Source organism: Moschus berezovskii, chromosome 11, assembly GCF_049115385.1.
Source record: "Moschus berezovskii isolate FMDL1 chromosome 11, NW_MosBer_1.0, whole genome shotgun sequence".
In the NCBI taxonomy this organism is placed as follows: domain Eukaryota; kingdom Metazoa; phylum Chordata; class Mammalia; order Artiodactyla; family Moschidae; genus Moschus; species Moschus berezovskii.
In genome coordinates, this window is record NC_142470.1 from 106314397 (window position 1) to 106581381 (window position 266985).

The window sequence follows — 266985 nt, forward strand, 5'->3', positions numbered from 1 at the left end:
CTGCACATGTGCAGGAAGGCTTCTTGAGGTTCAAAAAGGGAGGGGCCCCCACCCCATAATAAGTATGGACATGCACCCACAGGCCTCTGTGGTGGGATCCATCTTAGAAAAAGTTGTCCACACATCTCGGGGAGGGTTCATGGACCAGTCAGGTGTGAAGAAAGAAACAAGATAATTGGCCAAAGACCTGGGCTTCCCAGGATGCTCAGTGGTAAGAATCTGCCTGCCAGTGCAGGAGATGCAAGAGATGGAGGGTTCGATCCTTGGGTCAGGAAGATGTCCTGAAGAAGAACTCACTCCAGTGTTCCTGTCTAGAAAATTTCATGGACAGAGGAGCCTGGAGGGCTACAGTCCAGGGGATCATAAAGAGTCAGTCATGACTGAGCACGCACACACGCATGCACGCAGAATCCAAGGACCCGCGTGGGTAACATGGATACCTCCCTGACAGCAGAACCACCTTCACTTCGTCAACGTTCCACTCTCGTTTCACTCCTGCACTCCCGGGGGCTCCTCACCCTCTCCGAAACCCAGAACGCAGCCCCCACTGCCCCCTCGTCTGAATCCCCGACTCCTGAGCCATGGAGCCTTGGCTGCCCTTCCCAGACCAGCTTCCACCCGGGGTCCTGCTTCTACTACATCTGTTCTCCGGCCAGCCTCCAGCTGGCCAAGCTCCAGTTGCAGGTGTCCTTGCAATACAGCGCCGGGCACACAGCAGTGGCCTTCGTAACAACTTTATGGAATGACTCAGTGGGTATGTGTGCACTGGGAGGTCAGGCCCTCCTGCCATCGCTGCTGATTTAAGCCTCACACACTCTGGGGCCCCCTGTCCAAGGCCCCTGACCTCCAGCTGGACAATTACTGTGTAGCCAGAGTACATAGCTTAGCAAAGCTGGAGGGACCCAGTGCCCCGCTGTGTACAGTAATGCCCAGCTCAGTAGGGTACACTGCAGCAATCGGCAATAAATTGGATCACAGAAGTGCACACCTCCCTTAAGCCTTTGGGAAGGGTCATACTCAACAGGGAGCCTGGGGAGAGTTCCAGGAATCCAGAGGTTTTCCTGGTGACATTGCTAGGGGACCAGTCTGGGCTGCAATATTCCAGGAAAAGGTTGCCAAGGAGGAGTGCCAGGCAGTCAGAGGACTTTGACCATATCTGACACTGGGGTGAGGGTAGCGTGGGGGAGGAGAACTGGTTACAGAAAGGAAAACGTCAGGGGCTGCCCGCCACTTACCCCGGGCCTGACCTGCTTCCTCATCACAGTCCTCTGGACCTCCACCTTGACCTCTGCCAGGAGCCGCTGCTGCTCACCATGGATGCAAAAGGGTGCTGTAACACTGAGCGCTGACACTGATCTGTCTAAGAGCTATAACATGGTCCGCTCGAGACCTGAGAGCTATAACAGTCTGTCTAAGACCCGAGAGCTGTGACACACCGAGGGGGCTTGAATGTGCGTCACTCCAAATCTTTGTTGTGATGAGACAAAAACCGAGGAGCACACACTCACCTGACAAACCTAAGCAGACTAAAAGCACATATCAAATTGCATTTATCGCAGGAATTCAAAGATAGTTTGATGTTAGACAGGCATGCCATGTCAATCACCCGTAACTAGACCATGGACCTAAGCCTCAGAGGACTGCCTCTGCCAGCCTCTCTGCAGGGACAAGGAGACATGTTCCCCCAGGGCCTGTCCCTGGATGCTGGAAGTTTAAGATCAAACAACCTCATGTGGAGAAGGAAATCGCAACCCACTCCAGTATTCCTGACTGGAAAATCTCATGGACAGAGGAACCTGGGTTACAGTCTATGGGGTCATAAAGAGTCGGAGACAACCGAGCAACTAAACAATAGCAACAACAAATGTCAAAATCTTTCTAGTTTCTAAATATAAAGAGAAAGATTGAGAACATGTCAATGAGAAGGTTGCTATATTTTCAGAAACCCATAGAAGAAAACAATTGTCTGCAAAGTAATGAAATAAACATTGATCATGGAAAATACATTTGTACATTTCAATATTTCTACCCTCTTGTCCATGTATGAGAGAGTCAGTTCCTAGGCAGATTGATAAGTCCAGGTTCCCCGAGGAGGAGAGAGGGGTCTGGGGTTCTCAAAGAGGAGTTAGGGGTCTGGAATTCTCAAAGAGGAGGAGAGGACAATTGTCTTTTTTTTCTCTACATTCCTTAGTCTTAGTCACATAAAATGTTTTTTCCTTTAAGCCGGGAATTGATGATTACACAACAAACAACTCAGTTTAAACTCTGTACTAAGGATTATATAACAACAATGTATTCTGCTTGAGGACAGTTTCTCTTTCCTGAAAACCTTCTGACTAATTCTGATATTTTAGAATGTACATATTGTGGGAGTGGGTCTGGTAAAAATTTTTACAACCTTGAGACAGTCTTTTGATTTGTTGTAACAACTAATTAAAAAATAATTCCCTTGCTAAAGACTAGCAAGCGGGGCACTCTCCATCCCCCTTCTGAAGTCTGTGTCAGAAGTTTTCTTTGTCCCTTTTCTTATTTTAATAAAACTCTGCTACACAAAAGCTCTTGAGTGATCAAGCCTGGCCTGTGGTCCCCGAAGATAAATCTTCGGAGACCACAAATCCAATATTGTTCACCATAAGCTATCATCTTGGGGGCTTGTCCGGGATCTCTGGGACAAGGTAAGAACACTCAGAGCTCTAGCCTCTCTGCTTAGTATACACATTTTCCACTTTACTAACTCTTCAGTGTGCTTGTGTGGATGAATGACATGCTCTGCACAAAGCAAGTGATGAGCCCTGCTCTGCGGTTTTGCGACACCTCATAGTGACTGAAGGCAGCCCCCGAAAGGGGAGCCTTTTTGGGTGTTTATAGCAACGTGCCAATGCCAAGAGACACCCCAGGTCCCTGCTAGGGGAGTGACCGGAGGTGGGCAAAGCGTGTGGACTGAACTTTCCTTTCTCGGTCACCTTTTCCTGGTCCTTTCAACCATTTCGTAATTGCGTGGGCAATTAGAGCTACTAAAATCTGTTGGATCATAAACTTTCAGTGGACTTTTGATTCATGCCATTACTATGTACTTTTACTTAGATCCCCAGCTTAGTAGTCGTGGGGAACCCAGACTTGCCAGCAACATGTTCGGGAACTAGGCAGAACTCTAGCTTCAGCAGAGTCTCTCTCGGCTGACTGCCTCAGAGGCCAGAGTCCTAAAAGTGAGTCCTTGCCATAGCTGTGCCTCCAAACTATATGGATGGACGTGCTGCTAGCGAGCATGGGGTTTCTAAGAACATGAGTCAGGAGTCCCAGTTGGGGCGTACAGTGGGCTTCTTCCTTCGGTAGTGCTAGCTCTTACGGACTAGATAAAGCTCTCCAGTGGCTTACTGACGTGGCAGTGATTCAGCTGCTGCTGTCAGGACTGTCCTCGGAGCGTGAACAGGCAGAGAAGACGGACGCTTCCCCGAGTAGTGCTACCTTGGGAACCATCCCAGGAAACTACTCTGGAAAATCAAACAAAGGTCGTGGTGGTATGGAGCTGGAAATCAGTTTGGGATGCCATCAGGCCTACCCCTGGTGCATCTTCACCCCACCTTGGTGGTAGAATCGGGAGGGACAAGAAGGGCACCTGCGTCTATAAGGGACCAACTAAGTCCGGCCAGGGAAGGGAAGCTTTGGTGGAAAGTCTGTCTATACCCCCATCTACAGCAGGCAGGGACACCTGCGATGGAGGGAAGCAAAGGTGCTGGTCACCGCTTTTTTCTCTCTCACAGATGGGAGCCAAAGTTACAGACTCACACCCTCGGATTGTGTCCTGAAAAACTGGGATAAGTTTGACCCCCAGAGTTTAAAGAAGACTCACGCCTGACTTTCTTCTGCAAATCCGCATGGCCACAGTGTCTGTTGGAGGGTGGCAGACGATGGCCAGTTGAAGGGTCTCTTAATTACGAGACTGTTTTACAGCTAGCCTGGTTCTGCAGAAGACAACGGAAACGGTTAGAAGCGCCTCCCGTGTTCCTCGTTTTCTCCCTGTGAGATATGCCTGACTTATGTCCTGAGCGCACAGGTTTGGGTGTAAAGGCTTCAGCTCCCTCCTGTCCTCTTACTCTGCCTCTGCCTCTGTATTCCAGGCTCACAACTGAGCAGACGGAGGGTCAAGGACTCCCTCTAGGAGGTGTTGGCTCAGGCTCAATGGAAGTTCAAACAACCCCAGTCCCAGTGCAGCCTCAGACTACTTTGGTTTCCATAGGAACTCAGATAGTCAGAGTAGAGGAGGTGCAGGCAACCAAACCAGGACGAGACAGAGGACGAGGAAGAGGAAAAGCAGGTTTCTGTAATCTATCCCTGGAACGTATGCCAAGGGTAGCTAGAGGGGCTGAGGAACAGCCACACAGCTTCCTGCCTCTTCAGGAGGCCCCCACTGGGAAGAATAACCATTCCATAAAAGTCCTAAGCCCTTTTCTTACCCAGAGGGGCAACAGATAAAGAGAGGTCTGGGAGACTGTCTAGAGGAGCCAGGGAAGTACCGAGCAGCCTTACGGGATGAGCTTTACTCGACGAGCTCACTTGGAGAGACGGAATGTATGTCGTGGGACAGACATTGACTCCTCACTCGAGAGATCATGGGGTCGCGGAGAGTCGGACACGACTGAGCGACTGAACTGAACTGAACTGAACTGAACTGCTTTCGGAGATGAATGGCTTGAGCGTGAGGCAAGGGGAAAGCAGGAACATGAAATAGCTCTCCTCCCTGTGGGGAGCCAAGCAGTTCCCATAGCAGACCCAGATTGGGATGATCACAAAGAGAAAGGGATATGGGAGCAGACCGACTTCGTCAATTGCATTATTGAAGGGCTTAAGAGAGCTCAAACTAAGCCTGTAAATTATGCTAAGTTGGCTGACATAGAACAAGGAGAGAAAAAAGCTCCTGGCACATTCCTAGAGAGACTTTGGGAAGGCCTTAGAAAGTTCACTATTTCTCCTGAGAATGCAGAGGGAGAGACAACCCTAAAAGATAAATTTCTCACTCAGTCAGCTCCAGATATCCACCGTAAATTACAAAAACGGGCGTTTGGACCAAATCAGTCTTTAGAAAAACTGTTGCAGCTGGCTCAGACAATATATTACAGTGAAGAATAGGAGGAGGAAAAACGATGACAGAAAAGAACCAAAGAAAAGGCCCAGGCTCTAGTGATGACTGTGAAAACGTTATAAATCAGCCTGAAGAGAAAAATGCCCAGAGGAACCCAGGTGAAAGGAGCAGGCTTGCTAGTACTGTGGAAAGGAGGGGCATCTCAAACGAAGTTGCTCTCAGATGTCTAAGCTGCCCCCTGCTCCCTGTCTGGTCTGTAAAGGACCACACTTGAGGAGAGACTGCCCTCAGAGGTGCAGGCCCCAGGGGTCGGGGTCTCAGGACAATCAGGACTGAAGGTGCCTGGCGTGGGGGTGGGGGTCCCCACACAAGCTCCTGTCCTAATAACACCCCAGGAACCCAGGGTATTAATAACTGTGGGGGGTCAATCAGTTGATTTCCTTTTGGATGCTGGGGCAACTTTCTCTGTGCTCACTGAAGCCCCTGGTTTGCTTTCCTCCCAACCCACTACTACTTGTCAGAACAAGTCAAACACTATTGTATCAGTCATCCGTTAAGCTGCAACTGGGACTCTGTGCTGTTTTCTCACGAGTTTCTGACCGTGCAGGAGTCTCCCTCACCCCTTCTGTGAAGGGATATATTGAGCAAGGTCCAGGTCTCTGTTTTCATGAACATGGAGTCTTTCTCTCCCATTAATTGAAAAAATTGTAAATCCTAAAGTGTGGGCTGATGGAAAAATGGTGGTTGAGCACAAAATGCTGTTCCTGTCATTATCAAGCTCAAAGACCCTCACCTATTTCCACATTAAAAGCAGTACCCACTAAAGCCCGAAAGGAAGGTTAAAACCCATCAGTGAGAATTTAAGGGAGCAGGGGCTATTGATTCCCTGTAATAGTCTGTGCAACACTCCTGTTTTGGGTGTGAAAAAGTCAAACGATAAATGGAGACTAGTTCAAGATTTACAAATGATAGAGGCGACTGTGGCTCCTTTTACTCATATGCCAAAAACAAACAGGTTTTTCTTGCTTATAGGTCTGGGTAGACACTTTACTGGATGGATTGAGGCCTTTCCCTGCTGAAATGAACAGGCTAAGGAAGTTATAAAAATTTTACTCCATGAAATTTTTCCCAGGTTTGGGCTGCCACAGAGCCTCCAGAGCAACAATGGCTCTGCCTTTAAAGCTGCTGTAACTCAAGGGGTGTCAAAAGCATGAGGAATAGAATATCACTTACCCTGTTCCTGGACACCCCAATCTTCAGGAAAGGTAGAAAAGGCTAATAACATTATTAAGGGACATCTGTGTAAATTAACTCAAGAGACTCAGGACATTTGGCTTAAAGTTCTACTCATAGCTTTAATGACGGCTCAGACTGCCCCCCAAAATGAGGGACTGTCCCTCTTTGAATGTATCTATGGAAGACCCTTCTTACACACAGACATTGTTATAGACCCTGAAGCCTTGGAATTAACTAAGTATGTGACTCAGCTTTCAGCTTTTCAACCTTCTCATCAATTGAAGGCTTCCCATGGCGGGTTTCTCCACTTCAAGGAAAGGAGTTTCTTCAACTCTGAGAATACCTTCACCAACAACAGGTGTATGTGACGCCTCTTCTTGATCTGATGACATCTAGCAGTCCTAAGAAGGACTGATATAACTATGGACATAATGTAACTTTTAATTTTGGTTATATTTTAACTTGGTTTAATGACTATTTTGCCTTACATCTGTAACTGTATAATGGGGTTTGTTTCTAACCACTTGAAAGCTTTTAGGTTACAAATGGTTGCCCAGGCTCCTATGAGTGCCCCAGGCTCCTCCAACTATTACTTTGGGCCCCTGGATCAGAGACCCTCAGTGTGAGGGCTAGGAGAATATGTTGCCTCAACAATTTAGGGACAGCACCCCTCAACAGCAGGAAGTAGTTATGGAATGAAAACGACGCCCGTTTCCCTTGGCAACATAATTCTCCTAAAAGAAAAGGGGGGAATGAGAGAGTCAATTCCTAGGCAGGTTGATAAGAAGTCTGGGTTCTTCTTAGTTCTCTAGGAGGAGATAGGGGTCTGGAATTCTCAAGGAGGAGGAAAGGACAAGCGTCTTTTCTTTTTCTCTACATTCCTTAGTCACATAAAAGTTTTTTTTCTTTAAGGGAACTGATGATTACAAACAAACAACTCAGTTTAAACTCTGTGCTAAGGATTATATAACAACAATGTATTCTGCTTGAGGGCAGTTTCTCCTTCCTGAAAACCTTCTGACTAATTCTGATATTTTAGAATGTATATTGTGGGAGTGCGTCTGGTAAACTTTTTCTATTGTTACGTTCTAGTCCTGTTATCTTAAAATGTAAATTGTGGGAGTAGGTCTGGTAAAATTTTTGCAAACTTGAGACAGTCTTTTGATTTATTGTAATAACTAATCTAAAAAATATATAATTCCCTTGCTAACACTAGTGAGGGGGGCACTCTCATCCCCCTTCTGATGTCTATCTCAGAAGCTCTCTCCGTCCTTTTTGTTACTTTAATAAACTCTGCTGCACAAAAGCTCTTGAGTGATCAAGCCTGGTCCTTGGTCCCAAAGCTAAATCTTTGGAGATCACGAATTCGACATTGTTGACCGTAAGCTATCATTTACAATCCTTTTTGGATTCCTAAAGCAATAAGTTGACTCACTGGAAAAGACTCTGATGCTGGGAAAGGTTGGGGTCGGGAGGAGAAGGGGACGACAGAGAATGAGATGGCTAGATGGCATCACCGACTCTGTGGACATGAGTTTGAGTGAACTCCGGGAGTTGGTGATGGACAGGGAGGCCTGGGTGCTGTGATTCATGGGGTCGCGGAGAGTCGGACACGACTGAGCGACTGAACTGAACTGAAAGCAATAAAACTTGAATTTCCTTTAGAAAAATACAAAAATAACCAAGCAGCCTAGTGCTTTCTGCCAGGTTCTTGCAGACCTCTGCTCAGCAACCATCCTCCTATGTAGACTGTGATGCCAGCAAACATGTCCCTGGGCCAAGGACTGCTATTTGTAGGGTGGCTGCCATGTGATGAGTGGGCTGGGTGTTCACATACATGCCTGGGATCCCTTGCAGTGCAGGATAGAGCAGGGGCTGGGCCATGGCCAAGGGTTTCAATAAGGAAGTCTAAGGAGACCAAGAATCTTAGACTGGACTCGGCCTTCCAGGCTGGCTGAGGATGTGTTTATCAAAGTCAGAAAGGAAGCATGCGTTTTGGACTTCCCTGATGGTGCAGTGGATAAGAATCTGCTTGCTGGTACAGGGGGACACTGGTTCAATCCCCGGCCCGGGAAGAGCCCATGTGCTGCAGAGCAGCTGAGCGCGTGTGGCACAGCTGCTGAGCCTGAGGGCTGCAACCACTGAGCCCACAGGCTGCAACTCCTGCAGCCCTTGCGCCCCAGAGCTGGTGTTCCACGGAAGAAGCCACCGCGGTGAGAAGCCATGCAGGGTTCCCGTTTCAAGTCTTGGTTCCCTCAGTTCCTTTGCTAATGCTTTTTCAAAAAGGTAAGGGCCGTCCTGAAAACCCCGCAGCATCTCTGTCCCAGTGTCTTTGGTAGCCTTGGGTATTAGGGTCCCTTCATTTAAAGGTAAAAAGATATTGAGAGTCTGGTTGTAGGGGAATACAGAAAAATGCATCTTTGAGGTCCAAAACAGAGAAATATTGGGTGTTCCCGGCACTTGGGTGAGGAGGGTATAGGGTTTGGCACCAGTGGGTGAATAGGGATGATGGTCTCATTTACTGCGCGTAAGTCTTGCATAAACTGATGCTCCCCGTTAGCTTTCTAGATGGGGAGACGAGGGCTGTGTCAAGGGGCCTGGCAGGGCCTAATGAATCTGTGTTTCAGGAATTTACTGAAGAGTGGTTGGATGCTGCTCAGGGCCTCAGGCTTTAAAAGATACTGTCTCTTTTAGGGGTACGTTTCCGCAGAGCTTAATCTTTTTTATTTCAACTCTATCAAAAAATTTTTGACAGTGTTTTATTTTGTTGTTTCATGTATTGATATTCTTATTTCTTTTTTTTTTAATCGAAGTATAGTTGATTTACAATGCTGTGCCAATCTCTGCTGTACAGCAAAGTGACTCTGTTTTACACATATATACATTCTGTTTTTTAAATATTCTTTTCTACTATGGTTTATCCCAGAGGTGGGATACAGTTCCCTGTGGTGTGCAGTAGGACCTCATTGTTTATCCATTCTAAATGGAATAGTTTGCATCCGCCAACACCAGACTTCCAGTCCATCCCTTTCCTTCCGCCTCTCTCCCTTGGCAATCACAGGTCTGTTCTCTGTGACCCTGAGTCTGTTTCATAGGTAGGTTCACTTGTGTTGTATTTTAGATTCCACATATAAGCTATAACACATGGCGCTTCTCTTTCTGACTCCCTTTGCTTAGTATGGTCCATCCATGTTGCTGCAAATGGCATTATTTCACTCTTTTTAACGGCTGAGTAGTATTTCATGTGGTTTGTATACACACACCATGTCTTTATCCATTCCTCTGCTGATGGGCATTCAGGTTGTTTGCATGTCTTGGTTACCGCGACTAGTGCTGTTATGAACATAGGCGTGCGTGTATCTTTTCGAATCACAGTTTTGTCTGAATATATGCCCAGGAGTGGGATTGCTGGGTTATATGGAACTCTAGTTTTCATTTTTTGAGAGCTCTTCATACTGTTTTCCATAGTGGCTGCACCGATTTACATTCCCACCAACAGTGTAGGAGGGCTCCCTTTTCTCCACGACCTCTCCAGTGTTTATTGATTTTAGATTTCTGAATGGTGGCCATGCTGCTGGTGTGAGGTGGTACCTTATTACGGTTTTGACTTGTATTCCTCTAATAATTAGTGATGCTGAGCATCTTTTCATGTGCCTATTGGCCATCTGTGCATCTTCTTTGCAGCAATGTCTGTTTAGGTCTTCTGCATATCTTTTGATTGAGTGGGTTTTTTTGTTACTGAAGGAGCTGCCTGTATGTTCTGGAAGTTGATCCCTTGTTGGTTGCATCGTTTGCAAATATTTACTCCCAGTCTGCAGGCTGTCTTTTCATTTTGTTTATGGTTTCCTTTGCTGTGCGAAAGCTTGTAAGTTTGATTAGGTCCCATTTGTTTACTTTTGCTTGTACTTCTGTTGCCTTAGGAGACCTGAGAAACCATTGGTACGATTTATGTCAGAGAATAATTTGTGTATGTTCTCTTCTAGGAATTTTACGGTGTCATGTCTTTATCTTTAAGGCTCATTGTTTTCACCTTATAAGTAAATCCACTCAAATCTTATTCAGTTTGACTACATGAGACCAGACCTCTTTTCTGCAAAACTTTTACAGTTTTCTTCTGTTCATTCAGGCCTTTATTTTCCTCTTTTCATTCTGGAAAAACCAGTCATGCTACTTTATAATAAAGTCACTCTTAACTAAAACACACCGACTCCTCATACATCTCCTTACAGAAAACACAACATACTTTCCTCACGTACTTTTTATGCATGATTCTTTCCCTTCATATTGTTTCTAGTAGTTTTAATTACATAGAGTAATTATAATTTTTAACCATTTATAGACTTCCTTTTACAGAGAAAACTAGCAAGTGGACAATAATGAACTGTCTCTCACATGCCAGTATTCTACGAGCAGACTAGCAAATTTTTGAAATATAGACCATCTCACAATCTTTTGTAAACGTTTATTAACACATGTGTCACTCATACACATGGGAGCACTCAGAAATGAGGGACTCAAAGAGGTGTTTAGAACTTCACTTTATATACCATCGTTTTTTAAAAAAAATTCATGTGTTTTTCTTTTTTTTCTTTCATTTATTTTTCTTGGCTGCACTGCACAGTATGTGGGATTTTAGGTCCCTGACCAAGGATCAAACCCTTGCCTCTGGAGTAGCAGCACAAAACCTTTTAACTACTGAACCATCAGGGAAGTTCCTCATCTCACAATCTTCAGAAACAAACATTTTTTTATAGTACAGTTTTTCATGTTTATTCATAGACCCAAATATATTTAGCTTTTCTATACTATATAAAAACCAGGTGCCAAGAATATATGGGGTTGGTGATAATTTGTTCAGCTAATGCAGCTGAAGGGATTTAGAATATGCCACCCCAAATACACCAGTTTAGAGTAAGTGTCCTTTTGACCTGAAGGCAAGTGAGAAACGGCACACACAGGAGCTGCTCTCTGCCCTCGCCCTTTCTGCCAAAAAGCAGCATGGAAATTTTTGTTTGTAAAAGTGTTCTCTTCCCATAATAAGAAACCTGGTGACCTCACTTGTTATTTAGTCAGTAAGTCTAAAATAACAGTTTTACAGCCCCAAAGACTGGAGACCGCCAGGCTTCTCTGTCCATGGGATTTCCCAGGCAAGACTACTGGAATGGGTTGCCATGCCCTCCTCCAGACAATCTTCCTGACCCGTATCTCCTGCATCTTCCTGCATCAGCAGGCAGATTCTTTACCACTGTGCCACCTGGGAAGCCCAAAGGAGATGCTGTGGCTGCAGGGGTCAGGAAATAAACAAACCTTTAGTTTTCCTAGTCACCTTCCCACAATTATAGCCCCCAGGAACTCAAACCCCCGTTCTCTGTCTAGTTACTGCTCCACAATTTATCACTCTTTATTACGTGTATAAGCGCCAGTGTCTAACTGCTTTTTGTGTTTTTCACTCCTTTTCTCTGAAACTCCTATACACATAAAATTAAAATCGTATGCATTTTCTCCTGCTAATCTGTCTTCTGTTAGATTCTGTGTAAGAGGAAAACTCTACTCAGTAAAGTGCTAGTTCTACCCAAGGGCTGAAAACAGCCCTGTCTTCACCCTTCTAGCCACTCAGAGACAAACTCAAGTTGCCTGCCTAATACAAGTGTCTCCCCAGGTAATTAATGAAAGGAGAGAGCAGACACTGACCACACACGAGGCCTTGAGTTTTCCTGGTCACCTCGGTCCACACACCCCGCGTGGGAAGGGAAGACAGAGTAACAAAGAGAAACAAACAGTACATTACACGTGCCGGGGGAGAAACCCACATGAAAAGCAACTCACAGCAGTGGCTTGGAACTCTGGCTCATAGAGCATCCTCAGCAAAGAACAGTCAGCGTGTGGAAGGATGCCAGCACAAGGGAGAGGCTCCCCCGGGAGCCGGACATGGGAAGGTAGACATGTGGGAGGAGATAATGGAGAAGGAGTGAGCTGTGCTTGGAGATGCCTCTGGGGACATCTCTGGGCTGATGAGACTGTCTCCAGGAAGAGGAGAATTTATCACCTGCCTTCAAGTTAAAGAGGGGGAGGATAGAGGCAGATTCTCTGCACTTCTGCCTCTTCATTGCCTTCAACTCTGAATCATGTTTATGCCAAAAGGCATATTTAGGGGTGATATTTTGGTTTCCCTCACTGGCTTCATGCTTATGCTATAATAAAACCATTTCCTGCTACCTCTGTGGAGTTTAATGGATTTGGAGAAGAGCATGCTCTTTATTGGATTTCCCCAACACCTCTCTTCTCCAAGGCTGCCCTTGATGAGTTCTTGTGGGGAGCCCTCCCACCACTTGGCTCTCTGACCCCAGCCAGTGGCTCACGCAGGCCCTGAGCACAGGCTTTGGCCTCGAGGGGTCCAGGTGCACCCCAGGACAGAGCGGCCGATTGGAAACCAGGGACCGCGGGATTCAGACAGATGGGGTCATGCGTGAGGGCAAGAAGACAGGACGAAGCAGCAGGAGGCTGGACTCCCAAGAGGCCAAGCTGAGGCCAGCGCCAGCCTAGCTTGGAGGCCCTCGGCCTCTCAGTGCCCTGTGGGAGGGGCCAGCCAGGGTCAGCTGAGCAGAGACACAGGGGCAGGACCCCGGGGGGCAGGGGGCACACAGTTGACCTCATTGTGAGCAGAAAAGCAGAGAAGGGACCCTTCTTCCAGCACCATGTGTCCTTTCAGATAGCCGGTTTGTTATAACTTGTGCCTGGAGGGCATGGTTCTTTTCAGCCAGCTGTGGGTGCTGACGTCTGTGATCTGACATCAGTGTCCCTACGCCTCTCCAGCCCCGCAGTTCCTGAGGGCGACTGAGTGCGCCTGCCCGGCTGGCACACTGGGATCTTTGTTCTCAGCAGATGAAAACCAGGCCAGCTGGAAGAGGTCCATTCAACCCGTGTTAACGCGTGAGGAGCCACGGGCCAGTGCGACAGGAATCGACTTGCCCACATCGCAGGACGAGCTGCTGGCAGACCCGAGTCCTGCCTGTGTATCTCAGCCCATTGCCCCAGGCAACTCCCTCCACCCTGCAGTTACGATAACTTACAGTGTGGCCTTCCCAAATGGGTATTGGGGTGCCTCCATTTTTGGGCTACAGTGAATAATGCTGCAGTGAACATGGATATGCAAATATCTCGAGAGCTTGCTTTCAGTTCTGTGGGATACATACCCAGAAGGATGACTGGATGATATGGTAGTTCTAATTTTTTAATTAATTATGGCTGTTTATTTATATTTAATAACTTCATCAATGGTAGACATTTAGCTGTTTAGATATTTTAATTAATGTTGTAGAGAATGTTCTTTATAAGCCTGTGTACCTAGTTGAGTATGTCTCTAAAAGAAAGATCTAGAAATGTCACTGTTGAGTTGGAGGGTGCATATGTTTGTTATGAAATATCTACTGCCCAATTGTTCTCCAAAGAGGCTGCAGCAACGTCCACCTCTACCAGCAACGGGGGGAGAGCCAGTTTCCCTACAGTCTCGCAAACACTTTGTAAGCTCTCCCGTTCCCCGCTGTTTGATCCCTTTGCTGCCTTGACTTGCTTTTCCCCGCTGGCCGGCATCTTCTCGCCTGCTCTTGGTGTGTCCTCAGGGGCGAGCTGCCTGACTGCATCTGTGTCTCTGAGGATGAGACTCAGCTTCATTTAACAGAAAGGGCAACGCCACTGTGGTTTCAACACATAGTGCTTTTGTTTTCACATCAAAGGGATTCTATCATAGGCTGTGGGGGACCAGCCTGGCCGCTGTGGATTCCTTCTGTCTTTCTGTATCTTCTGCATCCCTGGGATGTGGCTTCCATGCTCAAGGTTGCCTCCTGCTCACCTTGCACCCACAGTCTCAACTGTGGTTAGGAGGAAATAGAAGAGAGGCTCTCTTAAAAAATGTTTCTGGGAATACTGCATGTGTGCATGCTAAGTAGCTTCAGTCGTGTCCGACTCTTTGAGACTCTATGAACTGTACCCCACCAGGCTCCTCTGTCTATGGAATTCTCCAGGAAAGAATACTGGAGTGGGTTACCACGCCCTTCTCCAGAGGATCTTCCCAACCCAGAGACTGGACCCCCGTTTCTTAGGTCTCCTGCATTGCCAGGAGAGTTCTTTACCATCGGCATCAGCTGGGAAGTCCCTTATGTAACTGTCCTCAGCTCCAAACCCACCACCTGTTCTCTTTTGGGCGATGCTGTGTCCAGAGCACTGCAAACCACATTTCCACCTTGCCAGCCGCTCCTTGTCAGTTGATGCCAAGGAGAGGCATGTGAGGAAGACTACAGGGCTGGAGGAAAAGTGACCTGCCTCTGTCACATGCTTCCCCATCCTGTGAGGGTTCCCAGCGACTCCCACCCCACCCCCAGCAGCAGTTATTCCTTCCTGAGGCTGCAGCTTGTAGATTTCCCAACACTGAGACCCAGCCTCACTGTGTGGCCAGCACCCCAGGTCAGTTTCTGCTCTGTGGAATTCCTGTTCAAAGTCTCTTAAGTTTTTCTCTTCCTGCCCATGGCTTTCCCAGTCCTTGCCTGGTTGCTTCTGGCAGTTGCTACTTACTTACCAGATACCTTAGAATGAGTTCTCTTCTTAACCTTTGAGTATCAACAATTCTTTATACCCAGTAAGCAGTTCTTACAATTTCTGTATTCACGTATCAGATTTCTATCTCCTGACTAGTCTCCTGCTGGTACAACTCCCATCTTGATTTCAACATAAGGGGTGACTGAGAACCAGAGGGAGTACCGTCAGTTTAGCACTTACTCACCTGTAAGAACAGAGAGACGGTTTTCCAACTGGAAAACCCTTTTTTTAAAAAAATTAATTTTTGTTGGAGTATAATTGATTTATAATGTGTTAATCTCTGCTGCACAGCAAAGTGAATCAGTTGTAAATATATGTATTATTACAGATTGTTGAATAGAGTTCCCCATACTATACAGTTGGGCTTCCCAGGTGGTGCTAGGGTGAGAATCCGCCTGCCATTGCAGGAGACGCAAGAGACATGGGTTTGATCCCTGGGTTGGGAAGATCCCCTGGAGGAAGAAATGGCAACCCACACCAGTATTCTCGCCTGGAGGATTCCATGGACAGAGGATCCTGGTGGGCTGCAGTCCACGGGGTCACAAAGAGTCAGACAGGACAGCACACACACACACAGGCTGTACAGTATGTTCTTATTCATTATCTATTTTGTATTTGATCCCAACCTCCCAATTTATTCCTTTCCATCCTAGGCTTCCATATTGACACAGTGTAGCAGTTGTGTTTTGGCCAAGACACCCACATTGTAGCAGAGTGTGTCCACCTCAGTGTCTTTTCTTTCCTCACTAACCCACTCTCCTGGCACATGGGAACTTTCCGCCTTCATGTCTCCCCATGACCTGTGTGTGTTCCTGCCTCATCGCTCTTTCTGCAAGCTCAGATTCTCCTCATCCTTCCCTCCAGGGCTTGGTCTCTCTGCTCTCTGCTTCTGCAATATTTGTAATTCCTGGGGAACTGTCACCAGATCCCACTTTGGGAAACCCAGTCGTATGTGAATTCCACTCATTCTCATCCAAGGAAAACTCTCCCTAGGAAAAAGATTTCTGTTAGGGAAGATACTCTGGGCTTGGATTCAGAAATCGTGACGTTTGCCCCATAGCCTCCTGATAAGCAGGGAAATTTGGGAGACTGTTGTTTCCTTCTAGGGGAAATAAAATAACCTTGTCTAGCAGAGCTCCACAAGGAAACCTTCCAACCAACCATCCCCAAAGAACAAAGGAAGTTTATCTTATTGGAAATGCACCCCCAACTGCCCACTGCAGTACCACTAAGTCTGAACTGTCATTGCCAAGATGGGGCGGTGACATTACAAACAAGGAGACATTTAATCCAGAATGAACAGGATTGAGATATCAACCCACTAAGAGAGAGGCCCTCCACGGCCTGTGGGATGACAGGTACAAATGCCATATTGTCCCATTTAATCTGAAAGGGTTTTTTCTCCCTGATTTGAGGATTTATTCCTGTGAAAATTTTACAAAGGGACACAAATGCAATCCCAACATTTTATTTCATAAATCTTTGAAAGTGAAAGTGTTGTCGCTCAGTCATGTCCAGCTGTTTGCCACCCCATGGACTGTAGCCCTCCAGGCTCCTCTGTCCGTGGGGTTCTCCAGGCAAGAATACTGGAGTGGTTGCCGTTTCCTTCTCCAGGGGATCTTCCCTACCCAGGGATCAAACCAGGGTCTCCTGCACTACAGGCAGATTCTTCAGTCTTCGCCACCAGGGAAGCCCAAATCTTTGATTAGGTCCTATTTATATTTGCTTTTATTTCTATATCCAGTTGCCCAACTTTCCCAACAGCTCTTTTGATCTGAGATTTTTTTTTTAACAAAAAAACAGATTAACAAAGAAAAACAGTGTATTAGCCTGCATGGGGGAGAAACCCACATGAAGAGTAACTCCGGTGGCCAAATGAATCCTGGCACAGCAGCCATGTGAAGGAGGGGGAGAAGCTTGCGAGAAGCAGGGTGGAGAGAAGGGGAATTCATTGAAGAAGCTGTTGCCACCCCTGCCAGTTTTATTGGCAGACCGATTCAATGGACATGAACTTGCGCAAACTCTGTGAGGGACGGGGGGCTTGGCATGCTGCAGTCCACGGGGTTGCAAAGAGTCGGACACAGCAACTGAACGACAGGCCCTGGCCAGGCCCCATGACAGTGCTGGACAGAAGAGGGGCTTGGCTGGCTCTGCTCCCGGGAACAGGATTGCAGCAAGAGGGCCGGCGTTCCCCCGACCTGGAGGTGCTGTGGCTGCAGCCCCAGGAGAGTGCGGGTCCTCAGCATCACTCTTGTCCTCCTAAAGCACGCCCACGAGCCTGAACCTCTCCATACGGCAGCCTTGGTGCTATCCTGGACACAATTTGGAAAGTACATTCCTCAGGAGACGGGATCGGCTTAAGGTTTTTTATGTGGACCGTTTTTAAAGTCTTTACTGAATTTGTTAACGATATTGTTTCTGTCTTGTTTTGGTTTCTTGGTTATGAGGCATGTGGGATCTCAGCTCCCCACCAGGGATCAAACCCGCACCCTCTGCATTAGAAGGCAAAGTCTTAACCACAGCACTGCCAGGGAAATCCCGGGACTGGCTTTTGTTTTGTGTGCTTTGAGGTTTAGGAGCAAGTTATTATCAGGAGTAATCATCAGTCACATCCTTCACTGCTTCTGACCTAACATCCAAGCTATTTACCCAGTGGATGGTGACAGGATGCTCTGGCAGAGACCCAGTACCTGCCGAGGATAGAAATATTTGGATCAACATCTCCAAGTATGGAGCCTGTGACTTGAGCATGTGGAGCATAGTAGCTAATAATAAAGATCTAAAAGCAGACCTCCTGGTTCAAGGCCAAGCTCTTGGCAGTTGGCCGTCTGCTCCTATGTGCATTACTCTCCCTGCGTGTACCTGTTGCTCCTCTGTAAAATGGGAGGGATAATACTTAACAGTATGTTCCTCACAGGGGATGCTGAAAAAAGTCATCCACAGAAGGTACTTAGTAGTCACTTAGTAAATGTTGGAATTTTACTCTTATCGCCCTCTAGCAGAAGCAGTAGGACTACAGGCCCAAGAGAACCAATCTTTTTTTTTTTTTTAAAGGAAATGTTTCACTTGTGGCTGTGCTGGGCCTTTGTTGCTGCACTGGGCTTTTCTCTAGTTGCAGTAAGCAGGGGCTACTCGTCACTGCAGTGCCCCCGCTTCTCATGTGGAGCGCGGGCTCTGGGTATGCGGGCTTCAGCTGTGGTTGGGAGCTCAGCAGTTGTGGCGCACGGGCTCAGTTGCCCCGTGGCATGTGGGATCTTCCCGGACCAGGAATCGAACCGGTGTCCCTTACGCTGCAAGGCGGATTCTTAACCACTGGACCACCAGGGAAGCCCCCCAATGGACCCAAGCTTGAATCCCCTACTCTACAAGACAGGTCACCTCAGCCCTTAAGGATTTCAGCCTGATAACAAGTTCGCATCCCCGAGTGTAAAAACCAGGTCTGATACTTATGGAGTGGGCACTCAGCTAGTTTGTCAAACAAATTATTCAAAGGATTTTATTTTAAAGCTTATATACACATTTATAAATGCATATATGGTGTATTTTATATACAAGGTTTTGGTAGCTATTAAAGGGCCAGTGCCTACCGGGGAATTCTTTTCTACAAGAATAAAGTATGGAGAACAGAGCAATGGAGGAGACAAGTTACATGGACAAGAACAGCAGACACTGTTTCCGTAATCAGGGCTGGTATCTTTGCCCTCTCTTCCCTCCTAGGTGGTCACCACAGAACAGAAAATTTTGATCAAGGACAGAGTTGGTCAGGGAGCTGGCTCGCAGACAGTGAAGGAGAGAAGTGTGCTGAGAGGAGACAGCCTTGCCGTGGACCCTGGGGCCTCAGCCCCAAATGCGGGCATCCTGGTCACTGTGGGCGTGAGGACGCCCTGAGCTCAGTCCCCCTGCCGCACCAGAACATCCGAGAGGTCCTTGGTTCCTTCCAGCTTCAGATTCTGAAGGGAGACCAAACACAGGTGAGCGCTGGTGTACAGAAGATACAGCGATCAGAAAACAAACTTGGAGGCAACAAGGTGGTAACCACAAAGAACCAGGCTTGTGCCATGATGATAAGTGACATTGTCAACACGAATATAACCTGAATGATAAAGCTGGCTCCAAATCTCTGTCAATTGCTGGAAGGAAAGCAAAATACAAGCCTGGCTCCTGCGACAATCTCTGTAAAGGACCAAGGGCTGAGCTGGGAGACGGGGGAAGTGACAGGGAGCCCACCAGGGACCATGGCCCATGGACATCAGCCCCATCCATGCGTGGCCTTCCTGCCCTGCCCGAAACCTCCCCCCTGGGTGATCCGTGACACCCACTATCTCTCTCCCCCGTCTCTGCACAGGCCTTTTCCCTGCCTCCCACTCCTCTTGGACCCTCCCACCTCATGGATCCTCCACCAATCCGAGGCAGCTGCCCGCTCAGGGCTAAACAGCTGTCAGAAGCCTCTTGGCAGGCGGAGGCCTGACCGCACTGGGCCACACGCCCCTTGCCAGGCACTGGAGGCAGGCACGTGTGTCGGCCTGCCTTCCCCTGCGAAAGATGGAGCGCACACCTCGCCTCCCCATGACGGCTGAGGGGCAGCTCGTTACCAGAGGTTGATGAGGAGTCCAGATGAGAATGCAAAGCTGGGAGAAGGTGGGCCAGCACAAGTGCCATGCTCTGGCACAAGGTGCTGTGTGAGATTTGTCCTGGTGGCACTTAAGTTCTGAGTCACCGCGGATCCCAGTATTATCTGGTAACTGTCAGCCAGTGCTACCAGTGAGATCTCCTCAAACAGTTCAAAAGTCAGCCCAGCAGGTCCTGGTCTGGGAATATCTCCTGATTCTTCCAATGCTGAACACTCCAGGGCCTCTTAGAGAAATCTGATCATAGCAAAGCAAGCAAAGCTGTCTCTGCTGCTGTGGGAGGTGAAGCGGTGGCAAAGCCTGCAGACCCCAGTGAAGCCTGCAGTCGCTCGCGCTTCCCAGCAGTGTCTGCCGGCCCCCGGCCACCTGGGAGTTGAGGGAGGATAATGAAGCCTTGCTCTCAAGCAGACACGAGGCCCCAGCCAGTGCTGACCCTCCAGCTGGCTCAGTGGTGGAGACACTCACACCTTCAGAATCTGGATTCAGGGTGCTTCTGAGCTTCGGGGGCGGCACTATGTTTTGGGGGCCTGGCTGGGCTGGGAGAACACACCCAAGGGGAAGCCCACAGCACTGACGTCCACGAGGGAAGCTGGCAGTGACACTATGAAGGCATCCAGTTCCAGCTCTGGTGATGCTCGCAGCTTGTGCCACAGTGCAGCCCCATCCTGGGCACATGAGAGGACACATTTCAGGCAGCACCAAGTGCCCGGGCCTGCTGGCTGCTTCGCTGGGGTGCCTGCCTCCCGGAAGCGTCCACTGAGAAGACAGGTCTCGCCAGCTCCGCAGTGACTGCCCACAGCCACGCCGCTCTGTCCGCTCTCCCCCAGTGTGTCTCCTTCCTGCCTCATCGCTCCCTTCTTTTCTCCACCACGTTTCCCAACCGTCCTGACTTTGACACTGGCAGGATCTGGCCTTTGACGCCCAGGGATGTAAAAGCACCTTACATGTATTCAAGTTGGGAACTGACAGATCACAATTTCAGCACCTAAAATTTTCCCACTGCCATCCTCCTCATAATTTTCATCTCTACTCATACATGTTGGCCTTTTTCTCAGTAATTTTTCAGTATCTGGTTAATCCTCTGGGTTGAAGGTAGGTACGATGTAAGTCACTGCGTTTAAGATGTCCCATGAGGCTGCCAGTGACTAATAAAAAGCTCCTGTAGGCCGACTGTAATACTCCATGCTTACCAGGTCTACCTACCTTTTCATTGGCTAAATGTAGGAGACACGCAAAGGCCAGAGGTATGGAGAGGTTCTGAGCCATAAGGGGAGGTAGGCTGTGAAAGAGAAAGGCCAGGAAGTATTTAGCCGTCACTGCAACTCCAGGAACAAAAGGCGCTTTCATCAAGTATGAGTACACATGCCCAATGAATAAACTAATGGGAAAAAAAGAAATATTTCAGATGCCTTTTAGAAGCAGGTTTCTCCAGTTTCTTATTTGGAAATATTTCCTGTTCTATTCCAGCTACTGGTACAGAAAAATGCCTTTTTAAAGGGTTGGCTACCTTAACTCACTTATCAATGCAGAGAAGGAATGGAAACACTGCAAGAAGTGTGAAAATGGCAAGTCCTGTGCGGAGTTGGGGGGAGGCTCTGTTACACCAACGACTTGGGGAGGAGCGGAGGGGTGAGGAGAGGGGCTGAGGAGGGGAGGGTGAGGAGGGGGTGTGTGGAGTGGGGGAGCAGTGAGGAGGGGAGGGGTGAGGAGGGGGGGTGAAGAGGGGAGGGTGAGGAGGGGGTGTGTGGAGTGGGGGGGCAGTGAGGAGGGGAGGGGTGAGGAGGGGTGAGGAGCGCGGGGCGGTGAGGAGGGGGTGTGTGGAGTGGGGGGGCAGTGAGGAGGGGAGGGGTGAGGAGGGGTGAGGAGCGCGGGGCGGTGAGGAGGGGGTGTGTGGAGTGGGGGGGCAGTGAGGAGGGGAGGGGCGAGGAGCGGGGGGCGGTGAGGAGGGGAGGGCTGAGGAGGGGAGGTCTGAGGAGAGGTGAGAATGGGTGGGGGGCAGGGCCAAGTCTGCTGGCATGCACACACCTCTTCTGCAGGTCCTTTGTGAGACTGCTGAGTTTCTTGTCAGCCCCCTCCTTAGGAGGTCCTGCTCCTCCATCTTCACTGTGGTTTACCTGACAGAAGAAAGGACACTCGGGGTCAGAATGGGCCCAGTTCACTTTTTGACAGCAGTGTAAACCTACCAAGCTAGAACTCAAAAAAGGAAAGCCTGCATTGGAATGATACCGAAACAATTTCTTTGGTGCATTTTGAAGAAAAAAGATCCATCTGTAGCACCTTCTGTGTGACCCGCCAGTTCACACACTTGGTCCATTTCCATTTCGGAGGTCTGATGTCGTCCTTGTATTTCTGAACAACTGCTTTTCAGGTTCGCGCTACTGATGCTGGAGCACAGACATGAGCCGCGCCCGCCTCAGTGCTGGGCACCAGAGAGTGGAACCCGTTACCTCTGCATCTGCCTGTTTGGGGATCTCCGTCAGCAGACTCCACATGCTCTGCTTCAACTTCTTCATGTCCATCTTTTTGGCAGTCTTGGCATACTGAATTTCAATTTTATTTACCTGAAAACAGTATGTGACAAGTAAAACTAAGCAGAAGAAGCCTTCATCATTGGCTCTTTGAAAAAAAGTCTGGAGATGAAATGATGAATAAACCTAGTTTACACTACCAAGTTTGAGCTTTCTTTGGACATATTAAAATAGAGTCCCTCATTTCAATCTATTTATAATTTCTTTTTGATCAAGTACAGTCTTCATTAAGGGTATCCTGGAATTGCAGTGTAAAAGAGAGAAGTGAATTAAATACATATAAAAGCACCAAGCCTGCCATTTTGGTATGGAATAGATGCTTGATACATGTTAACTTTACATGAGTTGAATCTGGCCTAGATTTTCCAGAGCTAAATACCTACCCTCACCCAGCCCATTTCTCTTTCTGCAGGCTGCACTCACATACTGCACGAGCACAGCAGGCTTGTCCCTAGTCATATGGTTTATCACAATCTTTGGAGAGATGGCTGGTTCCACACAAACATAATCAGCATCAGCCCATTCTCTACAGCCTTATTTAAGAATCAGCCACTCAGAGAGTGATGGGTTAAAATCAAGAAGGAAAAAAAAAAAAATCAAGCTCAGACCAATATGATTCTCATAAAAGAGGCAAATTAAGCAGCTCTCAGGCAAACGTCAGATGTAATTCTTGGCTTCGTCTTTACCTTCTGAGGCTCAGCTACCAGATTTGACTCCCCGTAAGTGGTGATGTCCGGTCCGTGGACTCCACACGCCTCACTGTTGTCTTGTGTGGTCACAGGTGGATGGTCAGAATGGTCGAGGGTTCCAGCTGGTCCCACAAATAAGTCATCAGACTCTTCATAATCGCTGTCAGCGGCCTGGGCAAGGAAACAGCTCTTCAAGTCAGGCAGAGCTGTGTGAGGGGCTTAGAAATAGCTTTGCCACAGATCTCACAGCCAGCAAGAACAGAGCACCTGAGAGTTCACGGGCTTCGAGATTCTCTAGTCAGCTGCCCGTTGCACAAAGACGGTACCAGGGAGGCACCTGTTAACTAAGACCTCTGCGGTGGGAGTTCAGAGGAACACGGTCATCACCATGGTGCCCTCTGTCTCTAAACAGTTTAGGATCTCCTGTTACAGAAAGTGTTCCTGAAACCCCAGAGACATGACCTGCCGGCTGGCCAGCAGCAGGGGTCCTGCTGGGAGCTGGTGACAAAGACATTCTTGGACTGAGCCCAGAAGACACAGATCAGATCTCTGGGTGGGGCCTCGGAGGTGGTTTTTCAATAGGCTCTCTCGGTGACTCTTACGTACACTAAGTTTGAGGAGCACTGGTCAAGAGGCCAGCTAGATTTTCACTAAAATATAAATAACAGCTGACTCTCTTCCAAGTAAGAAAATACAGTCAATAAACTATTCTTCCTATTCTTTCTCCTCTCCTCACTTTCAGGGACACATGGGGCCTAATACCTCCCCCTCTGTCAGGCTATCTCATCCAGAGAGTCACAGAAGGGATTCTGAGATTATTTAGTCCAAGTAAGATCTACAGGGCGGGAGCAGGGGGAGTACAAGTTCACAATGTGTGAACCACAATCAGGGCTATAAGCATGGTCTCCTGAGATCCATTCCATACACCTTTCCCCATCAGAACACACTGGTACCACATGTCTATGCGATTTGTCTCCCCACCCAACACTTCAGCTCCTGAGTGGGAAGAGTGTTTCTTTTCCTCTGAAATCTCAAAATAGCCAAGATAAGTGCTTTGTACAGGCTAAACACTCCATCCATATGTTGACGGTTTATTGGACCGTGTCCACTTTTCTCCTGCACGCAGAGCTCAGTGTGAGACTGGTCGAGGTCTGGCTACTCCCCAGCTCTGCTCAGTTCTGAGGCCCGGGGCAGGGCAAGCACACACGGACCCCCACCGGATCAGAATGTCCTGCAGCCTTCTGCCCTACAGGAAAGGACAAGGGAGGCAGGGACCCTGCTGAAAAGAGGACAGAGTGCTTGCCCCTGCTTACCTGTAACCCAGGGCAGAAGTTGGAGGTGTCGTTCGGGTTGTTGTAATCATAGTCTCCAATGTCTTCATAATGCTCGGTCCCTGCTTTCTGGCCTCGGACCACCTTCAGTAACTGAATGGAGCAGAGTACAGCTTCAGAGAGCAATTTCTAGAAAAGCAGCTGGTGACCTAGGCTGGGGAGACAACCTTAGTCCAACGATGCACTTCCCAGAACATTAGGGTCCTGGAAAACCATCTCACCCAGCCCACTTCTACTCACTGCCCACCTCCACGCTACAGCAAGCCCAGGGCAGGGGGCTCCTAGCCGCCAGCTACCCCAAAGACGCCGGAGCAGCCAGGCCACAATTAGGTCTGCCCGCAAATTTATTTGAAAACATGTTCCTTCATTAAAAACAAAACCACGTACGCCTATCTGAATGAAGTCCACTTGTGGCTGCTTATTGACCAGTTTTGACAGAACACTCACTCCCTGTTGTAACTCTCGGGCAGCCGGTCCCACTCCTGGGCCGAAACTGCTCCCCAGCAGCCCTCCTTTCTGCACCGCAACCGCGGCCCACAAACTGCCTTCGAGGGGGTCTCACAGGACAAGTCTGTCTCCTCTCCTGGGGGTGCCTGTCCACCACAGCCCTTCAGATATGCAGGCCTTTAGGGCACTGATCCTCATCTAGGGTGTGTCTTTGGGGTGGAGGAAATGGGATTAAAGGTGTGTACAGTGTATAGAAGCACAATGAATAGTTTAGTATGACGGAGATCCAACCAGTCCATTCTAAAGGAGATCAATCCTGGGTGTTCATTGGAAGGACTGATGCTAAAGCTGAAACTGCAATACTTTGGCCACCTCATGAGACGAGTTGACTCACTGGAAAAGACTCTGATGCTAGGAAAGGTTGGGGGCGGGAGGAGAAGGGGACGACAGAGAATGAGATGGCTGGATGGCATCACCGACTCTGTGGACATGAGTTTGAGTGAACTCCGGGAGTTGGTGATGGACAGGGAGGCCTGGCGTGCTGTGATTCACGGGGTCGCGGAGAGTCGGACAGGAGCGACTGAACTGAACTGAATATAATTATATACTCCAAAAGTAGCCCCCAAACCTCAATGTTTTTAGAACACAAATCCAAAAATAGATTTTTATTAAGAAATGCCCACTTTCTCCCACTTTTCTTCATATGATGATTTCTAAACCCCTCTCCATGTGGAATACTCTCGATACACTCTGTTAGAAAGGTTTCAGGAAGGGTACGTGAGACCCCTCATGTATTCACTGGCTGCTGTTAACATCACTCTTTAAGATATTAAAGAGAATGGGTGGTTGACCTGTATAGTCTCTAGCCAGATTGGGTGTTTGTTTAATAATCACTTGGTGTCTACTTTCCACTATTTAATAGTCACTTTTCTGGTGTTGCTCTCTTAGAAGGATGAGGTGAGGAATCCTGGGGTTCTCCCTCCCTGCCCTGATAAACATGAAGGGAAATTTGTTCCTGCGGATAATCAGAAGCAAGAATTCTTTCCTCTCTAAGAAACAATGATGGGAAAAAACACACAAAACACAAACAAGACAATTCCTGGAGTGCAGTGATGCAATGACCTTGTTTTAACCATTTTCACATCTAAAAATGTAAATTACCACCTAAGCCACACTCCTCAATGTTCAGAGTAAGGGCTTGAAAGAGGAGAAGGTGGCTTGTGGCTAGGAAAGTGGCTGAGGCTGGGTCAGTTTGGTGGGGTGTCCCACTGTCTTCCTTCCGGCCCCCAGCAGCCTGGCTCTGCCCCTCCACCTCAGGGCTCTACTTTCTGACTCGAGCAAACAGCTGCTGCGTCTGATACTGATCATGGCCGTGGCTGCTTCTGCTACTGCAACTCTGTCTCTCCTTCTGAAATTTTTTTAATTGAGGTATAATTGACATATAACATTATATTCATACTTTCTGCATTTTTAAGAGCATTTCTATTAACTGAACAGTATTGATTAGAAAGAAAACGACCAGCGTTAAACTATAAAAACACAACATGCAATATCAGTGAATTCGAGGAACTGTATATGTATCATTAAGACCTGTGGAGAGACAGGTAAAATAAGGCAGAGGAAACTGTCAACTGTTTTTAGACTTGACACCACAAGATGAAAACAACCAGGAATGCAAATGAGCACAGGGTCCGGGTAAAAGGGAACTGAGCATGACCCACTGCCTGGTTACCCCGGCAACAGGACTACATGCTTGCTGCTTAGCATCACCAGCGGGGCCACAAGCAAATGAAGCAAACAGCGACTGCGGTGCACACCGGCACGTCCAGAGCACTCGTCTGAACAGGCATGGAAGGCGTGCAGGCAGGTTGTGCACTGGGAACCCAAGGACTGGCAACTGCATCACCCCGCACATCACAGGAGGCTTGAGCGTATGGCGTGATTGCGGGGAGGCTATGAGAGCTGGAGAGAGCACCTGGCTTCTGAATCCACAGCTCTAATGAGAACCAAAGAATCAAGGAATAACCAACACCGTGTAAAACCTGGACAAAGCGCTGTTCATTCCCCTTGCCCGTGAGGAGGTAGGCCAGAGTGTCTGGCGGTCAAGGCAGGTGAGGCACTTCATCTGTCCTGCGAGCGTTACCCCCCAGCTCTGCCCTCCCCACGCTGCCTCCTGGCAACTCCCCTGCACTCAGATGAGTCCCTCCTCACACGCTCCTCCTCAGAGGCACCAATGGTCACACTACAGGCCACTGACACCTCCGATGCTAAGAAGGGGTGCAACGACAGCATGACCTCAGGGAACCAAAGAGCAGTTTTACCCTGGTGCCTGGTTTGAGATGCAGCTGAACCAGATTTTCAGTCTCATACTGGAAATCTGTAGGAAGAGTAGTGGCTCTCCAATTCTGGTTCTCCAAAGTGAACTTGGTCAGAACAGTAACAGCCTATTGATTTTAAAGAAAAAGAAAAGTAGTTTTTATGCATCTTTAATAAAAACGGTCTATATACATACAGCTGCACAGTCTTTCCCCTTCTGTGTAAAGGAGTGATTCTGTAAGACATTATTCATAGTGAGTCTCTTCTGCCACTGAGTCTGGGACTGTTTCAGTTCCTTCAGGTACTGAGGGAGAATGAAACTACCCATTTACTCTAAGAGTTAAATTTACAATGAATTCTTAAAAACCACAGATGAAAGGGGAAGAGGAGTGCAAAGAATTTGTGAAAGCACAAAGGATAATAAATCTAGCACAAACCTTTGTTTTTCGAAAATGTACATCAAAGTCAATATCCTCGTCAAAGTCAATTTTAAAATCCTTTGAGCTCTTCTTTCTGTGCTCTGATTGTGAAGCAGTATCATCTGCAGAAATGAAGTCAGATGTCAGCACTGCTCACCTCTCTGGCCTGTTTATTTACCCATCCTGCGACTCCACTTGACAGCCTTACTGACCGTGAGAACGCATTTGTGTCAAAGCGTCAGAACAGCACTAGGAAGGGCAAATCTTATACCTAATATTTATCCTTACGATCGGTGTTTCTGCTAAGAAAACTCAATAAAAAGTATGCCAATTAATCACTTCTTTTCAAAGAGAGAATGCAAAGCACACAAGGCTGGCACAGCCCTTCAGAGGGCTGCAGCGTGCCACCCATGCAGTAACTCACACAGCACCTCCAGACCCTTCCCACTTAGAGGCTTCAGTCTTAACTGATCCCTCATCCCGGGCCAAGTCAACTGACTGTCAAACCAGGAGGCTGCTTTTCTTGTGTATTTCCTATAGCTTATTGGGAGGTACAAGACTGTGATGGGCATTTTCCCTTCCTGAGCTAAAAGACTGACTGGCTGGTCATCTGCACTCTCTCTTCTTAACAGTTCTGTCTAGAAGTACATACGTTTGTATCGAGGTCTAAAGCGCCAGTGATCCGGGCCAGCCCACATCGACATGGTGCGGGGGCTAAAGTAGGAATACTCTCCAGGTTTCATGGACAGAAGGGGACACAAGGTCCAAATGTCTCCGTCCCCGAGGGGAATCACATCGTCTCTGCAATGCATAAGACCCGTTTTTACATGTACAGTCACATGTGTGTAGATGTAGACATTACAATAGTGTATTTACACGTAAAGCAGAATACGACCCAGCTGAAGACACACTTTTCCACCAACGAGCAACACTACTGAGAGTGAGCCCAACACAAAGACCTCACTGGTAATCCTTTGGTTTACCCAGTCAGTGCTTCTGCTTCTCCTCATTTCATAACAGCACGATCGTATCTATGCAAGTACTCTGGATGTTTCAAAGTGCTTCATAAAAGGCAAGTTGACCCACTTGAGACATAAGAAAACAGAAAGAAACTGACTTTTTATATAAGACTACATGGCTAGTAAAGTGCCAGAGCTGGGGACTGGACACCATTCCCTGAATCCCAGCCTCAGGGTCTTTCCACACACAAGGCTTCCTGCCACTTGACATGACTGTCACATTTCTTCTTCACCATCTTTCCATAAATGAGGGCTCCGCTAACACTGCTGTAGTTCCTACTGAAAGTGAAAACAACTAATTTATGTCTCCCACGTGATTGAGGGACAATCACCTATCTGTTAAACCATCTAGCTTGTATTTCTTGCTGTGTATGAAGGGTGTAACTGGCCCATCCAGCATGGCAGTTTTGGATGGGTGTTTCGCCCTTTCTGCAAGGTAACTAAAATGTGTCAGGTAGGTTTCACCTACAGGCCCTGCCAAGTCAGAAAGCCTGTTAGCGCTGCTGTACTGCCCTCTAAAGGTAAAGACAATGATGACCTTTTCACCTGTACTGAGCCATACCTATAAATCCCCTTTATATCAAACCTTATGGTATAAGATAAAAGCTTTAAAAGGACTTTGCTTTCATCTACGGAATCTTTTTTAAAAATTTTATCCAGCAAACTGTACCTGCACAGTTAAGGTGTAATGAAAACAATTTTTAAAATTAAAATATACGAAAAAATCCCCACTTCTAGTCTGTAACTGCCTTCCTATGTTAAGTAATAACTGTACTGCACTCTGCTGTATTTCTCCCAGGGCGAGAGAGAAGATGGCTTTGGGAGCATCCCCACTCAAATTCTTGGGTACTCGTCTGTCAAAATGCTGGCAGCTGAGCTGGCAGTTTGTTGCAGACTTAGAGGCAAAGCTATAAAGAGCTTGGCACCCATCTTCTGAGCGTCAGACTTCTTCTGAGGGCCAGAACTGGACCGAGGCCCTGGAGGCTTGACCTCTAGCCTTTTAATAATTCTTTCAATACAATACAGTGCTATGTGGCAGGCACCCGACTCCCCCACTCAACAACTAGCCTAATCCACAGTCTACCCCTCCGTCAGGCTTCTCTCATCCCCTCTGGAGGAAGTGTTTATTTCTCCTACCCCCACGCTAGCCTACCACAACCACAGTCCCTTCCTGCAATTTAGCACCAGCTCAATCGTGCTGCACGAACACCTGCAGGGTGAAGGTCTCCTCTCAACTGTCTCCTAGCACCTCAGCCAGCATGCAGCAGAAGGCCTCAGTCTTGCGAGCCCAGAGCAGGCTGTGGTCTGGGCTGGACCACGGGCGAGGCCTTTAACCACAGTGAGCGCATGCACCTGGATCAGAGCGCGCACACGGCCCCGCTGCTGCAGAAAGTGGAGGGCAACTGAGCCGCCCTAGGTCATAAAGCGCTTTCTCAGTCGTGTCCTTACTAATGTGTGATGTGCACGGTGGTCACAGGGCTGCCATCCAGTGACCAGTCACACAGGGCTTCCTGCAAGCACTGTGTTTATAATTTGGCACCACTCCACCCCACCGTGAACTAGAGAAGCTCTTAAAGACCTTGCAGTTCAGTACAGTGTTTTCAGCCCTGTGAACAGCACAAGCCCCAGCAGCTCTGGGAAAGTCATGAGGCAGTCCTGCCCTTAGGCACTCCTGAGTTAGTGCCCCCGGGGTGGAGCCTTCCACCCACAGGTCATCACACACAGCCAGACTGGTCGAGGGTGCTGGGTAACCCCAGCTCCACCCTTATTTACCCTCTCTGAGCCTGTTTCCTCACCTGTAAATGGGGTAACAGGTTGTTAAGGTAATGTTGTTAAGGATTAAGACATTATTTTTATATATTATATAAATTATGTGAACTATGCAGGTAAGGAACCTGGCAGAGTTTCTGGCACAATCAGAATAATCAGGAGCTCAGGAAACATCAGATACTACAATACTATTAGTATTATCATCAGGCCCCAATCACTCACTTTACAGGTAAGAAAACGAAGACCCCACAGATGAGGCCGCTTGCCCCACGTGTCCCAGCCATCCACGGCAGGGTCGGGTCCAGGTCAGTTCACTCACTTGCTGAGCTCCCAGGAAAGGCCAGCACCAGACCAGGGACAGGCATTTCAAGGCAGACGAGACTCTGGACTAGAACCTAAGCCCTGTGCCCCTAACGCATGCACTCAGCAGGATGCAGTCTAAGATTTTATTCTGTCCAACTGGGGAGGGAAATGGAGACATCTGTTCAAAATGTGTTCAAAATAACCATCTATGGGTGGTACGGTTATAACAAAATAACAAAACGGGACTGGCTAAAACCCTCTCTACATCAGCTCCTCAAGTGCCACCTCACTGTTTCCAGAAAGCGGTAGCTCTCCTCTGACGCTTGAAAATGACATTAAAAGAGCGCATCCCATCAATCTGCCTACCATTTCTCACTTCTCGGAAGACAGGATGGCAACAGGGACAAAACCACAGGCTGGTGATAGCACACACCAGGAGAGGAGGTTTCTAAGGGGTCTGGGGGTGGGGGTAATTTTTCCGTGAAGTCCACACAGCCCCCCAACCTCTACTCAGATCTGAAGAGGCACTGTCGATATAATCATTCCCCACGTGGCCAAACAAAGTGAGTCAAGAAAGCTCTCAGCCTGGACACACTCAGCAAGGTTCTTGAAGGAGTGTTTGCCTTGGTGGGAAATTACGCTGGACAACTTCTACAGTCTCACCCACACTGAACCAGCTGGGCTGTCCCTGACCCAGACTTGCCAAGCTGCTGCTAATGGGCACAGGGCCATCAGAAGGTCTGTCTGTTCTAGTCTTGTGGAATCTGGTATACCCAGGCCCATTCAAGACCGTTAGAGGCCCTCACACAGCAGGACTGTGGGATCCTGCTTCCAGATCACACTCAAAATTAAGAAAACCTAACCTAGTAAGTATACATAATAAAGATTAACCAAGTTCAGATTTTCCTATGATGCTTACTAATCAAAAATCTAAATTATTAGAGACCAGTTCTACCATCTCCTCAATCTCATATGCTCAATTTTACCTGCTGCCTTAGTTTTCCTTGCTTTGCTCATCCCGTCTACCAATCTGATAAAGGGTGGGGCCCACATTTTCTCAGTAATCACTACGTAAGCCTGTTTTCTGCCTTTAACTGAGATGGAATGATTCAGCCAAAAGCCAGACCACGTCCAGGGTCTTGAAAGGGAGCACAGTCCGTGCTACCAAAATGAAAGTGGTGATGCCAGCCGCTGCTGAAGGGGCTACTATAGCCCAGCTTTTTATGTCGTAGTCTCATGCTTATCGACTCCTGCAACGTCAGGCTTATGACCAGTAAGTGGCTGAGCCAATATTCAGAGGCAGATTGATTCCATCATGAGTCAGAGTGGCTCAGCCTGTATAACAAGACACACCAGCCCAGCAGACCACAGAGACGAAATCGGACTGTCCCAGTCACAGGACATCTGGGAGAACTGCTATGGGAACATTTCCCATGGCCCTGAGCGCCTTACTGGCAGCTTGGAACCTGGCAGGGCTCCTTCCAGCTCCTGAGCTCGGTGCGATCCCCAGCTGCGGTCTGGTCTGCTTCATCATTGGCATCGAAGTCATCCTCCAGGGGCCCGCTGGGGAAGTCCTCACAGTCACTGTCCGCCACCTCAGCATTGAGGTCAAACACCTGATCGTTCTTCTTAAACTTGTCCACCAGGGCCGACACGGACTGGAAGAGACGGAGAGCTCCCCAGTCCCCCACGTTCCCGTCACCACCCCACTCCCATCACCAGCCTGCCACTGCAGGAAGACCTGCCCCACTGGAGGTGCCTTCCTCCCCACGCCCGCCTCCCTGGAGCCAGTGTTCTCTCAGCAGCAGAGCGCTGAGGAAGTTTATATTGTGCGGCACAGGATGGAGCTGGATTGTTGTCAGGCACATTTTGTAAAACACGAAACTGGAATCTGCATCCTTTAACCCCATGTTTAAATAGTTTTCCATGGAGACCATTTATTTTGGAGGTTGTAGTAAGTAGACTAAAGGGGGCCAGGCTAAAAATAGAGGAAAACTTCACACATGACAATTTCTCAGGAAACTCTGTGCCAAGGGACTCAACTCTGAAGAGCAGGAAATTCCTTGAGCTTGACAGCAGCCTAAGAGACCAGAGGCCACTGGGACAGCCATGTTTGAGAGTAAATCTGATAAGACTGTGCACCCAGGAATGGAAGGACTGCCTTCCCCTGTGGGGCAGACAAGAAGAAACACGAAGCGGATCCCCACACGCTACTCCCAGCTGCTTAATGGGCCTCCGGAGGGCAGCACACAGCCCCACTCCCAACCCTGCCCCAGTGTTTAGTCCCGACGGAGGAGCCAAAGCAAACACTTTCTGTACTACTGCCAGCTAAATAAAAATGATGCCACAGTTTTGGTTCCCACTGGGTAGAACTCATCTCAGGCCATCTCACTGAAACAACAAGCTGCTGGAGAAATGCCCAGGGCCCTCAGAAGTCCAGAAATTGACCACACCTCATTATGTGCTTCACTGTCCCATTTAGTGAACTGGAAGCCGGCCAGGGAAGGGCAGATTTGGCGATCTTCCGCACACTGCTGCAGGGCCGCTGGGAGGACAGGAAGATCACAAAGAGGGATGAGAGCAGGCGGAGACATGCCTCAGACCCTGGAGATGACGGAGCAGCCCCGTGGAGCGGGAGGCGCGGCCACCCCGCGCCCCCCCTGTCCTCAGAGAGAGGCTGGCCGGCCACCCACCTGTGTGCCGAGCGTTCTCCCAGGAGAGGACGTGTGCTCAGGCACACACCCGTGCCAGAGGTAGGCTCCACACTGGTGTTCCAGGAATCGGGAAAACACCAGAGCAGAAGCCTGAAGCACAGACTTTTTAACACTGAAATGGACTCTGTGTCCCATGCTGGAGCTCGGAAACCAAAAACCCAACCTTAAAGCGTACTAACTGCACAAACAATTGTGCAATGTCACTTATTTTAGCCCCCAAATAAACTAGGTATGGCTTCCCTGGTGGCTCAGAGGTTAAAATGTCTGCCTCCAATGCGGGAGACCCGGGTTCGATCCCTGGGTTGGGAAGATCCCTGGAGAAGGAAATGGCACCCCACTCCAGTACTCTTGCCTGGAGAATCCCACGGACGGAGGAGCCTGGTAGGCTACAGTCCCCAGGGTCACAAAGAGTCGGACACGACTGAGCGACTTCACTTCACTTCATGGGCTTCCCTGAAGGCTCAGTGGGAAGTAATCTGCCTGCAGTGCAGGAGACGTGGGTTTGATCCCTGGGTCGGGAAGATCCCCTGGAGAAGGGAATGGCTACCCATTCCAGTATTCTTGCCTGGAGAATTCCATGAACAGAGGAGCCTGACAGGCTGCGGTCTGTGGGGTCCCAAAGGAGTTGAACATGACTGAGTGACTAAACAACAACCAAACTAGGTACAGATTACCCACCTCACAGGATTAGAGCCTCATTTGAGTGCATACCCCTGGACAACTGTTAGTTCTAAACAATAATTCTTAGCAAATTCTAGACAAGGACAGGAGGGGGATGGGCACCATAATATCGGTATGGTCCTGCAGAGGGGAGGATAAATTCCATGTACCACAAAATCGTCCCACGCTAGTGCCTGGCTTTCTCACTGTCTATCCTCAGAGGCTCCCCCAGCAGTGGGAGGGGACAGGTTGGATGGGTAGCAGGGGGCGGCGGAAATCACTGCTAAGCCAGTATAAGGGACTGACAACAGGACAGGTCTGTTCTCAGACCACCATGGAGGATTCTGAAGACAGTTCATATAGCCCTTTTCTCCTCAGGATCCCCTGGGTTAATAACAATTGAACACAAGGCCTCTGGTGCATCAAGTCTCTTACAGCCCCTTTCCCAAGTCCAAACTCTCACCCTCCAGAGCACCAGCTGCCCACAGGGCACCAGAAGGCCTTAGGACACACAAACCATGAGCTGGCTACTACTGTTCAAGACTCCACGCTGCAGAGGCCAAAAGTGAGTTTCTCCTGAAAAAAAAAAGCCCACTTTGTCTTTCCAGAGGAAACTTCTGGGTAAACAAGCAACACAAGAGCACAGTGGGCTTGCTAGCCATGGTTATACACAGAAACCTCTCTGATGACCGAACTGCTCTGGGAAGAGTCGGAACTGGACTCACCTTTTAAGTCGGTCATTTCCACCCAGCCCAAATCCGGCAGCTCGGGAGGCTCCCCGCTGGAGAGGGTCTGGATGTCGGCGGGGAAGAGCAGTTCGCTCCTGTAGTCTGGGCAGTGGAGGGTGGAGAGAAACACGCCTGCTGTGCTGCACTCGTCAAACGAGGCTGCCATCTTCTGGAACACGGGGTCGACCTGAGTGCAGAAACAGAGGGGCCCCCAGAGTTACGGGACGCAGCCAAAGGAAACAGGAAACCCCATTCACCGGGCCCTGATCGTTCGCAGCTGCATCTACGGGATCAAAATGTCTCTGCACATGATCAACTGACCAGGTAAAACCCCCCCTGCTTCAAAAGGGGAGCTGTGTGCGCTCAGGTGGAGAAAGGCACACAGTAAAGGGTGACCAGCTGACACCACGTCAGCGTGTTTGTCTACAATGTTCCTGGACAGTGGCCTTCGGCTGCTCTCTCCAATCAGGCGTGGGCTCTGGCAAGAGTTTCTTTATCTGGCTGTGCTGGGTCTTCACTGCTGCGCGTGGGCGTTCTCTAAGTTGTGGCGAGCAGGGGCCACTCTAGTTGTAGCGCGCAGGCTTCTCACTGTGGTGGCTTCTCTTGCTCTGGAGCCTGGGCCCGAGGTGAGTGGCTGTCAGTGGTGGTGACTGGAGCGCTCTAGAGCACTGGCTCAGTAGTCATGGCGCACGGGCTTAGCTGCTCCGCGGCAGATGGAGTCTTCCCAGACTAGGGGTCAAACTCACGTGCCCTTCATTGACAGGCAGACTCTCAACCCCTGGATCATAAGGGACGCCCCTCCACCGTCACTTTTTGAACATCTATCTCTAGTAGAATGCTACCACAACAAATTCTGCTGACTTATAAAAAGTTTGTGTGAGGGATTCACGGAATCCCATCAATCCTCTGAACAACAATATTTTCAAAGATGTGGAAGAAAGAACCCAAGTAAGAGATCCAGGCAAAGGACAGGCAGAGTCATCAGGGTTAGATGGCTGGGTCACACAGAGGAGAGGTGGTCAGAAGACCCCCAAGGCTGAGGTCAGGGTTCAGGAGGGCCATAAGCATGTGTCGTCAAGCCGCAAAGCAGAATGGGGCACAGAGGACAGGGCCAGGCACAGGCACACAGGCATGTGCGGCCAGAGGGCAGGAGCTGCCTCGGACTCTCCAGGAGGCCAGTGACAGGGAAGGGGTTTGGTACTGGGTTCACAGGTCTTCCTTATGGCTTAGGACAAGGCTACTCTGCAGACAGGTGCCCTTAGTTATGAGGATGGACATGGCTCTCTGGCTCTTTACTGGCCCCTTCAACCCTGAGCCCAACCTCACCAGAACTGAGATTCTCCTCTCACTTCCTGATAAGCAAGTCCCAGAACAGCACACATGGTGCTTCGGTGCTCCGCCTCCGCACCCCTCACCCAGTCGGTACAAGGCTTGGTGGGCTTTCCTGGCGGGCCTGTCTCTACCACCTACCTCTTCCTTCCCACCCGCACTGCCATCAATATAACCCCTGCCTGAGTCAACCCTTGTCTCTGCTCTCTCCTATTGCTTATCCTAAAAGTACCAGAGGTGCTACTCCCATGCCCTTCCTCAAAGGCTCACCACAGCAGTGGTTTTCCTCCTGGATCCCACACCTCCAAGGTCTTATGCAGGTACTTACCGAAACTCAGCATTTCAAAGAGTCAACACGAAATCTGCACATCGACCCACATTAACAGCTGAAAACACTAAGATAACTTTCCTCACTTTTGCCTAGAATTAGATCACATCAGTGTGAGAACAATGGTTCTTTCACGTGAATTAGATTTGACTTACATCTTTGAGTGACTGGATGGGAAAATGAATCACTGCCGGCTGTGCAGTCTGGAAAAAGGAACTCTTTGAAATAAGGGTCCCAGCAGAGGAGAGAAGCAGTAAAAGCAGGCCTTGGTAGACAGCAGACTGCAGGATGAAGTCTAAAGTCATTTCAGGAGTAAATCCTCCCCTCTAGTCCAACTTGGACACTGTCCAGCTGCTGAAGGAACCAGAACTTTCTCTGCTTCGTGACCTCTGCTTGTGCTTCTGCCCGGAGTGCCCTTCCTGTCACCACCTGGCAAACACCTAACCCACCCTTCATGGCCCAAGTCAAATCTCACCTCTTGTGTAAACTCTGACCTCCTGAGTAGGAGCCTTGACCTTCCTCACATTGTCTGTCTGTGCTGTCCTGGCCCGAAGAACTGGAACATAAGCAGGCTGGACCCCCTGTGGCAGCAAGAATTCTGCCCACAGTACAGCGCTCTGTCCAAGCCAGATCAGCTCACACGCAAACAAGGGTTCTCAGCTGGTCCAGACCCACCCATAGAACATCTGCCTCCCCATCTTCTGCCATCATCCAGAGAATGTGGGTTCAACAAACTGGAAGTTCCATTGAAACTTCAAATTTTAGGTGTGTGTGCATCCCCTCCTCCTTCTTTATCTTCCATTCTTTTGGTTATTACAAGTTTACTGGAGGTTACAGAGCAAAAAAGGCTTTCCGGTGTGGGGGTTCTCGGGGTTTCTTCAACACCCTGTTGATTCACTTGCATAAACAGACCACAGCCCGACAGCCGCAGGCTTGCAGGGAGTGGCACTACTCGCTCTTGTGTTCTCGCTCTAGGACAATGGAGAGGCCAGTGTAAGCGTCCTCAGGCTCCCCAGAATTGGGTTTACCTGGGAAGAAAGAACATGGTGGGGAAAGAGAATGTCCAACCATGCTGTTGAACATTTCTGTGTAGAACCAAAAGCACGAGCAAGAATGATGGTGAGGGACTTCCCCGGGGGTCAGTGGTTAAGAATCCACTGCTGATACCGGGGACACCAGTTCCATCCCTGGTCCAGAAAGATCTCAAGGAGACCCAAAATGTCGACTGGTCATCAGACGCCATTTCCCGAGTGCCGTCACTCAACACCCTCCTGAACGAGTCTCTCCTACTTAATTCTCTCCTCAAATCTCCAACACGTTCCTCCTCTACACTCGCTGTCAGTCGAAGACCTGGCTTATTTCACTATTGGGGGCAGGAGTGGGTGGAAGGGGAGACGCAGCCAGAAGAGAAAACCCAGAATGTGCCCACGCACATACACTCAAGCCCCACTGCTCACCAGCCACTGTGCTCCTCCGCCAAGCCCCATCCAAGCTGCCCACTCCTCGACCTCCTCACCCACTCAAAACACCACCCTAGCATTCATCCTCCCTTTTCTGCATCATCAATAATTCCTTCTCCACTAGATGGGTGCCATCAATAAGTAAACACGCTATTAATTCTCCCATTTTTTTAAAAAAAGGGTATTTTTACCAGTATTAGAACCATAATTATAAAATTTAAAATTTGTACGGCAACACCAAAGACCCTGAATAGCCAAAACAATCCTGAGAAAGAACTGAGCTAGAGGATTCATGTTCCCAGAGTATACTACAAAACTACAATAATCAAAACACTATGGTATTGGCACAAAAAACAGACCCATAGGGACTTCCCGGGTAGGCCAGTGGTTAAGAATCTGCCTGCCAATGCAGGGGACATGGGTTCAATTCCTGGTCTGGGAAGATTCCACATGCCATGGAGCTACTGAGCCTGCAAATCGCAACTACTGAAGCTGATGGGCCCCAGAGCCCACGTACAGCAGCAGGAGAAGCCACTACAATGAGAAGCCCACACACTGCAACTGGAGTAGCTGCCTCTTGCCACAACTAGAGAAAGCCCACACTCAGCTTTCTGACCCACTGCAAAGACCCACTGCAGCCGAAAGTAAAATAAATAAAATTAAAAAAGAAAAAGACAAGACACAGAGATCAATGGAACATGATAAAAAGCCCAGAAATGAACGCATGCACTTATTGTCAATTAATCTATGACAAAGAGAGCAAGGGTAAACAATGAGGAGAAGACTGTCTCTTTAATAAATGGTGCTGGGAAAACTGGACAGCTACGTACAAAAGAATGAAGTCAGAACACTCTAACACCATACACAAAGATAAACAAATGGACTGAAGACCTAAATGTAAGACTGGAAACCATGAAACTCCTAGAAGAAAACATAAGCAGACACTCTTTCATATAAATCATAACATTATTTTTTGGATCTGTCTGCTAAGACAAAGGAAACAAAAGCAAAAATAAACAAATGAGACCCAGTTAAACTTAAAAGCTTTGCATAGCAAAGGAAACCACTGACAAAATGAAGAGACAATCTACTGAATGGGAGGAAATAACTGCAAATGATATGACTGATAAGGGGTTAAAATCCAAAATACACAAATAGCTCATACAATTCAATAATCAAAAAAACAAAACTTAATCAAAAATTGTGCAGAAGACGTAAACAGACATTTTCGCAGAGAAGACATACAGATGCCACACAGACACATGAAAAGATGTGCAACACTGCCAATCATCAGAGAAATGCAAATCAAAAGAATGAAACATCACCTCATACCTGTCAGAATCGTTACCATTAAAACGACCACAGATAACAAATACTTTGTGGAGAAAAGGAAAGCCTTGTATCTGGTTGGTGAGAACGTGGGGAGATTAGCAGCCACTATGGAGAACAGTATAGAGGTTCCTCAAAAACTATAAACAGGACTACCATATAATCCAGTAAATCCACCCCTGGGTGTGCATCTGAAGAAAGTGAAAACACTGACTTGAAAAGGTACACAGTACATGCATCTCAATGTTCACAGCGGCATTATTGACAATAGTTGAGATATGGAAGCACCTTAAGTATCCATCAACAGATGAAAGGATAAAGAAGATGCTGTGTATATGTGTGTGTACAAACACATTCACTCGCACACACACATACATGATGGAATACTACACAGCCACTGAAAAAATGATGTTTTGCCATTTGCAACAACATGGCTGGACCTGGAGGTGATTATGCTTAGTGAAACAAGCCAGAAAAAGACAAATACTATTTGTTATCACTTATATATAAAATCTAAAAAATAAAGCATGGATATAACAGAATAGAAACAGACTCAGAGGTATAGTGAACAAACTAGTGTTTACCAGTGGAGAGAAGGAAGGGACATGAGAGGTGAGGACTCAGAGGTACAAACTGCTAAGTATAAAATAAATAAGCCATAAGGACATAATGCACAGCACAAGGAATATAGTCAATATTTTACAATAACTTTAAATGAAGCATAATCTATGAAAAATTTGAATCACTACGTTGTACACTCAAAACTAATATAACATTGTAAATAAATTATACCTGAAAGATAGTTTTTAAAAATTAAAAAAAAAAGAATATATTCTGCAAATATTCCCATGTCAAAAACTACTACATCATTGTTTAGGAAAGAAAAAAAAAAACCCACAAAAACTCTGGACCTTACTTTCCCTGCATTTGCCACTCTATTACCCTGCCCCAATTTACAGCAAAACTCTTCCAAAAAACTGCCTCTCTCCCGACTTGTTTCCCTCTGCCCAATTTTTTACGAAAAAATTTTCAAACCCACAAGGATGTTGAAGTAGTCATAAGAATCTCTGTTTAACTTTCACCTAAATTCCCCAACGGGGGACATTTTTCATGTTTGCTTTCTCCCTGTCCCCCAGTCAACAGAATCTCCTTGAAAGTCGGTATTACAAGACTCTGGCTCTCTGCCAGTTATTAAGCTATTGCCACTCAGCTCCAAACCTACCTTCTATGATCTGCCCTGTGATGCTGGGTCAGAGGCCACATTTCAGTTGTGTCAGCAGCTCCCTACTAGGCTCCACCAAAAGGAGGCACTGGAGGGAGATGGTAGGGCTGGAAGGAGGAGAAGAGACCGCTTCTTTCTGCAGGGCTCCATTCCTGGGAGTGTCAGCCGGCAGTGACGCCCCACCCCAGCAGCAGCAGGCCCACCGGTGGCAGCAGCCGACCTTTACTTGCACTTTCTACCGACACTCACGGAAGCAGCCTCATCCAGAGCCAGTGAGACACCAGTACCAGCAGGGACACTCCCTCAGAGGTCTGGGCCCTGAGCCCCAGGCCCCTCCGTCACACGCAGCCAAGGAGCACCCCTTCCTCGGAGGCCTGAGCTGCACGGCCCCAGGCTCCCTTTCCAAGCTCACCACGGCCGAAGGCCGCCATCTTTGACACAGCTGACTGTTTCCTCCTCCCTGAAGCTCATTTCAATGCCACACTCTCCTGGTTTCCCCTGCCTCTGGATGCTTCTTGGTCAGCTTTCTGAACTTTTCAGATGGGGGCACCCAGGATGCTAGTCCTTTCTCCATGCACACTTGCTCACCTGGTGATCAACTCCACTCTCGTGACATTAATCACCATTTACTAACATTGGGCAGGCAAGAGAAATAACTGAGCCCATTGTTGCTGGGAGAGTAAATTGATATAACCATTTCTGAGGGCAACAGAAATTCCATGTCTCAGAATTTTTTTACAAATATACTCCCAGAAGAATGCAAATATGTACAAGAATGTTCATTGAAATTGTTTTCAATAACAAAATTTTAAAAAAATTTGTAGCAACATCTGTTTGCTTTAAATTAACTGCTAATTTATTAAGAAGCCTCTGGAATCATTCCTTTAAGCAGATTCCTTGGATTTGCTAAATCGTGTAATGTTGTTTACAGCAAGGACTCTGGAGGCAGACCACTTAGTTTCATGCACCTCAATTACCTATTCATACAATGGAGCAAGGGTGTTGTAAGGACTGAATGGGCTGTCACAGGCCTAGGGCAGCAAGACGTGCCCAGCATACACACAGTAAACGCTAGCTGTCAGCACCACTGCTGCACGCACTACAGAAGAAAATCATGTGTTAATCAGTTGGTTTTCTCAGTAATTTGCCATCTCCTTGTACTCAATCATTCTGAAAACGGGGGAAAAACAGGGACCGGCCCTCTTCAGTCTTCACTGAAAAGCTGAAGGATGACAATGCAGAGACCAGTTGAGTGTTTACTACCCTGAGGCCTGAACAAGCACATACAAGCACACTTCCACCTTTGAGGTTTTGAATTAGTCAGAGACCACACTGGGCACACAGTTCCTCACCTCACACTTTCGATCAGCGTTGGAGACATTGAGGTTGTTTACATTCTGCTCGATGGTTTTGCACGAGTGCTTCTTCCTTGGCTTTGGGGCCTTCTTGGCTGTTCCTGTTTCAGTTGCACTTCCATCTGTGAGGAGTAAGACTGCACTGTAGGGGCTGCTTTGGAGCATGTGACTGAATACATCAATACAAGCTCTACAAACTCTCAAGAGTGATCATCACTGCAACACACGCCATCCCCTCAAAGCAGCAAGCACATCTAATCCTCACGTGAGGGAGAAACCAAGCTACTAGATTAAGTATCTGGCTTCTGATACAAGTCAATTTCCAAAGACACATCCCCCCAAATCAGAAGCTCCCTAGTTGGTGATGTTTACTCAATCTTGTCTAAGTAAAATCGAAAAGCTTTTATAAGGCCCTTCTCTTTCCCAAAACAAACAAGCAAATTTAATGTCTGAGTATCTTCTGAAATACAATTCTGAAAAATGTCCGTGTCTTCAATAGAACGGGAACTGATTTCCTGTGACTGTTCCAGTCTGTTGCTCGAATAATTACCATGCCCTTTAAACGCCCCTCATATTGAGCCCCCGGCCCGCATACCTGCACCCTGCTCCTCTGCGTCCTCCAGGGGCGGCGCGTCCCTGCCCAGCCCCCCCAGCACTCTGTACACATCAGCGTGGACGGCATCCACACGCACAGCGTAGATCTTTGTACTGGCATCCAAAGTGCCGGCAGCCACCTAGCCAGACAAACAGAGGCACACGCACGGGGGTCAGAAACGCAGCAGCTGAATGGCGAAACGCAGCAGCTGAATGGCGAAACGCAGCAATCGGCAGTAAATACTTACCTGCCCTCAAGGAAAAAATGACAAAGGTCCCCCTAAAACTGATAGGGAATAAATAGCACATAACGGAAAGATACTAGCTCTTCATCAGTTTAGGAAAAAAGTAAAGTAGGTAATAGTGTCCTAAACAAGGAAGCCTTGCGTGTATTTGTAGAATCCAATTATTCTGCTGGGTTAATATTAATCATCCTCGGCATTCACTCAGATGCAAGAGCAGGTGGACATCCTCCTTACTTTAAAGTTGGTCGGTTCAGCATCTTTCTGTTTAAGAATCTCTGACATAAAATCAATCAAGTGCAAGCCGAAAGCATTCTTGGTGGTGATTTTCTGAAAACAGAAAATTGCAGAAAGGCCTGTCATTGAGAGCCTAGGCTCATGTAAACGACGCTGCCCTGACAAGGAATAGCCCACACCTCAACACAGACATCAAATCCCACCAACACCTGCTGACGCAGCGAAGCCCCTGTGCGTGCTTCTTCACTCTCAGGGTCTGGAGGGACTGCATGCAGTTCCTAAGTGTTCCTGTGTGCAAGCCCTGTTCTAAGTGCTGACACAGAGGGGCTCAGTCCCCGCTCAGGACACCTCTGAGGCAGGGATATGCTCACTCTCATTTTACAGAGCAGAACCCTGTGGCACAACGGGTGGGTGACTTGCCAAGGCCACACAGTGTGTAAGTGGCTGAGACAGAATTTCAACTCAGGCTAATTCTAGGACGCACAACAAACCCACAAGCCTAGGACCTATCTACTGTTTAGCTCCAGAACTACACTACTAACTCTAGTACGCTGCCTCTCTAGTCACACTAGAGGGGTCAGGCAACTTGCCACAGGGGTGGCAATGGTCTGTAAGAAACAGTAAAGCCACACTGAAAACACCAGCATTAAAGAGTCACTGGAAATGTAAGTGCACCATCACCGACCATGCATTCTCTACAGAACCGAGAAGGCTAGATCTCCTCTCTAACCAGGCTGCAAAATCTTCACTGATTAAACCAGCAGATACTCACATTTTCAGTAGACAGTTTGATACAAGTGGAGTAATGTTCAGTAATCTGTGTGTTTGTAAACTTGGGCATTGTAGCTGAAACTTCAACATTCCTAAAGGAAAAACAAACGAAATGGGCGCTGTTGAGAATCCAGACCTAGAAACCACGAGGTACTGTGGTGATGCAAACCCACATAACCCACGATGCGGTGGCTGCCACAAGGCAGCCCACTGCCCACTCACCTGCCGGAGGGGGAGGCCAGCAAATGTGGGGAGGCCAGCAAACGTGGGGAGTCTGTGCTGAACTGCAGGTCAAAGACCCTGGAGCGCCTCCGCTGCAGCTTCTCCTTCTCATCATCATTCTGAGGGAAGTCTTCAAGGACTGGGGTGCCAGGAGTGTTGAGAGGGGCCTTCCGGGGCAGGGCTGTGGGGAATGCCCACTCTGTAGGTGAGGCGGTGCTGTGGTGGCGCCCACGGGGTCCTGAAGGAGAGTTCTTCATTGTGGCTGAGGGTGAGGGGACGATACGCTGGCTCAGGAAACCTCCAGCAGGACACTCCCCATGTCTAAGGGGGCAGCAGCCTGTGCCAGGGCGGACATTCACTGCACATTTCCCACTGAGATCTTTCCCAATTCTAATATTCTATGGCTGGAACCTCTATGGGCTTTCCAGGGGGTGCAGTGGTAAAGAATCCGCCTGACAGTGCAGGAGACGTCGGTTCAATCCCTGAGCGGGGAAGAACCCTGCAGAAGGAAATGGCAACCCACTCCAGTCTTGCTTGGGAAATCCCATGGACAGAGGAGCCTGGCGGGCTACAGCCCATGGAGTCGCAAAGAGTCATACATGACTGAACACACACACACACACACAGAACCTCTATAGTTTGAGCTTCTTGGCGAGTGAGGGGTTTCTGGTGCTTCCTGCCAATCTGGACAAATATCCACTGTGCAGCTACTCTGAACCTAAAGCACCACACGAGATATAAAGGTGGGCAAGAAACAGTTGCTGCCTCTGATAAGCCCACAAACTAGCAGAACAACAGACATGTTCAACCATAATGCCAGGCAAGACAGAGAAGTTGAGATGCTGAGATAAGGGTGAGATACGGGCTATCGTGTCAGACAGACTGGGTTCTAATCCCAGCAGGGAGACAGAATAAACAAGACAAATATATAAAATAAATAGAATATTCCAAAGAATCACCCACAGACTACTTAATAACTACAAAGGGAAAAATGTCTCTTTTCTCTGGGCATGTAGGCTCTTAGTTCCCCAACCAGGGATTGAACTGTGCCCCCTGCAATGGAAGTATGCACGTGACAGGGAAGAAAAGTAAATATGGCAAAATGTTAACAACTGTTGGGTTTAGGTTGTGAGTGTGAGACTATTTACTGTCTTACTCTTTCCAAGACCCTGGAATGTTTGAACATTTTCATAATAGGAAGTTAGAAAATGAATGGCATGTTAGATGGAGAAACAAGCTCTGGAGAAAAGTAAAGCATGGAAAGGGAACAGGACTGGGGAATGGAGATGGGAGGTCGTTTTTAATATAGTGGTCAAGGAAACATTTCAGCGAGAACATAACATCAGAATCAAGACCATGTAGATGTCTGTGGGAGGTCATGTGGAAGCAGGGGGACAGCAAGTACAGAGGCAGGAACATGCCTGGCATACCTGGGGGCCAGTGTGGCGCAAGAGGAATGCGGGGAAGTGAGAGAGGTCACGGGTGTCATATTTGCGAGGCCTGGTAGCTCAGGAGCACCCAACAGAGTAAGGCTGGGACAACAGGTAGGGGTGTATGAGCCTTACTTATGGGTCACTGTAAAGACTTGGGGTTTCACAAGAAGGGAAGTGACTGAACATGGTGAGAAAAGGCATAAAGTGATCTAACTTATGCTTCATGAAGATCCCTATGGCTGTTCTGTTGAAAACAGACCAAAAGGATGAGCAGAAAGACTAATTAGTAGGGCTGGATGGCATCACCAACTCTGTGGACATGAGTTTGTGTGAACTCTGGGAGTTGGTGATGGACAGGGAGGCCTGGCGTGCTGTGATTCATGGGGTCGCGGAGAGTCGGACACGACTGAGCGACTGAACTGAACTGAACTGAACCAACAACCAGGGGGCTCCCCTGGTGGCTCAGTGGTAAAGGACCCACCTGCAGACACAAGTGCTGCGTGGTGCAGGAGCGGCCGAGAGGAGCTCCCCTACGTCCAAGGTAAGGAGCAGCAGCTGTGCTTTGCTGGAACAGCCGTGAAGAGATACCCCACGTCCAAGGTAAGAGAAACCCCAGTAAGACGGCAGGCGCTGAGAGAGGGCATCAGAGGGCAGACAGACTGAAACCACAATCACAGACAACTAGCCAATCTGCTCACATGGACCACAGCCTTGTCTAACTCAATGAAACTAGGCCATGCCGTGTGGGGACACCCAAGAGGGACAGGTCATGGTGGAGAGGTCTGACAGAATGTGGTCCACTGGAGAAGGGAATGGCAAACCACTTCAGTATTCTTGCCTTGAGAACCCCATGAATAGTATGAAAAGGCAAAAGGACAGGACACTGAAAGATGAACTCCCCAGGTCAGTAGGTGCCCAATATGCTACTGGTGATCAGTGGAGAAATAACTCCAGAAAGAACGAAGGGACGGAACCAAAGCAAAAAGAACACCCAGTTGCAGATGTGACTGGTGATAGAAGCAATGTCCAATGCTGTAAAGAGCAATATTGCATAGGAACCTGGAATGTTAGGTCCATGAATCAAGGCAAATTGGAAGTGGTCAAACAGGAGATGGCAAGAGTGAACGTCGACATTCTAGGAATCAGTGAACTAACATGGACTGGATTGGGTGAATTTAATTCAGATGATCATTATATCTACTACTGTGGGCAGGAATCCCTTAGAAGAAATGGAGTAGCCCTCACAGTCAACAAAAGAGTCCGAAATACAGTACTTGGATGCAATCTCAAAAATGATAGAATGATCTTTGTTTGTTTCCAAGGCAAACCATTCAAAATCATGGTAATGCAAGCCTATGCCCCAACCAGTAATGCTGAAGAAGCTGAAGTTGAATGGTTCTATGAAGACCTACAAGACCTTTTAGAACTAACACCCAAAAAAGATGTCCTTTTCATTATAGGGGACTGGAATGCAAAAGGAGGAAGTCAAGAAACACCTGGAGTAACAGGCAAATTTGGCCTTGGAGCACGGAATGGAACAGGGCAAAGGCTAATAGAGTTTTGTCAAGAGAATGCAGTGGTCATAGCAAACACCCTCTTCCAACACAAGAGAAGACTCTACACATGGACATCACCAGATGGTCAACACTGAAATCAGATTGATTATATTCTTTGCAGCCAAAGATGGAGAAGCTCTATACAGTCAGCAAAAACAAGACCGGGAGATGACTGTGGCTCAGATCATGAACTCCTTATTGCCAAATTCAGACTTAAATTGAAGAAAGTGGGGAAAACCTCTAGACCATTCAGGTATGACCTAAGTCAGATCCCTTATGATTATACAGTGGAAGTAAGAAATAGATTTAAGGGACTAGATCTGATAGAGTGCCTGATGAACTATGGATGGAGGTTCATGACACTGTACGGGAGACAGGGATCAAGATCACTCCCAAGAAAAAGAAATGCAAAAAAGCAAAATGGCTGTCTGGGGAGGCCTTACAAATAGCTATGAAAAGAAGAGAAGCGAAAAGCAAAGGAGAAAAGGAAAGATATAAGCATCTGAATACAGAGTTCCAAAGAATAGCAAGGAGAGATAAGAAAGCCTTCCTCAGCAGACACGAGTTTGATCCCTGGGTCGGGAAGATTCCCTGGAGAAGGAAATGGCAAGCCACTCCAGTATTCTTGCCTGGGAAATACCATGGACAGAGGAGCCTGGAGGGCCATAGTCCGGGGCTGTAGAGTCAGGCACGACTGAGTGATGAAACCACCACCAACGCCAGGACAACAGACGCTGGCGGCTCAGAGCAGAGAGGAGTGGTGGTGGCAGCAGAAAGAGAGAGAGCAAGAAAGAAAGAAAGGAAGGAAGTGCAGCTGCTCAACTGTGTACTACTCTCTGCGACCCCATGGACTGTAGCCCGCCAGGCTCCTCCGTCCATGGGATTTTCCAGGTAAGAACACTGGAGTGGGGTGCCATTTCCTTCTCCAGGGGATCTTCCGGACCCAGGAGTCGAACTCAGGCTTTCCTCATTGCGGGCAGATTCTTTACCGTCTGAGCCACCAGGGAATCCCGTGGAGGTGGCAGGCAGAGGTCAAACAAGATACAGTCTCAAAGTAGAGCCAAGATGATTTCCTGATGGATTAAATGTGGGGCACGAGAGGAAACAGAAGAATGAACGATAACAACAACACTGCTCTAAACAACGATGGAGTGGAGTTACCAGGGCCTGAGCGAGTAAGACTACAGAAGCAGCGTATCTGTGGGGAAAGGAGGCAAGACTGGGGCTCAGTCTGGTGCCTGCTGGGCTTCAGAGGCTTACTAGTCATTCAGCTGGGGTAGAGAGCCAGATATTTAAATCTAGAGTTTAGGGAAAAGTTTTGGGCTGGATATATTAATATATATGTGGATGTTGTAGGCACAGAGAGGATATTCAAAGCTCTGGGGGATGAGAAGACCAAAAACAGGAGGACAGTTAGAAAAAAGCAAAAGGCTAAGTCCTAGAATACTTCAAAGTTTAAAGAGAAGGAAACCACAAGGAATCAGTGAAGAGATGGGTAATGCATAAGAGAGGGCAAGTCAGGTGAAGAAAATATTTCAGGGGAGGAAGGAGTAATGAACTACATCAAATGCACCTGAAAAGTCAAGTTAAGTGAGGATGGAGAACTGATCATTAGATTTAGCAACCTAGAAGTTACTGACAAGAGCAGCTTTCCCAGAGTGCCAGGAACAAAGAGAAAATCATCATCCAGAAGAAGGACACTGGATGAACAAGGGAATACAGCATGACTGCTGGGCATCTTCAGGGTCCCCTTGAGATGACAGGGTGCCAGGGGGCTGGGGCAGAGCAGGGATTAATCAGAGTCGTGATTTTGTCACAAGCAAGTGTAAAGAGGCAAGAAGAGGGTAAGGGGTTATGGGCGTTAAGAAAGGAAGTGATCCCACTGATTGACCATGGAATGTAAACTATGTAGGGGGGGAACAAGGGGATGAGAGAGGTGAGAGTCAGGGAAAAGGAGAACACAGGTCTGCCGGGTCAAAGGACTGCTGGAGTTGGGGAACAAGGAGTAAGTTGGAACGACAGGAGTGTTTGAGAGGCACGGTGCACTGAGATGAGAGGGGCACAGTTCTTCATAATGACAAGGTCTAGGGTATGACAACAGTGGTGAAAGGCCACGGCCGATGAGACCAGGCCAAGAAACAAGATCGCTGGAAGGGAGAGGTGAAGGAACCTGGGGCAGTTTTCAGATTTAAGAATCAGAAGACTTGGCTTCAAATTCCAGCTCCATCACTTACTAGCTGGAGAAATTTTAAGTAAATGCTCTAAGGGTTTGCTTCCTCATCCTCCAAATGAGAATAAAAATGTATACCTCAGCTGGTTCAGAATTGGTGGTGTGAAAAAAAAACCAATATAACACACATTAGATAAGAACACATTAGTTTCATAAAAACACATCAGTGACACATAACAAACATTAAACGGCTGCCCATGGGCTTCCCTGGTGGCTCAGCGGTAAAGAACCCGCCTGCCAATGTAGGACACAGGTGTGATCCCTGGTTCGGGAGGATCCCAACGCTGAGTGGCAGTGAAGCCCCTGTGCCACGCCACTGAGCCCTGGCTCTAGGGCCCGGGAGTTGCACGCCACAACAAAGAGTAGCTCCCCCTTGCTGCAGAGAGCCTGTGCAGCAAGAAGACCCAGCATACCCAAAAATAAAATAAACATATAAATTTAAAAGGCTGCCCAAGTGAGAGGAAGCAAAGGAATGATGATTGGGGATAAAAGAGAATTAAAAATACAGTTTTAAAAGTTTCCCTGATAGCGTCCCACAAACTAAAGAGTACGATTAATAGAACCTTCAGCTGAGGTCAAAACAAAAGAAAAAGTAAAAACAGGAAGGATGCAATAGACATTTTTAGAGGCTAAATCAAGAGGACTTGTGACTACTTGAATGTGGGCACTGCAACCAATGTAAGGAAGGAAGTTGGACCTCAGAATAAAAACGGGTACAGAAAGCACTAAAGGGGGAATCTAAGAGGGAAACTCAAAATGGAAACTAGAGCCACACCTTATTTCTCAGAATTGTCTTTCCTCAAATTTCTCCCCTTCCCTTTAACATTATACATCCATTCATTCAACAGATGGGTTACCAAGCTCAAAAACACTTTGTACATCCACTTCCTCACCTCCTACTCATTTTTCAACCCCTCTGGTGTGGCTCCCATGCCCACCACTTTGTGAAAACTGTCTTATCATCATCACCCACAATTTCCATGTTGCCAAACCCAATGGTCACTTTTCAGGCCTCATCCCTCTTGAGAGTCAACAGCACCCAAAAGACCTGACAACACTCTGCCTCTGAGATTTCAGAGGCTTCCTGGCTTCTATAACACCACTCTTTTCTGAGTTTTTCCAGCTCTTCCTTTTCTAACCAGCTTCTAAACATTGGTCCCAAGTGTTTTCTCTACAGGGTGTTCCTGGTGTTCTCACCTGTTTCCATGGTTTTGCTAGCTATACAATGAAAGTCAAAGTGTTAGTTGCTCAGTCATGTAGCTAAGACTCTTTCTGACCTCATGGGCTGTAGCCCACCAGGCTCCTCTGTCCATGGGATTCTCCAGGCAAGAATACTGGAGTGGGTTGCCATTCTTTTCTCCAGGGGATCTTCCTGACCTAGGGATCGAACCGGCGTCTCCTACACTGCAGGTAGATTCTTTACCATCTGAGCCACCTACATTGCAGGCAGATTCTTTACCATCTGGGCCACCTACATTGCAGGCAGATTCTTTACCATCTGAGCCACTAACGAGCTGGAGGCTATACAGTAATGATGACCAAATTTACTTCTCAGTCCATAGGCCACTTCCCTGAGCAGACCGTATCACTGCCCCCAGTGTCAAACTCTTATCCAAGTGATTATTGACCCTTTCACCTGACCCACTCAGGTAAGTCACTTACCACGTCCAAAAAAAGTAACTCTCAATTTCCAAACCTCGTCACAAGATCTACAAAGTCCCTGCCTGCCGGTCGGACGTCACTCGGTGTTCAGTTACAATGTCCTGGTCCTTGCCCGTGTCAGGCTCTTTCTAGCTTGCTCTTTTTTTGTGTGCTTGCTCCTTCTGCCTGGAACTCGTTTCCCAGAATCTGCTTAAAGATCTCTGAGTTCCTCCCCCGACTCTGCTCTTCTCAAACTGAGCACCCAGCCTCATCTGTAACTATTTAGTTTTCTCTCTTCCGAACTAAAACACATGCTCTAAGAGGATGGGATCTTATCTATTTTGTTCTTTACTGTAATCGATCTCTACATCTGAGAGAGGGTTTGGCCCAATGGGGACACTGGGTACTTGCTGAAACGATGTAAAAATAAATGCAAGAGTAATAACCATATAGCGGTAACCTCCATACTTCTACTGCCCTGAACAAACGTACAGCCCGGGAAAACCTCTTTTTTAACGAAGAGACACCACCCAAGGTTCAGAGCCCGAGGAAAAGACGTCTGGTATCCCGCTCACAGCCGGAAGAGCAGCCCGGGCCGACGCCGCGTCCTGATTGGCCGACGTGCCCGCCAGCCCACCCCGCGTCGGCCCTCCTCTCCCACAGTCCGCCGACCTCTCGCTCAGCCCCGGGAAAACAAAACCAACAAGGCCGAGAATAGCCGTCCTCCCCGCTCAGGCCCGCCCGCCGGGCGCACCGCCTCGCACCGCGCCCTTCCCGCCTCGCCTCCCGGCCACACAGCCTCACCAGGGCAGGGAGGTCTCATCTTGTCGTCCGCGTCGCCAGAGCTGGTTTTAAATTGCGCGCCGAGACGCCAGGTCGCCGTAACGGCCGTGATGACGCCAGCGTGGGCGGGGCCAGAGGCGCGCCTGCGCAGCCCGCGGTGGTCCTCCGCGAGGGGCGTGTCCGCCCAGCCGCGTGGAAGTGAGAACTCAGGGTTGAGGGCTCTCGGCTCGAGTCGTGAGGGTGGACTGTGGTGGATCCGTGGAGCACGCCCCGCACCCCGAAATAGTATGGAGACGCCGTCCTTTCAAGCGCTAGACGCGAAACTGGGCCCTAAGAACCGAGCGTGGAGCTGAGCGGGCGGCAGCTCTGCTTTCGCGACATTCAGTAACGGAGGAGGCAGGTGACCAAGGAGACAAAGGTTGATTTTCCCATCGCGACCTGTGCTGTGAGGGCAGCAGAACTCTCACTACGGAGGGGGAAAGTGATAGACTGGTTGTGGGATGGAGGTGAGAGGGAGCGGACACCGGATGAAGAGCTTTAACGGGCTGGGGAAGAACTGATGCAAAATGTTCAGTGCGCTTTTATGAAGACTTTCGCTAATACATATTCTTGCGAAAAGATTCCTAGATATCTTATGCCCTGTCAAAAAGTAAGGTTCAGATTGGAAGTGAGACGGGTGTTTTTTGTGCAGCCTGTCTGTTCGTTCCACTCATTGCATCCAAAGAATTGTATTATGGGAGAAATTCTGTTCCCCCAAATATTCCTAGAGCATCCTATAATTTCTTAACACATGACATTTTATACAGTGCTTCTTCTCAAGGGTGCTAGTGGCATTCAGGGTGAAACAGTTCTTAGCATGTGACATTCTTGCCTTCTTTGTAGGACTGTTCAGTGTCCCTGACACCCATCTGTTTACTGAATACCCTTCAGTCATTTTGGTAACCAAAAAAAGTACTACCCGTTGAAAACGACTTTTTAGGCCGATTTACTTTTTGCACAAACTTGTGCTCCCAGTGACCACATTCAAATCTTTCGCATAAGGCAGTGTTCAATAGAAGAAGGAAAAAACAAGTTTACCCAGGAACCCAAATCAGCACCCAGGAGCCATCCTAGACACCTCCCTCTCCCTCACTCTATGTGCTCAATCCATTGCTGGACTCTTTAGTTGCTAAAAGTCTCTTCAATCCTACATCTCTTTTCATCCACGTTTCCTTCCTGCTGGTCTGCAGCAGCCACAAACCTGCTCTGACCCCCTTCTCCTGGGGCCCAGGGTGGTGTTTCCTAAGTTCAGGATTCTTTTCATCTTCATCCTTACCCAGTTAACTCCCATCAGGTTTCAGCTCACGTCACTTCCTCAGGGAGGCCTTCCCTGATACACTCAAGTGTCCTTACTGGAGGCATCAGTAGAACTTGTCACCCTTGTGGTTTTTTGTTTTCGTATTTTTCTTTGGCTGCACTGTGCCATGTGCCACGCAGCATGAAGGATCTTAGTTCCCTGACCAGGGATGGAACCCCATGCCCCCTGCAGTGAAGGCAGGGATTCTTATACACTGGACTTCTGGGAAGTCCCTACCTTTGTTAATTTTACATCTGCTGGGGTGACTATTTTGTATCTGTCTCCTCCATAGACTCTCCATGAGGTCAAAGCATGTCTTTGCTCACCATTGTTTTCCCAGAGCTTGGTGCTAGCCCTGGACACAGCAAGAGCTTAAATACATATTGAATGAGCAAAGTTGGAAGACAAGTTTAAATCCTGGGGTGGGCATCTTAACCTCTGGGCCACATGTTCTTCCCCATTTATAAAACAGTGATGCTAATACCCCCCTTTCACTAGGCTTTATGAGGAATTAGATAATAGGTTCTGTGAGCACATGGACTCAGCATACACTAGGGTCCCAGCTGTTGTTCTCTATGTGCATTTGTGACAGGAAGTGGGAATGGGTTGTGCCTCTGGATTCCATGCATGCACCATCTAAGAGCAGGGGGGTTTGGGAAGCTGGCAGGTGGCAATGAACCTAGAGCCTCTGAAAACTGGCTTGGAATGTGTGGCAGAGGAAGGCTCCTAGCAGACACATAAAGCTGTTCGCTGGTTATAATGGAGCCTCCTGAGCAGACTGCTTGGGGCTCCCCATGCAGGGAGGCAATGCCAACTCCTCCACCCCCTGCATCTCTGAGCCAGGCTCGCCTGCTACAGACAGGTCTTGCACCTCCCGTTGTGAATGCCGGCTTTGTTTGGGGGCATTAGGGCTACAGCGGGTGCCAAGAGATGGATTCATCAGTGGTGTGCAAAACAGCTCTGCTGTCTACAAGAGTGAAACTACTGGGCCCCTCCCCCACCCCTCATCGGCCAGAGACTTGCCGGAGCCATTTCCCCTTTCCTATTTTTCACTCCTCACCCAGATTCTGCTTCCTCAAACCGAATGCCAAACAGCCTTAGTTTAAGTGAGGAATAATAGCGTTGTCAGTTGGCTACCTGTACCAGCAACCTTTCAGCTTAAATTTGCCCAGATCTTCCAGCCTGCAGCTGGCTCATATCATAATGTACATAATGTAGTTCCTGATATAAACCACCAAGTCGCTGGGATTCAACATGTAGCTGAAAAGGCTCTGAGCAAATGCCTTTTTCTATGTGGTATGAAATTCCTGACCTAAAGACTGAACTAAGAACCAACAATTTCTATTTTCCAGAATTCCCAAACAATAATATACCACTTTTATCTTAATGTAGTGCTTTTTGCTTTTCAGAACTCTGTAAACCCTACATCTTGATTTATTCCCAAGACTATGCTGGAAGGTGGTGGGATGGGTTCTTTCTTCTAGTCTCTGCTACTTACGAGCTATGTTACTGGGAGAAGTTGTATCCTCCTTTTTTAAAAAAATATGTATTTGGCTGTGGCACTTGGGTTCTTCGTTGTGGCATGCACGCTCTTTAGTTGTGGCATGTGAACTCTTAGGCACAGCATGTGGGATCTAGTTCCCTGACAAGGGATCGAACCTAGGCCCCCTGCATTGAGAGCATTGGGTCTTAACCACTGGACCACCAGGAAAGTCCCTATATATTCCTTCTGAGTCTCAGCTTCCTCCTAGGTAAGATGAGGGGTTAAAGCACCCACTTCACAGGGTTATAGTATGAGGATTAAATGAATTACCAGATGTGTCTGGACCATTGGCAATGCTCAATGAACACTAAGTATTCCCATTACTATAACTGCTGTTGTATTCTGGGTACTAGCCAGATATTGTTTGAGAATAAAACTTAGCTTCCTAAATATCTGCAAGTTTCCCTTTTTATTGTAGAAATATTCCCAGAGCACAACAGCTCTGTTCTTCTCATTACTACTTTTTTTCCCTATACTCTTTCTTATACACTCTGCCCCACCCAAGCTTTGCTGACTACTCCCTTTGTATTCTTCTGCCCACTCATAACTTTACGTTTTCTTCCTTGTCTCCTCCTAGACTAGAAACCACCCAGTCCTAGATCCACCTTCTTTCTTCCTGACAGACATATGCTTTATGGAGTTTATATATATTGCTTGTAGACATTAAGACCTTTCAGTGTGGCTGAATATTTTGGTGTGGGCATCCTGAAAATATATAACTTAGGTGTTCCTTAAGATTCTGAATTATTTTTTCCTGGCTTCTGGCCACACTAATGGGAAACCACAGGGCAGACTGGCTCAACATACATTGAGAAACACCAGGAGGTACTGGATGAAGCTTTCAGGATAACATAACTTCTTAGAAACAGGCTGATCTGCTGTGTGTTACTGCACCGGATTCCAGTTGATACAGAAAATAGTCTCCTTTATTGATTTGGAAGTAAAATATCAGCAAATTACTTTCTAAACAAAAGCATATGGCTGTTTTTAAAACACCAGAATCCCACCAGCAGAGAACCAACATCACTGCATCTGAACTTGAAAGCAGTACCTGGCCATATACCCGCAGACAACGTGAGAACATAGCACCTACTGTGCAGCAGTAGGGGCCCTTAATATTGGCTGGCATCAGCATCTGGGACCCTTGTCACTTATTTTTGTGGAAGGGAGGGTGTGGATTCTATAACCAAAGCCTCTGCGGTCAGCATCTAACCCCCCCAGAGCTTCCCCCACCCAAGGTCAAGGTAAGTGTGGGGCCCGGTTCTCCTGGCAGTGCTGGAGTGCTGCTAGGAATAGCACCGGTATTTCCAAAACAACCACACCCAGAGCTAGAGTCTCACATTTCTTAATGCTCCTCCCCAGGATACCCAGGGGTTTTGAAAGACGGGGAAATATACCAATCACATCTCTGGAATCATGGCTTTGTTAGAGCTGATCAGCTTCACAGCCCCTTCCTGTCCAGCCCTGGCAATGGGCCTGGATTGCAATGACCCCGCTTTGCAAACCCTCATAGTTGAAATAATACCTTGTCATCTTTGGAGAGAGAATGCAAAGGCATTACCAGACTGAAAAGAAGCACAGCTACATGTGGTAGCTAAACCTTCTTTCCATTTAACAAATAAGTGACTCCCCTCAGAAACAGTAGTTGTTCATCTCCAAGCCTCCCAAGAGACTGTCCTCCTTAAGGGTTTTTTGATGTTTCCAGGCCTGAAGTTGGCCATTAGATGGTGGCAATGTCATTAACTTTAGAATACACATCATCTCAATTATGGGACAGGCCATTGTCGACTTAATATTTGTTTGTGAATCAATGCTAGTAAGTTATTTGGGTAGCATTGGAGTTTTTTTCAGATGCATAAAACAGCTATATTATATTTCACATAACATGAAGAAAGGGCTAAATGAAGAAAATGGCAAATAAACATCTTCAAATAATGAAGGTCTGAAAACTCTGATCCTAAAATAACGAGAAGCTGCCATGACAGTATTTGGGATAAAATGGGGCGCTACCAGCTTGGCTGTGAATCGGGCTGAGTTCAGTAAGGAAGCCAGCTTACAAGGGATGTGTGTGGAGTCATTCACACACAGAGAATAAGCTGGGATGGAGTATTCTCTGGTTCCTTCACTTCCAGTGTTGCTACACACCCCAACTTCACAGGTTCCCTCCAGATCTCAACTCTTCAGCAGCAAGACAATCCTATAACATCCATTTCCCTGTGCCCTCTTTGGGTCATGATGAAAGTTAAGTCAGGAGAAGAAAACCTCAAAGACCCACCCTATATTAGCCCCTGCAGGCTGGACCCCTCCTCATAACCACTTCATGTATACCTAAGTGTCTTAATCTATCATAACACCTTCCTGGCAAGGTGAAGTTCACACATACCGCTGATGTGTCTGAGAAATAAAACTCTTTTTGCCATCTGAGGAATCAGAAATACCATCTACCCCTTTTTAATGGCCTGTATATGAGTCAACGTGCCCCGGCCAGCAAGGAACAGGGCAGAGCTTTCACCCGGCTCAGAAGGTTGTGGAACTCTTCCACTGCCTGTGAATGTGCCATGGGGTTTAGCACCAGGTGTTGGAAGAGATTGACGGGCTCAGCATTCCGAAATGTCTTGGGAATCGGGATGGTCAGGGGCAGGAAGGTGTTACCGATGAGGAAGTGACGGAGAGACCTCTGCTGGAGGCCTCGGCCCAGGAACCAGAGGATGTCCTGGAGTCGCTGGGAGAGCATGTTGTGTTGCCAGTCTGTGAGGGGGAGCCGCAGTAACAGGTGCATGAGGGCTGTCTTGAAGTGATAAGAGGTGAGGATGGGGCGGGACGCTCCCTGGGGTAAACTCTGAAGGTCCTGGAGACTCAAAATGATCTGGAGGCACTTGAGGTGACAGGTGTTCTCGGGAGCAAAACGCCCGACCAGCTTTAGGAACAGGTGCTCACAGGCCGCAAAGGACTCAGGCCAGTCCACACTGGTGAGCTGTTCCTGGTCGGGGGCCTGACTCACCAGGTAGACCAAGGTGTCTTCCCGTTGCACCCCCAGGATCAGGTGGATGGAGAGGAAGCGGCCTGAGCGGTAGTCCAGCCTGAGCTTGCAGCAGGTGGTGGACGGCGGTAAGCTCAGCTTGAAGTCATACTTGTGGGCCACAAGGGCCCAGGCATTGCCCACCATGTTCCGGAACCACTGTACAGTCTTGTACACGTCCAGGTGGGAGCCGGTGCAGAGTGCCGCCTTGATGGAGCTGTTAGACTTACCCACAAGGGCCGAGTGGTCCCTGTGGTGGTGCACCAGGCACAGCACGTCCCCCAGCAGCTTCTCGCGCTTGCACACGCATTCTGACTCCACCAGCACGCAGCCACAACGGCGGCCGAGGGCCGGATCCCTCATCTCCAGCACAAACATTGTGCCCTGTGGGGGGACGATGGGCACCAGGATGTCAAACTTCTGGGTCTCATGGAGGGTTCCCCATTTCTCGAAAGCCGCTCCAATGCCCAGGCAGTCCTCCAGCTGTGGGTGAGCCTCCCGGCGGCTGAGAACCCGACAGGCCTCGATGAGGTCATCCACAAAGCTCTCCACGAACTCACAGGTGCAGGGCAGGTCCCGGGTGACGTCCTGGACGTGATGTTTGTGGAAGGACTCCAGGGCCTCCCTGGAGGGGAAGTCAGTGAGCCAGTTGTAGGAGGTGACAGGCACCACCCGGACCTCCTCCTCATCATCGTCGCTGCTGGAATCAAAGGCTGGCTCATGCTGCATGTTCTGTCGCAGGAGCTCAAAAATGAGAAAAACACAAAAGAGGCCAGCATTCCACAGATTCCCTAGCATCCAGCCCAGGGGGCCCTCCTGGCTGTCCACCTGGAACGGCCACCCTCTGTCCTTCTTCCCCAGCACTAGCTGGTCACCGGAGGTGTCCCCTCTCCAGAAGTTCTCTGCCTTCTGCTTCTCCTCCGCTGCTCGCTTCCTCTCTTCAAACTCCAGCTCCAACTGGCGCATCTCCTCGCTCATCCGCTTTTCCAGCTGCCGGCTTCTGGCTAGCGTGTCCAAGTCCATCCGGTCACTGACCAGCAAGGGGTGGTGGACGACGTACATCACTGCCAAGAACAGAAGGCTTATCACAGCCATGGAGGCCCCTGCATCTGGAGAAGTAGGAGGGTGGGTGTCAGTGGAGCTCTTCAGGGCGCCTCTGCTCTCCGGCGCACACTCCCCGGTGTCCCAGAACCCCAACTCCTGGAGGTCAGCTACTCGGGAGGAACAGAAGGCTCACAGAGCTGGGGCTACACAGAGCAAGGGCGGTGTGCCCGGGAGGAGTCTTGGAGGGGGAAAGGGAGCAACCGGATGTGCCACCCATTCTCTCAACTGCTTTCCTTCCACACGGTGTGGGTGGTGGTTAAGGTTTCCAGAATGTGGACCACAGAACTGTCTGCGTTCCTGAGTAGGATGGGGAGGGGGACCCTTGGGCCAGGGTGGCCTCACCCGACTCATCAGTCCACCGTGGGCACCAGGTGTGCCCCGCTGATCCCAAAGGCTCCCTTCCACAGGTCTGCCTGGGCAACACCTTTCCTCCTCTTGCCCCAGGTCAGCCCCAGGCCCGGCTGTAGCACCCCACTTCCTCTGTGACTTCACAATCCTCATTCGGCACACCCTGTGTCATCAGACCACTCAGCCTCTCCTCTTCCCCAGTGCCCGGTAGACCAACCCCCAGTGGGAGCCAAGGAGACACAGCGCCACTAGTCACCTCTCCACCCCTGCCCTTCTGATCTCTGAGATCCTTAGAGGGCTGCGGGATGCCCCACTGATGAGCCAGGCCCAAAGGCAGGCACAGCTCCATCTCTCAGCCCAGGAAACTTCCTGAAGAACCAGAAGCTCCAGGCCTCCTAAGAGCCCACAGTGGTGGATTCCTCTGCCTCTCCATCCACCGCAGTGGCCTAAAGCTTCCTGGATCTTGAATCCACCCCACCTGTTCACAAGCTATAGGCCTTTCCAAGATCATGAAGGACTACAACGTGTGGACCCTGAAGCCAGGTGGGGGCTCTCCTCCCTGTGGAACTTGTCCTTGCTTAGTCTCACGGCCCTCTCCAGGAGCCCTGTTAACATATACAAGGTACCTGGGGTCTGCATCAAAGTCGTACACCACCACCCACACCCCTTCCCCGCCCCGGGCCGCCATTCATAACTTCCCCAAATTCCACGCCCAGAGATCTGAACTCTCATCCGTCTATTTTTTCCAAGCCAACTCACGGTTTCTCCCGGGACCCGGGTCTCTCACAGTCGGTGTTAGCACGGATACGGTCTTAAAGAGCCCGCGCGGCCTGACGGTCCCCGCCCTCGTGCCCGCGCGGCGGGGGCTCCGGGTTCCTCGCCGAGTCCGCCCGCGGGAGCAGTCCCACTGCCGTCTCCCGGGGAGCGCATCGTGTTCGCCCGAGTGTCCGACCGCCCGTGAGCCGCAGGCCTCGAGACCCCACCGTGCCGCGGGCGGCTCCGAGCGCGCCAGCCCGGCTAGGCGCTCCCGCCGCCCAGGCCCCGCCCCGCCCCGCCCCGCCCCGCCCGCCCAGGGCCTGGCCGCCCGGCGACCTCGCGGCGGCAGTGGGGCCCGGGACCCTCCTCGCCGTCGAGACCCGAGCTTCGTGCCCGCCGCCGCCGCTCCTCTGGCCCTGCGGAGGGGCTGTGGCCCAGACTCGCAGCCGAGGGGCACTCGCGTCTTGGCCGGTCAGCCTCCCTAAGGTGGCGCTAGGGGGCACTGCAGGGCCGGCTGTCAACTCCACTCAGCGGGGTTCAATGGAGAATACACCGAATGGGAATTTAGAATATGCTTACAGTAAGGATGATGGTGGCATAACCAAGAAAGGTTGGCGGGGGTGGGGAGGGGGGGGGCGGGTCTGGCATTTCCACTTGCGGCTGGCGCTGCGCAAAATGGTAGCTACCAACCTGGGTCCTTGAACTCTGCTGCTGCTGCTAAGTCGCTTCAGTCGTGTCCGACTCTGTGCGACCCCGTCCCTGGGATTCTCCAGGCAAGAAGACTGGAGTGGGTTGCCATTTCCTTGAACTCTAATCAGTAGAAATTGATGAGGCCAGATGAGAAATTTAGGCAAGGCTGTATTGGGACTTCTGCTGCAGCAGGAGAGAGAAAAGTAACAGTTTCCCTTACTTCTTCCATGGGTAGGGGGTAGCGGCAAGCTGGTTCTTTAAATGGATGAGGGTAGGGGCGGGTCCAGGGCTCTGGGGAGAGTGGTGGCCTGGTGGTCTGTCCATCCCCTTGGTGGCACCATGTGCGGGAATCATGCCCAGGACACTGCACTTGCTGGGGAACGTCAGAAGTGGCAGCTGGGTTGTTGGTCTTTTTGTGTCTTGCTGTTTGTAATTTGTCCCAACTGCAGCATGCATGTAGTTATTTTTAGCCGCTTATAGTTTCTTTGTATTCTACTGCCAGAGGAGATGTTTATCCAGATGCAAGAACTGCAGCAAAGGGTCCCAGCTCCTAGCCTGAGTCAGTACAGCACCTGAGATTTGTTGTCAGCATCCTTAATATGCCTCACTCCCAGCCAACACCCAGACTCTAGTGTCTTTCCGCAACTCCTTTATCTTATCAAAGTAGCTCTCATGAAAGGCCCAGACCTCACCAAAAGACTTGTCTGGAGGCCTTACTCACCACTCACTAGCCACTTGGGAATAAGAATTCTAAATCTACCAGGTAGTTCAGCTGGTGAGATGAGTGGGTGAAAGAGAACTTTACAAAGTGTCAAGATCAGAAGAGCGTATGATTTGCTAAGAAATGCCAGTGGAATGGGCTTTTTAGAAAGGATCTTTAGGGGCTTTCTGGGTGGTCCAGTGGTTGAGACTCTGTGCTTCCATTGCAGGGGATACAGGTTCAATACCTGGTTGGGGTTAGATCCTGTATGCTTCACAGCGTGGCCAAAAATTTTTAAAAATAAAGAAAAGGATCTTTAGAGACTCAGAAGGAATCTTAGCCTTTCCGTCTTGTGTTGGCTGTCCAAGGAGAAAAGGAAGATTTCATAATCTCTCCATAATTACCAATTGAAATCCTTCTGTTGAAAGATAAATTTCACACCTCCTATCTAGTGGCTAGGGATACAGAATGTCCCTATGCAGAAGGGATGTCAAACAACTTGGACGGTACTTCCAAAAATACTGACTTATGGTGGAGGGGGAAAGATTCTTCTCACTGGCCATTATTGAATTTCCAAAGTTACTCTATAAACTTTCGTGATGAAGAATAAACCACAGGCTCCTGCTACTAAGCATCAGTGCAGTCAATCAATGATAGTGAAATTATTATTTTTAAATTGATGACATGACAATGTCAGGGTAAAAAAATACATTTCAAAGTGGGTGAAACAATGGGTTTTAAAGTCATGTGTTTAAAGGTGTGTTTTCATGATCAACTAAGGGTTTGTTTTTAAAATGATTGTCAGGTTAGAAGAAATTTGCTAACTGATGGTCTGCACAGAAATGAAGTTAGATGTTATACCAAATTAGAGACCTACTAATCCATTTAAGAGCTTCCCTGGTGGCTCCGATGGTAAAGAAGTCCCTGCCAATGCAAGACATGCATGTTCGATCCCTATTTTGGGAAGATCCCCTGAAGAAGTGAATAGCAACCCACTTCAGTATTCTTGCCTGGAGAATTCCATAGATTGCACATCAACAAAAAGCCCTCTAGCGGTGAACCCTTCTTGGTCTGATTTCTAGTGATTTTTCTTCTTCAACATGATGAAGTTGGCTTTAGTCAGTGGGATTGATAGGAAACCAAGTTGTTTGGACGCCTTGTCAGTCACATTAATTGGTGATTGTCCACAAATGACACAAGAATAAACTGTAGCAGCAGCCACTCATTTAAAAAATATATAGTAGCTTTCCCAAAAAGTAATTTAATAAATTTATTTTCATGATTAAAAAATAAATATGCAGAAAGTAAGTACCTAAATAATTTATTTGATTCTGCCTCCTAGCCCGTTAAATCAAAAGTTTATTGAAAACTATTATACTGATGAGAACAGTTGCTCAAAGACTTGAAAACATTCGCAGAGAGATCGATAATCAATTAAAAAACAAGGCAAACGATTTTGAGTGGTCTTTCCAGAATTGATGAACCTACAGGTATTATTGACACTGTTCAGTTGTTGCTGTTTATTCAAGAAGCCAGAGCAGAGTTTGTAGTTACTGAAGAAGTAGACTTCATGAGTATCTGCATGGAACAGCAAGAGGCAAGAATATTTCACTGTTGAGAAAACACTAATACAGTACAACCTGAAGTAGAATCTGCTAATATGTGTTACATCTGATGGTGGGAAAAATATTTGTGGAACAGGAAAAGCCTTCGAAGAACAAATTTACAAAACTAGTGAAAAGGTATTTAAAGTCCATGGTTATTCATCCTATTATTCATCGGCAGGTACTTTGTGGCAAATATTTGAATCCATCATGTTTCAGTGATCAACAGTGTCAACGGTGAACTTAATTTATTCTCATGGACTTAAAAATCATCAGTTCTGTGAATTTTCTTCAGAAATAGAAGCTGAATATACTGACTTTCCCTGCCACACAGCAGTTTGCAATTTTTTCAAGATAGGAGGAGCTGAGATTAACATTTTTCTCTCTGAAACTGTCCTCAACTACTTTGCTCAAACACTGAGTGGCTTTGGAAATTGTTGCAGACTTGATATTGCTTCTTAGTGAGGTCAACCTAAAATTACAAGGCAAAATGGCAATTATGTGAAATTTATTCTGTGATAAAGTCATTTCAACAAACGGAATCACAAGTAATAGCAAGCTGCTCAAGACACTTCCCATGCTGTCAAAAGATAAAACAGGAAGCAGGATGTCCATTCCCACATAAATCTGCAGTAGATATGTTTTCTGAATTATTTCTGAACTGCAGTTCTGGCAGTTTGCTGGATATGGGTGCAAGTGGAAAAAACGGTTCCATATTTCAAAATCCATTTAACTTTTTTTTTTTTTAACTTTGTTTTTAACTTTTAATTGAGGATCTTCCAGGTAATCTCTAATGAGCGGTTAATCTGCAGTGTAATGACATACTAAAAAGTCAAATATTAAGATAAATCTAATTATATAAGAATGCTGCTGCTGCTGCCAAGTCACTTCAGTTGTGTCAGACCCTGTGTGACCCCACGGACAGCAGCCCACCAGGCTCCTCTGTCCATGGAATTCTCTAGGCAGGAATACTGGAGTGGGTTGCCATTTCCTTCTCCATATAAGAATAAATATGCTCAATTAAAATCATAAGTTGTAGATTAATATCAATTAACAATCTTTATCTATATTGAAAAATATTTTCAAAGAATCACTATGTACAACACAGGGAATATAGCTAATATTTTGCAATAACTGTAAATGAAATGTTACCTTTAGAACTGTGAATCAGTGTGTCATACACCAGAAACGTATAATACTGTACATCAACCACACCTCAACAGAAAAAGAAGCAATATGTAATATTTCATTACAGATCAGCACTTACAGATGAAATTTGCAATCAATTTGGATGATAGGGAACACTAAATTTGAGCCCCATCTCATTGACATGTTTTTGTTTTTTTTTAAATTCCATTCTTCCATTCAGTTCAGTTGCTCAGTCGTGTCTGACTCTTTGCGACGCCATGGACTGCAGCACACCAGGCTTCCCTGTCCATCACTAACTCCTGGAGCTTGCTCAAACTCATAGCCATCGAGTCAGTGATGCCATCTGACTATCTCATCCTCTGTTGTCCCCTTCTCCTCCTGTCCCCTTCAATCTTTCCCAGCATCAGGGTCTTTTCATATGAGTCGGTTCTTTGCATCAGGTGGCCAGAGTATTGGAGCTTCAACTTCAGCATCAGTCCTTCCAATGAATATTCAGGACTGATTTCCTTTAGGATGGACTAGTTGGATCTCCTTGCAGTCCAAGGGATTCTCAAGAGTCTTCTTCAACACCACAGTTCAAAAGCATCAATTCTTCAGCGCTCAGCTTTCTTTATGGTCCAACTCTCAGATCCATACATGACTACTGGAAAAACCATAGCTTTAACTAGAAGGACCTTTGTCAGCAAAATAATGTTTCTGCTTTTTAATATGCTGTCTAGGTTGGCTTTTCTTCCAAGGAGCAAGCGTCTTTTAGTTTCATGGCTGCAGTCACCATCTGCACTGATTTTGGAATCCAAGAAAATAAAGTCTGTCACTGTTTCTATTGTTTCCCCATCTATTTGCCGTGAAGTGATGGGACTGGATGCCATGATCTTAGTTTTTTAAATGTTGAGTTTTAAACCAGCCTTTTCATGCTCCTCTTTCACTTTCATCAAGAGGCTCTTTAGTTCCACTTTACTTTCTGCCATAAGGGTGATGTCATCTGCATATCTAAGGTTATTGATATTTCTCCTGGGAATCTTGATTCCAGCTTATGCTTCATCCAGCTCGGCATTTCACATGATGTACTCTGCATACAAGTTAAATAAGCAGAGTGACGATATACAGCCTTGACGTACTCCTTTCCTGATTTGGAACCAGTCTGTTGTTCCATGTCCAGTTCTAACTGTTGCTTCTTGACCTGTATACAGGTTTCTCAGGAGGCAGGTAAGGTGGTCTGGAATTCCCATCTCTTGAGGAATTTTCCACAGTTTGTTGTGATCCACACAGTCAAAGGCTTTGGTGTAATCAATACAACAGAAGTAGAGTTTTTCTGGAACTCTCTTGCTTTTTCTGTGGTCCAACAGATGTTGGCAATTTGATCTCTGGTTCCTTTGCCTTTTCTAAAACCAGCTTGAATGTCTGGAAGTTTACAGTTCATGTACTGTTGAATCCTCTCTTGGAGAATTTTGAGCATTACTTTGCTAGCATGTGAGATGAGTACAATTGAGTGGTAGTTTGAACATTCTTTAGCATTGCCCTTCTTTGGGATTGGAATGAAAACTGACCTTTTCCAGTCCTTTGGTCACTGCTAAGTTTTCAAAATTTGCTGGCATATTGAGTGCAGCACTTTCACAGCATCATCTTTTAGAATCTGAAATAGCTTAACTGGAATTCCATCACCTCAACTACCTTTGTTTGTAGTGATGCTTCCTAAGGCCCACTTGACTTCACATTCCAGGATGTCTGGCTCTAGGTGAGTGATCACACCATCGTGATTATCCGGGCCATGAAAATCTTTTTTGTACAGTTCTTCTGTGTATTCTTGCCACCTCTTCTTAATATCATCTGCTTCTGTTAGGTCCATACCATTTCTGTCCATGATTGTGCCCATCTTTGCATGAAATGTTCCCTTGGAATCTCTAATTTTCTTGAAGAGATCTCTGTCTTTCCCATTCTATTGTTTTCCTCTATTTCTTTGCATTGATCGCTGAGGAAGGCTTACTTATCTCTTCTTGCTATTCTTTGGAACTCTGCATTCAAATGGGTATATCTTTCCTTTTCTCCTTTGCCTTGAGCTTCTCTTCTTTTCTCATCTATTTGTAAGGCCTCCTCAGACAACCATTTTGCCTTTTTGTATTTCTTTTTCTTGGGGATGTTCTTGATCACTGCTTCCTGTACAATGTCACGAACCTCCGTCCATAGTTCTTCAGGTACTCTATCAGCTCTAACCCCTTGAATCTATTTGTCACTTCCACTGTATAACCATGGAATAATTCTTCCATTAGTAGGAAGAATTTGTAATTTCCATATTACAAAAAAAATTGCACTTGATTATTTTTATTATGAACTTCGTAGAAAATTTCGTGGAGATTTATTTTTTCTCTGATTATGTAAGCACTTACATAATATTCTCCATTTTGCCTCTTGGCAACACTAAAACATTTACCGTCTGGTCATTTACAGAAAAAGTTAACTCACTTTTGCTTTTAAGCATCAACATATACACATTTCCCTAGAAATTTTTCAAATTTTTATCTTTTTAAAAATGATAAATGCTCATTGTAAAAATATATAGGAGGAATAGAATAAAGAAGCTACCCTCAGACCCCCTGACCCAGAGATAAGTGTTAGAGATTTTGGGAGTACCTTCTAGAAGTCTTTTTTTGTTCCAATATTTCAAAAAATGTGCCCTTTGGAACACCAGTTGCTCAAGATTACCCTCAAAAAAGAATATGTATGATGTTTCTGGATAATATTTTAACAACTCATAAGTGCAAACCATGATAATTTTGAAAAGCTTGGAAAATATAGAAAAGTTTTTAAAAATCAGTTATTGTTGTTTTTTAAAGTCCTGAAACTGTGGTATCAGGGTTCCCAGTAGGATTTGATGGCATCCTCATGCTGGGTAATTGAGGAGAATTTAATTAAGGATCAAAAAGGGTTGGGATTTGGGGAAAGCTGCAAGGGATGACACGGAGAAGTCAATGGCAAGCCACTCTAGTACTCTTGTCTGGAAAATCCCGTGGATGGAGGAGCCTGGTAGGCTGCAGTCTGTGGGGTAGCTAAGGGTCGGACACGACTGAGCGACTTCACTTTCACTTTTCACTTTCATGCATTGGAGAAGGAAATGGCAACCCACTCCAGTGTTCTTGCCTGGAGAATCCCAGGGATGGGGGAGCCTGGTGGGCTTCCGTCTATGGAGTCACACAGAGTCCAATATGACTGAAGTGACTTAGCAGCAGCAGCAAGGGATGACGGGCTTCCCAGGTGGCGCTAGTGGTAAGGAACCTGCCTGCCAATACAGGAAACCTAAGAGACTTGAATTTGATGCCTCGGTCGGGAAGATCCCTTGGAGGAGGGCATGGCAACACACTCAAGTATTCTTGCCTGGAGAATCCCATGAACAGAAGAGCCTGGCAGGCTACAGTTCATAGGGTCGAACACAGTCATGCACGACTGGAGTGACTTAGCATGCATGCATGCAAGGGATGGCTATTATTCCTGAAGCCAACCCAGCTCTAGGTAAGGGTTAGGAGGGTGGAGTGATTTGTTACTAGAACTTGAGAAGAGTAGTTACTTGGAGAAAATCTGATTTTTTAAAAAAATGTGGCCTTCAGTTGAGAGGATGAAACTGTACCTCTGGGACCCCATAGGAAAAGAGCTGAGTTTTCTCAAGACTGATTTCTGACTGATGCTTCCTACTGGCCAAAACCAGTTCAAAGCCAGTGGACAAGGAAGTCTCTGATTTAATCCATCAGGGCCAGTTCCCCAGGGCACAGAGCAGGGAGGGAAAGGTGAGAGAGGGTGGGCAGGAGCAGACAGAGAAGATGCACGTCACTGCCAAAGGTACCTAAGTTTGTCCCAAACAAGTGCCAGTCTGTGAGTTCACATTGCAGCCAGCCGCCTCGGCTACACACAGGCAAATGAAACCACAGCCTACAGCCCATAGCGTAAGGTAGAAACAAGATAGAAGCAAACTGATGCTCCAAGAGCAGCAAGCTTATTCTGCAGAGTATCAGCTTCCCAGGTGGCACTGGTGGCAAAGAACCCAGCTGCCAGCTCAGGTAGATGTGAGAGACCTGGGTTCCATCCCTGGGTTGGGAAGATCCCTGGAGAAGGGCATGGCCACCCACTCCAGTATCCTTGCTTAGAGAATCCGATGGACAGAGTTGCCTGGTGAGTTACGGTCCGTAGGGTCACAGAGAGGTGGACACGACTGGAGTGACTTCGCACACAGAGAAAGCTAAGTAAACAACTTGCTGACAGCTCCTCCTGACTGAGCATCGTGCAGATGAGTTGAGGGACTAGAATGACTGATAGTGAACTTTGGCTGCCACAGGCTCCCCCCAAGCTGCACATGCAGACCGTGAAGAGGCTTAAAGGACAATCATACCTGCATAGAGAACATTTTTTTAAAGTTTTTTTTTTAATATGGACCATTTAAAAAGTCTGTATCGAATTTATTACAATATTGTTTCTGTTCTTTATGTTTTGGCTTTTTGGCTATGAGGCACGTGGGATCTTAGCTCCCCTACCAGGGATCCAACTGTACCCCCTGCATTGGAAGGTGACGTCTTAACCACTGGACCACCAGGGATGTCCCCGTGCAGAACTCTTGAAGTTTACCTAGAAAGTTAAACCTACTTTCCACCAATCATTTCCCAGCCCCCTCCCTTTATAAGTCGCCACTTTAGAATAAACATCCCAGTCACAAGCCATGGGGGAGACAGGTCTGAACTTTGCCTGCGGTCTCCCTGCTTGTTGTCGTCGTTCAGACACCAAGCGTGTTCAACACTTTGCAGCCCCATGGACTAGAGAATGCCATGCTTCGCTGTCCTTCAGTATCGCCCAGAGTTTGCTGAAACTCATGTCCGTTCAGTTGATGATGCTGTCTAACCATCTCATTCTCTGTCGCCCTCTTCTTTTGCTGTCAATATTTCCCAGCATTAGAGTTGGCTCTTCCCATCAGGTGTCCAAAGTATTGGAGCTTCAGCTTCAGCATCAGTCCTTCCAATGAATATTCAAGGTTGATTTCCTTTAGGATGGACTGATTCACTCCCTGCTTGGCTGCCCTGCAATAAAGCCTTTTTCTTTCAGCAAAAAAAAAAAAATGCCCAAAATGGTATTTGGGCTTTCGTGTGCAGTGGGCAACGAGCCCACTTGCTCTGTTACACAAACACATTTGAATCCCTGGGGTTTTTTTGCATCATGTGGGATTTTAGTTCCCTGACCAAGAATTGAACCCACAGCCCCTAGATTGGAAACACAGAGACTTAAATACTGGCCACCAAGGAAGTCCCTGAATCCATATGCTTAAGACCAGATTTGGGTTCACCATCCTGCTGCTGCTGCTTAGTCACTTCAGTCATGTCCTATGGTCTGCCAGGGTCCTCTGTCCATAGGATTCTCTAGGCAAGAATACTAGAGAGATGCTGGGGGAGGGAGGAGACGAAGGACCGGCGGTGCGCAGAATGGAAACAGACTGTAATCCCATGGAGCTGAGCGGCATGTCAGGATTTGAAGAAGCTGAGCTTAATGGCTTTGAAGGAACTGATATGAAAGACATGAGGCTGGAAGCCGAAGCAGTTGTGAATGATGTTCTCTTTGCTGTTAACACCATCTTTGTCTCAAAAACCCTGGGCTGTGCAGACGATGTGGCCTATATCAATGTGGAAACAAGAGGAAGGAACAGATACTGCCTGGAGCTCACCGAAGCAGGGCTCAGGGTGGTAGGGTATGCTTTCGACCAGGTGGATGATCATTTACAGACTCCCTACCACAAAACAGTCTACTCCCTGTTGGATACACTCAGCCCTGCGTACCAGGAAGCATTTGGAAATGCGCTCTTTCACAGACTGGAAGCTCTGAAAAGAGAGGGACAGTCATGACTAAGCTTTTTTCCTGTTAGAGGGGGCTGCTGCTGGTACACAAAATTGACTTACAGCTTGGCCACCTCATGCGACGAGTTGACTCACTGGAAAAGACTCTGATGCTGGGAAAGGTGGGGGTGGGAGGAGAAGGGGACGACAGAGAATGAGATGGCTGGATGGCATCACCGACTCTGTGGACATGAGTTTGAGTGAACTCTGGGAGTTGGTGATGGACAGGGAGGCCTGGTGTGCTGTGATTCATGGGGTCGCGGAGAGTCGGACACAACTGAGCGACTGAACTGAACTGAACTGAAACTGCTGCATATGGTCATAGCAGAAAATGCATCTTTGATTTTGTATCTTTTTTTTGCTTCAGGTGTAGGCTTTTGATTGATGATTGACTAATGAATTGTCTTTCTTAGTTTCTGATTCATTTAGGAAATCCCAAGGTCACTGCTGTGACACCATCATTAAGACATTCAGATTTCTTCATATTAGTGTATCTCTTCATTTCAGAAACCTAAGCAGTATTTCATTCACTTATTACAGGACTTTGAGGCTGCCAGCACTCTCTCTTACCTAGGAAATTTTAGATTTGCACAAGTAATAGAGGAAATAAAATGACCTAACTTCAGACTTTGATTCAGCTCGCTTAATCAGGGGTTAACTACTAGCTCAGACTAACTTTGTAGTAATTATCTTGCTACTAGCCTTATTGGAAACAAATTATCAACTAGTTTCCCCTGCACAAATTTTTAAATTCACTGCTTCATTGAATCTATTTATATTATTAAAATGGACTGATAAAAATAAGTTCATTATAACGAAGCTAGTATTTACATGAAAAACAGGTACTGAAATAGTACTGTATTCCTTGTTTGCAACAGCCAGCCAACGAAGAGGACAAACCGTTAGCAAATGAATGTAACAGTTACTTGTTTCCAAGATATTTAAGCACATTAACAAATACAGGAACAGGCTCCATTCTCTTCCTAACAGAAAGCATCTTCAGCGTGTGTGATGTAAAAGAAAGGAGATTCTGATTTCCTAGAAAATGATGTTTTGGCCTATGTTGAGTCTTCTTATGAATGTTTGTTTACATGATGTACAGTATATATTCAGAAAGTATTTTTGCTTCAGCATTTACTTTCTATGATGTAGTGCTTTGGTATTCCCACAGCACACCTCCTTCTCAACAGATGTACAGTGTTCTGTCTTGATGCAAAATCTACAATGTCACATGAGCGCATTGCATGGGTTTGAAACCAAAAGGTGAATGAAGCATTCAGAGACTTACTATTTGAAAAAGGGAGACTCTGTATTTTATATTTTATCACAGGTACTAATATTTATAATAAAATAAACTATACCATGCTGCTACATCTTTTCAAGTACATGTTGAATATTAAGAATTGGGAAGTTGTTTTTTTTAATACTAGTCAAAGCAGCAGCTATATAAATGTTGAACTAAAATTCTGCATCTGGACATACCTTCATAATTTGTCATTTGAAGACTTTAATAAATCATTATTAAACAATAGTACTTTTAGACTTTTGAAGATCATGTAGACCAGAGCAAGTTTAAAGTTTGGTTTGGGTCATTATTCATTGTCAGAGTTCATCGGAATGCTTAAATTGTGTTTGACAAATGAATATTCATCCTCAGCTTTATTTTCACATGCTTAAGTGTTTGGGCAATGAAGTCTAACTTCAGCTTGAACTTTCTCATGCTTAATCTCAGGCTAAATGTAAAGGGTATTCGTACAGTTTGAAAAGAATTCTGTTTACTAATTTTGAGTTAAGTATGGAGAAAAGTGATTGTATGTTTAAAGTTGAAAGTGTTCATTTTGTGATAAATATTTGATTCCAAGGGCTTCCATTTTTGGATTCCATGTTGTTCCATTTCATTGTGAAGTGATTATTACTATGAAAGAGCAACAGAGAGAGAAGACATTAATAAAACTACAGATATTAAAACCAAAAAAAATATACTAGAGTGGGTTGCCATGCACTCCTCCAGGGGATCTTCCTGACCCAGGGATCGAACCTGGGTCTCCTACTCTGCCACCAGGGAAACCCACTGTGCTGCTGTTCTTCTCTAGAAAGAGTCAGAATTCCTCAGAGGGTGACAGCACAATTTGTCAGCATATCCAAAAAGGTGAGGCAAGCCTAGAACATCTTGCTGATCTTTAACAGTGAGGGAGCCATCAGTATACTGCCTCAGATGATGTCAGAGAAGGTGCCAAGAGGCGACACAAAGACTCCCACAGCTAGAGCGAACGACAGATTATGCATGAAAAGATAATTACGATCATTGGGATAAGCTCAGCCACAGACAGATCTGTGAAGATTTTTTTAAAATGATAAAGTTTTGCAAAAGGGTCTTGTCATGAACCCATGTATCTGCAATATGTTTACCAAAATTAATTCACTACATAAACCTTATGCTTTGATCATCACACAATACACCTATTAAAAACATAGAAATATACTGTATATATAAAAAATAGAATGTAAATCTATATTAACATGGAAAATAAATCATAAAATATTAAATGGGGTGGTGTGTCTTGGTTGGATGGTGCTCAAAATGAGTTTCCCAGATGGGAGAACAGTGGAAACAGTGACAGACCTTATTTTGGGGGGCTCCAAAATTACTGCAGATGGTGACTGCAGCCATGAAATTAAAAGACGTTTGCTCCTTGGAAGAAAAGTTATGACCAACCTAGACAGAATATTAAAAAGCAGAGACATTACTTTGCCAACAAAGGTCCATCTAGTCAAAGCTATGGTTTTTCCAGTGGTCATGTATGGATGTGAGAGTTGGACTGTGAAGAAAGCTGATGGCCGAAGAATTGATGCTTTTGAACTGTGGAGCTGGAGAAGACTCTTGAGAATCCCTTGGACTGCAAGGAGTTCCAACCAGCTCATCCTAAAGGAGATTAGTCCTGGGTGTTCATTGGAAGGACTGATGCTGAAGCTGAAACTCCAGTACTTTGGCTACCTGATGGGCAGAACTGACTCATTTGAAAAGACCCTGATGCTGGGAAAGACTGAAGGCGGGAGGAGAAGGGGATGACAGAGGATGAGATGGTTGGATGGCATCACCGACTGGATGGACTTGAGTTTGAGTAAACTCCGGGAGTTGGTGATGGACTGGGAGGCCTGGTGTGCTGCAGTCCATGGGGTCGCAAAGAGTCAGACACGACTGAGTGCCTGAACTGAACTGAAAGGAAAAGGTGCGCCCATGCTGGCCTGTGTAACCTGGGGCTTGATTTGTCCACTTGGTTCTGGAGAATCAGGAAGGGGCTTCCTCCTCTGGGTCAGTTTTGGGGGCTCCATGAGCACTCTCCCTTCAGCCCTTCACCGCCAACTGTGGCCCCAGTGGCTCCTGCACCCTCCCAGGAGTCACGCCCCCACCTCGAAACTCCCTCAGCGGAGTCTGCTCATCAGGATATTGAGGTCCCCTTGGGAGAGTATAGGGTGCACAGTGACTGGGGTGCGTGGTTGAGAGAGGCTCGCAAACCCACCCCCATCCTCCCTGCCCCCATCCTCCCATCCCCACCCCTCATCCTCCCCGCCCCCATCCTCCCCGCCACAAGTGTGGAGCCTGTAAATGAGTGTGTGAGACAGTGCTTCCCAGAGTTGCACTCGTGAGCAGCGTACTGTCGCAAGGGGAACGCTGGTACTTTCCTGGAATTCCAGCCCACCCCGACCCCATCACCCCCAGCCCAGTATTCTTGCCTGGAGAATTCCGTGGACAGGGGAGCCTGGCGGGCTACAGTCTAAAGGGTCTCAAAAAGTCAGACAGGACTGAGTGTCTAACACCTCGCAGGATCCATTCTTCCCCCATGGACGCAGATTGGTGTGGCAGGAGCAAGAGAATGGTATCAAGACTCAGAGCCCTGTCTTGCTGCCTGTTGTCTGAGGCCCGAAATGTTCTGAACCTTCCAGAGCCCCAGCTTCCTCATCTGATAAACACGATGATAAAACTCCTTTTCTCTTAAGGTTAGTGTGAGTGAAAGAGGAAACAGAACAGGCTCTATGCTGAAAGCAGGACTCCATCTTGGGCCGGACTGTGGACTTTGAGCTAAAGCCCAGTATCTATGGAAATGACGTACCAACTGGAAAATCAGGGCCCCAAAAGGAAGAGCGCCAGGGCTCTCTATCGCCTCAAAGAATACCCTAATTATCTGTGTAACCACATAGAATCATGCATTCTATTATGCTTATTGGGGTACAACCACAAGCCCATTGATAACTGTCCACTGTTAACCACCTAGGCTTAAGGCATATGAATCACGGGTTGACTTTGATTGTATCTTTCTTTTTCCTTTGCTCAGACTAGTTTCAGGGAATTTGGGGAGGTGGGTTTGGGCAGGGACGCCTGAGGGTATACAGGTTTTCATAAAAACTGGTCGGGGTGCTTGGCTAAGAGGAGACTCTGCCTTGGGCCCGTAAGTGTAGTAAACTGCACTCCACTGTCTGCATTGTCCTTCAGAGTGAATTTGTTCCCCGGAACACATGGCTACAACATGACGATTAAATAACCCCATATATTTAGAGCACCTTGCTCAGGGAGTAGCCACCCACCCTTCCTGGGTGTTGGTATCTGTCTTCCATATTCACATTACAAAATACAGTACTTACCACAGAAATCTGCACCTTGCTTAGTTGTGTGTGTGTGTGTGTGTGTGTGTGTGCGCTCAGTCCTGTCAGACTCTCTGACTCCACAGACGGCAGCCCGCCAGGCTCCTCTGTCCGCAGAATTTTCCAGGCAATAATACTTGAGTGGGTTGCTATTTCCTTCTTCAGGAGATGTTCCTGGCCCAAGGATCAGACCTGACTCTCTTGCATCTCCTGCATTGGCAGGTGGATACCTAGGGAAGCCCCACTAAGTCATTGGTGTCATTAATGAAATTCTGGGACTCTGAAGGGCAAAGACTAAATTTAAACTTAGTTCTATGCTGGTTTTGCAACAGCTGTGTCTTGGAATGAATGAATGGAATAAATGAATGACACATTTATTCATTATCCCGAGTGTTCCAGCTATGAAGAATAGGAGACTGTTTGGATAGGTATCTTTTTGTTTTTATAAGCTTTTTGGAAGTTGGGGATAATTTACAGGAAACACACCTACGATCCACACAGAATCCTGACCAGGATGATGTAGAAATTGAGTCTATGGCCAAGAATTAGATAAGCAAATAAACATTTATTTTTTATTTATTTACTTATTTATTTGGATGGGCTGGATCTTAGGTATGGCTTGTGAGGCATAGTTCCCAGACCAGGGATTGATCCCAGGCCTCCTGCATTGGGAGCAAGGAGTCTTAATCAATGAATCACCAGGGAGGTGTCTAAGTAAATATTTGGATCTTAAATAAAATACTTGGTTTGGGCTATGGGTGGTACATCAAGGAAGCTAAGGCAAAATAATCATGATACAGTAAAAACCATTTTTTCTCAACCAGAAATTTCAAAAAAATCAATTTTTTCAACAACTGCAAGCTTTTCATCAAACTAACTTCTTGTTATCACGAGCTGGAAGAGTTAGCTTGTTCTGGTGACAAACATTTTTCAAGTTTGTTGTGCAGTCAAAGCCTGTGTGGACAGACTTGTACGTTGCTGATGCTGCTGAACATGGAGGGAAAGTAAAAATTTGCTGCCTTGTTTCCAATCAGCCAGGAATGTCCTGTAAAGGAGAATTGTTAATAGAAGAGCTGCTACTTGTGCATAGAATGCAACTCCTGCTTCATCAGTCTGAATGGCATCTCGCCACACATTGAACAGCAGGCTCTCTCCTCTCAGATGAGGCACTTGTACTGCTGGGAGGACAGCAAATAGAGCCCGGCAATTAAATGGAGATTTCAGAAAGATAAGCAGACTCTACTGACTTCAAGATTCAGAGCACATCTATTGAAATTCCAAAATTAATTTCAAGAAGAGCAAACTCTGAAACCACACTGAGTGAGTCACTTCCTGCCTCTTGCCCACTCGTGTTCCCATGTGAACTAACAGACGTAGCTCTTATGTGACACTGGATGTCTGCTTGTCCTTTGGTTGAAATGATCAAGTAAGTGAACCTTGGGAAGACACACTGTGATGCAGAAAGTGACCATACTTTAGCCTGTCGATATTCAAGGGTTTGGCTGTGAGCGTGAAGAGAGATCAGGTGAGGGGGTGTCATGACTTAGAAAAGAGCAGTGTTGGGCCCTGTTGAGAATATTTTATTTTTTTAACACATTAAGGATAACTTTTATTAAAAACAGAAATATTTATATGTATGTATATGTTGCAGCCCTTAAGGAAAAATAACAAAGTCCCTTTATTTGAAATTCAGTGTAAACAGGTATATAATTTTAAACTATAAATTCATAGGTTTTTTTCTTTCTTATTTAAATGATGTAAAAGCTTCTGTCCTTTTCAAAGGCATCTGTGTCTTTGAATTTCAGTAACTTCACAGTAATTTCTTCACTAGTCTGTTTGTTGTTTAGTTCCTAAGTTGTATCTGACTCTTTTTCGACTTCATGGACTGCAGCCTGCCAGGCTCCTCTGTGGGTTTTCCCAGGCAAGAATACTGGAGTGGGTTGCCATTCCCTTCTCCAGGAAATATTTTAAAATGCTTTTTAAAGTTTTAGGTATACAAGCAAGGGATATATACGTTCAATGAAGAAATCTTAGAAAGTGTTGTTGTTCAGTTGCCCAGTCGTTTCTGATTCTTATTCCGTGACACTGATTCTGATTCACTGACCCCATGGACTGCAGCACGCCAGACCTCCCTGTCCCTCACTCCGTCCTGGAGTTTGCCCAAGTTCATCTCCGTTGCATCAGTGATGCCATCCAACCATCTCATCCTCTGATGCCCCCTTCTCCTGCCCTCAATCTTTCCCAGTATTAGGGTCTTTTCCAGTGAGTCAGCTGTTCACATCAGGTGACCAAAATATTGGAGCTTCAGCTTCAGCATCAGTCCCTCCAATGACTATTCAGGGTTTAGAAAATACAGGTAAGCAAAAGGAAGAAAACAGAAGTCACCCACAACCCTACTACCCAAGAGAACTGCTGTCAGCATTTTGAAGTTGACATAGGTTTGAAAGATGATCACAGAGGCTGACGTGTGGTTACCAGTGCAAACTGTAGGGCCCAAGCCCTACTCCTCAGTAATGAGGCATTGAGTAAGCTATTTGGCTACTTTACATCTCAGATTCTTTATCTGTAAAATGGAGAAAATAATACTACCTTGCTCAAAGTATATGGGTCAGTTCAGTTCAGTTCAGTCGCTCAGTCGTGTCCGACTCTCCGCGACCCCATGAATCACAGCACGCCAGGCCTCCCTGTCCATCACCAACTCCTGGAGTTCACTCAAACTCATGTCCACAGAGTCGGTGATGCCATCCAGCCATCTCATTCTCTGTCGTCCCCTTCTCTTCCCGCCCCCAACCTTTCCTAGCATCAGAGTCTTTCCCAGTGAGTCAACTCGTCACATGAGGTGGCCAAAGTATTGCAGTTTCAGCTTTAGCATCAGTCCTTCCAAGGAACACCCAGGATAATGGACTGGTTGGATCTCCTTGCAGTCCAAGGGACTCTCAAGAGTCTTCTCCAACACCACAGTTCAAAAGCATCAATTCTTCGGCGATCAGCTTTCTTCACAGTCCAATGCTCACATCCATACATGACCACGGGAAAAACCATAGCCTTGACTAGACGGACCTTGGTTGGCAAAGTAATGTCTCTGATTTTTAATATCCTATCAAGGTTGGTCATAACTTTCCTTCCAAGGAGTAAGCGTCTTTTAATTTCCTGGCTGCAATCAGCATCTGCACTGATTTTGGAGCCCCCAAAAATAAAGTCTGACACTGTTTCCACTGTTTCCCTGTCTATTTCCCATGAAGTGATGGGACCAGATGCCATGATCTTAGTTTTCTGAATGTTGAGCTTCAAGCCAACCTTTTCACTTTCCTCTTTCACTTTCATCAAGAGGCTTTTTAGTTCCTCTTCACTTTCTGCCATAAGGGTGGTGTCATCTGCATATCTGAGGTTATTGATATTTCTCCCGGCAGTCTTGATTCCAGCTTGTGCTTCTTCCAGCCCAGCGTTCCTCATGATGTACTCTGCATAGAAGTTAAATAAGCAAGGTGACAATATACAGCCTTGACGTACTCCTTTTCCTATTTGGAACCAGTCTGTTTTTCCATGTACGGGAGTTCATATTTCTAAAGCACTTAGAACAAGGGTATGAGGGAACTTTCTGGTGTAATGAATAATGTTTAAACCTCGGGAGACATTTGAATTTACACAGATATATGAGTTTGTCTAAACTCTGAAAATTTTACACTTTTAAGGTTTATGTATTTCATTATATGTAAATTTTATTTTAGATGAATAAGCACTGGAAGAAAATATTGAAATGCTGTTAATGATGTACATGCTAAACTATTTAGGGGAGAATATACTGGTATGGAGAAGGGGTGACAGAGGATGAGATGGTTGGATGGCAACAGTACTGGCGTGTGTAATTTACTTTGAAATATATCGAAAAATGAGGTAGATTGATGGATGAATAGAGGGTTACATAGATGGAATCTAATAGTTAGAAATACAATAAAGCAAGTATACTAAAATGCTAATGTTAGAATTGTGGTAGTGTTCATCATAAAATTCTTTTAACTTTTGGTATTTTTCACAATAAAAATTTTTATAATAATATATAAAACATGGGGAAAAGAATATATACTGTGGTACTGTTTAACTTGCTCTTTTTGCTCTAAGATGTATCATGATAGTTCTATGTTGTTAGTCTTTTCTATAATCATTATAATATCATATTCTATAGATTAATGAAATTAACCACTATTACATATTTCAATTAATTCTGGATTCATTACAAAGCAGTGAGAAGAATGCTTCATGAATGAACTGTCATTAATACCCTCAAAGACTTTAGAGAAAACATTTTATCCATAAAACTAGAATAAGACACACTTAAAAAAATTAGGGTCCTGGGGAGGGAGGGATAAATTAGGAGTTTGGGATTAACAGATTCACACTAGTATATATAAAACAAATAAAAAGAACCTACTGTATAGCATAGGGAACTATATTCAATATCTTGTAATAACCTATAAAGAATATATATATGTAAATGTGTATGTATATGGGGCTTCTCTGGTGGCTCAGTGATCTCGAAATATATTGATTAGAGGTCATACATAAGTAGTAAATTTATAAAGAAAAGCAAAAGAATAGCTAACATACAATTCAGGGAAGTGGTTACTTTCGGTAGGGGATGGTGGGGGGAACCATTGGAGCCCCCCCAACAGGGTTTCTGAGGTACTGGGGTGATAGGCACACAGGTGTATGATCTCTCTTCCTGTTTCCTTGGCACGTTGGTCTCAGGCAGCAATCTGTATTCCAAACCTTCCCGAAGCCTGCTCTCAGCTGTGTGTCTGCCTCTGAGAAGAACTTGGTGATCCTCGTCACACCAGGCCCGATCATGCAGGTGTTGTGTCCATGCTTGTTGGCTTATTAAAAAGTTGGTTGGGGACTTCCCTGGCGGTCCAGCGGTTAGGACTCTGAGCTTCTATTGCAGGGCGTGCGGGTTCTATCCCTGATCAGAGAACTAAGATGCTGCACAACAAGGTTGAAATAATAATAATAAAAACCTGGTTGGATACACAGTTGGGAAAGCTATGGTGCCTGGGGAAAAAAATGATTAGAACTTGGGACTGGTCCCAACCAGTGGTCTGGGCTGGGGGGGATTAATAGGCAAGAATTGGAGCTGCTGAGTTGAAACCAAAATCAAACTCTAGAGAGAAATGTGGGCAGGAGTGCAGTGCAGGTTTCTTTCTTTTTTTTTTTGGCCATAGAAATTGCAGGGGATGGCATTGTCCTGAGTGGGAAGCCTAACGGAGGATCTGCCCAGTATAAGGAGGGGATAAGCCAGTCAAGAAGAGTCTCTCCTCCACCTGTGGCAGGAGCCAGTCCTCAAAATGGCAAGTCATCCCCCACCTGGCTTGGGATGGATCCGTCACGGAATCAGTATTGTTCCAAATGCCAAACCGTGTCTTGGCACATGACTGCTTTTGCAGGAGTCTACATTTACACATAGTTATGATATTATCTAGAGTTTTGCCAAGAGAATGCACTGGTCATAGCAAACACCCTCTTCCAACAACACAAGAGAAGACTCTACAAATGGACATCACCAGATGGTCAACACCGAAATCAGATTGATTGTATTCTTTGTAGCCAAAGATGGAGAAGCTCTATACAGTTAGCAAAAACAAGACTGGGAGCTGACTGTGGCTCAGATCATGAACTCCTTATTGCCAAATTCAGACTTAAATTGAAGAAAGTGGGGAAAACCACTAGACCATTCAGATATGACCTAAATCAAATCCCTTATGATTATACAGTGGAAGTGAGAAATAGATTTAAGGGACTAGATCTGATAGATAGAGTGCCTGATGAACTATGGACGGAGGTTTGTGACATTGTACAGGAGACAGGGACCAAGACCATCCCATGGAAAAGAAATGCAAAAAAGCAAAATGGCTGTCTGGGGAGGCCTTACAAATAGCTGTGAAAAGAAGAGAAGTGAAAAAAGCAAAGGAGTAAAGGAAAGATATAAGCATCTGAATGCAGAGTTCCAAAGAAAAGCAAGGAGAGATAAGAAAGCCTTCCTCAGCGATCAATGCAAAGAGAGGAAAACAACAGAATAGGAAAGATTAGAGATCTCTTCAAAAAAATTAGAGATACCAAGGGAACATTTCATGCAAAGATGGGCTCGATAAAGGACAGAAATGGTATGGACCTAACAGAAGCAGACGATATTAAGAAGAGGTGGCAAGAACACACAGAAGAACTGTACAAAAAAGATTTTCATGGCCCAGATAATCACGGTGTGATCACTCACCTAGAGCGAGACATCTTGGAATGTGAAGTCAAGTGGGCCTTAGAAAGCATCACTATGAACAAAGCCAGTGGAAGTGATGGAATTCCAGTTGAGCTATTTCAAATCCTGAAAGATGATGCTGTGAAAGTGCTGCGCTCACTATGCCAGCAAATTTGGAAAACTCAGCAGTGGCCACAGGACTGGAAAAGGTCAGTTTTCATTCCAATCCCAAAGAAAGGCAATGCCAAAGAATTCTCAAACTACCGCACAATTGCACTCATCTCACACGCTAGTAAAGTCATGCTCAAAATTCTCCAAGCCAGGCTTCAGCAATACGTGAACCGTGAACTTCCAGATGTTCAAGCTAGTTTTAGAAAAGGCAGAGGAACCAGAGATCAAATTGACAATATCCACTGGATCATGGAAAAAGCAAGAGTTCCAGAAAAACATCTATTTCTGCTTTATTGCCTATGCCAAAGCCTTTGACTGTGTGGATCACAATAAACTGTGGAAAATTCTGAAAGGTCTGGAATACCAGACCACCTGACCTGCCTCTTGAGAAACCTGTATGCAGGTCAGGAAGCACCAGTTAGAACTGGACATGGAACAACAGACTGTTTCCAGATAGGAAAAGGAGTACGTCAAGGCTGTATATTGTCACCCTGCTTATTTAACTTCTATGCAGAGTACATCATGAGGAACGCTGGGCTGGAAGAAGCACAAGCTGGAATCAAGACTGCCGGGAGAAATATCAATAACCTCAGATATGCAGATGACACCACCCTTATGGCAGAAAGTGAAGAGGAACTAAAAAGCCTCTTGATGAAAGTGAATGAGGAGAGTGAAAAAGTTGGCTTGAAGCTCAACATTCAGAAAACTAAGATCACGGCATCTGGTCCCATCACTCTACGGGAAATAGACAGGGAAACAGTGGAAACAGTGTCAGACTTTATTTTTTGGGGCTCCAAAATCACTGCAGATGCTGACTGCAGCCATGAAATGAAAAGACGTTTACTCCTTGGAAGGAAAGTTATGACCAACTTAGATAGCATATTAAAAATCAGAGACATTACTTTGCCAACCAAGGTCCGCATAGTCAAGGCTATGGTTTTTCCCATGGTCATGTATGGATGTGAGAGTTGGACTGTGAAGAAAGCTGAGCACCGAAGAATTGATGCTTTTGAACTGTGGTGTTGGAGAAGGCTCTTGAGAGTCCCTTATACTGCAAGGAGATCCAACCAGTCCATTCTAAAGGAGATCAGTCCTAGGTGTTCATTGGAAGGACTGATGCTAAAGCTGAAACTCCAATACTTTGGCCACCTCATGCGAAGAGTTGGCTCACTGGAAAAGACTCTGATGCTGGGAGGGATTGGGGGCAGGAGGAGAAGGGGACGACAGAGAATGAGATGGCTGGATGGCATCACCGACTGGATGGACGTGAGTTTGAGTGAACTCCAGGAGTTGGTGATGGACAGGGAGGCCTGGCGTGCTGTGATTCATGGGGTCACAAAGGGTCGGACACGACTGAGTGACTGAACTGAACTGATGATATTATTTCATTTAAAAATGAGCATATGGAAACCTGCAGGCCAAAATCAATTCTCAGTCCCTACAAATCAGCCACCTGGTGAGGTGGGGCTGCATAGTCAGCCTCACAATGCATTTCAGCACAGCCGCCCAATCTACAGCCACGCTGCTAGACACACCAAATGCCAACAACCCATTATCTTTGTGAGCGCTAGAATGTGGGAAGAGCCAACAGTCATTCATAACCAGGTGCACTGAGGCATTCCCTGACAAACCGGTGGTTAGGACTCAGTGTTTTCACTGCAGTGACCTGACTCCTGGTTGGGGAGCCAGGATCCCACAAACGGTTCAGGATGGTGAAAAAAAGAGAAAACCGAGTGTGCTGTGTTGAAGGGCCATCAGGTTTCATAGGGTCATTTGGGATAAGAAAAGAAGGATATGACAAAGAATGAGACAGTCTTCCTGTGTTTATGTTACAAACTGCCTCCAAATACAGCGTTCCATAGATGCTTTTGAGAAACATTACTTCCTGCATGGTTCCAGGCGCCCAGCAGGCCTATGGAGTAGATAATACTACCGTGTTACACAGACAATGCACATGAGGCCCAGAGTCGCTGAGAACTTACCCGAGTGCACAGCTAGTAAGGGGTGAAGTTTGGATTTGAACCCAGGCAGTCTGACACATGGGAAATAAATGGAAAAACAGTGGAAACAGTGTCAGACTTTATCTTTTTGGGCTCCAAAATCACTGCAGATGCTGACTGCAGCCATGAAATTAAAAGACGCTTACTCCTTGGAAGGAAAGTTATGACCAACCTAGATAGTATATTAAAAAGCAGAGACATTACTTTGCCAACAAAGGTCCGTCTAGTCATGGCTATGGTTTTTCCCGTGGTCCTGTATGGATGTGAGAGTTGGACTGTGAAGAAAGCTGATCACCGAACAATTGATGCTTTTGAACTGTGGTGCTGGAGAAGACTCTTGAGAGTCCCTTGGACTGCAAGGAGATCCAACAGTCCATTCTAAAGGAGATCAGTCCTGGGTGTTCATTGGAAGGACTGATGCTAAAGCTGAAACTGCAATACTTTGGCCACCTCATGCGACGAGTTGACTCACTGGAAAAGACTCTGATGCTGGGAAAGGTTGGGGGCGGGAGGAGAAGGGGACGACCGAGAATGAGACGGCTGGATGGCATCACCGACTCTGTGGACATGAGTTTGAGTGAACTCCGGGAGTTGGTGATGGACAGGGAGGCCTGGCGTGCTGTGATTCATGGGGTCGCAAAGAGTCGGACATGACTGAGCGACTGAACTTAACTGAGTCTGACACAAGACTCCATGCTTTAAAAAAAGTTTTTTTTAAATTTATTTTTGGCTGCGCTGGTCTGCTGCTGTGTGTGGGCTTTCTCTTGTTGCAGTGAGCAGGGGGCTCCTCTTGTGTTGAGCACAGGCTCTAGGCACCTGGGTCTTCAGTAGTTGCAGCACGCAGGCTCAGTAGTTGGGGTTTGAAGGCTCTAGGGCACAGGCTCAGTGATTGTGATACATGGGCTGAGTTGCCTCCCCGCTACGATGTGGGATCTTCCTGGACTAGGTATTGAACCTGCATCCCCTGCATTACAAGGTGGATTCTTAACCTCTGGGCCACCAGGGAAGCCCAAGACTCCACGCTTTTAATCATTACAAGTTGCCTCTTGGTTCAAACAAGGACATTGATGCTTAAGGTGAAGACTCAGAAGAGAACAAATCTTTCTTAGAAACATACACCAAATGAAAGGGTTAGAAAATCAATTTTGCCTCTACATATCTAAACCATATATTTATGCTGCTGCTGCTAAGTCACTTCAGTTGTGTCCGACGCTGTGTGACCCCATAGATGGAAGCCCACCAGGCTCCCCTGTCCCTGGGATTCTCCAGGCAAGAACACTGGAGTGTGTTGCCATTTCCTTCTCCAGTGTGTGAAAGTGAAAAGTGGAAGTGAAGTCACTCAGTCGTGTCCGACCCATAGCGACCCCACGGACTGCAGCCCACCAGGCTCCTCCATCCATGGGATTTTCTAGGCAAGAGTACTGGAGTGGCTTGCCATTGCCTTCTCCAGTACATTTATATATAATATATATTTATATATACATTATATATAAATGTTATGTATAATGTATATACATTATATATATAAACATATTATATGTAATGTATTTTATATATATTTATATATATAAAATCTGACTGGTTTACTGGTACAGCCCTGGAACCTAGTACAGTGACTGGCACATAGGAGACAATAAATTTTGCTAAATGAGGATGTGAGTGAATGCATAAAGTAGTTCAAAGTGTGCATTAATGTGTGAATGGTATTCTAGACAGGGAGGGAGGTATCATTTTTTGAATCTCTTCTCCTTGTAGAAGGGAATCAATAAATAATAAATGTCCTTGGGAATCAATAAATGTCCTTGTAGGACATTGTGTTTTCTGGAGTCACTTGATTTAACCTCTCTAACTCTATAAGGTGTATGTTCAATTCCAGGTCAGGACCCATTTCACCATCCAACATGCAAGTTACTAAAGGGCTTTCGGGTAACCCAGAACTCCTCTTTATCAGCCCCAAGAGTTCAGCTTTCCCTGGACACACCAATCACCTAGTTCTCTGGTGTTTCAATCTCATTTCTAGCATTCCATAATCCCTGCCCATGGTCCCTCCATCAGACACGCCTAGTCTCCTGCTCCTCCTGCAATAGCCTCCCAGGCGTACTCACTGTCTCTGGTCCCCCACCCTGACCCTTCCACTATCCATCCAAGTATCACCTTCCCCATAACTAGCTCTGCGAGGAAACCCCTCTAAAGAGTATCTGGAGTGAGATGGCCTGACTTTGAGGCAAGGGAGGCCAGTCGAGTTAGTTATCTTCTCTGGGGCTCAGTTTCTTCCTTGGTATAATGGGGAAAAATCAATATACTTCATAGGACTTTGTGGGAATTAAATGAGATAATGTATGCTAAAATGGTACTTTGCAAATGCTTGCCAAATGCGTGATAAATAGTATGGTTTCACTTTTGCTTAATCTGAATGTTGGTCCTTCTAACCAAACACCTGCTATAAAGCTCCCCCCAAACCAGAAATCCATTCTGGCTCCCTGTTGTCTGCCATGTGTGCTCAGTCGCTCAGTCGTGCCTGACTCTGTGACTCTTTGGATTGTCGCCCACCAGCCTCCTCTGCTCATGGGATTTTCTGGGTAAGAATACTGGAATGGGATGCCATTTCCTACTCCAGGGGATCTTCCTGACCCAGAGATCAAACCTGCATCTCTTGCATTGGCAGGTGAGTGCTATGCCACTGAGCCACCTGGAAAACTCCAAGCATACTGGAGAGGGTTGCCATTTCCTTCTCCAGTGGATCTTCCCAACCCAGGGATTGAATCTATGTCTCTTATGTCTCTGCATTGGCAAGTGGATTCTTTACCACTATTGCCACCTGGGAAGCCCCATTGCCTCCTAGGAAAAAGCAAAATCTCTTGTAAAGTGATGGCATTGTTTTTTTCAAGAGATTCTAAACTGTAACAACAACATAAGTCACTCAGTCATGTCTGACCCCATGGACTATAGCCTGATAGGCTCCTCTGTCCATGGGGATTCTCCAGGCAAGAATACTGGAGTGGGTAGCCTATCCCTTCTCCAGGAGATCTTCCTGACCCAGGAATCGAACTGGGGTCTCCTGCATTGCAGGGGATTCTTTACTAGCTGAGCTACCAGGGAAGCCACCCAAATTATGTCACATTGTTCCATTCCTTACATTTGCCTTGTGCTCAGCTGAATTCCCCAGTGGCTTAGCAGGTAAAGAATCTGCCTGCGATGCTAGAGACACAGGAGATGCAAGTTCAATCCCTGGGTCAGAAAGATCCCCTGGAGGAGGAAATGGCAACCCACTCCAGTATTCTTGCCTGGGAAATTGCATGGACAAAGCCCAGAGAGCTACAGTCCACAGGGTCAGAAAGAATCGGACACAACTGACAGATGCCCATGCAGCTGAATCGCGCTCTTAACACTCCTTGGGACTTGCCTCCGTCTTTCTGCCTTTGTGCTGTTGCTTTCTCTGCATCTCCCTGGAATCTTTCCCACTCCCTGCCTCTACTGAAATCCTGGTGGGCATTTTTACATCACAACTACAAAGCCTCACTCTGACTCCTAAATCAGTGCCCCTTTGTGGCACTGACTGCATTCTGCTTTTAGTTTGCAGTTCCTCAGGTTTTATTTTCCTGTAAGACTGGTTCTCAAGGTTTCTAATTGTGTCTCATTTTTCTGTGTGTACCCATAAATGCTCATGGAGTTTAGTGCACATATACATATTTCAGAGGTAAATAAGTTGACAGGTCTTAAGGTACAGAAATAGAGGGCCTGGGAACCTGAGTAACCCTATAACCGGTTTTGGGCTTAAGAAGTAGTGAATCCTGAAGGTCATCTTTGGAGAGAGGCCACACAATGGGGCCCACACAAACTGAAATGAGGCTAGAGCTGAGCCCAACTTGCTAACTAATGTCCCCTCAATGGTCTGTGCTTTTCGGAGTGCTTCCAGGTCCTTCAGCTTCCTGGGAATAATTCTGTTTTCAAATTTTTTCAAAAAAATCTTTATCTAAAAAAAATTGTTTTTTCAAATAAATTTAAAATGTATTTTAAATTTTTTCATAAACAACTTTCAATCCCTGGTCAGGGAACTAAGATCCATGTCACATGGTGTGGCAAAAAAAAAAAAAAAAGTGCACTAATCAGCACAGTTGCATTTTAGAATATTTTCATCACAACAAGAAGAAAGTGTGTTCCCATCGTCCATCCTCTCCTACACCCCACTGTCTCCCTCACTCTATTCCCACCTCATCGACAACCACTCATTTATTGGGTTGGCCAAAAAGTTCGTTCAGGAGCCACTCCATGATCCAATATGCAAGTTACCAAATGGCTGTCTTAGTTGTGGCAGGTGGGATCTTTTTTTCAGTTGTGGCATTCAAACTCTTAGTGATCTGGTTCCCTGTCCAGGGATTGAACCTGGGCCCATTGCATCAGGAGGGCAGAGTCTTAGCCATTGGACCTCCAGGGAAGGCCCTTGCCTGAATTTTAAGGATGAAAAAATGATACTCACCTAAAGAGACAAAGTAGCTACAAGTCACACAGCTGCTGAGGAGCAGAGCTGTCACAGGACTTGACTGTCCCTTGGGAGGCCCAGTTAGATACAGCAAAACACAGTCAGGGCTGCAAATTCCTTGCCTACGGAGGCCAGGCTGCTGTTGCTGCTGCTGCTAAGTCGCTTCAGTCGTGTCCGACTCTGTGCGACCCCATAGACGGCAGCCCACCAGGCTCCCCCGTCCCTGGGATTCTGCAGGCAAAAACGGGGGCCAGGCAGCTAACACCAAAGAGTGAGGGATTCAAGAGAAAAAAAACAGGTTCAGTGAGAGAAGCATGTGCACCTTCTAAGGGTGGCTGCTGCTGGTTAGCACTGGGCAAGCAGCCACGTAGGGATGTGGGTGTCATGTGGCTGGTATTCTGACTCTTCCCTAGATCCCAGAAATCCACATGGTGTGAACTATTCCAATTTTTAAATAAGGCACCAATATTGGAATCAAAATATCTCCATAGGTCCAATTTTGGCCCAGCAGATGGCCATTGAGGATGAATTCCTCAGGCCTCCTTTAATTCATTTTTCAAAAGCAAACAGGCAATTCCTGTCTGGGTACAAGCTCCATGCTGCCCTGCACACAGTGGGATGGCAGCAGGCCTGGGGCAAGCTGAGCAGGTCTACAGAACTAGATGTGATAGCAGCACATTTGAGGCAAGAATTGGAAGGAGCAGGAGACAGTGAGGACAGGCCCAGAAAAATAACCAAGGGGAAGAAAATCTCATCATGGCAAATAGCCATCAGCAAAACAAAGAAATGGAGCGGCCTGTGCAGAACGGAGAGGAAGGCCACCCTGTGGGAGGGGGTGAAGGCCACCAGCCAGAGAGAAATCATACATGGGGACAGGCTTGCAGACTTGCCCCTAATTTCCAATATGTGAGCATGCTAAGTCGCGTCAGACTCTTTACGACCCTATGGAACATAGCCTGCCAGGCTTCTCTGTCCATGGTATTCTCCAGGCAAGAACACTGGAGTGGGTTGCCATGCTCTCCTCCAGGGAATCTTCCTGACCCCAGGATCAAACCCATGTCCCTTATGTCTCCTGAATTGGCAGAAGGGTTCTTTACCACTAGTGCCACCTGGGCAGCCTGATGGGCCATACCCAATAGGCAGGTCGATAATGGGATGGATGGAGATGGGATGATATGGAAGTGTTCACGGAAGAGATGAGAGAGATCAGGAGAAAACTTTGGGAGCTGCAATTCAGGAATTGTCTGCATATCCTTATGGCGGCGCTCTCTAATCACCATGACCATCATGATGAATTTTGCCTTATGCCCTCGCTCCTGTCATTTCCATGAGATTATTATTGTGATTCCCACTGTTGTTCTCTTTTTCCTTGCATTTTCCTGATAATGCCTTTACTGATCTGTTTTCTGTGACCCTTATGTAATTTCCATGTGTCAGGTGGGTTCTGTATTACCAGCTTCTAATTGGAGATTGCCTTGGCACACAATCTAAGTTTCTGTCAACAGCAAAGTTGCACCCATTTGCATGGAAAAATGTAAAGTTAATAAAGCAATTAAAAAAAAAAGCAAACAGGCTCTAAGTAACCATTCAGTTCTTCATCACCATTCCACAGAATTGTTCTTGTTTGGTCTTTAATTGTTCTTATTCAGTCTTGTTCGTGTCTGACTCTTTGTGATCCCATGGACAGCAGCGTGCCAGGCTTCCATATCCTTCACTATGTCCCTGAGTTTGCTCAAACTCATGTCCATCGCGTTGGTGATGCCGTCCAACCATCTCATCCTCTGTAGCTAACCCTTCTCCTCCTGCCCTCAATCTTTCCCAGCATCAGGTCTTTTTTACAGAGTAGAACTGGTTGACTAGTGGTAGGAGGGCAGAGGCGCCTCTTGCCCGTCTCCGTGGTGGGGGGTAGGGTTGGGGTGGGGGGGCGCTTCATTGTTGGAGAAGAAATTAAGTCACTGTCTTCAACGAGTTGGCCCTGGCAGGAGGGCAGCTACTCCCTTCACTGATGTTCCTGGGGCCTTGGAAAGGGCCCTGCTGCAGAACGTGACAAGCATTTGGGGGCAAAGGGGAGTCGCCTGGGTGCCCAGAACGAGGGTATGAGTTCTAGATTGGGGTAGGTGAGGAACAGAGCTTTGTATCAATTGTTTAATACAGAGGAAAAACCCAAAGGAAGATAACACACATACGCACGCACGCGAACACACACACACACACACACACACTTCAGTCTCTTGCAAGGTGCGAGTTTCCTCAGCCAGAAATCCTGCTCCTTAGCCTCTCCATGCCTGCATAGCTCATAGGACTGTTACCAGAGGAAGAAGGGGTTAGAAAAGCACTTGGGATAGGATAGGGTGCTAAGCAGGCATAAGTTTCGCTCTGAAGTGGAAATGTTTGGGAGCCGAAGGCCAGAGCCCAGGAGAGTATGGGACGTGGTTCCGGAACCATCGTTCGAGGGTACCAGGATTCGCCGGTCTCAAGCCGGGCGCACACGCCCGGTCTATTTCCCGCCTGCACTTCCGGCGTCCGACCCGGAAGCGGAAGGGAGCCCATCTAGCTTGCTCGCTCGCTCGCGCTCTCTCTCTCGGCCGCAGTGCGTCTCTCCTGCGTCGTTCCGGCACGGTGGTAGCGGAGATCGGCGACCGTTCGTAGCGTGTGGTCCGGGGAGCGGAGCTCTGAGACTCTTGAGCAGCCGCGGCCATGGCGGATGTAACCGCCCGTAGCCTGCAGTACGAGTACAAAGCGGTGCGTATGGGCTCGGCGGAGGGCTCTGGGCGGGGGAGTCCGATAGGGAGCGGGAGGCTGAGGAAGGGAGTTTTCAGTCTAAAGGTCTACGCGAGAACCGCGAAAGCAGAGGAGAAATCAGAACCCGGCGAAGGTGGGGGTACACGGCGATGTGAATAACCCCGCTGGTGATTGGGGCTCAGCTCTTACCGGGATGGGCTGAGAGCTCTGCTAGGATTGTTTGTCCCGGTCCCGTCAGCGCTCTTCCCGCCCCCTTCCATGTGTCATCCCCAACGTGCCCGACACTTTTCCCAGGTGGGAGTTATTATGAGCAGTGATAGAAGCAGTGATTGTTATATTGATTTGTTTGCCTTTTGCTCATGCGCGATTATACGATGCGCTTCTCAAGGAAAACATATTTTTATTCCGACTAGTGATTATAGACACTTAGTCGCTCCAATTCTTCCTTTGTTGTCAGCTGGTATCCCTGTGATATAGGAGTTGAGTCCAGCTTACCTCAGAGCTTCAATAATATTGTGGTCTTTTCAGAACTCGAATCTTGTCCTTCAAGCTGACCGCTCTCTCATTGACCGGACCCGCCGGGATGAACCCACAGGAGAAGTGCTATCCCTGGTTGGGAAGCTGGAGGGCACCCGGATGGGAGATAAGGCGCAACGAACCAAACCACAGATGCAAGAGGAAAGAAGAGCTAAGTGAGTATCAAAGGGAAAAAATGATTTTTCTTCAGATACAGAATCCATTTTCCCTTGGTGTTTGAGCAGTGGTTTTGCTGAATTGCTTGGTGCAAGATGAGCCATCAGTGGCATTAACACAACTCAGTGAAGGTAAAAACATAAGAGTTGAAAGATTCTTTGGCCTTAACAAGTGTACCTGAAGTGGAAAACAGCTTTTAGACCCTTTTCCAGCATGTATTTCTCATCCATAGAGAGATCTTAATCTTCTTCATGGTATTTTCAAGACTGTTGGTAAACTCTTGTCACAGTAACTCTGTTCTTCTATTACTAACTTTCCACTACTTTTGTTTGCTCTTGCCTGCTTTTTCTTTTGTTGTTATAGACTACCATTCGAGCATGAAAGGCCAATGTCTTGTTTTGCTTTTTAGTTGGTTTTTTACTTTGGGGAAGGGTGATATTTTTCCAGACTTTAAAGAATCATTGAACTTTATCTCATGGTTATCCTTCATACCTGATCATCATCTGTCTCATGATGAAGTCTCAAAAATTCATAGGTCCAGTTTTGATTAAGGCAGTTCTATTTGAGATGAGTTACATATCATTGGTCCTCCACTTTGTAGAGTATGACTTCTTTTCCAGGAATCAATGGCAGTAGATTCCTTTGGAGCTTCAGTTTTTTGGCTGGGAAAAGAAGGTGTGTCTGAGGGATGAAAGCTAGTCAGATCCAATCATGTAATGTTGTCATACGAAGTAGAAAGGGTTGTCTTCTTAAATGAACGGGGAGGATGTGTCGTGCAGCATGGGGTGCGTCTAGTGAGAGGGTGACGGGATCTCCTTGCTCTCCCTGTGCTTCCGTAAAGGGATCCTCCTGCGAGTGACCAGGGCACTGTGAATCATGAAGCTGAGAAGAGGAGGGTGGGCTTGCCTTAGTCTTACCATTAACAGGGCGGTTCTACCTGTTCAGTGCCATGCTATGTGTTTGTTAGGCGAAGAAAGCGTGATGAGGACCGCCACGACATCAACAAGATGAAGGGTTATACTCTGCTCTCGGAGGGCATTGATGAGATGGTGGGCATCATCTATAAACCCAAGACCAAGGAGACCCGGGAGACCTATGAAGTGCTGCTCAGTTTCATCCAGGCTGCCCTTGGGGACCAGGTGAGGCAGCCAGAGGGTGAAGCCACATTTTTTTGGAGAGGGAGGACGTCACAGCTAGAAGGCCCCAGAGGAACCTTGTTTGTGGATTTTCTTGTGTGGGCCATACCAATATGGCTGATGTTTACGTGAGGTAGCACTTTATGTGTGTTCACTCTTTCAGTCTCGTTAGCTCTGTGTCTAGGTGCTATTAATGCTCCTTTTCTATTTTTCAGGAGAGATGTGAGGCAAAGGATACTTAAGTAACTTTCCCAAGTCATGGAAGTAGAGTGTTTGGCAGAGCTAGGGTATGAGCCCAGGTAGTCTGTATCCGGAATCTGTGCTCTTAGGATTGTCCCTGATTAGATTAAGGCCCTCTGTGAGTCTCTGAGAGACTCTGGTGAGGTGGTTGCTGGAGGAGGTGAGGAGAAAGAATTACCAAAAGCTTGGCTGTCCAGGGCAGGACTGCTGAGTGCCTCTGTCATCTGGAGGAATGTGGCAGATGGCTGTGCAAGCTCTGTCTTTTAAAAAAAAAAATTATTTATTTTTTTTCTATATTGTATGGCTTGTGGGATCTTAGTTCCCCAGCCAGGGGTTGAACCCTTTCTCCCTGCAGTGGAAGTGTGGAGTCCCAGCCACTCAACCACCAGGGAAGTCCCCCTTCTTTTTTTGAATGTAGTCCTTTTTTGAAACAGAGGGGTCTCCCTTCAATTGTGTGACCCTTGGTGGCATTTTTAAATTAGCATTAGTGAAAATAATCAGAACCTGGTATGCAGGCTTTAAGAGACGCATGGCTGTCCACATCCTGTTGTTTTGTGAAGCCCATCAGTGATGTTCTTTGTCTGGGTCTCTTCTTTCTAAGTTTTTTTTTGCCTTCAGCCACGTGATATCCTTTGTGGGGCAGCAGATGAAGTTCTTGCTGTTTTAAAGAATGAAAAGCTTCGGGACAAGGAAAGGAGAAAGGAGATTGATTTGCTGCTGGGTCAGACCGATGATACCAGATACCATGTGCTAGTAAACTTGGGCAAAAAGATCACAGACTACGGTGGAGACAAGGAGATCCAGAATATGGGTAAGGAGCTCTTGGTGTCCAGACTGTGTTACCTGGCTTCTTGTTGACCCCTCAACATGATCTTCTAGCCTCAGTCATTAAAGCAGCTGAAAGATGCCTTAAAAGGGTCCCATATCCTATTTGGTGATTTTGGAGGAGTTATAATTGGTGGATACCAGAATCCTATTGACTTCAGCCACCACTTCTTACTCTGAGACCCTTTTATTGTATGGAACGTGGGAGAAAATTTGGACAGTGCCTGGATGGGGGTGGGGCGCAAGTGGTTGAGGAGGCAGAGCGGAGCTGTGTTGAAAGCTGGCAGGTTGGAGCAAGCCTCATGGTGGCACTGCAGAAGGCCCTCTATTGTTGATCACTTGTGAGTCTTTAGACCTTAGGTCTGTCCTGAGAAGAGGCACGTCTGGCAGTTAGGGAGGAAATCAGCTCCCAAGTGCCTCATTTCACTAACTGTTCCTTGTCGTCTTTTTCTAATCCTTCACTGTTTCAGACGACAACATTGATGAGACATATGGTGTGAATGTACAGTTCGAGTCTGATGAGGAGGTAAGTGATAAACAAACCCAGACTAGTCTTTTTTAAATTGTTATGGTGAGGGGACCACTTCTAGTGTAAAGAAGCTACCTAACTTAAGCCATATAATTTTTATGGTGTTGTACGGATGTCAAACTTGGGCATCACTAGTATTTTGCTGAGAAGTGGTTGTGGTTATCTTTTGATACTCTCAAGCAAATTTGAACTTAAATTAACTGTATGGTAATTGACGATAAACCAAGTGGATCAGCAAAAAGAAAAAAGTACAGTGTATTTCATTGCGGAACATGCTGTCACGTTTTAGTGCTTTTTCACCTCACTGTCTTAATTTTCTTCTTTTTAGTACTGCCAGTTTCAAAAGTGCACATTTGCCCAAAAACACGCCTGTATTTTGTGCATGGTTGTTTCAGTAACAGTTGCAGCAGCGACTGAGGTTTACCATCTAATTAGGATTTCTTGAATATAAATAAAAGTAGGAACCAGTGGAACACTTGAAAAAAATGTGCAGAGTTGCATTTGAATTCTCAGTGGGTGCGTTTGGCTCCTGATCATTAATGCTGACTTTGCAGTATCATAAACTAGGACAGGAAGAAGGGATTGCACAGGCGAGTCAGAGGAAAGAGCACTGACCTGGGAGCCAAGAGGGCTGAGTTTTGGTCTTGTATCTCAGGGAGGTCATTTTGCTTCAGTAACTCCATCTATCTGATGAGATGATTGAAACAGAAGACTGCTAAGCCCCCTCCTGCAATCGAGTTAGTAGGATTTTATGATTTCAAGTAGCAACAAATTAAAAGAATGCTTTGCTGAGAGCATTTGTTCTTAAATGCTTATTGTCAAGGACTTGCTTTTAACGTGACCCTGTGCTCGGCACACAGTACCATGTGAGTAGACAGCAGTGAGCAAGCGAAGCACGGTCTCCACACCCCAGTCACTGTGCTTTCCCGTGCGCGCCTCTGTGCTTCCTTCCATTAAGTGTGCTCTGAAGTGAGGCTGACCCTGCTTCACCAAGTAAGCTTGGTTTCGCCACAGACGCCGTTGCTCTAGCCCCGGAGCACGCTTTTAAGTGAGGCACAAGGGAGAGCTTCTTTGAGGATGCCAGGATCAGCTTCAGATCATGCGCTGGCGTTGGGGCTCTTTCCACAGGAAGGTGATGAGGATGTGTATGGGGAGGTTCGTGAGGAGGCATCTGATGATGACATGGAAGGGGATGAGGCCGTGGTGCGCTGCACCCTCTCGGCTAATGTGAGTACAGATCACTCTTGTTGTTGCCGCAGTGCAGGCTAATTCTGGGTGCAGCACTTTTTCCCGTACCTTGGTCCTTTTATGTAGTGTTTATTGAGCTACCCTTTTATAGGGTGAGCTGTAATGTATAGTGTCTTGATTTTCTCAAGATTTCAGTCACTCCCCCCCTGGTTTATTTTAATTAGATAATTGCTTTACAATATTGTATTAGTTTTTGCTATACAGTAGCATGAATCAGCTATGTGTGTCCATATGTCCCCTCCCTTGAGCCTTGCTCCCACCCTGCATCCCATCCCACCCCATCTAGGTCATCACAGAGCACAGAGCTGAACTCCCTGTGCTTGACAGCAGTGTCCCACTAGCTGTCTGTTTTACCATGTATCGTATATGTGTCAATGCACCCTGCTTCTTGGGTTGGTGTGCTTGTGAATTCAATATAGCAGAGTCCCCCTCCCATCCCGTGCTTGCCATCAGAAAGCCCTCAGAAGAGGGTAGGCTGTGAGTAGGCTGCAGAGCTTTGTTGCAGGACGATGAGAAAGCGCCTGGGGCAGAGGGCAACAGGGTGAGCTCAGTGCCTGGTTCCTTCCTAGCTTGTGGCCTCAGGGGAACTGATGAGTTCCAAGAAGAAGGATCTGCACCCTCGGGACATTGATGCCTTTTGGCTTCAGCGGCAACTCAGTCGCTTCTACGATGATGCCATTGTGTCACAGAAGAAGGCAGATGAGGTGCTGGAGATTTTGAAGGTGTGGCCAGGATGCTGTTCTTGTGTCCCGTGAAGCTTAGGAGGTGGGGCAGTGTAGGAAGCGGGCGGCTGAGGCCTTAATTGTGCTGTTTCCTTCTCTCTGCAGACGGCCAGCGACGACCGGGAGTGTGAGAACCAGCTGGTTCTGCTCCTTGGTTTCAACACTTTTGATTTTATCAAGGTGTTGCGGCAGCACAGGATGATGAGTGAGTAGAGTGTGGCCCCTTCTGTGTGTGTGTGTGTGAGAGAGAGAGATGGAGGTTGTGTTGCTTTCACAGCCTCACTTGTTTATTTTTCCTTCTACCCTGAGGTTGAAGGTTGTTTTTGTATCTCACCTTCCCTTTTTTCCTTTTGTTTTTGGCAGTTTTGTACTGTACCTTGCTGGCCAGTGCACAGAGTGAAGCTGAAAAGGAGAGGATCATGGGAAAGATGGAGGCTGACCCAGAGCTGTCCAAATTCCTCTACCAGCTGCACGAAACGGAGAAGGAGGATCTGATCCGGGTAAGGGCTGGGTGGTTTGTCTCTCCGATTGCTGAGTTAGAGTGTTCGCTTTAAAGAGACACCAGTTAGAAGATTACAGCATAAAGCCACATTCCTATTAAAGGAGGAAGTTGAAGAAGTGAAGTATTTCTCCAGATGCTCTTGAGTGTGGTCATCGGTACAGAATGGAGTCAGTGCCTTCACCCTGGTGTGGTTGAGAGACCGTTGACCCATTGCTGTCATCACCAGCACCTGGACCTTCCTCTGTTTGTTTACAATAAGTCGTGTCTGCTGACAGCACAGGAACACAACACCTGTTTGCTGAACACAGAACCCACGCTCTACCCCTCAGGGGTAGCCCTTGGTGCTGGGTGTTGAATGTTGACTTTTGAGACCTCTAGACTATGTGAGGTCCCTTGAAAGTGATTTGATACTGTCATTCTGGTCCCCGTGGCAGGTGTCTGAACATAAAGGGCCATCTGTCTGTTTCAGGACATGCTAGTCAGTACCTGTGAGTCAAGCTCAGCTAAGGGACTGAAAAGGACAAGAAGCTGGGGTGGTGATGAACTGTCGCTATTGTTTCTGTCTTCCCCTCCCCAGGAGGAGCGGTCCCGCAGAGAGCGAGTGCGTCAGTCCCGGATGGACACAGACCTGGAAACCATGGATCTGGACCAGGGTGGAGAGGTAGGGACCAGGGTCATGTCCAAGGCCATGGAGGGTGGAGACGCATTTGTGCAGCTGGCTCACTTCCTGTGCGTTCTTGTTCTTCACATGCTCCCAGGCACTGGCTCCGCGGCAGGTTCTGGACTTGGAGGACCTTGTATTTACCCAGGGGAGCCACTTTATGGCCAACAAACGCTGCCAGCTTCCTGACGGGTCTTTCCGGCGCCAGCGCAAGGGCTACGAAGAGGTGCACGTGCCTGCCCTGAAGCCCAAGCCCTTCGGCTCTGAAGAAGTGAGGGGATTGCTATTTTCAGTTTTCTGCTCACTTTGCCTCCCTTCTAGTTTGTGTTTCAGCCCATTCCACGTGGCCTTGTCTTGTAGATTTTACTTGTCTTGTAGGTTTATTCCAGAAGTGGAAGCTGCTGCCGGGTTTCCCATTTTGATTTTGAGCCCAGGGGACAGTATTGGTTTCTCTGGTCTGACCTTCAGAGGAGAGTTACACACAGAGCTTTCCAGGAAGTGTAATCTCGCAAAGCCACGGTCTGCTCAGGGATGTTGCTAATATAATGCACACGGCCTTTCTTTTTTCTAGCAACTTCTTCCAGTGGAGAAGCTGCCCAAGTATGCCCAGGCTGGCTTTGAGGGCTTCAAAACACTGAATCGGATCCAGAGTAAGCTCTACCGTGCCGCCCTGGAGACGGATGAAAATCTGCTGCTCTGTGCTCCTACAGTAAGCACTGTCCTGCCTGCCTTTTTCTTGTGCAGTGCGGTATATATTTTAGGTAGCAAGATTGTTCCTCTCCATCCCTACTCCTTAATTCTGTATCCTTTGGCAGAAGAGGTGTTAAATGGTAAGATGAAATTCCCCGGACACACTCTGATTTGGTGATAAGCCCTTGGAAGTTGGGGCAGTGAGTATACTAGGTACACAGGCCTCTTGTCCCTATCTCAGGGTGCCGGGAAGACCAACGTGGCCCTGATGTGTATGCTCCGAGAGATAGGGAAGCACATTAACATGGACGGCACCATCAACGTGGATGACTTCAAGATCATCTACATCGCCCCCATGCGGTCTCTGGTGCAGGAGATGGTGGGCAGTTTTGGAAAGGTAAGAAGGTAGAACTTCCTTCCAGAAGGTGTTGGGTGCAGCTCTCAAAGTCCTGGGGACAGCTCTGGTGCTTCTCGCCTAACATTCTTGCTGCATTTCCGGAACTCCTCATGTAGTATTTCTTTCTTCCTTCAAAGGTGGAGCTTGACCCATATAGAGTGTTTATGAAGTAAGAAAGTCCTGGGTCTATTTTGGGCTTTAACAAGGGTTTACTATTTTTTTAATCTTCCTCTTAGCCATTTTCTGCATTTGGTATCATTTGCATTATTGGAATATTTATGAAACACTCACATGAGTGCTTGGTAACAGACCTGATGTTACTCCAGGTCTATGTTCTGTAAGCTTCCATTTCCCCCTCTTGTGTATAGAGCTCCCAGAGAATCTTTTTATTATTTTACTAATTTTTATATTTTGGCCATGCTGTGTGGCATGTGGGATCTTAGTTCCCCGACCAGGATTGAACCTAGCCCCCCTGCAGTGGAACCACAGAGTCTAAACCACTGGACCGCTAGGGAAGTCCAGATTTGTTTTTGAAATAAGCGTTCATATCACTGATCTCATACACTTGATATTTCTCTGAAGGGCTGATGCCTGCCTCTTACACCCCGCACTCAGACTTCGCAGAGACTGTGGAGTCCAGCCCCCACCCCCACCCCCCAAGCGTTCTTGCCTGACGTCCCTTTCCTTCACCCAGCGCCTGGCCACATACGGCATCACTGTTGCGGAGCTGACTGGCGACCACCAGCTGTGTAAGGAGGAGATCAGCGCCACCCAGATCATCGTCTGCACCCCCGAGAAGTGGGACATCATTACCCGCAAGGGCGGGGAGCGCACCTACACCCAGCTCGTGCGGCTCGTCATCCTGGTGAGCAGGGCGTCCCTGTGGGGACGTGGAGACTGGCCAGCCAGGCCCTACTCTCCGTGTCCTCAATGCCTTTCCTCCAGCCGCTGGGCTCTGTAATGGCAGCTGTTATCGGCAGTGCTCTTAGTGCTGAGTGAGGGTTTGCACCAAGTGGAAACGCTTCCCAGGAGGGGCATGTGTCTGCCGTATCGTTCGTGGCTTTTTATGTCTGACATTTTGAAGTAAATGTAAACAGACAATTTAAAAAGCTGCTTGCGTATTCCCAGAACTAAAAGGACTTAATAAGTAATCCCTTCTCAGGGGGAATAAGTAGGAGTCAGGATACGGTGTTCTGAATACTCAGAAGCCCCCAGGGAGGAACGACAGTCTGAGAGTAGTTTCTTTAGGTTTTCCGGGGAAGCAGAAAGGAGACCTTGCATGTTGACTCTCTGGCCTTCAAGAAAAAGTAGGCCAACCCCTGCTTAGAGCCTGCTACTCAAAGTCTTGTTAGAAGTACAGAGTTCCTGGCCCCACTCCCACCTACTGAAATACAGTCTGCATTTTAATAAGGTCTCCATATGCTTTGAATGCTTGCTGAGATTTTGGATGCACTGCCTTAGGCTATGTGAATTCTTTATTTGATACATCATATTGTTTGCTCTTGGTAAAGATAACTGCTTAGAGGTGAAACTTAGTTTGATACAAATTTGGTTTCATCAGAAGCTTCATTTTTAGTAAAGAAGTTTATCTTTGAGGTAAGCTAGGAATTCATTTACCCCAAGTGTCAGATTTCCCTGACCGTAACGCATTGCTCCACTGAACTGGAGCAAAGCAGCTCATGCTCAGAGCATGTTTGCCGGGATGTTTCACAGTGAATACTGTCTCATCCTTTGCGGTTCCCTGGCTTGGGATCCCTTTTCTTGTCTTCTTCATTTGTAATAGTAGTTATGTACTTAGAAAACGGGACTACTCTCAGGAAAGGGGGCCTCATTTCTCTGGTCCCAAAGGTAATTTGCTGCGCTCCCATTCCTTAGGATGAGATCCATCTTCTCCACGATGACAGAGGTCCTGTCCTAGAAGCGTTGGTGGCCAGGGCCATCCGGAACATTGAAATGACCCAGGAGGATGTGCGCCTCATTGGCCTTAGCGCCACCCTCCCCAACTATGAAGATGTGGCTACCTTTCTACGTGTAGATCCTGCCAAGGGCCTCTTCTACTTTGACAACAGGTAAAAGAAGAGACGGGAAGAAGTTTAAGCAGGGTGACCTTCCTGATGTCTTCCTTCTTTGCCAAGGAGCTCTATTAGATTCGAGTTTTAGAATGGCCCTTGGTTTTGATGTGGTAGAAATCCTAAAAGAGGCCTATCACTCCCTGGCAGTGAAAAGGACTTTTTATTCAGTGCTTTGTACCAAAGTCTCATTGATTTGACTGTTGGACTTCTAGCTTCCGCCCAGTGCCTCTAGAACAGACATATGTGGGCATCACGGAGAAGAAAGCCATCAAGCGTTTCCAAATCATGAATGAAATTGTCTATGAGAAAATCATGGAACATGCTGGAAAAAATCAGGTCTGTCGTGGTTTTCTTGTCACTCCTGATCTCTTTGAATTTCTGACTTATTGATAGTTGGGCAGCACTATAGAGACAAAGCAAAGCAAATCGCCAGTTCCAGAGATGAAATGGGGGATTACTGCAGAGTCTGCTACCTTTGAATTTGAAAGGCTGTTAAAGGAATGCTGTCAGCAGCCTTACACTCATTTGACAACCTTAAAGAAGTGCGCTGGTTTCTTAGAAACTACCAACTAGCAAAACAGCCTTGAAGAAATAGATAAAACATGAATAGTCCTGTAATTATTAAAGAAACTGAATCTGTAATTATAAGATGCCCAGAAAAGGAATCCCCATGCACAGATAAGCAGTCTGTCTGTCTAGATTATCAAGGGTTCTTCCATGCAAGATTTGAGTGGCTTACACTAAAAATATTGTAAAAATAAAGATAAAAAAGGAAACTTAGTGAAAGGGCATTTTGCTGGATAGTGTGATGTAATTTTTAATTGAACACTGTGTATTTTGTCTCATGAAAAGAAGTATAAGGATTTAGAGGAAGAGACAAATCTTTTCTTAGCAAGAAAGACTTGGACGACTTTATTTCCTGCAAAATGGTGCTAGTTTTCTACTGAGACGTAGTCTCTAAGTCCACTTATATAGGCCAGTGCCTGGTATATGTCTTAACTGTTTAGAATCTCATCAGATACCTGAACACAAGATTTTTAATTGAGACTCTTGAATTTTCATCTATAGTATATTTAAACTTGCTGTTAAAGACAAAATGTTAGGAGTTAGTTGGGTTTCCTAGTAACAGGACCCTCACACTTGGTAGGTTTGTTCGCTTAGGGTCTTGAGGGCTCCATTAGGCTTCCAAGCCGTTACGCATTCCTGCCATCTCCCTCTTCAAGACCTCAGTTTCTGGCCTGCTGACGGTGCAGCCTCTGCTTCCTGCTGCCGATCCCCCGGGGCCGGGAGGTGGCTGTGGGAGCGGAGTCCCTCGACTGTGGCTTCCCTTCAGGTGCTGGTGTTTGTGCACTCCCGGAAGGAGACCGGGAAGACCGCCAGGGCCATCCGGGACATGTGCCTGGAGAAGGACACGCTGGGCTTGTTTCTGAGAGAGGGCTCGGCCTCCACAGAGGTCCTCCGCACGGAAGCCGAGCAGTGCAAGGTGAGGGGGACGGGCCCGGGGCCCCCGGTCCTCCCTGGTCGCTGGCTCAGTCCACGTCGGCCAGGCCATCCTCCAGGGCTTCCTGGCGGTGCTGTTTCGCGGGGCAGGTGTGACTGGCTCTGTCTCTGTGGACTGGGCGAGGGGCAGTGTCTTGGCTGAGGAGATTTGCTTCCTCTCCATAGAGTCCCCTCCGGCAGGCTCCCCTCCTCAACTGTTCTTTCCTTGCTCCCAGAACCTGGAGCTGAAGGACCTGCTGCCCTATGGCTTTGCTATCCATCACGCGGGCATGACCAGAGTTGACCGGACACTTGTCGAGGACCTCTTTGCTGATAAACACATCCAGGTGAGAGTGGGCAGAGCTCAGGCGGAGAGACTGGAAGCGCTGGGGACTGGGCTGCGTGCTCGTGCCTAGCACTTTGTAGTTTCTGACCCGGGCAGCCAGGTCAGAGGGCTGCGTTAGGTATGGTCAGCGTAACTTCACACTGCCTCTCCCAGCTCTTTCCGTCATACGAGAGGGAAGCTGAGGAAATTTAGGAAAGCGTCTGGGAAGAACAGCAAAGCCAGGATGTGGGTGACTCCAGATACTGTCACACAAGGCCCCATAAGGTCAGGACCTGTTCATTCCTTCTTAGGAGAGTCTGTATTTTTAATTGTCTAGTAACCTTGATTTGGACTTCTTTGGTGGCTCAGATGGTAAGGAATCCACCCACAACATGGGAGACCTGGGTTCAGTCCCTAGGTTGGGAAGATCCCCTGGTGGAGGGTGTGGCGACCCACTTCAGTATTCTTGCCTGGAGAATCCCATGGACAGAGGAGCCTGGTGGGCTGCAGTCCATGGGGTTGCAAAGAGTTGGATACGACTGAGAGACTAAGCACAACCTTGATTCAGATAGGTCTGCATTACTGCCTCTTAAATGTCTCTAGAGCCTTGAAATCTTGATTCTTGAAGAGATGAGGAACCCAAGGACTACTTTCATCTTTATTCTGATGTCTCATTGACAAGTACGGGACCCACCTCAGTCCTGCTAGAAGCCCTGAGGCCGGGTGCCTAGAGAAGCTGAGGATAGGTACCCTTGGTGGCAAGGTCTGTTTTTCTTATTGCCTTCCCTTGCCTCTGTAGGTTTTAGTTTCCACAGCAACCCTGGCTTGGGGTGTGAATCTCCCTGCCCACACCGTCATCATCAAAGGCACCCAGGTATACAGTCCGGAGAAGGGCCGCTGGACTGAACTAGGAGCGCTGGACATCCTGCAAGTATGGAGCTCCTGAGTTTTTTCTTGGTGGGGAAAGCATGCTGTGTATAAGATGCCAGCATACCCCAAAGGTGGCAGGTGGAGGGTGAGGTTCTGTGGTGTAGGAGTCTGGAGTCAGGAGCCGGAAGCTCTGAGCCGTGGTCTCGGGTTGCTGTCTCCGCGCAGATGCTGGGACGAGCGGGACGGCCGCAGTATGACACCAAGGGCGAAGGCATCCTCATCACCTCGCACGGGGAGCTGCAGTACTACCTGTCGCTGCTCAACCAGCAGCTCCCCATCGAGAGCCAGATGGTGTCCAAGCTGCCCGACATGCTCAACGCCGAGGTCGTGCTGGGGAACGTGCAGAACGCAAAGGTGGGCGGCCTCTGCCCTCAGCGCCTCTGGCCTTTGCCAGAGGGGCCAGGACGCCAGGAGTGCTGTGGTGTGGGCCATCGGCACCGGGGTCCTCCAGCCCCGGGCGCCACATCCTCTGTGTAACTGTGCTTTCAGGCTTCTCGGGTCTCTGGCTGACAGTTCCCCCTTGTTGCCAGAATCTCAGTAAGGACTATATTCTTAAATAACGAAATACCATGAACATTCATGAGTCAGTGTAAGGCATATTTTCATAGTTGGGAACTAATTCTGAAGTCCTCCATGGGAGCTTTTCATGTGGACATCAGTTCTGCATGCAGAGCCCCACGTTCTGTCTCTGATAGGATGCAGTGAACTGGCTGGGCTACGCCTACCTATACATCCGAATGCTTCGGTCCCCGACCCTCTATGGTATCTCTCATGATGACCTCAAGGGAGACCCACTGCTAGACCAGCGCCGATTGGATCTGGTTCATACCGCTGCCTTGATGCTGGATAAGAACAACCTAGTCAAGTATGACAAGAAGACGGGCAACTTCCAGGTGAGTGGGCCAAGGGCAGGAGGCACAGATCCCCACAAAAGTTGTAACCCCTGGAGACAGCCTTTCAAACGGCTTTCTTGATTGGAGGACTGCCTGTCTACTTGCCCTTTGCTTGGAATAGTGGAAAATCAGGCAGTATTGGACTGTGCCCTTTGAACTTAGACGCTTCTAGAGTGGTGTGCAACCTGATGGTGCCTCCTTTCTACATCTTGAGCTGTGGTGGCTGATTCAGCTCCCTTTTCTGGGTGGGCATCAGGTCACTGTAGGTCAGCTTATTGGGCCATCTTTCTTTAAAAATAAATAAATTTATTTGGCTGTGCCAGGTCTTAGCTGCAGCACGCAGGATCTTTGCTCTTCATTGCAGCATGTAGCATCTTTTGAGTTGTGGCGTGGGGGATCTTTTACCTGCGGTATGCAGGATCTAGTTCCCCGACCAGGGTTTGAACCTGGGCCCCCTGCATTGGGAGCTCAGGGTCTTAGCCACTGGACCACCAGGAAACCCCTGTGCCGTCTTTCTTCCCGCACGTGAGCCAGGCACTTGTATTGCTGTGAGTTCATTCTTAAGCATCTCTTGTCCACAGTGAGAGGTTACTGCTTGTTAGTGATTGGCCTTGAATTGAGTCTTCCTTCTTCGTAGGTGACAGAACTGGGCCGTATAGCCAGCCACTACTACATCACTAATGATACGGTGCAGACCTACAACCAGCTGCTAAAGCCGACCCTGAGCGAGATTGAGCTCTTCAGAGTCTTCTCGTTGTCCTCAGAGTTCAAGAACATCACTGTGAGAGAGGTTAGTCCACCCAGCATGTGGAAACCGGAAGCTGGTGCTTACCACCATGTTGCCGGATGGTTCTCTCCTTGATTGCTGGGCTTTTCCTTGACCTGCTTCCTGCTTATGGCAGGAGGAGAAGCTGGAGCTGCAGAAGTTGCTGGAGAGGGTGCCCATCCCCGTTAAGGAGAGCATTGAGGAGCCCAGTGCAAAGGTGAGCCCAGCTCCTCTCTGCTCGGGACAGAGTCAGGTGATTTTCCTCGTGTTCTGAAAGGTGAGCCTGGCGCTCGGGCTTGTGCTTAGTAGCCTGCCCCTCTCCCAGTCTCTGCGTCTTCCTCACATCTTCTCTGTGCGTGGAGTATCAGTTCCTAGTGTCTGTAGGTGAAGAGCTTTAGATCTTACCTGGCATGGAGGCCTGGAGCAGGAACGTTACTCACCTTGGATGGTTCAGTGATCGCCCTCCTTGCTTTTTCCAGATCAATGTGCTTCTCCAGGCTTTCATCTCGCAGCTGAAGCTGGAGGGCTTTGCACTGATGGCTGACATGGTCTATGTTACTCAGGTGAGGGTGGATTGTACCGCCCTGATACGTTACGATCCCGTGTGCTGTGTGTGTCTGGTAGGAAGGAGGCCGATACAAGCAAGGGAGAAGAAAGCTGAGCTGTGCCTCAGCTGGCTTGTTAGCTGCTGTGTGTATGGTGTGGATACTCTGTTTTGCTCATCTTGAGCTTTTGGGAAGGTGAGGCCATTAGAGAGATCTGGGAGGCTCCACATGTCTGCTTCTCTGCAGAGAAGCACTTCCCACTATAACTGCTGGGCTCCTAAATAAACCTAGAAATGACTAGCTACTCTGTCTTTTCCTCAGGGCAAGTCACTAGCACCTTTACCCTTGCTAGGATCCTAAATGCTAAATAGACCAAAAACTGTAAAGTCACACAGCGAACAGTTTGTTAAATACTGGACAGTGCGTTTGAGCCCCATTTCTGTCATGTCCCCAAGCTTCTCGGGGGGACTTGGGTTTTGAGTTGATGTGGCTGATTATATTAGAGCTCAAGGTGATTAAATTGTGTGTAGAGCGGCGTCATTAGGTCTGGGGACAGTGGGTACTTAACAGAGGAAATGCTTCCTCTTTCCCCAGTCGGCTGGCCGCTTGATGCGGGCCATCTTTGAAATTGTCCTGAACCGAGGCTGGGCGCAGCTTACAGACAAGACCCTGAACCTCTGCAAGATGATTGACAAACGCATGTGAGTGCCAGTGAGCTGGCAGCTGGTCCTGGGTTGGGGTCCTTGGGCTGAGGGCCTGGTGGGGAAGCCTTGGAGCACACCCCGATGTGTGACGCGTGCACTGGGTAGACATTGAGACCAAGAAGCTCCCCTGTCCTCCCTGGACAGGTGGCAGTCCATGTGTCCCCTGCGCCAGTTCCGGAAGCTCCCTGAGGAGGTCGTGAAGAAGATTGAGAAAAAGAACTTCCCCTTTGAGCGTCTGTACGACCTGAATCACAATGAGATAGGTGTGCGGGAAGCCGTCTTTGCCTCCTCAGCCGCACAGCTCAGATGTCTCCCTGCGCCCGCCTGCTTCCCTGTTCCCGGCCCTAAGCCCTGCGCTCGCGTGTCTTGTCCCATTACTTCTAGGCTCCTTGCCCTTGGTCTCAGAGCTTTGAATCCCCTGGGCCCCACTTAGTGGAGGGAAGAGCCCATGCCTGGAGTGGAACCCGCCCGTTTCCCTCAGAGCCGGCTTCGCCAGACTGTCCAGCAGGCTGGGCTGCAGCCGCATGCACCCTCGTGTCCTCACAGGCGAGCTCATCCGCATGCCCAAGATGGGGAAGACCATCCACAAGTACGTCCACCTCTTCCCCAAGCTGGAGCTGTCGGTGCACCTACAGCCAATCACGCGCTCCACCCTGAAGGTGGAGCTGACCATCACGCCCGACTTCCAGTGGGACGAGAAGGTCCGTCTGGGCGTGCCAGGGGTCAGGCCTCAGGGGCCTGGAGGCGAGCGGGGCGGGAAGGCTGAGTCCCCCTTGCCCGTCCCTCGGCTCATGTTCCCGTCCCTCGTGCTTGGGTGGGCAGGTCCATGGTTCGTCGGAGGCGTTCTGGATTCTTGTGGAGGACGTGGACAGTGAGGTGATTCTGCACCATGAGTACTTCCTGCTCAAGGCCAAGTATGCTCAGGACGAGCACCTCATCACGTTCTTCGTGCCCGTCTTTGAGCCGCTGCCCCCTCAGTACTTCATCCGTGTGGTGTCTGACCGCTGGCTCTGTGAGTGCACCTGCTCTGCGGGGTCCGTGGGGTCCCCGGGGCCAGGTTCCTCCTGGGGCTCTTAGACAAGATCTGGCCCCTTGTGCTGGGCTGGCCTTAGCTGGGGAGAGTGACACGCAAGCTGCCTTGGGATTCCCAGTGCGCTCACTGCCCTTCCCGTTTCTCTCCTGGCAGCTTGTGAGACCCAGCTGCCCGTCTCTTTCCGGCACCTGATCCTGCCAGAGAAGTACCCGCCCCCAACCGAGCTGCTGGACCTTCAGCCCTTGCCTGTGTCTGCTCTGAGAAACAGCGCCTTTGAGAGCCTCTACCAGGATAAATTTCCTTTCTTCAACCCCATCCAGACCCAGGGTAGGTGTTTGCATTTCCAGGCGGGCAGTTCCTTTGGGGACATTTAAAGGTCCCTTGGAGACAGGTAGGTTCTGCAGGAAGAGAGGGAGGGGGCGCCCAGGGACTTGGCCCTTGGTGTGGGACTTGGACTTGGTGTGGGAGCTCAGTGTCAACTGTGGGAGCAGCCAGGGCGTTTTCTGTCCTCAGCTGGCCTTGGTGACTGTTAGATTTGCTTCACGTCATTGCACGTCTCCCTGCAGAGGGTTGGTTGAGCGGGTCTTACGGTGCACGGCTGTTTCTCAGGCTTGGGAGATTCTAGTATCGAGCCGGAGTGGGGAGACTTTGCGGCCTCCTCCCCTTCACTGCTTGAAATGAGAGCTGTGTCCCCAGAGCACGCCCCGTGTTCCAGGCTCTCTGGGCTGGGTGCAGCCCGAGTGGTTCCCTCCCGCCACTGACGCTGTGCGTGGTTGCCCGTTGGGGGCGCTGGTGCCTCGGTCCTGTTCTGTGGGTGAGGAATGGAGGACCAGAGCGGCGCCCCAGCAGAGGCCCCAGTGCAGGGCGGGGCTTGGCTCTATCCAGTGTGAGGGCTGGGGTCCGATGTTTAGCTTCGCTCTGTATTAGCTGCTTCCCAGGGGACGTGGGCAGAGCTCGGGGGGCCGGAGGAGGGGAGCCGGGCCCCTCCAGTTTGGCACCCTGGTCGCTGAGAAGGCAGTGGAGAGGCGAGGAGGGAGCCCCGGCCTGCTTTGCTCCTGTGTTCGGCAGACCTCCAGGGGACCTGAGCTCCTTCTCGGGGTCTCTGTCCTCCTCGTGTTGGGAGGGGCAGGTGAGCGGGAGAGAAGGCGCAGGCCCGCCTGCAGCGGGGCACGTCCCCTCCCCTGCTGGCTGCCCCTCGGCACCGATGGGCGGGGTTTTCCCACACGGCCTCCGTCGAGCCTCCCTGGGGTCTCACTGCCTCTCTGTTGGTTCTCAGTGTTCAACACCGTGTACAACAGCGACGACAACGTGTTTGTGGGGGCCCCCACGGGCAGCGGGAAGACCATCTGCGCAGAGTTCGCCATTCTGCGGATGCTGCTGCAGAGCTCAGAGGGCCGCTGCGTCTACATCACCCCCATGGAGGCCCTGGCCGAACAGGTGCGTGCAGTCTGTGTTTTCCCAGAAGCCGTTCTCACCTCGAGTCCAGACTGAGGTTTTTCTGAGCCCTAAAGTTTGCAGAGCCAACTGGGGCCAGGCTTTACCTGCTGGGGGCCGTTTTTCTCAGTTTGCACTCTAAAGGAAAGCTCTCCAGTCACTTGGTATAGTCGGTTGAGATCTGAAGAGTGACAGGTCTGTGTTCAGCCTCTCGGGATTTTCTCCAAATGAATGAACCAATGCTGACACCCTGACGATTTTCTGCCAGGTGTACGTGGACTGGTACGAGAAGTTCCAGGACAGGCTCAGCAAGAAGGTGGTGCTCTTGACGGGGGAGACCAGCACAGACCTGAAGCTCCTGGGCAAAGGCAACATCATCATCAGCACGCCCGAGAAGTGGGACATCCTGTCCCGGCGGTGGAAGCAGCGCAAGAACGTGCAGAACATCAACCTCTTCGTGGTGGACGAGGTCCACCTCATCGGGGGCGAGAATGGGGTACGGCTGGCCTTGCCGCAGAGGCACGGTGCTGGGGTCCACAGCGTAGCCTTGGTCCTGGTCCTAATGTGTAGGCCACAGATGAGGGGCTGCTTCTGCCTGTCACCTTGTCTCAAGAGGAGGACCTGAGATTTTTTAGTAGGTTTTTTTGAGACCAGCGTAGCTTAGTGGAGACTGGCTGGGGAGAGGTGCACCCAGAGATGGGAGAGTCCCTGATCAGAAGGGAGAATTAGGAGATCCTCTCAAGGACGTTGGGCTGCCCACGGAGGCGCTCAGGGCCAAGGCCGGAGCGCCCAGGCCTGCAGTGATCAGTCGCCCCTCTCCGCAGCCTGTCCTGGAGGTCATCTGTTCCCGGATGCGCTACATCTCCTCCCAGATAGAGCGGCCCATCCGTATCGTGGCTCTCAGCTCCTCGCTCTCCAACGCAAAGGACGTGGCCCACTGGCTGGGCTGCAGTGCCACCTCCACCTTCAACTTCCACCCGAACGTGCGCCCTGTGCCCTTGGAGCTGCACATCCAGGTGGGGCCCACGCTTCTGGCTCCCGCGCGGCCCCACAGCCCAGCTTCCCTGGGCTCCTAACCTTCTCTCCCTCCCCGGTCTCAGGGCTTCAATATCAGCCACACGCAGACTCGCCTGCTGTCCATGGCCAAGCCTGTGTATCACGCCATCACCAAGCACTCGCCCAAGAAGCCTGTCATCGTCTTCGTGCCCTCCCGCAAGCAGACGCGCCTCACCGCCATCGACATCCTCACCACGTGCGCGGCCGACATCCAGCGCCAGAGGTGGGTGGCCCACCGCCAGGTGCTGTGTGTGCGGTGGAGCAGCCCCCACCTGGCTGGGTGCTGAGTGAGCACCCCCGGGAGGGGCTCTCGGGGGGTGACTGTGCTCCGGGCTGAGCCAGTGCTCCTGCTACCCAGGTTCCTGCACTGCACAGAGAAGGACCTGATCCCATACCTGGAGAAGCTGAGTGACAGCACGCTCAAGGAGACGCTACTGAACGGGGTGGGCTACCTGCACGAGGGGCTCAGCCCCCTGGAGCGGCGCCTGGTGGAGCAGCTCTTCAGCTCAGGTAGAGAGCAGGCCTTGAGGTGCAGAGTGAGACCAGCTCCAGGGGTCAGCGGGGTGTGGAGTACACTTTCTTGTGTGGGTGATGTTTCTCAGCAGCAGGCACGCTCGTCATTTTCATAATACTTCTCATCTTTTATTTGATCTCAGTGTCCTTGAGATGAAGGTGGAACAACCTACTTAGTAGAGGAGAAAGCAGGCAGGCATATAAAGTCGTGCTCTTTTAGAACCTGGGTATTTAGACCTGACCTTTGGCCTCTAGACCTAATTTTCCATGGATCCGGACTCGCAGGGTGCTTGGGCTTTAGAGATGGAGTCCATTCTGTGTGTCTCCCTTGGGTGGCTGTGTGCTTTTGTCTCTTGTTGACGTTAGGCATTTCGTGCAGAGTAGTATTTTGACAGTGCTTAGGGAGCTGCAGTGGCAATGCTCCTGCCAGAATTACTTACTGTCACTCTTTAACTCCTGAACCTGCCTGGTTTGGGGCACCCTCAGAGCTCGAATTTGCTACCATGGACTGGCCAGCCTGTGGCCGAGTTGGTATTAGCATGTTCCAGTCGGCACAGCCTGCCTGTCAGGCAGGAGTGTGAGCCTGACTTTCTCTCGGCTTGGGGGTCTGTTTCAGGATGACCTCGTTTCCTGCAGGGTAGCCCCCCCAGCAGAGCAGCAGTGACAGGCAGACCCTCCTGTAGTACCGCGTTAGCCTCAGTCATGAAACCTTGTCCCCGCCCAGCTTTGCACTGACTTCTGAAATGTGGAGCAGGGCAGGCTGCTGCTTGCCCCAGAGGCAGCGGATCCTGCCCCACCCAGGGAACCCTGTGCTCAGTGTCCTCCTTCCCTCTGCCACTCAGGGGCCATCCAGGTGGTGGTCGCTTCTCGGAGCCTCTGCTGGGGCATGAATGTGGCCGCTCACCTGGTGATCATCATGGACACCCAGTACTACAACGGCAAGATCCACGCGTGAGTCCAGTGTGCTGTGCATTAACGGGCCCCTCTCTCCTAAGATGAGACCCAGAAGGTCACTATTGTGAAGAAAAGGTGTTAGGGAAATAAATAGCTAGCTGAGATTCCACCCCAGCTAGGGTTTTATTTCTGCAGACTTATTTTTGATGCTTGAACCTACTTCTAGGTTTGGATTTTAGTGGGGTGGACTTGATCACTCATGAACTATATGGCTGTGAGGTTTGGGAGCCTGCCTTACATATCAAACGCTTTAATATGGAGTTATCTGGCTGTTGGCATTAGATGGGTTGACTTCCCAAGTGGCGCAGTGGTGACGAATCCACCTGCCAATGCAGGAGACACAGGTTTGATCCTGGGTTGGGAAGATCCCCTGGAAGAGGAAATGTTAGCCCACTCTAGTATTCTTGCCTGGGAAATTTCATGGACGGAGGGGCCTGGCGGGCTCTAGTCCATGGGGTCGCAAGGAGATGGACATGAGGGAACACACACACACACACTAGATGGATTAATATCTTTGGTTTACAAGACCCTGAGCAACAAAGTCATGATTCTTACACCTGAAAACTAACATGATGTATAGATAGGCTGTGACAGTAGGGCCCGAGCACACTCAGAGGCTTGCTGTGATTTTTCCATGTCTCCCTGTGTGTGCATCTTATTCTTCCACCTTCAGGGAGGCAGCGTCCTGAGTCCTCTTCTCCCTCCATCTCCAGGTACGTGGATTACCCCATCTACGACGTTCTGCAGATGGTGGGCCATGCCAACCGCCCCCTGCAGGATGATGAGGGGCGCTGCGTCATCATGTGCCAGGGCTCCAAGAAGGTTAGCCCTGGCCTCTTGCGCGGTCTTCCGAGCCTGGGCCTCAGACCAGATTCTTTAATCTCTCTCTCCATAGGTGTCTTTGCTTACTTTCCTGTATTCTCTCTGTCTTCTTTTCCGCGTTGCTTTTGTAACCAGCCTTTCCCTGCGTAGAATTTTGTAGCCTTTGATTTTTGCCACTGCTGTTGACTCTGTGTGCTGAGAGCTTAGCCCTCTGGCTGGGTCTGTCTTCCTCGTGCCCTGCTCAGCCGGTGGGGCTCGGTGTACCTTGCTCTGCGGTAGAGGTGTCCAGTGATGCCGGGAACAGGCACACACCCCACTGTCCAGATCCAGACCCTGTCTGCGCAGCTGGGTCCTTCCAGCTGTGTGAGCCGTGCCTGTTGCACAGCGGCCCTGTTTGCCCTTGGCCTTTCTTTGTGACTGTACTGTAATTGACTGTGGACTGTAACGTCACTGACATTCTTTCCCATAGGATTTCTTCAAGAAGTTCTTATATGAGCCTTTGCCGGTGGAGTCTCACCTGGACCACTGTATGCACGACCACTTCAACGCCGAGATCGTCACCAAGACCATCGAGAACAAGCAGGACGCCGTGGACTACCTCACCTGGACCTTCCTGTACCGCCGCATGACGCAGAACCCCAATTACTACAACCTGCAGGGTCGGTGGCGGTGCTGCACGTGCCACCCGCCGGCGGGCGGCTCAGCCCTCGGTCGCCGTCCCCCTGCGGCAGCCCCGCTCACTGCTTACCTTCACAGGCATCTCCCATCGCCACCTGTCTGACCACCTGTCGGAGCTCGTGGAGCAGACCCTGAGTGACCTGGAGCAGTCCAAGTGCATCAGCGTCGAGGATGAGATGGATGTGGCGCCCCTGAACCTGGGCATGATCGCCGCCTACTATTACATCAACTACACCACCATTGGTGAGGGCCGGCGGGGCCTGCCGCCGCGGGGAACGACTCGGCAAGGCTTCCAGGGGCTCGTGTGCTTGTCAGAGGGACGCATTGCAGGGTGGCGCTGGGCTAGCCCAGCAGTTAACTCTCTGCTCCTCCTCTGCCTGCTTTGACCCCTCCAAATGTCCTTTCCTTCCTCTCTCAGAGCTCTTCAGCATGTCCCTGAATGCCAAGACCAAGGTGCGAGGGCTCATCGAGATCATCTCCAACGCGGCCGAGTATGAGAACATCCCCATCCGGCACCATGAAGACAACCTCCTGCGGCAGGTGAGCACATCTTGCCTTCTGGAGCATGTCTTCCGAGCCGGGTGAAACTCGGCCCCCATGCCCATGCATAGGATCCCGCTGTCAGGTCAGGAAAACACCCACTCCTCCGCCCCCAGGCTCACTCACACACTCACATACATCTCAACCCCCACCGCCCACAGCCACCATCTACCCCAAGTTTGGATTGGTCATGGGCCTGGGACAGGTAGTGCTTTGGGCCTGAGTGTGGGTCTCAGGCAGGGTCACCTGTTCACCAACAGCTCTTTCTTCCACTTTCCAGCTGGCCCAGAAGGTCCCCCACAAGCTGAATAACCCTAAGTTCAACGACCCGCATGTCAAGACCAACCTGCTTCTGCAGGCTCACCTGTCCCGCATGCAGCTGAGTGCTGAGCTGCAGTCGGATACAGAGGAGATCCTTAGCAAGGTATGGAGACTGGGCGTCGGGGGCACGGAGGCCTGAGTGTGGCCTGTGAGGCAGCAGTGCCCACTCCGTCTGCTCATGCTCTTCTGTCCCTCTTCAGGCCATCCGGCTCATCCAGGCCTGTGTGGACGTCCTCTCTAGCAACGGGTGGCTCAGCCCGGCCCTGGCGGCCATGGAGCTGGCCCAGATGGTCACCCAAGCCATGTGGTCCAAGGACTCCTATCTGAAACAGCTGCCACACTTCACCTCCGAGCACATCAAACGTTGCGCAGACAAGGTGAGCTGGGCCTGCATCGGAGTGTTGGGTGGCCAAGTCTGGAGGCCGGGTGTCCTGCGTTGGGGTTGGTTGTGGGAGGGGAGATGTCTTGTTTCGGCTTCTCTAAAGGTGTTACCCAAGAAGGCCCCAGGGAGCCTGACTCTTGTGAGCTGTGTTCTTGGGATGATCTGATAGCACAGGAATAAAAATGGCCACTCTGTGGAGCCAGTGGACTCTCCATTGGCTGGAGTCTGGGCTGGCGTCACTGGGGAGGGAAGTTTAGAGCACTAACGGAGTCACCTGGCTGAGGATGAATCGCCGGAGTGTTTTCTCTGCATCTGCCTTCTCCTTCCCTGACCTCTCTGATGCCCGCCCAGGGGGTGGAGAGTGTTTTCGACATCATGGAAATGGAGGACGAAGAGCGCAATGCCTTGCTCCAGCTGTCGGACAGCCAGATCGCGGACGTGGCCCGCTTCTGTAACCGCTACCCCAACATCGAGCTGTCCTACGAGGTGGTGGACAAGGATGCCATCCGCAGGTGAGCCACACGGGCCAGGTGCGCCGCCCCAGGCCAGCCCCCAGCGGGCACCGCTGTGACAGCACCCTGGATGTCTCCCCACAGTGGCGGGCCAGTCGTCGTGCTGGTGCAGCTGGAGCGGGAGGAGGAAGTCACGGGTCCAGTGATCGCACCTCTCTTCCCGCAGGTACGTGCTGGGACTGGCCTCCTGGGGTCCCCTCAAGGCCCTGCCCACTGTCTAGGGTCTGTGCTGCAAGGGCACATAGTCATCAGCGGGGGGAAGTCTAGAGCAATGACGATGTCACAAGGCTGGGGATTAATTTGGGGGCTGTAAGTGCTTTTTGTGGAAGTCTGTAGTTTTTTTGCTTTAAGGCAATTTAGGTGACTGGTTGCTGAGGGAAGTCCTGGCAGAAGGCCTACATTGGATCCGCTCTGCTGGCAGGCTCACCCCCATGTTAACATGTTTTGGTCCTCTGGCATGTCTGCCTTTTACCTAAAAGGGTCTCTGAGGAACTCAAAGCTGCCAGCCTCAAAGACTAGATATCTGATAGTGGAGTCTTGGATCTAGTGTCAGGCACTAAGTGGGAGAAGGTTCTCTGGGACAAGGAAGTGAGCCAGAACCAACAAATGAGTTCACCTGTCTACTGAAAATTTGAGTTCACACGAGAAACCTTAGTTTAAAATCCTGTGTTCGATTATCTTTTGGTATGAAAATTTTGAAAGCTTGCTTTCTGTTTTCCTGTTTTTGTAACTTTTTGCCTGGTGTCACAGCCCTCCAGTTTTACACACTGACTTTGTTGGGTTTTGGTTACTACAGAAACGTGAAGAGGGCTGGTGGGTGGTGATTGGAGACGCCAAGTCCAACAGTCTCATCTCCATCAAGAGGCTGACCCTGCAACAGAAGGCCAAGGTGAGTGTGTCCGCTGGCCCCAGTGGGTTGTGAGAGGGGGCAGGTATCTGAGCGGACCCTGAATTGTGCTTGCTCTCTCCAGGTGAAACTCGACTTTGTGGCCCCGGCCACTGGCGCCCACAACTACACCCTGTACTTCATGAGTGACGCTTACATGGGATGTGACCAGGAGTACAAATTCAGCGTGGATGTGAAAGAAGCCGAGACAGACAGTGACTCGGATTGAGTCTAGAGGCATTCACTCTTGCACAGAGGAGAGCTGAACCTGAGTTAGGGACGTGTCCAGTGTATGGGACCTCAGTGGTGGTCCTGGTCCCACCCCACCCTGCCGCGTTCCCCCGGCTCCCTTGCCATGCACACACTGGCTCTAGTGTCCGTAGGCATCGAGCGCAAACTGTGTACAGCATTTTGAGGCGTGTTTTTTGCAGTTCCTTTTGAGTCACATGTTCTAATAAAATGACTTGTGGAGAAACCATGTGTCTTTGCAGTGATTCCACATTAAAAGTTTCCTTTCCCCAGTCGAAGGATTGGTTCTTCAGCCAGTGAGCTTGGTTACAGTGAACGCTAGTGCTAGAGGCCGAGGCTGCTCTTCAGCCAGGCTGCACCCGTTCAGCCAGCACAGGGGGCAGTGGTGGTGCCCTGTCCTCAGTCAGGACTGTGCCTGTGGGCCCTTCTGTGTTGGCATCGCTGCGGAGCTAACATTGAACTTTGGTGGAAACCAACAGGTTAGCACTTTCTCAAGATCTGCAGTGTCCCCTCCCATAAGGAGGCAGTGCCACCTGGGTGCTTAAAGCAGTTGCAAGATTCAGATCTATAAATTTTCTTCTCAGATTCTTGCCTTCTGTTGTTTTCTGGGAATACTGTTGTGTGTGTGTTAAGTCGTGTCTGACTCCTTGTGATCCCATGGACTGTAGCTCTCCAGGCTCCTCTGTCCATGAAATTCTCCAGGCAAGAACACTGGAGTGGGTAGCCATTTCCTCCAACCCAGGGGTCAAACCCACATTTTCTGCATTGGCAGGTGTATTCTTTACCACTGAGCCACCTGAGAAGCCCCTTTTTAGGAATAAATGTGCATAAAACTGGAAGATGATTCTGATGGTTAATGTCCCTAGGTTGGCAATTTTCTAGTCTCAGGACCCCTCTACGTTACAAAAAAGTTAAGAACTCCAAACAGCTTTTATTATTTGGGTTATAGCCACTGATGTTTATTTACTAGAGTAAATGCAGTTTAAAATAACAGTAACTTAATTATGTTAACCCTTTATGAAGAACAACTTCCAAAACAAATCCAGGGAGAACAGCATTTTACATTTTTGTAAATCTCTTCCATGTCCAGCTTAATAAGACAGTTGGATTCTCACAGCTGTTTCCAAAACCTGTTGTGTGAATTGAGATAAAGCTGACTTCACACAGGTAGAAAGTTGGAAGAAGTTTCTAAATAGGTTTTTCAGATAATAGAGGCTATGGGATACTATGTCACTACACAGGTGGCAGTTTCTTAAAGGCAATGTGGATATGAAACCTTAGCAGTGAGCATACTTAACCAAGAGCAACACTTGCATTAAAACCCACTTGTGTCTCTTATACTTTTAACGAGTCTTGCCCATGAGTGTCTTTGTAACATGCCTTAGTCATTTGGAAAATGCTCATTCACTAAATTATGCAAATCTTTCAAATGTTAACACACTTCATCACAAATCATGTGTTCCTATCATCACCAATCCCCTCAGAAAAGCCTAAGCATTGAGAAGATGTCAAGCTCCTGATGTCAATACGAGTTTTCACAAATTTGAATTTTTGCTGGAAAGCTTGTTTTATCATTGGCAACACGATCAGTTTCCCTTGAAGTGACAGGGTCATTCCATTCATTTCCCAGAAAATGTCTCCCAAATAGCCAAGTCTAAACACTACAGTTTGCTAGTTCTTCCACAAATGGTTCTGCCATGGGCACGGCGGATGGAGCATGCAACTACACAACTGCCTTTGCTCAGGACAGCCTCACCTCCGTGCGCAGCGCGACTGCTGTGTGCCTGCTTCCGACCGTGCGGTGTGCTCAAGGGCGGAGACCTAATATAGTGTACTTGTATTGGTTCTAGTGAGGGTATTTCTCCGGAGGGGGCAGCATTTTCATGGAGGACAAGGCATGGAGACCCAACTGCAGTATCTGGTGCCACCCCCTTGCTTCGGAGGTGCTGACCTCTAGCTGCCCTGAAGCACTGTAGGGATTTCCAATGACTGGCAGGCACATCTTGAGAACCACGACTTGAGACTGCCCCAGCTGTCTTCAAAATCGAAGCTCATGATTTCCGTGGTACAAAACCTAACTGAAGGCCATGGCCTTGAGGATGGCCCTCAAGTCAAGACCCCCTTGGCCGGGCCTGTCCGAGGACAGCCTGAGACCCCAGCGTTGCGGCCTGTGCTGGTGTTTCTTTCTTTTCAGCGTTACTTCCCTCAGGGGCTACTTTTTACCACTCACCCCCACTATGGAAGTCTAACACGACAGACCACAGTGTATTTATGTAGAGGGCACATACTGTCCCTTTAGGATTTTTCGGCCCCTCCCCCAAGACCCAATTTTCACCCCCACTAAGAATGTATGACTTGTGGCCAACGGTAACTCCCTGCTAGGGTTCACATTCTCCCCATTTATGTCTCAGCACTCCCCCGCTGTCATCACAGTACCAGGCATAGGAGGTATGCAAGGGTTTCTAAGGGAAAGCAGAGGGGTCTCTTATTCTAACAAACCTACATTAAGGAATTAATTTCAGTACTGACTGCATGTCTTAAATGCAAGGATATACCGAGAAACTGGGAAGACAGGGCCTACTTCAGAGAAGGACTCACCATGCAGTTCTTTTAAACTGTGAATGTCCCTATAACGTAAATTAGGACTTGGGACTCAGATTATTTGTATAAAGCTTATAGTCTTAGAAAGGGCTGAGCTACATCCCTCCTATAAAGATATGATGATTATAAATAGTATACTTAACCTCTGCTCTCAAATTGAACACTGCCCTAAAGCAAAATCTGGCTTAAGTACAATGCACAGAGGTTCTGCAGCTCTTTACCAGGGGCTCTGTGTCAAAGGAGGGGGAAGAGTGAGAGGCCCAGGGGCCCTGCGCCCCTCCCCAAGTCTGAATGCAGGAGGGCCAAATAAAGGAAGGTCGAGGGTGCTCCTCCTGGTCCTCTTGGGGGCTGGGGAAGTCTGAGGACATTTTCTGGGGAAGCACGATTCTGTCCAAAGCCAAAGTGGCTCAGATGCCTTCAGATGGCTGATGCTTCCAGAAGGCCAACTCTCCATCGTCACTGCAGGAGGCCAGAAGCCCCCGTTCCTTGGGGTTCCAGGCCACGCAGTTGACATCCTGGGAGTGGGCCTGAGGCATGTGGGCTGTCAGGGAGAAGGTGGGCTGCTGCGGGTCTGAGCCGGGATCCTCCTCAAATACTCGGATGGTATCATCCCCACAGGCGGTAGCCAGGGCCCCTGTCAGCTGACACCTGCGGGGTGGGGGGAACAGGTGCGTCGGTGAGCGTGTAGGTGGCTCCTCCCTCCCAACCTGGCAGGTCAGGTGCGAGGGGCTGGTTCTAGTCCCAGACTCGAGGACTCAGCTACAGGTCTCTTACCCTAGAGCCTCTCTAACAAACATGCAGCTGCAAACATCACCCCGAGCTTCAGGTGCTGCCATCTAGGTTTCTTTCAATGTAATTAACCTAAAAAACTACACATAACTCTGAATTGTACTTTTCTCACTTGCAGCTGCCCTGGCATGAAGTGTTCCTGACTGTATTTTTAAACTGATACCACAGGTCACTTAATTTTACCATACTTTTACTTGAGTCCATTTTTGCTATTTCCAAATGATTGATAGTATAAATATAACTTAGATGCACGTCAACTTTCTCAGTTATTTCAGGTTATTCCGAGGACAGACTCTCAGGGCCAGAACCGCCCTCTGACCGACTCTCCTATGCGAATGGTATGGCCTTCCTAGACTCCCTAAGGCAGAGGCCGTGTCACCAAACCATAAAACCCCAGCCGTGAAGCCTCAGTTTCCAGAATACATATTTCTGGATGGTTTGATGCTGTGAATGGTATGGAGCTACCCTCAGCCTGGGCCTAAGTCTGTCCCCTGCTCCTGTGAACCCTGGGCCAGCCAATGCTAAACCAACATGGAGACAGTCTAGCCTGATGTGAGAACACGAGGGTGGCTACTCTATATCCCCACATACTGCCAAAAGTGAAAGAGTGCCCTGACTTCTCGAAAATCTCCAGAATGGTTGGGCAGGGTGGAGGGGAGGAGTGGAGGTCTTACCAAGCGATGTCATAAATGGTCCTGGAGTGGAAGCCTGACAAGGTGCAGACACACTTCCAGCTGGCCTCGGAGCCACTGCATGCCACCCCTGCGTGACAGACTTCTCTTGAGCCTCGGGCATACCCATGCCCTGGGCACCTCAGGGGAAAACCTCCCCCACCACAGAGGAGACCCTAACTTGCCCTCCCCTATCCGCACCATCTGTGGCCTCATGCTCACTCCTCTCTCCCCATCCGCCCTGATCTGCCTTACACACTGCAGCCAGACTGGCATTTCCACAGCAGGATTCTGAGGAGACGTCCTGCTCCTCAAAATCCCTTTTGCTACAGACTATGTCTGACAACTTATCCTGCCTTTTAGGAGAAGACTCTTGAGAGTCCTTTGGACAACAAGGAGATCTAACTATCCATCCTAAAGGAAATCAACCCTGAATGCTCATTGGAAAGACTGATGCTGAAGGTGAAGCTCCAATACTTTGGCCACCTTATGTGAAGAACTGACTCGCTGGAAAAGACCCTGATGCTGGGAAAGACTAAGGGCAGGAGGAGAAGGGGATGACAGAGGATGAGATGGTTGGATGGCATCACCGACTCAATGGACGTGAGTTTCAGCAAGCTCTGGGAGACGGTGAAGGGCAGGGAGGTCTCACTTGCTACAGTTCATGGAGGTGCAAAGAGTCGGACACGACTTAGTGACTAAACAACATCAGCTACGCAGCCCAACCTACCTTATTCCTCCCCAAACGCCTCACGCCCTGTGCTCCATCCGCCCTGTGCTCCATCCGCCCTGTGCAGATCCCTGTTCCTGGTCTAAGTCTAGGTCACCTTCGCTTTCGATGCCTTTGCTCACGTGGTCCTCTTTGCATCTAGAATTTCCTTTTTTTCTTTTGTGGCTCTGTCTGGCAACATGTGGGAGCTTAGTTCCCTGACCAGGGATCAAACCAGTGCCCCCTGCATTGGACGCAAGGCGTCTTAACCACCGGAAGTTACAGAAGTCTCTTCTTATGTTAAAATGCTACACATTCCTTTCAGTCTGGATGAAACAGCCCTCCTTCCCCAGAGCCTCCCAGGACTCTTCCAGCACTTTCCCTGGAGCCTTTCCATGGCACATCTATGAAGGGCCCAGTTTTCTGTGACTCATCCACGTGTCTCAGCCCCTCATCAGAGACGGGTCTTCAGCTCCCAGGCTAGGCCCTCACCTTGCTCGTTGCCTGGAAGATACTGGCGCCAGATGCGCACGGTGCGGTCGTCACTGCAGGACGCCAGGCGCTGGCCACTGGGATCAAAGGCCAAGCTCCACACGGTGGACTCGTGGCCTTCGAGGGTGGCGCAGCACACCCAGTCATCCTCCTCCTCCCGGTAGAGCTTCACTGTGTCGTCGTAGCTGGCGGAGGCCAGCAGCTGTGGGAGAGGCCAAGGACAGCACCGAACGTGTGTGTAGGGCCCAGGAGTGTCTGCGGTTCTAAGACTTCTCCCTCCTGGGACAGGACAGTCCCAGGGATGTGCTTTTATAAAGGGACTCACTGACATCTTCTGGTCACAGACAGAGATTCCTGGGAAAGCCAGGTTGAGGCTGAAGAGCAGAAGGCAGCTGGGTACAACCCTCCACATCACAATTCCTGCCCACCAAGATATCTGGCTCTTACCTCCTGGCTCGGGTGCCAAACCACATGTTTTACATCCTGTGTGTGGGAGTTGAGGACACTGACACATTCATACTCGTCCTCTTCATCAACTGTGGAAGAGAAAAGAAGGCGGCACACAAGCTGACCGTCAGGGACACAGGGTGGGGCGTGGGGATTTGGTGGCAGGCTCTCAAGGAGGCTCTCTGGAGGGATCTGCACTCACCTTCCCAGACCCACACACTCTTGTCTCGGCTGCAGGTGGCAAGGAGGTTGCCAGATGGAGCCCAGGCCACTGATTTGACCTCATTTTCATGGCCCTCCAGAGTGGTTACACACTGCGAACAGTGAAGAGGGACAAGAATCAGTGCCAGCTAAGACCCCTGTGGCGCTTGCAAGCACAGTCCCACTGACCCAGGCTGGCTCAGGTTCCTAAACCAGGAAGCTCCCTGGTGGTCCACTGGTTAAGAATCAGCCTGCCAGTGCAATGCACACAGGTTCCAACACTGGTCCCCAGGAGGACTCCACATGCCCTGGAGCAAATAAGCCTGTCCACCACAACTACTGAAGCCCAAGAGCTCTACAGCCTTTACTCCAAAACAAGAGAAACCACCACAAGAAGTCCATGCACCACAACAAAGAGTAGCCCCCACTCGCCACACTGGAGAAAGCCCACGCAAAGCAGCGGAGACTCAGCACAGCCAACAATAAAGTAAATATGAGAATAAAACAGAAGTTCCTAAACCAGCCCTAGGGACCAAACGGGCAACAATCCTGGTCCTACCTACTTACCTCAAAGTCGTCCTCGTTCTTCTTCCAAATGCAAGTGGTGGCATCAAAGCTGGCCGAGGCCAGGTAATTTCCGCATGGAGACCAGGCCACCTTCCGCACGGTACGCTGGTGGCCTTCACAAAGGACAGATTTGCAGCTCCAGCTGTCACCTAAAAGCAGAGGACAGGTCTGAAGCACTAGCCATGCCACTGGGTAATAGGGTCCAGCATCAGAGCCAAGCTGGGGGTTGAAGCTCAGTGAGTGAACTGAACAACAGGCTTTAACTGACTCCAGTTAAAACCGTCTAAGGGGTCGCACAGAGTCAGACACGACTGAGGTGACTTAGCAGCAGCAGCAGCAGCAGTTAAAGTTACAGAAAGCTGGAGGCATCCTTCTGAAACAAATCTGAGGAATCACCCTCCTGATTTAAAATTGTCAAGAGCACCTACGTGCGTGTGTGTGCGCCCTCCCTAAATCACTTCAGTCACCTCTGACTCTTTGCGACCCCATGGACCATAGCCTGCCAGGCTCCTCTGTCCATGGAATTTTCCAGGCAAGAATACTGGAGTGGGTAGCCATTCCGGCCTCCAGGGGATCTTCCTGACCCAGAGATCCAACTGGCCTCTCTTGTGTTGGCAGTCACTACCTGGTAAATGCCCTTGGGATAAAATTTAAACTTCTTCAACTGGTGCAAATTACTCTGAAGCCTACTTTCTTCCTTCTCTTCTCACTTTCCTGTCTCAGCAACTATCACAATTTCCCTAACAGTTTCAGTCTCTTTATTGACATTTTAGCTTCTAGCAGTTGCCGACTCCTTCACCGGAAAACCCGTTCTCAAAGTGGCTAAGGTTCAACTCGAAGAGAACCCCTCCGTCCTCTCCCTCGGCCCGTGACCCTCGTCCCGGGTCTGCCTGCCCCGCAGGCTGCGTACTTCCCGAGACTGGAACCCACACCAAGCGCAAGGAGACCCCTTGGCGGCAGAGATCGTGCAGCCAGACCGGGGCTTACCCTCCCTGCCCCAGATGCGGACGCTGCGGTCACCACCGCACGAGGCCAGCAAGGTTCCCGCGGGGTTCCAGGCCAGGAACCAGCAGCGGGAGTCCGGGTGCGCCAGGATACGGCTAAGCAGCACCAGCGAGTCCTTCATGGCTGCCCGGAGCAGGAGGAGACAAAAATGAGCAGAGCCAGCCGCTCCGGCTGCGGTTCCCACAGAGCAAACCCCCTTCCGCCCGACTGCCAGGGTCCACCCTGGAAATGAAGCGCCCGCTCCTTCGGCCGCGCTGCCTTCTGGGAGTTGTAGTCGTCCCTTTCCCACCCCACTCCCCCAACCGCGGCCCCACTTCCAACTAAAAGCATCACGGCACGTCCTGGAACTACCAGTCCCGTGAGGCCTTGCGCAGGGAGCCGGCGGCGCGCCCGGGCTGTGTCGCGCGCCGGGAACGGGGCGGGGAGCCGGAGGAGGCGGGGTCAGAGGTGGAGGAAGCCGGAAGTGGATCGGGCCGGGGTCTGTCCGGGCGTTGCGGCTTTGGGCCCTGAGATCGCTCGGGTCGGGGTAACCGAGGAGCCCGTGACCGGGACGGAGCGACGCCATCCCGGCACTGAAGCCTGCTGACTGGTGAGGATCAGGAGTCGCTGAGGGGTGGTCCTATCTGGGCACAGATCGCGCCGCAGAGCGCCGTTCCCAGATCCTGAGTCCCCGATCCTTGCGGCCCAGCTTGGCCCTCCGCCCCTGGGCACCCTCTGGCCAGGACCCCGAGTCCGGCTCTTTCTTCCACCAGTAACGGATACCTCCGCCCCAGCCCCTCTTCCTACTGTATTCTTCCAAGGTCCAGCGGGCCCCCAGCCCTTTCCGGGTCATCGTCCCGCACCTCCGCAGCTCCACTCCGGGGACCCCGTCCCCGCCCCCCGAACCTCTGCAGCTCTTCTGTCTCTGCTCGGCCCTCGGTCCCACCCCCATCCCCTGGGGTCGGCCCTGACCTCCTTCCTCCAGCCTCACCTGCTACGAACCCAGTACGTTGCTCTCCTCCCCGCAGACAGGCAGGCTCTGTGCGCCCCGCGGAGGTCGGCGGCGACCAGCAGCGACCGCGGAGCGACGGCGGGCGGCTCCGGACATGTACGCCCCCGGAGGCGCAGGGCTGCCCGGCGGGCGCCGGCGGAGGAGCCCGGGAGGCAGCGCTCTGCCCAAGCAGCCGGAACGTAGTCTGGCCTCGGCCCTGCCGGGTGCCTTGTCCATCACGGCGCTGTGCACCGCGCTCGCCGAGCCTGCCTGGCTGCACATCCACGGTGGCACCTGTTCCCGCCAAGAGCTGGGGGTCTCCGACGTCCTAGGCTACGTGCACCCGGACCTGCTGAAAGGTGAGGGCGCTGCGCGCCAGCCCTCTTCTTTCTGGGTGCCCGGGCCTCCTCGGCAGGGTGCGGACCGGAGCTGAGATAGCCCGGGGTAGGCACCTGGTTGAAGGAAACAGCCCATTGCTGCCCGATGTTCTTGCCCACCAGGTGGCTCTGTTTGGGGTCCGGCCCCTCATTAATTCTGATGTTATTCAGCCAAGCACCCACTCCTCAACGCTATGGTAATCTGGACTGTTATTTTCGGCTTCTGCTGGGGGAAGGGCGCTGTATATCAGAGGGAAGATAAGGGTACTAGGCATCACAATTACCTGTCTCCTTCTAAGGAGCCCTAGATACAGGAAGATTTTTTTGTGTGTGGGGGGTGGGGGGTGGTCAGCTTGAGGAAAAGGAACTTTAAAATACAGCTAGATTTTTAAAAAGATGTTTGTGAGTTCTGCAGTCTTTGGATTGTTGTTAGAGAAAAAAGGAGTTTACGGTATTTTCAATAACCAGAAGTCAGTTCCATTGCCACCCTCAGTAAAACAACAGGAATTTGGCTCGTGGAACCCTCACAAGTGTGATAGAATGAGGTAAGGTTGCCTTGTTTATTATGGTGCTTCCCAGCCAGGGAGCCAGAAGAAAGGGGAACCAAACCATCATCTTTACTGGATGGAGGGGAGACCAGTAGCCCATCTTTCCCAGCCCTCCTCTCTGGTAATGAAGGTACAGGCTGTGTGGTGTCGGGGCAGTAGTGCACTGCCTGGTTTTTTACAGGGAAAATGGTCAGTGGATTGCAAAAAGCCCTTATTAACAGCAGAGTTCATTACCCCCAAGGCCTTTTGAACCATTCCTGAAGGTTTTCTCCATGTGCCACTCCTGGCTGTAATTCATCCAGATGTGTGTTGGCCCATGTCTCAAGATTCCTGTTCCTGTTAGGTATCTTTAACATTGTCTGTTTAAGGATTCACATTGCCTGGGGTTTGGTGAAAAGGTCAAGTTCTCTTTGAGTGCCTTGGATCATATACCACTTGTGCAGGTTGAGGCTGAAAAGCCCTGTCCTTGTGGCCTAATGTTGTCTTTCTCTGAGAGTTCTGTTGCTGGTTTGCATTTCTCTTGAGTTTTCAAAGCTTTCAGATGATTTTGTAGAGAACAGGATGGGGACTTCTGGTTTGTTTCCAGATATCACCATGATAGCTTTCACTGTGTTGGCTCACTAAGACCTATGGGCTTCCCTGGTGGCTCAGATAGTAAAGAATCCACCTGCAATGCAGGAGACCCAGGTTAGATTCCTGGATGGGGAAGATCCCCTGGAGAAGGAAATGGCAGCCCACTCCAGTATTCCTGCCTGGGAAATCCCATGGACAGAGGAGCCTCACACACTATAGTTCCTGGGGTCACAGAGAGACACGACTTAGCAACTAACACTAACACTTACCCACAGGATGGAGACCGCGTGCTATGCAGCTTTCTCTGTGGCCGAAAGCCCATCAAGCTTGAGTCGAGTTAGGGTGACTTTTCTGTTAGCATGTTCCCCAGAACTTGCCTTCTTTGAGGCACAGCTGCCACTTTCCACTGCTTCGTCCAGACCTTGGCAGTTGATCCCCTTGGTGGTCAGTATTTCAGGTGCTTGGTGGCATATCAAAACTGGGAGTGTACGTGCATGCTCAGATGTGTCCTACTCTTTGTAACTCCATGGACCGTAGTCTGCCAGGCTCCTCAAGAATACTGGAGTGGGTTGCCATTTCCTTCTTTAGGGAATCTTCCTGACCCAGGGATTGAACCCGAATCTCCTGCATCTTCTCCACTGGCAGGCAGATTCTTTACTGCTAGCTTCCTGGAAAGCCCCCAAGCTGAAAGGGAATTCGTGATGCCTCTCTATTTCAGATTGTTCCTAGGAAGGCTTATAAAATTCCTGCGATGGAGGGAGGGGCCCATCTGATTCCATGTCTTTATTCCAAAGGTCCAGGAAACTGTGTCTCAGAGAAGTGAAATGATCTCTGCAGGGCACACAGCTGGGAATGGCAGAGTTGAGTGCACCTCACTTTTGACACCAGTATAAAGTGATGCCGTCTCGTTTATGTTTGCTTTACTTCAGCTGTCATAAGGAACAACCCTCAGATGGTTTATCTCACTTTGGCATACATCCTTGTCAAAGGCACATCAAAAATATATTCTTGGTTCTGTTCTCCTTTGTTCACACATGTATCTACCTTTTCTCAGAAATTATCCAAGCTGGACTTTGTCTTTTATAAGGCAGGTCGCCTTCACCTTTACATGGTGCCTGCCTGTCCATGTGTTTAGGGGTCTTAGCCCACGAATGGTTTCAACCTGGTTTTCCTTGGTCTCCTACGCCATTGCAAGCTGGGAACACTTGGTGTTCTGTAACAAAGGAGTTGACAGTGCTACCTCGTGAGCTATCACAGAAGGTGGTGAAGAGTCTGCAGGTCCCTGATTGCTTCTCTTCTTCTTTGTGCATGCTTAGTTACTCAGTCATATCCGACTCTTTTGTGACCCTCTGGACTATAGCCCGCCAGGCTCCTCTGTCCATGGGACTCTCCAGGCAAGAATACTAGAGTGGGTTGCCATTTCCTTCTCCAGGGGATCTTCCCAACCCAGAGATAGAACCTGGGTCTCCTGTGCTGTAGGCGGGTTCTTTACCTTCTGGTCCACTAGGGAAGCCCCTTCTTCTCTGTACCAGTTGGCTTTCGGGTGCCCGCTGGGCCTTCAGTCGTTTGCTACTCTGGAGGGCTGTGCCGAGCCTCAGGGTCTAGCAGATATCCTAGTGTGGAAGCCTGGCTATTCCCCATCTCAGGAGAGGGCAGAGCTGTGGGGTACAGGCCTCGTCCCTGTAGGAGCTTCCAGAAGGAGAGCAGACCCTGCCAGGTCTCTGCAGGTGATGGGGAGTGGAGCAGGCCAACAGGCTTTGGCATGATGCCTTCCCGTTTCTTGGCCCCCTGCCTGAGTACCAGGCATCACGCTAAGCACCCTTCATGCCTGGCTGTAGTGTCACCTAAACGACTTCTTTATTTGGTAGGTAACTGTCCTCACCCCCATCATACACACATGAGCACTCCCAGGTCTCGGGCCCAGGCTGGTCTCTTACTAAGGGGCACCAGCTGCTCCGAGTGGCACGGACTCCACCCTCAGCACTGTGCCTCAGAGCACACTAGACTTTTCCTCCATCCGAGCTGTCCTGGGCCTCTTACTTCCTCGTTCTGGCTGAATTTTTCTCACAAGCCCAGGCAAAACTATGTTTTTTATTTCTCTTCCCCTCTCGTTGCTGGGCTGAGTCAAAGTCCATCATCCTCTCTCATTCCCAGAGCCCTGAGGCTTTTACAAACGCCAAGGCTCAAAAGATCCTGTCAAGAATTTCTCTGCTCCGTGGGGCTGCCCCCTTCTCATGCAGCTCTTCAGCCTGGGCCAGGGGACCAGAGACGTGCCCAGACCTCTGGTGGCCCCCAGCAGGGGAGCCCAGATAACCATTCCTTCTGAGCCTCAAGCCCTCTCTGCCCCTCAGGTGTGCCCAGCAAGGGGGCAGCGGGGACCACAGGCTCAGGAAGCATCTCTGGAGAATGAGGGAGTGTAGGATGTGAAGTCGGGGGAATCACGATTGACAGCAAGCCATGGGAAGATCAAGGGCCTTCTGGGAAGGGTTGGCGTGCCTGAGGGGTGATGACCAATGCAGCTGGCATTTCCAGATCCTGTAGGGGCGTGTCCTTGGAGGCAGCTGGGCCCGGACCCTTGGGATCTGTGGGACGACCCAGCCGGGCACTGGAGGTCCCTCTTGGAGTCTTGTGTCAGAAGTTTTGTCTGGAAGCTAAAAAGTCAAGAGTAGGGTGCAGTTGTATAAAGTGGGTGGAAGAATGCTGGAAGGACTGACGCGAGGACTCCAGTGAGGGGGGAATAGGAGAAGGGACAGAAGGGAACTGGCGAGAAGCCACTGGAAGCTTCCTGCCTGCTGCCTTTCTGGGTCAGGAGGGGATGAGAGCCTTGGGCAGGTAGACAGGAAGAACGGGGGCCTTCCAAACAAATCCAGCCCAGTGACTCACCAGTGACCTTGGGCAAAGTCAGGTCTGTAGGATCCTATTACACAGCAGCTGCCTTCTTCCCCGGTGACTGGAGGGGACAGGCAAGCAATGGTTACCAAAGTAAACAGGCCACAGCACAACTGGAGCACAGGGTGTGTCCGGTCTGACCAGAGCCTAGTGGATGCAGTGCTGGTGGAATTTAAATTCAGGATTCTGCTCCACATGCCATATCTCTTCACAAATAAATTAACACACACATAAATTAACACACACATAGCATTTGAGGATGGAGAAGGAAATGGCAACCCACTCCAGTGTTCTTGCCTGGAGAATCCCAGGGATGGGGGAGCCTGGTGGGCTTCTATCTATGGGGTCACACAGAGTCGGACACAACTGAAGTGACTTAGCAGCAGCAGCAGCAGCATTTGAGAATGAGCTTCTCTTAGGCAGCCCTCTCAACAGAGCAGATATTCATTGCCCTCCCTGTCACACTGATGTCCGACAGGGGAGGAGAGGGGTTGTAAGCAGGGCTGGGGTAACGCCGCCTGTCTCTGCTGTGTGCTCTGAGGCCCTCTGATGAGCGCACAGCGGGGACGTGGGGCTGCGTTCTGGGATGTCTGTCAGCATCACTCCAAGGGAAGTTCCCATCTGGCTTTCCCCCCTGACCCGGAAGGTTTGCTCAGAGCTTTGGAGTGAGAGAGGCATAAGGCAGTCAGGTGGAAACAAAACCTATTTGAACTGTGGGTGCAAAGCCCCTTCTCTGGACCACATCATCACCCCCGTGTGCTGATCCTGTAGCCCCCACTGGCTGATGTGCGTGGACGGGGCAGTTCTTGGTATTGGGAAGAAAGGCATGCCAGGGAAGACACTGCTGTGGCCACCCAGCACAGAGGGAGTGGGGCTGCTCCATCCTGGCACTTTGGGGTCTGGCTGCCCCCAAGGGCCCCTGTGCAGACGGGGCAGGTGTCCTTGCTTCCATTGACAGGTGAGCAGGCAGATGTCGAGGGCAACTTGCTCGAGGTGATGCATAACCTGTGGTGGGACTGAGGCTGCCCAGTTCACATGCCTTCTGCTTTTTTTTTTCTAATATTTCTTTATTTGGCTGCACCAGGTCTTAGTGGCAGCATGCGAGTCTTTAAGTCGCAGCGTGTGGGATCTAGTTCCCTGACCAGGAATTGAACCCAGGCCCCCTGTGGTGGAAGCGCGAAGTCTTAGCCACTGGGCCACCAAGGAAGTTCCCTGCCTTCTGCTTTTAAAAGTCAAGAGTCTGGCCTTCCCTGATGGCCCAGTGATAAAGAATCCACCTGCCAATGCAGGAGACACGGGTTCGATCCCTGATCCGGGAAGATCCCACCTGCCATGCGCCATGACTACTGAGCCTGTGCTCTAGAGCCCGGGAGCTGCAACTGCTGAAGCCCAAGGCCTTGGGCCTGTGCTCTGCAACACAAGAAGGCACCGCAATGAGAAAAGCCCAGGCGCCACAACTAGAGAGGAGCCCCTGCTCCCTGCAAGTGGAGAAAAGCCCGCACATGGCAAGGAAGACCCAGAGCAACCAAAAATAAATAAATAAAATTACACAGTATATGTATTTTTTTTTTATTAAAAAAAAAAGAAGAAGAAGAACCAGGCTCTGATGGTTGCTGAAACTTAGATCACACCCAATAGGTTTGACCCAATAATTCCCAGGAGGAGCTCCATTCATTGCTTAACGACCCAAACGTTTTTAGCCTAGAAGAGATTTCATGCTTCCAGCTGTTTCTGTAGTGTGCTCAGCGGCCACTGGTGCTGATGGGGCTCTGCCAGCATCTGTGGTCCCTTTTGGCTTCTCTCAAATCCAGCTCTTCAGGATTTGATCGGTTAGCTCCATCGGGGAAGTGTAACACGCCTGACTCTGGTCCTTGGTGATGGTGAGCATCACGGTGCAGGGGAGCCTGACGCTGGTTCGGAGCCTAGCTCTGTGCTGTGTGTGCCCTGCAGGAAGTCACTTAACCTCCTGGAGCCTCTGATTCCTCACCTGAACTGTATGCAGTGAGGCTTAACTGAGATAACATTTGCCCCCTCTGTGTGCACAGGCAGGCGTACCTGGAGGGAGACAAAAGAAACTGCCAGCAAGGTTGTCTCTCAGAGCTTCCCTGGAGGGCCAGGGGTTAAGACGCTGCACTTGCACTGGAGGGGGCTTGGATTCAATCCCTGGTCGGGAAACTAAGATCCCACATGCCATGTGGTGTGGCCAAAATAAAATTAAATTAAAAAAAAACGATATTTGTCTCTTGGGAGGGGCAGCTGAACATCTGTGGAAGTCTTCCTTGTGACTGAAATAAGGGTATTCTGAAACGTAAGCCCCCTCGACGTGTATAAAGGATCCTGTACGTTGTAAAGGATGCTAATACAATGAACATTGTGTAGTCACTGTGCCACCAAAGAAAGGATCTCTGAAGCCCTGGGTGTTCCATTTTTCAGTTAAAACTAGTTGTTAAATTAAAGCTGAGTAGCACAATTAAAGCATCGCTCAGAGGGCCTGGCCTTGTTGAGTAACGCAGGAGGAATCTGAACCCAGCCTGCTGCAGAGCAGAGTGTGATGTAAACCCTTCCACCCTGCCGCTCAGAAGTTATTCTTGGAGGCCCTAGAAGAGTACTTGTGTCCTGCCAGGTCCCTGCCGTGTGCCACGTGGGCCCCCAGAAGAACTGTGACAGAGAGCGTTCAGCAACATTCACAGTGCAGCCAGGACACAGCCTGTCTCTGAGAGCTTTTGTTCCAGGGAGGCCCTGTGGGCTTCTAGACGCCTTCAGGCCCACAGGGCCAGGTTAGATGAAGGCTGGACCTCGTTGCTGACAGAGCTTAGGCACAGGCAGGCCTCCTGGCAGCAGGCGATCACCCAGGCTCCAAACAGATGGTCAGCTGACATGAGAGTGACAGATAGCTCTGAGGGCAGCTTGGCAGGTGACCTGAAGCCAGATCAAGGCATATGAGTCATGTGGGCTCAGCCAACATCTGCCTGGTGAATTTTGCGCCCGAGGCAGAAGTGTGCTCTGTCACAAAGGCCCAGGGCCCCTGGATATATGGTCTGGTTTTTCCGAGTGGGAGGCCAGGCCTCAGTCCAGGTGACCCCCATGAGTCTAGTCAGTGTCTGGTGATTCGAGGCAGCTTGATTGAGCTCAGGTGCCCTCCCCAGATTTGGACTCTTCCTCTAGGCCCAGTGTTACCTGGAGTGTAAGGCTCAAGCCCCCTGTGCCACTTGTGGCAATTCAGATTCCCAGGCCCTGCTCCAAACCAAGAGCTCAGAATCTCTGCAGCTTGGGCACATGCTCTCAGCCAGCACCCTGCTGTGAGGGATAACCAGCATCCCACAGCCTCTCGACCTGAGATCCAGACTCAGGAAAGGAGTGGACAGTGTAAATCTCGTCAGCCCTTTTCAGAATTTTCCAAATCCATTTTGGTGATCCATGGTCTAAATAAAAGAAGAACTTGCTGGTGGCTGAATAGGGGAAGTTAAGGCCCATTTTCTACTTTTTATCAAAGCTTAAAATGGTTTCTTTTTGGATCAGCCTTTATTCTGTCTGTGTTTCTAGAATTATGGCAGGTTGCATTGATATCAAAGGGAACTGACAGTGCAGTCTAGATGGAATAAAAAAAATTTTTTTTAAAAAGAAAGCAAGCACGATATTGAAGTCCCGGAAGAGCATGTAGGTTGCTCACTGGCTGGTGTGCAGTTGTCAGCTTGGGATCTTTAACCAGGACCCTGGGGACTCCTTACTCTGTGAATGTTGCGTCTCCTGTTTCAGCATCTTCCTTTTTCTTGGTTCCTTCCCTCCTTTTTGCTAGAGCGAGCAGCCCCCAAAGGCTTTGCCCTCATTTTGGAAGGTATTTGGTGCTGTCAGTTTCTGAACCTTTCACGCTTTTGTGGTATGAATCTGATTGCTTCTTAGCTTTTCCCATTTCTGGCTTATACTTCAGCTTATCTCTTGTGTCAGGTCCGTTCTAGTTCTGAGGCCCTTTACTTCCCAGTTTTCAGAATTCTGTTTTGCCCTTCCTCTCTTTGTGCAGGTCTAGGTCTTAAAAATTTTTTTTTGTTTTGTTTTGTTTTAGTAGGATTTGGGGAGGATCAAAAATAAATAAGGAGGTCCAGTCTACCAGCTTTCCTCGCATACTTAGTTCTCACTTGTAACTATATGGTTCTCTAAACTGCTTCAGCTTTTCTATTTATTTACTTACTTTGACCACACTGTGTGGCCTGTGGGATCTTAGTTTCCTAACTAGGGATCAAACCCATGCCCCCTGCAGTGAAAGCACAGAGTCTTAACTGCTAGACAGACAGGGAAGTCCCTTCAGTGTCTTTTTGAGTGAAAAGGGGGACGAATGAGTGGCTGGATAGAGAATGGACTCAAATGGGACTCTGGCCGTTGTCCCTTTGGCTGTCTCAGCTCAGAAGTCAAGGGGCCTCTCCTGCCAGCTGGCAGCATGCTTTAGCAGAATGGGGCTAATGTGTCACATTAATTCTCAGGGTCTTTAAAGATGATTAGAAGAGAATGGCAAGTACAGTTAACCCTTGAACAACAATGGGGTTAGGGATGCTGACCCTCCCAGCAGTTGAAAATCGTGTATGATTTATGTAACTTATAGTTGGCCTCTGGATCCGTGATTCCACATCTAAGATTTAACCAACTCTGATCGTATAGTACTCTTGAGAAACAATCCACATACGAGTGGACCCTCGTATTGTTCAAGGGTCCACTGTCCACTGAAGTGGGGTGCTGCACTTGGACTGGTCCCGATGCGGGGGGAGGACTCGAGGCTCGTGGGAGCAGTGACCCAGGGGTCCTGTCTGCTCATACAGGGTCCTCCCCCTTCTCTGCAGACCCCCTGGGTCCTCTCCTAGCTCCCCTGGACTGTGGTGTGGGGAGAACTCCTCCCACGTGGGGACTTCCTGCCCCAGGGTGTTCCTGGGAGCCCTGAGGATTTTGTTCTTCCCCTGCAGACTTCTGCATGAATCCCCAGACAGTCCTGCTCCTGCGGGTCATCGCTGCTTTCTGTTTCCTGGGCATCCTGTGCAGCCTCTCTGCGTTCCTTCTGGATGTCTTCGGGCCCAAGCATCCCGCCCTGAAGATCACCCGTCGCTATGCCTTTGCCCACATCCTCACGGGTAAGCCCGGGCTGCTCCCAGTGTGGGAGCGACTGCCACGGGGCCGGGGCATCCTGTCGAGTCGCAGGTGGGGACCAAGGCGCAGACAGTTCCTGCTGCTCATTCCAGCTCTGGCTTTTCACAGAGCACTGGGATGGCGGGGCAGACCCACTCGGCTGAGCCGGAGGGAGCAAATGTTGTTAGAATTTCTATGAACTGTTGTCACTCTCCAAGAACGGGATTTGAAGCTCGGCTGGGCTCATGGGGCCCAGAAGGAGCCAGAGAGGAAACACTGTGTCTCCCTGGAGTGCATGGTCTCAGGTTCCCTCTCCTCCCCATTCCTGTAGATCAGGCTGCTCTGCTGGTAGAAGACTTTTCTCTTTCCTCATAATGGGGCTGCTGTGTTGATTTGACCAGGGTTAGTACTGACTCTGGATACCTATTCCTCTTAGGCATCCAATGACCTCCAGCAGGCCTAGTAGCCCAATTCCAAATTCTTAAGACAGAGAGAATCTGACTGGCCTGGGCAGGGTCAGGCCTCTGTCCCTCACCCTGGCCACAGGGTGTGGGGCCAGGCAGGTTCTCTTAGAATGGGGTTTGGGTGGGAAGGCTGCAGCTGGTTCCTCAAGCATCCAGGCTGCGGGGTGCCTGCTAATCCCCTTTTCCCGTTGTCCCCTCAGTCCTGCAGTGTGCCACAGTCATCGGCTTCTCTTACTGGGCTTCTGAACTCATCCTGGCCCAGCAGCAGCAACATAAGAAGTACCACGGGTCCCAGGTTTACGTCACCTTTGCTGTTAGCTTCTACCTGGTGGCTGGCGCTGGCGGGGCCTCCATCCTGGCCACAGCAGCCAACCTCCTGCGCCACTACCCCACGGAGGAGGAGGAGCAAGCGCTGGAGCTGCTCTCGGAGATGGAGGAGAACGACCCCTGCCCCGCAGAGTACGAGGTCATCAACCAGTTCCAGCCGCCCCCGGCCTACACGCCCTAGTGCCCGCCGCGGGCTTCGGTCCCGGGCCGCCCTCCCCACCACAGCGCTGCCCCGCCCAGAGGTGCTCCTTCCCCAGCAGGCCTCACTGGTAGGGTCCTGACCACCGCCACCAACCTTCCCCGGGAGAGGCCCTACCTTTAGGGCTGTTCCTGGATCCCCACTCTCGAAACCTGGGGTTCACTGATTTTAGATAACACACTCTTTTCCCTCTTGAACCTGCCTCTCCCTCCACGGTCGCTAGTCATTACCAACCAGGGACGGTCACACACGTTTCCCGCTTTGTGGGCCTGATCTCTGATGCTGAGATTTTCCCTGGGGTGCTGTTGACAGTAGACAGTCCCTGATGGAAGAATCATCGCTGGAGCCCAAGGGAAAGGGGACTATGCCCCGCAGGCTTGCCTCATAGCTGTCCCCACATGTCCCCCAGCAGTAACTCTGAACCGAGCCCCTCTCCCGCCCCTTCTGGGAATACCCAGCACAGGGCTACCCGCTCTGTGGATTTCTCTGCACTTTAGTCTTTGGACTGCCCATCACATGGGTCCTGTTTTTGCGGGAAGAAGGGGGGGCCTCCAGGAAGCAGAGCACGTGCCCGCCCTGCCCCATCCCTGGCTGGTGGCCCAAGACCCAGTGGGGACAGTGGGTCTCCTGAGGCCCAGAAAGGACCAGTGTGAAGAGGACCGCATCTCCCCAGCCCCATCACCTGTTAAAATGTGAGTGGTTTTAAAAGGGAAAAACAGCCAAGCAACACCACCAATACTCTCTTTTTAAACTAGTGACGAGAACGTCGTCTATTGATCCCATTCCTTCTGGCCCTGCAGCGTTTGGGGCCCCTGTCCCTTCCAGTCCCTGGCCGTTGCTCCCTGAATCTCTCCCGGCAGAATGCAGCCCTCCTCCATCCCCCCCCACAGTGACCGTGGCTCCTGGGGGCCTTCCTGAGGGACCCAGAGCTGCATCATTGCCCGGTGGCAGGCTGAGGACTGTGGCCTGGCTGGCTGGCCAGCGTGGTGCTCCTCAGGACTGCAGCGCTGAGACATAACCTGGCCTCCGTGTAGAAACAGGGGCTGCAGCAGGGCAGGAAGCCCACCACCCTCCACATAGGAACCACAACCAGGGGACCCCCGCTGTGTGAGGTGTCAGAGCCGCCTGGCCAAGATGAGCAGACCTGCCTGTGTCCTTCAGGCTTGGCGGGTCCCCTGGACTGTGACTTGGGGCGGCGGCTGGCTGCACACCCTTCTCCCCTTCTTGAATGTACTCTGGTCTCACAGCGTGCTACCAGCTCTTTCTTGCCCGGCTGTCACTGGCTGTCCTATTTGCCACACGTGACCCTGGAGCAGCTGAGTTTTCTGCCCTGAGACCTGGGAGAAATCTGTGGGAGAAATCTGAGCGCTTCGGTGTGGATCCAGATGGCCACGCTTCTTGGGAATCAATGTCCAGGGTTGAGCGGAAAAGCAGACAGATCTTCGTGTCCTTCACAGGCCATAGACAGAGTAAGACTGGAGAACGGACACCATCGTTGACCTGTGGCTTGAAGGGACTGTCATGTCCCCTGTCCTTCCGTGGCCAGACTGCCCAAGGGTGTCTGGACAGATGTCCGTGTGGGCGGTGAAAGCTGTACCTGCGCCTGAGTGAACGGCTGCCTGGGGCTCAGTGTGATGCCAAAGCATCCCATGGTGACTCTTTGTCACTCCTCCAGACTCTTCTCTCAGGCAAGAATGTGTGATACCTGAGCACAGTCATGGAGCTCAAATCAGTCTCGTCTTGCTGTAACGTGCGAGTTTGTCTTTGGAAGATTTCCAGGGCGCGGACAGCTCTCTCTGACCCTGGGGGTCTGAGCTGGCAGACAGGAGACCGGGCACCGAACACGCATGCCAAAGTGACCGGTCACCTCACGAGGACCCACACCCAGGACCCTGTGAGCCGTTCCACGTGGTTCAGAATCCAGTTTTTATTCGCTCCTCAAGCCTCTAGCCTTTCTTTCTTTTTTCCCCTGCCCTCCTGACACTGATAGTTGTCATGTAAACTCCCCTGGTTGTGTTCTTTTTTTTTCCTAGAAAAAAAAATTAAAAAGCAAAACAAAGCAAAAAAACCGAAACCACAAATAAGAATGTAGTTGCCAATGAATCCCTGTCATTTTTCTGTCCCAGTTTTCCCAATTTGGTTTGTTCCTTGCCTGTTGGAGAAGCAGGAGAAATTGAAGAAGGGAGTTCCCTGGTGGTCCAGTGATTGGGACTCCACACTTCCACTGCAGGTGGCACAAGTTCAATCCCTAGTCAGGAAACTAAGATCCTCTGTGGCATGGCCACACACACACAAACAAAAAACAGAAATTGAGGAAGTGTGCCCTAATTTTTAAAAGGTTAGAAGGAACTTGAACCTGCTTGCTCCATGCGAGGCATCCGCACCTAAACAGTCCTCTAATCCTGACAACTTCCACCCCGAGGTTCCAAGGCTGGGAACCAAGGATGCATCCCCCCAGGTCTTGACTTCAGACCCTGAGCTCTTCCCTCTCTATCCCATGAGCTGCAGAAGAGCGTGGCTTCAGAAGTCCAGCCCTTGTGTGCACAGACTTCAGGCCCAGGACTTGCAGAAGATGCACGTTCTTTAGAAGCTACGGGGAATGATCCCTGACAGCCCCCACATTCCCTTTACCCATTCACAGTGTCAGCTGGCACCGGGCCCCAGCGCACACCATGGTGACAGCTCAGGGCTCCCTGGAAGGAGCAGCCCACCTGGCCTTTTTATTATTATTACTGGGAAGAGTACACACGTCTTCTCAGGAGCTGGGAATGTGTTCTTTTCTCCTCTCACTTCATTTCAGACCCTTAGTGAAAGGTGCTTTGCATAAAAAGCACCGTTTAGTCTCCGCGAGTGAAATGCAATGACATTCAGAGGCTGTTCGCCAAAGAGTTTACATCTTAGTCTAGGAGATGGACTCGTCCGTGGAAGGACAGAAGTAAGTGACTAATGGACAGCTGGGAAAGGGCCATGCCCAGAGGGGAGGCTGGTTCCTACCCCAGGGATGACGAGAGGCTTCCTGGACGAGGCAGCTTCATGTGAGGGGTTGTTGGAAGTGGGGTGGGGGGAACTCCCGCTGAGGGAAAGCAGGAGGAGAAACGACTGGCGGCCCGGATGTGGTGAAAGAAGAGGTCAGAAAGGCATGGGGGCCCATTGCAGGGGCCGAAAGCAGTGGGAAGCCCTGGAAGGATTTTGTGAAGAGAAAAGAGGGTTTATCTGAATGACTGGTGACTGAAGGAGGGTCAGCCTGGCAAGTGGGAGAATTTGAGCATGTTGAGGCCGGGACCCTGAGAGGCAGGGCCCCGGGGTAGGGAACACAGGAGCCCCAGTTCCTGCTGACCCATCCCAGCTAGAGGGCTGTGTGTGTGAGGTGAAGGGCAGGGAGACAACCCTGGGGAGAGCCTGTTGCATCTCGTGGGAGAGCAGTTTACTCAACTAGAGAGCCTTCAGCTGACGTCTTGCGCACAGGTATCTCGGCCACTAAGTGGGCCACACGCTTCTGTCCCACCAAGGCCCGCCGACCCAGCTGTCAGGAAGGCAGAGACCTGACCAGGGCATTGGATGCCCCTTGAGACTGTAGGCTCAGCCTTGAAACAGGAGAGTTCATAGAGGCAGAGACACTTAACATGGTCCTTGAAGAGTGGGTAGGCTTTCCTGAGAACGAGGCAGTCAGTGGAGAGGGACAGGGCTTTTAGGGAACAGCGAGCTGCTGCTCTGAGACACCCATGGAGGGGGTTGGTTAGTGACTGGACCCAGCCCATGTGGGTCTGGAATGTTAACCTTATTGTCAGAACATGGTTGCGAGATACAGAACTCTTAACACAGAGCCATCGTAATTAAATGGAATTTGTTGGCTCCATAACTGAAAGGTGACTTGGCTGGATGACCAGGTGGCTGGTGACTGTGTGTGTGTTAGTTGCTCAGTCATGTCCGACCCTCTGCAACCCCATAGACTGTAGTCTGCCAGGGATCCTCCAGACAAGACTACTGGAGTGGGTTGCCATTTCCTTCTCCAGGGGATCTTGCCGACCCAGGGATTGAACCTGGGTCTCCTGCATTGCAGGCAGATTCTTTACCATCTGAGCCACCAGGACTGGTGACGAGGGGACTCACACAATGACGTGAAGGCGTGATTTCTCTCCCTGCCTCTGCTCTGTGAGTGGGCTCAGGCGGTCTCCCTCCAACGACAGTGAAGATGGCAACCCCGGGTGCACACTAACCTCTTATTTAAAGACCAGGATGAGTCTCTTTTGCCCAACCAAGATCATGGCCCTTCCCCTCCACTGTGGCTGAGGGTTTGGAGCTCTATCCTATGGTCCGGATGGGGATGGTGACATCTGGGATCTTGGGTTCAGCAACGGCACCACAGTGTTGGTTGGGATGTATGAGGCCTACACCAGTGAAGAGACCCTTGCTGGCACTGGCCTACATGATGGAGATGAAATGCTCAGAATCACCCCCGACCCCTGGACCCCAGCCCTCCTGACTGGGACACTGCAACATGTGGCCACCGGCCAACTCTGCTCTCTTGCAGAAGTTCTGTGTGTCCCATCTTCTAACAGGGCTGAGCCTTGAAATCAGGCTGGCCCACACTCAAACAGGCAAGCGGCCTGGATAACCCTGGCTCTGTTCTCAGAAATTGTTATTTTTCCTTCTCTCTGATGCTCTGCCCTTTTCTTTCAGCTCCATTCCTGGGTCCACCTGGCTCCTGACTTTCCCAACTTTCTTCTTGTCTACTTTGAGCTCAGTGTTCTGCTTGAGTAGTGCTTGGCACCCCTGAAGACACATACAGCCTGCATGCATCCTGGCTGTTTGGGGGAACCGCCTACCTCACCCCAGTCCCACCACTACTTCTCCATCCTGAAGTCAGCCCAGTGGGATGGGGAGGGAGCAGGCTCCAGGGCACAGGCAAGGGGCTGACACCACATGCCACCAGCTGCGTGCATTTTTGCATGAATGACTCAGAACTCCTGAAATGCCATTCTGAAGGAATGATGCCTTCTTTGACACATGTTCAGCAGCCAATACACATGTCTGTATGGTGGGTTTCCATCCTCTAACCTGGGACCTACGTACCTCAGAAAGATGATGAGAAATGGGAGAGAGTCAAGGTAAGCATTCTACATGGGTGAAAGGCTGGGAGGAAAATAAACAGCTCTAGAAGAAAGGATGCAATAACAATCTGAAATGTGTGAGGAGATAGTTATCTTTGCCTCCTACTGCAGGGGGCGCTGGTTCCATCCCTGGTCAGGGAACTAAGACCCACATGCCACAGCTTGTAGCTAATTAAAAAAAAAAAAAAAAATAGATGTGGGACCTTAAAAGGGTTTTCCTGGTGGCTCAGACAGTTTAAGAATCTGTTTGCAGTGCAGGAGACGTGGGGTTTGATCCCTAGGTCAGGAAGATCCCCTGGAGGAGGGAATGGCAACCCATGCCAGTATTCTTGCCTGGAGAAGTCCATGGACAGAGCCTGGTGGGCTACAGTCCATGGGGTTGCACAGAGTCAGCACTGCCCTCTGGGACTCAGTTTCAGAACTGAGTAACTTTAATGTTCTTGTCATCCTAATCTCCAGCTTCCTCAGAAGGAGGTGCCACTTTCTATATCCACTCTGGGAGAATCAAGACAGAATGAGTTTGAATGTACTTTAAAAAAAAGTATATACATTTAGAAAAAAAACCTTTGTTTTGAAAAAAAAATATGTGTACTTGCTGAAAAGTTGCAAGGATGGGACAAGGAGTCCCCATATACCTTTCAGCTAGATGTACCAAATGGCAACATTCTTGTCATATTTAATTTTTATTAGGATAAAATTCACACACCTGACTTCCCAGGTGGCCCAGTGATAAAGAATCCACCTGCCATGCAAGAGACATGGGTTCAATCCCTGGGTCAGAGAGATCCCCTGGAGAAGGGGATGGCAACCCACTCCAGTATTCTTGCCTGGAGAATCCGATGGACAGAGGAGCCTGGCAGGCTAGTCTGTGGAGTCGCAAAGAGTCGGACACGACTGACGTGACTAAATGGCAACATAGTTCACATACCGTGAAATGCACCCTTGTGAACTATAATTCAGTACTTTTAAACATATTCACAAGGTTATGCAATCATCACTACTAATTCCAGAACATTTTTATCACCCCCCCAAAGAAACCTGTGGCTATCAGCAGTCACTTCCTATTCCTGTCCCTGCCCCAGTCCTTTACAACCACTGATCTATTTTCTGTCTAAATGGATTTGTCTGTTCTGGACATTTAGTGTAAATGGACTCTGTGTCCTTTTGTATCTGGTCGGGAAGATCCCCTGGAGAAGGAAATGGCAACCCACTCCAGTATGCTTATCTGGAGAATCCCATGGATGGCGGGACCTGGCAGGCTTACAGTCCACGGGGTGCAAAGGGTTGGACACGACTGAGCAATTTCACTCACTCACTCTATCACTGAGCATAATGTTTTCAAGGCTCATCCATGTTGTAACATATGTCAATCCTTCATTGACTTGTGTGGCGAATATCCCACCATAGTTACATACCACACTTTGTTTTTCCATCAATCAGGCAAGTGACACACGTTTCTGTTTTTTGTCTACCGTAAATAATGCTGCCATGAATATTTCTGTCCAAGCCTTGCTGTGAACATGTTCTCAGTCCTCCTGTATACATGCCTAAGAGAGGAACTGCTGGGTCACGGTGACACTCATGCTTAAGACTTTGGGGCACTGCCAGGCTGTTTTCTGAAGTAGCCACACCGTTTCATGCACCTATCAGCAGCATACGAGGTTTCTAACGTCTCCACATTCTCGCCAACACTTGTTTTTCCTTCTTCATGTTGAAGCCTCTTTTCTGATATTACCTAAGTTGAAAATTGGTCATGCAAGAAGGGAATTTACTGGCTGAGGACCAGGAAAATCAAGTAATGCAGTGAATTCGTGCTCCATGGGTGCCCTCTGGACCACCTCTCTCTCTCGGCTCCCCTCCTGGAAGCTGGCCCCGTTTCCCAGCCAGGCTTTTCCCTGATGGTGATACAGGAACCAGCTAGCTTCAGGCTTTCCTCCAAGGACCAAGTTCAGCTGAAGACACAGCAAGCTTTTCTTCCCTGCCGTTTACAAATGTCTCAGGGTTCATGCTTCAGGACCCAGGGTTCACACTCTTGGCCAGGAGGATTGGATGCCCTGACTGACTTGGTTGAGGGTCACTCGTCAAGCCCTGATGCTGGGAATAGAATCATACGGATGAAAGGAAGGAGGGGTAGGGAGGGGTGGTTCCATGAAAACAAAACCAAAGTATTTCACTAAGAGAAGGTGGGATGGAGGCTGAGCAGCTGAGACACAGTGGTTCCCAGAAATGGAGAGGATGCTGAACTGGTGAATATACATGCTGAACTTTCCCCTCCCCTGCGGGGTCAGGCTCCATTCCTTAGCACCCCTGACGGAGCCTTGTCCAAAATCCCCTTGAGCACCCTCATGATGTGGCCTTGTTATTGTTTGTTTCCACGTCTGCCTCAAGCTTTTCACTTCATTCGTCTTTGTTTCCCCAGCTGATCTCTAGTGTCTTCTCTGAGATCTTCTTAGCTGGGGAGGGAAAGGAAACAGGTGGCTACCCAAGTGATGGAAGGTCCTTCTAGAGATACAACAAAAAAATGCAGTGGGAATTCAGAGAAGGGCAAGATGACGGGGTCAGGAAAGCTGTACTAAGGTGTCTCTGCGGGTCTAAGAAATAAAGGAGTGGCCTACAGAGGCCAAAATATCTTCTTTATTACTGGTAGAGAGGCTGAGTTGGAGGATATGGTTTTAGGTTTGTTCGCTAAGTGGGCTATTAATACAGATCCCGTAGTGAGGCCGACTAACCCACTCAGTCATGGCAGCAGGAGACCCAGAGAAAGCCTCCCCTGACCGTTGAGCTCTAGAGGGGTAGAGCCTACATCAGCAAGAGCAGCGGGGTTCTGTACTGTGCAGGCAGCTCACTTCCAAGAGGAAGGAGGGGTGGAGCTGCCCGATGCACGACCAGTGCCCCCCTATACCCCACACCTCCACCAGAACGAGCAGCTTTATGGACTTTGAAAATTTGTCATTATTTTTTTGGCTGTGCTGTGCAGCATGTGGGATCTTAGTTCCCTGACTAGGGATCAAACTCACCCCCCTGCATTGGAAGCTTGGAGTCTTAACCACTGGACTGCCAGGGAAGTCCTCAGAATGGTCATCTTTTATTTTCCTTGAAAGTAAATAAAGGGGTGGAGACAGGACAGGAGTATGACCCCTAGTGGAGTTCCTTGCACATGGAAGCAAATAGGTAAGGTTTCCTAAGGTGGAAATGGCCTTATGGAAGGTGGTATTTCAGATGGTCTACTGATCACTGACCTAGAGCCAGACATCTTGGAATGTGAAGTCAAGGGGGCCTTAGAAAGCATCACTACTAACAAAGCTAGTGGAGGTGATGGAATTCCAGTTGAGCTATTTCAAGTCTTGAAAGATGATGCTGTGAAAGTGCTGCACTCAATATGCCAGCAGATTTGGAAAACTCAGCAGTGGCCACAGGACTGGAAAAGGTCAGTCTTCATTCCAATCCCAAAGAAAGGCAATGCCAAAGAATGCTCAAACTACCACACAATTGCACTAATCTCACACGCTAGTAAAGTCATGCTCAAAATTCTCCAAGCCAGGCTTCAGCAGTATGTAAACCGTGAACTCCCAGATGTTCAAGCAGGTTTTAGAAAAGGCAGAGGCACCAGAGATCAAATTGCCAACATCCGCTGGATCATGGAGAAAGCAAGAGAGTTCCAGAAAAACATCTATTTCTGCTTCATTGACTATGCCAAAGCCTTTGACTGTGTCGATCACAATAAACTGTGGAACATTCTGAAAGAGATGGGAATCCCAGACCACCTGACCTGCCTCTTGAGAAACCTGTATGCAGGTCAGGAAGCAACAGTTAGAACTGGACATGGAACAACAGACTGGTTCCAAATAGGAAAAGGTGTACGTCAAGGTTGTATATTGTCACCTTGCTTATTTAACTTCTATGCAGAGTACATCATGAGGAATGCTGGGCTGGAAGAAGCACAAGCTGGAATCAAGATTGCTGGGAGAAATATCAATAACCTCAGATATGCAGATGACACTACCCTTATGGCAGAAAGTGAAGAGGAACTCAAAAGCCTCTTGATGAAAGTGAAAGAGGAGAGTGAAAAGGTTGGCTTGAAGCTCAACATTCAGAAAACAAAGATCATGGCATCTGGTCCCATCACTTCATGGGAAATAGATGGAAAAACAGTGGAAACAGTGTCAGACTTTGTTTTTTTGGGCTCCAAAATCACTGCAGATGCTGATTGCAGCCATGAAATTAAAAGACGCTTGCTCCTTGGAAGGAAAGTTATGACCAACCTTGATAGTATATTAAAAAGCAGAGACATTACTTTGCCAACCAAGGTCCGTCTAGTCAAGGCAATGGTTTTTCCCGTGGTCATGTACGGATGTGAGAGTTGGACTGTGAAGAAAGCTGATCGCCAAAGAATCGATGCTTTTGAACTGTGGTGTTGGAGAAGACTCTTGAGAGTCCCTTATACTGCAAGGAGATCCAACCAGTCCATTCTAAAGGAGATCAATCCTGGATGTTCATTGGAGGGACCGATGCTAAAGCTGAAACTGCAATACTTTGGCCACCTCATGCGAAGAGTTGACTCACTGGAAAAGACTCTGATGCTGGGAAAGGTTGGGGGCGGGAGGAGAAGGGGACGACGGAGAATGAGATGGCTGGATGGCATCACCGACTCTGTGGACATGAGTTTGAGTGAACTCCGGGAGTTGGTGATGGACAGGGAGGCCTGGCGTGCTGTGATTCATGGGGTCGTGGAGAGTCGGACACGACTGAGCGACTCAACTGAACTTAACTGAACTGGCTTCCAAGCAGAAGGCATTGAAGAGGCTTCAGGCCAACACTCTTAGACACAGTTTCTTTCATATTTATTTACTTGGTTGCACCAGGCCCTCGTTGCAGCACACAGGATCTTTAACATGCAAACTCTTAGTTGCAGCATGTGGGCTGTAGTTCCCCAACCAGCGATCAAACCCTGGGCCCCCTGCACTGGGAGGGGAAAATCTCAGCCAGTGGCCCACTAGGGAAATTAAAATGCAGTTTCTAGTCACCTCTGTGTCTCATCGTCCTAAATGACTGCTTTCCTGCTTGCCTTCCAGCTGGGCTACTCAGGTATTGACTTGCTTGCACATGGTTGTGCATCTCTGGTCCTATCCCAGCCCTGCACTGCAATGAGCAGTCCGTTCCCAGGTGCAGCGGCCACTATAGTTGGGTTTCTTCCCGCTGTGAACTGGGCCAGGCTGAAGATGAGGGTAACCTGAGCTGAGCCAGAAAAGCACTGGTTGCTGGGAGGGAAGGCAGCAGGAGGAGTCATGTGCCACTTCACTCCGTGGGCTCCAGGCCCTCCAGCTGGGAAAAGGGGAGCAATTCTTGCCTCCACGAAGCAGGGAGGGCTTGTTCCCAGAGGCAGGCTTCCTGGAGGTTGCCTGAACATGACGCTCATCAGGGATTTTGATGTACTTCTGGGAAGAGTTGATCTGAGGTGTCTTTGGTCTTACAGTTCCATGTGCAGCCCCATCTTGATGACACAAAAAGATGCTTTCATGCACTGCTTTTAGGTTATGAATTAGGGGGAAATTGCCTGCTCTGAAAAGATTTCACATACTGATGAATAAGTGGGTGAATACTGTAAACACTTTCCATTCTAAATAATAGATGAATAGAGCTTTGGGTTACCTATCATTTTGAAGGGAAAGAGGTAATTACAGCTATCTTTTGGCCAGACAGTTGGAGCCCAGGGGTTGCATCAGATTCAAGCAAATGACTTTCCAAGTTCTTGGGGGAAAGGGACTAAAGCATACGCATCAAAGCTAACCCTAGGAACTTCCCTGGTGGTCCAGTGGCGAAGACTCCAAGTTCCCAATGCAGGGGGCTCGGGCTCCATACCTAGTCAGGGAATTAGACCCTATATGATACAATTAAGAGATCCTGCATGCTGCCATGAAGAGCGATGATCCCGCATGCTGCAAGTGAGACCTGGAACAGCCAAAAAAAAGCTAACTCTATTTCAACAACCTCAGATACGCAGATGACACCACTCTAATGGCAGAAAGCAAAGAGGAACTAAGAGCCTCTTGATGAGGGTGAAAGAGGAGAGTGAAAAATCTGGCTTAAAACTCAACATTCAGAAAACTAAGATAATGGCATCTGGTCCCATCACTGCATGGCAAACAGATGAGGGAAAAGTGACAGATTTTATTTTCTTCGGCTCCAAAGTCACTGCAGAGGGTGACTGCAGCCATGAAATTAAAAGACGCTTGCTCCCTGGAAGAAAAGCTATGACAAACCTGGACAGCAAAGTAAAAAGCAGAGACATCACTATGAGACAAAGGTCCTTCTAGTCAAAGCTACGGTTTTTCCAGTAGTCATGTATAGATATGAGAGTTGGACCATAAAGAAGGCTGAGTGCCAAAGAAGTGATGCTTTCCAATTGTGGTGCTGGAGAAGACTCTTGAGAGTCCCTTGGACAGCAAGGAGATCAAACCAGTCCATCCTAAAGGAAATAAACCCTGAATGTTCATTGGAAGGACTGATGCTGAAGCTAAAGCTCCAATCCTTTGACCACCTGATGTGAAGAGCCGACTCACTGGAAATGACCCTGATGCTGGGAAAGATTGAGGGCAGAAGGAGAAGGGGACGACAGTGGACAAGATGGTTGGATGGCATCATTGACTCAATGGACATGAGTTTGAGCAAGCTTCAGGAGATGGTGAAGGACAGGGAAGCCTGGTGTGCTACAGTCCATGGGGTCGCAGAGTCAGACACAACTCAGTGACTGAACAACAACCCTAATTCACTTAGAGTGGGTCCATTTAACTCAGGAACGCCTGTCCTCAGGTGTAATGCCTAAAAACTAAATTCTACGGACACCATCACTAAGCCAATAAATAGGTGCGCTCTGTCTCTGCCACATCCTGAAATTAGGATGGTGCCCAGTTTAGGACCTGAACCCTGCAGGCCCCATCCAGCCGTCCTTCCATGGTGTCCCTTAGCACACGCCCTTACACCCTGCTCTGTGCTTCCGTGGCTCTCTGTGCACCAAGACCAAACAGAAATACGGAGAAAGAGTTACGGGGAGAAGAAAAAAGTGGCTTTATTACTTTGCCAGGCAAAGGGGGGACACAGTAGGCTAGCACTTCAAGAACTGTGCTCCCTTCCCTGGTGAACAGGGAGAGGTTATACAGTCAGGTAGGGTATGTGATAGGGATCAAGGCAGTAACAGTCTCCCATTCTTCTGGAAGTTTCAAAAAGGTTGAGGTTGCTGACAAAATTAGGGTCTGTGCTAGGAAAGATTGAAGGCAAAAGGAGAAGAGGGTGGCAGAGGATGAGATGGTTAGATAGCATCGCTGACGCAATGGGCATGAATTTGAGCAAGCTCTGGGAGATAGTGAAGGACAGGGAAGCTTGGCATGGTGCAGTCCATGTGGGGTTATAAAGAGTTGGACATGACTTAGCAACTGAACACAACACAAGGTCTTAGGTGGGCCAGTCTGCTAATCTTGGTGAACCTCTCTGGTCCCTTTAATTTAGCCCCAGGTGGTTTTGTGACTGTTCCTCCCTTGATTAGCAAGTCTTGCCCTTTGGAACTCAGAGAAGGTCCTAGAAGCTGAAGGCCAAAAAAGCCTACTCACCCAGGAGCCCCACAGGGTCCAGCTTGGCATCACTTTCAAAAACAAACCACAACTGTAAAAGGAAGGAGAGGGGTGGTGTCTGGAAAAAGGAAGAGTTCAGGTCTCCTTCTCCAAAGTGAACTTGACAGTGTTTGTGTACTGAGGAGAAAGAGGCAACGAAGACGGGGGAAAATGGCTGGATTGGAGCGGCTCAGTTGGAGTTCCTGAGAACTCATTTTGGTAAACAGAAAACAAAAACAGGAACAACAACAAAAAAAAAACCAAAAAGGAACAAAAACAGATGTCCTCAGTTCAGTTCAGTCGCTCAGTCGTGTCCGACTCTCCGCGACCCCATGAATCACAGCACGCCAGGCCTCCCTGTCCATCACCAACTCCCGGAGCTCACTCAAACTCATGTCCACAGAGTCGGTGATGCCATCCAGCCATCTCATTCTCCGTCGTCCCCTTCTCCTCCCGCCCCCAACCTTTCCCAGCATCAGAGTCTTTCCCAGTGAGTCAACTCGTGGTATGAGGTGGCCAAAGTATTGCAGTTTCAGCCTTAGCATCAGTCCTTCCAATGAACACTCAGGATTGATCTCCTCTAGAATGGACTGGTTGGATCTCCTTGCAGTATAAGGGACTCTCAAGAGTCTTCTCCAGCACCACAGTTCAAAAGCATCGATTCTTCGGCGATCAGCTTTCTTCACAGTCCAACACTCACATCCATACGTGACCACGGGAAAAACCACAGCCTTGACTAGACGGACCTTAGTTGGCAAAGTAATTTCTCTGCTTTTTAATATACTATTTAGGTTGGTCATAACTTTCCTTCCAAGAAGTAAGCATCTTTTAATTTCATGGCTGCAATCAACATCTGCAGTGATTTTGGAGCCCCCCAAAATAAAGTCTGACACTGTTTCCACTGTTTTTCCATCTATTTCCCATGAAGTGATGGGACCAGATGCCATGATCTTTGTTTTCTGAATGTTGAGCTTCAAGCCAACCTTTTCACTCTCCTCTTTCACTTTCATCAAGAGGCTTTTGAAACGGTAACCCACTCCAGTATTCTTGCCTGGAGAATCACATGGACGGAGAAGCCTGGTAGGCTACAGTCCATGGGGTCGCAGAGAGTCGGACACGACTGAGCGACGGAACGGAACGGATGTTTCTTTAAATCAAAGGAAGCGGGAGAGTAGGAAAATTCAACCTTTCCCCTTTGTTGGACTGCACCTCACAGGCCTACAAGGCTTCTGTGCTTGCCCAGCTTCCAAACGGAAGAGCATGGGGTTAGCAACAGAGACATCAGAGGTTTAATGGATGCAGGAGCTTACACGTCTGAAGCAAGGGTCTGAAGCGATACCCCACCCTGTGAAGTGCAGGGCAGGCAGGACATGGTGGCAGGCTTGGCTGTTGCAGGGAAGGGGAGATGGCCAGTTGTAGGGGAACTGATTTCAGGTGGGCTCATTAGTGACCAGGGAAAACAGCAGAGGGACATGCCCTTCACCACCCCTTTGATAAGCTATCACTAGCTGGGGCCTGGGGCAAGTACCTAGAAGGGTATAGAAGGTCAGTCATGTGAGTAGGGTGTGGTGAGGCAGGTACAGGTCTCGCAGGCATGCACAGAGAGGTGAACCACCATCCTGAGTGGCCTGACCACACACCCTCACATCCAAGCCTGGCTCCACAAAGCATCAAATACCATTTTCTGTTATACACCGATTTCTCCTTATTTCAATGGAAAATAAACATCAGTAACAATCCCCAGAGGAGAAGGCAATGGCAAGCCACTCCAGTACTATTGCCTAGAAAATCCCATGGATGGAGGAGCCTGGTAGGCTGCAGTCCGTGGGGTCGGTAAGGGTCGGAAACGACTGAGCGACTTCGCTTTCACTTTTCACTTTCACATATTGGAGAAGGAAATGGCAACCCACTCCAGTGTTCTTGCCTGTAGAATCCCAGGGACGGGGGAGCCTGGTGGGCTTCTGTCTATGGGGTCACGCAGAGTTGGACACGACTGAGTGTCTTAGCAGCAGCAGCAGCAGCAACAATCTCCAGAGTAAAAGCAGACAGTCTGGATAGATCTGAATTTCAGCTCCCAGTAAAGCAATTTTTTTTCTTTTTGGAGATATATCTTTTATTAAGACCACATAAAACTGCTCACGTAGGTACATTGTGAAATTTCTAATGCACTCACTGCCTTGGAATGAGCAGTCTCTCACATGAAGCATTCCTTTTACAGTACTGTTAATATATAAGCTTAATATGAGTTTAAAAAATAAAACAATTTCGTTTAAGGTTTTCCTACTGGACAGCCAGCGTTTTCGTTTTAACGAGGTTGTGCACAGAGTAGTCATTTAACACTCTTCAAGATCATTTAGCCAGGCTGTTCTTGGGTAGTGCCAAGTAGGTTTTAGGAAACCTGTTTACCTTCTCACGCTGTCACCTTTGGGTCAAAGACAGGACAGCTACTACGCGACCGGGGCCATCTGTCCCAAGTAACTCCATTCTGCTGCCCTTTTACGAAAGGGCTACCTCATTTCCACACTGAGGTGGGTCACCTGCCCAAGCCGCTCTCGACAGTGTCCTAGGCTCTAAGTATGTCCCACTGGCCGGCTCTCGGTCGAGGTGTCGCAGAGAAAAGATCGGTGCTCAGTGGTCTCGGCTCGTACAGCGCTTCCGGGAAAGCCAGCGGGGAGGCCGAGGAAGGCTCGGCAGGATCTCCATCCACCAAGGGCACCTACACCGTCCCGCCCGCAGTCCCCAATCTGGATGTCCCCAGCGCCTCGCGGACGCAAAGCCGAGATCCCACCCTCATCCTAGACTCAAATTCGAGGCGCCCATCGCAAGCCTCTCAAAACAATCGAGAGGGCACTGGGCCGGGTTCTAACGGGCACCTGACCACGGACCCTAGCGGGGCGGCGCCGGGGGCCGGAAAATGGCGGCGGCGGCGGGGTCTGCCGGTCACTCTCCGAGCCGCCCTTGACTAGTTCTCGCCGCCGCGCCACCTACCTTGCTAGCGAGGGGTCCAGGCCCGCCGGGCCAGGGGGCAGTGACGAGCACCCGGCGCCACCAATCAGAACCCGGAGTCCGGGCCGCGCCCAATCAGGGCCGGGGGCGGAGACTGGGGATAGGGTGCAAGTTGGCAGCGCATGTGGCGGACGCGGAACGCTCGGGATCGCTTCTCCAGCTTCGCCGCTTTCCGCGCGCTCTGTACCCCGGCCCCTGGCGCCGGCCTGGGGAAGCCGAGGAGGCCGGGGGCCGAAAGGGCTGTCCCGCTGTTGCCCTGCGGCGTTGCGGCCGGAGCTGCGGAGAGCCTGCTGCAGCGGTCGCGGGCCCACCGCCGCGGCCGGTGCCTCGACCGACTCTCTCGTAAAGGAGACTTCTCCTCAGCGGTTGCTGCAGAGGGAGAGGGAGGACCTGTTGGACCGTGAGACGGCTTCGGGGCCGGCCAACTCGGGGGACTCGGCGAGAGGGCGCCCGCACCCTCCCGGCCTCGTTCCTTCGGCGCCGGGAGCGAGGTGTCGCCCTCCTCCGGGCGCGCGGCGTGTGCTCGGGGCCCCGGCGGGGCGAGCGGCATGTTCCCGCTTAGGCCGCCGGCCGGCCTGGCCGCCTGGCTGGTGGGCGCGGCGGCGGCGGCGGCCGGGCGCGCGGGCGCGCGGGGCGGGGGCCTGCTCGCCCTGCTGGCCAATCAGTGCCGCTTCGTGACGGGCCTGCGCGTGCGGCGCGCGCAGCAGATCGCGCAGCTCTACGGCCGCCTGTACTCCGAGAGCTCGCGCCGCGTCCTCCTCGGTCGCCTGTGGCGCCGGCTGCGCGGACGTCCGGGCCATGCCTCTGCCTTGATGGCGGCGCTCGCCGGCGTGTTCGTGTGGGACGAGGAGAGGATCCGGGAGGAGGAGTTGCAGAGGTGGGCTCGGTGGCGAGGTCGTGCTTTCTCTCTGGGGTCGGGGGAGGGCGGGGGCGGTGGGGCTGGGAGGTGGAAACCTTGAAACCTGGGCCCGGCCTTGGCGATCACTGTCTCCCGTTCACCGGGTGGTACTGGAAGTGACGATGCAAGTAGTTTGATCCGGTTGTAGCAGACCCACGTTTCTACATTGCCTCTGCGGGTTAACTTGATTTGTCTAATTAGAAATAACTGCAGGTGTAGGCTAGTGGAGAGGGGGACTTTGGGGGAGCGTGCCACTATAGAAATAACGTTTTGGGGTCTTCCCTGGTGGGCCAGTGATTAAGAAGAATGCGTTTCTAATGCAGGAGGTGCAGGTTCCATCCTTGGTCAGGAAACTAAAATCCCATATGTCGCAGGGTGCGGCCAATTTTATTTTTGACTATTTAAAAATAACATGGGAAGTTGGTATTGGAGACATGTAAGCTATTGCTCATGTAATCTTTCATTCTTTCAGGAAGATGCAGAGGCTGCCCAGGTGGCACCGTGGTAAAGGATTTGCCTGCCAATGCAGGAGACGTGGGTTCGATCCCTGGTTGGGGACGATCCCCTGGAGGAGGAAATGGCAACCCACTCCAGTATTCTTGCCTGGGAAATTACATGGTCGCAGAGATTAGGACTGCTGAGCAAGCACGCGCGCATACAAGGTGCAAAAACCAAACAGGTTTTAAAATGGGCCCGAGGATGTAGATATGCGATTTACAGTTACTTTGTTCCACATGGGATTTCGTGAGAAATGCCAAGAGAGCTCTTTTGTCATTGTGACTCATGGCAGGATTATGAGACTGGAGAGTTTGCCCTCCGGGGACAAACCAGTAGCCCACATATTTTAACCTGAAAGAATTAGGTCAGTTTTTCTTGCTACTTCCATGAGAACTCCAAGAGTTTCATTAGGCTCTGTAATCACGTTGTCATCTTCAAAAACTTCTGTGAGAAGTATAGTACCATTAGTTAAATTTGTTAATCTGTGGTTCTAAACTGAACCCTTAGAGTTTTCATGTATTATCATGAGGAAACCTTGCTTTGGGTCTTGCTTTACATTGTCGCTGTATTTTTTTTTTTAAACAAAAAATGTGTGTCTCTCCACATATTCTGCCCCCTGAACTCTGAAACTGATTTCAAGAACCTCGGATAGTCCCCCACCTCAGTTGAATTCCAATACAAGTCTATTCTAGTCATTTCTTTTGTTAATTCACACTTTTGGTTAGGAGAAAGTGGAAATATTTCAGTAAAGTTAATACTGTGATCTGTCTGGAAGTGTAGCCCCCAGATGCCAGGCAACACTGTGAGTTGTCGGTAAATGCAAAGTATTATCTTTCGAGCTGGTAATTTTCCTAGCAATAAAAAGGACTGTTTTACAAATGCAGTTTAAACTCATAGCCATGAACCACCTTACTCAAAAATGTTAAGGTATCAAAGCATGAGAGGTGGTCTGCCTAGTTTCTGTCAGTGTTTTGGGGTATTTTGTTCTCAGTTGTGAGAAATATGGGAAGGTAACTTTTTAGTTGTAAAATTACCAATCAACTGAATTTGCATTCTGTTTTTGATGATGATGGAATACCCATGTTCCACAGTCATGAAGTTTGAGGGGAAAATTCCTAGTTGGATTTGGTTTGGGAAAGAGAAAGACCAGAAAAGGGCCTCTGGGTGCCCTGTTGGGAATAGGAGTTGAGTAGTGTTGGGGCCCGGGTGATAGATTTCATACTTTTTCATGTATTTTTATTGATGATACATTCTAGAACCGCTGTTCAGTAGCTCTCCCGTTTCCAGGAGCTGGAGGGGAAAAATAGGATAAGAAATAGATGTGGTAAACATTTGAGTCCATAGTCACTACCCGCTGTGGAAGAAAGAAATGAGACAGTTGAAGCACTTTGGTTCTAATCCAGCTTCTAAAGAGGTATTGTTTTGTATTAACCCGCTTGGGGTTAATACAGAAGCTTAGACAAAGGCCAGTAAGAGCACTTACGGTGCCCTTTTTGACCCTCTCCAGCCTTGTTCCAGTAAGGCCCTCATTTAACTCTCCATGTCTAGTTCATGCTTGAGTTCAGTCATGTACTTAAAATTTGATCAAGTCTATTTTGAGGATTTTTAGAAATGTTATCTTGAATGGGGGGGCAGGTGATATGCTGTCAACTGTATGTTGGTTGTATGGTGAATTCAGAGGTCTTTGTTCTCCTAGCTTGTTTGTGTTTTATTATTAATTATTTTGGTTGCACTGTGTGCGGCTTGCTGGGTCTTAGTTTCCTGGCTGGGGATCCAAACCACGCCCTTGGCAATGAAAGCAAGGGATCTTAACTACTGGACTGCCAGGGAATTCCCAATATTTTATTGAATAAAATATTCTGGGTACAGGTTAGTCTTTTTAGGTTTGGTTGTTTTCTTAATGTATATTTTAAACTTTTATATTGGTGTGTAGCCAGTTAACAGTGTTGTGGTAGTTTCAGGTGAACAGCTAAGGGACTCAGACATACATACACACGTATCCATTCTCCCCCCTCCCCACTCCCTTCCCATCCAGGCTTAGGCTTTGTGCTGTATTTTGTTTGCTTTACAGGATGCACTGCTGAGGTTAGATCTTAGGTTTTGTTGGCACTGGTTGGGTGATTTTGGGTAGCTTCCAGAGTGAGCACAGTCCACTGTGCCTCGGGACATGTGCCTTTCTCTCATTGTTCGTGGAAGAAGAGCGTGACTGTCCCATGGCCCGTAAGTCACAGCCTTTGGCTCTCTGTGCCATTTCTGTACCAGCTCGTCCTGGCACACACTCCTTCTGATATTGCTGTTGTCACACAGTGATGGGTTGTAAGGCTCCCTTTCTGAATGTGAACATCTTAAATAGGAACTCATTCATTGAGAATCAGCACGAAAATTTGAGGAAAGAAGTAAATTGTACTCATTGATAGTCCAGGTATAGAAATCAGGTCTTCTAAAGCTTAGTCTAGCTTTCTTACCTGACTGACTTCAATTAAATGACCAGACAAAATAACTTTTAACCACTGTTTTTGGTGCTGGCTGGCATTCTGTGAGTGCAGGGCAAATCTAATGGAAAAATACTAGTAGTAATTTTTTTTATTATTATTTTGGGACATTAAAAAAATTACAGGAACAAAAAGGAAGTTAAGAAATATGAAAGACTAGTGGAAAATGTTCCATTAATTTCCCTCCTCTTTTTAAAAAAACTTAGAATTCATTGCTCTAGAGATTTGAATAAATATATACCAATAAAGTTTCATGAAGAAAATTGGCCGTTTTCCTATTTCAGCCTTTAAACTTTTCACTGTGCTGTTAGATAAATGATCAAGAAAAAGTCCTTTTGGCTTAAAGGGACTTTTTTCCCCCACTGTCACGTAAGGATGTTTTTACTTTCATACATTCTTAGATAATCAGAACTGTGTAAAAGCTGAGTTTTCTTTTTTTTTTTTTCTGAGATTGTCTTCATTATTTGATGGTTAACCAGTTGGCTCAGAATTGCAAGAAGCTTTTGATGTCTCGTTTCTTGGTATGTCCCGTGGCAGTTGTTCTTCAGAGTCTTTAACTTTGACAATAATTGGGAATTTGAGGGGGGGATCATTGAAACAAAGCAGTGTTACTTTGGTAAATTACTCATTACAGGAATGGCTTCATTTGAGTCATTTTAGAGCCTTATATTAAGCTCTACACTTAGGGTAGGATTCCCCTAGATGAGCCCAGTATGATTATACTTGTTTTTCTGTTTTCATGATTTTACGCCTTCAATTTCCAGAGCTTTCATACAGCCTTTCTTACATGTTGAAATGACTCTCGTTTTGAAGAAAGCATTGACTATCTTTCTTTGATCCTCTTACTGATCTGGTTCTGTTGCTATTTTGGGTTTAATCTCTTTTGTCCTTCCTTCCTTCCCTTGTTTCTTAAATCTCTTAGGCAACCATCCCCTCCAAATAAGATTTGACACAGCAAGCTGATGAAATACGTAGTGAGAGGTTTGTTTTTTTTTCTTCTCACAAATGATAGTGACTGTGCTGATGATGTCTGTCATGTCAGCATTTAGAAATTGAGACCCTTCTGAGATTCTTAAACCTGGGACAGTGATCATTGATGTTTTCATGATGCAGTCTTCTTCTAGCATTCATATTGTGCTGTACGAAGAGTGAGTGTCACACCTTCACAGGACATTGCTGTCCCCCCTAGGGACTCAGTCTCATGATTTTTCAAGGTCACCTTTGACCTTTAATCTTAAGAGGCTGATTAAGCAGTGGGTCAGAAACTCTGTACCACTTTGAGTCTTAGAAGGCCAGTAAAAATATATAGGCATAGTTTAATAATTTTCTTAAAACCATATTACTATATAATTTTATGAGCCGCTGATGTATTTTTCTCAAGGCATTCCTGCCTCTCTTCATTATGTGGTAAGGACATTCAAGAGTCCAGCTTAATTTTTTTTCGAGGGTGCTTTACTAGTCCTCAACAGGCCATGATTGGTGATGCCCGCATTGTTGTTCTCACAGTCAAAGCTAGCTGTGTCTTTACTTTTGCTTTCTCCTCTGCAGGACCTTATTGCCTACTCTAAATTTCCTTCCCTATTTCTCTATGGTTTTTGCAATGGTAGCAGTCAGTCCTATTTTGCAATGTTTAATTCACATGGAAACTTTTAAAAAATGGTTTAAACATTTTCATCAGAACATCAATATAAATTGACTGGCTAGGGTTATCAGTTGCAAACAGAGAAACTGATACTGGTTAACTTTCTCCAAAAAGGGTTAGGTTAACCTCCAAAAAGGTTTCAGAAAGGTGTTAGGACACACAGAGGATTGATGGAAGGCCAGAGAGAACCCAGGTTGGCTGGGAGGATAGCCAAGACCTGCTATAGGAATACTCTGCTTTGGACAGCATTGCTGGTTTTGTTTTCCCCAGATCTGTTGCATTTCTCCCTCTGGATAAGTGAGGAAATCTGAAAGGCCCTGTGCCTTGTGTTATTTCCTCAAGACTTGTATTGTTTCCTCAAGACTCGAAGCCTCTCCCAGAAGTCTCTGATTAACCTCATTTGATTAGGCATTAATGTAATAACTGCTAGGGCGTAAGAGGTGGTCTGGGCTGTATCTCACCTGTTTGGGGGTTCTCCTCAATAGGAAAAGATTTCAGGTGGTCAAAACACAAATGTCCTCGCACATAGATACTTTCATTGAAGTTCAAAGCTTAAAAATCATAGAATTTGAGTAAACCTTCAAGGAATCGTGTGCTCATGTTATAGGTGGAATGGGGGAGCCTTGGCAGGTAAAATGACTTATAAATCACAGCTCGAGTTGGCAGAGCTGGGTGTAGAACCCAAATCTCTGCACTGTTGTTTGGATGGTTCTAAACTTTTACTCATGGGTTACTGGTATGATTTTGAATTTTCGACTTCTAAAGCAATGTATTAATGTAATCTTTTAATAAGAATTTGAATTATTGAGGCCTACCTCCCTATTTATTTTTCTCAGTTTATTCTGTGAACACTTACTGAGCATGTAATGTTTACCAGGTACTTGCTAGGAGCCATTTTAGTAAGGAGGATAGGCATAAAGATAGATTAATTATAATATAGTGGATTATGTTTCTGTGGAGGAATAAAAGTAAATGTGTATGGTTAACTGTTTCTTTTAGTTAACCTTGAACTTTATGGGTTTTTTTAAAATTTATATTTTTATTTATTGACTGCACCATGTCTCGGTTACGGCACATGAGATCTGTAGTTGTGCCATACACACTCTTATATGTGGGACCTACTTCCCTGACCAGGGATTGAACCGTGTCCCTTGGCATTGGGAGCATAGAGACTTAGAGGCTGCACCACCAGGCAAGTCCCTTTGTTCGGTTTTTGAAGGTTAGAGAGGAGAAAGAAAGGGCGTTTCAGACAGAACATGTCAGTAGGTGGTATCTTCAGTCTTGAATTGTAAAAGTGACATAGTCAGCCAGTAGTCTTGCTTTCCTAACTGCTGTTTAAAGATTAAAGGGAAAACTGTGTTTTTTTTTTTTTAAATGGTGCTGGGACAACTGGAGATGCATTTGCAAAATAGTGAATTTATACCCCATACCTCACACTGTACACAAAAATTAAAATGGGTCAAAGACCTAAATGTAAACTAAACTTGTGGAAGAAAATATAGGCATAAATTCTTACGATACTGGATTAGGCAGTAGTTTCTTAGATATAACACCAAAAGCATGAGCAGTCAAAGAAAAAATAGATTAGTTTGACTTCATCAAAATCGAAAACTTCTGTACAGCAAAAGTTATTATCAAGAAAGTGGAAAGACAGCCCACAGAGTCAGAGAAAATATTTGTAAATATTTAACAGGAGACTTTCGTTCAGAATATATGAATAACTTAAAAAACTTGACAGTAAAGACAACCCAATTTAAAACAAAGATTTCAATAGATCTTTTCTCCAAAGAAGATACACATATAGCCCATAAGGACATAAAAATATGCTCAACGTCCTTAGTCATTATACCCACTAGGATTGCTGGAATCATAAAGATGGATATTAACAAGTGTTGGCAATGATGTGAAGCAGTTGGAACCCTCATACATTGCTGATGTGAATTTAGAAATGGAAAAACTGCTTTGGAAAATAATTTGGCACTTGCTCAAAAAGTTAGTTTCCTGGACCCATTAAAGCTACCCCTAGGAATTTACCAAAGAAAACTGGAAGCTTTCGTCTGCACACAAGTTGCATGCAGTATCTATAGCAGTGCTGTGCATCACAGCCAAAAGGAGAAATGCCTGCCTGTCCACCACCTGATGAATGGACAAACAGTGTGATGTGTCTGTATGATTTATCCAATACAGTGGAATAGTATTCAGCCATAAAGGCAGTAAACTAGAGCATGAGTGAGACGTGTATATATTACTAAATGAAAAGAGCCAGACCCGAGAGGCCATATTTTGTAAGATTTCATTTATATGAATTGTCCAGAGAGGCAAACCCATGGAGACAGAAGTAGGTTAGTAGTTGTCAGGGGCTATAGAAAGTAGCTGCTGTGGGTAAAGATTTCTTTGGGGGCTGGTGACAGTGTTGTGTAATTGGTGGTGATGGTTGTACAACCTTGGGACTATACTAAAAAGCACTGATTTGTATATAGTAAAAGTATAATTTTTTATAGCAAGTTAATTATCTCTCTTTAAAATAAAGGAGGAAAAATACGTAAGTACTCTTACAATGTGATAGGAAGACAACCGAATTAAAAAATGGGCAAAGGATATCAAATGACATTTCATAGGCATAAAATATGAGGGCTGATTATATGGCTAGTAGTAAACACTTTACATGTAAATTTAATTTTTATAATCCACCTTTGAAGTAGGTACTATTATCATCCCCAATTTACGGGTTAAGAAATAGGGATTGTTAAGTAATTTAATATTCTGATTGATGAATGTTAGACTGGGATTCAGACTCAGGAGCTCATATTTTTACTCCCTACACTTTATACTGTTTTAAACCCACACCGCTCTGTGTAAGTCTTTGTGTGGCCAGTTCATTTTTCAGGACTGACTCCAACCACCCCACCATGCCTGTTGTTTTCCTCCTCTCCAGATCCATTGATGAGATGAAACGGTTGGAGGAAATGTCAGGTATGTTTCGGAGCTCTGGAGTTGAGCGCCACCCTCCAGAACCAAAATCTCAGACAGAAAGGGTTGAAGATTCAGGAGGCAAAGAACAGCCATGGGAGATGGTGATGGATAAGAAACACTTCAAGCTGTGGCGGCGTCCCATTTCAGGCACCCACCTTTACCAGTACCGAGGTGAGCCTGGCTGGGCTGCTGGGGGTGTGTTCTGCCCCAGCAGGTGCACGGCACTCTGTTCTCTTACACTCTCCATTCTGGTGTTGTCCCGGGAGCACTGCCCTGGTGTGCTGTTGTTTCTCCTGTCCCTGATGACAAGGGATCATGGCATCGGGTCCCATCACTTCATGGCAAATACGTGGGGAAATAGTGGACACAATGGCTGACTTTATTTTTCTGGGCTCCAAAATCACCGCAGGTGGTGATTGCAGCCATGAAAATAAAAGACGCTTACTCCTTGGAAGGAAAGTTATGATCAACCTAGATAGCATATTACAAAGCAGAGGCATTACTTTGTCAACAGAGGTCCACCTAGTCAAGGCTATGGTTTTTCCAGTGGTCATGTATGACTGTGAGAGTTGGACTGTGAAGAAAGCTGATCACCGAAGAATTGATGCTTTTGAACTGTAGTGTTGGAGAAGACTCTTGAGAGTCCCTTGGACTGCAAGGAGATCCAACCAGTCCATCCTAAAGGAGATCAATCCTGGGTGTTCATTGGAAGGACTGGTGTTGAAGCTGAAACTCCAATACTTTGGCCACCTGATGCGGAGAGTTGACTCATTGGAAAAGACCCTGATGCTGGGAAAGATTGAAGGCAGGGGGAGAAGGGGACGACAGAGGATGAGATGGTTGGATGGCATCACTGACTCGATGGACATGGGTTTGGGTGGACTCCGGGAGTTGGTGATGGACAGGGAGGCCTGGCGTGCTGCGGTTCATGGGGTCGCAGAGTTGGATACGACTGAGCGACTGAACTGATGACAAGAGTTATACTCTGCTTTGTTATACTCTGCTATAGGTTGTCTCTGTCATACTTTGCTGCCCCAGTGTGACTTCTGGTTTCTGAATCTGCCTTTGAGATCTGTACGTCAGTACTCTGCAGTTGAAATGCAGTTAAGTGATAGGAATAGAGTGAGTGATGAGTGTGGCAAACATTGCTTATTCTTTGTTCTAGTGTTTGGAACCTACACAGATGTGACACCGCGGCAGTTCTTCAATGTTCAGGTGAGTACATTTCTCCTCCCAGATCAGGAGCTGCTAAGCCTTGAAGTCCTCTTGCCATCGTCCACATGAGTGATTTCTCTAACTCGTAAGACACTGGCTTCAGTCCATCCGTCTCTCTGCCCCTCATTTCACGTCAGATAGCCTCTGGGTGAGCCTTTGACTTACAGTTTGCCTGCTGGGGATGAGGCTAGCTCTGCTCTTTATAAGGCTGTTGGGAAGATCAAATAGAGGAAGGATTTGAGTGCTTTAATAGATTTTATAAGACTTTATAGTTTTTCCCCCCTAAACAGTTTGAGGGTAAGTTACATACCCTTTATTCCAAAAGCCTTCAGTGTGTATTTCCTAAAAAACTGCACACATTCTCCTAACTAGCCATGGTACCGTTATCAAAGTCAGTAAGTTTAACTGATGCAACTCTGATAGAATCTTTGTATTCCAGTTTTACCTGTTTGCTTAGCGATGTCCTTCCCCGTCAGTATACAGATGCAGTCAGGACTTAGCAATCTGGAACTTGTCCGCAGTAAAGGTGTTTGTTTAATAAAGATAAAAGTATGTGTTCAAAGACTCTGTCCCTCCTTGCGGGGAAATACAGAAAAGGGGAGCTGGGATCACCTAGAGTTCTATAGAAATTGTTTTTTCCTTCCTGGAGTTCTCGTGTTTTACTGGACTTTGAGGAACTAGTTTGGTGATTATAGCACCCACTGCTAACACACAAGTGCACGCTTTCCCCTAAGCACTGAGTTCTGTCAGTCTGTATTGCGTTTTTGTTGATTTGAATGTGTATGATATATGTCACTTTGAGATTCCTTAGTTCTTAGTGATGTTAGAAATTTTAAAAATAATGCAGCTTGTGTTTGTGTGAGGTGTCTGCCTGGACTTTTGGACTTTTTGTCTGTTTAAAACCTTTTGGAATTATTTCACCCTTACAAATTTCTATCACTGTCTACTGTATTTTCTCTAGACATATCTATGACAATATTTTTAAGATTCACTTTCAAGTAATGAGATTGGCCTACAGGAAAGGATTTTATTAAAGGACTCATCTGTAGTAAATACAGCTGTGTCTTTGATACTTGGGCACTGCCTTTTAGGTCAGATCACTGTTTCAGAAGAAGGTTCTTGGGTAAGAGGCCCACTCATCTGGAGAAGTAGTTACTCATCTTCTGTAGCTTTGTTTTGGCTCTCTTGTGTCTTCATGGTCTTTGCTCTTTCTGTAGCTGGATACAGAATATAGGAAAAAGTGGGACGCCCTGGTGATCAAGCTGGAAGTGATCGAGAGGGATGTGGTCAGTGGCTCTGAGGTTCTTCACTGGGTGACCCATTTTCCCGTGAGTATTGTTGCCTCTGGTTTTGCTTGGATCACGTCCACGTGAGACAGAGCCCTGATCCTCCCACCCCTCCTCTTCTTTAGTACCCGATGTACTCACGGGATTATGTGTACGTTCGGCGGTACAGTGTGGATGAGGAAAACAACGTGATGGTGTTGGTGTCACGGTACGTGTGTTGAACAGTGGCTTCTGCTGAGTCCCTTCAGCTTGGCCTTCATTCACACATGTCTGGTGGGAGTCTGCTTGTCTTGTGAGTGAAGCTGGGGTGCCGTGCGTCCCAGCAAGAATGTGAGAGGGCTGGGACTGGTGACTGTCTCAGAGGGTTGAAGGGATGCAAATCTTTCATCAGGCTAATCCTTCAGTTCCTTAATGCTGATAATTAAAGAGACACTGTCTTCTTCAACACAAAGCCTACTGAGACAGGAGACACCGAGTTAACTCTCTCTGTTTTTTTAGAAGTTAGTGTGTATTCATTCATGAATTTTCTGATGTAGTCATTTAAAAGTTAGGAGGCTGCCTTTACTTCATAACTCCGGCTCTGGTGGTCCTGTGTTAGACGGTCCTCAGTTTCTCTCGCTTCTCTCCTTGCCAGGGCTGTGGAGCACCCGAGTGTGCCAGAGTCTCCGGAATTCGTCAGGGTCCGATCATATGAGTCCCAAATGGTTATCCGTCCGCACAAGTCATTTGATGAGGTGAGTTGTACGTCATCTGAGATGTGATGGGTTAGCGGTTTATGAATTTTCTCAAGGAATGCCTTTTGTCTGAACAGGGGAGGGCGTGCTGGTTCTCCAGTTTTTGCATCGGATCCAGTGGAACTTGCTTAAACAGTGCAGGTCTGTGGCCTGAGAATTTGCATGTCTTAAGCTCCCAAGGGAGGCTGGTGCTACTGGCCTGGGAACCCCGTTTCAGGACCCCTCCTCTAGCATGGTGTACCTGGGAGACCTTTGAGACAAAGTAGTGATGACCCCTTGGCTCCTGTTACCTGAGGGGCAGTTATGAGAAGACGGCGGCCCTGACTCATACAGGCTTGTTGGCAGCATTCTGAGGAACCAGAGCGAACTACCGTTCCCATCAGAATTTCCCCACAGTGGGCAGAACACGTAACACATTTCTAGACTCCTGTTTCCTTATCAGTACTGTCTGCTTTCTTGAACATTTTGTGACATTTCTTTGCAAAGAATATTTTCTTCAACTTAGTGTGGTGTTTTATTTTTGATGTTTTAGCCAAATCTCTGTTGCGCGTTCATATTGATTGTGGTGGTTGCTGTTTTTAGTCCTGTTCACTTTGAAATCACTGTTTCTCCCCATCACTTGTGTCTCAGAGCTGTATGACTGTTCTCTTAGCTGTGCTTTTGTTTTCAGCAAGTTGTTTTATTTACACCGCCTATATAATGGGACTCTTAAGTGACAGAAACCGTGGTTTGCCTGTCAGTGTGGTGGTTTACGGGGAGGTGTGTGTTGACGTATGTACCGTTTTAGAGCAATGTTTTTTTTTTGCGCGTGGGATCTTCACCACCAGGGGTCGAACCCCTGCATCGGAAGCTGAGTCTTAACCCGTGGACTGCTGGTGAAGTCCCACAGAGCAGTGTTGTTTAAACAGACTTAATTAGTGCTTGAAAAGGAATGAATAGAAACTGAATGTAAGCATATTTTATGAAACTTTTGTTTGATTACATATGTACAAGTATATGTGAGAGAGAGGCTGAGAAAGAAAGAACTTGGTTGGCAATGTAGAAAGTATTGTTTCCAGCATGTTGTAAGTAAGTACAGTTAAACATGTTTCTAAGTCCTTGCATTAGAAGCAAGAATGTTGCTATTGCCTGGGCAGGCTGGGGACTGTGGGAGTTAGAATTATGCCTCATGCTTTTCTTTGATGTTGCTTCTGAAATTTGAACCTTGTCCATGTATTTCCTATTTGGGGGGAAAAACGTGACTCGAGTCCCGGCATTACTGCTTTTGGAAACCCTGACCGTGAAATAGCTAAGGCAGAGTTGGGCCACCAGCGGAGTGTGTCGTACCAGTAAATAGCTTCTTTCAGCTGAGGTGGGGCAACAGTATGAATTGTCTGTGTAAGTATTGTAGCATATTGTGGCAAGCTCTTAGGAGAAAGATAAGACTTGAGTTGGTTCTTGTTAAAAAGCAGCCTCTAGGTAGAGGAAACGGAGAAGGCAATGGCAAGCCACTCCAGTACTCTTGCCTGGAAAATCCCATGGATGGAGGAGCCTGGTAGGCTGCAGTCCGTGGGGTCGCTAAGGTTCGGACACGACTGAGTGACTTCACTTTCACTTTTCACTTTCCACTTTCACACCCTGGAGAAGGAAATGGCAACCCACTTCAGTGTTCTTGCCTGGAGAGTCCCAGGGACAGGGGAGCCTGGTGGGCTTCCGTCTATGGGGTCACACACAGTCGGACACGACTGGAGTGACTTAGCAGCAGCAGCAGGTAGAGGAAAACAGGAAGGACCCTGGAGGTAGAAGACAGGATTCCATGATTCAGCCCCAGACAAAGGAAGGAGGGAAACTTGGACGTTGAGAGACTCAGTGCTTAGAAAGGAAGGCAGAGTTTAGGGAGGAGTGGTGATTACCTTGACCGAGTATAGAAGATACTTGAAAATCAGGCAGCTGACTTTGGATTTGCCAGATAGAACGTAGATCCTGAGCCAAGGTGTGGTGTTTTTGTTTTATTGTGGCTGTGCTGCCAGATTACAGGACCTCAGTTCCCTGACTGGGATTGAACCCAGGCCACGACAGTGAAAGCCTGGAATGCTCACTGCCAGGCCATCATGGAGCTCCCCAGTTTCACTTTTTATTACGGAAAATTTGAGATGTAGACAAAAGACAAGCAGAGAGAATAACATAGCACATGGACTCTGTGTCCTCCCTCAACTGCAGAGACCACACTCTTGGCCAGACTTGTTTTATCTGCACTCTTTCTGGTCACTTTCCCACAACCCTGATTTTTTTGAAGCAGATTCTAGTTTTGCTGTAGAAGAACCGAAGAATTCCTCTGTACATATTTTAGTATTTATCTCAAGAAGAAGAGAGATTTTTTGAAAACGTAATATCGTATTCCCTAATATCTAATATCTGTAGTGTTCAAGCTTTCCTGATCATCCATGAATTTTTTTGTATTTATTTGAATCCAGATTTCGGATGAGATCCAGATATTGAAATGTGTTCACACTGTAGCTTTGCATCTGTATCTTGAGTTCTCCCTCCTTTTTTCCCCCTTGGAATTGTATTTACTGAAGAAGCAGTTTCTTTGTCCTGGATTTGCTGGTTATGTTCCCATAGTGTCATTTAACGTGTTTTTCTGTCCCCTGTGTTCCCTGTATGTGGGTACTTAGAGTTAGAGGCTGGAACAGATTTAGGTTATTTGCTTGGAGCAAGACTGCTTTATTAAAAGGTATATAATGTCTGATATTGCCTTTTTATACAGTTCATGGGGTTCTCATGGCAAGTATACTGGAGTGTTCTGCCATTCCCTCCTCCGGTGGATCACATTTTGTCAGAACTCTCCACTATGAACCAACAGTCTTGTGTGGCCCTGCATGGCATGGCTCATAGAGTCATTGAGTTAGCAAGCCCCTTCGCCACGACAAGGCTCTGATCCCTTTCTTTGTGAATTTGGAGGTGATTGATGAATATTACTCAGCTCAAGTATTTCATTAGAAGTTATAAAATACTATTTGTATGAATTCTTCTTTCTTTCTTCGCTTATTTCCATTTATTAGATGACATACTTGAAAGTCGCTCAGTCATGTCCAACTCTTTGCAACCCCATGGCCTATACAGTCCATGGAATTTTCCAGGCCAGAATACTGGAATGGGTAGCCGTTCCCTTCTCCAGGGGATCTTCCCAACCAGAGAGCGAACGCAGGTTTCCTGCATTGCAGGCAGATTCTTGACCAGCTGAGCCACCAGGGAAGCCAGTACTTGAAAGTTTATACATTGACTGTTTGATTTCCTATAGTTCACAGAGGAAAGGGAAATAAGAAAGATGCTGATTTTGTTTCCTTCATTTACTAGTTTTTAAAATATTGAACTGGTTCTTTGAACAAGCAGTCCTCCAAAGGTTGAAGTTTTTATTTTTTAAAGAAATGATGGGTCTTACCTGGTGTTCCAGTGGTTAAGACTCATATTTCCAATACAGGAGGCCTGGGTTCAATCCCACATGCTGTGCGGTACAGTCAAAAGAAAAAAAGAGATGCTATTAGAAACTCAAAAATTTAAGCATATCTGGTTTGCTTTACAGTCCCTTTTATCTGGGATCCTCTTATTGACCAGAGTCTTTGTGACTTGACCTCAGAAACTGTCTTCTGGTGCTATGTTTCAGGTTCACCTTCTATAGTTCTAGGTGTGAATCTGAAAATGAGCATTTCTTCTAGGAGCCTTAATACCACACTTTGGTGTCTAGAAGTTCTCATATTTCTGGGCCTGTTCACTCTTAAGAGTAATTTAGCTTACATCCCTGTTCTTTCTATCCATTTAATCCCTTCTTCCTGACGGCAGCTGTTTTCAGTTTTGACTTTTTCCAGTATAGGCAGTAGTGGATGAGAACCCAGGACTTCGACTTCTCAGTCCAAGTGTTCTCTGGGAAGGATCATGTCAAGTTTTTATATGTATATTAGCTCAGGTGGTCTCCTAGCCTGTCTTTGTGATGTCACTGCTCCCACTGTGCAGGCTTCAGCTCTCCTTCCTTTTTATTCCTGTGGTATTCAGTGTATGTCTGTCACAGCACCTATCTGTCCTGTTAATTGGAAGCTCCTGTGGGCAAGGACTGCATGTTCTTATTTCCCGTATAGGGCCTAGCATGGTGCCCAGACACGCAGACGTTCAGAGAGCTGTTGAGTAGATGAGTAAAGGACTAACCATCTCTCCCAGGGAGTGAAGAGGGTGGGCTTCAGTGCAAAGGCGTGAGAGTCACAGTGCTGCTGTCTACAGTTGTGGCCAAGTGCAGACTTGGGGCCTCCATGGCAGTCCGTTGGTTAAGATTTTGCCTTCCAATGTAGGGGGTTTGGGTTTAACCCCTGATTGGAGAGCCAAGATCCTGTAGCCAAAAACCCAGAACATAAAACAGAAACAATAACAAATTCAATAAGGAGTTTTTAAAAGTGGGTGGAGCATGTTTGCTTCAGGCCTCTCCGGGGATCAGGACCCCTGTAATCTCTAATCTGTGTCTTCAGTGTGCCGGTGAGAGGGCTGAGTCGGCGAGAGTGGGTGCCTGGCCCTGTGGTCAGGATTCTGGGTTCGTCTTGCCTCTGGTTGAATCTGTGGGTGAGCTTGAGCACAGTCCCTTCGCCTTTTTGTGCTCAGTTTCCTCATCTGTGAAATGGGGATTAGCAGCATCTACATTATAGGATTGTGAGGAGCTGAAGCAGTTCCTGACACATAGTTGTAAGTGCCGTGTAAATGTTTGATGCTCGTGTTAATAGTGGTAGTAGTAAGAGTTAATATCATTTTGATAAAGATTAAGATATTTAAACATGGTGGGGTATGTGTTGAGGTCCACACCCACATTCTGAGATTGACTAGAAAGACGCATAGGACCCAGCTGACAGTGTACTCACAGCTAAGATTTATCACAGTGATGGGAGGATACACAGCTGGATCAAAAGGGGGAGATGCAGGTGGGGTCTGGAGGAATCCCTGCGGGCTCCCCGCACTCCCTGTCCCGTGAGGGCTCTCGAAACACATCCTCTCCAGCCACAGAAAAGCAGCAACATGTGTGATGATTCTGCCTGGAGAAGCCCAGTGGAGACTTGGTGCCTAAAGTCTGTATTGGGGCCTGGTCACATAGGCACCCTCTGCCTAGCACATCCTACAGTCCCAGACCCCAGGGGGAGAGCAGGGGCTCAGCAGGAAGCACATTTTTTGCACGGAGGAGGCACAGGGAGTCCTAGAATACTTAACTATTGACCGAGGTCAGGCAGGCCCCAAGTTCCGGACGCCACTGGGGCAGCCTCACTAGATAGAACCTCTCAGGTCTTCAGTGTTAACTCTTTTCTGCTCAGGGTAAAAAAAAAATGCCGCTCTCCGCCCCAGGGTCCGATCTTGGTTATTCTGTGGCACTGGGTACCTTCATCTTTGCTGTTTTTCTTTTCCAGAACGGCTTTGACTACTTGCTGACATACAGTGACAACCCCCAGACTGTGTTTCCTCGCTACTGCGTTAGTTGGATGGTTTCTAGTGGTGAGTGGGTGCTTGTGCATGGGGCCGGGTACTTGGGCTGAACGTTTTATTTTTCTCTAGCTTCTCAGTGGCTTCAGAGAAGTTAAGACTTGTTTCACTGGAGGCCTTCCAAGTTCATTGTTGAATACTGTCTTGAAGGTAGTGAAGCCTCCAGCTGCAGTTTGGAGGGGTGAGCATTCTGGAGTCCCAAAACGAAGCCTATGCCCAGAGGTGAATCGGAGAACGTTTGCTTAATACGCACTGTGTACATTAATACATTTACACATTTTCTTCTTAGATCGTGTCGGAAGCCTTAAAACATGTGGTTATAGGACGGTCCACTGGAGAAAGGGGCCACCACCCTTCTTAACAAAGGCAGCAGCACATCAGTGCTGTGATTGATGCATTTTTCCTGGCCAGTCTCTTCCCTTAGAGACAGCTTCATGAGATTTTCTCTCTTCTCTGTAAGCCGTGTCTTAACCCTTCGGGGGGATGGAGAGGAAATTAGGTGTTTCTAATGTTTGACATTTTTCAGCAAAATTGGCTGTGCCACTGATAAGTGATAATTGAATCACATAAAAGAGAGCCTTTGGGGACTTAGATGGCTTGATCAATACCCCTTTTCAAAGGATCCCAGAGGTCCTGGGTGGTTTTCACTCCCTGTAAGTTTATTGTTTGTCAGCAAGGCTGTGATCTCTATAAGGAGGTGTTGACTTTCCTACCTGGAAAGAAACAGGCCCTGCTAATTTTGAGCCTCGTGGCTCAGCGGTAGAGAATCTACCTGCTGATGCAGAAGACTCAGTTTTGATCCCTGGGTCTGGAAGATCCCTTGGAGAAGGAAATGGGGAAACAGTAACTCACTCCAATGTTCTTGCCTGGAAATCCCATGGACAGATTTACGGTCCACGGGATCGCAAAGAGTCAGACACAACTGGGTGACTAAAACAATGAAAACATGGTGAACCTACTGGCTTGTGTGTCTGCCGCCCAGATTGCCCTCTCTCCCAACAGGCATGCCAGATTTCCTGGAGAAGCTGCACATGGCCACTCTGAAAGCCAAGAACATGGAGATCAAAGTGAAGGACTATATCTCATCTAAGCCTTTGGAAGTGGGGAGTGAGGCCAAAGCTGCCACCCCATCTTCTGAGCGCATGAGTGAGGGCAGCTGTGGGCCTGCCCGCATCGAATACGCTTGACAGGCCCTGGGGGAAGCGGGGCCAGGTGGGTTCCAGCCCTTTGTCGGCGTCGTCACGCCCTCCGCTGCGGAACAGGGTGGGTTCGAAGGGGTCTGCTACAACCACCACCGCAGGCTGATTCAGTACTGGTGTCCACTCTCAGAGCCCTGCTGCTCTGTATCGGAACAGAAGGAGGTGGCATCTGAAGGGCCTGGTCACGTTCTTGGGCCAAGTGTTTTGAAAGTGGTGTTTCCTGGAGCTCCTCTGCAACCAGCCTTGCCTCAGGCCGGAGGGGACAGCATCCTTTGCTTTCTCTGCCCACATTCCGTTCTCAGCCTCGGTTCTGCAGCAGTTTGGGTGGGTTTCCTTTGGTTCTGAAGGTCCAACTGGACCACTTGGACGGTTGAGTCTCCAATGAGGGGTCATGGCCGGGGGCACTCTAGGTCACAGTCCTGGTGTTGAGGGGGTTGTGAACTATTGCTTGGCAGCGTAAGTGCCTTGTCCTCGCCTTCTCCTGTCTCTAGGGACATAAAGTTTGTACCAAGAAATGTCAATCTCCACCTCCCATTGCCGTTCCCCACACAAAGCAGTTTCCCTTGAGTCAGCCAGTTCTTCGGTATTCATGTGCTGCCTGTCTCCCATTTACCAAGAACACTGGGAAGCTAATGTCAGACAGTAACTCTGTATCATCAGTGTTTTTGATAGGATCAGTGGAGATGTGCAAAACATTATCCAGTTTAGCTTTGTGTGTTGGTTTTTTTTTAAACTTTTGTGTTAAAAAAATGGGGGTGGAATTAGGGAATGAAATAGGAGTGTTTTCCCATAGTTGGGACTGTTCAGACACCACCGTTTTGATTCAGGCATTATTTCCACACTTTTGGGTTTGACTTGATGCCCGCAAATTGGCCATCTTGGGAGGCTGAAGGCAGAGGGGTGGGGGTTGGGCACCTCCCTGGAAGCTTTAAGAGCTGCAGACAAGCTGTGAGCAGACAGATATAGTCGGTCCCAAATGCTCATATAAGGGGGATGTGATTCACGTGACCCTGTGAAAAACTGTTTGTCCTATTCCGAGCTAAAATTAAGGCAAACCACGCTGTTCAGATAAGAGTCACTGTCAGATGGGATCGGCCTGGCCTGGCTAACGGGGCTTATGGTCATGCTGCACTCTGACTGGGAGCTTCGGAACGGGCTTCAGATCCTCCTCGTCCCCCTTATTTCTTAGAATACGAACGACCAGATTTCCCCCACCCCCACTTGCTACTACCCTTTTGTGTTGCTGAAAGAGGAGCGAAAGCTGAGATTAAGCCCCTTAACCTTTTTGTGGCCTAAGTTTTGTGCCAAGGAAATGCCTGCCCACTCTTGACGTCTTGCAGTCTCGGCTTCGTGGGCAGACCAGAGGGGTGCCCGACAGTCCCGCTTCTCCCACCGGTCATGTCTCCCTGCTCCTCCACAGGGATGGGCCCCTGGGTTGCACTGGCGCTGAGTGCCTGTGCCTTGGGGCGGGGTGGTGTGGGCGAGCACCGTGAGTGCACTTGGGTGAAGGGGCTGCGGTGCTCGTGTGCAGTTTGGTTTGACTGCACTCAATGTTGCTCTGTGCAGTTACTTACGTCATCGTAATGATTTCACTCCTGACTGTGATGTGTTTACCAGATGCGTGAATAAATACATAAGGGTTGGTATGAAGGAATGTGTCTTTGGGCACACGTTGTCAAGGAAGTCTTGCACACTGGGCTTATTTCTTCCTGATGAAAAAGCATATTCCCGCTGGCAGAGTTGGCACACGAAAGCAGCAAGGTTTGGTCTTCCCTGGCGGTAACTGACACAACACCTACCACCTTGTCTATAGGCTATAAGGCCTTTCCAGGTGACCAGGTTGGCAGTTGAAAACAGACCCATTTCCACTTCCTGGTCTGGATCCCCTGGTAACCCACACCCTTTGCTTTAAAAGGATGGACTTGGCGGGAACAGCGTTAGAAGAGTGGCAGTGCCTCCAGCCTGGGTCTGGAGAGGGGGCAGTGAGCCCCAAGACCCCAGGGCGTGGTGGGAAGTGTGGTCACACAGGTGGTTGTGCCGGGATGCAGGTTGGTGCCGGGTGATAGGTCCATCGACGACACCAAGCACACAGCGAGTTTTGAGTGTATGTTGGTGTTGCCTGTGGAGACACGAGGTTAACACAAATGCACACCCAAGACTCGCAGCCCCTCCACACTGCTGGGAGGTCCTCTCAGCTGGCAGACCTCCTGTTAGAGGTCGTGGACTGTGGGTACACGTGGGTCTGTGTAACCCCTCACTGGAGAGCTGGGTGCTGGCCTTCACCCTGCTTGGCACCCTGGCCACTGTCCAGGCTACGTGTGAACACTTTCGCGGAGAAGCAGTTGGGTTTTTAACTGAGAGCCGTGTTTGTGTTGCCAGACAGCTCCAGCTTTCAGGAAGTTCTTTACATTGACACCAAGTGGGCCTCATGCTGTCTACTGAAGGGTCAAGCCCTGAGCTTGAAGCAGCACTGGAAAACTCCTGTGGAAGAGCCCTTCATTTTCTTGAAGGTGGTGCTCATGTGACAGCTTTTCCCAGGCTTTATGTCACCAGCAACTTTAAAAATCCTCCAACTTTTTGAGTACTTCTCTGGCAGTCCAGTGGTCAAGACTCTGCCTTCCAATGCAGGGCATGTGGATTTGATGCCTGGTGGGGAGCTAAGATCCCCCATACCTTGTAACCAAAAAACATGAAACAGAGGCAGAAGCAGTTTTGTAACAATTCAATAGAGACTTTAAAAATGGTACACATCAAAAAAATGTTTTAAAAAATTCAACTTTTTATTTTGAACAATTCTATTCATACAGAAAAGTTGAAAGAGTACTGGTAATAAAACCTGGTATACCCTTCCCCTGCCTTTGCTGGTTGTTAACCTGTTGTAGTGTGTGCTTTATCTTCCCTGTATACACTCTGCTATGACTGGACTGTGTCCTAAAGTGTGTATGCATGCTGGGGCCCTAACCCCCAATGTGATGGAGATAGGTTTTTGGGAAGTGATTAGTTTAGATGAGGTCATGAGGGTGGAACCCCATGATGGGATTAATGCCCTTTATACGAATTGCTGCCAAAGTTGATCTCCCTCTGCACCACATGAGGAACATGAAAAGCCAGAGAGCCCTCACCAGGGTTGTGAGAAATCTGTTGGTTAGGTCACTTTTGTCTGTGGCATTTCATTACAGTGGCCTGGTTAGACTACTCTACTTTTTCATGACCATCTGAAGGTAAATTGCAAACATATTTCATTAAATACTTGAGCATGGGTTTTATTTTTATTTTTGGCCTTGCTGTGCAGCATGCCCTATCTTAGTTTCTTGACAAGGGATCGAACCTGTGCCCCATGCAGTGGAAGCATGGAGTCCTAACCATTGGACTACCCGGGAAGTGCCTGAGTGTGCTTTTTTAATATATATATAATAAAGATACTCTGTGTAAACTACGCTGCAAATAGCATACAGATAAACTGTCGTACATAATATCTGATAGCTCATTAAAATTTCCTCGGTTGCTCCAATGACTCTATCAACCCATCCCCCAAATTAATGTCCTATTAAGTATATGTTGCATTTGTGTCCTTTGTCAAGAGCAGCTAAGTAGCTAAGTTAGCAGCCTGCCCTTTGTAATGTAGCTTCATGGGTGCCTAAGATAATTTAGTGCCTGCCTTCCCCATGCTCAGTCATGTCCAACTTTTTGTGACCCTGTGGGCTGTAGACCTCCCAGGCTCCTCTGTCCTTGAAAATTTTCCAGCAAGAATACTGGAGAGGGTTGCTATTTCCTCCTCCAGGGGATCTTCCCAACCCAGGGACTGAACCCCTGTCTCTTGTGTCTTCTGCACTGGCAGGTGGATTCTTTATCACTGTGTCACCTGGGAAACCCTTAGTGAAATGTAGTTTTCAAACTGTTTGGGAACTCCCATACCTGGCCCCCACCCCTGGCTACTTACCCCAGAACTGCAGGTGGTGGCAGCGGTACACTGTCACACAACCTAAAGGATACAACATAGGCTGCAGCTCCCTTGATCTGCATACTACTAACATAAGCTGAAGTGTCATTAATTTGTCACCTGTCTTCTCACATTGTTGGCTTCTGTTGTGCTTGGGATAGCACAATCACTGAGCATCTGCTGTGCCCAGAGCACTGTGCTTCATGCTTTCGTGCAAGATCTTATAATCCTACCTACGACAGCTCTGCGAGAATGTAGCTATCCCTGTTTTATAAGCAGGAAATGGCATCAGAGGTTAAGTAATTTTCTTGCTCAAAGTCACACAGGAAGTGACAGAGCCAGAGTACGGACCTAATTTTGACCCTACAAAGACCGCTGGCAAATGGCTTCAAGCTGGGCTAGTTTCTCATAGATGGCATGTTTAAATCCTTCCCAGGGCTATTGACTTACCTTGGAACCTGGATTGTGGGCTTTCTTTTCATCCCCCTGTTCAATTTTATGTGGTTTTAGTCTTGCCCTACTGCCTGGCTCCATTATCCAGTTACCCATTGTTGGATGGTGCTCTTTCTATGAGTATTAGAAGCAATAAATATAATTTCTCTTCTGAAAATTTCAGGACATACACCACTAGCATGACACATGGGTCAGTATAAAGAGGTGGGGCAGTTTTCTTGGGGTCCTTGTGAGGTAGCATTTTCTAAATGTTTATACTCAGAAACTAGTCTCTGAACCCAACATAGGACAGGAGTTTGGAAATTCTTTTCAAAATGAAAACATCCTTCAGAAAACCTGAGAACTCTGATTTCTAGCAAATAACCTTGAGAAGTGTCTTAAATTAAACTATAGGGACTTCCTGGTGGTCCAGTGGTTGAGAATCCTCCAGCCTGTGCGAGGTACACAGGTTTGATCCCTGGTTGGGGAAGATCCCACATGCCTTGGAGCAACTGAGTCTGTGGGACACAACTACTGAAGCTCTCAACGCTTAGAGCCTGTGGTCCACGACAAGAGACGGCACTGCAATGAGAAGCCTGTGTGCAGCGATGAAGACCCAGTGTAGCCATAAATAAATTAAAAAAATTAAACTATAAGCTCTGCATGGAAGTGATTTTGATGCAAGATGTGTGTATTTTTATAAACCTCAGTAGTACTTGAAAGTGGAGAAGGAAATGGCAACCCTCTCCAGTGTTCTTGCCTGGAGAATCCCAGGGACGGGGGAGCCTGGTGGGCTGCCACTATGGGGTCACACAGAGTCGGACACGACTGAAGCAACTTAGCAGCTTAGCAGCAGCAGGACTTGAAAGAGTGTCATTTCAAAGGAACTCCCAGGCTACACACACACAGTTGCTTTATTATAATCAAGCCCTCATTCTAGTTGATTCTGGTCCACAGATGAACTTAAAAACTTTTTCAGACATAATTTACAAATGATCTAACTTTATCATCTATTTTTGAAGAGCCTGAGAGTGAAAAGTGTTAGTCGCTCAGTTGTGTCCAACTCTGCGACCCCATGGACTATAGCCCCCCAGGCTCCTCTGTTCACGGAATTCTCCAGGCAGGAATACGGGAGTGGGTTTCTATTCCCTTCTTCAGGGGATCTTCCTGACCCAGGGATCGAACCTGGATCTCCTGCATTGCAGACAGATTCTTTATCATCTGAGCCACCAGGGAAGCCTAATTTTTAAAGAGCCTCAGTTCAGTTCAGTCGCTCAGTTGTGTCTGACTCTTTGCGACCCCATGAATCACAGCACACCAGGCCTCCCTGTCCATCACCAGCTTCCGGAGTTCATTCAAACTCATGTCCATCGAGTCGGTGGTGCCATCCAGCCATCTCATTCTCTGTCATCCCCTTCTCCTGCCCTCAAGCCCTCCCAGCATCAGAGTCTTATCCAGGCAGTCAACTTTTCACATGAGGTGGCCAAAGTATTGGAGTTTCAGCTTTAGCATCAGTCCTTCCAATGAACACCCAGGATTGATCTCCTTTAGAATGGACTGGTTGGATCTCCTTGCGGTCCAAGGGACTCTCAAGAGTCTCCTCCAGCATCACAGTTCAAAAGCATCAATTCTTCGGCGATCAGCTTTCTTCACAGTCCAACTCTCACATCCATACATGACCACTGGAAAAACCATAGCCTTGACTAGACGGACCTTTGTTGGCAAAGTAATGTCTCTGCTTTTTAATATGACTTTCCTTCCAAGGAGTAAGCGTCTTTTAATTTCCTGGCTACAATCAGCATCTGCAGTGATCTTGGAGCCCAAAAAAATAAAGTCTGACACTGTTTCCACTGTTTCCCCATCTACTTCCCATGAAATGATGGGACCAGATGCCATGATCTTTGTTTTCTGAATGTTGAGCTTCAAGCCAACTTTTTCACTATCCTCTTTCACTTTCATCAAGAGACCCTTTAGTTCCTCTTCACTTTCTGCCATAAGGGTGGTTTCATCTGCATATCAGAGATTATTGATATTTCTCCTGGCAATCTTGATTCCAGCTTGTGCTTCTTCCAGCCCAGCGTTCCTCATGATGTCCTCTGCATAGAAGTTAAATAAGCAGGGTGACAATATACAACCTTGACGTATTCCTTTTCCTATGTGGAACCAGTCTGTTGACCACACCTAAAAAGATAGCGTGGTGGTTTGAAGGCAGTAGTGTTTGGGTGTTTTTGTGGTTAACGCATTGTATCATATCTTAAAACTGCTGATCATATGAGTTAGGATTATGTTCAGCTTTGAGGGACAAGACTAACGTCGATATTCTTTTCTGAATGTTGCTGGTCCAGACACGGTGGCTTCCCGTGGGTCCTCCCAGACCCAGGCTCCTGCCTCACAGGGGGTTGAAATCAGTTACATCAGAATCTGGAGGGTGAGACCCAAGTGTTCTGTTATACTTGTGAATGTATTACAGTTTGTCAGTGCTTATCCTAGACGGTGGAGTCCAGAATGGCACCAGTCTCTGTTTCCTAGCAGAGGAGCAGCATGAGAGCAGGGACTGCCTCTGCTCGGTGCCCGTAGACCCATTCCTCCTCCAGCCATCATGTCTGTGCTCTGCTGGCAGGAGGCAGCAGGGGGAAAAGAGACCATCTTTTCCCCGAGGACACTTTCCAGGATGGCACACCATTTCTGCTTACCGGCTTGGGACCAGAACTTAGGCCAAAGACCATGCCCTACTGCTGACAAGTAGGCTATTCTTTGAGCAGCCTTGTGCCCAGTAAAAATTCAGAGGGCATTTGCTGAGGAAGAAGGAGTGAGCAGAAATGGGGGGCATTTGGCAGGCTTTGCCGATTTATAGCTCAAATAGAGCTACAACTGTAAGTGTATCACTTCCAAGACTCAGGACTTCGTTAGAAAGGCAATAATGGCAGGAGATATTCTAGTTTGCTAAGGCTGCTATAACAAAGTACCACGGAAATTCCCCAGCAGTCCAGTGGTTAGGACTCTGGTTTGATCCCTGGTTGAGGAACTCAGATCCTTTTGCCATGCACAGGAACTAGAGCCATGCTTGTTTATTCTAACAAGATCCCAGGGCACTAAGGTCCTGCATGCCTTGCAGTGTGGCCAAAAGAACACAAAGCAATCAAAGTATCAGGGCTTCCCTGGTGGTCCAGTGGTTAAGAATCTGCCTTACAATGCAAGGGACACTAGTTTGATCCCTGGTCCGGGAAGATCCCGCATGCCATGGGGCAGTTAAGCCCATGTGCCAGAACTGTTGAAACCTGAGGGCCTAGAGACTCTTCCGCAGCAAGAGAAGCCACTACAATGAGAAGCCTGAGCACCCAGCTAGAGAGTAGTCCTCACGGCAACTAGAGAAGGCTCGTGTATAGCAATGAAGACCCACCACAGCCAAAAAATAAATAAGTCTAAAAAAGAAAATCCTACCCCCCCCCCCAAAAAAAAAGTATCACGAACTGATGGCTTAAACAAAAACGCATGGTCTCCCAGTTCAAGAGGCTAGAAGTCGGAGCAAGGTGTCAGGAGGGTGGGCCTCTCCCAGGTGCTGGTGGTCAGTGGCCCTCTCTGGCCTCCCTTGGCTTGAAGATATAACTCTCCCATCCTCCACCACCCTTGGCCTTCATGCTCATGTGGCCTCCTCCCTGTGCGTGTGTCTAGGTCCAGATTTTCCCTTTTTGTAAGGACACTGGTCGTATTGGTGACAGGCCCATTCTATTCCAGTATAATCTCATCTCACCTAACTAAGGACATCTCAGTGGCACTATTTCCACATGAGATCACCTTCCCTGGTGTTCAGGGTTAGGACTTCAACATCGGAACCTTGAGGGGCCACAGTTCAACCCAAAACAACGGAAGATTGCAGAGAAGTCAGCTTCAGAATGACTTTCAAAAGCAGTGGCCCTCTCGGGACTCCCCTGGCGGTCCAGTGGTGAAGACCGCCTTCCAATGGTGGGGTGTGGGTTCCATCCCTGGCCGGGAAGCTAAGGTCCCACATGCCTCTCAGCCACAGAACTGAAACATAAAGCAGAAGCAATATTGTAACAAATTCAACAAAATCTTAAAGGGGGCGTCCAGAGCGACTGCCCTGCCTGGCCGGGGTCACCTGCCCTGCACTTCAGTGGGGCAGCAGCAGGGGGCAGGGCTGCACTGCCTGCTGGAGCTCGCTCTCAGGCCACCCGTGGCTGCTGGAAGCGCATGGAAACCGCCGAAGTTTCACTGCGGTCTCCTTGGGCATCCCCACCCCTCCCTCGGAGCCTTCACTGGCATCAAGACCTATCAATCAAGGAGAGAGGAAGTGGGTCAGACAAGCACGGCCTGAGTGGATGTGCAGAGTAGGTTGGTGAGAAGAGGAGGCCGAGGGGGAAGGGGGGTGTCTCAGGCCCCCAGCTCTGGGGCGAGGAGAGTGCCTGGGAGAGGGTGGGGGGCAGATAAAGCTGCCCGCTCCCTCCAGCCTTTCTGCTTTGAGGGGCCAATCCTGTTCCCAGTCTAGGAGGAGGTTCGGCTCCCCCAGACCAAGCCCGGGGGGCAGGCTGATGGAAGGCCCAACTGCTGGATGTCCCATCTTCCAGCCATCATTCCTGCATTTCCTGTTGTAATTCTTGTTCGATTGTTGTATTTCTGCACCTAGAAAGAAGACAGGGTATGGAGATAATTAGCAAGGAATTACTGAAGGCCCACTATGTGCTGTGACTTTCTAAAGAACTGCGAAGCAGCTGGCAGACGCCCCTGGTGGTGGTTCCGTCGCTAAATCGTGTCCAACTCTTTCCAATCCAGTGAACTGCAGCATGCCAGCCTTCCCTGTTCTTCACTATCTTACTGAGTTTGCTCAAACGCATGTCCGTTGAGTCAGTGATGCCATCCAACCATCTCATCCTCTGTCACCTCCTCCTCCCCTTGCCCTCATTTTTTCCCAGCATCAGGGTCTTTTCCAGTGAGTTGGCTCAGGTGGCATCAGGTAGCCAAAGTATTGGAGCTTCAGCTTCAGCATCAGTCCTTCTAATGAATATTCAGTACTGATTTCCTTTCGGATTGACTAGTTTGAGCTTCTTGAAGTCCAAGGAACTCTCAAGAGTCTTCTCCAGCACCACAGTTTGAAAGCATCAATTCTTTGGTGCTCAGCCTTCTTTGGGTCCAACTCTCATATCTGTACATGACCAATGCGCTGGAGTGGACAGAATTGAACAGCTCAGCACCGAAGACCAAGGTCTGCCCTTCTGTGTGGCCTGTGCTTTTAAAAAATTTTTATTGGAGTACAGGGGGGAGACAGGAAGATGGCGGAGGAATAGGACGGGGAGACCACTTTCTCCCCCACAAATTCATCAAAAGAACATTTGAACGCGGAGTAAATTCCACAAAGCAATTTCTGAATGCCGGCAGAGGACATCAGACACCCAGAAAAGCAGCCCATTGTCTTTGAAAGGAGGTAGGAAATAATATAAAAGATAAAAAGAGAGACAAAGGAGGTAGGGACGGAGATCCATCCCGGGAGGCTTAAAAAAGAAGTTTCCAAACACCAGGAAACACTCTCACTGGCGAGTCTGTGGCGAGCCTTGGAACCTCACAGGGCAACATAACCAGGAGAAAAAAGAAATAAATAATTAAAACCCACAGATTACACGGCCAATGGTAACTCCCAGTGGAGAAGCAGCACAGATGCCCGCATCTGCCATTAGCAAGCGGGGGGCTGGGTGGGGAGGCGCGGGCTGCATTGCTTAGAGTAAGGACCAAGCCTGAATGCCCGAGGCAATCTTAGGGAGCTAACTTGAGATAGCAAAGCAGACTGTGGGATATCAAAAAGGTGAAAAGCGCTAACAGACTGGTTCCACATAGGAAAAAGAGTACGTCAAGGTTGTATATTGTCACCCTGCTTATTTAACTTCTATGCAGAGGACATCATGAGGAATGCTGGGCTGGAAGAAGCACAAGCTGGAATCAAGATTGCCGGGAGAAATATCAATAACCTCAGATATGCAGGTGACACCACCCTTATGGCAGAAAGTGAAGAGGAACTAAAGGGTCTCTTGATGAAAGTGAAAGAGGAGAGTGAAAAAGTTGGCTTGAAGCTCAACATTCAGAAAACAAAGATCATGGCATCTGGTCCCATCACTTCATGGGAAGTAGATGGGGAAACAGTGGAAACAGTGTCAGACTTTATTTTTTTGGGCTCCAAGATCACTGCAGATGCTGATTGCAGCCATGAAATTAAGACGCTTACTCCTTGGAAGGAAAGTTATGACCAACCTGAGTAGTATATTGAAAAGCAGAGACATTACTTTGCCAACCAAGGTCCATCTAGTCAAGGCTATGGTTTTTCCCGTGGTCATGTATGGATGTGAGAGTTGGACTGTGAAGAAAGTTGATCACCGAACAATTGATGCTTTTGAACTGTGGTGCTGGAGAAGACTCTTGAGAGTCCCTTGGACTGCCAGGAGATCCAACCAGTCCATTCTAAAGGAGATCAATCCTGGGTGTTCATTGGAAAGACTGATGCTAAAGCTGAAACTCCAATACTTTGGCCACCTCATGCGACGAGTTGACTGCCTGGATAAGACTCTGATGCTGGGAGGGCTTGAGGGCAGAAGAAGGGGACGACAGAGAATGAGATGGCTGGATGGCATCACCGACTCGATGGACATGAGTTTGAGTGAACTCCGGGAGTTTATGGTGGACAGGGAGGCCTGGCGTGCTGTGATTCTTGGGGTCGCAAAGAGTCGGACACGACTGAGCGACTGAACTGAACTGAAGACGCTGCCAGACCTGCTCACCGAACAAAGGACTGAGCAGAGCTAGCCGGCTGCGAACGGCCCATCCCCCACCCCCCACCGAGACAGGCAAGGGAGGGCAGCCAGAGCTGGAAGGGGGCAATCGCAGCCCCAGAGAGACATCCAATACCAAGCTTCAAGCAGGCTTCGTTGCTAACCAAGACTTCTTGGGTTTCTGGCCAGTCAACATCCACCTGAGAAAGTACACTGGTTGTACACCCAGAAAACTGAGCGGCAGGGACTGGGGAGGTGCTAAGTCACAGCAACCACGTGCGCCAAACAGCTGGTTACCTGAGCTGCTTGGACCAGGGAAGGGCACAAAACGCAGGCCCAACCAAGTCTGCACCTTTGTGGAGTACCCGAGTACCTGAACCTGAGCAGCTTAGACCTGGGAAGTGCATGCAACCCAGGGCCCGCCTCAGACAGTTCCCGGCAGAGCAACCTATAGCCTAAGCAGTATAGGCAGGGAAAGCACACACGCCATGAGCGGGGGCAAACCCAGTGCGGCCGAGACACTGCGAGCACTCCCCACAGACGCCAGTGATATTTGTTTGCAACGTTCCTTCCTCCCCACAGAACGACAGAACAAGTGAACCTAAAAATGTGTCCACCACCGCCCCCTTGTGTCAGGGCGGAAATTAGACATTGAAGAAACCAGCAAACAGAAGAAGCTAAAACAGGGAACAGCCTTGGAAGTGACAGATGGAGAAGTCTTGAGGCTACTGCAAGAATAAGACTGAAAACCAGAGGCAGAGGCTTAAGTCCAAATCCTGAGAACACCAGAGAACTCCTGACTCCAGGGAACATTAATTGATAGGAGCTCATCAAACACCTCCATACCTACACTGAAACCAAGCACCACCCAAGGGTCAACAAGTTCCAGAGCAAGACATTCCACACAAATTCTCCAGCAGCACAGGAACATAACCCTGAGCTTCAATATACAGGCTGCCCAAAGTCACTCCAAACCCATTGACATCTCATAACTCATTACTGGACACTTCATTGCACTCGAGAGAGAAATTCAGCTCCACCCACCAGAACACTGACATAAACTTCCCTAACCAGGGAACCTTGACAAGCCACCCGTCCAACCCCACCCACAGTGAGGAAACTCCACAATAAAGAGAACTCCACAAACTGCCAGAAGATGGAAAACTGCTTATATTGCTGCCCAAAGACAGCAATATAAGCCAGATGAAGAGGCAGAGAAATAGCTAGCAAGTAAAGGAACAGGATAAATGCCCACCAACCCAAACAAAAGAGGAAGAGATAGGGAACCTACCTGATAAAGAATTCCGAATAATGATAGTGAAAATGATCCAAAATCTTGAAAACAAATTGGAGATAAATAACCTGGAGACAAGGATTGAGAAGATGCAAGAAAGGTTTAACAAGAATCTAGAAGAAATAAAGAGTCAATATACAATGAATAATGCAATAGATGAGATCAAAAACACTCTGGAGGGAACCAACAGTAGAATAACGGAGGCAGGAGATAGGATAAGTGAGTTAGAAGATAGAATGGTAGAAATAAGTGAAACAGAGTGGAATAAAGAAAAGTGAATTAAAAGAAATGAGGACAGTCTCAGAGACCTCTGGGACAATGTTAAAAGCCCCAACATTCGAATCATAGGAGTCCCAGAAGAAGAAGACAAAAAGAAAGACCATGAGAAAATACTTGAGGAGATAATAGTTGAAAACTTCCCTAAAATGGGGAAGGAAATAATCACCCAAGTCCAAGAAACCCAGAGAGTCCAAAACAGTATAACAAGGCGAAATACCCCAAGACACATATTAATCAAATTAACAAATATCAAACACAAAGAACAAATATTAAAAGCAGCAAGAGAAAAACAACAAATAACACACAAGGGGATTCCCATAAGGATAACAGCTGATCTTTCAATAGAAACTCTTCAGGCCAGGAGGGAACAGCAGGGCATACTTAAAGTGATGAAAGAAAATAATCTATAGCCCAGATTACTGTACCTAGCAAGGATCTCATTCAAATATGAAGGAGAAATCAAAAGCTTTACAGACAAGCAAAAGCTGAGAGAATTCAGTAACACCAAACCAGCTCTCCAACAAGTGCTAAAGGATCTTCTCTAGACAGGAAACACAGAAAGGGTGTGTAAACTCGAACCCAAAACAATAAAGTAAGTGGCAACGAGATCATACTTATCAATAATTACCTTAAACATAAATGGGTTGAATGCCCCAACCAAAAGACAAAGGCTGGCTGAATGGATACAAAAACAAGACCCCCATATATGTTGTCTACAAGAGACCCACCTCAAAACGAGGGACACATACAGACTGAAAGTGAAGGGCTGGAAAAAGATATTCCACGCAAATGGAGACCAAAAGAAAGCAGGAGTAGCAATACTCATATCAGATAAAATAGACTTTTAAACAAAGGCTGTGAAAAGAGACAAAGAAGGACACTATATAATGATCAAAGGATCAATCCAAGAAGAAGATATAACAATTATAAATATATATGCACCCAACATAGGAGCACTGCAATATGTAAGACAATTACTAACAAGTATGAAAGGGGAAATTAACAATAACACAATAATAGTGGGAAACTTTAATACCCCAGTCACACCTATGGATAGATCAACTAAACAGAAAATTAACAAGGAGACACAAACTTTAAATGATACAATAGACCAGTTAGACCTAATAGATCTCTATAGGACATTTCACCCCAAAGCAATGAATTTCACCTTTTTTCTCAAGCACACACAGAACCTTCTCCAGGATAGATCACATCATGGGCCATAAATCTAGCCTTGGTAAATTCAAAAAAGTTGAAATCATTCCAAGCATCTTTTCTGACCACAATGCAGTAAGATTAGATCTCAATTACAGGAGAAAAACTATTAAAATTTTCAACATATGGAGGCTGAACAACACGCTGCTGAATAACCAACAAATCATAGAAGAAATCAAAAAAGAAATCAAAATATGCATAGAAATGAATGAAAATGAAAACACAACAACCCAAAACCTGTGGGACACTGTAAAAGCAGTGCTAAGGGGAAGGTTCATAGCCATACAGGCATACCTCAAGAAACAAGAAAAAAGCCAACTAAATAACCTAACTCTACACCTAAAGCAACTAGAAAAGGAAGAAATTAAGAACCCCAGGGTTAGTAGAAGGAAAGAAATCATAAAAATTAGGGCAGAAATAAATGCAAAAGAAACAAAAGAGACCATAGCAAAAATCAACAGTCAAAAGCTGGTTCTTTGAGAGGGTAAATAAAATTGACAAACCACTGGCCAGACTCATCAAGAAACAAAGGGAGAAAAACTAAATCAATAAAATTAGAAATGAAAAGGGAGAGATCACAACAGACAACACAGAAATACAAAGGATCATAAGAGACTACTATCAGCAACTATATGCCAATAAAATGGACAACTTGGAAGAAATGGACAAATTCTTAGAAAAGTACAACTTTTCAAAACTGAACCAGGAAGAAATAGAAAATCTTAACATACCCATCACAAGCACGGAAATTGAAACTGTAATCAGAAATCTTCCAGCAAACAAAAGCCCAGGTACAGATGGCTTCACAGCTGAATTCTACCAAAAATTTAGAGAAGAGCTAACATCTATCCTACTCAAACTCTTCCAGAAAATTGCAGAGGAAGGTAAACTTCCAAACTCATTCTATGAGGCCACCATCACCCTAATACCAAAACCTGACAAAGATGCCACAAAAAAAGAGAACTACAGGCCAATATCATTGATGAACATAGATGCAAAAATCCTTAACAAAATTCTAGCAATCAGAATCCAACAACACATTAAAAAGATCATACATCATGACCAAGTGGGCTTTATCCCAGGAATGCAATTTCAATATCTGAAAATCAGTCAATATAATACACCACATTAACAAACTGAAAAATAAAAACCATATGATTATCTCAATAGATGCAGAGAAAGTCTTTGACAAAATTCAACATCCATTTATGATAAAAACCCTCCAGAAGACGTGAATAGAAGGAACATACCTCAACATAATAAAAGCTATATATGACAAACCCACAGCAAACATCATCCTCAATGGTGAAAAACTGAAAGCGTTTTCCCTAAAGTCAGGAACAAGACAAGGGTGCCCACTCTCACCACTACTATTCAACATAGTTTTGGAAGTTTTGGCCACAGCAATCAGAGCAGAAAAAGACATAAAAGGAGTCCAAATTGGAAAAGAAGAGGTAAAACTCTCACTGTTTGCAGATGACATGATCCTCTACTCAGAAAGCCCTAAAGACTCTACCAGAAAATTACTAGAGCTAATCAATGAATATAGTAAAGTTGCAGGATATAAAATCAACACACAGAAATCCCTTGCATTCCTATACACTAACAATGAGAAAATAGAAAGAGAAATTAAGGAAACAATTCCATTCACCATTGCAATGAAAAGAATAAAATACTTAGGAATATATCTACCTAAAGAAACAAAAGATCTATATATAGAAAACTATAAAACACTGGTGAAAGAAATCAAAGAGGACACTAATAGATGGAGAAAAATACCGTGTTCATGGATTGGAAAAATAAATATTGTGAAAATGAGTATACTACCCAAAGTAATCTATACATTCAATGCAATCCCTATCAAGCTACCAACGGTATTTTTCACAGAGCTAGAACAAATAATTTCACAATTTATATGGAAATACAAAAAACCTGAATAGCCAAAGCAATCTTGAGAAAGAAGAATGGAACTGGAGGAATCAACCTGCCGGACTTCAGGCTCTACTACAAAGCCACAGTCATCAAGACAGTATGGTACTGGCATAGAGACAGAAATATAGATCAATGGAACAAAATAGAAAGCCCAGAGATAAATCCACTCACCTATGGACACCTTATCTTTGACAAAGGAGGCAAGAATCTTCAATGGAGAAAAGACAATCTCTTTAACAAGTGGTGCTGGGAAAACTGGTCAACCACTTGTAAAAGAATGAAACTAGAACACTCCCTAACACCATACACAAAAATAAACTCAAAATGGATTAAAGATCTAAATGTAAGACCAGAAACTATAAAACTAGAGGAAAACATAGGCAAAACACTGTGACATAAATCATAGCAGGATCCTCCATGACCCACCTCCCAGAATATTGGAAATAAAAGCAAAAATAAACAAATGGGACCTAATTAAAATTAAAAGCTTCTGCACAGCAAAGGAAACTAAGCAAGGTGAAAAGACAGCCTTCAGAATGGGAGAAAATAATAGCAAATGAAGCAACTGACAAATAATTAATCTCAAAAATATACAAGCAACTCCTGCAGCTCAATCCCAGAAAAATAAACAACCCTATCAAAAAATGGGCCAAAGAACTAAACAGACATTTCTCCAAAGAAGACATACAGATAGCTAACAAACACATGAAAGATGCTCAACATCACTCATAATCAGAGAAATGCAAATCAAAACCACAATGAGGTACCATTTCACTCCAGTCAGATGGCTGCTATCCAAAAGTCTACAAGCAATAAATGCTGGAGAGGGTGTGGAGAAAAGGGAACCCTCTTACACTGTTGGTGGGAATGCAAACTAGTACAGCCTCTATGGAGAACAGCGTGGAGAGTCCTTAAAAAACTGGAAGTAGAACTGCCATATGACCCAGCAATCACACTCCTGGGCATACACACCGAGGAAACCAGAATTGAAAGAGACACATGTACCCCAATGTTCATCGCAGCACTGTTTATAATAGCCAGGACATGGAAGAAACCTAGATGTCCATCTGCAGACGAATGGATAAAAAAGCTGTGGTACATATACACAGTGAAGTATTACTCAGCAATTAAAAAGAATACATTTGAACCAGTTCTAATGACGTGGATGAAACTGGAGCCTATTATACAGAGTGAAGTAAGCCAGAAAGAAAAATACCAATGCAGTATACTAACGCATGTATATGGAATTTAGAAAGATGATAACAATAACCCTGTATACGAGACAGCAGATGAGACAGAGGTATAGAACAGCCTTTGGGACTCTGTGGGAGAGGGCGAGGGTGGGATGATTTGGGAGAATGGCACTGAAACATGTATATTATCATATGTGAAACAAATCCCCAGTCCAGGTTTGATGCATGATACAGGATGCTTGGGGCTGGTGCACTGGGACGGCCCAGAAGGATGATATGGGGAGGGAGGTGGGAGGGGGGTTCAAGATGGGGAACACATGTCCACCCGGGGTGGATTCATGTCAATGTATGGCAAAACCAATACAATATTGTAAAGTAATTAGCCTCCAATCAAAAATTTTTTAAAAATATAATAAATAAAAAATTTTATTTTATTAAAAAAATTTTTTATTGGAGGACAGAGAGGACTGGCGTGCTGTAATTCATGGGGTCGCGGAGAGTCGGACACGACTGAGCGACTGAACTGAACTGAACTGAACAGTTGATTTACAATGTTGTGTTAGTTTCCACTTTACAGCAAACTGATTCAGTCATATATATATATATACATATATACATGCATATATGCACTCATTTTTAGGTTTTCCTGTGGACGTCGTTGGAGAGCATTGGATAGAGTTCCCTGTGCTGCGCAGTAGGTTCTTATCAGCTATCTGTTTTATGTATAGCAGTGTGCATATGGCAACTCCAACCTCCCAGTTATCCCCTTCGCCCACAGAATATTCTTGACACTCTTTGGATTTTGCCTTCACACTCTTCTATTTTCCTAAGTAATAACTGTGTGACTAGAAAGTTATGAACTTATTTTACACATGAAAGTATGAAGAAAAATTATCTAGAATCCTTACAAGTCAAAGATTCAGTGTCTCTTCCCTACTTAGTTGTATCTGTACATAATTTTTGTAGTTTTATCTAAAGCTTTCATGCATATGGTTTAAAAAGTCAAATCTCTTTTTTTGCTTTTACAGTTCTTATTGTATAAGTTTCAGGTGTACAGTATTGTCGCTCAACATCTGTATACACTCCAGAATGATCTCTCGCCATCCAGTTGGCCCCTTTATGCATTCACCGCCTCCCAGGCCCTCTCCTCTGATAAACAGGAAGCTGTTCTCTGCAGCAGTTTGTTGTTGCTTTTTTTTTTAGTTTCCATGTTTGAGTGAAATCATACAGTATTTGTCTTTCTCCATCTGACATTTCACCTAGCATAATACCTTCAAAGTCCATTCATGTTATTGCAAATGGCAGGATTTCATTATTCTTTATGGATGAATGATATCAATAATGGTTGAATAATCATAATCCATTGTATAAATATGCCACATCTTCTTTATCCATCAATCCATCAAAGGACATGTAGCTTGTTTGCATATATAAAGAGTCAAAAATAGTTCTTACCAAGTTTGTTGCGAAAACCTCTCTCCTACCATTTCCCCCTGTCTAGGAACAGCCAGGCTCATCTCTCACGGCGGATTACATTGGTATTTTCCTCCAGGTCTCTAAATAATGGGCTTATATTACCACACCCTGATTTTTCATTTAGGCATTACACTTGGTCCTCCACATCGCCAGGGTTCCGCAACCATAGATTCAAACAACCGTGGATTGAAAATGTTAAAAAAAAAAATTCCAGGGACTTCCCTGGGTTAAGACTCTGCACTTCCACTGCAGGGGACATGGGTTCGATTCCTGATCAGGGAACTAAGATCCCACATGCTGTGGGGCAACTAAGCCTGTACAATCACTGAGCCTGTGCACCGCAACAGGAGACCCCACACAGCACAAGGAAGACCCCGCTTGCTGCAGCTGAGGCCTGACACAGCTGATAATGGTTGTTAAAAACCTGTATATAAAAAATCATATAAATGTGAGACCCTTAAAAAAAAGTAAACATGTGTTTCAGTCCATGACATCTTTTACCTGGTACGGTTTTGTTTCTTTACGTATTTCCTCCTGCTGGCACTTTACTGCAATGTAATCAAAGTACAGTGAACTGCATGTGTTCCAAATGAACAATCTAATTAAAATAATGAAACAGTTTCCTTGTGTCCTTGTGTCCCTTGTTATTTTCCCCATCCCCAGGCAACCACTGACCTGCTGTGTCCATAAAGTAGACTACATTGTCTAGGATTTTTCATAAATGAAATCATACAGTAAGCACTGCTTTTTCCTTTTATTCACCATAATGATTCTGAGATTTGTCTGTGTTGCATTTATTAATGGTTCATTTCTTTATATTACTGAGAATTATTTCATTGGACGGATGGATCAGTTTGTTCACCTGTTGAGGAACATTTGAATTACTCCCAGTTTTTGGCTGTTACAAATAGAGCTGCTATAAACATTTATGTGCAAGTCTGCAAAAATTAAAAAACATGTCAGCAGTGTTGAGTCTTTGATGAAGCACAGAGGCTCTTTGTTTCTGTGCTTGGTCTTTCTCTAGTTGCAGGAAGTGAGGGCTACTCTAGCTGCGGTGTTGAGGCTTCTCATTGCGGTGGCTTCTCTTGTTGTGGAGCGTGGGCTTCAGTGCTTGCGGCATGGAGACTCTGGAAGCGCGTGGGCTCAGTAGTTGAGGCACACTGGCCGAGCTGCCCCAAGGCATGTGGGATCTCAATTCCTGAACCAGGGTGGAACCCATGTCCCCTACATTGGCAGGCAGATTCTTAACCACTGGACCATCAGGGAAGTCCCTATGTATGAGCCTTTGTGTGAATATGTTTTCAAGGTTTGTTTTCATTTTGTTTTTTTAGGTAAATGCCTGGGAGAGGAATGGCTGAGTCAAACAGTAGTTGCATGTTTAAATATGCTTAGGTAACCACCAAACCGTTGTCCAAAGTGGTTGTAACATTTTATATTCCCAACAGCAGTGTATAAGCATTCTAGTTGCTCCATTTTCTTGCTAACACTTGTTGTGGCCAGTCTTCTTATTATGCTTTACACTTGAGAGTCCCTTGGACTGCAAGGAGATCCAACCAGTCCATCCTAAAGGAGATCAGTCCGGGGTGTTCATTGGAAGGACTGATGTTGAAGCTGATACTCCAATACTTTGGCCACTTGATGTGAAGAGCTGACTCACTTGAAAAGACCCTGGTGCTGGGAAAGATTGAAGGCAGGAGGAGAAGGGGACGACAGAGGATGAGATGGCTGGATGTCATCACCAACTCAATGGACATGGGTTTGGGTGGACTCTGGGAGTTGGTGATGGACAGGGAGGCCTGGAGTGCTGCGGTTTGTGGGGTCGCAAAGAGTCGGACACGACTGAGCGACTGAACTGAATAAGTGATGATATTTAGCATCTTTATGTGTTTACTGGCATCCATGAGTCTTCTCTAAAGTACTATTTGAAATCTTTTGCTCATTTTTTATTTGGGTTTTTTGTCTTCTTGTTACACTATAGGAGTTTTTACAATGTAGGAATTTTATTTTTTCTCTTTAATAATTTAATTATTATACTTATGTCATCAAATTCACCCTTTTAATGAGTGCAGTTCAGTGGTTTTTAGCATATTCACAAAGTTGTGGAAACTGTCACCACTATTTAACTCTAAATGTTTTCATTACCCCACCAAAAAAATTCCCAGACTCATTAGCAAGCACTCCCCAATCCTCTTCCTCCCAACCCCAGACAACCAATCAGTAATCTACTTTCTGTGTCTGCTATATCAGATGGACCTTTGATATAAATGGAATCATACAATATGTGACATTTTGTGACTGGCATCTTTCATTTAGCATCATGTTTTCAAGTTTCAGCTATGCTATCATATGAATCAGCACTTCATTCCCTTTTTAAAAAAATAATTATTTTCATTTGTTTGTTTGGCTGTGCCTGGTATTAGCTGTGGCATGGGGGATCTTGTTCCTTGACCACGAATCAAATCTGGACCCTTTGTATTGTGAGTAGGGAGTCTTAGCCACTGGACCACTAGACAAGTCCCTTCATTCCTTCTTATGACTGAATAGTATTCCACTTTATGGATATATCACATTTTATTTATCTGTTCATCAGTTGCAGGACATTTGAAATCCCACCCCCTCGCACTTTTTGGCTATTATAAACAATGTAGTTACGAACATTCAGGTACAAGGTTTTGGATGAACATATGTTTACAGTTCTCCTGAGTATGTACCTTGTAGTGGAATTGATGGGTCATGTGGTAAATTATATGTTTAACTTTTTGAGAAACCACCAAATTGTTTTCCAAAGCAGCTGTACCATGTTGTATTCCCACTAGCAGCTTCTGAGAGCTCCAAGTCCTTCACCTTCTGAACAACACTTGTTTTTGTTTTTTAATTCTAGCCATCCCGGTGGCTGTGATGTGGTATCTCACTGTGGTTCTGGCGTGCGTCACCTCAGTGACTAAGGATGTTGAGCATTTTTTCTTATGTTTATTGGCCATTTGTATATCTTTTTTGGAGGAATGTCTATTCAGAACCTTTGCTCACGTTTAATTGGATTATTTGTCATTTTACTGTTGAGTTGTATATTTGTATATTTTAGATGCAAGTCCTTTGTCTGATGTATTTGTTGGGAGTATTTTGTTCTTGTCTGTGACTGGCTTTTTATTTTTTGTAATGGTGTCTTTTAAAGAAGACACAAGTTTATAATGTTGCTGTAACCCAGTTTATCAGTTTCTCTTTTGCATTTTGTGCTCTATGTTCTAAGAAACCTTTGCCTAACTCAGGGATGCAAAGGTGTTCTCCCATGTGTTCTTCTTCATTTTATGGTTTCATGTTTTTACATCTAGGATTGTGATCTGCTCAATTTAATTTTTATATAAGGTATGTGGTATGAGTCATGTTTGGCACTGAGTGTATTTCCAGTTATGTTTTTGCTCTGTATTATCGCATATAGATCCATGCTCCAAGCTTATCTCATATTTCACATGAGGAAGAACGGGGATGTCAGTCCCCTCTTTCCCTGCTTTTTCCCCTCTTCACTCTATTCCACACTATCCTATACCCCTTATAGGGATGGTTTCATGGTTTTTGCTTTCTGTTCTTTTCTTTTTTGAGAGAAAAGATCCATAGAGATTTTGTTAATACAGAATATACTTTTGACTCAGTCCTGCCACATTGCTTTCCCTATATCCTTGCCAACAGTTGGTATTATCTAACTTTGATTTTAATTTTCATTTATTTTTTGCCAACCTGTAAAAGAATGTGTCATAGTTTTATTTTTGATTTCTCTAATTGCTAGAGAGTTTTAAGTACTTCTTCACAGACTTGTTAACTGTTCAGATTCCCCTTATGTGAGTTGCCAGTCATGGCTGTATACATTTCCCTGTTGACTTTGTTCTATAATTCCCCTATTTTTCTCCTTGCTTTGCAAAATTCCATTAGAATTCCTTAATTGTTTATTTTATTCATGAAATGAAATATTATATTCAATTTCAGTTTGTCAGTTTTATTTATTTTTAAATGTTTATCTTTGTGCTACACAGCGTGTGGGATCTTAATTCCCTGATCATAGCCCCTGCATTGGATGTGACCGTAACCACTGGACTACCAGGGAAGTTCCAATTCTTGTCAGTTTTAGACATTGCCAATATTTTCCCCCAACTTCCTCCTATCTGTTAACTCTGTGGTATTGTTTATTAACAAAAGTCTTTCTCTTTTTTTCGCTGTGCCGTGCAGCTTGCAGGATCTTAGTTCCCTGATCAGGGATTGAACCCAGGGCCATGCAGTGGAAGTGTTGAGTCCTAACCACTGAATCATCAGGGAAGTCCTGAGAGCTTTCATTTTTATGTGGTTGAATCCATAATTTTTTCACCTATAATCTATACTTTTAAAACCTTTATTCCCTCAAAGTAAAAAAGATGTCTCCTACATATTCATCTCTTAGCTTTAGGGTTTTATTTTACACATGTAGATCCCCTGGAGAAGGAAATGGCAACCCACTCCAGTATTCTTACCTGGGAAATCCCTTGGACAGAGGAGCCTGGAAGCCTACAGTCCGTGGGGTCGCAGAGAGTCAGACACGACTGAGTGACTAAATGGCAACAGCAACAATTTACTGTTAGGTAAGGGCTGTGGCTTTTGAACTGTGGTGCTGGAGAAGACTCTTGAGAGTCCCTTGGACTGCAAGGAGATCCAACCAGTCCATTCTAAAGGAGATCAATCCTGGGTGTTCATTGGAAGGACTGATGCTGAAGCTGAAACTGTAATACTTTGGCCAACTCATGCGACGAGTTGACTCACTGGAAAAGACTCTGATGCTGGGAAAGGTTGGGGGCGGGAAGAGAAGGGGACGACAGAGAATGAGATGGCTGGATGGCATCACCGACTCTGTGGACATGAGTTTGAGTGAACTCCGGGAGCTGGTGATGGACAGGGAGGCCTGGTGTGCTGTGATTCATGGGGTGGCAGAGAGTTGGACACGACTGAGCGACTGAACTGAACTGAACTGAACTGAAGGGCTGTGGGATAGGGATCCAACCTGACATTTCCTACCCTGGTTTCCCAGCTCTGGGTGCTAAACATCACTAGCGTGGCAGCAAGGAAGCTGAGGATCAGCGGAGGGGCTGGGGGTTGAGGGATCCCTGAGTCTGACCTGGTGGAGGTTTTCTTCAGCACCCCTTGGCTGCCAGGGCTGAGAGTTGGATAAAGAGGACAGGAGGACTTTCAGGTGTCAGAGTTGGAATGGCCAGGAGGGAAGGGTGTTCAGGGCTTGCAGGGGCAGCAGTGCGCCGGATGGGCCTGCAGTGCTGCGGGCAGAAGCAAGGGTCTTTGGTTCCTGTAGGTGTGGGCAGGTGCTGCAGACACAGGAACAGACTTGGGTTATATTTGAGGCTGCGAGCGGGCAGCGGAGTGTGTGGGCGCTCACCCAGTGTCAGCGCAACAGGGAGCTCTCACCCGTCTCACACACAGGTCAGGGCAGCCTGATGGCACAGGAGGCGCTTGGGGTGACGCCTGCTGGAGTTAGGTCCACGGCAGCCGCCCTTCCACAGGAGAAGGTTGGGTTGTCCTGAACGGGCCCCTCAGGTCAGGCAGGTGGCGCCCCTTTACCTCAGGCCACGGTGGCGGGGGTGGGGGGGGCAGGAAGCAGAGGGATTGGATAGATCCCACCCTGGGATGGAGATCAGGGATGGGGCAGGGGAGCCACCCAGAGCGGGTTTGTCCCAGTGGAAGCGGATGGCGAGCTCACCAGCTGCGGCCGACTGCTGGGCTGCTCAGGAGATGCCAGCTTCTTGACGTGGTGACAGATGGGCTGGGCTGCTCGAAGACTCCCTTGTGTGGTGGCACTGCCTGGAGAACATCTCCATCATGGAGAGGCAGAGGAAGAGAGAGAGACTGGGAAGTCCTGCCTTCGCCCAGAAGCCACAGTTCTCTGTCGGCTCGGAGTCACGTGGCTCTGCCTCCAGGCAGGGGGAGGCAGAGGGAAGCGGGAGGAGCGGGGCGGGCTGGAGGCGGCCAGCCAGGCACCTAGCGGGCAGGGCTTGTCCACGCAGGGTGTGAGGGGCTGTGTCCCCAGTCAGCAGTGGCTGCCCCGGCCCTGCCCCGGAGGAGGGGAGACTGCAGGCGCCCTGCGGGGCTGGCAGGACCGGCTGGGGAGGAGAGGGGGAGGAGGGTTAGGGCCCCTACGCTGCCTGAGGAGGGGCCACACACCACCCTGGGCCTCCTCCATGCTTTGTTATCTGTAGTGAATTTCCCTTCCTGCCCCTTCTCACTAAGAGCCTTGCAAAGACCCGCACAGGGAGAGGAAGGGACCCCGAGAACGAACCACAATGGGCCAGGGGCAACGTCTCACTGTCCTCTGCCTTCTCTTCTGTTCATCCCACGCTCTCCCTGGTGTGGGTGGGTGTCTGGGGCCGCCAGGAGAGTAACAAATGGTGTGTGCTAAGTGTGTGCAGCGTGGGTGTGGGTGACGAGGCCCCTGTCCCTGGGGAGACAGGACTTGGGGTTGCCAGGCCCCCATGGCCCTGCTGTGGGTGCCCTTGTCACTGGCTTTTCCCTGTGGTCACCCCCTTGGGTTCCCTCTTGGTAGCTGAGGAAAGTGGGGCTTGGGTCATTGAAGGGCCTGGCCCAAGGTCACCGGCTCTACCCCCGCCACCTTGGCGTGTCCTCAGCTGAGCCTGCCCCACGTGACCACAGTGGACACTGTCCGGAGAGCAAAATCTAGTGTAAACTCCCTCAATCTCCAGAAGGGGAAAACGAGAGGCCCTGTGCCCCTAGAGCGACCCAGGAAACGCGATGTGAAAACCTAGGCAGCGGGGGTGGGGGCCCAGGGCTTGGGGCCCTGGGTGTCAGCGGGTGGAAACAGGATATGAGCAGAGAGAGGGCCGTGAGAAGCAAGGTGGCTCCCTGCAAAGGCAGCCACCTGGCACACTCTGTTCTGATCACGGAAAAAGAGCCTTGGGCTGTGTGGGAGTCGTCACATCCTGCTCCCTGCCAGGCTTCCCCCGCCCACCTGGCTCCTCAGCTGGGGGTAGGGGGGCCGGTGGGCAAAGGACAGGGCCTTGCCCTGTGGAGGGATGGTGATTCAATCTTCACAAGGGCTCCTAAATCCCCAGGGAGGCCTGGTATCCAATGGTGAAAGCAAAAATGAAGGAAGAACAGGGCGGACAGCTCACTGGTCCGCCCAGCCCACGCTGATGGAGGACCTGCCAGGGCCAGGCCTGAGCAGGGAGCAGGGAAAGTGAAACTGCAGGGTCCACGCTGACTTCAGGGAGGCCCAAGTGTTGGGAGGGCAGAAGTGAGCCTGGGCTCTGTGAGACCCTGGGTTTAGCCTGAGGACCTGGGAAGGCTTCCTGGAAGAGGTGAGACCTAAGAGGAGTCTGGAAGGCGGGTTAAAGGTGTCCCAGGCAGGGTCAGCCAGCACAGGGAGCTGAGCTGTGTGGCTCAGTGTCACTGGGGGCCTCTTTTTGCCCATCTGGCCAGAGTCTACCTGCTTGGCCTGCTCAGGGCCTTCAGTCTCCTCTCTGGCCTGGTCACTCACCAGCATTAACACCAGCATTCTCTTTCCCCGTCAGAGTTGCCCCCACTCCCGCATACTCCAGCAAACCTTGGGCCTCCCCGCAACACATGCTGCCCCACCCACCACTCCATGGTGACAGCCATGGGAGTATCACCTCTGAGGCTCCTGCTAAGTCATATCAGCCTCCTGGTCTCAGTGCCTCTCCTTGGTTTATAACCAGACTTTTGCCCCTAGAGTGTTTCATACATATTTATGTTCATATAGCATGTAGAACTTTCTCTTTTTTTATAGAGATGGTGTCATGTTGCATGACCCTTCATTTGCAGTTCACTCTTTTCACGTTGTCTGGGAGCTTGTTCCTTTTTACTTATTAATTTAATTCTTGGCTGTGTCGGGTTTAGTGGTGGCCCACGGGATCTCTTCGTTGTGGCGTGCGAGAGTTTTCTGAGTATCCAGTGGGCGCTCTAGTTGTGGCACGATGGCTTCGTTACCCCATGGCATGTGGGATCCTAGTTCCCTGGCCAGGGATTGAACCCGTGTCCCATATATTGGAAGGCAGACTCAATTACTAGACCACCAGGGAAGTCCCTTGAAGCTTGTTGTGTGTTACTGTGGTGGATTAACCTCACTGGTCTTTTAATGCTTAGGAATCATACAAACTGAGTGTCCCATTTCGCCCAATATAGATCCCTGCTGCACTGGAAATCTTTGTCCAGTTCTCTCTTTTCAGAGTGACATCCAGAAGAGGGGTTGGAGTCAAGGGCATGTGCTTCCCACATTCGGATAGGTTCTGCCCAGTCACCCTCTAAAAATACCAAGCTGCGCTCCCACCAAGAAGGCACCAGGTTGCTCATCTACCCACCCCACTCCCAGAACAGGATGTGTGCCAACCTGGTGGGAGAATAATGCCCTGACGTCCTTTCCGTGGGGACAGCCTGTTTCTCATGCGGCCTGGGCGTTTGCATTTCTTAGCCCCTGAATTATTTTATTTTTTTTAATTTTTGAAAATTTTATTAAAAAATTAAAAAAAATTATTTTAGCTGTGCAGGGTCTTTGTTTCAGCATACGGGATCTTTCATCTCTGTTAGTTTTGGCATGGGGGCTCCAGTTCCCTGACCCAGGATCAAACCTGGGCCCCCTGCGTGGGGAGTGCAGTGTCTTAGCCACTGGACCACTAGGGAAGTCCCTTTGATCTGCGAATCCTATGTTGCGGTTCTTTGACTTTTCTTACTCATTTGTGGAGTCTCACATAAAGATGTGTTCCTCGCCTTCCCCACACTCCTTTTTCTCCTTCCCTGTTTGATTTTTTTCCATGACCGCCGTCTGACATACTGTATGTCTATTTCTTCATGCCTGTCCCTCCTCACCGATCAGGATATCAGAACCAGCAGGGCAGCGGTTTTGTGATTCTTTTTGCCAGTGTTTCCAGTATCCAGAACAGTGCCTGGCACATAGTATGCATGCCTAATTAGTCTATGAATGAATACATAATAATCTTTCATCTGTTACTTGTTTTTCAAATACTTTCTCCATGTCTGTCACTTGCTCTTTACCTTCATTTATGTTAAGTTTAATTGTACAGAAAATTTTAATTAATATGAGGTCAGATCTTTCGGTTTTTTCACATGTGGTTTTTGTGTTCTGAATTTTGCTTCAGGCTTTTTTTACCCCAAGTTATAAACACATTCTGGTATATATTTTTCCTAAGGCTTGTATTTTTGGGTCTTATTTAAATGGTTTATTTCCCATGAAATATATTTTTGTGACTGATAGGAGATATAGGTAAAATTTTTTTTTTAATGAACAATATACTCTTGCTGTATGTTAAAAAGGCTAGTCTTCACTCTGTTGGTTTGAAATGTTGCCTTTATCATTACTGGGTCTTTGAATTTCTGATTGATTCCTTTTGTATATTACTATGCCAGAACAACTCTTTAAAAATCATTAGACGTTTTTAGTTTATTTTTCTATCCAGTGAGACAGGTCTCCCACCTCTGTTCTTTTTTTTCCCTTTTTTGGTCATACCATGTGGCATGTGGGACCCTAGTTCCCCTGCCAGGGATTGAATCCAGGCCCCCTGCATTGAAAGCTTGGAGTCTTAACCATGGGACCACCAGAGAAGTCCTCCCCTCTCTGTTTTTAATTTTTAAAACTTTCTTCACTATTTTGTACATTTTCTCTTTCAGATGAATATGAAAACCAGCTTATCAGCTGAAACATCTTGTGAAAACATCTTGTGATTTTGATTGTGTTGTGATCATTCACAGATCAAGTCACGTAGGATCCAATATTTTTATGTCAGATATTCCTATTACAGGGCCTGATATGATTATCTGTATAATTAGCTTTATCACTTCCTTCATCCAAATTTGATAGCTGTCTTCATATAGGTCTTACACATTCCTGTTAGACTCAGTTCCAGGTATCCTATAGTTTTTTGTTAATATTTTGAACAGCCAAATTCTATTACAATTTCTCATTGGTTTGTCTGGTGTATAGAAGAGCAATTGTTGTATGCTGATCGTATATCTGGTTACCTTGCTGATTTCCCTTTTTGGTCCCAGTATTTGTAAGATGATTCTCTCAGGTTTTTCTGACAAGCTGTCATATTTTCTGCAAATAATGATGATTTATTCTCTTCTCTCGGAGAAGGCAATGGCAAGCCACTCCAGTACTCTTGCCTAGAAAATCCCATGGACGGAGGAGCCTGGTAGGCTGCAGTCCATGGGGTCGCTAAGGGTCAGACATGACTGAGCGACTTCACTTTCACTTTTCACTTTCACACATTGGAGAAGGAAATGGCAACCCACTCCAGTGTTCTTGCCTGGAGAATCCCAGGGACAGGGGAGCCTGGTGGGCTTCCTTCTATGGGGTCACACAGCATCGGACATGACTGAAGTGACTTAGCAGCAGCAGCAGCATTCTCTTCTCTGGGCTTCCCAGGTGGCTCAGTGGTAAATAATCTGCCTACCAATGCAGGAGACACAGGAGATACAGGTTGGATCTCTGGGTCAGGAAGATCCCCTGGAGGAGGAGGAAATGGCAACCCATTCCAGTATTCTTGCCTGAAAAATCCCAGAGACAGCAGAGCCTGGCTGGCCACAGTCCATGGGGTCACAAAGAGTCAGACATGACTGAGAGTGAGCACGCACACATGCATTCTTTTCTATATCTCTTTCTTTATGCTTTTTTTTTTTTTTTTGCTGCATAGCATGCACAATCTTAGTTCCCTGACCAGGGATTGAACCCATGCCCCTTGCACTGGAAGCACAGAGTCTTAACCACTGGACCACCAGGGAAGTCCCTTACACCTCTTTCTTGCTCCATGGAAACATGGGTACCCCCAAAACATGGCGCCTTGTCCATACTTATGGGCTCCCTTATCCTGCTCCTTCTCCATGGAGATGATCCCAAGTTTCACTGTTCCCTGTGAGGTCTGCTGGAGTTAAGAAGACTTCTGTTTTTCTATTTGTACTATTCTAAGAATTTTCTGTTACTTAGGATGAATGTTAAATGGTATCAGTTGTAAACATTTACTTTCTTTATCTGTTTGTGGCTGTGCTGGGCCTTTGTTGCTGCTTGGCTTTTCTCTGGTTGAGTCGAGCAGCGGCTGCTCTCTCACAGTTTCTCACGGTGGTGGCCTCTCCCACGTGGAGCACAGGCTCCAGGGCACAGGGCTTCAGTGGGTGTGGCCCCGGGCCCTAGAGCACAGGCTCAGTAGTCTCTCCTCCCAGACCAGGGTCAAGCCCGGGCCTCTTGCCTTGACAGGCAGACTCTATCACCGAGCCACCAGGGAAGCCTGGTGTCAGGCTTTTGACAAGTCTGCTGGGTGTGGTGTAGACTGGGGTGTTAGCTGAGCCCATGTCTGCGCAGGATGAACAAAGCCCTCCTGGCAGTCAGGTGTGTCCAGGTGGCCACCTCCGGCCATTGGGGTATAGGCAGAAGTGACTGCAACTTCCCCAAAGAGAAGGGAGCCTGAGCAGAGGGGGCCCGTTCTCCCACACTCGGGAGCCTGCTCTTCCTTCACTATTTACATTGTTACACAGCGACAGCCCTTCATAATTTCCAAATCGCTTTCTCGCATGGTGGCTCATTCAGTTCCCACAACAGCCAGATGAGAGCCCTTCCCCAGGAGGCGGCTGAGACTGGGGTGACGTGACTCACTGCGTCTGCCCATCAGCACGCCCGCAAGGGGCTGCCCCGCGGCGCTCTCTGGGAAGGGGAAGGCACCGTCCCATTGTCGCTGTGAGAGCAGTTTCTGTTTCATTTGTTGACTGGGGCTGTGGGGCCTCTTCCCTAACCCTAACCCTGGCTTTCCAGGTGGCTCAGTGGCTTCCATCTATGGGGTCACACAGAGTCGGACATGACTGAAATGACTTAGCAGCAGCAGCAGCAGTGGTAAAGAAACTGCCTGTCAATGCAGGAGATGTCAGTTCCATCTCTGAGTCGGGAAGATCCCATGGAGAAGGAAATGGCAACCACTCCAGTATTCTTTCCTGGAGTATCCCATGAACAGAGGAGCCTGGTGGGCTACTGTTCATGGGGTTGCAAAGAGTTGGACAGGACTTAGTGATTAAACAACAACCCTAACCCTAACGGGATCTGCCACTCCCGCTGGTCACAGGGTGGGGAAGCAGGCCTGACCCCGTGAAAGGTAGAGGGGTGGGGTGAGCCCCGGCTGGCCTCGCCTCAGGGCTTTTGGGCAGCTGCACCCCGCCTTGCCCTGTGTCCCCTAGAGCCACGTGGCCACTGCTCTGGGTGCTCCAGGGCCCACCACCTCCATATCTGCTTCTCCAACCCCTGGAGCTCTGGCGGGGGGGGCGGTGGGATTTCACTGAAGATGAGCCGGGCAGCTCCTCCGTGACCTGCCCCTTGCCCCGCAGGACCCCAGCTTGGTCAGGTGTGGGGGCCCTTGTGGGAGGCCCATGGGGCTCTGGGCTGGCCCGGGGCAGGGTTGGAGTGAGTGCTGCTCTGGGCGGCCAGAACAAAGCCGTCCCCTCTGCCAGCCCCTGGCTGTGCACTTGGCCTTGTAGGACTTACTTCCTCTCTCTGGGCCTCTGTTTCCTCATGTGGTGAAAATCCCTGGGCTGAGGCCTGGACGAGGGAACAGGGAGAGGCAGGCATGACTGTACACTTGGTGAGTTCCCGCCAGCTCAGCCGGGCGGGCGTCTTTCCCTTCCCGGCGGCTGCTCCTGGGCAGCCCCTCTGTGTGGGTGGGCGGGCGAGTCAGGCCAGCCCACCTCCTTGACCCTGGCCCTATTCCTGGCAGAGCTGAGCGAGCAGGTGGGCTGGCAGCAGTTGAGTGGGTGGAGACTCCACTGGGCAGCACCTGGGGGCTCCGTGGGGCTTGGTGCTCCCAAGAGGGAGTCAGTGCTCCACTAGGGTTCTCAGGGAGGCTTCCTGGAGGCAGAGGTGAGGTGGGCTCCTTTCTGAGCCAAGGTGGAGGGGGCTCCCCTGAAAGAGGGAATCTGGCCCCCTATTTGTAACCACACGTAAGGGGAGTGGCTGCTGACTTCAACCAAGATCAGAAGCTGCCAGAGGCCATGGAGGCAGGCAGCCCAGCAGGCCTGCCGCGCATCCCTGGGGAGCCTCTCCTGCAGGTGGTGCGTGGCGGGGCGGGGACAGGTCCTGGCCCAGACACACCTTGGCTGTTGGACAGGCAAGACCAGTGCACAGACCACGGGGACTTCATGGGGAAAGAAAGGGCTGTCTTTCCAGCTTGACCTTGCGCAGGCTAGGGAAAATCTCTGAGCCTCAGGTTTTTTCATCTGCAAAACAGGAAGAATGAGTAATTCCTGTCTCTTAAGGTGATGTAAAACCGATGAAGATGTGACGGGATATATCTAGCCCACGGGAGGTCCCAAAAGTGTGAGTTTGGAAATTCTGCCAAGTGTTTTTTCACTTGTTTTTTGTTTTGGCCGTACCATGTAGCATGTGGGATCTTAGTTCCCCGGCCAGGAATCTAACCCAGGCTTCCTGCTGTGGAAGCGCGAATCCTAACACAGGGTATTTTCCACCAAGAGGTTCTTGCTTTCAGCCAGAATGAGGTAACACCTAGATCCCTTGGGCTGCTGAAACAGAGCCAAGGAAGCCTTTAGGGTCTCACCTGGGGCCACAAGAGGAAGGCCCTGGCCTTATCCAGCGCTGGTCAAGCTTGTTGGGGAGTGTGGAACAGCTTCTGGGTGATTCCTGACTGGGCCCATCAGCAAAGTGGTCATTCTGGTCTGGAGTCCGAGGCCTGGGCAGAGGTGCCTGATGAGTGAAGAAGGTGCTGTGTGTGTTCAGTCACTTCAGTCGTGTCCGACTCTTTGTGACCCCCTGGACTGTAGCCCTCCAGGCTCCTCTGTCCATGGAATTTCTCAGGCAAGAACACTGGAGCGGGTTGCCCATGCCCTCTCCTCGGGGATCTTCCCGACCGAGGGATGGAGTCCAGTCTCCTGTGTCCCGTGGCGTCGCCCTCTGCCCTGCTGCAGTTCCTCCCATGGGGCCCAGGCAAAGGCAGCACACCCTCCCCCGCCCTCCCGTGTCCCCAGTGCCCCTCCCTTGCCCTCAGCAACCAGACCAGCCATGATGAGGCTCCAGCTCCCTGAGATCCTAGCCTAATGACTGTTGTCTTTGGAGTTGCACCCTGGGGCCTGTGGCCTTGTTCTGGCCTTCTGCCTGCCCCCACCCTCCCCACTGCCGGGTGATCTTGTAGCTTCAGCCAGCCCGCCCTGGTTGTGCCTGGCCCTTGTCTTCTCGGGGAAACTGGGCCAGGGTCACTACTGCCGCCGCCTGGCCCAGCCTCCAGGGGCCTTTCCTGTCTCAGACTAAACTGGCATCACTGATTCAATGGACATGAGTTTGAGCAAACTCTGGGAGATAGTGAAGGGCAGAGAAGCCTGGCATGCTGCAGTCCATGGGGTCGCAAGAGTCAGACACAGCTGAGTGACTGAACAACAACAAAACTGGAGGCCTGCTCCTGTCACTGGGGAAACTGAGGCCAACACTCCTCACCCTGGCCTGGCTGTGTGTGAGTCAGGCTGGCAACAGCTACAATCCAGAAAGGAGCAGGGGCAGCAGGGAGAACCTTTCCTGGTTGGGATGCTCGAGAAGGGCCTGGTGAGGATTTGGCCTGGCCCTTGGGGGGTTCCTTACTTGGGGCAATGGGTGGGCTCCAAGGGATTGTGTTGGTAGAAATGACAGCAGAGCCCAGTTCCCAGTGAAGCATCCCGGGGGCACCTAGCATAGTGCCTGACAGCCAGGAGGGCCCTTACCTCTATATTTGCAAAATCATCTTGTTGGGCCACCTTGTTTAACCTCAAAGTGTGTGTGTGTGCTCAGTTGCTCGGTCATGTCTGACTCTTGGCGACCCCAGGGATTGTACCCTGCCAGGCTCCTCTGTCCACGGAATTTTTCAGGTAAGAATGGGTTGCCATTTCCTACTCCTGGGGATCTTCCCAACCCAGGGCTCCAGCCTGTGTCTCCTGCATTGGCAGGTGGGTTCTTTACCACTGGACCACCTGGGAGGCCCAACCTCAAGGTGACATCCCTCTAAAGAACAGTGCTGATGATGGGATGGGACCACCTTGCACCTTGTGTGTGTGGCATGTATGTGTGTGTGGCATGTGTGTATGTGTGGCTCCAGAGGGCAGAGGGCAGACCCTGAGGAATGGCTCCCCTCCAACACCTCACCAGTTGGAGAGCCAGCATTTTTCTGTGGCAGCGCAGGCAGGGTAGGGTGGCGATGCAGGGAGAGGACTGTCAGATCTGAGCTGCCCCAGTGAGAACTGACCCTGGGGACTTGTGTCCAGACTGGACAGTGTTCCGTGTTATACAAAGTGGGGTGCAGGTTGTGCAGAGGTGAGGCTGGGGGCGCAGTCAGATGAGACGGTGCAGGGGGCCCTGGAGCCAGGGCAGGGCTGCAGGTCTGTGGACTGGCCCCAGGAGCCACTGGAGCGGGGTGGCTTATGGAGGGTTTTCTGGGGGCTCTCCTGGGGCTGGGGAGGCCGCATCCCCGGGGCATGTGTGAGTGTCCATGGTGACGGGCAGGGGCTTGGCTTTGAACATGTGTGATGGTGTGTGACACCGTGTGTGTGAGGGCAGGGTGTGAGTGTGTATCTCTGTGCATGGGCGTGCCCCTGTGGGTGTCCAGGGCGGCTCTGAGTCTCGACAGCTTCAGCGTTTTTCAGGAGCTGTCGTCTTCAAGGCAGCATAATCTGATCACGGACCTTAAATCTCCCTATCCCATCCCAGCCCTTCCTCTCTGGCCTCCGTCTCCAGCCATCTGTGCTGCTACGACCCCAGCCGCCACCCTAGGCTACTCCCCAGCCCCCTGCTCCTGTCCAGCTGGGGTGCTGCCGGCAGCTTCGCTTCTCTGTCTCTCAGATGTCGCTCTTCCAGTTGTCACATCGAGTCCTGGGGTGGGGTGGGACAGGGGCGTGCACACAGCAGCCGGCCTCCCTCGCTGGCTCCTGAGTCCCGTCTGAGGAGCAGGTGTCCAGGCAGAGTGGGGCCGGGAGGAAGGGACAGAAAGCATCGGCCTCCTCCTCCTCATTCTCTTAGTCAGCCATTACCTCCTGCTCAGCCTAAACCCGAGAAGCCTCCTCCTCCGCTAGGCCCACAGTTCCTGGCCATTCTCCCCACACCTGACCATGCATCCCGCCTCCACTTTCCCTACCACCCTGGGTCCAGGGTCCATTCCCTGTCCCCTGACCTCCCTGTAGCTACAATCCATTCTCCACCCACAGCTGGAGGGACTTTGTTCTGGTGCCAATCAGATGGGTTAGTCCCCTTAATCAAGACCCTCCAAGAATTCTAACTGTCCTTTTAATGAAATCAGACCCACACAGGCTGACCAGACCCAAAAGGCTGCTGGACTCTGTCTTTCCTGCCATCTGCCCACCACCAGGGAAAGTATGAAAGTGTTAGTTGCTCAGTCGTGTTCGACTCTTTGCAACCCCATGGTCTGTAGCCTGCCAGGCTCCTCTGTTCATGGGATTTCCCAGCCAAGAATACTGGAGTGCGTTGTCATTTCCTTCTTCAAGGGATCTTCCCAGAGCTTAAACTCAGGTCTCCCTCATTGCAGGCAGATTCTCCACCACCAAGGAAGACCTGCCACTTTTTTCTTTTTCTTTAACTTTGGATCAATATGAGATGATGGATGGTACCAACCTTATTGTGGTCATCATTTCATGATATACGTAAGTCAAGTCATAATGCTGTACATTGAAAACAACAGCAACTCTGGAGGCGACTAGCTTGTTCCACCCTAGGGCCACTGTCCCTTCCCTCTCTCCCTACTCCCATTCGCTGACTTGGACTGATCTTCCTTGCCCCCTGCCCTGGCCAGCCCCTTCTCATCCCTGAAGTCACAGCTGCAGGGCCACTCTTCCCAGAGGCCTGCCCCAGCTCTATCTCATTCCCCTCTGGGGTGTCATCCACAGCACCGACCCTTGTATGACATCATCTCGTTTTTTTCCTTCCAGTGTTACAGTGACATAACTGACATGCGGCACTGTATACATTTACGGTATACAGCATCATGATTCAACTTACATTCTTCATGAAATGATGATCGCAACAAATTTAGTGACCATCCATCATCTCATATAGATACAAAGTTAAAGAAACAGACAAAAATGTTTTTCTTTGTGATAAGAACTTGGGATTTACTCTCTTAGTTAGTTAGTTCAGTGGCTCAGTCGTGTCCCACTCTTTGCGACCCCATGAATCACAGCACACCAGGCCTCCCTCCATCACCAACTCCTGGAGTTCACTCAAACTCATGTCCATCAAGTCGGTGATGCCATCCAGCCATCTCATTCTCTGTCGTCCCCTTCTCCTCCCGCCCCCCCTCCTTCCCAGCATCAGAGTCTTTTCCAGTGAGTCAATTTATCGCATGAGGTGGCCAAAGTATTGGAGTTTCAGCTTTAGCATCAGTCCTTTCAATGAACACCCAGGATTGATCTCCTTTAGAATGGACTGGTTGGATCTCCTTGCAGTCCAAGGGACTCTCAAGAGTCTTCTCCAGCAGCAGTTTTGTATTTATAACATCTTGCAATGTTAATTACATTGATCACGCTGGACCTTATAACCTTAGTACTTATCTATCTGTCTTATAACTGCAAGTTTGTCCTGTTTTTAAAAAAAATTTTTTTAAGGCCATACGGCATGTGGGATCTCAGTTCCCTACCAGGAATCGAACCGTGCCCCTTGCAGTGGAAGCAGAGAGTTTTAACCACTGGACTACCAGAGAAGTCTCAGGAAATTTATACTTTTTGACTGCCTTCATCCAATCCCCCTCCAGCTCCCCACTTTTGGTTAACCCCAAATCTGTGCTCTTCTATGAGTCTGTTTATGTATTTGTTTTGGAAATATAATTGACCTACAGCACTGTGTTGGTTCCTGTTACACAACATAGTGCTTCCGTATTTCTAGGTGTTTCAAAATGATCACCACAGAAAGTCTGGTTACGCTATGTCACCCAACAATGGTATTACATAAATGTTGACCGTGTTCCCCACACTGCACATTTCACCCCCGTGACTCAGTTATTTTGCAACTGAAAATTTGTGCCTCTTCACCTCCCTCACCTGTATTTCTCTTCCCCATCTCCATCCCTGTTATCTCCTTTTGGACTTTACTCATCTGGGTTTTGTTTCCCTGATGGAAGGTCGGCCCTATGAGGGCAGGAAACTTATCTGTACTGTCTGTGGTCTGGCCCCAGCATCCAGAATGCAGCCTGGCTCTAGGTCCCCAGTGAGTGTGTGAATGCTAGCACCTGAGGAAAGCCAGGGGCCTGCTGTGAGCCCAGGGCCTCCCAGCTTTGCTGACAGAGCTCGCCTGTATTTTTAGTGAATAATGTTTCTCTTATTTATTTATTTTTATTTTTTATTGAAGTTTAGGTTTTTTTTTTGGTTGTGCTTTTTGGTATGTGAATGTTAGTTCCCCAACCAGGGATCGAACCCATGCCCCTACAGTGGAAGTGTGGAGTCTTCATTGGATCACCAGGGAAATCCCTGAAGTAGAATGTAGTTTTAATTACTGTTATACTGCAAAGTCGGAGAAGGCAATGGCAACCCACTGCAGTACTGTTGCCTGGAAACTCCCATGACCAGCGGAGCCTGGTAGGCTGCAGTCCACGGGGTTGCAAAGAGTCAGACATGACTGAGTGACTACACTTTCACTTTTCACTTTCATGCACTGGAGAAGGAAATGGCAACCCACTCCAGTGTTCTTGCCTGGAGAATCCCAGGGACGGGGGAGCCTGGCGGGCTGCCATCTATGGGGTCGCAGAGTCGGACACGACTGGAGTGACTTAGCAGCAACAGCGGCAGCATACTGCAAAGTGACTCAGTCATCCATATACATGTGTGTTCTTGCTCATATTCTTTTCCAGTGTGGTTTGTTACGGGATGTTGGATCTAGCCCCTGAGCTGTATACTAGGACTGTGTGTTTATCCATCCTGTGTATACCAGGTTGCATCCGTGAGTCCCCAACTCCACTGCAGTCCTCTCCTGACCGCACTCCACTGCAGTCCTCTCCTGACCGCACTTCCTTCTCATATGACGGAGCTTGCCCTTGAACCCGGGACACCTAGCTCCCCTCCCGGGTTACAGGGGGGTCTCCCACTCCCACACTGGCCTGTTTATGTCTAGACCCATCCTCTGCTCTGGGGGCCTCAGGTCACCTCTTCTACCCTGGAGCAGGGCAAGGGGGTGGGCGAGGGGTGCAGCAGGGCTCCATGCCGACGCTGACCTTTGTCCAATGACAAGGGCTTTCACCTTCCTCTGCAGTAAGCTTCCTGTTTGAGGGCTGGCTGGGGGTCACAGGGACAAGTCACTGCATCTGTGGAGATGCATCATGGGGCTCCCAGTGTGAGCTGTGCCCTGTGCTTCCCCGGCCTGTTCATCATGTGTCCCTGAGGAGCTGAGCTGAGGAGACAGCACCCATGGTCCTAAAACAGCAAGGTCTTGCGAGAGAGCAGCCTGGGTGGCCTTAGCCCCACACAGAGATAGGAGGACTTTGGGGGAGGGTGGGAGGTGGATGGGAAGAGTCTGAGCAGGTTGGGGAGGACACGGAACCCAGAGGAAGGAGGGACACATAACTGTGAGTTCAGACGCTGGCGCCACCACCTACTAACTGTGGCAGTCTGGGTCGGTCAGTTGCTTCTTGCTACCTTGGTGTCCCTATTTGTTTTGGGGTATCAGTCACTCCCATCCCTTGGGGTATTTGCAGTTTACATGCAGTAACTCCTGTCAAGGTCTTAGTATAAGGCCAGGCGCAGGGCAAGCGCTGGTCAGTGTTAGCTGTGTGCTTGTCATGATACAGGGAGATGAGAACTGGCAGGAAGTGTGTCCCAGTGGGAGGCTGGAGGCACACACAAGTGGATTCGAGGCAGGGGGCAGACAACAGACCCTGGAGGCAGCGCAGTCTAGTGGTTGAAGCCCAGGTTCCTATCCCAGGGCTCCTGTTTACAGTTTGTGTGGCCTACGTTCGAGCCACATAACCCCTTTAGGCCTCAGTTTTCCTGTCTGCAAAGTGAGGGAAATGATGCTGCCCCCAAGCCCTAAGCTTGAAAAGTGAAACTGTTAGTTGCTCAGTCGTGTCTGACTCTTTGAGATCCCATGGACTGTAGCCCACCAGGCTGCACTGTCCATGGAATTCTCCAGGCAAGAAGACTGGAGTGGATTACCATTTCCTCCTCCAGGGGATCTTGCCGACCCAGGGATCGAACCTGGGTCTCCCTCATTGCAGGCAGACTCTTTACCATCTGCGTCACCAGCGAAGCACAAGCTTTAAGCATAGATGCAGTAACGCCCAGAAGACGCCTGGCACGGCGCTAGGTGTCGCTGTTGTTGAAAGTGGGCACAGAGGTTAAATCACTTGCCCAAGGCCACACAGCAAGCAAGCCGCCCAGCTGTGTATGAGCCAAGGCAAGGTGGCGTCAGAGGCCCCAGGCCCTCCGATGTGCACACTGTCGCCATTGCTCACCCACCGTTCCTGGGACTGCTGGTCTTCAAGGGCGAGGTCCAGCCTGGTGTTGGATGGTGGTTGAGGTGTCGAGGGAGAAAGGGAAAAGGAGTAGTCTCTGGATCCTCTGGCCTTCAAAGGCCCTTTGCCTCCCCTCAGCCCGCATCCACCCCTGGCTTCGGGGGAGCCCGGGAGTTCTCTTGTCACAGACCCTGTGACCGCAGTGTGGTCACATTTCTGAGAATCCCTCACCACTTGCCCAATAGTTACTACTAGTGACAGAGCTCTTCCCTAGCAACCTCCCACCCCCACCCCCCCGGCATCTCTGGCCAATAGGTGGTAATAGGACCCATTTAACCACTGGTGGCCATGGGTTGGGGGCCAAGGGTGTGTTGGGAGTGGGTGAGTGCCAGGGGAAGAGACAGGGGAGCAGGGTCTCCTCTGACCCCAAGCCTAGGCACATCCCGGGTGCAGCCAAGCCCAGGTCCCCTTGATGAACACGCCCGTGGAACAAGAAGGGGCCCAAGTAGCGGGGCCAGCTCTGACCTTGGCAGCGGTCTTGGCTTTTCCAGATTCTCTTCTTCGGGGCCTGGCCACCTCTTCCCTTCTTGCCTCAGGCTCCTCTCTGGATGGGAGACCCTGGTAGTGGGGCGAAGCAGCCCCCACAGAAGTGCAGCATGCCAGAGCTGGAAGCGGCCACACAGACGCTTTCCTTGGCAAAGACTCTGGCATCTCCTCCCTGCATCACACATTCTAACATCTTTGGGTACCATCTGTGTGCTTCCCAGGTGGTGCTAGCAGTAAAGAAGCTGCCTGCCAATGCAGGAGACATAAGAGATGGAATTTTGATCCCTGGGTTGGGAAGATCCCTGGGAGGAGGGCATGGCAGCCCACTCTAGTTTTCTTGCCAGGAGAATTCTATGGACAGAGCAGCCTGGTGGGCTACAGTTCATGGGGTAAAAAATGAGTTGGACACAGCTGAGGCAACTTAGCACGCATGGGTACCATCTGTACCATTCAACTCCGTTTTTACAAACCTAATATTTATTTTTAAAGGAAACCATATCATTACTCTATCATCATTATTCATGAATACAACATAGTCACAAAAATTAATGTTATTCAAACAATGAGGTCAGCTCCCTGAGGGCAGTGGTTTGTGATTTATTGCTATATCCCTAGCACCCAAAACAGTAACCTGACGTGTAACAGGTGCCCAACATATATTTTCTGAGTGAGGGACTGGTAAATGAATAAATACGGAAAAGAATGCATGACCTGGACGTGGATGCTTAGACAAGGTCTGGACCCTTTGTTAAAATGAGGCAAAGCAAATATTTGAGAGCCATGAAAGTCACACCAGCCCCAAATGGCAGCTTTCTTCTTTTCTAAACACTTTTCTTTTATTGAATCGTAGTGGGTTCCCAGGTGACTTAGTGGCAAAGAATCTACTTGCTGATGCGGAAGACCCGGGTTCAATCCCTGGATTGGGAAGATCCCCTGGAATAGGAAATGGCAACCAACCCACTCCGGTACTCTTGCCTGGAGAATCCCATGGACAGAGGATCCTGGTGGACTACAGTCCTTGGGGTCGCAAAGAGTCAGACACGACTAAAGAGACTTAGCACTTAGCACGGGTCTTAGTTCTGGCATGCAGGCTCTTTGGGAGGCATGTGGGACCTAGTTCCATGACCAGGGATTGAACATGGGTCCCCTGTACTGGGAGTGCAGCATCTTATCCACTGGACCAGCAGAGAAGTCCCTCCATTACAGGTTATTACAGGATATCGAATATAGTTCCCTGTGCTGTACAGTTGATGCTTTTGAACTGTGGTGTTGGAGAAGACTCGAGAGTCTCTTGGACTGCAAGGAGATCCAACCAGTCCATCCTAAAGGAGATCAGTCCTGGGTATTCATTGGAAGGACTGATGCTGAAGCTGAAAATCCAATATTTTGGCCACCTCATGCAAAGAGTGGACTCATTGGAAAAGATTCTGATGCTGGGAAAGATTGAAGGCAGGAAGAGAAGGGGCCGACAGAGGATGAGATGGTTGGATGGCGTCACCGACTCAATGGACATGAGTTTGAGCAAGCTCTGGGAGTTGGTGATGGTCAGGGAAGCCTGGCGTGCTGCAGCCCATGAGGTTGCAGAGTAGGACACGACTGAGCGGCTGAACTGACTGGCTGTGCTGAATAGTAAGACCTTGTGGTTTATCTATCCTCTATATACCAGTTTGCATCTGCTAACCCCAAACTCCCAATCCACCCCTCCTCCTTCCCCGTCCCCCTTGGCAACCACAGGCCTATTCTCTAGGAGAATTTCTTCCTGATGCATCCATAGCATCCAACGACAGGCCACATGCATGGGGACAGATGCCAGCCCCCTCAGCACCTGCGGGTCACTTCTGAGTCTGCCTTGCTGAGGGCTGGCTGCCGCGGGGACTTTTTCCTCAATGGCCCCTCCATGCCCTCCCCACGGTGCTAGACAGGGCCATCATCGCAGAATGTGGAGCCACTGTCCTCGCCTGGCAGGAGCCTCTGGGGGCGGCCCCCACACCGCTCAGGCAGGGGCCTGGCACCGGAAGCCTGACGTCACCGTGACTCACAGGCTCGCTCTGGCGTGCTGGGGGTGGCTGTCACTTGTCACTCTCACCTTCATACCTGCCCTGGCCTAAGGGTTGTAGTCACACCATTCATTTCTTCCTCTCTCCCCAGGGGCACCTACTGGGGGTGTGGGTTTGGCAGGAGGAAGGAAAACACCACCACCACAAAACACAACAACACGATGCAAACACAGGGCTTTGTGTGCCTATGGAAGGGAAACCTCTCTGCATAGGAGGGGTGGGGGCGGGGGGAGCTAGGTCGATGTGCTGGCCTGGGCAGGGGAAGACGGGGAACCCCAAAGGCAGGAGGCTAGTGACACATAAAGAGCCGTCAAAATAGATGGTTACAAACAAGAATGACACAGGATCATCACTTGTTCCAGTTGGGGATTTTAATCAAAGAAAAGCTGAGTCCCAAACCTCCTTGATAGTGTCTGCTCTGTAACAGCCAGGCCAGGAAAACAAACCCCCCAAAACCTCTGGGTTTGGCACCCACCATACCCCCATCCCTGGGCCCTGCTGTTCCCTTCCCACCTAGTGGAGAGGGCCGGGGCCTTCCCTCCAGGGGGCCAGTGAGGCCTGGTCTTCACACTGTTCTCCACCCAACGTCCAGAGCCCCGCCTCCTCTCTGCCAGGCATGGTGGTCCTTGAGGGGGTGGCAGATGGGGGAGAGCCTTCCCGGGGCCATGACTCACCCAGGGTGGGGGGATCTCTAGTCAGCGCAGGAGTGGGGGTGGGCTGCGGGTTCCATCCTCTTCCCGCTCTCTTCTCACCCTGAGCTTGGGCCACCAGCCCTATGGGGGTGGGGGTTTCCCTGGTTTGGGAATGGAAGAAAGGGTCCAAGGAGAGCCCTTCCTTCGTGGCTCAGTCAGGCCTACTTGAACCTGTGCTCCAGAGCTGAAACGCGGACAGCCTCAGACAGAGGCACTGGGGGGGCATGCATGTAGTCACCTTGGGCAGAAGTCACTGGTTCCGACCAGAGGGCTGGGCAGGGCCCCGCAAACCTTCACCGACAAGTTCCTACTCCCAAGCCCACATGGGGCCAGCATGGCTGGCGCCTTGGCGGGGACGATGCTCAGCCCGGCACAGGAGTCCCGGAGCCCCTATGTGGCTGGGCTAAATTTCACTTCTGAGCCAGAACCCCAGCTGGCCAGTCCTGTCGGCTTCTTCCCCTGGAGCTGGAAGTCCGTGGCTCCCAGCAGAGCAGATGACGCCAGCCCACGGGTCAGCAAGATGGGACCTGACTACCCTTCAATGTGCTCTGTAATTTGCCCCCGGAGTCAGCCATTAAGTCATTCACCGGGCTGATGCCAAGGATAAGCGCCCATATCAGCCGCTGGGATCTGTGGCCCAGACTCCTTGGCTCTGTTGTGGGCTTTGCCACCTCAGCCTCCGGACTGGCCTGGGAGGGAGGGACGGAGCACTGAGGGTGTCCGGGCCGTAGCACAGCCCCAGAGCCTTCGGATCAGTGTGGGTGAGCAGTTGGTCTGTTATAAGCTCCCATCTTACAGGTGGGAACACTGAGGCCTGAGAAGGTGACCTGCCCCAGGAATCTCTGGAGTCCTTGAGGCTCCTCTCCACTGCATGCCCCTGCCTCGCAGCACACAAGCTGCCAGTTCTGTCTCCAGCATCGCAGAACACATGTGATGAGCACACAGACACATCAACACATCACTGGGAAGAGTTCAGAGTTAACCAGCCAAGTGGAGGGCTCGGGGGCCACAACGGGGCCTGGCCGTAGTCCTCCAGGACAGTTTAGACCTGGGGTCTCCAGCGGGACTGGAAGGCTCTTTCAAAGGGCACAGAGTAGTGACACAGGCCCTGAGTGGGAGCCTGGTGGGTGGGTTCTGAAATCCCACGCAGCTGGGGTGGCAGTGGGGGCAGCTCCCACTCCAGAGCACTGTCCCCACACACTTGAATGTCTCTGCTTCTTCGGAGTTCAGCTGCCAACACTGCTGGCCCCAGTCCAGGGGCCCAGACCCCCACGCACAGCTGGGGCTCACCACATCCGCCTGAGGGCTGGGAGATGAGGTGGAGGCGGGCAGGATGTGGACGAAAGGGCTCCCCAGTCTTACTGCTCCTGGCCCTGCTCAAGTCCAGTGCTGGGTCCCTGCTGCCCAGGGCACTCTGCTGCCGGCCTCTGGAGGGCTCTGAGGGGGAGCGAAGGGGCGGGGGAGGCAGATTCAGGTAGTTCTTCTCCCTCTTCCCCTTGGAGAGGCACCTGAAATTCCCACAAGGTCCAGGGACAGCCCAGCAGCATCAGCTGAGTTCCCCTTCAGGGCCTGCCTGCGACTTGGGGAAGTGCTTCACCCTGGGCCCTGGGGTTTCCCTGAGTTCCTCGGGAGAAAGCCTCACTCCACTAATAACTGGAAGGTCATCACAGGTCCCCTGCCCGCCCCAGGCCACAGCTCAGGGGTCCTCCTCAGGCCAGCGCTCTGGGTCTTGGGCTCGGAGGATGACCTTCTGGCCTTTCTTGGCCTCTGAGCAGCAGCAGTGCTGGTCTCAGCCATGAAATGGGTGGGGGGAATGGGGGTGGGGGTATAAAACTCCTCCTGCGCAGGCTCTCTATGAAGAAGAGAAAAGGTACAGCAAAGCATGGCTCCCCAGCCACCAATGTGGAGACCATCCTCCGTAACAGTGTGCTCAATGGCTCAGCAGTGTCTGACTCCTTGTGATCCCGTGGACTGCAGCCCGCCAGGCTCCTCTGTCCATGGGATTCTCCAGGCAAGAACACTGGCGTGGGATGCCCTTGCCTCCTCCAGGGGATCCTCCTGACCCAGGGACTGGGCCCACGTCTCCTGTTCTCCTGCCTTGCAGGTGGCTTCTGTACCCGCTGAGCCACCACAGAAGTCAGTTTTGGTAGTAAAAGATTCCTAGGAGCTGGGAAGGAAAGGGAACAGGGAAATGGGACAGGAAGCCAGTCAAGCCCTGAGTGAGGCCCAGGGGTGGGGGTGGGGGTCTCAGAAAGAGCCCTGGGGCGCCAAGGTGGGAGGTGGGTATTTGGGCAAACACCTTCCCTGCAGAGCTGGTCCCCAGCTTCCTCTACCAGCGCATACCTCCCCCGAGCCTGCCCCAGTCCCGGCCCGCCCCGCCTGCGCACCGCGTGAGACCGCGGGGGCGGCACCGGCGCCTTCCTGCTTTGCCCTTGTTTGGCGACCCAGGAGGCCGGCCCACGGCTACTTAAACTGCGGCGCTGGAGAGGGTGTCAGGAACAGACGGCTGGGGCAGTGCGGCCGCCGCGAGAGCCCGGGGAGCGCGCGCAGGGAGAGGGGAAAGGAGAGGAAGAGGAGCGGGAAGAGGGGAAAGGCTTCTAGGGGCCAACATGGGGCTAGAGGCGGCGCGAGAGCTGGACTGCGCGGCGCTGGGCGCGCTGCTGCGGGAGCCCCGGGAGGCTGAGCGCACGCTGGTGCTCGACTGCCGCCCCTTCCTGGCCTTCTGCCGCCGCCACGTGCGCGCCGCGCGCCCTGTCCCCTGGAACGCGCTGCTGCGCCGCCGCGCGCGGGGCCCGCCGGCCGCCGCCCTCGCCTGCCTGCTGCCAGACCGCGCGCTGCGGGCGCGCCTGGCCCGCGGGGAGCTGGCGCGGGCCGTGGTGCTGGACGAGGGCAGCGCCTCGGTGGCCGACCTCCCGCCTGACGGCCCGGCCCACGCGCTGCTCGCCGCGCTCCTGCACGAGACCCGTGTGGGACCCACCGCCGTGTGCTTCCTGCCAGGTGAGCGCCGGCCGGCCGGCCCACATCCCCCGCTCGCGTCCCCTGCCCGCGGACGTCGGGTGTCCGACCCCGGGCAGGCCTTCCCGGCTAACCGTGTCTTGGTCCTCCCCGCAGGAGGCTTCGATCGCTTTCAAGCCTGCTGCCCCGATCTGTGCTCTGAGTCCCCGGTCCCCGCGATGACGCCTGACAACAAAGGCAACAACCGCTCCAGGGCTCCCTCTTATGACCAGGTGAGTGGAGTCCCGCCCACCCCACTGCGCAGGGCAGTCTGCCATTTGTGGACGCAGGAGTGTGCCCACGTCCACAGTCACCTAGTCACCGTGTCCACACACAGTCACCAGTGTGTGTGTCTTTGGCCTCAAATGTCCACGTCCACAGCCCCGTAGGGTGTGTGCGTGTGTGTCTCTGCTCTCAAATGGTAGCACGACTTTGGTGTGCCTGGGTGGGGGTTGCTGGTGTGCACCACTGCTTATGTCCTGTGAGCCGTGTAACGGGGGTTTCGGGAGAGAGCGTGTATCTGTGGGTGTGTATCTCTGTGTGTTCTCCCCGTGTTCTGAGTCTGGTCCCTGACCAGTGATCCCTAGCTGAGAGCTCCTGTGGCCCAGGTCAGTCTGCCATGTTTCTGTCCACCTGGAAGAATTGAAGCCCTGCGGGCCAGGGCTGAGACCTCACCACCGTCCCTTTCTCCTGCCCAGGGTGGCCCCGTGGAGATCTTGCCCTACCTATACCTGGGCAGCTGCAGCCACTCGTCAGACCTGCAGGGGCTGCGGGCTTGTGGCATCACCGCTGTGCTCAACGTCTCGGCCAGCTGCCCCAACCACTTTGAGGGCCTCCTGCGCTACAAGAGCATCCCGGTGGAGGACAATCAGATGGTGGAGATCAGCGCCTGGTTCCCGGAGGCCATTGGCTTCATTGGTAAGAGGCAGGCCACAGCCCTGGGGCCGGTCGGGGCTCCAGGGGAAGAGGCCGGGCACCTGTCTTCTCTGCCCAACTTCCCATCATCGTCTGACCTCGCCTCTCCCCTCTCCCCATTTCCCTCGCAGACTCAGTGAAGAACAGTGGGGGTCGCGTGCTGGTGCACTGCCAGGCGGGCATCTCGCGCTCCGCCACCATCTGCCTGGCATACCTGATACAGAGTCGCCGCGTGCGGCTGGATGAGGCCTTTGACTTTGTGAAACAACGCCGGGGAGTCATATCCCCCAACTTCAGTTTCATGGGCCAGCTGCTGCAGTTCGAGACTCAGGTGCTCTGTCACTGAGGCTGGGCCCCACCATGCTGACTCCGCTAGGGTGGAGGCGCCCAGAGCTGTCTGATTTCTGGGGCCAGCGGGTCCCTGGTTCCCCACTGTCCCTCCCACCTCAGGGACAGCTGCCCCTTTGGAGTCTGAGAAGCCTCCAGGTGGGGGCACTGGAGACGCGGGATGCTGGGCTTTTTTACCTGGTGCTCTTCTGCTGGGGACTGAGGGTCAGCCCTCATCTCATCCTGGAAGGAGACTGCCCTCCTCCCCCGTCCTCCAGCAGAAACTAACTGGACTCTACACCCTCGACTCCCACTGGTCCCACCACCACCCCGTTGGAGCTCTTGGCAGCCTGAGGGCTTTACGGAACAAGCTGTGACAACCAGGGCCCCTTTCTAGGGGGTGGTGTACCCAGGGGCCTGGAGCCTGAGCCCTGTGCCGGGGCTCAGGGAAGTGACGCCAGTGCTGTGTCTGAACTTCTTGCTTGCGTGTGTGCGCAGGAGCGTTTCACGCCTGTGTTGGCGCTGGAAAGTTATTTGTGTTCAACTGACATTTAACACTCCCTCCTCCACTTCCTCCCAGCTCTGTGGGCAGCGGGGAGGGTGGGGAGGGGGTTTGGAAACTTAGCACTTTATATTTATACAGAACATTGAGGATGTGTCAATAAAATATTGTTTTGTTTAAGAAACAACTTAAGCGTCTGGTCTCAAGTCAACGCCTGGGGAAGTGTTCAAAGCTGTTTATTAGTCAGACCTCACCTCCGGTTGTGTGGCTGGGTCTGGGAAATGAAAGGAGGAAGGTGCAGGGTGACCTCACCTCCCAGCCCGGTCCTCCCCCTGTTACTGCTCTTTTCCAGCAGAGCCAAAAGCGGGGATTTCTGGGAGGCTGGCTCCAGCCTTAGTCCGGTTATCAGCGTTGATCTTGGGAGAAGACTGTGTACTATTGAGAGCTGGACCCAGCTCTGCCCTGGTCAGACCCCACTTCCTTTTTGAAGCGTGTGGGTGGATGTGTGTGTGTGTGCGCGCAGCCATGTCTGTGGTTCTCCCTATGGGCATGGCTGTCTGTTGGTGACCTGCACACCTGCCGGCGTGTGTGCCTGTCGTGAGCTCCCCTGGGCTGTGTATAACATGTGCCTGTACTGGGGCAGTGCTGCCCTCACCTCTTTCTTTTTTTTAGTTCATCAAATTGCATACTTCAAAGAATTATAAATTTATTGGACTGTGCTGGGTCCCAGCTGTGGCACTCGGGACCGTGGATCCTCACTGCAGTGTGTGGGGTCCCCAGTTGTGGCATGCATGTGTGCGTGCATGGTAAGTCGCTTCAGTTGTGTCTGACCCCGTGGACTGTAGCCCACCAGGCTCCTCTGTCCATGGGATTCTTCAGGCAAGAATACCGGAGTGCGTTGCTGTTCCCTTCTCCAGGGGATCTTCCTGACCCAGGGATGGAACCCACGTCTCTTGCATCTCCTGCATTGGGAGGTGGCTCCTTTTACTACTGGTGCCAGCGGGGGTGCCCGGTTGTGACATGCGAGATCTTAGGTTGCAGCATGTGGACTCACAGTTGTGGCCCGATGGAACCCGGGCCCCTGCATTGGGATCGTGGGGTCTTTGCCTCTGGGCCACCAGGGAAGTCCCTCAGCTCTTACTCCACATCCCTGGGCTGGGTCCCCCGGCCTCAGAATGCCTGCAGTGACCAGGGCTCGTTCCTGTCCCTGGAAAGCATGTGGCCTGATGTCTGGGGGGAGGACAGGTGGCCTGGGGTGGGCTTCGCTGCTCTTCACACTGGCCAACTTGCATGTCTTCCCTGAGCATGAGTTATGTGCCCAGAGTGGACTGCATGTCTGGGGAGACGTGAGACCTGGGCCCAGCCAGAAGCAGAGGGTGCTGGAAAGGGGGCGCCGTGGTTTTCCAGACAGCAGGGGTACTGAGGCTCTGGGGGACAGCTCAGTGGGCAGCGGTCCTGCGTCAGCCTCCACGCTGATCCTCCTAGGCCTCAGAGTGTCATCTGGCTAACTCTGTTTTGTCCTTCCAAACTCAGCACAGGGTCACCTCTGCAGTATGCTGGGTCTTACTCCGGGCGTTCTGACTGTCCGGTAGGATGCACCCGAGGAGGGCAGTGTAGTTTGACAGTTAGGGGCCTGATTTGGCTTACCTCTCTGTAGTGTAGTTTCCTGGTCTGTAAAATGGAGTTTTGTCATTGGCCCCCGCGGAGTAGGGTGGTACTGAGAATCAGGGAGTCAATTCAAGTAAAGGCTTAGCTCAGCACCTGCACTCAGTGGTGCTCAGGAATGTTAGCTCCTGGAGACCCGGGAAGGGAAGGGAAGGTGTTCAGGTGTGTAGCTGTGCACCTCAGCCAGCCTGGGTGCTTGGGAGGGCAGGGCCTGTGGTCTGCTCAGCCCTGTGCTCAGACCGAATGAACACCTCCCCCACTGCCGCCCCCCCCACCCCGACCCGCCGTGCCCCTCCCTCACCCCGCGGGGCCCCCTCCCCCCGGGCACTGTGCCCTCTGCTCTAGGGGTGGGGGAGCTGCTCCCCAGTGAGGACTCAGCAGAGCTAGGGGTTGTTCTCAGGGATTTTGCAGGCCCCGAGTGGGTCTGTTTGGTTCTGTCTACACAACCCCCACACCCAGCTCGGGGTGGATGGGGGGGCATCTGGGGCAGCAGGACAGGGGGCTGAGGACCCTGCTTACCCTGCAATCACCCAGCTCCATCCCACCCTCTCTCCACCTCACCCCACCCCACCCCCTCAAGCAAACTGCATTTCTTTCCCTTCTTTTCTTTTTTTTGAAGCGACTTTGCAGATAAGGATTTTCTAAAAAATATTTATTTTTTTTGGCTGTGCTGAGCCTTCGTCGCTGTGCAGACGTTTCTTCAGCTGCAGCAAGCGGGGCTACTCCGCAGGTGCAGCGCGCAGGCTTCTCATCGTGGTGGCTTCCCTTGCTGAGGTGCACAGTCTCGAGGCGGACTTCAGTAGCTGCGGCTCGTGGGCTCAGTAGTTGTGGCTCCCGGGCTCTCGAGCACAGGTTTAGTTGTTCAGCAGCAAGTGGGATCTTCCCAGACTAGGGATCGAACCTGTGTCTCCTGCATTAGCCGGTGGATTCTTTACCGCTGAGCCATCGGAGAAGCTTCTCCCTTCTTTCCTTTTCCTTCTTTTCTCCCTCCCTTCCTTCATTTTGTGAAAAAATTTTCAATTGCGGTAAAAATATGTAACAAAATGTACCATCTTTACTGTTTTCAAGTGTGCACTTTGATTATGTTAAGAGTGTTCATTCACATTATTATCAAACAGATGTCCAGAACTTTTCCGTCTTCCAAAACGGAAATGCTGTACCCATTAAACAATCCCCCATTCCCTGCTTCTTCAGCTCCTGGCAACCACCGTCCTACCATCTGCCTCTAAGTCTGACTCCTCCAGAAACGCCCGGTAAGTGGAGCCATACACCGCTTGTCCTGTTGTGATCGGCTTATTTCACTTAGCACAACGCCCTCAAGGCAAGCTGAATTTTCTTAAACTACGAATCTGTTTCTCTTGCGGTTATGGTTATTTTACCGAGCACTCATCCGAAGCGGTCAGCTCCATCCCTACACTGTCAACCACGGACAGAGGAGCCTGGTGGGCTGCAGCCCATAGGGTCTCACAGGGTCAGACATGACTGAAGCGACGTACCACTGACACACAATGTTAACACCCTGCCTGGGCATTTGGGGTGCCTGTCTTCATCATGTTCTCCCCATGATTTCTTTTTAAAGATTTTTTTTTTTGATGTGGACTGTTTTTAAAGCCTTTCCTGAATTTGTTACAATACTGCTTCTGTTTGACGTTTAATTTCTTTGGACAGGAGGCATGTGAGATCTTAGTTCCTTGACCAGGGCTTGAACCCATAACCTCTGCCTTAGAAGATGAAGTCTTAACCACCGGACTGCCACAGAAGTCCCTCTGACCATAATTCTGACTCCTACCTTTTGAGAAGCTCTGGATTCCAGGCAGGGCAGGATGCCGAGCCACCTTGGCTCTGTCACTCCGTTCACAGGGCGTTGGTGGGGAGGATGTCCCCAAACCCTTCACCTCCAGGATTTAAATCCCTTGGTGAGCAAGCTCTGAGGATGGGCCTTTTGAGAAGCCAGGAAGATATGGAGGAGGGGGATGTGAGGAAAGAGTTTTAGTTCTTGAACCCATGAAATGGGGATAAAGTTGATGTTGCAAGGCTATTGTGAGGGTGCCAGAGGCAGTGTCCTTGCGAGCGCCGAGCTATCCAGAAGTTCCACTTTTCCACAGTTAGTCTCCTCTGGGGGCGCTGTTGACCCCAGTGTTCAGTTTATGGGTTTCATGTCTCCCTCCTTTTGTGCTTGTTTACTATTCTGCACGTCTATGGGATCTCCCAGGCGAGAATACTGGAGAGGGTTGCTGTTTCCTTCTCCAGGGGATCTTCCCACTCAGGGATCAAACCCGGGTCTCTTGAATTGGCAGGCGGATTCTTTACAATCTGAGCTGCCAGAGAAGCCCGTACACCATAGTGAAAGCTTATAAAAGCGTAGTGATTCTTCCTCCTTCCACAGTCAGACTGGGGGTGCCCCCGGGTCTCAGATAGTACTCCCCACGTCTGAGCACAGGGCAGGACAGGAGAGGGGTCTCCCCAGACTGGAGGGCGCGCCCCACCCTGTGCTGGCTGCCTCTCACCGCTCTGCAGTGTTTCTCTGCCCCCCGGTGGTGGGAGGGAGCCTGAGAAGAGGTACACCCCCAGTGGGACACCTGCAGGCTGCCTTGTGTGCGGCTTCTTCCAGCGGTCCCTGACCGTTCTGGCACCAGAGACCCGTTTCGTGGAAGCCAACTTTCCCGTGGATGGGTGTGGGGGACAGTTTCGGGATGACTCAAGCACGTTACATTCATTGTCACTTTATTATTACCCCATCAGCACCACCTCAGATCGTCGGGCATCAGAGCCCAGAGGCTGGGGACCCCTGCTAGCCCATTTAGCCAGGCCAGGGTCCAGAAGGTGCGGGCCTGGGCTGGGAGGGGGAGAACAGGTAAGAGAGGACAGGGGGCAGCTGGGAGCTGTTGCGTGGGGCTCCAGGTGGAGCTGGCTGGGGAGGGCCTGCAGGTGGGCGCTGGCGAAGATGCTATTTAAGGAAGGCGGTGGTCCTAAGTCTGCGATTAGGCTGGTTCATCTCGCAGGAATCGGTGCCCTTGCTAGCTGAGGGGCTGCGGCGGCCCACTGCAGGCAGCATGAGTATGGAAGGTCTCTGGCCATGGGTCCTGATTCTGGTCTGTCTGCCTGGTAAGTGGGTTGCCTCACTCTCCTACCTCCCTCACTTTGGCTCCAGCTAGTGGAGCCCGTGTGGGGAGTGGCCAGAGGGCATAGCTGCAGCCTGCAGGGATGTAAGTTGACCACCATGGCTCTGAAAATAGGCTTCCAGGGATGCTCCTAGAAGTCAGCTCCCAGGGGTCCCAGGGGGACCTCCCGAGGATGCTGGGGGGCAGAGGGCCTGCCTGGCAGGAGACAGCAGCACTGACACCTCCAGACACTTATGCTCGGCCCTCCGTGCCAGGCTTGCCCAGCGCATTTCCAGAGGGCTGGGCTGCGGAGGGGGCTGGGGGCGGGGTCTGAAGCTAACCCACACCGTGTCCCCAGTACTGAAGCCTGAGGTCTTTCCCTGCTCCCTCCTTTTCCCTCCCTCCCCTGCCTCATACTTGCCCAGACACTTGGAGCCCGGGGCTGCCTTTTGAAGCCCAGCCTTGGCCTTCCTAGTGGGTTGCCATTTCCTCCTCCAGGGAATCTTCCTGGCCCAGGGATGGAACTCAAGTCTCCCACACTGCAGGCAGATTCTTTACTGTCTGGGCTTCTCTAATGGCTCAGGCAGTAAAGAATCTGCCCACAATGTGGGAGACCCAGTTTCGATCCCTGGGCCAGGAAGATCCTTTGGAGAAGGGAATGGCAACCCACTCCAGTATTCTTGCCTGGAGAACCCCATGGACAGAGAGCCCGGTGGGCTATAGTCCATGGGATCACAAAGAGTCGGATATGACTCAGCATCTAACACTTGTCGCCCTAAGGAAGTTCCTTCTGCAAGGTTGTCCAGGCCTCAGGGCCAGATGGGACTGACAGGGGAGGCCAGGTGGGCTCCCAAGACTCCTGCTGGAGGCCTGCCTCTCCTAGGCCTGCTTGAAGGGCCTGGGTCCTGAGGTCTGACACCCCACTCCCCTCACCCCATGTCCTGTTGTCCTGCGTAACCATTGTGCATATGTACCTGTGTCTGGGCCAGGCTTCATCCTAGGAGCACCCTCAGCCTCTCACTGCGCTGGAGCCTGTGGGACCAGATTCTCAGAAGACCTCACCCCTGAGGAGACCCAGACATCTTGGGACAAGGACATCCCTGCAATAAATCAAGGTGAGGACACTGTGTCTTCTCGTGGGGTGAGGAGTATGAAGTTGTCCATGGAGCCTATGAAAACCACGCTGAACACTCAGATGAGTAGAAAAAGCTGCAAGGAGATGTGCCAGCTTGCTAAGTGGGTCATGAGCTTCTTAAGTCTATTTTCTTGTGTCTTCTCTACTGGGGTGTTACTTTTATGAGAAGGGGGAAAAGTAGAGGTTTTAAAATATGACGAGCCCCTTCCCTGGTGGCTCAGATGGTAAAGAATCCGCCTGCAATGGTCAAGAAGATCCCCTGGAGAAGGGCAACCCACTCCAGTATTCTTGCCTGAATACAGAAGAGCCTGGCAGGCTACAGTCCCTGGAATCGCAGAGTCAGATGCAACTGAGCAATTGACTCCACACACACTTGACTTTTATCAGGCCAAGTCTGGGGTGAGTGGAATTATTAGCGGCTGTTAGGAAACATGCCTTCCACCTGGTGTGGGATGACCCTGCAGGTGTGAGACGCTGCAGGTCTCAGGAAGTGTGAGTCTCAGGCCTCCCTGCCTGGAGATTTCTGCTGAAGAATGAGAACACACAGATAACCTGGGGCAAAGCCCATAGAATAAGGGATTTCAGAGCACAGCGGGAGAGGGTTGGATAGAGAACTTGTCCTGGGAGATGCGAACCTGCTGGATGTGGCTCGCCCCCTCCTGCTCTGTGAGAAGCTGGAGCAGGGTGGCTCACCACCTTTGGGTCATTAATTGGAGCTGGCCAACTCCAGATCAGCCTGAGGCTGCACTGGCACTGTTTTTCAGCTGCTGTGGAGGACACTCTGCTGGTGGCCCGATGACTCCCCGTGAGCCTAGCCTAGTGACTGTTGGGAGGCCCTTTGCTGGGAGGCACACCCCTTCCTAGCTGCTGGTGATGCTGCTGCTCAGACCTCTTGAAGCCCGAGGCCCTCCTCCAGGGATGCCGGGGAAAGTGCTTCCTCCCTCGCCTGGGGCGGCCCTCCTGCTGAACCCAGTCCTTCCCCAGGCGCTCCAGCTTCGGTCACCTGCAGAGGCTCCCTGGCTCAGGCTCTGCTGCTGGGGAGCCCAGCTTCTAGGACACACAGGGTTCTGAGCAAACCCAGGGAGATGGTGAAGGACAGGGAAACCTGGCTGCTGCAGTCCGCTGGGCTGCGCAGTCGGACATGACTGAGTGACTGACCAAAGCAACCTAGCCTTTAGGGTGCCAGGCGCTCTTCTCAGACTCCTGTTGGGGCTGGTGTCCTAGAAGGGAGGCTGTGCAGGAGAGGGGCTGCCCACTGTGCAGGAGGGGCAGGCGGTGGGAGGGGAGGGCGGAGCCATAGCCCCCCTCCTGTGATGGCGAGGGCTGGAGTTTCTGTGACTTGCCACCGTGAGGGTCCAGAGTGCCACACGAATGGGTCGGGGGTGAGAGGAGCAGGAGGGCCAGGGCATGTGCTGGAAGCGGAGGGTGAAGATATCTGGAAGAAACGGCACCTTCCTGGGAGCAGAGGGTGTCAGATGCAGGAGGCAGGAGCTGGGACTGGATTTTATTTATTTTTTCTCTTGGCTGTGCTGCATGGCATTCAGGGTCTTAGTTCCACCACTAGGGATTGAACCCATGTCCCCTGCTGTGGAGGTGTGGAGTCCAACCACTAAACCGCCAGAGAATTCCTTGGGACTGGATAGTGTGCATGTGTGGGTCCCAGGAGAAATGTACTGTCTGAGCAGGGAAGGGTGTGATCAGGCTGAGAAGTGCTACACGTGCTTGTAGCCTCAGAGGGGCTATGTGACTTGCCTGGTGTCACACGGCCTCAGGGCCCAGCGAAGGGTGGACCCTGGAGTTGCTTGGCTGGAGGTCTCTGCTGGGCATGTCCTAGAATCCGTTGTGGGGGTGGGGGCATGGACCCACACATGTGTGTCCCTTCCTTCTCAGGGCTGATTCCAGAGGAGTCCCCAGAGAGCAGCTTCCTCCTTGAGGGGGACATCCTCCGGCCGGTGAGTGTGAGCACGCATACACACACACACACACACACAGGTGTGAAATAACCTCACAGGCAGTGTCAGAGATCTGTGAGCCCATCCCTAGGCATGATGGTGGTGTGACTTGTGAGCCATCCATCTTTGCCACTCATAGCTCTTCTTGCCAAAGTCAGCGCAAATGTTGTTAGGAATAAGCCAGCCCGGCGGAGGGTGAGAGACCTGGAATGGTGGCAGCAGTCAGTCTGGGAGGGCGTCCTGCAGGAGGGGTTTTGCAGGTCAAGCCCCAGCTTGCTGCCCTGCCCCTGGAGGCGCTCGGGGCATACTGGGACAAAGGAAGAGACGAGTGCAGGTCTGCAGAGAGGCTGGTGGGGAAAGGGGAGGTGTCTGCTGAACGTCGGGGGGCAGTAGTGATGGTCTGAGGAAGACAGATGAAGAGTAACACACAAACAGCTCTGCCTGGGGGTGAGCGGCGGGGTCAGAAAGGGAGAAGGCCGGATGGGATCGGGCCTTCTTTTCGGAGGCTGGGCGTGGCAGAAGGCTCTCCAATAGGATGGTGACTTGGCGAGAGCAAGACTGTGGTGCTGGTCTGAGGCTGTCCCCTGATGGCTCAGCTTGAGCTGGGCAGAAGAGCCGTAGGCCAGCCCAGGCCAGGGCAGGGCCCCTGTTCCCAGTTACCTAGTGAATGCACAGGGTAAAAGCAGGATCCAGTAAAACCTTTGGTAGCCTCTGCAGGAAATATTTGGTCTGGGTTTCTCTCTCTTTTTTTTTTATTTATTTTTAAATGAGACAAAGATTAATATTTTTAATGATAAAAGGTACAATTCACAAAAAAGATAGACATCACAAACCATTAGATACCTTAACAAACAAAGAAAGATACATAAAGCAAAAATCAGAAGAAATATGAGGGGAAAGGAAAAAATGTATGATTATAGTGAGACATATTAACATTTCTGAGAATATTTTATCAAGTGCAGAAAAAATTAGGATCTTGAATGATATCATTAATAATTTAAATATAATAGATTTATATTCAACTTTATTAATCATATCCTACACAAATTGTTTAAAATTTTGTATCTCATATGTTGTTGTTAGATGTCCAGAGGACATTTAGAAAAACTGGCAAAAAGATAAACATTACTGAATTTCATGGGTTTCTCTCCCTGATAGAGTAAGCAGCAACTTCTTTCTCCAGAACAAAGGGTTGTGCTGTGCGTCACGCAGCTGGCCACTGACCTCCCTGTTTCTGTCCCCTCTCTGATGAGCAGCCACCCTCACTGCGCGCATCTTGAGGGCTCCTGGGGCCTGAGGGGTGGCAGCCTCGGGGCGGGAAGCTTGGCCAGCCGCTCCCTGAGCCGCCCTCTCTCCTCAGAGTCCCTTCCGGCTGTTCTCGGCGACCAGCAGCAAGTGGCCCAAGAACGGAGGTGTCGTGGAGGTCCCCTTCCTGCTCTCCAGCAAGTATGGTGAGTTGGCCCCAGGCCCCGGAGCCGCGGGCCTTCCTCCCTGTGCAGCCCGGCTCCTCTTCGTTTTGTTTTTTTTTAAATGGCATATAGCAGACTTTATTTTTCATTTTTATTTATTTGTACTGGCTGTGCTGGGTCTTCACTGCTGCACGGGCTCTTCTCCGACTGCAGTGAGCAGGGGCTACTCTTTAGCTGGGCGCACAGGCTCCTCATTGTGGTGGCTTCTCCTGTTGCAGAGCACGGGCTCTCGGGCGAGCCGGCTCCAGCCCACAACTTGGGGCTCTATACCCCAGGCTCAGTAGTGGTGGCTCACGGGCTTGGTTGCTCTGCGGCATGTGGGATCTTTCCAGGACAGGGATCGAACCATGTCTCCTGCATTAGCAGGCGGATTCTTTACCGCTGAGCCACCAGGGAAGTCCCCTCTATGGGTTTTAACTCTTTTCCTCCGTATCTCTGTGCTTCCTCCACCATCATCCAAAGAACCCGTCTGTCAGAAGCCCTCTGTCTCATGGGCCCCTGAGCTGGGATGCTAAAGTCCTGGAGGAGCTGATGGGGAAGCCACACCTAGGGTCAGCCTGATCCATTTCAAAACCAAACAGCCCAGAAGACAGTGACCAGCCCAAGGTCATACAGCCAGGGTGTACCTGGAGCCGTGCTTTTTCCTCCCCACACCATTATGCTGCCCTTTCTTCCTTCCTACCTATCTACATCCACCCATCCACCCACCCATTCATCCATCCACCCTTCTATCCACCCATCCATCCTTATTTGGTTTTTGGCCATGTTGCACGGCATGCAGGATCTTGGTTCCCTGACTAGGGATTGAACCCATGCTCCTCGCACTGGGAACATGGAGTCTTAACCCTTGGGCCACCAGGGAAGCCCCACACTGGCATTTCTTGACATTCCACATTGGAGAATGATCTAAAGCTCAGTTTCTTCCCCAAGTGCAGACATCTGGGGGAGAGCAGTGGAGGGAGCTTGGCTGGGGCTTTAGCCGGTGTGTCTCTTCCCCAGATAAGCCTAGCCGCCAAGTCATCCTGGAGGCGTTTGCTGAGTTTGAACGCTTCACGTGCATCAGGTTTGTTGCCTACGATGGCCAGAGGGACTTCATTTCCATCATCCCCATGTCTGGGTAAGTGCTTCTTGGTGTGTGTGCGAGTGTGCCTACATGTGCATGGTGAGAGCCTCAGCTGTCTTGAATTCAGCCTGAAATTAACAAAACTGTTGTCTAAAACCTGTGTCTGGGCCTGTCCTCCCGGGTCTAGAGTCCCCTGCCCATCTGAGTGGTCTGCTCAGCATGAGTTAGACCTACAGATACTCAGGGCAAATACTCAGGAGAGGCGGGCAAGGAGGCGCTCAATCCTCCTTTAAAGGGCCTTCCACTCCATCTCCCGGGAGACTACGTTATCTGGGGAGTGAGTGCAGGTGTCATGGGGCAGACCTGACCTCGGATCCAGGTTCCATGGTGCAGGAGCCAGGTGACTCTGGCAAGTCCCTTAACTTCCGAGCCCCTTCTGTCTTCTCTCTGCAATGCAGGTGATGGTAATACTGTCTTCCTAGCTTGCTAGGGCCCTGAGAGAATGTGCATGAGAGCTGTGACTCGGGGCTCCCCGTGTGGAGACATCCCCACAATCAGCTGCTTCCCTCATCCATGTTAACATCAGCTCTCACCAACTCCTTACAGTGCAGTGGAAACAGGGTTCCAGCAACCCCGTTCAGAGGGCCAGGCAGTGGGGGGACTTGGGAACAGCAGGCTGGGGACTACAGCCCAGGACGGGGCCTCGCTCTGGGTGCTCTCTTATCCCAGGTCTTGGGAGGAGGGGTGGGCCTGGGTTTGCTGATTCTCCTGGCCGGTGCCCACCCCGCACTTTCGTGGTCCTGCAGGTGCTTCTCGAGCATTGGCCGCAGTGGAGGGATGCAGGTGGTGTCTCTAGGGCCCAGCTGTCTCCAGAGGGGCCCAGGCATCGTCCTGCACGAGCTTATGCACGTGCTGGGCTTCTGGCATGAGCACTCGCGGGCCGACCGGGACCGCTACATCCGTGTGAACTGGAATGAGATCCTCCCAGGTAAGCCAGGTTGTGCATGGTGGGGGACGTGGAGGAGAGGTGGTCCTGCCAGAATAAGGTGGCAGGCATGGCCTGAGCCCAAGGAATTGCCTGGCTGTTTGGGAAAGGTTGTCCATCTTCCCCACTACCTACCTGTCTCCCGTGGGGAAGGTGGGATTCCTGCTTTCCTCCAAGACGTGGAGAATAGCCCAGCTGCTGCTGCTCTGGGCCCTGAGGCCTCAGTGCCACCCACAGTTGCCCGGAACTAGGGCATCAGTTTACCCTGTCTCATCTCTCTCTACTGACACTGGCAGTTACCTAAGGATGGAATTGATGGTCTTATGACTCTTGCTCACTTATACTCAACCAGCAGCCCTGCATGCCTTAGACACTGCTCTTGAGGCTCAGGGCAGGGGCTGTGCTCCAGTTGAGGAGCTGAGCCAAGACAGATATCTTAGAGGTAATGGGCTATGTGTGTGTGCCAAGTGCCTGACGCAGGAGGTAGAGGGCAACCCTGTAGAGGCTGTGAGATGGATGCTGATGGGCCTCTGGGATAAAGTATAGGGAGACCAGGTCCTGAAAAGTGGCAGTGGGAAAGCTGAGGCTGATCTGGAGAGTGGGTCACTGCACTGGATGCCAGGGAGCTGCAGCTGTGTGCTGGGCATTGTGACAAGGATCTGACTCCAGCAATGGTGAGGCCCTGTCCTTTGGTAGAGGGGGACAGCCTTATATAGGAGGTGAGAGGAGTCAAGACAATTGGCTCACGAGGGAGGAGAGCAGAGGAGGTGAGTGATTTGGGTTTGGGAGTATGGAAGCAAAATGAAAGCTTGAAAGGCTTCGTGTAAGAGGAGGGCTTCTGGTATGAGTGCCTTTGCTGCTGCTGTGGGGTTATGGTTAGGGGAGGAGGCCCAAGACAGCGGCCATCATTCTTGGCCCTCCATGCCAAGAATGGGGTGGGAAAATGGGCAGCACCTCTTAGTTGGGTGGGGGATAGCGATTGAGATCAGAGATTAGAAGAGGGGAGGCCATAGTGACATCATGCTATAAAATAGACTACAGTCCTTTCAGTGCTTATGGAGGGACTTCCCAGGAGGTCTGGTGTTTAGGATTTCGTGCTTCCGTTCTAGGGAGCATGTCATTGCGCAGTGAAAACAAAACAAAACAAACTCAGGTGACCATGGAATCCTTGTACGGCTTATGATAACCATAAAACCTTCAAATTTGAAAAAGTAGAGTTAATACAAACATTTTGATCATGATGTAAAAAGTAGAAGCTAGTAACAAATTGAAAAATGTTATCCAGTTGAAAATTAAAATTTGGAAAACAACAAACCTTTTTTTAAGTTATGGAGTTAAAAGAAATTGCGGGAATTCTTAGAGCATGAAAATTAGAACCAAGGGTTCATAGCTAAAGCAATACACAGGGAAAATATGTAGACTGAAATACTTGGAGCAACAAAAATAGAGGACAAATCCGGCGTTTCAAATCAAGTTAAAAAAAATGAAAGCAAGAGGGAATTAGTGAAGGGAAAAGCAGAAATTTATGAGTTAGAAAACAAAACAGCACCAATAAATGAAAAGCTGTTTTTTCTTTTAACAATAAAATTAAACGTCAGTTACTCTAATGGAAAAAATTGCTTAAGAATGAAGAAAAATGAGACTGTTTGTATTTAGTTAATATGTACAGAACAAACTGCTAAAATATACAAACTAGTAACGTCAATTAACTGTGGAGGCGGGAACTCAAGGGGGATGGAGTGGGAAGCATTATGTATCTTCATAGTTTCTGAGTTTTGAGTCAGATGAATATATTGCCTACTCAAAATTATGTTTAATAACTTAAAGGATTTTAAAAGGAAAAAGTAAGCACTCTACTGGGCAGGTATTTCCAGGCAGGGATGGGATATAAGGGATATAAAGATTACCATTTTAGTGGTGAGGAGGCTGCTGGTGACCATGGGGGAGTGTGAAGGCAGCTGGCTGGGCTGGGGTCTGTGGGGGAGCAAAGATGGGGGTACAGCCGTTCTTTCAGAGGCTCACTGAAGGGCAGGAGAGGAGTTGAGGGAGGGACGCTTGTTGCTGCCAGGCCTGGAGGGGCCAAGGGACAGGAAGAAGCAAGCGCTCTGGCCAATGGGAAAGGCTGAACTCCACACCAGGGTTGGGGGTGGGGCAGGTGGCTTTGCTTCTGGGGGTGGGGTGTACCCCCGGTCGATGGTGGGCTCACAGGCCTCCAAGCCTGGGGTGGGGAGTAGGCACCTGATCTCGCCAGTATGGGCATCCAAGGCTCTGAGCAGCGCGGGACTTCTTGGAAGCTGTAGACCATGTTTGTATAAAGACAGTTCACACCGGGCTAGCCTGAGGGGAGGAGCGACGGGGGAGAGAAGTCCTCCGAGGCGACGGCAGGCCAGCCACCAAGTCCCTGTGCTTGTACTAATGCGTCAGCTGGCGCAGGTCTGGAACCCTCCCAGGGCACCGAGCAGACGGGGATCAGAAACGGGGGTGGGGTGAGGAGATGCGCTCTGGGAGTAAGTAGTTTTGGACCCCCTCAGGTGGGCTGGACACTTCCAGGAACCCCCTACCACCTTCCCTTCCTCCCCTGGCCCTCTCCCCCATTGCCAAGTCCTTTCTGCAGGTTTTGAAATGAACTTCGTCAAATCTCGGAGCAGCAACATGCTGGTGCCCTATGACTACTCTTCGGTGATGCACTATGGGAGGTGAGGACCCCTCCTCCGGCTCTCTTCCCTCCGCGCTGTCCTGCCAGCCCAGCCAGTCTGGACTCAGGCCCCTGCCTCCTGGGTTTCAGGCTCGCCTTCAGCCGGCGCGGGCTGCCCACCATCACTCCACTCACGGCCCCCAGTGTCCACATTGGCCAGCGATGGAACCTAAGCAGCTCGGACATTGCACGGGTCCTCAGGTTTTATGACTGCAGCCCAAGTGGCCACGAGCCCAGTGGGAAAGGTGAGTGACAGGGAGCAGAGCGATTTGAGGAGCTGGAAGAGGGTTGAGGTGGTATTAGTGAGGGTCAAGTGCTAGGAGGTGAGTCTGTAGAGGTGAGCAGGGGCAGACCAGGGGCTCACCATTCAGATGCAGAAAAAGCACTTGAAAAAAAATTAACACTCAGCTATGATTAAAAACTGTTAGCAAATAGGAATAGAGGTCACTTTCCTAACCTTAACATACTACAGAAAAACCAGACCAAAAGTCATTTTAAATGTCAAAACATTAAGACTAAGACAAGTTTTTCCACTCTTGTCTCATCTGTTCAACAATGGACTAAGTCTTAGCCCTTGTGGTACAACAAAAAATGAAGTCTTGGGGTTTGGAAAGGAAGAAAGAATGTCACTAGTCATAGATGACAACCTGTGTTGAAAGGAATCTACAAAAAAATTGCTAGAACTAATAAGAATTTTTAAAGGTGAATATAATCAATATACAAAAGTCAGTTGTATTGTACCGCAGCATCAATTTATTAAAATACAGTGTAAGCCTTAAAAAAGATACAGCTGGTCCAGACAGGGGTAAGAGTGCAGAATCGGGCAGTGGTTGTGCAAGGGAGACGCGGGAGGCGGGATGAGGATCGACAGGAAAGGGAACTGAGATGGCTTCGAGTATTCTTTTCCTTTACAGGTTATTAGAATATGCTGACTGTAGTTCCCTGTGCTATATCCCAGGCCCTCTGATTTTTAGCCGAGCACGTGGCTGGCTGGCTGGGATAAAGTCTACATTTGTCAGTCTCCCTTGCATTTGGGATGACCAGGTGACTGCCTTCTAGCTTGTGAGATAGCCATCAGGTGGCAACTGTTATTTCCTCTTGTGAGGAAACGTTTTTCTGAAGTTGGTTGCCCTGGTGACCTCTTCTCATCACATTACCTCATTAGTAACTGGGGAAATGCAATAAAGACCACAGCACCCTTTATTATCCCTTAAATTGGCAGAAATTTAGAAGTCAGATACTGCCAAATACAAATAAGATGAAGCAGCAATGATGACATTCATACTCTGCTGATAGGAGCATAAACTGCTGCACCATTTTGGAAAACAATCTGATAGCTTGTAAAGCTGAAGTGTGTATACCCCATGACTCAGACTCTACTCCTGAGTATTTTTGCACATGTGTACTCCCAACTCCAGTTGTAGGCAGTCTCTACATTCTGTCTGTCTAGGTTTGCCTACTCCGGGCATGTCATATAAACAGAATCATACAAGATGATCTTTTGTGATTGGCTTCTCTCACATAGCATTATGTTTTCAAGGTTCATCCATGGGATAGCATATCAGTACAGCTGATCCTTGAACAGTCTGAGGGTTAGTGGCGCTGACCCTCTGTGCAACAGACCCTCTGACTGCCTACAACTTCAGTCAGTCCTCCACATCCAAGGATTCAACTGACTGGTACTGTAGAGCGTTTGCTGGGAAAAATCACGTATCAGTGCACTCATGCAGTTCAAACCTGTGTTGTTCAAGGGTCAGCTATACTGCATTTTTATTGTTGAATGACATGCCACATTTTGTTTATCCATTTACCAAAGGATCTTTGGGCCATTTCTAGTTCTAGTGGGACAATAAACATTAGTGTACAAGATTTTATGTGGACATATATTTTCTTTTCTTTTGGATATATACTTAGGAGTGAAATTTCTGGGTCCTTTGGCAACTGCATACTTTACTGCTAAATTGTTTTCCAGATTGGCTGCACTGTTTTTCATTTCTACCAGCATGTATGCGAAGTTTCATACATGCTGGTAGAAGCCCTTGTCACACTTCTGGTTTTAACCATGCCCAAGTGGGTATGACGTGGTATTTTGTTGTAGCTTTGATTTGCATTTCCTGAATGGCTGTGAACACCTCTTTATGTGCTTATAGGTCGTTTGTATATGTTTGGAAAAATGTTCAAATCTTTTGCCTGTTTTTTAGTTGGGTTGTCTTTTACTGGTAAATTGTGGGAGTTCTTTATATATTCTGAATATGTCACATATCATTTGGAAATATTTTCTCACATTTTATGGGTGGTTTAACTTTCTAGATGATGTCCTTTGATGATAAACATTTAAAATTTTGATGCAAAGTCCAACTTATATTTTCTTTTATCACTGTGCTTTTGGTGTCATATCTAAGAAGGATTTGCCTAACTCAAGGTCATGTAGATTTAATCCAATGTATTTTGCATGTATACCAGGGCTTCCCTGGTGACTCAGATGGTAAAGAATCTGCCTGTGATGTGGGATACCTGGGTTCAATCCCTGGTTTGGAAAGATCTCCTGGAGAAGGGCATGGCAACCCACTCCAGTATTCTTGCTGGAAAATTCCATGGACAGATGAGCCTGGTGGGCTATCGTCCGTGGGGTCTCAAAGAGTTGGACATGTGCTCTGCTTAATAGTTCAGTCATTTTGCATGTGATTATGCAGCTCCAGCACCATTTTGCAGACTTATTTCCTATGATATCAAATACTAGAAAGATTTTTAAAAAATAAACATAAGAGACAATGGCAAGAGTTTTGTGGGTAACTATTTGAGAGGCTTGACTAGCTTTAAAGAACAGAATTGAGAGGTGGCTAGAAGTGGTCATGGGTCAATGGAAAGTGCATCAAGATAGTGGATATACAAGCAAGTTTGGGTGTGGAAGTAATGACCCCGTGGGTAAGGGGGAATAGATTCATGGGGCGGAAGAATATCTAGAATATTCGAGAAGGAGCTGTTCTCCTTGGGAGCTGAGGCACTTTCTCGGACCTAGTGGCAGGAAGAAGATGGGAGCAGATTCCAGTTGGTGTGTGGTCTTGATGTGCTGTGAGGGGCTTCAGTCCCAGGCTTTGATGGCAGAAGAGTGAGGTGAGAGGCTGGGGAGAAGAGGATGTGTGGGGAGGGAAAGGTGAGGCGTGGCTGACTGGGGCTCAGGAGAGGAAACCTCTGAGAGACGCTCGGTGGGGTCGCGGTGGTGCTGGGCAGCTGACGGAGGGGGCCTAGGTCAGTCACTTCGTTCTCTAGGACTGGGGTGCTGTGGGCAGTTCTGCCAGAGTTGGGGGGCCTGGGGATGTCTTGGGGAGTGACTGCAGCGAGGTTTAGGGGACCAAACCAGGTGTGAAGGGTGTTTTGGAAGTGAGGAGGCTCTGGAGCAAGAAGATGGGCTTTGGGGGTTCAGCGGGGCTGGAGGGTCGTGGTACTGAGGCAAGTGGAAGCAGAGGAGGCAGAGGTCAGAGGGTGGGCGGCTGGGGCCCAGGACTTCAGGGGGCATGGTTCCCGCAGGTCCAGGCAGGGAGCTGCCTGGGAAGTCCCTGGTTGAGGTGTGTCAGCTCAGATGGGCCAGTGTTCACAGATGGAAGATACGGCCTCATTAGGAAGCAGCTGGAGGGCGGGCAAGGATGAAAGCAGTGCTTAGGGGGTGTGGCTGGCCGGCCAGATAACTTGGGCCCAAAATGAAGAGTCTTACGAAGTAGCCGGTGGCAGCCAGCTGTGGTCCGGGAGTGGCGGTGAAGGGCCAACAGGACCCACCCTGCTGAGCTCAGGGGCCTGACAGTCACGTGTGTCCTGCTGACACCCTGGGTTAGGGCGTAGCTGCAAGTGTAGGAGAAGTTCTGGAAAAGGCTTCGGATACAGTTAAGAGATGAGGTGTTGCTGTGTAGAGTGGCCCCAGGGGAGGGGGGTTGTGCTGAGGGCTGCAGTGCTCGGTCAGGGGGGTTGGTCATCAGCGAAGCCAGGGTATGGTGGAAGGTCACTGAGGGTCCCAGTGGCTGACCGTCTGACGGTGACCTCTGGGGCCAAGTGGGGAGGGGATGGTATGGCTCCGAGCTTCTTGTCTCAGGGGAGTTGGGAATCAGGGTTTTGAAGGTGCTGGGCAGAGGCATGGGAGGAACATGGGGGATTCCAGATCTCTGTGAACAAGCTGAAGGGCGCTCTGGCTCTCACACTGTCCTTCTGACTCCGGGACATAACCTGTCTTTCCTGCTCTAGGGCTCCAGACCCCTGGGAGTGGTAGGAGCCCCGCTGCTGGCTCTAGGTCACAGCTGCAGCAGCTTCTGAAGGCACTGTTGGAGGAATCCAGGAGATCTGACCCCAGAGGCTCCGTGGCGGAAGACCAGCATGGTGCTCCCGGGTCTGAAGAGAGCCTTCGTGCATGGAAGCCCCCCACCCTGAGGAATTCCGAAGTGGAGGCCTCTGCCGACCCTGCCCTGTCAGCCCCCAGCTTCCTCTCCGAGGCCAAGGCCTGGGGCAGTCTTTCCTGACATTGCCCTGGTGCCATCCCGGCAGCACCAAGTGTCCCATCTCTAGAAAAAGACCAATCCGCATCCATATAGGCTCTTCTGGAGAACCCTGCTCTGCCAGGGGCCCGTGCACCCAGAAATCGCTTTATGAGGACACCCAGAGGTCAAGCCCGTGGTTTCCATCCCTTTGGCCCCTCTGGGCAGCACCCCTGCCTTCCAGCTTCTCTGGCTCCCCCGTCTGAGTCTTGGGCCCCTCTTTCTGCTCCTTCCTTCCCGGTCATGTTTCCCCAAGGGCTCCTAGGACAGAGAGACCCTCTAGATCAGTCAGGGGGAGGTGCCGACTCTGCCGACTCTCATCTCCTGACTCGGCCTCCGGGGAGTCGGGGATGGGAGGTGACTTCTCGGCGGCTCCAGGGACAGGGACCTGGAGGGCTGGGCCTCCCTGAAGGCCCTGGGGAGCCCCTCTGAGATTGAGGCGCAGCCCCCCGCAGGGACTATGGGTACCTTCACTGCTCCCTCAGGCCGCCCCGTGCTTGGGACCCTGGGAGCAGCCCCTCTCCCGGTAGTCTGAGTGCTGGGAACCTGGGAACATAGCCCTGCGCTCCAGGAGGCTTCCAGAGCCCCACTTCCTCCCTTGCTTCCCGGGGAGATAAAGAGGTAGGGGCCCTAGGTGCAGGGAAATTTGCTGTGGGAAACTCAGCAAGAACACGAGGACCCTGAAGTCAGGACTCAAAGCTGCTGTCACCCACGTTGCTCTTTCCAGGAGCTTTGCCTCTACTCAGACCCTGCCCCTCCCCAGACATGGCCAGAGCAGGCCCTGGAAGGTGGGAAGGGACTGTGGGGTCACCCTGATTGTCTTCCTTCAGCCAATCCCCACTCCTCTCCTTCAGCTCCTGGCCTCCCTGGTTAGGGTTGTTCAGGGTCAAGAAAGTCTCTAGGGATGGCAGTGAGCGAGCCGGATCCCCGCACCCCCACCCCGTGCAGGTCTAGGGGCCTGCTTTGAGTGGGAGGGCAGCAGGAGCCCCTGCCCGTCCCAGTGGGGCCAGGTACCCCTGATGTCTCGGGAAAAGTAGAAATAAAGTTGGGAACTTGCTCCAGGAGTCTGGTGCTGGGCTGTGCTGACTACCTTAAACCCGGGTGCCTTGACTTCTCCTGACTGCCCTGGGAGGGGCCCTCTAGGCGCTGAGACCCACATTTCAGAGGCAGGAACAGACTCGGGGAAGCAAACTGGTGTGCCCAAGGAAATAGGGCTGTGCAGCAGGGCTGAGAAGCGCCCTCTGCTATCCTCTTCACTGTGTCAGGTCCCCTCAGATAAACCCCCTCGGTTTATCTGGGGTTTCAGTCTTGAGTCAAGGATTTTCTGAGACCGCACAAGGGCCTGAGCTCAGGTGTGAAGGTCAGGGAAGGACTGTGGTGTGGGGATGCTGCCCCTTGTCTTGCTCCCGACCTGGGAGGTGAGGTGCCACAGTTTACGGTACAGAAGTAGGGCTCTGGCCATGTTCCTATCAGGGTGACAGCTCCCCTGGAAAATTTCCAAGAAAAGACTTTGGACCAACCCTGGGCTAGAGATGGTACATGTGCCTGTTTATCAGCATGCCTCATGACCTGTGGGTCTCTGAGTGCCGAGCCAGGCCGCTGACCCCAGGCTGGGGTTTCCTGATGACCGCTGTGGGCAGAGGAGGTGATGTGTTCTGCACTGCGAAGCCCGTCCAGCTCGCAGAGGCTGCTGTCATGAGCCTCCATTAACGTGCGGCTTTTGATCTTGGATGCTGGGTTCTCTGCACAGGGCAGTGGGGCTGGTTGATCCTGGTGCCTCATGGGGAAGACTGCTTACTCTCTTTTGACAGTGATCAGGGACAAGGCTGTCCTTGTCCTGTCCTCCCCAAGAAGACACCTGTCAGTAGAGTCCGGGCCCCAGGCCAGCTCTGGGCCCAGGCCTGTCCCCTGGACCCCACACTGTCCTGATGATGCAGTCGTGCTCTGGTCCCTGGAGCCCCAGCACGGAGACTGTGACGTGTGTGGGGCCCTGGGGCGTCAACCGGAGCCCAGGGGCTAGCTGCCACCTCTCACGGCCTGTGACTTGTTCGCCAATCCCCGACCACACAGCTCTGTGGGCTCATTCATCAGTTTATTCACTCACCCAACACACATCTGTTATATTTGGGGGCCAGGCAGGCTCTGTTATAGGCACTGGAAATAACATAGGGAAAAAGGCAGGTTTTCTATTCTTGCAGGGTTTTTTCGGGGATAGGGAGAGGAATGGACAGTAAACAGGCAAATAAAGCATCTGGGATTGATAAGCGGGCTTCCCTGGTGGCTTAGACGGTAAAGTGTCTTCCTACAATGTGGGAGACCTGGGTTCGATCCCTGGGTCGGGAAGATCTCCTGGAGAAGGAAATGGAAACCCACTCCAGTATTCTTGCCTGGAAAATTCCATAGACTGAGGAGCCTGGTAGGCTACAGTCCATGGGGTCGCAAAGAGTCGGACACGACTGAGCGATTTCACTTTCACTTCTTCCAAGTGATGGAAGAGGGGAGTGTTTGTTGATGGCATTTCACCTGAATGGCAGGAGGCTGCTATCCTGGGACCGTCTGGGGAAAGAACAGCCAGTACAAAGGCCCTGAGGCAGGAAGAAGCAAGGTGTGTCAGGCCAGAGTGTGTGGAGAGATGTGTGTGTGGGGGGGTGTGTGTGGGTGGTAAGGAGGAAGCAGGCAAGGGCCTGGTCAGCCATGGAGGGACGGCTTATTCCAAGAGCAGCAGGGGCCCCTGCTGGGAGTTTCTGAGGAGAGGTGTGACAAGACCTGATCTAAAATTTTAAAAAGTCATTCAGGGGCTTCTCGGGCGTCTCAGTGGTAAAGAATCCACCTGTCAACACAGGAGACACAGGTTCGCTCCCTGGTCTGGAAGATCCCACAAGCCGCGGAGCAACTAAGCATGTGTGCCACAACTAAACCATGCTCTGCAACAAGAGAAGCCACTGCGGGGAGAAGCCCGAGCACCACGACTCGAGAAAGCCCACGTGAGACAGTGAAGACAGAGCAGCCAAAAGTAAAACCATCTTCAAAAAGTTATTCCGGACACACCTTGAAAAGCGCACTGGAATCGGGAAGAACAGCTGGTAGCCCCTGCAGCTGTGCGAGCAAGAATGACAGGATGATGGGAAAGGGCGAAAGTTGGTGCTCTGGGAGTGTGTTTTGGAGGCTGAAATAAGCACACCTGCGGTTGGATGAGCAGGGGGTGAAGGCATCTCAGCCTTGAGAACTGAGGGGAGAGAGTTCAGGGGAAATAGGTGTTTTAAGTCAGGGGCTGTGCAGTGCTTAGTCATTCAGTCGTGTCTGATTCTTTGCAACCCTGTGGACTGTCGCCCACCAGGCTCCTTTGTCCATGAAATTCTTCAGGCAAGAAATACTGGAATGGGTTGCCATGCTCTCCTCCTGGGGATCTTCCCAACCCAGGCATCGAACTCAGGTCTTCCACATTGCTGGTGGATTCTTTACCAGCTGAGCCACCAGGTAAGTCGGGGGCTGCTGGATGTTAAATGGGTGGGTCAGGAAGTGTGTGGGCTGAGTGAGCCTGAAGTTCAGGGCAGGGGACGTACTTTGGAGAGTGATTAGCATCCAGGTGGGTACCAGGGGCTGGATGAAATTCCCCAAGAAGAGTTCAGGTGCAGAAGGAAAGGATCCCAGGACTGAACCAGTGCTGAATCGCTCCCTGCACAGTTTCTCAATCTTGGCCCTAGCAGCATTTTCTGACTGATGAGTCTTCACTGGGGAGAGGGGGCTGTGCTGGGCCTTGTAAGGTGCTTTGATGGCATCTTTGGCCACTACCTGCTAGATGCCAGGAGCAACCTTCTGCCTCCTGTGGTGAGAGTCAAAAATGTCTCCAGATGTTCCCCAATGTCCCTGGGAAGGGGCAAAAACCGGTCTTAGTGGGAATCTCTGATTTGGGGTTTGGGAGCAGGAAAGGAAGAGCAGTGGCCTGTTAGGAGGGAGCAGGGCCTGTGGAGCGTCCCCCGGGGAAGGGTCTGTCGTATAAAATGCGGCTGAGAGACCGAGTAGGCGCAGGACACAGACGTGAGCTTGGCACTTGGTGATGTGGAGGCGCGACTGACGCCCAGGGGTAGATCCAGTGGAGGGTGAAGGGGAGAACGTGAGGGGTTACAGACAGTAACCAGGCAGACGAGCAGGTGGAGGCTGCAGCGGCTTCCCAGGGGATCCTGTGCTAAAGAACAGTGCAGGAGAGGCGAGACGCGGGTTCCGTCCCTGGGTCAGGAAGATCCCCTGGAGAAGGGCGTGGCAACCCACTCCAGTATTCTTGCCTGGAGAATCCATCCCACGGACAGAGGGGCCTGGGGGGCTACCATCCATAGGGTCGCATAAAAGAGTCGGACACGACTGAAGCGACTTAGCACACACACACACGCATGCACGCAGAGGGTGTGGAGGGCTTCCTAAGAAGGGGGCTGGCCCTTAGAGTGGAGGCAGTGACAGCTGGTGAAGGGATAATTAGCAGAGCAGAGCCCTGGGGGACAGGAGAGGACTCCAGGTCCAGGGGGTATGCAGAGGACCTGCCCCAAGAGCCGAGACGCGGCTCAGAGGCAGGTGTGTGGGGAATGCATGCCTGTGGGTTGGCTTCCCTTTTCTCTTAAGTAGAAGGCAAAGCCCCAGCTTGTGAGGAGGGCACAGGGAGGAAGAGAAGCAGGAGACGGATGCCGATTCTGAGGCATGAGGAAGTGAGCACACTGGGAACGTCTGGAGATCTGTGGTCATGAATTTAAAGCGAAGCCAGTCTGTGAAGTGAGCATTTTGCTCTGGAAAGAGCAGCCGCTTGGTCAAAGGCAGGGTGGATGATTTTAGGTTTGACCAGGGTTGGGGTTTTGTCGGGCGAGGTATGAACGGGGGAGAAGGGATTACCAGCTGACATCACAGAGGGCACAGCTCAGGGCTCTGGGGAGGAGGGGGGGCTGGGTGGTACAGGGTGGTCTGGGGGTAAGGTCCCTGGGGATTTGAAAGGCTGGGGATTCTGGGGAAAGCTGGTGGTGGGTGCAGCCTGGTTGGGGATCGTCCCCATGGGCTCTCGGGAAAGGAAGTGCAGCAGCTTGAGCTGCTGGGGTCCAGGGCCAGAAGGCAGTGGGGCCAGTCTTGCCTTTCGGACCTGGAGAAGTGGTTCCAGGGCTTTCAGCTAATATGGTGCATCTCCTGCTGTGCTCTCATGGCCAGGATGGGACAACTGTCTCCCCTGTCTTGGAAAAGATGCTACTAGGTCACCTTTCCACCATGGTCCCTCTTTTCAAGGACACCCCTGGGGGTTCCTTCATTTGGGCACCACCTGTCTGAAAAAAGCTTATGTGTATTTCATCTGCTGATGTCTACTGCCATTACCCTTCACTTTTCAACAATCTTGGCCAGGTATTGCAGACAGAGAAGGGATGTCTGCTCTGATGAAAGAGGTGGTACCACAGGCCATCAGACCCCATTGTGGTATAGTGCTTTGGGCGTGAAAGTGGCACCAAGGGAGGACAGGGTACCTCCCTCTGCTTGAGAGGTGGTGATGGGTGAACGGTCCTTGAAAAGAGACTAGGGCTCCACCAAGCACAGAAAGAAGGGTGAGGAGGGTGTTTCTGGCAGAGCAAACCGTCCCTGGAAAGGACTGGAGATGTGGGCGCTCAGGGCACATCCAGGGACCAGCATGTGGCCTGGTGTGGGACGGAAGGTTGACCAGAGCCTGTCACTGCCTCCGCCTCCCCCTCACACGTGGTTGGGAGCAATGGCAGCAGCGGCTGCTGGCTGGTTGCAGGTCTGGGACTGAGCTCTGCCAGCCCTGGTGGAGCAGGATGATACTGGTAGGTCAGAGCTAGTTTGGAAGGGCTGGAGGAAGCCCTACTGTGGCCTGAGGCTCTGATTCACAAAGGGCTCGGTGGCGGTGGAGCAGGCAGCCGGGGAAGGGGTGTGTGTGTGGGAGAAGGAGATGGCAGAGAGCAGCGAGGAGTTGAGTTATGTAACAGCCCCCACTGCCCCGAGAGCCAGCCGCTGGTCTTGGGGCTGGGTGAGGCTGGGGGCGGCAGAGGGGCTGGCAGGAGGCAGGGAGAGCCCAGGATCAAGGGAGATCCCCCTCAGTCCTGCCCTGTGCTGGGGGCTGGGGGCAGGTACCACCTTTTCTGAGCCTGGTTGGGGGTGAGACACCGTGGGCACCTTGAAGCCCCACTCCCTACTCCCATGAAGATGGAGCAGGCACGCTGGGTCAAGGCCATGTCTGTTGGAGGAGCCCTACTTTCAGAAGCGGATTGATGCTTATCTATAGGGAGGATGCCATGTACAGCTATGGGCTAGAAATATGAGGGCTGGGTCTAGGCTGGGGTTACAGCATTAAAGGCTCTGGAAACAGTGAAAAAATGCCCTTGAAGCTCCCCAGGCTGGCACTGCTGGCAGTGGCCACAGGGAGTGTGGGTAGGAGGAGGGTGCATGGGGAGCCCTTGTCTTTTGAAACACTTTGAGGCCAGAAGGCAGTCAGGGTAGGGTATGTGCTTAATCGGGCTTCCCTGGTGGCTCAGATGGTGAAGAATCTGCCTGCAATGCAGGAGACCCGTGTTCCATCCCTGGGTCGGGAAGATCTTCTGGAGAAGGGAATGGCAAGCCATTCCAGTCTTGCCTGGGAAATCCTATGGACAGAGGAGCCTGGCAGGCTACAGCCCATGGGGTCATAGAGTCAGTCAGGACTGAGTGTGTGCTTAATCGGAAGTTTCTTCTTACCCCAGCTGTACTTTCCAGGGCCACTTCCAGAGGGGTGTGCGGCATGCACGGGGCAGGCGCCATCAGCAAGACTGGAGCAGGGAGGGGGTCACTGCATAGCACTTTCCTAGCAAGCTGCCCCTGAAACCTACATTTTCTCTGAAATGAAAGTTACTTGCTCAGTCATGTCTGACTCTTTGCAACCTCATGGACTGTAGCCCACCAGTTCCTCTGTGCATGGAATTCTCCAGGCAAGAACACTGGAGTGGGTTGCCATGCCCTCCTCCAGGGGATCTTCCTGACCCGGAGATGTAACCCTGGGTCTTCCGCATTGCAGGCAGATTCTCTACTGTCTGAGAAATTGTGTCAAAAGACCCCGCCTTTGACTAGATCTCGCTCTGCACCAGGGGACAGGAGGTCGGAGTTTGCAACTCGAAGTCTTCCCCCGCCCGAGTCTCAGGTGTTGCTGACTTGAGTCCAAGGCCGGTTTTTTCTTACCTCTTTGCCCTTAATAGGGGAAACTGAGGCATCTGCGGGAGAAACAGGAGAGCTGAAGTCGGCAATCCCAGGCTCTGAGCGCTTGCTTGACTCTCGGCTTGGGAGCCTTCTCAGCGACCCCAGGACGCGGTGAGGATGCGGGTCCCCCGTGGCCGAGGACAAGCTCGCAGGCGGGCGGCGGCAGGGGGCGCTCGCTACCTTGCCACGCGCGCCTCCTCGGGGTCCGCAGGCCCGACGGAGTCCAGTCGGGGCGGGAAAGCATTTGGGGAAGGGTCTCCCCGCTCGCTTCACGCCCTCCGCTCGGCTTCTGGCCTCTCGGGCTCCGGCGAGCGCGTGTGGTTTATGATGCGCCAGAGCCCCGACACACCCACCCACCCTCTCCTTGGGGCTCTTGGGCGGCGGGGAGGGGAGATCATCTTGCGCCCACCCCCCAGACCCGAGGGCTCGGCCCCAGCCGCGCAATCCGCAGGAGAGACGTCCCGCCTCTGTGCCCGCGGACCCTCCAGCGCCGCGTCCCGGCTCCTTTCGTGCACCGGCAGGTCCACTTCTGCCAGCATCCTTCCCTCGGTCCCGAAGGTCCCAGACGCCGGGCCTCTCTGACCTGCCGCAGAGTGGAGGCTGGTGGGGAAAAGGGTAGGGGCGCCAGAGCGGAGGCCGGGGTCGCGGGGGGGCTGCGGCCCGCGCGCCCCCCAGCGAGGCGCACCTTCCCCCAACCCCCAACCCTGGCTCCCCCCGCGCGCCGCCTCCCTTCCTCCTCCCGCTCCCGCCTCCAGTCTCCTCCCTCCTGCAGCCGCGCTTGCTCTCCTCCCCACGCCCCGGCTGCGGCGGGCTGCCTGCAGGCGCGGCTCCGGGAGCAGGTCGGCCTCCGCGCCTCCTGCGAGAACCGGCTGCGCACCCCCTGCCCGGCCGGCCGGCCGGGCCCCGCGCCCCAGCGTGAGTCCGGCAGCCTCCCCGCGTCAGGGCGCAACTTTCCCCTGGTTCCCGGCGGGGCGGGGACCTCAGAGGGACAACTTGGTAAACTTCTCTGGGGCGGACGGCAGGGGCGCCGGGCGCCGGTACACCAGGATGTAGGAGAGCCGTGGCCGGCCCCGGGGCGTCCCCCGACCCCTTTCGGCCTGGCCATGGGACTCCAGCGCCTTGAGCACCGCCAGGGGGGCGACCTCTTCGTCTAGCCGACCTGGGTGGGACAGCGCCGTCGCCGGCTGTGCGCGCGCTGGGGCGAGCAGCGGCCGCTCTGGCCGCGTCCGGCCCCGCCATGGACCACCAGGAACCCTACTCCGTGCAGGCTACTGCGGCCATCGCGGCGGTCATCACCTTCCTCATCCTCTTCACCATCTTCGGCAACGCGCTGGTCATCTTGGCTGTGCTGACCAGCCGCTCGCTGCGCGCCCCGCAGAACCTGTTCCTAGTGTCACTGGCCGCCGCCGACATCCTCGTAGCCACGCTCATCATCCCTTTCTCGCTGGCCAACGAGCTGCTGGGCTACTGGTACTTCTGGCGCACCTGGTGCGAGGTGTACCTGGCGCTCGACGTGCTCTTCTGCACTTCCTCCATCGTGCACCTGTGTGCCATCAGCCTGGACCGCTACTGGGCGGTGAGCCGGGCCCTGGAGTACAACTCCAAGCGCACCCCGCGCCGCATCAAGTTCATCATCCTCATCGTATGGCTCATCGCAGCGGTCATCTCGCTGCCACCCCTCATCTACAAGGGCGACCAGGGTCCCCAGCCTCTGGCCCGCCCTCAATGCAAGCTCAACCAAGAGGCCTGGTACATTCTGGCCTCCAGCATTGGATCTTTCTTTGCACCCTGCCTTATCATGATCCTGGTCTACCTGCGCATCTACCTGATCGCCAAGCGCAGCCATTGCAGAGGCCCCAGGGCCAAAGGGGGGCCTGGGGAGAGGGAGTCTAAGCAGCCACACCCTGTTCCTGGGGAAGTTTCAGACTCAGCCAAACTGCCAACCTTGGCCTCTCAACTGGCCACTCCTGGAGAGGCCAACGGATGCTCCCAACTTCACCCAGGGGAGAAGGGTGAGGGGGAGACCCCTGAAGCCCCTGGCACTCCTGCCTTGCCACCCAGCTGGCCTGCCATCCCCAAGTCAGGCCAGGGTCAGAAGGAAGGGGTTTGTAGTTTATCTCCGGAGGAGGAGGCAGAAGAGGAAGAAGAGGGTTGTGAGCCGCAGGCCTTGCCAGCGTCTCCTGCCTCAGCTTGCAGCCCACCCCTGCAGCAGCCGCAGGGTTCCCGGGTGCTGGCAACCCTGCGTGGCCAGGTGCTCCTGGGCAGGGGCACAGGCACTGCGGGGGCGCAGTGGTGGCGGCGGCGGACGCAGCTGAGCCGGGAGAAGAGGTTCACCTTCGTGCTGGCTGTGGTCATCGGCGTCTTTGTGCTCTGCTGGTTCCCTTTCTTCTTCAGCTACAGCCTGGGTGCCATCTGCCCGCAGCACTGCAAGGTGCCCCACGGCCTCTTCCAGTTCTTCTTCTGGATCGGCTACTGCAACAGCTCGCTGAACCCCGTCATCTACACCATCTTCAACCAGGACTTCCGCCGTGCCTTCCGGAGGATCCTGTGCCGCCAGTGGACCCAGACGGCCTGGTGAGCCCGCCAGCCTGCTGCCCGTGTGAGGTGGTGCCAGGGTCACCCTGCTTCACCCTGTTTTAGGTGGCCACCTCCCTGGGCTTTCTGGTCCCTTCCCAGTCCTGAAGCCTCATCCTGGGGACCCCCTGGGAGGGTCAGGGAGTCTGTTTGAAGGCTCCCCTTGTGGGCTACAGTCCACGGGGTCACGAAGAGTCGGACATGACTGAGCAACTAACCCATACACACACACACACACACTTGCTGGCTTGGCTGTGGGGGACCATCTTCTCCACCCACTGCCTGTGCAAGGGCAGATGGACGAGGCTTGGCCCATCCTGAATGTAGCTGAATGTTCTGGGCTCCCCTCCCAGAGCCGCAGACCCCTGCCAACCACTGGTGGGCTTTCCTCCCCTGAGAATCCCGTGTCTTCTGGTTGACCACTTGTGTTGTTTCTTTCTCTTCTTCCCCTGGGAAACAGCAGGAAGCCAGCCTTCCACTTTTTCCGGGGGGAGGGCCTGCTGCTGAGGAAGAGACAGAAATGGCGACAGGTGTCTGTGCTGGGCGCCCAGGCCCCGATGAGGCTCTGGGTGGGCCTTTATGGGCTGGCACTGTCTTCGGGCCCTTCTTTGCCTTCGTCCTGCTTTTGGGTTTGTAACTCCTTTAAAGACTGGAGTCTTATACCGTTTTCCTCACTCGGCGCCTCTCTGGAAGGCGGGTGCGTGTGTGGATGCCTCAGTGGGGTGGTCTGGAGGCCTGGCCTCCTCCTCGACAGGAGAGCCCTGATCGCTAGCATTCACCCGCTGCAAAAACTGGGGTGACAATAGCTTGCCGCCTACTTGCCGCCAGGAGATGAAAGGCATGGCTGAAAGCCTTGAGCTCCATGGGGTAACACACTAGGGAACCAGAAAATGTGATTATTCAGTGATATAAAAATCCCCCTTTTCTGTGTTTACCACCGCCTGTCTTCCTGTAGACTTTTGTTCTGTGCCTGGGGTGTGAATTCCTACCCCAAACTGGAAGTGGGTAGTGGCAGACAGAATCATGGTTTTGGTTCAAGGATTTCTTTGAGAATGTGTTCTTATGCCTGCAAAGATTTGAGTTATTATGCTGCATGACAACTTCTCAACATTTCACCTGCAACACCAAGTGGGTTTTCATTGGATTGGACCCCCCTCCCCCACAATGGGGGAGTAATCTTTTGCCATCAAGCTGGTGAATGTTTCCCCAAGATCGCTGAAGATATCCACTGCAAGGGGATGGTGTGAGATGAGAGTGTGTGGCGGAGTGCTGGGGCTGGAGCAGGTGGGTAGGGGCCCCATGGACTCCTAGGGGGGCCTCCCACTGGAGTCCCCAGGCTGGGCTCCAAGCCCCACGTGGGCCCCTGTGATGCATAGCAGATCCTGCCCCTGGTGGGTGCCGTCTGCCTATCTCAGACCCAGCCATGTTGCTCCACCCCACTGAGGGGGCTCCAGGGGCCTCTCCCTCTTGGCCCCTCTCCTGTCCCTCCCGGAACAACTGGGAGCACTGGGAGGATGTTCCCCAGCCTTCCCCACGGGAATGCCTGGCTTCACCATTAAGCCAGTGAGCATTTTATCTTAGGGGCTGGGCTGAGCAGCACAGGCCCTAGTGGCACGCCGATGGGCCTGGCTGGATTTGGAGGGATGCTGGGGGAATTTTCTGGGGTGGAGAGAATGGAGGGGCCCAGAGTCGCTCCTGGGGCGGCCATCCAGCTCATTCCCTGGTCTCAGTGTGAGGCTGGGCCTGGCCTAGGGGCAGGGCCAGGGAGGCTGGGTCCGGGGAGGGGCTGACTTGTGTCATCTGCTGACTAGCCTCACGTGTGCCCCTGCCAGACCCCTGCTGTTATTGCCCGTGTCCCCTTGTGATATGCAGGTTTTTATTTTTTTTAAAGTCTGAGCTATTTTATCAATAAAGGATATTTTGTAATAAGCAAGCTGTGTCCTCATTGCCCAAAGACGACCCATAGTAGTTATTTCTCAACTACTTGTGTAGCAGATTCCGGCACAGTCACCCTTTTCCTCCTCTGGGTGTGGCTGGCTGGTCCCCACCCACCCGCCTGAGTGTGTCCACTCAACTTCCCTTATTCATCATTACAAGTCAGTGGGGGTGAGAGTCGCCAGGGGAGTTTGAGACTGGCTCCCTAGAAAGGAAGGGAGGGAAGGCTTCCCAGAGGAGGTGACCTTTGGGCAGGGCCTTGGGTGAAGAGCAGGAGTACACCAAGAAGGAAGACAGGAAGGTGTTTTGGGCATGAGACCAGCACATGGGGGCCGATGGAGGTGGTTAGACACCACCCTTACAGAATAGGAGGAACATGGGGAGGGAGGGAGGGAAAGAAGTTCACTCAAAGGAGGGTTTCAAGCTGCTGCCTTCACCCTGATGCCTAAGGAAAGACTGAAGGCAGAAGGAGAAGAGGGAGGCAGAGGGTGAGATGGTTGGACGGCATCACCGACTCATCAGTGGACATGAATTTAAGCAAACTGGGAGACAGTGAAAGACAGGGAAGCCTGGCGTGCTACAGTCCATGGAGTCACAAAGAGCTGGACGTGACTCAGAGACTGAACAGCAGCAATGACTTCAGTGAGGGGCAGGAGACTGGGGTGGATCTGCTTTATGTCAGGCCCTGCGGCAAGAAGATTCGGAGCTGGAAGACCTGCAGAGGCTTCCTGTCAGTCTCCCCACTTTCTAGGTGAAGCATCTGAGGCCCCAAATTACTCCATGAGTTGGGTCAGGAGTTGAGTCCAGCAGGCTTCCTGTCACCTCAGAGAAGGCAATCTGTGGGGCCCGAACTAGGTTGGCCAGGTTCTGTTGGCAGGGGAGGCCAGGAAGCAGGCTGGTTGTATTAATAGTGGCAATTGGCAGAGGGCAGGGGTAGGACTGATACCAATGGCAGACCCCAGGGAAGGATGAGGCCTGGGAGAGGAGGACCCAGATCTGGCGGGGGGAGGCCACGCCCACCACAACCAAGCTTTCACACTTTAGTGGGACCACGGCTTCCGCCGGCGGAGGAGAGGCTACAACCCAAGACTCAGATGAGGGCAGATCAAGGGAGCTCATGTTTGCGTGCATGCTAAGTTGCTTTAATTGTGTCTGACTCTGTGTGACCCTATGGACTGTAGCCCACCAGGCTCCTCTGTCCACGGAATTCTCCAGGCAAGAATACTGAAGTGGGTTGCCAGGCCCTCCTCCAGGGGATCTTCCCAACACAGGGATCAAACCTGCATCTCTTACATCTCCTGGATTGGAAGGCGGGTTCTTTGCCACAAGGTAGCTCACCTCTTCCCGTTTACTGAGCTCATGGCTTTTCTGGTGTCTTTGTCTGATTAACTTGTTTCATCCTTATGCTCGTCCTACAAGGTAAGTATCAGCCCATCTTATTCTGGGGAAACTGAGTCTTAGAAAGGTAAGATGGCTTGCCTGAGGTCATCCAGGCCCAAGCTCTTTCTACTGGACCACACTGTTCCTTGCTGTTCTGGAAGAAGATCTCCCGGCCTAGTCTCTGGAGACGATAGCAGAAAAAGACCCCTGCTAGAGCCCGACTGTTGGCAGTTCAATTTGGATATATTATCTTGTTTAGTCCTTATAACGTAGCTGGGTGTGGCTGTTTTGCAGAAGAGGAAACTGGGACCCCAGGTCACCCTGCTGCTGCTGGGTGTCAGGGGATGCTGAGGCTGCATCTGGCTCGGTTAGTGGTGGTGCTGTGATCCGCTGCTCATGTCTGTCACTGCCAGGGAATACATGAGTGATGGTGTGGGTGTCACAGGTTTTCCGTTCCCGACAGCTCAGTCCAGTCCCTGGACTTTCTTAAAGAAGAGATGGAAGCCCAGAGAGAGAGATGACTGGGTTGGAGCCTTCACCCTCACCCCCCAGCACCAGAGTCACACAGAGGGAGAGCCAGGTGTTGAACCCAGGCTGTCCGGCTCTGTGCCCACCGCACCACAGCTCCACACTGAAGGGACTTTTTATGGTCCACATTCAGGACACGCCTGCTGACCGTCCTCCGTGTGACAGGTCCTGTGCCAGGCTTGTCCCCATCGTGCTGCCACGTTCAGTTCTCAGTTGAGGAAACTGAGGCAGCAGCCTGGGGCCCACCCAGGGTGAAAGGGGCTGCAGCTCGAGCCGGATCCCAGGACCCCTGGCTCCCACCCTGGCCCCCTCCTCCTCTCACACCCTGTTCCTGCTGTTCGGTGTGAGCAGCACCTACTTTTGATTTCACCCGGAGCCCTCAGGTTTCATCTGAGGGTCAGTGGCTCAGTGAGCTGAGCTCAGACCAGCAGAGATATGTCGGTGGGGTGCAGCCCTTCTCCTCCCAGGAGTACTCTTGGCGAATGCCCTGGAGGTGAGGGAGGGGACAGGAGGCAAGCGGGTAAGCCATCTTGGCCGGGCACTTCCACCTTCTGGAAGCTCCTTTCCTTAAGATGTCCCTGGGACTCCTCCCTTGGTGGTCCAGTGGCTAAGACTCTGCACTCCCAATGCAGGGGTCCAGGTTCCAGCCCTAGACAGGGACCCACATGCTGCAACTCAGAGTTTGCATGCTGTAACCAAAGACTCTGCATGCCTTGACAAAGATCCAAGATCCCACTGCAACTAAGATTTAGTGCAGTCAAATAAATAAATTAAAAAAAAAAGTCTCTGACCAAAGGGAGGCACTGACAGAGAAGACACAGCGGGGGGAGGGCTTAGGAAGACCCCGCCCCTCATCTGCATCCACTCTGTGGGAATCTGGGTCCTGAGGCCACAAGAAATAACCTTGAAACAGAGTTTAGACACAGCCCCTGCCTCAGGCCAGCTACTGAGAAATCCAGGGTGCTGGGAATTCCTCCTTGGAGCATTGTTGCCGGAGGCACTTCTGATCCACCAGCTTAGAAGATACCCATGGCAGGAGGGCGCTGCTGCCCTGCCAGCAAGACTGCAGGTGGAGGGAGGCGCACGGGTCCATCAGGCCCTTGCCCCTCCCCATCCTCCGTCTGATCTCCATCTTGTGTGCTTTGGTGGAGGGGGCGGGTCTCCCGGGAAGGGGACCTGCGACCTGCTAATGTGGTTGCTGCAGCCTCGGGAGGAGGCATCTGCCCAGCTGGGGTCGACACCAGGCCCTTTCATGTCCCCTGCGCAGCCTGGGAGTTCTCCACATAGGGCCTGGTTGCTGTGGGTGGCAGGACTGGCGTGGGATTTCCATGCCAGCGAAAATCACAGGGAGGAGGTGGTACAGAGGCCAGGGTCATACCCTGCTTCTGCTGTCATCTCTCCATCTGTTCCTGGGCAGGGCTGGGTCCCTCTCGGGGCCATGATGAACCTGTTTGCTCATGAGGGATCACCCCTAGCCTGAGGATTCACCTCTGCCCCACTCCCACCCCAGTTCCCAGGAAAGTCCAGACATAGAGATTCCTGGAGTTAATCAATTGCTCTTAGAGTCGACATCCTGGGCAGATTAGGACTGTTTTCCTCATCTTTGTATCTCAATGTAGATGCAGACCGGGTCTGGAATCAGTTTAGGGCCCTCTGAGTTGGGCAGTGGTGAGAGGAGTAGTGAATGCTGTGAGTCATTAGGCCCAGTGCCTGACATACGTCATCTGAGATTGGAGAGATTGATGTACCCATTTTACAGCCGAGGAAACTGAGGCCGAGGGAGGTTGAGGAGCTTCTTTGAGATCACCCCGAGCAGGACACAAATCCACCCAATCTAATCTCAACTGTGGCACTCACTGGCCTCAGTGTCTACCTCCTCAAGACTGGGGAGCAGACCCTGGGGCCCCCAGCCCAGCAAAGCCCCTGCCTTGTGTAAGTTGGGGAGTCTTACCCGCAGAGATCCCCATGGCTTTGGGGGAAGCCTCCCTGCTTCTGGCACCGGGCAGGGAGTGGGAGGTCCCCACCCTTCCAGGCTCTACTGGCTGTTGGCAGGGGAGCAGGGAGCACTCAGCTAAAATTAGATTCTTCGAGCTCGCGCATCCGCATCCACTCCTTCTTCCGTCCGGCAGTGGCGTGTAGGGATGGTGGTTGTCAGAAGGCCAGGGCTTGAGGAGTCTTGGATGTCAGCTTGCACCCTCCCCAGGGCTCACTGCCTCTAATCTTTTCACACCCTCGCCTGGCCTTTGGCCAAAGGCTCTTGCCCTTGGCTTGACCTTGTGACTGTTTATTGATAACAGTGGTCTCAAAGGGAGAGGCATGGCCCTGGTGATACCCACCCTCTACCCCTGGCGATCTACCCTGCTCCTCCCCATCTCTCCCCTCTTTTCCCTTCTCTGGCTCTTCCCACTGCCAGGTCCTCAGGGGTTTTCTCCACCTTCTCTCAGCCTCCCCTCTGTCTGCTGCTGATCCTCTGACTCCTGCCTTGCCTTTGTGGATGGGCCTGGCTCTTCCTGGGGCTGGCAGGCTCCATGGACCATCGTGATGGCAAGGGGACCAGAATGCATTGGGGGCCAAAAACAGAGCCTCCCTCCCTGGCGAGTCAGAGCTATTTCTGGCTATTTCTGCAGCCCTCTGGGGCCCCTGGGCTCCCCCGCAGGCAGGGGAGGTGCTGGGCCCCAACCAAGTGTGCAAATGTCCTGACCTCTTGAGTTCCCTGGGGAGGGGGCATGCCCCTTCTGGAATCGGGCGGGGTGGGGGAGTGGGGGTTGGGGAACTCTCCGATCTTACTGCAGCCAGGGCTCAGATGGAATGCCAGTACCTCCAAATGGCAGGGGACCTGGGTTGCTTCAAGAGGGAAAAGGGCTGGGCCACACAGGCAGTGGGGAGCCCAGCTGTCCCCCAGTCGTCCCTGTTCCCACTCCAGCCCAGCTGCAGCTGGGAGGGAGGGAGCGTGGGAGGCTGGCTGAGCCTGACACTTGGAGTCCCTGGACACTTGGGCCGGCTAGGGTTAATCCCGGCCCTCCCTGTCCCAGGGCAGGAGGAGGGTGGGCGGTGTGGTCACAGACAGCAGGCTCCCTGGGCAGCCCCTGTCGTCAGGTGTCCTGGGACACAGCTGTCCGAGTCGCAAATCCCAGCTGTGGCCTCTCCACGCCCCGCTCAAGTTAAGGTGGGCACAGGGCTGGCAGTCCTGAGAAGGATTTCCTCGGCTGGTTCGGAGGCACCGGCCAGGGTCCAGAGGCTTGGGTCATGGCCTCAGCCAGGCTGCCAAATTGCTGTGTGACGTTGGGCAAATCCCTTCACCTCTCTGGGCTTCAAATTCCTCATTGTCTGGTGGTGTCAGACTAGAGCATGGTTCAGATGATGTCCTGGGGCACGGGGCACAGAGAGGAGAGGGAACTGAGTCAATGGTCTCCCGCCACCACCTCACCCCTGTCTATTGTTCAGGAAGCAGCTCCCCCAACCCACCAGGCTTCCTCCTCTGCTGGCATTTAGGGCCACCATCTCCTCCCGAGGCTCAAGTAATGACTTCGAGGTCACTTCCTTGGCCTGCTTGTGACACCAGTGTCCCAGGGAAATCTAGGTGACATGACCCTCAGAAGGACCATCTTGAAAGATGCTCCCCCAAGGCAGGCTGGGGGCTGGTGGGATGAGGGAGGGTGTAGGCATGTGTCAAGTAAGCCTGCACTTGACATCGTGTCTAAAGTAAGGCTGGAAGGGGACTTGAGTTGGGGGTTGGGAGTCACGGAGGAGAAAGTGAGCCCAGTTCCTCCAGGAGGGGTAGGGAAGGGAGAGGGCTCCCGGAAAACAGGCTCCCATGGGGTCATGGCCCAGAATGATACAAGGACAGGAGGCGGTTCTTAAGTAACCCCTGCCGTGGGCACATGTGCTGCAGGCCCCCCGGCGAGGGCAGGGACTCGTCTTCCTTGATGTCCGTTCCTCGCCTAACAGCTCAGCGCGGCACGGAGACGGGCACAGAAACATTTGTCTTCCCAGTAATTTGGGACAGCCTTGGCCTTGGTCACCTAAGGTTGGGAACCCTGTGCTCCAGGAATGCATCTCTGATTGGATGTTTAAGTTTTCTGCTTTGATTTGTTATGTTTTTCCCATAGTTTCCTAGAGAAATTCTCTTGGAAGATTCCATCCTGGGCTTGGCTGAGTTACAGGCAGAGAACTGTCCTGTGGAGCTGGGGAAGCACCGGGGCATCCTGGGAGCTGGTGGCAGGGCCCTGTCCCGGAGTGGGGACAAGCTAACGTGGCAGGGCAGAGAGGGCACAGCTAGGGAGAGGGCCTCCCGGGTGATCCCAGGGCAGCATGAAAGCAGCTCTTGATTTGCAGTCAAACCTGGCTCCATTGTCTGCTGGCTCTGTGGCCTCAGACAAAGTGTAAAACCTCTCTGAGCGTCAATTGCCTCATGTTTAAAATGGGATAATGTTAACTTCCTTAAGATTGGGAAGATGTGTTGAGAGGAAGAGATACATAAAATGTCCTAATAGAGAGCAGGAGTGCAGAGTGGGCACTGTGAATGGCAGAGTCGTTATGGTGACCCCTCTGGAAGCCCGGGTCTTCTCCAAGGTGAGCTGGCTGAAGCCGCTGTCCCCCAAGTGTGCCCTGACTCACTGTTCAGTGGCCTGATAGAAGGAGGGTGGGCTCTGCCCTGGAAGATGGCCTTATCCTGCTCATGGAATCTCCTCTAGCCACCTTCCCTCACCCCATGCTTCCATGAGCTTCTGCCAGGCTTTCTCTAGTGTGTAGCTGAGAGGGAAATGTTTTCAGGCAAATGTCAAATACACCACACCACATCTGTTCCTACAGCCCTACTACTATGCCCATGACAGACATTAGTAACAGAGACCAGCACTCTATGAGCTGAGGCTAAAGGGGGTGCCAGGAAGGCATAATCAAACGATTGCCGCTAATGTACAAGAGGAAACCTATTTGCCTCTCAGGTTTTAGGGGAGTCCTGGCCCTGTCCTCTGTAGGCATGAGGAAAGGGCTGCCAGCATGATATGAGGGGAGTCACTGGGATGAGAAAGGGAGCCATCTTTGGAGACGTCTAGGGTCCTGGCACTGCTGCTGCAATCTGGGCACCCAGAGATCAGATGCCAGATTCCAGGAGGACCCCAGAGATTCTGAGAAAACTGCATATGGAAACACAGTTTCCAGCAGAGGGGAGGACTGGGAGCAGATTTCCAGGATTGAGGCTAAACATCATGGTGGGAATTGGGTGAGAATGGGGATTTTTCTGGGCTTTCACACTTTTCTTTTTTGCTGTGGCATGTGGATTGTGGGATCAAGTTCCCCCACCAGGGATTGAATGGGGGCCCTCAGCAATGAAAGCTCAGAGTCCTAAGCACTGGACTTCCCGGGAATTCTCTGGGCTTCACACTTTGACCTGGGCTGGAGCAGAGCAGTAAGAGTGGGAAAGGGATGCTGGGGCCCCTTGGAGGTCTTATTCTCTCAGGAGTGTGCAAAGTAAGGCAAGGATGGTTCAAGAGCCACCCAGTCCCCACAGCTGAATGGCCTGTTCTGCTGCTTGTGAGTTTGAGCACCTGGTTTGAGCAGACTTGTTGCTCCCTCTTCTCCAGGAGAGGAATCTGAGTTTCATTTCCCTTCACTTGTACAGTACTCCACAGCAACGGGGCCAGTCCAGCACTCCCCATCCATCCACAAACATTATTACTCACTGTACCTACCCCGTCTCTTCCCCAACCAAGCACTTACCTCCCTTCCCTGCTGTAAGTTTTTTTTCTCAGCACTTATCTCCAGCTATCATACTAGCTATTCAACCTACCTATCTGCTCCTTACCATTGTCCTCTCCTGGATTGTAAGCTCTGAGAGAGCTGGGATATTCATCTGCTTTGTTCACTGTGCATCCCAGGACTGACAGTGCCTGGCAAAGAGTGAAAACATAAGGGATTGCAGTCAGCTGTCCTGATGCCAGGCCCTAGGGCACTAATGTGTCCCTGGGGATGTGGTGAGGTGGAGAAAGCCACAGTTATTTGAACTCCTCCCAGGGAGGGAGGAATAGTAGGCAGATGTGGGCTGGTGGCCGAATCATCTTTGGGGAGCCCAGAGAGTGGGCTGTGAGTCCCCCCTACTGCACAGCTTTAGCTTGGCAGAATGGAGCATGCAAGTTTGGGGTGGAAGGGAATTGCTGGGATGATGGAGATGGGCAGTGGTGGCCTCCAGTGATGTCTGCTGCCCCCACGCCCATCTTGGCTGCCATCTTGGGATGGATGGCTGGTCTGGGATAAGCAGTTTGGAGGGCCCTGTGCTGAACCTGCCTGGACACCTGGGTCCCCTCCTGCCTTGCCCTTTCAGTGTGCCAAGCTCTGTGACTCGTTCAAAAGGCTACAGAGAGAGCCAACACTGACGAGGTAGTCCGAGTGCATGTTGGAAAATAATTTCCAGACCCAGAGCATTTCAGAAGGAGTGAGTTTATTAAAAACAAAGAGCAGAGATAATGTGGGTGCTGCAAGCACAGCGTGCTGACCTCCTGACAGATCAGGGAGAGTGGATGAGACACTGTTAGAACAGCGGGCCGGCTCAAGGGAGAGCCTAAGCTTTTCGTGGGCTAGTTGCCGATTTCTATAGCCTCAAGGCAAAGAAAATGCCTACGGAATGGCAGTATTAAGTGATTGGTTGGGACGCTATAGGATGAGTACAGGGGTGGGCATTTTTGCCTAATTGGGGATGAGAAAGCTAGCTAGTGACAATCATGGGGGCTTTTAGCAATGGTTACAAGGGGGCTCAGACAATTTCAGAGGTGACCTTGGCTCTAAGCTCCCGTCTGTGGCCTTGGGCTAGGATTCCACAAGCACCAGCCTGAACCCTGGTGCTGAGTTGTGCTGCGGTGGAGGAGGGGCTTTCAGCACAAAGTTACAGAGCGCTGAGGGATGGAGTGCAGCAGGGCTGGGTCTGGGTGGGGGCAGGAAGCTGGAGCAGGCCTGCTGGAGGTCACACTCAGCAGAGGACTGGTGGCTGGAGTCTCAGGGGGGAGAGGGTGGAGGGGAGGGCAGTGGGCCTTACTGTCCGGGCTGTGACTCCAGTGTGCTCTCCCCCACGTTCTGAGATGCCTTCTGGCCCCAGGCTGCCTCTCCCTAGGGGCAGGGGGCAGGGCAGGGTGAGGTCTGGGGCTAGCAGCCCTGCTCCAGAGGCAGCAGACTAAAAATAACTCGGGATGTCAGGGTCTCCTGGCTCCAGGAAGTGGGGAAGAGCAATGAGTGTCAGGAGGAGGAGGGGGAGGGAGGAGGAAAGGGGTAGCGACATAGCCGCAGCTGGAGGCCTCCCATGAACTGGTCTGTTTATTTTCTTCTCTGGTCCAGAAGTCTCTCAGGCCACAGCTCCCTCCCAGGGTCTGGGTGAGGGGTGCTGGTCTCTGCAGACCTCTGGGTGTCCCCGGAGCCCTGGCTACCAGTCCAACACCTCATTTCCCATGCATTCCTTTGAGACCCTGTCAGTGGAGACTCTCGTGGTAAAGAACCCACCTACCAATGCAGGAGACGTATGAGACCGGGGGTTCGATCCCTGAGGTGGAAAGATCCCCTGGAGGAGGACATGGCAACACATTCCAGTATTCTTGCCTGGAGAATCCCACGGACAGAGGAGCCTGCTGGGGCACAGTCCATAGGGTCGCAAAGAGTCAGACACGACTGAAGTGACTTAGCATGCAAGCACGCAGTGGAGAACAGGAGCTGGGAACCTTGTAGTTGAAGGAGAAGGGGATCAGGTTACCAAGCCCCTGTCTGGAGGAAGAGAATGATCCTGGCAGCATCAGTCTTCTCTCTACCCTCCATCCTAGGTGCAGAAACTGGGCCCTGTGATTTAGGGACTTGTCACACAGCTGGTGATGCCTGGATCTACGATCAGAGCCCAGGGCTCCCAAACTCAGGTCACGGTTCTCTGTGCGGCTGGGGGGCTTCAGCTCAGATCTGGCCCAGCCACGACCCAGATGCCCTTTGAGGAAGGGCAGGCAGTGGGCAAGGGCCGGTGGGTGTGCGTGGAATTGTGAGAGGAGGCTGGCACCAGCCACGCCACAAGTCATCAGGGTTCACATGACACCCCCTTCTGCCCACCCATCAGGCTTCCATACCCTCAAAGGCTTGGCTTGTCAGTGACACTGGCCCCCCTGTGCCCTGCACTCTGGAGGTTGGGGGCAGCTTTGCAGATGCCGAGGGGTTACCTGGTGAGCCCGGTGCCTTCTGCCCCTCGGCTCAGGGGTAAGGCCAGTGCAGAGTCCATCGTTCATCTTGGATGTGGAATTCATCTGGGTCACATGGATGCAGCCCCTCATGTCCCGACCTCTGGCCTGGGGCAGGGGGCTCAGAAGACGCAGCCCCCACCTCCCAGGCTCTTCCCAGAGCTCCTGGCCTCTCCCTCAGCGCACCCGCTCCCCTAGTCTTCCCTGTGACCAGTGTACCCCCTCCCACCCTTCTCTCTCATCCCCACTCAGAAGTGCCTCCACTGGGGTGAAACCTGACAATGCAGAGGTCATGTGCCCTGGCAGCTCTGCGCTGGGCCACTCTTGCTCTTCTGGGGTCCTTTGGCTGTTCACCAGTCCCCCACCCCACCTCATCACTGTGTGAGGGGGCTGTGAGCCCCTTGGGAGGGCTGGTTCAGGCCCTGTGCCACTGGCAGCTGCAGGGACCAGCCTGCATGGAGAGGAGGCACTGAGGGGAGGCCTGGACTGACAGGCAGCTTCCAGGAGGGACCCTGTGGGGACATCAGCCCCTTGATTCTATATCCTGTTCCTCTTCTTTCCCTTTGTTTTGTCAAGTCTGTTGATAAATTCTCTAGAAAGTCTTAAAATCTTCAGCCCCGCCCCACCAACTGTAGTCCATTCCATTAGTGAGTTCTCTTACACACACACACACACACACATGCAAATACATGCATGCACATACACACACACATGCACACACACGATCCTCCCACCCCTCCGCTAGCTCCACGCCCCAGTGATAAGCGCTTTGGGAGCCCCCAGCCCCTTATCTTTCTCCCCTCCCAGCTGGATCAGGCCTTGGCCCTGGTGAGCCTTTCTGGGTTCTGGGGCAGTTTCAGGGAGATGCTGGAGTCCTGGAACCACCCTCAGAGTGGGCCAGGACAGTGTTAAGAGGGCCCTACTCTCACCCTGACGCCAGGCAGGCCGAGCTCTGAAGGCCTGTGAAAGGCCAGAACCTCATCCTCCCAGAGACCGGGATTACTAACAAACGTGCCCTCCCGCAGAGGCCAAGCATGCACTTCCTGGCTGCCCGCTCGTTCAGGCACGCCGCATGGCCCAGCACCCCTTGGCCTGGTGGCCTTGAAGTGGAGGTCGGTCTGCAGGCTCTGTGGGTGTGAGACCAACAGCCTGGCGGATGGAAGCAGAGAGCAGCTGTGGACACTCAGGCCTTGTAATGGAGGCTGCCCGTGACAGCGGGGAACCAGATGGGAGGCTTGGCCTCTGAATTCCCCAAGCCCCTAGACTCGGGACCCACAGAAAACAGAGCCCAGGCCCTGCCATCACCCTGCAGAAGCCTCCTAAATTCCTGAAATCCTGCGGAGTCCAGAGAGCTGCTTTGCCACCTGCTCCCTGATAGCTCAGTTGGTAAAGAATTCGCCTGTAATGCAGGAGACCCCGGTTCGATTCCTGGGTCAGGAAGATCTCCTGGAGAAGGGATAGGCTACCCACTCCAGTATTCTTGGGCTTCCCTTGTGCTCAGCTGGTAAAGAATCCGCCTGCAATGAGGGAGACCTGGGTTCGATCCCTGGGTTGGGAAGATCCCCTGGAGAAGGGAAAGGCTACCCACTCCAGTGTTCTGGCCTGGAGAATTCCATGGACTGTATAGTCCACGGGGTTGCAAAGAGTCAGACACGACCGAGCGACTTTCACTTTCACTTTCCGGCTCAACCAGTCCTGGAGCAGCCCTGGAGCGCGGCATCATCAGGCACTAAGGCCGGCATCTGCTCCTGGCCAAGTGGGGACCTTGGAGAAGTCACTTCTCTCAGCCTGTTTCATCTAAAATAGAATTATTTTGAGACGAAATGGGATGGTGTCTGTAGAGAACCAATGCATTCAATATCTTGTCCCTCGCTTTCTTCTCACTCACAAACGTTGTCTCGGATCTTCTCCAGCAGGTGCTGGAGGGTGACGTGTTCAGTGATGGTCCATCTCTAGGCCTGCCCAGGTCCTGGGAATCGTCCCACAGCGGCCTTCAGATACCAGCTTATTTGCTGTGTGACCCCAGAAAAGTTACTCAACCTCTCTGACTCTGGTACTGCCATCTCTAAAATGAAGCCCGGACTGTGCGTTGCTCAGAGGGTTGTGGAGAGTTAAGTCGTGTTGATGCTGCTACAGAAACTGTGCCTGAATTTGCTGTCAGGCTAGGCGGGATGGCGAGGAGGCAGGGCCTGGGGATGGGGGTGCGGTTCAGAATTTTGCCCTGGAAGGACTCTTGGACTTTAAAGATCCTGGCTCAGCTGAGGCTAGGATGAGGGTCTGGGATGGGATGGGGGCTGATGGGGGCCTGGGGCTGCCTCCAAGACCCCCTTCCCTGGGCTGCAGCACCAGCCCGGGCTGTTCCCTCTTCCGTCTGTTGCTGCTGCTGCTAAGTCACTTCAGTCGTGTCCGACTCTGTGTGACCCCATAGACGGAAGCCCACCAGGCTCCCCCGTCCCTGGGATTCTCCAGGCAAGAACACTGGAGTGCGTTGCCATTTCCTTCTCCACTTCCGTCTGTTATACACCACTAATTGCCCTAAATGCTACATCTGTTGTCATGACAACATATCCATCTTTAGGTAAAAGCCCCGTTTGCAGGGGAGTCAGATGTCTCCAGCCCCAGCTCAGGATCCCCCAAGCTGGCCCTCTCCCTCTCTGCTCCCGCCTTCTATTTGGGCCTTTTGAAGAGGTGACTCCTGGTTTCTGCATTTGCAGAATTCCTCGGTGCCTTCTGTCTTCTGTCTCACGCCGGGTCTCATTCCTCCTCCTCCCTTCCCTCGCTCTTTCTCATATCTCCTCCTTTCTCCCCTCCTCTTTGCTTTTCCCTGGATCCCGAGGCTTTTAACTCCCCTCTGTCTCTGTCTCCCTCCTTCTCTCCCACCCTTGGGTGCAGCAGGATAGCATGAAGGTGGCCGAAATGGGTTTGTTCTGCGGGGGCCTCAGGAAGCCTGTGAGGGCTCCCTGGTCTGCAGCGAGGTGAGCCCAGGGTATGCAGACCCCCAGAGCCTCCGATCCGTTTGGTGTGTGGTCAGCAAGGCCTCCAACTTCTCCTGCAGAAGCATGGGCCCAAGGGGCTGTCTTTCCTCCTTCATCCCCACCCCCTGCCTTCGGCCTGTTCCTCTCTGACTTCTCTCCCAGGGGCCTCGCACACTTACTGAATGTTCGCACGCTCAGCACCATCCTTAGGGCATCCACCCAAGAAGCCTTGCAAGAGTTCCAGGAGGTAAGTGGTTTTCTTCCCTTTCACAGGCCAGGAAATGAAAGATCAGAGGTTAAGTAAGTTGCTCGAAGCCACACAGCTGGTCTGTGGAGGAGACAGGAGCTGAAGTCCCATTTCAGAGCTGATGCTCTTAACCACGGTGCTCTGAGAGTGGTCCTTGTCACTGAGCGCTCACTAGCTGTTGGACACTATGCACTGAGCGACATTTGGAACTCCTTTAGCTCTTGCAGCAACCCTACACGTTGGGAAAACGCGCATCTGTTTTACCAATGGGAAACTTGGGACACAGAGAGGTCAAGCACCTTTCTTAAGGCCACAGTTGTCAGGGGTGGGGAGCAGGATTTGAACACAGGACTTTCTGCCTCCAGACCCTGGGCTCTTCACTCTGAGAGTGCTTGTTGCCCTCTTCCTCTCCTGTGGGGAGGGGGCCACAGCAGAGAGACTGCATCTGAGGGACAAGGCCACAGCTGCCCATGCACCGGTTCCCTCTGTCTCCTCCCTGACCCCCAGGACAGCACCCCCAGGCCCACCCAGGGTGTTTTTTGGGAATCAGAGGAGGAAGCCATATGGTGACAGGCGACCACAATGTCTTCTTTGTGGGGCTCCATGCAAGTGGACAGAAAGTTCCAGGTCACCAGAAGAGGCCCCTGAGCCCATAGCTCCTTGTACGCCTCCAGGGCAGCTAGAGCACATGAGCACCCCGAGCCTCCCGGGGCCCCAACCCCCAGGATCTTCAGGGGCAGGACGGCCGACATGACTGAGGGAGACTGAGCTGTCACAGCCTGTGGGGCCCCAGCCTCAGAGCACGCTCTCCTGGCCCAGGCCGGCCAGGAACATCCACGCCCTTCTTGCCCTGCTACTCTGGTCCCTAGAGAGCAACTTGGGCTTGGAACACACTGTCCCCGAGCAGCGCGGCTGTCGGGATGATGGAGAGGCGGGTTATTTTTAACAGCTGAGACTCATGGGTGGACAGGGCCTTTTCCAGGCCAGGGGAAGAGGCTTCGAGGGAGGGCGGGGACCAGAACTCCAGGTCCCGCTTCCCATCCGCGCCCTCCTGCTCCGTCCTCCTGGCTCCTAGGCCTAAGAGCCCACAGAGTTTTCAGCAGGCCCGGGGCTTGGTGGGATTGTTGGGTAGAGAGTGGCTGCCACCTGGCTGTCAACCCCAAGGAGGGCCTGGCAAGGTGGGAGCCTTAGAAGTGCCTTTCCCGCCTCAATGTCCCCTCCCCCGCCTCTGGCCCTGCCTTATCTTTCCTTCCCCTCCCCCCCCCCGAAGATTTATTCATTTCTTTACTCTTTGGTTGCGCTGCATTTTTGTTGCTTCCAGTGGGCTTTCTCTAGTTGTGGCGGGTGGGGCTACTCTTTTTGGTGCTGGGAGGGATTCGCATTGCGGTAACTGCTCTTGTTGCGGAGCTTGGACTCTAGAGTGCGGGCTCAGGAGCTGTGGTTCACGGGCTCAGTTGCCCCTCAGAATGTGGGATCTTCCCGGACCAGGGATGGAATGCATGTCCCCTGCATTGGCGGGGGATTCCCAACCACTGGACCACTGAGGAAGCCCTCCCGCCCGCCTTTTCTGTGCCTCTGAGGAAAGATGCTCATTCTTTAGAATCCAGAGGCTCTTCTGTTCCCAATTTACTCAGACCCCTCAGGGCTTGCTCCCACCGGTCCAAACGTGCTGTTTACAGGTCCCACAAGGAGCCAGGTCCATGCTGAGCACTGGCCTACCTGCCTTACCAGCCCCCATGTGGATGCCAGATTCTTCAGGTCTTGGAATGACCCTCCCCCGCCCTCCCGTGTGACTTTCAAAGGACACAGGATGCCCTGTGGGAGCAGTCTCCAGCTGGTGTGAGCCTGGGGCTGGGAGGCCAGGACCTCACTTCTGTCCTGCTCGTCCTGCCACGTGAGAAGAATGCATCCCTCCCCTCTCTGGGCCTGGGGCTCATCATCCAAACACTCCTTCTGTTTTTTAAAAGTTTATTTTCATTCATTAATTAATTTGGCTAGGCTGGGTCTTCGTTGTGGCATGTGGGATCTAGTTCCCTGACCAAGGATCGAACCCAGGCCTGCTGCTTTTGGAGCTTGGAGTCTTAGGCACTGGGCCACCAGGGAAGTCCTATGTATAGATTTTTGAGAAGCTGCCAAACTGTTTTCTAAAGCAGCTGTTTTCTAAAGCCAAACTGCTTTCTAAGGCAGTCTTGCCAGCAATGGGTGAATGTTCCAATTTCTCTGCAGCCTCAACAACACATTATATTGTTTACTTTAAAATTAAAAAAAAAAATTCTGAGGACTTCCCAGTGGTTGGGATTCTGTGTTTCCACTGCAGGGGACATGGGTTCAATACTTGGTCGGGGAACTAAGATCCCACATGACATGGAGCACAGCCAAAAAAAAAACACCAACCTGGCCTCTTTAGTGGATGTGAAGTGGTATCTCACTGCAGTTTTGTTTTGCATCTCTCTAATGGAAATGGCAACCCACTCCAGTGTTCTTGCCTGGAGAATCCCAGGGAAGAGGGAGCTTGGTGGGCTTCTGTCTATGGGGTCACACAGAGTCGGACACTACTGAAGCGACTTAGCAGCAGCAGCAGCAGTGGCTACTGACATTGAGCATCTTTTAATGTGCTTTTTGCCCATTTATGTATCTCCTTTGAAGAAACATCTATTCAAGTTCTTTGCCCATTTTAAGTGGGATTATTTATCTTTTTATCATTGAAAGGTAAAAGTATTTTATATATTCTACAAACCAGATCTTTTCAGATCTATAAGTATCTGATTTGCAAATACTTTTCCCCAATCTGTAGGCTTTGTTATTTTCACTTTCTTGATCATGTCATTTGATGTTCAAAAGTTTTAAAATTTTGATGAAGCCCAATTTATCTATTTTCTTCTTTTTTTATATACTTTAAAAAATTTATGTATTTAAAAAAAATTTAAGTATTTCTTTATTTTTGGCTATGCTGGGTCTTCATTCCTACGCCGGCTTTTCTCTAGTTGTGGAGAGTAGGGGCTGCTCTCTAGCTGTGGTGTGCGGGCTTCTCACCACTGTATGGTTTGCGTTGTGCGGCTTCCCTTGCTGCAGACCATGGGCGCTGGGCTCCCGGGCTCTAGCGCGCAGGCTCAGCAGTTGTGGCGCACAGGCTTGATTGCTCCGTGGCATGTGGGATCTTCCCGGATCAGGGGTCAAACCCGTTTCCCCTGCATTGGCAGGTGAATTCTTTACCACTGAGCCACCAGGGAAGCACCTACTTTTTTCTCTTTTTGTTTGTGCTTTTGATGTCATATCTTAGAATCCATTGCCAAATCCAAGGTCGTGAAGATTTACTCCTATGTTTTGTTCCAAGGGTTTTATAGTTTTAGCGCTTACGTTTGGATATTTGATCTTTAGGGGTTAATCTTTGCCTATGCTGTGAGGTAAGGGACTACCCTCGTTCTCTGGCATGTGGATACCCAGTTGTCCCGATACCATTTATCAAAAACATTATTCTTGGGGAGTTTCCTGGTGGCCTCATGGTTAAGATTCTGGGCTTTCACTGCCCTGGCCTAGGTTCAATCTCTGATCAGGGTACTGAGAGCCTGCAAGCTGCATGGGGTGGCCAAAAAAACCAAAAGAACAAAAACTGTTCTTTCCTCATTGGATGCTCTTGGCATCCTTGTTGAAAGGATGTAGATACATGGGTTTATTGCTGGACTCCTGGTTCTATCCTATTACTCTGTATGTCTAGCCTATCTGGATTATAAGTGTATTTTGTTCCCTGAAGAAATCAGGCTTGTCTTCTTCACACTTGCTGTTCCCTTTGCCTGAAATACACTTCTGTTCAGTTTTTTTTAAAATTTTATTTATTTATTTATTATTCACACTTGTTTTTGGCTGTGCTGGGTCTTCACTGCTGCTTGGGCTTTCTCTAGTCTCACAGTGGGGGCTACTCTCTAGCTGCGGTGCACAGGCTCCTCATTGCTGTAGCTTCTCTTGTTGCAGAGCATGGGCACTAGGGTGCCCAGGCTTCAGTAGTTGCCGTGCGCAGGTTTAGTTGCCCTGAGGCATGTGGGATCTTAGTTCCCCGACCAGGGATCGAACCCGTGTCCCCTGCATTGGCAGGCAGATTCCTAACCATTGCACCACCAGAGAAGGCCCTCCTTTCAGTTTCACATGACTCCTTTTTATCATTAAGACCTTCTGCAAATGTCTTATTATAGAAGCCTCTGCTTGTCACTCTCCACCACATCCTCTGTTTTTTCTTCATAGTACCTGTCATGCTTGAATCTGTAAACTCCATAAGAGCAGAGTCTTCTGTCCTAGTTATTGGGCAGAAGGTGCCCGCACTTAACAGGCCCTTAAAATGTCACTAAATGGACAAGTCACTGTTCCCTGGCCTGGAACGCCCTTCCAGCACTGATTCAAATGCTCCCTGTCTTTTAAGTTGCCATCCCAATGCCATCTCCTCCCTGGAGCCTTCCCAGTTTCTCTGTGTTGTAGAGGAAAGTTGCATAGGTGGGCTTCCTGTATTTGATTGAAAGCTCACTGAGGGCAGGGCCCTGCTTCTACATCCCCCATCTGCACCCCATAGCTGGAACAGAGTGAGCCCTTGCCACGGACAGGGTCTGGTCCTGACCCAGGTCTGAGTACAGGGAGCTGGGGTGAAGGCAGATTTGGGTGAGGGACTTACCAATGGGTAACATTTAAGCTGAGAGACAAAGTCAAAGATGATTTCCCAGTGCTTAGCCTCAGCATCTGGTATGACCATTATTTTCAGGGGACCTGGTGTGGAGCTCAATAATGAGTTCAATCTTCCACTAACTGAATTAGAGGCCAAGTGGATGGACAGAAGTGCCCAGAGGCAGCCAGGATCCTGGGCAATCAGATTAGGAGGTGGCAGAGCCAGTTTCCAGGGACTACGAGCCTAGCTGTGGCCTGTGAGGTGAATACAGGATACTCATAACCCTGTAAGTTAGACTATGTTAGATACACACCAGGAAGCTCAGAGAGGTGGAGCAACCTGCCCGGGGGCACACAGCTCCCAAATTGGAAAGATGGAAGGTACACTCAGGTTTTGGACTCCAAAGGCTGCCTGCGCCAGAGAACTAGCGCCATAGGAGTCCCTTCTGCCCAGGAACTGCCCTGGACCTCTGTCCCGAGGATGCACCATCTGAAGGCAGAGACGAGGTAGGATAACGCTCACGAGGCTCTCGTAAGGGGGAGGTGGTGAAGTCACACTTCAGGCACCTGCAGAAGCTGTTCGTGAAGGTATTGGAACATCAGTCATGTTCGTGTAGGCACGGGCTTGAAGATGTGACCTTGTCAGCCTTCGTGGCTGGAGTGAGAGATTCTACGCTGAGATAGCCCAGGGCTGCTCTCTGGCCCTCCCACACCCTTCTCTGTGCTCTTCTTTGCCCTTCCCCGCCAGCCTTCCCATTCCATTCTTCCCTGGGGTGGGGGTGGGGGAGAGGGCACCAGAGCCCACTCGCGGGTGAGCCTCTCAGCTGCCAGCCTTCCCTGCTGCCCTGTGGCATCCTCTCTGGCTGCTTCTGCCAGGAGAAGGCAGGTGTCTGGTTTCCCAGGGTGTGTGTGTCTGTGTGTTGTGTGTGTGGTTATAACATCCTGGTGCTAGAGGGACCAGTCCACCATGGGAGGCTCCCTTAGAGGCTAACTTTTTGGAAGTTATTCCTGCCATCTCTTTCCTCTGGTTTGGTGGGATGGAGCCCTGAGTCCACCCATCAGGCTGGTTCCCGACCCCAGACCTGAGCAACAGGCTCTGTTCAGAGACACGGATGTGCCCAGAGAGGAGCCAGAGCTCTCCCCCCAGGGCAAGGATGGGCGGGGGGCTGGAGCGGGAGCGCAGTGGGAGAGGGGGACAGGGAATGGAGGCGGGGCAGGCGGGGAGGGGTAGCAGTGCTGCCTCTCGCCCCTGCTGCTTTGTGACACTTCAGGCAAGCTCCCTCCTGTCTCTGGGCAGCAGCCCTTCCTCCCGGGGTTAGGGAGGCACAGTGCTCACAGGTCCTTCTTGAAGATGAGGTGAGCTAACACAAGTGAGCACTGGGGATTGGCGGGGGCGGCGGGGTTATGGTGCTGACTTCAATTAGCTGGGAGGGAGGTGGAAAGATCGAGGGTAGGAGGAGAAGGGGTGACAGAGGATGAGCTGGTTGGATGGCATCACCGACTCGATGGTGAGCAAACTCTGGGAGTTGGTGAAGGACAGGGAAGCCTGGCGTGCTGCAGTCCGTGGGGTTGCAAACAGTCAGACTTGACTGAGCGACTGAACAGCAGGTGTTCAGGGGATGGAGTGAGGATGGGTGAGGGGACGAGCCGGCAGTTGTGATCAGGGTCAGAGGCTGGGGAAAACCCCACAGGAGGTCCTCCCACCTCCCCTTGCATAACCTGTGTCTGGAGTCTAGAGGGGCAGGAGGAGGGAGAGGATGTTACCAGGCAGCGGACGGGGAGGAAGGGGGTGTTACAGGAGCTGGCACCTGGTCACCAGGTGGCCCATACACATCAGGAGACACCTATCTTTATCCCCAGTCACTCATGAGCCAAGATCCAGGGCTAGATGACCACCTGCCCCACCCACACTTCCCTGGGGGAGGCCCCTACAGTCTCTTCAGTGGTCCCACCACACCCACGCCATCTCCCACTGCGAGGCCCTGGCCTAATGAGGCTGCTGGGAGACAGTGTCCCTGCAGGGCCCACTCAGTCCGGGTTAATGGCTCCTCGCTTGCCCTGAGCGATGTCCTTGGCGCCTGCAATGAAGAAGACATGGTTATTGGTCCCTCCGCCCCTGCAGCTCCCAAATGCTTACAATAGAATTATAACCTCATATCCACCCTCCTGGAGCCAGGGTGCCCTTCAGCTGCCCTGGGAATGGGGCTGGCTGTCCTGCCTAGGACCCCTGCAGGGACCACCTGGACGAGGCTTTTGTGATGGGCTGGGACAAAGGAGGATGAACCCTGAAGCTAGGGATCCAGAGACATTGCTTCTGGGTCACCAGGGCCGCTGGGCCGCTCACGTGACCTCCTGGCCTGGTTTCCTTTCCCTTTGCTTCCCGCACCTCTCTCTCCTTGGCAGCCTTATCTCTCTGGAGCCCAGACTTGCCCATGGCACTTCTTGGTTGCTGTCAGTGGCTCCTCACTGCCCAAGGACAAGGTCCAGATGTCTAGTGCCCCTCCAGGGCTATTTCTCCCCACTCTTGCATCCCCCAGTTACCTGCCATGCCCCCAAGTTGCCCAGTTCCTCCAGGTAAATGGGAGGCAGAGCCTATCGTTAGGGACCTGGGCTCCAGATGGATTGCTCAGGGCTGAGCCATCCATGTCTCTGAGATCCTTGTGTTCCTCTTCTTCCTGAGCACCCATTAGACTGCATTTCCCAGCTCCCTTGACCTAGAAATGACTCTGGCCAGTGGAAAGGTCAGGGGAGACCCATGCCACTTTTTTTTGGCCCATAGAAATCTCTCTCCTGCAATCCTGCACTCAGTTTCCCCTCTGTAGCAACTTGAAGGCCACAGGCTGAAGACAGTGGCACCAGGGCATGAATGGAGTTTGGGTCCCTGAGTCACGGCTGGGACGTGGGCTGCCTGACTCACATGGAACTATGATGGGAGCTGTTTCTGCTAAGCCACAGAGATTTGGGTGTCCTCATTATAGCAGTGGGCCCACCCCAACTTCCAAAAATCTTAGGAGAAGCTGTGGGCAAATCATATACCATAAGACTCAGCTTTCTCATCTAAGAAATGGGGTAATAATACTTCCCTCATAGAATTATGGGATGGGGTGACTTTGGGCACCCAGAGCTTAGTAGCTCTCAGTAATTGAAACTATTTGACGTTAGCTCCCAGTCTTCACAGGTGCTGTTTTCTCTACCTGGCTGTTTCTCCCCCTCCTTATCCACGCTGGGCCTTGCTGCTCAGAAAAAGCCCCAGCTTTAGGTCTCTTCTGCTTGGTCTCTGTAGCCTGTGGACATACTCTGCCAGCAATTTCCTCGCTGCAGCCTTCTCTGTTGTCTGTCTGTCTGTTCCTGGACTGGGCACCTCCAACAGCCTGTGTGGAGCCCGGCAGAGCAGGCCCTACAAGTGGCTCTTTGGTTTATAAAACTTGGCTTGTCTGTCCTGTCCCTCAGGCTGGGACCAAGCTGTGGTGGGACTGAGGCCCTCATGGGAAACTGCTCTGGAAAATGGAAAAGTCTCCCCGAGACTCTGAGGGGTTAGTTCCTTGACCCAGAGCACCCGCTTCTCACCCCCTCCCTAGCTTATCCACTTCAGTTCTCCGCCTGCCTTGGTTTTCTCTGTCTCTCAGGCCTAAAGACAGCAGCCGCCAAGGCCACTGGCCCCAAGCAGAACTCAGGTGAGGCCTGCAACCCCAGACCCAAGCCACAAGCCAGCTAGGGGCTCCTACTGGCCGTTGGGCCCTGCCTCACATCCCTCATCTCCTCCCTTAGGTGATGGGGGTGGGGGGGTGGTGGGCGGGTGGTGGCCACCTCTCTGCCCTTGTGACGCGTGGGGTCGGGGTGGGAGTCGCCCGCAGGAGGCGTGGGGTCGGGGCGGAAGGAGGAAATTGTGTACCTTCTTGTTCAGCTGTGACTGGGCCTGAAAGGACAGGAGGCGACTCTGCCTGGTGGGTGCCGGGCCAGTCCACCACCGCCACTGCCCCAGCTGCCAGGTGAGGCTGGAGGGGGAGCCTCCCCCTGAGGCCATGGGGGGCTGGACCCTGAGGCAGCAGTTTCTTCCGGCATCTCCTCCTCCCTCTGTGACAGATGCTTCAGATCCCAGTGGCTCCTGAGCAGGGGGGCAAGGACACGGAATGAGCTACCAAGGTCTGTCCCCAGGATGGCTCCATTTTGCTGTGGGGCAGCGATTGGCCCCAGATGGAGCCCGTTTCTCCTGGGGGGCTAACCCAGTGGGGTGAGGATGCTCTGCAGGGCATGCAGGCAGGGCTC

General features: G+C 50.1%; 9 protein-coding genes, 1 long non-coding RNA gene and 2 pseudogenes across 14 annotated transcripts; 8 read left to right on the forward strand and 4 right to left on the reverse strand.

Moving 5' to 3' along the window:
* Positions 1-18367: 18367 nt before the first annotated feature.
* On the reverse strand, positions 18368-54832 carry NCAPH (non-SMC condensin I complex subunit H). Of its 3 annotated transcripts, none has more exons than XM_055399996.2 (18): positions 51214-54832; positions 43550-43787; positions 43329-43419; positions 42557-42649; positions 42079-42217; positions 41481-41605; positions 34458-34647; positions 32812-32903; positions 31811-32016; positions 27919-28067; positions 27285-27388; positions 26853-26975; positions 24067-24177; positions 22751-22924; positions 21984-22097; positions 21562-21650; positions 20740-20815; positions 18368-18858 (listed from the first exon to the last, which is right to left on the reverse strand). In XM_055399996.2, the coding sequence occupies exons 1-18, from the start codon at positions 51230-51232 to the stop codon at positions 18799-18801; spliced, it is 2193 nt and encodes a 730-aa protein (XP_055255971.2). In that variant the 5' UTR covers positions 51233-54832; the 3' UTR covers positions 18368-18798. The 3 variants fall into 3 exon arrangements, with proteins under 3 accessions (XP_055255971.2, XP_055255970.2, XP_055255972.2); XM_055399995.2 differs by having other exon boundaries at positions 43550-43811; XM_055399997.2 differs by lacking the exon at positions 51214-54832 and adding an exon at positions 50431-51012 and having other exon boundaries at positions 18370-18858; positions 43550-43811.
* Positions 54833-54979: 147 nt separating this feature from the next.
* Positions 54980-59590, reverse strand: ITPRIPL1 (ITPRIP like 1). Its single transcript, XM_055399998.2, has 2 exons — positions 59302-59590; positions 54980-58199 (listed from the first exon to the last, which is right to left on the reverse strand). The coding sequence occupies exon 2, from the start codon at positions 58183-58185 to the stop codon at positions 56542-56544; it is 1644 nt and encodes a 547-aa protein (XP_055255973.2). The 5' UTR covers positions 58186-58199; positions 59302-59590; the 3' UTR covers positions 54980-56541.
* Positions 59591-68501: 8911 nt separating this feature from the next.
* On the forward strand, positions 68502-69378 carry LOC148776253 (GSK3B-interacting protein pseudogene; annotated as a pseudogene).
* An 18216-nt stretch (positions 69379-87594) lies between these two features.
* Positions 87595-88169, forward strand: LOC148776254 (protein BEX3-like; annotated as a pseudogene).
* Positions 88170-89371: 1202 nt separating this feature from the next.
* On the forward strand, positions 89372-114543 carry SNRNP200 (small nuclear ribonucleoprotein U5 subunit 200). The gene is made up of 45 exons (XM_055400091.2): positions 89372-89580; positions 90109-90272; positions 91241-91412; positions 92268-92460; positions 92945-93000; positions 94132-94230; positions 94821-94973; positions 95079-95178; positions 95337-95473; positions 96053-96136; positions 96234-96407; positions 96708-96845; positions 97068-97223; positions 97918-98088; positions 99099-99292; positions 99508-99631; positions 100629-100778; positions 101011-101121; positions 101899-102030; positions 102195-102383; positions 102725-102922; positions 103560-103712; positions 103825-103905; positions 104168-104251; positions 104828-104934; positions 105082-105200; positions 105484-105638; positions 105760-105949; positions 106124-106297; positions 107247-107407; positions 107673-107900; positions 108229-108420; positions 108505-108683; positions 108819-108970; positions 109816-109924; positions 110641-110749; positions 111219-111408; positions 111506-111670; positions 111846-111967; positions 112248-112391; positions 112489-112665; positions 113022-113182; positions 113267-113348; positions 113979-114071; positions 114154-114543. The coding sequence occupies exons 1-45, from the start codon at positions 89536-89538 to the stop codon at positions 114295-114297; spliced, it is 6411 nt and encodes a 2136-aa protein (XP_055256066.1). The 5' UTR covers positions 89372-89535; the 3' UTR covers positions 114298-114543.
* A 703-nt stretch (positions 114544-115246) lies between these two features.
* On the reverse strand, positions 115247-122066 carry CIAO1 (cytosolic iron-sulfur assembly component 1). The gene is made up of 7 exons (XM_055400477.2): positions 121782-122066; positions 120795-120943; positions 120229-120340; positions 120027-120115; positions 119580-119781; positions 118382-118469; positions 115247-117566 (listed from the first exon to the last, which is right to left on the reverse strand). The coding sequence occupies exons 1-7, from the start codon at positions 121918-121920 to the stop codon at positions 117326-117328; spliced, it is 1020 nt and encodes a 339-aa protein (XP_055256452.1). The 5' UTR covers positions 121921-122066; the 3' UTR covers positions 115247-117325.
* Positions 122067-122232: 166 nt separating this feature from the next.
* Positions 122233-135323, forward strand: TMEM127 (transmembrane protein 127). The gene is made up of 4 exons (XM_055400304.2): positions 122233-122388; positions 122807-123128; positions 132106-132270; positions 132930-135323. The coding sequence occupies exons 2-4, from the start codon at positions 122885-122887 to the stop codon at positions 133235-133237; spliced, it is 717 nt and encodes a 238-aa protein (XP_055256279.1). The 5' UTR covers positions 122233-122388; positions 122807-122884; the 3' UTR covers positions 133238-135323.
* A 13775-nt stretch (positions 135324-149098) lies between these two features.
* On the forward strand, positions 149099-169046 carry STARD7 (StAR related lipid transfer domain containing 7). Of its 3 annotated transcripts, none has more exons than XM_055399229.2 (8): positions 149099-149853; positions 157442-157650; positions 158645-158694; positions 159912-160022; positions 160106-160188; positions 160615-160714; positions 166129-166213; positions 166491-167347. In XM_055399229.2, the coding sequence occupies exons 1-8, from the start codon at positions 149525-149527 to the stop codon at positions 166592-166594; spliced, it is 1071 nt and encodes a 356-aa protein (XP_055255204.1). In that variant the 5' UTR covers positions 149099-149524; the 3' UTR covers positions 166595-167347. The 3 variants fall into 3 exon arrangements, with proteins under 3 accessions (XP_055255204.1, XP_088697800.1, XP_055255203.1); XM_088841674.1 differs by lacking the exon at positions 166491-167347 and adding an exon at positions 166352-166404 and having other exon boundaries at positions 149101-149853; XM_055399228.2 differs by having other exon boundaries at positions 149104-149853; positions 167204-169046.
* Positions 169047-176283: 7237 nt separating this feature from the next.
* LOC148776255 (uncharacterized) lies at positions 176284-192167 on the reverse strand. Its single transcript, XR_016038662.1, has 3 exons — positions 191660-192167; positions 190428-190504; positions 176284-176410 (listed from the first exon to the last, which is right to left on the reverse strand). It is a non-coding gene; the product is annotated as an uncharacterized LOC148776255 (long non-coding RNA).
* A 20025-nt stretch (positions 192168-212192) lies between these two features.
* Positions 212193-214625, forward strand: DUSP2 (dual specificity phosphatase 2). Its single transcript, XM_055399704.2, has 4 exons — positions 212193-212697; positions 212812-212927; positions 213393-213612; positions 213741-214625. Exons 1-4 carry the CDS (start codon positions 212310-212312, stop codon positions 213953-213955), a joined length of 939 nt encoding a protein of 312 aa, XP_055255679.1. The 5' UTR covers positions 212193-212309; the 3' UTR covers positions 213956-214625.
* A 600-nt stretch (positions 214626-215225) lies between these two features.
* On the forward strand, positions 215226-234081 carry ASTL (astacin like metalloendopeptidase). Its single transcript, XM_088841796.1, is given in 13 exon segments — positions 215226-215244; positions 216449-216521; positions 216796-216915; positions 217172-217356; positions 220194-220319; positions 222230-222291; positions 223652-223742; positions 224760-224877; positions 225630-225811; positions 228423-228504; positions 228594-228748; positions 232737-232954; positions 232956-234081. Coding segments are annotated over 13 exon segments (1530 nt in total). The 3' UTR covers positions 233055-234081.
* Positions 234082-241040: 6959 nt separating this feature from the next.
* On the forward strand, positions 241041-244733 carry ADRA2B (adrenoceptor alpha 2B). Its single transcript, XM_055400687.2, has one exon. The coding sequence runs from the start codon at positions 241470-241472 to the stop codon at positions 242808-242810; it is 1341 nt and encodes a 446-aa protein (XP_055256662.1). The 5' UTR covers positions 241041-241469; the 3' UTR covers positions 242811-244733.
* Positions 244734-266985: the final 22252 nt, after the last annotated feature.

Excerpts from the sequence above, each read along its gene's own strand:
- NCAPH (XM_055399995.2), bottom strand. Across the intron at positions 32,017-32,811 it reads ACAGTGAAGCACATAATGAG|TCCGTGTCGGCCCTGGTGGA; the intron begins GTGTGGTCAATT and ends CGTCTCTTCCAG. Across the intron at positions 24,178-26,852 it reads ATCTCAAACCAGGCACCAGG|TTACTGAAGGTGGTCCGAGG; the intron begins GTAAAACTGCTC and ends TGCTCCATTCAG.
- ITPRIPL1 (XM_055399998.2), bottom strand. The coding sequence starts at position 58,185 with ATGGCTGTGATAAGCCTTCTGTTCTTGGCAGTGATGTACGTCGTCCAC.
- SNRNP200 (XM_055400091.2), top strand. The coding sequence starts at position 89,536 with ATGGCGGATGTAACCGCCCGTAGCCTGCAGTACGAGTACAAAGCG. Across the intron at positions 94,974-95,078 it reads AGGTGCTGGAGATTTTGAAG|ACGGCCAGCGACGACCGGGA; the intron begins GTGTGGCCAGGA and ends TTCTCTCTGCAG. Across the intron at positions 114,072-114,153 it reads CCCTGCAACAGAAGGCCAAG|GTGAAACTCGACTTTGTGGC; the intron begins GTGAGTGTGTCC and ends TGCTCTCTCCAG.
- CIAO1 (XM_055400477.2), bottom strand. The coding sequence starts at position 121,920 with ATGAAGGACTCGCTGGTGCTGCTTAGCCGTATCCTGGCGCACCCGGAC. Across the intron at positions 120,944-121,781 it reads CCGCATCTGGGGCAGGGAGG|GTGACAGCTGGAGCTGCAAA; the intron begins GTAAGCCCCGGT and ends CTCTGCTTTTAG. Across the intron at positions 118,470-119,579 it reads TCTTCCAGGCAACGAGCAAG|GGGTGGCATGCAGTGGCTCC; the intron begins GTGAGGGCCTAG and ends TCTGTCACGCAG.
- TMEM127 (XM_055400304.2), top strand. The coding sequence starts at position 122,885 with ATGTACGCCCCCGGAGGCGCAGGGCTGCCCGGCGGGCGCCGGCGGAGG. Across the intron at positions 123,129-132,105 it reads GCACCCGGACCTGCTGAAAG|ACTTCTGCATGAATCCCCAG; the intron begins GTGAGGGCGCTG and ends CTTCCCCTGCAG. Across the intron at positions 132,271-132,929 it reads CTTTGCCCACATCCTCACGG|TCCTGCAGTGTGCCACAGTC; the intron begins GTAAGCCCGGGC and ends TTGTCCCCTCAG.
- STARD7 (XM_055399228.2), top strand. The coding sequence starts at position 149,525 with ATGTTCCCGCTTAGGCCGCCGGCCGGCCTGGCCGCCTGGCTGGTGGGC. Across the intron at positions 149,854-157,441 it reads CGGGAGGAGGAGTTGCAGAG|ATCCATTGATGAGATGAAAC; the intron begins GTGGGCTCGGTG and ends CCTCCTCTCCAG. Across the intron at positions 157,651-158,644 it reads CCACCTTTACCAGTACCGAG|TGTTTGGAACCTACACAGAT; the intron begins GTGAGCCTGGCT and ends TCTTTGTTCTAG.
- DUSP2 (XM_055399704.2), top strand. The coding sequence starts at position 212,310 with ATGGGGCTAGAGGCGGCGCGAGAGCTGGACTGCGCGGCGCTGGGCGCG. Across the intron at positions 212,928-213,392 it reads GGGCTCCCTCTTATGACCAG|GGTGGCCCCGTGGAGATCTT; the intron begins GTGAGTGGAGTC and ends TCTCCTGCCCAG. Across the intron at positions 213,613-213,740 it reads GGAGGCCATTGGCTTCATTG|ACTCAGTGAAGAACAGTGGG; the intron begins GTAAGAGGCAGG and ends TTTCCCTCGCAG.
- ADRA2B (XM_055400687.2), top strand. The coding sequence starts at position 241,470 with ATGGACCACCAGGAACCCTACTCCGTGCAGGCTACTGCGGCCATCGCG.